General features: G+C 35.0%; 40 protein-coding genes, 2 long non-coding RNA genes and 2 pseudogenes across 81 annotated transcripts; 21 read left to right on the top strand and 23 right to left on the bottom strand.

The window, feature by feature from the left end:
• The first annotated feature begins 9,969 nt into the window (after positions 1-9,969).
• LOC140814479 (cytochrome P450 724B1-like) lies at positions 9,970-12,910 on the top strand. The gene is made up of 9 exons (XM_073173484.1): positions 9,970-10,307; positions 10,462-10,786; positions 10,895-11,047; positions 11,172-11,420; positions 11,623-11,709; positions 11,878-11,956; positions 12,204-12,310; positions 12,452-12,573; positions 12,697-12,910. The coding sequence occupies exons 1-9, from the start codon at positions 10,099-10,101 to the stop codon at positions 12,785-12,787; spliced, it is 1,422 nt and encodes a 473-aa protein (XP_073029585.1). The 5' UTR covers positions 9,970-10,098; the 3' UTR covers positions 12,788-12,910.
• Positions 12,911-13,258: 348 nt separating this feature from the next.
• LOC140814508 (subtilisin-like protease SBT5.3) lies at positions 13,259-25,429 on the bottom strand. The gene is made up of 12 exons (XM_073173522.1): positions 25,163-25,429; positions 24,975-25,039; positions 17,081-17,125; positions 16,882-16,979; positions 16,629-16,793; positions 15,569-15,677; positions 14,933-15,467; positions 14,747-14,844; positions 14,411-14,656; positions 14,195-14,309; positions 13,911-14,124; positions 13,259-13,827 (listed from the first exon to the last, which is right to left on the bottom strand). Exons 1-12 carry the CDS (start codon positions 25,247-25,249, stop codon positions 13,292-13,294), a joined length of 2,313 nt encoding a protein of 770 aa, XP_073029623.1. The 5' UTR covers positions 25,250-25,429; the 3' UTR covers positions 13,259-13,291.
• A 2,364-nt stretch (positions 25,430-27,793) lies between these two features.
• LOC140814290 (uncharacterized) lies at positions 27,794-29,893 on the bottom strand. 2 transcript variants are annotated; one of them, XR_012114088.1, is made up of 3 exons: positions 29,139-29,893; positions 28,254-28,393; positions 27,794-28,176 (listed from the first exon to the last, which is right to left on the bottom strand). XR_012114088.1 is itself a non-coding variant. In XM_073173228.1 (3 exons), exons 1-3 carry the CDS (start codon positions 29,811-29,813, stop codon positions 27,881-27,883), a joined length of 546 nt encoding a protein of 181 aa, XP_073029329.1. In that variant the 5' UTR covers positions 29,814-29,880; the 3' UTR covers positions 27,800-27,880. The 2 variants fall into 2 exon arrangements, 1 of the variants encoding a protein (XP_073029329.1); XM_073173228.1 differs by having other exon boundaries at positions 27,800-28,176; positions 28,254-28,319; positions 29,630-29,880.
• Positions 29,894-31,815: 1,922 nt separating this feature from the next.
• LOC140813690 (conserved oligomeric Golgi complex subunit 5) lies at positions 31,816-37,012 on the bottom strand. The gene is made up of 3 exons (XM_073172329.1): positions 35,789-37,012; positions 33,886-34,359; positions 31,816-33,012 (listed from the first exon to the last, which is right to left on the bottom strand). Exons 1-3 carry the CDS (start codon positions 36,890-36,892, stop codon positions 32,089-32,091), a joined length of 2,502 nt encoding a protein of 833 aa, XP_073028430.1. The 5' UTR covers positions 36,893-37,012; the 3' UTR covers positions 31,816-32,088.
• A 3,449-nt stretch (positions 37,013-40,461) lies between these two features.
• On the top strand, positions 40,462-43,195 carry LOC140814252 (WRKY transcription factor 28-like). 3 transcript variants are annotated; one of them, XR_012114083.1, is made up of 4 exons: positions 40,462-41,223; positions 41,924-42,067; positions 42,212-42,631; positions 42,742-43,195. XR_012114083.1 is itself a non-coding variant. In XM_073173172.1 (3 exons), exons 1-3 carry the CDS (start codon positions 40,757-40,759, stop codon positions 42,519-42,521), a joined length of 918 nt encoding a protein of 305 aa, XP_073029273.1. In that variant the 5' UTR covers positions 40,462-40,756; the 3' UTR covers positions 42,522-43,195. The 3 variants fall into 3 exon arrangements, 2 of the variants coding, with proteins under 2 accessions (XP_073029273.1, XP_073029272.1); XM_073173172.1 differs by having other exon boundaries at positions 41,927-42,067; positions 42,212-43,195; XM_073173171.1 differs by having other exon boundaries at positions 42,212-43,195.
• Positions 43,196-46,346: 3,151 nt separating this feature from the next.
• On the bottom strand, positions 46,347-48,776 carry LOC140814436 (pentatricopeptide repeat-containing protein At2g42920, chloroplastic-like). Its single transcript, XM_073173421.1, is given in 2 exon segments — positions 46,347-48,014; positions 48,017-48,776. Coding segments are annotated over 2 exon segments (1,608 nt in total). The 5' UTR covers positions 48,558-48,776; the 3' UTR covers positions 46,347-46,947.
• Positions 48,777-51,372: 2,596 nt separating this feature from the next.
• On the bottom strand, positions 51,373-53,341 carry LOC140813944 (glycerol-3-phosphate acyltransferase 1). Its single transcript, XM_073172770.1, has 2 exons — positions 52,527-53,341; positions 51,373-52,374 (listed from the first exon to the last, which is right to left on the bottom strand). The coding sequence occupies exons 1-2, from the start codon at positions 53,280-53,282 to the stop codon at positions 51,487-51,489; spliced, it is 1,644 nt and encodes a 547-aa protein (XP_073028871.1). The 5' UTR covers positions 53,283-53,341; the 3' UTR covers positions 51,373-51,486.
• A 2,717-nt stretch (positions 53,342-56,058) lies between these two features.
• Positions 56,059-63,261, bottom strand: LOC140813598 (protein MEI2-like 2). 8 transcript variants are annotated; one of them, XM_073172180.1, is made up of 16 exons: positions 63,094-63,261; positions 62,828-62,856; positions 61,902-61,942; positions 61,705-61,747; positions 61,431-61,568; positions 60,879-61,345; positions 60,119-60,277; positions 59,916-60,032; positions 59,660-59,811; positions 59,066-59,152; positions 58,392-58,487; positions 57,387-58,286; positions 57,217-57,301; positions 57,070-57,138; positions 56,769-56,948; positions 56,059-56,613 (listed from the first exon to the last, which is right to left on the bottom strand). In XM_073172180.1, the coding sequence occupies exons 3-16, from the start codon at positions 61,905-61,907 to the stop codon at positions 56,506-56,508; spliced, it is 2,607 nt and encodes an 868-aa protein (XP_073028281.1). In that variant the 5' UTR covers positions 61,908-61,942; positions 62,828-62,856; positions 63,094-63,261; the 3' UTR covers positions 56,059-56,505. The 8 variants fall into 8 exon arrangements, with proteins under 8 accessions (XP_073028281.1, XP_073028280.1, XP_073028284.1 ...); XM_073172179.1 differs by having other exon boundaries at positions 61,902-61,945; positions 62,828-63,261; XM_073172183.1 differs by lacking the exon at positions 61,902-61,942 and having other exon boundaries at positions 63,068-63,261.
• Positions 63,262-73,053: 9,792 nt separating this feature from the next.
• LOC140813625 (mitogen-activated protein kinase 20-like) lies at positions 73,054-79,730 on the top strand (annotated as a pseudogene).
• A 4,635-nt stretch (positions 79,731-84,365) lies between these two features.
• On the top strand, positions 84,366-85,882 carry LOC140814900 (peroxisomal and mitochondrial division factor 2-like). 2 transcript variants are annotated; one of them, XM_073173994.1, is made up of 2 exons: positions 84,366-84,525; positions 84,711-85,882. In XM_073173994.1, exon 2 carries the CDS (start codon positions 84,720-84,722, stop codon positions 85,605-85,607), a length of 888 nt encoding a protein of 295 aa, XP_073030095.1. In that variant the 5' UTR covers positions 84,366-84,525; positions 84,711-84,719; the 3' UTR covers positions 85,608-85,882. The 2 variants fall into 2 exon arrangements, with proteins under 2 accessions (XP_073030095.1, XP_073030096.1); XM_073173995.1 differs by having other exon boundaries at positions 84,376-84,519.
• Positions 85,883-87,818: 1,936 nt separating this feature from the next.
• On the top strand, positions 87,819-89,570 carry LOC140814619 (uncharacterized). The gene is made up of 2 exons (XR_012114132.1): positions 87,819-87,917; positions 89,321-89,570. It is a non-coding gene; the product is annotated as an uncharacterized lncRNA (long non-coding RNA).
• Positions 89,571-89,709: 139 nt separating this feature from the next.
• Positions 89,710-90,939, bottom strand: LOC140814617 (xyloglucan endotransglucosylase/hydrolase protein 24-like). Its single transcript, XM_073173653.1, has 3 exons — positions 90,607-90,939; positions 90,322-90,515; positions 89,710-90,238 (listed from the first exon to the last, which is right to left on the bottom strand). The coding sequence occupies exons 1-3, from the start codon at positions 90,922-90,924 to the stop codon at positions 89,863-89,865; spliced, it is 888 nt and encodes a 295-aa protein (XP_073029754.1). The 5' UTR covers positions 90,925-90,939; the 3' UTR covers positions 89,710-89,862.
• Positions 90,940-94,901: 3,962 nt separating this feature from the next.
• Positions 94,902-96,139, bottom strand: LOC140814379 (xyloglucan endotransglucosylase protein 1-like). Its single transcript, XM_073173335.1, has 3 exons — positions 95,844-96,139; positions 95,550-95,743; positions 94,902-95,440 (listed from the first exon to the last, which is right to left on the bottom strand). Exons 1-3 carry the CDS (start codon positions 96,093-96,095, stop codon positions 95,041-95,043), a joined length of 846 nt encoding a protein of 281 aa, XP_073029436.1. The 5' UTR covers positions 96,096-96,139; the 3' UTR covers positions 94,902-95,040.
• A 2,657-nt stretch (positions 96,140-98,796) lies between these two features.
• Positions 98,797-100,088, top strand: LOC140815208 (uncharacterized). The gene is made up of 3 exons (XR_012114297.1): positions 98,797-98,954; positions 99,221-99,294; positions 99,397-100,088. It is a non-coding gene; the product is annotated as an uncharacterized lncRNA (long non-coding RNA).
• Positions 100,089-102,140: 2,052 nt separating this feature from the next.
• Positions 102,141-103,697, top strand: LOC140815110 (uncharacterized). The gene is made up of 3 exons (XM_073174223.1): positions 102,141-102,359; positions 102,664-103,033; positions 103,146-103,697. The coding sequence occupies exons 1-3, from the start codon at positions 102,233-102,235 to the stop codon at positions 103,501-103,503; spliced, it is 855 nt and encodes a 284-aa protein (XP_073030324.1). The 5' UTR covers positions 102,141-102,232; the 3' UTR covers positions 103,504-103,697.
• Positions 103,698-104,193: 496 nt separating this feature from the next.
• LOC140814378 (uncharacterized) lies at positions 104,194-107,220 on the bottom strand. Of its 4 annotated transcripts, XR_012114097.1 has the most exons (3): positions 107,096-107,214; positions 105,706-106,979; positions 104,194-104,574 (listed from the first exon to the last, which is right to left on the bottom strand). XR_012114097.1 is itself a non-coding variant. In XM_073173333.1 (2 exons), the coding sequence occupies exons 1-2, from the start codon at positions 107,103-107,105 to the stop codon at positions 105,844-105,846; spliced, it is 1,059 nt and encodes a 352-aa protein (XP_073029434.1). In that variant the 5' UTR covers positions 107,106-107,220; the 3' UTR covers positions 105,494-105,843. The 4 variants fall into 4 exon arrangements, 3 of the variants coding, with proteins under 3 accessions (XP_073029434.1, XP_073029433.1, XP_073029435.1); XM_073173333.1 differs by lacking the exon at positions 104,194-104,574 and having other exon boundaries at positions 105,494-106,892; positions 107,096-107,220; XM_073173332.1 differs by lacking the exon at positions 104,194-104,574 and having other exon boundaries at positions 105,494-106,979.
• Positions 107,221-108,780: 1,560 nt separating this feature from the next.
• Positions 108,781-113,865, top strand: LOC140814206 (probable galacturonosyltransferase 15). 4 transcript variants are annotated; one of them, XM_073173117.1, is made up of 7 exons: positions 108,781-108,953; positions 109,149-109,520; positions 109,624-109,667; positions 110,877-111,062; positions 112,191-112,772; positions 112,867-113,169; positions 113,313-113,865. In XM_073173117.1, exons 2-7 carry the CDS (start codon positions 109,265-109,267, stop codon positions 113,595-113,597), a joined length of 1,656 nt encoding a protein of 551 aa, XP_073029218.1. In that variant the 5' UTR covers positions 108,781-108,953; positions 109,149-109,264; the 3' UTR covers positions 113,598-113,865. The 4 variants fall into 4 exon arrangements, with proteins under 4 accessions (XP_073029218.1, XP_073029219.1, XP_073029222.1 ...); XM_073173118.1 differs by having other exon boundaries at positions 108,784-108,998; XM_073173121.1 differs by lacking the exon at positions 108,781-108,953 and having other exon boundaries at positions 109,333-109,520; positions 110,882-111,062.
• LOC140814204 (zinc finger BED domain-containing protein RICESLEEPER 1-like) lies at positions 113,624-118,054 on the bottom strand. Of its 4 annotated transcripts, none has more exons than XM_073173114.1 (4): positions 117,779-118,054; positions 115,007-116,995; positions 114,856-114,924; positions 113,624-113,954 (listed from the first exon to the last, which is right to left on the bottom strand). In XM_073173114.1, the coding sequence occupies exons 2-3, from the start codon at positions 116,952-116,954 to the stop codon at positions 114,866-114,868; spliced, it is 2,007 nt and encodes a 668-aa protein (XP_073029215.1). In that variant the 5' UTR covers positions 116,955-116,995; positions 117,779-118,054; the 3' UTR covers positions 113,624-113,954; positions 114,856-114,865. The 4 variants fall into 4 exon arrangements, with proteins under 4 accessions (XP_073029215.1, XP_073029216.1, XP_073029214.1 ...); XM_073173115.1 differs by having other exon boundaries at positions 113,624-113,667; XM_073173113.1 differs by lacking the exon at positions 113,624-113,954 and having other exon boundaries at positions 114,433-114,924; positions 117,779-118,052.
• Positions 118,055-120,244: 2,190 nt separating this feature from the next.
• LOC140813738 (HVA22-like protein f) lies at positions 120,245-121,576 on the top strand. Of its 2 annotated transcripts, none has more exons than XM_073172406.1 (5): positions 120,245-120,498; positions 120,639-120,665; positions 120,751-120,873; positions 120,992-121,235; positions 121,308-121,576. In XM_073172406.1, the coding sequence occupies exons 1-5, from the start codon at positions 120,452-120,454 to the stop codon at positions 121,332-121,334; spliced, it is 468 nt and encodes a 155-aa protein (XP_073028507.1). In that variant the 5' UTR covers positions 120,245-120,451; the 3' UTR covers positions 121,335-121,576. The 2 variants fall into 2 exon arrangements, with proteins under 2 accessions (XP_073028507.1, XP_073028508.1); XM_073172407.1 differs by having other exon boundaries at positions 120,288-120,498; positions 120,609-120,665.
• A 1,012-nt stretch (positions 121,577-122,588) lies between these two features.
• Positions 122,589-128,142, bottom strand: LOC140813737 (uncharacterized). The gene is made up of 4 exons (XM_073172404.1): positions 128,060-128,142; positions 127,768-127,814; positions 127,097-127,664; positions 122,589-125,380 (listed from the first exon to the last, which is right to left on the bottom strand). Exons 2-4 carry the CDS (start codon positions 127,788-127,790, stop codon positions 123,335-123,337), a joined length of 2,637 nt encoding a protein of 878 aa, XP_073028505.1. The 5' UTR covers positions 127,791-127,814; positions 128,060-128,142; the 3' UTR covers positions 122,589-123,334.
• A 14,632-nt stretch (positions 128,143-142,774) lies between these two features.
• Positions 142,775-151,423, top strand: LOC140813935 (serine/threonine-protein phosphatase 5-like). Of its 2 annotated transcripts, XM_073172754.1 has the most exons (13): positions 142,775-143,103; positions 143,237-143,406; positions 143,513-143,584; positions 144,340-144,490; positions 145,758-145,970; positions 147,695-147,803; positions 147,971-148,088; positions 148,733-148,880; positions 148,969-149,217; positions 150,354-150,479; positions 150,577-150,677; positions 150,882-150,956; positions 151,077-151,423. In XM_073172754.1, exons 1-13 carry the CDS (start codon positions 143,019-143,021, stop codon positions 151,134-151,136), a joined length of 1,677 nt encoding a protein of 558 aa, XP_073028855.1. In that variant the 5' UTR covers positions 142,775-143,018; the 3' UTR covers positions 151,137-151,423. The 2 variants fall into 2 exon arrangements, with proteins under 2 accessions (XP_073028855.1, XP_073028856.1); XM_073172755.1 differs by lacking the exon at positions 145,758-145,970 and having other exon boundaries at positions 142,782-143,103.
• Positions 151,424-151,826: 403 nt separating this feature from the next.
• Positions 151,827-154,446, top strand: LOC140814609 (uncharacterized). Its single transcript, XM_073173644.1, has one exon. It carries the CDS (start codon positions 152,062-152,064, stop codon positions 153,469-153,471), a length of 1,410 nt encoding a protein of 469 aa, XP_073029745.1. The 5' UTR covers positions 151,827-152,061; the 3' UTR covers positions 153,472-154,446.
• A 1,846-nt stretch (positions 154,447-156,292) lies between these two features.
• Positions 156,293-162,855, top strand: LOC140814432 (ubiquinone biosynthesis O-methyltransferase, mitochondrial). 6 transcript variants are annotated; one of them, XM_073173410.1, is made up of 10 exons: positions 156,293-156,428; positions 159,691-159,956; positions 160,047-160,136; positions 160,443-160,521; positions 160,662-160,739; positions 160,966-161,014; positions 161,638-161,687; positions 161,937-162,086; positions 162,414-162,494; positions 162,603-162,855. In XM_073173410.1, the coding sequence occupies exons 2-10, from the start codon at positions 159,745-159,747 to the stop codon at positions 162,708-162,710; spliced, it is 897 nt and encodes a 298-aa protein (XP_073029511.1). In that variant the 5' UTR covers positions 156,293-156,428; positions 159,691-159,744; the 3' UTR covers positions 162,711-162,855. The 6 variants fall into 6 exon arrangements, with proteins under 6 accessions (XP_073029511.1, XP_073029513.1, XP_073029512.1 ...); XM_073173412.1 differs by having other exon boundaries at positions 156,316-156,428; positions 159,686-159,956; XM_073173411.1 differs by lacking the exon at positions 156,293-156,428 and adding an exon at positions 158,862-159,170 and having other exon boundaries at positions 159,686-159,956.
• A 510-nt stretch (positions 162,856-163,365) lies between these two features.
• On the bottom strand, positions 163,366-168,764 carry LOC140813577 (glutamyl-tRNA(Gln) amidotransferase subunit A, chloroplastic/mitochondrial). The gene is made up of 11 exons (XM_073172148.1): positions 168,194-168,764; positions 166,110-166,421; positions 165,610-165,789; positions 165,413-165,507; positions 165,164-165,239; positions 164,922-164,999; positions 164,593-164,686; positions 164,424-164,473; positions 163,938-164,051; positions 163,668-163,773; positions 163,366-163,619 (listed from the first exon to the last, which is right to left on the bottom strand). The coding sequence occupies exons 1-10, from the start codon at positions 168,716-168,718 to the stop codon at positions 163,681-163,683; spliced, it is 1,617 nt and encodes a 538-aa protein (XP_073028249.1). The 5' UTR covers positions 168,719-168,764; the 3' UTR covers positions 163,366-163,619; positions 163,668-163,680.
• A 58-nt stretch (positions 168,765-168,822) lies between these two features.
• Positions 168,823-171,028, top strand: LOC140813578 (large ribosomal subunit protein eL20y-like; annotated as a pseudogene).
• Positions 171,029-173,921: 2,893 nt separating this feature from the next.
• On the top strand, positions 173,922-176,670 carry LOC140813926 (heat stress transcription factor A-4b-like). Its single transcript, XM_073172737.1, has 2 exons — positions 173,922-174,646; positions 175,356-176,670. Exons 1-2 carry the CDS (start codon positions 174,431-174,433, stop codon positions 176,415-176,417), a joined length of 1,278 nt encoding a protein of 425 aa, XP_073028838.1. The 5' UTR covers positions 173,922-174,430; the 3' UTR covers positions 176,418-176,670.
• A 1,207-nt stretch (positions 176,671-177,877) lies between these two features.
• LOC140814442 (cytochrome P450 CYP72A219-like) lies at positions 177,878-180,346 on the top strand. Its single transcript, XM_073173428.1, has 5 exons — positions 177,878-178,302; positions 178,446-178,663; positions 178,754-178,998; positions 179,110-179,491; positions 179,584-180,346. Exons 1-5 carry the CDS (start codon positions 178,014-178,016, stop codon positions 180,007-180,009), a joined length of 1,560 nt encoding a protein of 519 aa, XP_073029529.1. The 5' UTR covers positions 177,878-178,013; the 3' UTR covers positions 180,010-180,346.
• A 1,444-nt stretch (positions 180,347-181,790) lies between these two features.
• Positions 181,791-185,387, top strand: LOC140814112 (pentatricopeptide repeat-containing protein At3g16610). The gene is made up of 3 exons (XM_073172990.1): positions 181,791-184,400; positions 184,897-185,063; positions 185,141-185,387. Exon 1 carries the CDS (start codon positions 181,915-181,917, stop codon positions 184,297-184,299), a length of 2,385 nt encoding a protein of 794 aa, XP_073029091.1. The 5' UTR covers positions 181,791-181,914; the 3' UTR covers positions 184,300-184,400; positions 184,897-185,063; positions 185,141-185,387.
• A 984-nt stretch (positions 185,388-186,371) lies between these two features.
• Positions 186,372-188,273, bottom strand: LOC140815072 (probable WRKY transcription factor 69). The gene is made up of 3 exons (XM_073174175.1): positions 187,909-188,273; positions 187,646-187,798; positions 186,372-187,036 (listed from the first exon to the last, which is right to left on the bottom strand). Exons 1-3 carry the CDS (start codon positions 188,013-188,015, stop codon positions 186,523-186,525), a joined length of 774 nt encoding a protein of 257 aa, XP_073030276.1. The 5' UTR covers positions 188,016-188,273; the 3' UTR covers positions 186,372-186,522.
• Positions 188,274-192,790: 4,517 nt separating this feature from the next.
• Positions 192,791-193,840, top strand: LOC140815011 (uncharacterized). Its single transcript, XM_073174106.1, has one exon. It carries the CDS (start codon positions 192,866-192,868, stop codon positions 193,691-193,693), a length of 828 nt encoding a protein of 275 aa, XP_073030207.1. The 5' UTR covers positions 192,791-192,865; the 3' UTR covers positions 193,694-193,840.
• Positions 193,841-194,426: 586 nt separating this feature from the next.
• Positions 194,427-197,552, bottom strand: LOC140813710 (chaperone protein dnaJ C76, chloroplastic-like). The gene is made up of 9 exons (XM_073172365.1): positions 197,133-197,552; positions 196,486-196,614; positions 196,276-196,405; positions 195,998-196,118; positions 195,797-195,878; positions 195,580-195,633; positions 195,347-195,385; positions 195,029-195,131; positions 194,427-194,772 (listed from the first exon to the last, which is right to left on the bottom strand). Exons 1-9 carry the CDS (start codon positions 197,352-197,354, stop codon positions 194,639-194,641), a joined length of 1,014 nt encoding a protein of 337 aa, XP_073028466.1. The 5' UTR covers positions 197,355-197,552; the 3' UTR covers positions 194,427-194,638.
• Positions 197,553-198,461: 909 nt separating this feature from the next.
• On the bottom strand, positions 198,462-200,618 carry LOC140813711 (large ribosomal subunit protein uL5). Its single transcript, XM_073172366.1, has 5 exons — positions 200,485-200,618; positions 200,284-200,391; positions 200,145-200,187; positions 199,308-199,503; positions 198,462-198,796 (listed from the first exon to the last, which is right to left on the bottom strand). The coding sequence occupies exons 1-5, from the start codon at positions 200,485-200,487 to the stop codon at positions 198,598-198,600; spliced, it is 549 nt and encodes a 182-aa protein (XP_073028467.1). The 5' UTR covers positions 200,488-200,618; the 3' UTR covers positions 198,462-198,597.
• Positions 200,619-201,239: 621 nt separating this feature from the next.
• On the bottom strand, positions 201,240-205,793 carry LOC140815258 (shaggy-related protein kinase zeta-like). 4 transcript variants are annotated; one of them, XM_073174384.1, is made up of 13 exons: positions 205,636-205,793; positions 204,868-204,957; positions 204,600-204,692; positions 204,355-204,414; positions 204,005-204,277; positions 203,854-203,928; positions 203,719-203,775; positions 202,874-203,014; positions 202,732-202,782; positions 202,546-202,641; positions 202,378-202,461; positions 202,104-202,205; positions 201,240-201,696 (listed from the first exon to the last, which is right to left on the bottom strand). In XM_073174384.1, the coding sequence occupies exons 1-13, from the start codon at positions 205,765-205,767 to the stop codon at positions 201,595-201,597; spliced, it is 1,356 nt and encodes a 451-aa protein (XP_073030485.1). In that variant the 5' UTR covers positions 205,768-205,793; the 3' UTR covers positions 201,240-201,594. The 4 variants fall into 4 exon arrangements, with proteins under 4 accessions (XP_073030485.1, XP_073030487.1, XP_073030489.1 ...); XM_073174386.1 differs by having other exon boundaries at positions 204,868-204,993; positions 205,636-205,787; XM_073174388.1 differs by lacking the exon at positions 204,868-204,957 and adding an exon at positions 205,362-205,491 and having other exon boundaries at positions 205,636-205,756.
• A 2,631-nt stretch (positions 205,794-208,424) lies between these two features.
• Positions 208,425-211,724, bottom strand: LOC140815257 (uncharacterized). 6 transcript variants are annotated; one of them, XM_073174383.1, is made up of 4 exons: positions 211,051-211,152; positions 209,728-210,898; positions 208,882-209,625; positions 208,425-208,748 (listed from the first exon to the last, which is right to left on the bottom strand). In XM_073174383.1, exons 2-4 carry the CDS (start codon positions 210,658-210,660, stop codon positions 208,719-208,721), a joined length of 1,707 nt encoding a protein of 568 aa, XP_073030484.1. In that variant the 5' UTR covers positions 210,661-210,898; positions 211,051-211,152; the 3' UTR covers positions 208,425-208,718. The 6 variants fall into 6 exon arrangements, with proteins under 6 accessions (XP_073030484.1, XP_073030481.1, XP_073030482.1 ...); XM_073174380.1 differs by lacking the exon at positions 208,425-208,748 and adding an exon at positions 211,283-211,569 and having other exon boundaries at positions 208,788-209,625; positions 211,051-211,124; XM_073174381.1 differs by lacking the exon at positions 208,425-208,748 and adding an exon at positions 211,386-211,569 and having other exon boundaries at positions 208,788-209,625; positions 211,051-211,124.
• Positions 211,725-214,638: 2,914 nt separating this feature from the next.
• Positions 214,639-215,692, bottom strand: LOC140814458 (F-box protein MAX2 homolog B-like). The gene has a single exon (XM_073173457.1). It carries the CDS (start codon positions 215,690-215,692, stop codon positions 214,814-214,816), a length of 879 nt encoding a protein of 292 aa, XP_073029558.1. The 3' UTR covers positions 214,639-214,813.
• A 47-nt stretch (positions 215,693-215,739) lies between these two features.
• LOC140814457 (F-box protein MAX2 homolog A-like) lies at positions 215,740-216,997 on the bottom strand. Its single transcript, XM_073173456.1, has 2 exons — positions 216,125-216,997; positions 215,740-215,870 (listed from the first exon to the last, which is right to left on the bottom strand). The coding sequence occupies exons 1-2, from the start codon at positions 216,995-216,997 to the stop codon at positions 215,859-215,861; spliced, it is 885 nt and encodes a 294-aa protein (XP_073029557.1). The 3' UTR covers positions 215,740-215,858.
• A 1,668-nt stretch (positions 216,998-218,665) lies between these two features.
• On the top strand, positions 218,666-221,929 carry LOC140815155 (trihelix transcription factor ENAP2-like). The gene is made up of 2 exons (XM_073174271.1): positions 218,666-219,836; positions 221,721-221,929. Exons 1-2 carry the CDS (start codon positions 218,801-218,803, stop codon positions 221,732-221,734), a joined length of 1,050 nt encoding a protein of 349 aa, XP_073030372.1. The 5' UTR covers positions 218,666-218,800; the 3' UTR covers positions 221,735-221,929.
• Positions 221,930-222,294: 365 nt separating this feature from the next.
• LOC140815238 (protein LIGHT-DEPENDENT SHORT HYPOCOTYLS 10-like) lies at positions 222,295-226,230 on the bottom strand. The gene is made up of 2 exons (XM_073174360.1): positions 225,421-226,230; positions 222,295-222,554 (listed from the first exon to the last, which is right to left on the bottom strand). The coding sequence occupies exon 1, from the start codon at positions 225,998-226,000 to the stop codon at positions 225,461-225,463; it is 540 nt and encodes a 179-aa protein (XP_073030461.1). The 5' UTR covers positions 226,001-226,230; the 3' UTR covers positions 222,295-222,554; positions 225,421-225,460.
• Positions 226,231-234,221: 7,991 nt separating this feature from the next.
• LOC140814979 (phosphoenolpyruvate carboxylase 2-like) lies at positions 234,222-239,483 on the top strand. Its single transcript, XM_073174072.1, has 11 exons — positions 234,222-234,428; positions 234,541-234,736; positions 234,995-235,386; positions 235,473-235,557; positions 235,838-236,060; positions 236,228-236,331; positions 236,413-236,500; positions 236,699-236,853; positions 237,288-238,286; positions 238,486-238,872; positions 238,999-239,483. Exons 2-11 carry the CDS (start codon positions 234,572-234,574, stop codon positions 239,299-239,301), a joined length of 2,901 nt encoding a protein of 966 aa, XP_073030173.1. The 5' UTR covers positions 234,222-234,428; positions 234,541-234,571; the 3' UTR covers positions 239,302-239,483.
• A 430-nt stretch (positions 239,484-239,913) lies between these two features.
• LOC140813627 (ketol-acid reductoisomerase, chloroplastic-like) lies at positions 239,914-243,660 on the bottom strand. 2 transcript variants are annotated; one of them, XM_073172221.1, is made up of 11 exons: positions 243,285-243,660; positions 242,732-242,824; positions 242,493-242,558; positions 242,258-242,398; positions 241,757-241,984; positions 241,534-241,651; positions 241,298-241,437; positions 240,979-241,146; positions 240,743-240,898; positions 240,192-240,598; positions 239,914-240,134 (listed from the first exon to the last, which is right to left on the bottom strand). In XM_073172221.1, exons 1-10 carry the CDS (start codon positions 243,576-243,578, stop codon positions 240,230-240,232), a joined length of 1,773 nt encoding a protein of 590 aa, XP_073028322.1. In that variant the 5' UTR covers positions 243,579-243,660; the 3' UTR covers positions 239,914-240,134; positions 240,192-240,229. The 2 variants fall into 2 exon arrangements, with proteins under 2 accessions (XP_073028322.1, XP_073028321.1); XM_073172220.1 differs by having other exon boundaries at positions 239,914-240,598.
• Positions 243,661-260,231: 16,571 nt separating this feature from the next.
• On the top strand, positions 260,232-264,801 carry LOC140814427 (uncharacterized). Of its 3 annotated transcripts, none has more exons than XM_073173399.1 (7): positions 260,232-260,420; positions 261,960-262,092; positions 262,971-263,616; positions 263,693-263,797; positions 263,899-264,003; positions 264,168-264,340; positions 264,414-264,801. In XM_073173399.1, exons 2-7 carry the CDS (start codon positions 262,006-262,008, stop codon positions 264,588-264,590), a joined length of 1,293 nt encoding a protein of 430 aa, XP_073029500.1. In that variant the 5' UTR covers positions 260,232-260,420; positions 261,960-262,005; the 3' UTR covers positions 264,591-264,801. The 3 variants fall into 3 exon arrangements, with proteins under 3 accessions (XP_073029500.1, XP_073029502.1, XP_073029501.1); XM_073173401.1 differs by having other exon boundaries at positions 260,258-260,420; positions 261,946-262,092; XM_073173400.1 differs by lacking the exon at positions 260,232-260,420 and adding an exon at positions 260,495-260,617.
• A 2,569-nt stretch (positions 264,802-267,370) lies between these two features.
• LOC140814363 (protein trichome birefringence-like 39) lies at positions 267,371-271,455 on the top strand. The gene is made up of 5 exons (XM_073173312.1): positions 267,371-267,677; positions 267,993-268,164; positions 270,375-270,550; positions 270,749-270,907; positions 270,984-271,455. Exons 1-5 carry the CDS (start codon positions 267,391-267,393, stop codon positions 271,270-271,272), a joined length of 1,083 nt encoding a protein of 360 aa, XP_073029413.1. The 5' UTR covers positions 267,371-267,390; the 3' UTR covers positions 271,273-271,455.
• Positions 271,456-271,710: 255 nt separating this feature from the next.
• Positions 271,711-272,355, bottom strand: LOC140814364 (signaling peptide TAXIMIN 1). The gene is made up of 2 exons (XM_073173313.1): positions 272,023-272,355; positions 271,711-271,902 (listed from the first exon to the last, which is right to left on the bottom strand). The coding sequence occupies exons 1-2, from the start codon at positions 272,127-272,129 to the stop codon at positions 271,779-271,781; spliced, it is 231 nt and encodes a 76-aa protein (XP_073029414.1). The 5' UTR covers positions 272,130-272,355; the 3' UTR covers positions 271,711-271,778.
• Positions 272,356-273,014: 659 nt separating this feature from the next.
• LOC140814860 (uncharacterized) lies at positions 273,015-275,768 on the bottom strand. 2 transcript variants are annotated; one of them, XM_073173960.1, is made up of 7 exons: positions 275,311-275,768; positions 274,734-274,975; positions 274,558-274,654; positions 274,093-274,276; positions 273,801-273,882; positions 273,611-273,682; positions 273,015-273,510 (listed from the first exon to the last, which is right to left on the bottom strand). In XM_073173960.1, exons 1-6 carry the CDS (start codon positions 275,704-275,706, stop codon positions 273,613-273,615), a joined length of 1,071 nt encoding a protein of 356 aa, XP_073030061.1. In that variant the 5' UTR covers positions 275,707-275,768; the 3' UTR covers positions 273,015-273,510; positions 273,611-273,612. The 2 variants fall into 2 exon arrangements, with proteins under 2 accessions (XP_073030061.1, XP_073030060.1); XM_073173959.1 differs by having other exon boundaries at positions 273,628-273,682.
• Between the last annotated feature and the right edge of the window lie 962 nt (positions 275,769-276,730).

The following is a 276,730-nucleotide window of genomic DNA, read 5'->3' as shown; positions in this document are numbered from 1 at the left end:
CTTGAGATCAACGTTCTCCATGGTATAAGGAAGCTTAGGTAAGTTTTTGGTGCGATTCTAACGAGGTTTTGAGTTAAGGGTTATTTTGGATTTGATGTTTGAGTTGTTTAATGGATTATTTGGCTTGTACTTGTGGATCTAGAGTTGATATTGGTGTTATTTATGGATTATTGTTGTAGGTGGTGTACCAAGAGCTTATTTGAGGTGTTCTATTGGTAGTAAGTGGAATTTCATCCTTTTTGCTCACATGATATTATATGTATTGTGTTTTAAAGGTTTCAAAGTGTTATTCCCTTCCATTGATCCATTGCTATGTATTCATTTCATTGATTATCTATTGGAGGCATTGTATGTCTCACCATTGTTATAAAGGGAATACAAGAAATATTATGAGATTGCGAAACGACGGCCTTAAATGCTATTGAGAATTCAAATGTTTTATTGGATTGATTTATCATAGCCATGGCATTGCATGCAATTAGATGATCATCGACCATAGGCTTTTATCCCCTCACAGTTATCGATTTATATCGATGGGATATTGGCAACCACAGTTACAGATACTATTGATATCAATCCAACCATAGAAAAGAGAATACCATCGTATTGCTATCTATTGCTATGCTATTGCTACAGTTATTGCTACAGTATTCATGTTTCAGAGTCGATGGTATTTATGATTTAAAAGCCATGTTTTACAGAGTATACTATGTATCATTGCTATGTAAGAGTTCCACTTGCTGAGATTTATTCTCATTTCAGTTATTTTCATGTGATGCAGATAAGAACGACGGACCGGGACGTTGACTGTGGATGGGGGTCATATGCATACGAAGATTGGAAGGATGATTATTTTGTATCATTTTGTAGCATGATCACACTAATGATATTTTGTATTTTGTTATGTCATTGGAATGATCATGTTGTTATTTTGTAAGCACTTTTATGAAATGTATTTTGAAACTCCTTCCATTTGAAAGAAAATATTAAATTCCCCTGTATTTTTAATTGTATCGGGTCAGGGTGTCACATTTAGTGGTATCAGAGCGGTGTTCTTCGGACCAATGCATATGACTTCGTCTACTTTCAACTGTCCGGGTATGTTTTCTTGCATCTATCCATTGTTATATTTATTGATTGGTGTCTTGTGAGCAATTGTAGAGTATGCCTCCTAAGCGTAAGGCGGCAGAGGGCGAGGATAGTTCTTCCTCGAGAGTTGTCGACGAGTTCGGCAAGTTGCTTAAGGAGCAGGCTAAGGTGCATAGCGATCAGATTCAGCAGTTGCTCCGATTGCAAGGAGCAGGTCAGGGTCGAGGCCAAGTGAGAGGTCAAGTTGCTCAGGCCGTTGGCACTGATGCCGTCTTTTCTGCTTTCAAGAGAATGGATCCACCGGAATTCGCAGGTAGCACCGATCCTCTAGTTGCTGTCGAGTGGGTCAAGGCGCTTGAAGCTATCTTCGATCATCTCCAGTACGAGGATAAAGACAGGATTAGCTGTGCAGTGTTCTTGCTGGTTAAAGCTGCACGTATCTGGTGGAATGCTACGAAAGTTGGAGTAGATGTTGCGACACTGAAGTGGTCAGAGTTCACAGATTTGTTCTATGACAAGTATTTCCCCGACGCACTTCGAGCGAAGAAGGTTACGGAGTTCTTGGAGCTTCGACAGGGGAGCTTGGATGTTGGCCAGTATATTCTGAAGTTCGAGGAGGGTTGTCTTTTTGCTCCGTATGTTGCATCCAATGACAAAGACAAAGGCGCTCATTTCATTCGAGGCCTTAGAGCTGAGATTCGTCGTGACATCAACATGTCCAAGGCTGTTACTTTCAAGGAGATTGTGTCCAAAGCTTTGTTGGCCGAGCAGGATGAGAAGGACATTGCCCGGGAGAGGCAAGAGAGACACCAGGCCATTGCTCAGAGAGGCCAGGGTTCTAATCAGAGGGGCAGGGATCGTTTCAAGGGCAAGGGCAAGATGGAGTCGAGTCCTAGACCTCCGCCAGTTCCAGTTCCATTTGATCCTGAGAAGCCGCAGTGTCCAAAGTGTGGTAAGCATCATCGAGGAGAGTGCAGATTGGGCACTCATACTTGTTTTCGTTGTGGCGCGGCAGGCCACGTTGCCAGGAATTGCCCGAGGGGAGATAGCCAAGGGAAGGTGCAGGGTCGTATTTTTTCCATGACGAAGGAAGGTATTAATCGTGAATCTTCATTGATCCTTAGTACTATTTTGATTTCAGGCAGAGTAGCTACTACTTTGATTGATACTGGTGCTACTCATTCTTTTATGTCTGAATTATTTTTGAGATCTTTGGGTATAGTTCCTTCTATTCTTCCCCTTCATCTTAATGTTGTTTTGCCTTCGGGGGACGTGTTGTGCCCGACATCGATTGTCTTTGCGTGCCCTGTTCGTATTGAGGAGCGAGTTGTCTTCGCTGATTTGATTGTTATCCCTATGGTTGCTTTCGACGTTATTCTTGGCATGGATTGGCTTTCGACTTACCGTGCAGTTATCGATTGTGTTGCTAAGAAGGTGACTTTTGCAGATGATGGCCAGGGAGGAGCGCTCGCCAGTGCAGGTACTTCGCTGGTCCTTCCTTTTATTTCTTGTCTTGAGGCTGAGAGATTGTTGTGTAGAGGTTGCGATGGATTTCTTGCTTCTATTGTGGATGTTGATAGATTGATTAAGTTGAATGTAGATGATATTGATGTGGTGAGGGAGTTTGCTGATGTGTTTGAGGATGATGTTCCGGGTTTGCCGCCGGATAGGGATGTTGAGTTTGTGATTGATTTAGCTCCAGGTACGGTTCCTATCTCTAAGGCTCCGTACAGGATGGCCCCTACCGAGATGAAGGAGTTGAAGACTCAGTTGCAGGATCTTTTAGACAAAGGCTTTATTCGTCCGAGTTCTTCGCCTTGGGGAGCTCCGGTTCTGTTTGTCAAGAAGAAGGATGGTTCCTTGCGGCTGTGTATCGACTACAGGGAGCTCAACAAAGTGACTGTCAAGAACAAGTATCCGTTGCCTCGGATAGATGATTTGTTTGATCAGCTCCATGGTGCCACTGTGTTCTCGAAGATTGATCTTCGGTCTGGCTACTATCAGTTGAAGGTTAGGGAGTCTGATATCCCTAAGACAGCTTTCCGGACCAGGTATGGTCACTATGAGTTTCTTGTCATGTCTTTTGGATTGACCAATGCCCCTTCAGTCTTCATGGACCTGATGAACCGTGTGTTCAAGCCTTATCTGGATAGCTTCGTCATTGTCTTCATTGACGATATCTTGATCTATTCCAAGACCAGAGAGCTTCATGCCGAGCATCTCAGAGTTGTTCTTCAGTTGTTGCGAGAGAAGAGGTTGTTTGCCAAGCTGAAGAAGTGTGAGTTTTGGCTGGATCAGATTTCTTTTCTAGGCCATGTTGTTTCGAGAGATGGCATTGCTGTTGATCCATTGAAGATAGAGGCGATTCAGAGTTGGCCTATTCCTACCACTGTTTCAGAGGTTCGCAGTTTCCTTGGTTTGGCAGGTTACTATCGTCGTTTCATTTCAGGTTTCTCTAAGATTGCCCTACCATTGTCCAATCTGACGAGGAAGACTGTGAAGTTCGAGTGGTCTATTGATTGCCAGAGTGCATTTCAGGAGTTGAAGGACAGATTGACGACAGCTCCTGTTCTTTCTTTGCCCAGTGGTTCAGAGGACTTTGTTGTCTATACCGATGCGTCGAAGAGAGGCCTTGGTGCAGTGTTGATGCAGCGAGGTAAGGTCATTGTCTATGCGTCTCGCCAGTTGAAGGATTATGAGAAGAATTATCCGACGCATGATTTGGAGCTCGCAGCTGTGGTTTTCGCCCTGAAGATTTGGAGACATTATCTGTATGGCGAAAAGTGTGAGATCTTTACAGACCACAAGAGTTTGAAGTATTTGTTCTCGCAGAAAGAGCTCAACATGAGGCAGAGGAGGTGGTTAGAGCTGGTCAAGGATTATGATGTGACCATCAGCTATCACCCAGGGAAGGCGAATGTGGTGGCTGATGCTTTGAGCCGCAAATCGAGTGCTTCTTTGAGTTCTTTGATTCAGAGACCATTGTTGATGGATTTGCAGAGAGAGGAGATTGATCTAGTGATTCCAGGTACCATTGCTCGCTTTTCAGCGTTGGTCATTCGATCTACTTTGACGGACAGGATCCGTAGAGGGCAGTCGACTGATGTTCAGTTGACAGAGTTGAGAGCTAGAGCTGAAGCTAGAGGGAATTCAGAGTTTAGTCTGAATGGTGATGGTTTGGTGACTTTCAGAGGTCGTATTTGTGTTCCTTCTGGCGACGATATTCGTAGAGACGTCTTGACAGAGGCTCATACCGCACCTTATTCGATTCATCCAGGCAGTACGAAGATGTATCAGGATCTTCGTCGACTTTACTGGTGGCCAGGTATGAAGAAAGATATTGCTTTGTTCATTTCTCAGTGCCTTACTTGTCAGCAGGTTAAGATTGAGCATCAGAGACCTGCTGGGACATTGCTATCTTTGCCGATTCCTCAGTGGAAGTGGGAGCACATCACCATGGATTTCGTGACTGGTTTACCCAGGACGCAGAAGGGTTTCAATTCCATTTGGGTTATTGTTGATAGATTGACCAAGTCGGCTCATTTTCTCCCAGTCAAGACGACGTATTCGATGTCTCAGTATGCCGAGGACTACATTGCCGAGATTGTTAGACTTCATGGTGTGCCCGTGTCGATTGTGTCTGATCGTGACCCTAGATTTACCTCCGAGTTTTGGAAGAGTCTTCACAGAGCTTTGGGTTCTCGATTAGCTTTCAGTACAGCTTATCATCCTCAGAGCGACGGTCAGTCAGAGAGAGTCATTCAGATTCTGGAGGATATGCTCAGAGCTTGTACTATTGACTATTCTGGTAGTTGGGATTCTAAGCTGCCACTTGTGGAGTTCACGTACAACAATAGCTACCAGGCGACGATTGGCATGGCACCGTATGAGGCACTTTATGGCAGGAAGTGCAGATCCCCTTTGTTTTGGGATGAGGTTGGAGAGAGGAAGATGTTGGGTCCCGAGTTGGTCCAGCAGACTGCCGATGTTGTTGCAGTTATCAGAGAGAGGATGAAGACTGCTCAGTCGAGGCAGAAGAGTTATGCAGATGTTCGTCGCAGACCTTTGAAGTTCGAGGTTGGCGATCATGTTTTTCTGAAGATAGCACCTCTCAAGGGTGTGATGAGATTTGGCAAGAAGGGCAAGTTGAGCCCTAGATTCATTGGTCCATTCGAGATATTGGACAGAGTTGGTGACCGAGCCTACAGATTAGCCCTACCGCCCGATCTTGACAGAGTCCATAATGTGTTTCACGTATCGATGCTCAGGAAGTATGTTGCAGATCCTTCCCATGTTCTTCGCCATGAGCCATTGGACTTGACGCCGAGTCTGACTTACCATGAGATTCCGATTCAGATTCTGGATCGCACAGTTAGAGTTCTGAGGAACAAAGAGATCGGCATCGTTAAAGTCCTTTGGAGGAACCATTTGATTGAGGAGGCTACGTGGGAACCAGAGACTGAGATGAGAGAGAGGTATCCTGAGTTGTTCGTGCCGTGACGTCAATTTCGAGAACGAAATTCCTCTAAGGAGGGGAGATTGTAATAGCCGAGCCCGGTGTACGGTACGGTTTAAGCTTTATTGTGTTAATTGGGTTTATGATTAGTCGTTTATAGTTGTGTTTTGGGCTATAGTATTATTGGTTATTATTTATTTGAGGTATTAGTTGGTGTTGATTGTTCGTTTCAGCGTTTCGGATCGATTTTAGTTGAGTTTGTACTGTTCATTGTCGTGAGTAGAGTGCACCCGCGCTCTTAGATGAGTGCCCCCGCGGTGTACTATTCATCATTTTGCATTTTGAGGGCCGTGGCATGACCGCACCCGCGGCAGTGCAAGGACCGCACCCGCGGTGTGCACCGCACCCGCGGTAATTGTAGCACCGCACCCGCGGTGATCGTGCATGAGAATTATTTTGGTATGCCGTGAGCATGGCGCACCCGCGGTGCTTGTGTTGGCGCACCCGCGGTGTAAGTATGGGCGAGTTATTTAGTACCTTTTTGATTGAGTTGACTTCATTCCATACCTTATCCTATCTACTTTTCGAGATTTTCTCTCAAATACCAAGGGTTTTCATCCATTTCTTTTGCTTCCTATCTTTGATTCTTGGCTTTGTTTGGATTTCCGACTTGAGATCAACGTTCTCCATGGTATAAGGAAGCTTAGGTAAGTTTTTGGTGCGATTCTAACGAGGTTTTGAGTTAAGGGTTATTTTGGATTTGATGTTTGAGTTGTTTAATGGATTATTTGGCTTGTACTTGTGGATCTAGAGTTGATATTGGTGTTATTTATGGATTATTGTTGTAGGTGGTGTACCAAGAGCTTATTTGAGGTGTTCTATTGGTAGTAAGTGGAATTTCATCCTTTTTGCTCACATGATATTATATGTATTGTGTTTTAAAGGTTTCAAAGTGTTATTCCCTTCCATTGATCCATTGCTATGTATTCATTTCATTGATTATCTATTGGAGGCATTGTATGTCTCACCATTGTTATAAAGGGAATACAAGAAATATTATGAGATTGCGAAACGACGGCCTTAAATGCTATTGAGAATTCAAATGTTTTATTGGATTGATTTATCATAGCCATGGCATTGCATGCAATTAGATGATCATCGACCATAGGCTTTTATCCCCTCACAGTTATCGATTTATATCGATGGGATATTGGCAACCACAGTTACAGATACTATTGATATCAATCCAACCATAGAAAAGAGAATACCATCGTATTGCTATCTATTGCTATGCTATTGCTACAGTTATTGCTACAGTATTCATGTTTCAGAGTCGATGGTATTTATGATTTAAAAGCCATGTTTTACAGAGTATACTATGTATCATTGCTATGTAAGAGTTCCACTTGCTGAGATTTATTCTCATTTCAGTTATTTTCATGTGATGCAGATAAGAACGACGGACCGGGACGTTGACTGTGGATGGGGGTCATATGCATACGAAGATTGGAAGGATGATTATTTTGTATCATTTTGTAGCATGATCACACTAATGATATTTTGTATTTTGTTATGTCATTGGAATGATCATGTTGTTATTTTGTAAGCACTTTTATGAAATGTATTTTGAAACTCCTTCCATTTGAAAGAAAATATTAAATTCCCCTGTATTTTTAATTGTATCGGGTCAGGGTGTCACAGTCGGGCTCGAGCGTAGTTCATTAATTGCTCGTTTATCTATTTAACAAGTATGGCTTGAGCTCGACTCATTTTTGAACTCGTAAAAAATACAATTGAACTTGATTTTGAACTTGATTCGAACATATTACAAATTAATATATCTATAAACTATTTTTAAATTAGACATAAAATTGTAAATTCATTAAAATATAATCAAAACGATAAACATAATAACTAAAAATACATAAACAAGTCGAGTTAGAGCTCAAGCTTACAAGCCATCTAAACAAGTCGAGATCGAGCTCATGAGCCTATTAACGAACATGTTTGTGAGCTCACGAGCTAAATATCCTTAGGCTTGAGCTTCATTTGATTAATTTCGAGCTCGAACTTAGCTCGATATGATTAACAAACGAACTCAAACGTACTTTTTATCGAACCGAACTTCTAATATAACTCATGAACAATTTGATTCATTTACATCCCTAATTCTGATCCCAAAAAAATCATTTCCAAACTTCTTTAGATTAAATAATAAGCTACTAATTTTTTTTTTAGGAAATGAATTTTATAAAATCGAATGTCACCCGTATAAATTTTTCGTGACATATTGTATGGCATCATATTTAATGTAAATGACGACAAAGAGGACAGTCCCTCGAAAATTGAACCTAATATATTGTGCTCTTTGACCACACACACACTCAAATCTCTGTTGCTTTCGGTGATCACTATTGTTTTGAGTAATTAATCTTTAAAAATTAAAAAAATAAATAATATTTATATTTACACCACACCAAATGTTTTGTTGATTAGATTATAAAATTAAAGTCTCCCTCACCATTCTTCGTCACTCTTTTTTATATCCCTTTTGAGACGAATGGCCCGCCGCGTGGATCAAATCTCACCTAATTAAATTTTATTATTCGTTACATATAAATATGTAATAATTCCATTTTTCATAAGTTTATGTTCCATGATAGTAAAAGGGTGTTTCTCAAAGAGCTGACACCCTTCGACACCATACTGCCGTCATACAAATCCCACAATATCCGTTTCATTAACTTTAGGCGCACGAATTATCATCATATATAAACAAAAAAAAAATTGGAAATAATTTTTATATAAAAAATAATCAATATTATTGTTCTTACTATACGTCAGTCTCACGAATCTTTATATGTGAGACGAGTCAACCCTATCAATACTCACAATAAAAAGTAACACTCTTAGCATAAAAAGTAATATTTTTTCATTTCCGTCCCACAAAATATGACCCATGATCAGACCGTCTCACAAAACAAGTTTGGGGCCTTGAACATACAACAAAATCCAGAAACATAATTATAATTATTATAGGATGGAGAGTTTATCGATTTATCAAAAATTATAAGTGATGATGATAAATGTATAATTCAAATATTTTAAGTCGTACAACAGCTCAAACGCTTTGATCGTTTTTCAAGCAAAGACAGTTATTACAAATATAATTTTGTTTCTTTGTTTTGTTTTTAATTTTTTTTAAAAAGGAAAGCTTGTTTGAATGGATTTTCACCCGTTTTGTATACGTCATTGAAAGAAATGTTCCATGCGACAAGCTTTATGAAGTGAATCATGAAATTAAACAACCTTTATACATAAGTTATAATTTTTGACTTATAAAGAGGAAAAGATGAATCACAGGTTAATGAAGCATCACAATTGGTTCAATTGCTTCACTTATCACCTAACATTATATTATATTATATTATATTAATTAAATATAAATAATGAAGCTTAATCGAGACTTTGCAAAAGTACTTTTAGTCAAAAATGCTGCCGGGACCCGCCATAATCAAGTTTACGACTACTCATTATGCTTCTCATGCCTACATGTTTTTATATATATTATATGATATATTTTTTATAATTAATTTGATTTATATTTAAATGAGAGTATTCGTAAATATTTACTCGATCGTGTGTTTAATTGGGACACCGTTTGGATAAAGATTAAACAAAAAACTAATTATAATTCTTTACCCGCAATGAGGGAACATGATGTCCAGTGATAATGTGCATTGGTTTGATCTCTAATTTCAAAGTCTTGAAATTAATGGGGTAATGATCATGTTTAGTTTTAGTGGATTCATGAATGTTGTTCCTTTTTCATATAAGTGGCTAAACTTGATCACTTTAATTTTCTGCATGTCGATGTACATTGAACATGTAACAATTAATAATTACCGTAGTCAACAAAATATAAAATGATCGGGAATTTCTTTCATCTAGATTTCCCATTTTATTTGTGTGTAATAATCCTGATCATGTTCTCGTTGGATATTAACCAGGTAAGGCTCAAAGTTCAAAGGACAACGTTAACATCTGAATGAATTTAACTGTAGCTGGTCTTTAATTTAAGTCTACTTTGTAGTAATAAATTTCGTAAATGTATATATTTTTTTTACCACTTATTAAATATATTTCTGACCGGACCTTAATACTTTGTAGATGTGCAGATCGTAGGCTAGGTTGATCTCATTTCCAATGCTACAGATAAGTATAAATTTCACCGTCTGTAATAATAATAATAATAATAATAACCTGTGAAAAGAAGCAGTTTTGCTTTCCCATTTCTTTAATATTCAAAAATATATTTAAAAATAATAATAAATATATTCTTTTCATATATATATATAAACACACACCCTTTTTTATATATATAGACACACACACACCACATCATCCCCACGTAGAGTCTGATCTTATATATAAGCATCATTGGTAGCAACCAACATTTGTCACCCTGAAAAGAGGAACTCTTTTAGGTCTTAATTCCTTTGGTTCGTAGGTATCCAACAAGATTAGTTGTGGGGAATCAAAATATTTTTGTCATGGCTGAAACCTTTTGCATTGCTTTTGTTGTTGCTTTGGTGGGATTTTTGTTGGGATCAATTCTGTACCATTTCTTGCCTTTGGTCTTGCACTTTGGTACACTACCCAAAGGGAATTTTGGATGGCCTTTTCTTGGTGAAACCCTCTCGTTCCTGAAACCTCACCCTTCTACTTCAACCGGGGCTTTTGTTCAAGACCATTTTTCCAGGTAATCAACAACATTGAAATTTGCATCTGCTGTTTCTACCATGTAATAATATTAGTGCCATTTCTTGTATAAAATCACGCATATATCTAGTGTTAATAATCAATGTGGCACTAAATAGTTCAGAAATATTGGATTGTTCTTGTGATTTTTTAAGGTATGGGAAAGTGTTCAAATCCCACTTGTTCTTGGCCCCAACTGTGGTTTCATGTGATGAGGAGCTGAATTACTACGTACTACAAAACGAAGACAGATTGTTTCAGTGCAGCTATCCAAAACCCATCCATGGAATCCTCGGCAAGAGCTCAATGCTTGTGGCTGTTGGTGATACACACAAGAGACTAAGAAGTATGGCCCTTTCTCTCGTCACCACCATGAAATCAAAACCAGAATTTTTGAATGATATCGAGATAACCGCCACTCAAATTCTTGATTCTTGGAAAGATAAGAAACCGATCATCTTCTGCGAGGAAGCTAGAAAGGTGTGCATAATTAAGCACATTAAATATCAAATTCAACAACGCTTATTAAAGTTAATATAAATCTTATTCTGAAGCTGACATATATTTGAATTTTTCGTTTTCCAACAGTATACATTCAATGTCATAGTGAAACAGGTGCTTGGTTTGACACCAGAAGAGTCACACACTAAAGAAATTCTTCAAGATTTCCTCACTTTCATGAAAGGGTTGATTTCTCTACCACTGAACATTCCAGGGACTCCATATTCAAAAGCTGTTCAGGTTCTCCACATCCCAGTGTTCCTTCAATTTGTCAACAATATTAGATTCGTAGGATTAATATTCTACTTTTCGCTGCAAAAAAAAGAAGGGCATGTGATGAACCCTTTTCGATGTATCTTTACAGGCTAGACATAGAATATCTTCGACTGTGAAAGCAATCATAGAGGAAAGAAGAAGAAGAAATGCAGAAAATTGTAGCAAAAAGATCAGTGATTTTCTCGAAGTACTTCTGTGCGCTGATACCTTATCTGAAGATGAAAAAGTTAGTTTTGTATTGGATTCTTTACTTGGTGGATATGAGACCACTTCGCTCTTATTGGCAATGGTTCTGTTTTTCCTTGGTCAAACCACCCCTGCTGTTGATCAATTGAAGGTGACATTTAATTTCTGATCTTTTCTTATTTGAAATATTATAATACTTTAATTATGCCTCTTTATAATAAAATAATACTTTTTTATAAAGTCAATTAAATTCATCTGACTTAGCTTGTATTAAAATTCTCTATTTTGTATGTATGTAATGTAAATGTTTGTCGAATGCTGCATGAATCCTTTGTTGTTGATGCATTTTAAAGGTGGAGCATGATAAAATAAGAAGCATGAAGAAATCGCATGAATTTCTCAACTGGGAAGATTACAGGAATATGGAATTCACACAATGCGTAAGATCGCCACACCTCGTTTTTTTCTCGCATTGAACATGAACTTTTTATTTCTTTTACTTTCTGATCCTCGAATTAATGTTTTAATTCTTACGTGCAAGTGCAAATAATTGTATGCATTCATAATTAACATGATATATATTTATTATGAGGTCCTGGATGGTACAGGTCATGAATGAAGCTCTGCGATGCGGAAACATAGTTAAATTTGTCCACAGAAAAGCCATCAAAGATGTCAAATTTAGAGGTATATATATATGTGTGTGTATTATACTTACAGACATGCAATGGGCTACGAATCATTTGATCGGCAATAAGATTTAACTATGTGTTCCATATATAGAAGATATTTTACTTTACAAAAATATTCAAAGACTTTTCATTCATTCATTCTTGTTTTTTTTCCTGAAAACTTTTTTCTATTTTTAGAACCTTTGAGAACCGACTAGAGGTGATACATTAAGAAACTCATGTTTTAGTTTGTGACCGCTCAGGTTATACGATTCCGTCCGGTTGGAAGGTATTGCCTGTTTTCACAGCAGTTCATTTAGACCCTGCTCTTCATACCAACGCCCTCCAATTTAACCCCTGGAGATGGCAGGTAAATAAATATTACACTCTCTTAAAATTCATGTCTTTTTCTAAACTTGATTGATTTTTTTTTTAAAAAAAACAATTGTTAAATTTGCGATTTTGGAGCATTAATTATTTAATGGTGACTATATATATCTTTGCTATGCAGTCCCAAGATCAAACATGCAAGAAGTTTACTCCATTTGGTGGTGGATCCAGGTGCTGCCCAGGTTTCGAACTAGCAAAACTTGAGGTTGCTTTTTTCATCCATCACCTTATTCAAACTTACAGGTATTTTTCAATTTGTACAAGTATGATTCTTTAATTTTTTTTCTTCTTATATATATATATATATATATATATATATATATATATATATATATTATATATTCATGGTTTTAATTTAATTTGCAGATGGAAGGTAGAAGAAGATGATGAACAGCCTATGGCATATCCATATGTAGAGTTTCAAAGAGGATTAAAACTAAGCGTCGAATGCTGTTAATGTTGCAACAAATTATATGCTACAATTGATTTACTAATTAAACAGTAGTATCAGTTTGTAAATTTATATTTTTTTCGTTGATAAGCACAAGCTAAAAACATTACTAGCTTCAGGAATTTTCAGTTGGGAACATAATTCTTTTTCTAACTTATTTTATTTTTGGATTTTGCTTTATTAAGTTTTCAAATTGTGGTTTTGATATTCTAATTTTTGTTTTCAGTTATTCTGATCGAACTATACTAACATATCATTGGAGACACTTGCCCAAAGAAAATAATATTTGCGTTTGCAATTTTCGAACAAATTTTGAGTTTAACAAAGTTCTGGCTCACATTTCATTAACTTAATTGATCTCTTCACTTGCGTAACATGGAGGAAATGGGCTATTGAACAAGAAACAGAAATTCAGTACTGAACAACTATTAAAGAACAATTGCCTCAACTTCAATTAAATTTCCCAAAAAAGAAAAATTCCAAGTAGAGATTTAAATGTGTTGATAAATCCTATAGTTTATTGACGACAATTGGACTCCTTACATAATGCTTACCATCAGACCATATCAGCTGTCCGAATACATAATTCCCAGATACACTGGATTCTTTAGCCTTCAAAACAACCTGGAAGTTTTTCTCCTCACCAAGTGTCTCAAATGTCAAAATATCCGGTTTAACTTGAACCGATATTCCAGGGGGGTTGCGGATACGAGCTTTGTAAGTTGCTGGTGAGCCCACGTTCTTGACTCTTCTAGTTACTGTTACCGAACCTTTGAGTTTAGGTACTGTGATTGAAGGGTAGTTCAAGTTGGTGATAGTGGTAGGATTCGAGCACGTATATGGTTTATCAGAAAACAACCGGAGTTGAGTTTTATTGTAGCCAAGGGCACACATGAAGTCCAAGTAGTCACTGAGTCCGAGATCATATACCAGTCCAGGGTCCATTGCTCTGTTAGGGTTAACATGGCCTCCTCCGTAGCTGAATGGCGTAGCCTTGAAATGGGATGCATTTGTCAGAGGCTTCATTGTGTTGTCAGCCGTTTTTGCTGCCGGGAATGGCCAAAGAAAGTTAATGAGATTAATTTTGATAAAAACCAATTTTGTTCGTGTATTTTGTTTCAGTTGTTACCGGTAGTCATGATGGCGGATTTTATTGCTGCAGGGCTCCAATTTGGATGGAGGGTTTTCAAGAGGCCGACAACCCCAGAAACATGAGGGCACGACATTGAAGTTCCTGACACTGAATTGAACTTGACGCGTCGTTTATCGAAATCTTGATTTGTTGGTCCCTGAGCTTCCGTGTAGGCGGCTATGACACTCACTCCTGGAGCGGTGATATCAGGCTGAAACAACACAAAATGTATCACACCTTTATCTCTGGAAGGGAAGTTGATAAGTTTGCTGTCAAAAAACCTTTAGAATTTCTGGTGTGATGGTGTTAGGGCCCTTGGACGAAAAGGCAGCCATGGATGGAGCTGGTTTTGTACCTAATTGAGTCTGGGGTCGGGTGATAGAAGCTACACCAGACCTGCGGTAAGAGTTACAAAATGTTCATTTTAATCACTAAAATTTTTATTTTTTTTTTAAAAAAGGCCATCTTGGATCTTGATTAAGCCGATTGGTGCTAACCACGTGGAATTAACGTAAGAAAAAACAGCAAGCCCATCTACATAATTAATATGTGAAGCGGGTAGGACATGAGGATCAGCAATAATTTCATAACCAGAAGCCTGATTGTTGGCTAAAACCATTCCCACTGCTCCAGCCAAGGCCGCTTGCTGTCCTTTGTCGACCCTCGCATTATCTCCTCGTAGACACACCAGGATTTTCCCCTTCACTTTTTTCGGGTCCAGAGTTCCAGATTTACAAAGAATCCTGGATCAATGTAAATGTTTTTACGATCAATTATCAATAAAAAAAAACACTCTCCAACAAGAGTAAAATAGACATTTTTCGTGCTCTTACGCCTGTTCAGCAGACACATTAGCAGCATTGGCGAATGCAGCAGAAATTATCGGGAAGAACTTATTTTTCGGCAGTGATTTAGTTGAAAGGCTCTCTCCCTGAAAAACAGAAATAATCTGATGTGATTTTACATTTAAATCAATCAAAAAATCTATCTTCAACTAGCATCTCAGAAGAATCACTCACTCTGAAGCTCATATTGTTTCCAAGGAAAACATAACTAGGAAACTGGCGGTCCATGGTGCTTGCACCTACTGTAATCTGCCACGGTGCGACATTTGAAACTGTACCGGCACCAGGCCCCGAGTTACCAGCCGAACAAATGACAGTAATGCCGTGTTTTACAGCATGAAACGACCCAATAGCAACACTGTCATTGTAAAATGGTGCAGGATCTCCTCCCAGAGATACAGATAGCACATCTACTCCATCATGGATGGCTGTATCAAAGGCAGCCAAGATATCTGCATCGAAGCATTCATTTCCTGCAACAGGTGGCCAGCATACCTTGTAAGCTGCCACTCTGGCTCTCGGTGATCCGCCCTTTGCTGTTCCATTTCCGTACCCAAAAACATTTGCTCCAGCCACAAAATTACCACCGGCGGTTGATAATGTGTGTGATCCGTGGCCTTCCATGTCTCGAGGTGTCTTGAATGTTGAGTTTAGGGGCCCTACAGCTGCAGCATATCCTTTGTTGAAGTATCTGGCGCCAATGAGCTTCCTTCACGCAGACAAATAATGATTTCAGGTATTCTTTTTCTCATTTCAATGTTATTTTTATTGGAGCGAAGTTGCAAGATTTAGCACAAATAACAATGATACCTGTTGCAGCGAAAGCTGGGATCCAAGCCACGTTGGCAAGTTCCTCTCCACTTTGATGGAACAGGTCCTAATCCATCATCACTAAAGCTCTTTGATTCTGGCCATGCACCTGGTTCGATCGAATAAATTTAATTTTGAAGTTTCGTATCAACATTTGTTATAGGAAAAGAAAAAGCATTTCGCAATCCTTTTGTTCACGTTACTTAGTGCAGCTTATTTTTCTAATTAACTGGAAACACCGAAACTAGCAGAACAAGCAGAGACATTCGTCGTTTGTGTTTGTAAAAATTGCAAGAATTTTTAGGCCTGACTGCTGATATAGTCTTAAACTTTGAACTATTTCCTCTCTCACACTTCTACAAAACGAATCGAAATGTTTCTTTCTTAATAATAGTGCTCATTAGCTGCGAAAAGTTCAATTTGAAACTTCAAAATAAAATATTCTGCATGGGCTCTGTGGTGATATGCATGATGTGTACTCACTCTATTGAACTCTGTACAGCTAAAGATACGGCGCGCATCATGCAATACCATGATGCAGTAGGAGGAAAAAGATTCCTTAGTACACTGGCTTTTCTGATAGCAATATTTTTAATCAAATTACGAGGTCAACATTGACTATTTTAATCAACAAGATTTGCTTTTGTCCCCCAGTCCAAGTAGCCGGTTAGAAAAATCAACGGCAAAGAGTTAAGTTGAGCATATGCAATAGGAGGAGGAGCTAGGCTGTTGCAAAATGGAATTATTTGTACTCGTCCCTTAGGGCCAGCCTCCATGTTAAATTAGTGATCTTAGGCACTAGGCCGAGCCACGTTTCTTTTCATTATTATTATCTAGGGAAACAACGATCCAGGTGCAAGGGAGGTTATATCCAGTTTCAGTTGTGGATGGCGAAAAATAACAAAATACTAGCACAGCCAAACAAAAACTACAGAATGGAAGATAGAGGAGAATTGTTTTGAATAATTATAATTCAGAATACTATTTCGTAAACATAATAATAATTAAGATTTTCACATATATCAAGAAAAAATAAACGAAGCAGAAGATAGAATCCAACCAGTATCAAGGTTTCCTATGATGGCATCTTCCCCAAGTCTAGACTTCTTCCATATCGAACCAGAGCTTATTTCACCATTTTCTTCAAGGCCCATAAAATCCCATGATCTGGTTGTGTGCAATTTCTTGCCTTGATTCAAGAACACCGATACAACGTCTGCATGCTCTGCAAAGAGAGCAATATATATGATATCCTAAATGCTCTTACTTGCCCTTATAAATTGAAGATAAGAGCATTAAAAAATCACAATCACTTGATACTTGGGTTGCCTCTTCCTCTCTGAGATATGCTGCGAATCCATTAATGTGTTTGGTGTAAGAGTAGATAATGGCACTTTTCGCCCTCTCACAACTGTGGTGAAACACAAGGAAGGAGATAAGATATTATATCAAGAAAATGAAGTTTATTAGATAGAATTTCCCTTAAATTTTCACAAGTTAACCTTAAATTACCTGCCCAAATATGATCCAAGAAACTCATAATGAGACTGTGTTACTGTGGGGACCCGGGCTCTAATTCTTTTTCTTGGGATTATATGGATTGTTATTAAAAACGTGGGTCAAATTTTTGCTTTTATATTTAAATCAAAATGTAACTAGACAAGCACAAGTTCTTTATTTAATTTACAACATACAAACATAAAATCTATGTCCTGTTCCGTATGTCCTCAACTAACCAGTAATAAAATACAGTACATAACAAAAGACAACTACTGGTCCGTCTGCTAGGCCCGAGATCTCCACGCTAACACGATCATCTCTGTCTCGACCCAAATCCTGCCCCACCTGTTGTTATGCACACATACAGACATAACAACAGCCGGAAAACCGGTGAGAACAAATCCCAGTATAAACATGTGAACATGCATATAAATACTATAAAACATGAAACATGCTGATATGAATGTCATTCATATAAAATCATGAAATGCGAGCCTAATCATGTCTAGATGCGACTCGACTAAAACTCTAGGGATCCCGGTGTGAATAAGACGATCTATCACCTACCCTCCCAATCGGGGTGACGGTACGTCTTATTCCTAGACTTCGGCCTGATCTGTATCCACGTCTACAATAGGGGCGGTGATCTTCCCCTAAGCTGGGATAGAACCGAACATCTAGTAGTCTGCCTGATCTCCAGACTGCCCTATCTTAATGCATGAATACAAAATCTGTAAACAAGCATAATCATCTAATGCAATGTAACATGATCTGTAAACAAAGCATAATAAGAATTGAATACAAGTTCTAATAAACATCTAATGCAATGTAACATGATCTGTAAACAAAGCATAACGAGATTTGCATATAAACAAATCTATAATAATACCTATATCAAGATATAAACAATAAAACTCGTATGTGATTTTGGTTGGGAAACTCAAATGTGATCTCATTTGAGTCGTGATTCCCCAAAACAAAGCATGTAGTATACCTTTCGTCGTAGAATTGCTGTTACAGTCGTGAAGATGAATCTACAATAGAAATGACTCTTAACACTTCTACTTCTACTGAGAGCTCGTAGGAATGACTCTAAACTGAGACCTCGCGTCTCTATTTATAGACAATGATCGGAAGATCCGATCCACTTCGGACGCTCCGATCTGACACACTTCGGACGCTCCGAACTCACTTCGGACGTTCGAATCCTGCATGTCTTCCACGTCTCTAGCCAACTGTCTCGGATGATCCGAACTACGATCGGTCGATCCGAACTCTGCATGCCATCCATGTGTCCAGCCACCTGGCTCGGACGCTCCGAACGCCGATCGGACGATCCGAACGCATCGGACGATCCGATCCTGGTTCGGTCCTTCCGGTCTCACCGAAATATAAATAATCCAACATTCTCGATATCGGTCAATCTAATCTCAATAGATATCATTTCTTATTTCTTATGGTTATGTACAATCTTCACAACATATCTATGAATTCGTACATGTCAATCATTGCTCTGGGCATTACATTTCTCCCCCTCTAAGACAGAAGTTCGTCCTCGAACTGAAGTAACCATACAAAGTATCTAAAACAGTTTGATAATCTAAAACTGAATACATACTCATATCATATAAATAACTCGGGGTGTTTCTGCCTCATGTTTTCTTCCGTTTCCCACGTCGCTTCCTCAATGCCATGTCGACTCCACTGAATTTTCACAAGTGGAATGGTCTTCGTTCTGAGCTGTTTGTCCTTTCGATCAAGAATCTGTATCGGTCGTTCTATATAGCTCAAGGTGTGATCAAGTTCAGCTTCGTTCGGTTGAATAACATGAGAAACATCTGGCATATATCTGCGTAACATTGATACATGAAATACGTCATGTATTCCGGATAAAGAAGGAGGAAGAGCAAGTCGATAAGCTCGATCGCCAATCTTTTCAAGAATCTCGTAAGGACCAATGTATCGAGGAGATAGTTTTCCGCGTTTGCCAAATCGAACAACGCCTCTGAATGGAGAAATCTTTAAAAACACTCTATCTCCCGCCTCAAATACTAACGGTCTACGTCTGATATTGGCGTACTTTGCTTGCCTATCCTGTGCTGTCTTCATTCTTTTCTGAATAACCTTTACCTTCTCAGTCATGTCACGAATCATATCTGGCCCAAGTTCTGGTACTTCTGAAACATCATCCCAATATAGCGGAGATCTGTACCTCTTGCCATACAAAGCTTCAAACGGTGCCATCTCAATGCTTGTTTGATAGCTATTATTGTACGAGAATTCGCAAAGAGGTAGGGAATCTTGTCAACTAATGCCAAAATCTAGCACGACGGCTCTCAACATATCCTCTAATGTCTGGATAGTCCGTTCTGACTGTCCGTCTGTCTGAGGATGGTAAGCAGTGCTAAGGTGTAAGGTCGTACCTAACGCCTGCTGTAAACTGTGCCAGAAGTGTGAAGTGAATCGTGGATCACGATCTGATACGATAGACTTCGGCACTCCATGCAATCTGACTACCTCACGAATATAAATCTCCGCCATCTGATCCTGTCTATACGTCATTCTATAAGGGATGAAACAAGCAGATTTGGTCAATCTGTCAATAATGACCCAAATCGCATCGCAACCTCTGGATGATCGAGGTAACTTCGTCACGAAATCCATGGAAATGTGGTCCCATTTCCATTCTGGAATGGATAAACTCTGAAGTAAACCCCCCGGCTTCTTCCTCTCGGCCTTCACCTGTTGGCAGTTCAAGCATTTAGACACAAATTCGGCAATGTCTGACTTCATTTGCTTCCACCAGAACTGTGTCTTCAAGTCATTGTACATCTTTCTGCCACCAGGATGGATGCTGAACCGACTACAATGTGCCTCTGTCAGAATCTGCTGCCTCAAATCTGCAACATCTGGCACAACTAGACGGTTATTCACGTACAACACATGATCTCGTACCTGATATTCTGATACATGCCCTGATCTGACCATTTGGATTGATCTTTGCACATTCTGATCAGTTCTTTGTGCTTCCTTAATCCTCATAATCAAATTGGGCTCAACTTGGATCGTAAAGAGTCGTAGTGGCTTACTATCTGTATCAAATTCTAATCCAGACATACAGCAATTTTCAACTAACTTGTTAACACCTATCGTCGATAAGGACAATGAACATACCTTACGACTCAAGGCATCTGCTGCTGCATTTGACTTACCTGGATAATATTTGATTTCACAGTCAAAGTCTTTCAGAAGATCTAGCCATCTACGTTGCCTCATATTCAATTCTGATTGAGAAAATAGGTACTTTAAGCTCTTGTGATCGGAAAAGATCTCAAATTTCTCGCCATAGAGATAATGACGCCAAATCTTTAATGCAAACACGATAGCCGCCAATTCAAGATCATGAATGGGATATCGAACTTCATGTGGCTTCAATTGTCTCGAGGCGTATGCGATCACATGACCTCGCTGCATAAGAACACATCCCAAACCTCTATGAGAAGCATCACAATATGCAACAAAATCACCTGTACCTGAAGGTATCGTCAATACTGGAGCACTGGTCAGCCTTTTCTTCAATTCAACAAAGCTAGACTCACACTCCTCTGACCAAACAAATGGTGCATTCTTTTGTGTTAATTGAGTTATTGGTTTTGCAATACTGGAGAAATCTTTGATAAATCTTCTGTAGTATCCGGCTAAGCCCATGAAACTGCGTATTTCTGGTACAGAAGTCGGTCTCGACCAACTAATCACAGCTTCCACTTTACTCGGATCAACAGAAATACCATCTCCAGAAATGATATGTCCTAAGAAGACAACTCTATTCACCCAAAACTCACACTTTGACAATTTAGCATACAGTCGCTCGTTTCTCAACGTCTGCAACACAATTCTGAGATGCTCTGCATGCTTATTTCTGTTCTTCGAATACACCAAAATGTCATCAATGAAGACAATCACAAATTCATCTAGATATCTCTGAAACACTTGGTTCATCAAGCCCATAAATACCGCAGGAGCATTTGTTAAACCAAAAGGCATGACAATAAATTCGTAATGTCCATACCTGGTTCGAAACGCTGTCTTTGGTATGTCTATATCTCGAACTCTGAGCTGATGATAACCAGAACGTAAATCAATCTTAGAATAGACCGAGGATCCCTGCAACTGATCAAATAGGTCATCAATCCTCGGCAAAGGATATTTATTCTTGATCGTTGCCTTGTTCAACTGCCGGTAATCGATACACAACCGCATCGACCCATCTTTCTTTCGCACGAACAGCACCGGAGCGCCCCAAGGAGATACACTAGGTCTGATATATCCCTTGGCTAGAAGATCTTCTAATTGTGCTTTCAATTCTTTGAGTTCGATGGGTGCCATCCTATATGGAGCTCTCGAAATAGGTACGGTACCTGGCGCAAGTTCAGTGCTGAAATCTACCTCACGAACCGGAGGTAATCCTGGGATCTCATCTGGAAAAATATCTGGAAATTCCCGTACTACTGGCAGATCTGCCAATGCCGGGCTCGACTTCTGCATATCTACAGCATAAACAAAGAAACCATCCGCTCCTTTCTGTAACAGTCTGTTCATAGTAAGAGCCGAAATCAAGGGAATCCGAGATCTGGAACCCTTCCCGTAGAATTTCCACTCGTCTGTCATCTCGGGTCTGAATCTGACAATCTTGTGGAAACAATCCACGGTGGCTCTGTACTTTGTTAGCATGTCAATACCGACTATACAATCAAAATCAGCTAAACCCAACACTATACAATCTAGGTCAATCTCATGCCCCTCAAACTGTAGAATGCAATGTCTAACCGTAGTTACAGATATTAATCCACTTCCCAACGGAGAATTAATAGACACAACGTCTAACAAAGACTCAACAGGCAATGAATGCAACAATGCAAATCGTTCTGAGATGAATGTATGCGATGCACCTGTATCTATCAAGATATAAGCAGGATAACCATAAAGGAGACAGTTACCTGCTATAACATCATCTGGTGCATCTTGTGCTTGCTCTTCTGTCAATGCAAACACTTGGGCTTGTTGCCTCGGAGGTTGAGTCACCGTCTGACTACCTCGGCCTCCGGGTGGAGTCGGTGCTGGTGGAGGCTGAAAAGAGTGAACCGATGATGCCTGCCGCTCAAACTGAGGTACTGAACCGGATGCTCTTCCACTCTGGCCTTGCTGTACACCTCTCTGTGGACAGACTTTGGCAAAATGCCCCGGTTGCCTACAAACGTTACATCGACCTGTAACTCCCTGGCACTGTTCAGTCGCATGCTTCCCTCCACAGGAACTGCAATAAACACCTGTATACCTGCTACTCTGATCAAAACCAGTCTGTCTTGATCCGCTGGAGCTCGACGAACTGCTCCCTGGTCTTTTAAACTGTTTCCCCTTCGCCTTCAGCTGTTCTTTGCGTCCACTACCACTACCACCACTTTCGAATCGAGGAGGAGGCACTTGGAATGGAGGTAGTGGCGGTCTCGGACTCGGTGCAACATACGGAGCACTCCGTTGTCTAAGCAATCCTGCTTCAGCTCCTTTGGCACGATTCAATGCATCCGAGAAGTTATCGGGTCTCCCAGTATTGACCAACGTAAAGATATCTGGATTCAGGCCATTTATAAATTGATCCGCCATGGCCTCGTCATTTCCTGAAACATGAGGTGCGAAACGAAGCAAAGAGGAAAATTTAGCAACGTACTCTTCAATGTTCAATGGCCCTTGCCTCAGGTTTGCGAATTCAGCGCCTTTATCTTTACGGTAGGATACAGGGAAGAATCGCTGATAAAACTCGGTCTTGAATACCTTCCAAGAAATTTCGGTACCCCGTTGCTCTAAAGCTCTCCTAATGTTCAACCACCAATTCTTTGCTATATCTTGCAATTGATGGCCAATTAGCTTGATCCTCTTCTCATCACTGTACTCCAACGAGTCGAATAGCATCTCAATATCTTCAAGCCAACTTTCGCACTCGATGGCATTCTCGGTACCTTTTAAAGTGGGAGGTCGAAAGGATTGGAATCGCTTCAGCAACGTCTCCATAGGGGTCGCTGTAACATCCATAGGATCTCCGGATGTGCTCCCCTGTTCTGGCGCTGCTGGTCGTAGAGGAACTGCTGCTCTTCTAGGCGGCATATCTAATAATCCAAAGAATTAGTATACAAGATATACAACTGTCTCAGCCATCCTCTAGTCAGTTACCTCTGATCTAGAATCGGTTCTGATTCAGTCAATCACATGCTGAAATTAATCAAATACCAAACAACATGTAATAAGAAAGCAATAATCATGCTAGCATATCATCAAGCAAGGAAGAAGACTCGATCTACCCCGCTCATTCTATCCTATTTCAGTCTAACGGAACTATCGGCCAGTCTAACGGAACTATCGGCTCTGATACCACCTGTTGTGGGGACCCGGGCTCTAATTCTTTTTCTTGGGATTATATGGATTGTTATTAAAAACGTGGGTCAAATTTTTGCTTTTATATTTAAATCAAAATGTAACTAGACAAGCACAAGTTCTTTATTTAATTTACAACATACAAACATAAAATCTATGTCCTGTTCCGTATGTCCTCAACTAACCAGTAATAAAATACAGTACATAACAAAAGACAACTACTGGTCCGTCTGCTAGGCCCGAGATCTCCACGCTAACACGATCATCTCTGTCTCGACCCAAATCCTGCCCCACCTGTTGTTATGCACACATACAGACATAACAACAGCCGGAAAACCGGTGAGAACAAATCCCAGTATAAACATGTGAACATGCATATAAATACTATAAAACATGAAACATGCTGATATGAATGTCATTCATATAAAATCATGAAATGCGAGCCTAATCATGTCTAGATGCGACTCGACTAAAACTCTAGGGATCCCGGTGTGAATAAGACGATCTATCACCTACCCTCCCAATCGGGGTGACGGTACGTCTTATTCCTAGACTTCGGCCTGATCTGTATCCACGTCTACAATAGGGGCGGTGATCTTCCCCTAAGCTGGGATAGAACCAAACATCTAGTAGTCTGCCTGATCTCCAGACTGCCCTATCTTAATGCATGAATACAAAATCTGTAAACAAGCATAATCATCTAATGCAATGTAACATGATCTGTAAACAAAGCATAATAAGAATTGAATACAAGTTCTAATAAACATCTAATGCAATGTAACATGATCTGTAAACAAAGCATAACGAGATTTGCATATAAACAAATCTATAATAATACCTATATCAAGATATAAACAATAAAACTCGTATGTGATTTTGGTTGGGAAACTCAAATGTGATCTCATTTGAGTCGTGATTCCCCAAAACAAAGCATGTAGTATACCTTTCGTCGTAGAATTGCTGTTACAGTCGTGAAGATGAATCTACAATAGAAATGACTCTTAACACTTCTACTTCTACTGAGAGCTCGTAGGAATGACTCTAAACTGAGACCTCGCGTCTCTATTTATAGACAATGATCGGAAGATCCGATCCACTTCGGACGCTCCGATCTGACACACTTCGGACGCTCCGAACTCACTTCGGACGTTCGAATCCTGCATGTCTTCCACGTCTCTAGCCAACTGTCTCGGATGATCCGAACTACGATCGGTCGATCCGAACTCTGCATGCCATCCATGTGTCCAGCCACCTGGCTCGGACGCTCCGAACGCCGATCGGACGATCCGAACGCATCGGACGATCCGATCCTGGTTCGGTCCTTCCGGTCTCACCGAAATATAAATAATCCAACATTCTCGATATCGGTCAATCTAATCTCAATAGATATCATTTCTTATTTCTTATGGTTATGTACAATCTTCACAACATATCTATGAATTCGTACATGTCAATCATTGCTCTGGGCATTACAGTTACTCTATCATAGTCGGTGGATGTGGCTTCTGCTCCATGGGAATGAGCTCCTAAGTACACCACATATGACTATATACACAAAATCAAGAAGAAAAAAAAAATCAAATTATGCTTGCACTTATGCTAGTGTATTGTTATTAGCAACTACAAATTATGAATGAAAGAATTGGAGCTAGAAATATAAATGCTTACCTTTTTGTTGGCAAATGTGGGTCTAAGCAATAGTGATAAAACAAGTGAGAGGAGATAAAGAGTGGAAAAAATATTGTGGCCTTTCATTGCTCTAACTTCCAAAAGTAAAGCTTCTTTTTTCAAGTTCTTTTTTTTTCGAAATCCAATCTTCCGCCCTCCCCTTCTTGCCAACTAAAGAAATTGTATAGATACTCCAGTGTTGGTGTGCATTAACTATTTAAAAGTTCTTTGTGGGTGAGATTGTCCCTTCAATGTGGAAAAGCTAGTGTGAATGTAATAAGCTGTAATTTTAGCTAGTGTAAACTAATTGCATTTTTACGGCACAAAAATCTTGGAGATTTTAAGATATAACTCATAAACCGAAATTAGGATTTTTTTTTAGCATAGTTTTGTCAATGAAATGAAAAGTGACAAATTGTAGCAGCTAAGTGGAGTGCGCTTGTAGTTTTCATCTAATAAACATGGCTAAATAATTTTAACATGGCAAGCTTATGTATTTTGGTGGGAAATGAGATGTTGTTACTCTTAGAGCACTACTCAATGATCCATTTAAAGATGAATATTTATCAATACGCGTGAAATTTATTAATTTTTCAGTGGATCTCACGTATTATCAGATATATATCATTAGATACGCCGATGCTCAAAAATAACTTGAAGTTTCTTTTATTTGTTGGGTTACGTCAGTTCCATGCCCAAAATTAAATTGTGTATCGTTTTAGATTAGGGTGGCGCTATATCATATGCTTTATTGGGGCTGGAGTGGTGGTACCCAGCCAGCCCACCCATTCATTGGCATGCTTCATGCGAAAGAAATGCACCGAGCTAAATTATGAAGTTTCATTTTCAATTGTATGAGGACCACTGGATATCCATACTTAACCCACCATTTGCAGCGAACCGATAAACTGAAAACTAAACTTGAATATTCATCGACAAACAGATCCAAAATTTCATGGTTATTGATCAAGTTTTTTCGATGATTGAATTTAGAAATATATATTCTTGCTCAATGTTAATTGACAAATAGCATGTAGCCATCGTGGAGAGAGTCCTCCATGCTTAGAGCTGCTTGTGGTTGTTGTGCGTGCGAGGGGGACCCCTATTGCACTCAAAGATTCAAACTTTTCGATTTTGAATTTAATTTGTTTTGGAGTACTCCAATCAATCTCCACGCATCATTTCAAGAATTGCACCCACAAATTCGAGTCAACTCCTTGAAATCCAGTTCCCACTTGGCTCTTTCCATACATTTGTTCTTTATTATTATTATTATTATTATTTTTATTCCCATCGTGCTTAAAATAATTGAGTCGAAAGTCGAAACCCAAGAAAGAGAATAGAAATCCAGAAGCCTAGAGCTATGGCTTGATTATTTTAACATATCAAACTGGTATTGAATCTAAATTATATATATGAAATAATAAATATGATCACATGGAAGATCAGCGGGTGCATAAAGACGGATAAGATCACGCAAGAATTTAATTAGGACGGGATGATCCCGAGATCGTGTTCAATCTCTAATTACATAACAGTCTTGCATATGCCTGTATACATATATAATATATACACACATATATCGGTTATATAGCCCTTTAATATTTATTACATAGTAGTCGTTCTACGATACAAGCCATTATTGAAACTCGCTCGAATTATTAAATGCTTTACGATCCAGTTGAACTGGCAAGAATTGCCGACTCATCAATTTCTTTCTGCTGGGTCGAAAGAACACAAGTACTAGAAAGTAAAGTTTGAGTAAGCCTGAATTGGTAGAGTAAGTATACGATCGAAGTTTGAATAATGTTAATGTGTTTGATTTTTCTACTAAAATTTTCTGCGACAAACGTACAGTTTATCTGGTTAACGGGATAACTTGATTTGCTGGGATGGAGTGGATGAGATTTTAGAAAGAAATAAAAGTAAAAAGGCCGGAGTGGATGAGCTTTTAGCAAGTATACGCACTTGCAACTGACATCATGCGCAATCTACTTAAAATGTACGTCCACCTTTGTAATTTTGACATATGTGGCTTAGTAAAAAGATGGGATTTGGAGAAACGGTCAAACCTGATAGCAACAGGAATCCATTTCTCAATATATATTCCTTTTTCTTTTAAAGTAACGTCTATTCTTTTGGTATCCTTCCACTTTCTATCTATTATATTATAGTAATAGATATAGGGATTGTATTAGAAATTTGACACTTTATTAATATAGTAAATTATAATTAAAAAAAAACTATGATATAAGTCTTTTGGCTCCATTGTGAGGAAACTTAATAATAATAGTAACAGATATATCTTTTTTAATTTAAACTTATGTTATTAGCCATCCCAATAAATATATAAATTCTATATAAAGTTCGGACTTATTTATGGTTCGAGCTCCCCTTGTCCTCAACGAGGAATAGATGAAAGGGCATACAATTGCGATATATGAGCAACGCAGTGGGCTAATTTCATTTTTGTTGGTCGTCCATATCACGTAACCAGCACTAGGCGAAAGAGACTAAATTGTATGTAAGTATCATTTCAATAGTACACACAGAGATAGGCACGATCGATAGATATTATATCAAAATTGTACGTTCACTTATTTGCATTATGATCGTATGTATTGTCAAATTTCAGTCTTAGTTATATATATTTCAATTTTTTCAATTATAATCGTTTTTAAGCAGTGAAGACATTATCACCGATTATTAGACAATTTTTCAAGGAAAAAGTTGCACAAAACCAGTTGCAATAGCTACACCTAATATGACAAGAGGTTGAAGGACAACAAAAGCACCTATGGTGGCGAAGAAGGCAGAGTCATTCCTCTGAGATACTTGGTCCATATACGACTGTCTTCTGATGTTTCTCTTTTGTGAAGTAGTTAAGAACTTTGGAGTCACTTTTTTAAGATTCTTACCTAACGGGATCGTAAAATCATCATCCCGCTCTCCAAACAAATTAGCAAGTTGTTCACGTATAGTTGGTTTTGCCGAGCTGACATCACTCTCGTATCCTGGTCTACGAACAGATAAAGATAGAATTGCAAGGCAATGCTATAGTATGTTCCCAATAAAGAAGGCAAATTAAAACCTTGTTCGACACTAGAAGTGAGTTGTTCCAAGAGATCCAGCTGCGTCCGAGCAGAAGCGGATGTCCCTTACATTTGAAATCATTAAATCAACAATTGACAACAAAGATAATGTATTCAGCAGCATAAAACCTGATCAGTTCTGTTGTATCTGAAAGGAATTTTATTCCTTGATATACTTTTCATGTTTATCTTTAATATTTTGCCTTTCTAGACATGTGAATAATATTGAATATTTGATATGATATTATAATATTTTTATGATATGATATCACAATATCTTTAAGATATTATCCTTATGTTTAAAGAGTTTGTTTCCTAATGAAATTGTTTTTTTTCTAGGTTAAATAGGACTACAAGAAGAAAAAAGGAGGTGACGACGAGTAGAGAGACGAAGGAGTTCGAGGAGTTTGGAGATCGAAGCTATCTCGTACTATTGTTTAAGTGTTGCCGAGAAGTGCTTACATCCGATGACGACAACACCTAATCATTCTGTTGATTAGTGTGTTGAATTTCTGAAGACTTTTTACTTCTCGGTTGATGCATCCCTTGTATATTGGTTATACGGTTTATTAGATGTTTAGGATGCAATTTGTTACTCGCCTTAATAAGGGAGTTGTTTTATTCTTTCACTAGTATTGGTTTTTGTAAACTTACAAGTTTTCTAGTGAATTATTTTGCCCTGAGGCACCGCACAAGTATTTTATACTTGTGCATAATTCATATCTCGGTTTTCACTTTATTATAATTCACGTTGTGTGTTAATTTGTCAAAACGTAACTTCCGCTGCATGTTGTCGTGAGTGTTGCAACACCTACGCACAACACCTATATTCTGTAACACACAACACTCACCCTCAACTCACACATACAATGTGGAAACAGAACTTTCAGTATCTACCACCAATATAATAAGCAACACCCTCTTGTCCTCATCACTTGATCGATAGGATAATATATTTATAGTGTTTATATTTTGTTTTTGACTCGGGTTCTACAGAAACTAAAATTATACTCCACCTGTTGTCCAAATCTTTCAGTTTATTATCCTCGTGTTATACATCACGGATATCGTGTGCATGAAAAGAATCCCATAATACTCTTTACTCCCTCTTGCACAAAAGAGATATATATCTATGTTATATTGTGTCTATCGTGTAACAAACCCCTCAGACCAACTGCCGTATGGTAAATCTAACATATGAAATTATTCAATTAAACATTCTACTCACTTTCTCTGTTCTTTCCTGAAAGAACTGGCAACCTAGAGAACTCACTTTCATTATCAGAACCAGACCATTTCAAATACTAAACCCAACATCGAATATCTTCCAATCAAACACGGATACATATGCAACAGAAAAACAAGAAAAATTCACCAGAGTAAGTAGAGGGCTCCTCCTCCGAAACTCTACGCTCGGTTCCTTCAGAAAGAGCAGCCGCCTTCAAAGACCCTGAAACCGCAGCGTCAATTGTCTTGAACCCATGTTTGAGCTTATGAATCTTGTAGGAAATGGCTGGTCGTGGATGTAGAGATGAAGCAGCGCCAGAAATCAGGGCCATTAGAATGTTTCTGGTTCGAAAATGGCCTACCAGTTTCCATTTTGAGTTTGCAAATTTCCTGGCTGGACACCTCATTTTAAATAGCGGTCCAGAAAATAAGGTTCGCTGCGAATATTTTTAATAATAAATATGGTTTAAAATATTTTAATTATATCATTTTTATCGACTATAATTTCGCGTAAAAATGATAAATATTTGATCCTACTGTTGATGTCATATGTTCGATTTCCTTAAGTATTTAAATTATTGGGAGAAATATTTTAAGTGTGTAATATTTGTATATGTTAAGATGACGATCTAACTGTGACGCTTGAATTGTTATACAATTTAAAATATTTGAATTACTTCATTATCATCAGTTATAACTTTTGGTAAAACGTCAACATTCGATCTTAAATAAACTATTAAATTTCTATCAAAAAACAACAACAACAACAATAATAATAAATTATTAAAAAGTAAAATTAATAATGGCCTTGTATTTTGCCAAGATAATGTATTATGTAATGTACAGTTTGGTACCTAAGATATGATAAGTAAAAGATATATAGTATAAAGATAAATCAAGTATAAATATAATGATAAGATAGTATGTTGAATATTTGGTATGATTTTAACAAGAGTAATTAAATTTATATATTGAATTGTAATGACAAAATTAACCCTTTCACAAAAACTTATATTTCATCGTTATCAAGATCTTATAATTTCATATCTCAATTTTTAAATTACGCTATAATATATATATATATATATATATATATATATATATATATATATATATATATATATATATATATATATATATTTGTGTGTATATATATGTATCTATATATTTGTATATATGTATGTATTTAATAAACATTTAACATTACCTTAAATGCATTTAAATTGGGGGTAATTAAGCCATTTGTAATGTATTTTATCATTACATTAAAATTATCACATTTTTTACAAAGAATGTTTTATCCTTTTCAAAATTTATTTATCAAGGGCCCATGATATTATAATGAGCTTTTTAAAAAAGTACCAAACATGAGATAAAACAGAATATTTATCAATCACACCCTTATCCCATGTACCAAACAATGCCTAATATAATTTAATAATTTTAAGGCTTAAACATTATGACATAGCAGAAGACCGAATGAGCTATTTTTCACTCCTTTTTGCTTAAAATATATCCACTGATTATACGTCTGTCGGATACACTTAAGTTTTTGCGTATAATATTTTTTAAAAGTTTTTCATAAAAGATTCAGATTCTATATCATATTTAAAGAACTTTTGAAATTATTTCGAATAATTATTTAATTTTTATAATTTTTTATATATTTATATTTATATTATTTTAAAATATTTTAAAAAAATTACACTATAGGTTATATGGTTATTTAATTTGTAGCTAATCATGTAGCACAACACTTCATAGAAAATAAAATCTCTTCTTTTATACATGTCCTCGAAATTGATTGTTTCATCCAGTTGATTTTATATAATTAAAATTTGTTAAAAAATAATAATTACATGACGGAAGCACCAAAGCAGTACCAACGCAATATTTGATAGATAGATGAACATTTGACCAGTGATTAGGAGTTGAATTGTTCTAACAGATACTATCTCGGACAAACTCGTAACAAAAGATTTTCCAAGTAAGATTTATTTTCTTAACATGGTTTGCAGATTATTGTACTAGTCTGAGACGTAAGCCTTTGTTAAACTTTTTGTTTTCGACAAATATAATATACATGAACAAGCAAGATCTCAATATAATGGTTTCATGCTCAAAAAAAAAATCTCAATATAATGCAAACTACTAACATGCACAATATGATCAGAAAATTAATCACAAGTTCACAAACCCATTCACTCTTATACACTCGATAATTACAATTACGTGTACCATCTACCATATCATATCAAGGTGGACAAATCTTAGTCATAAACACGGACCTCTCTTTGTATTTCGATATTTCGCCAGCAGAAAATACGGATCATATACAGGTAAATAGATTCAGAGTACAGATTAACAAAAATTCAACAATTTAAGGTATCATAGTCAACTTTCAAAAAACTAAAGAGAATGGTGTCACAGATAAAAGATTTGGAACTCGACTCATGATACAAAATCGTATAGCAGTATGGGAACTGGAAGACATTATTGAAATGGGAAATGTAGTGTGTACCGGTAGGTAGCTGTATTTGAAGCCAAAACTGCTGGCTGCAAGATTCATGACAACATGCTTGCTTGAAATTCAATATTTTGTCAAAATTATGATTCATTTCCGGCCAACGATGACCCAATTTTCAGCATAGTAGGATAGACAGGGCTGAACTCCTTGTCTCCTCGTGCCCTTACCTTTGCAGCATAATCATCTAAAGTTGCTTTTATCCCTTTCCATATCTGATCCTCCCCTTGTGAGTCCATCCACAATGAATACTGAATAGGTGTAAGCTTGTTCCTTTGTAGAGGTGACTGTAAATCTTCGGGGCCTCGTGAATATAGATGATGAAGTATGACACTCGGGGGAAGATCTTGAAGGAGTGGTGAAGAACCAAGCTGAGATGTTTCCAGGAAAATAACAGGGCGAAATGCTCGAAGGGCACGATATGGAGCACCAAGTTGTTCCACTGGAAACAAGTTTTGACCAACTGCTAATTCAATTTCAGCCATGTCTCTAGCCATTCTCAGCTTTCCTGATTCAGATAATGGCCTAACAAGAGAAGCGTGCCTGATAAAAAATATCAAAACTCTCGATGCCATGCTTCTTACGAGCCTTGTGCATATAGTTTCTGTGCCACGGGAAATAGCTCCCGATGAAGGCAAAAGTCTGGACAAAAATTCAGTCCTAAAGTGAAGAATACTTTTCTGTAATTCTTCCATGTACGGAGATGCATTGTTGTCCATAGCAGCATCTATGCCAAGAGTGGCAAAATTCTGTTCATGAATCTGCAAGATGCATGATTCAAGACGCTCAAGCATGGTCTGAAATAAGGAGGTCACTGAATCACCAGCAACTCCATACAATGTACCAAGAGCAACAGACAAAACATCAATAGCAACAGTTGGCAACCCTGAAACCATGGTCATCATGTGTGTGTGGATATCTTGCAGATGTTGGCACAGTATGAAGTTCTTGAGTTGTAGTGGAGTTGCAGGACCAGTGACTTGGCGTGCTTCAGGGCCTGTTGATATCTGCAATAACAAAAATGACGGTATGATTAAAAGCTGAATCAGAAGCACAAAGTGCGTCATCAGAACTGAAAAATGAACAATAAGGTATTTCGATGCACGGAACAACAAAAAATTTAGAAATACAAAATGCCCAGGAATAAAAACAAGTTTAAACAGTGAATCATAATATAAATTATCGTTTCAATTCAAACTGGACCAGACTGATGTAATAAGACCAAGAGTTTTTATTACTCTAGGATGTCAATATGCTACAAACTCCTTGAAATTTAACATAGTCGAATTTTAATCAACTTATTTGATCTCTTTTTATGACCATCAACCACACACAATCAATTCTTGTATATTGATCAAGAACCCAGCAAAGTATATAACCGCCTATGGAGATTTTTATAGCTTAAATACTGACATGACCAAGATTTTGAACACTTGACACAATTTAATCTGACCCAACCATAATGACAGCAACATTGTCAACGAATCAACATATAGCTGGCTTTTCGCAAAATAACAAGTTCTCATAACATAATAGAACCCTGTAAAGGAGGTGATGTTTTAGTTGAACATATTTTAAGTTATACAACCAAAACACTCCGTAATGATACGCTTGAGTCAACCATATAATACTTTACAAACAATTTTACATATAAGAATTTTCACGTATTTTGAGTTAATAGAAGAATACCATTCCAATGATTTAGGCCCAATGTAAAAAAGTGCCGCTTCGAGGAGAAACCGGCAACGAAAAATCCAAAATATGTAATGAACATGGAACTCTGATTAAACTTAGGAAAAATCGGAAATAAGTACAAAGTCAGATAGTAATCAGTGCAAGTCTCGTAAATCCTAAAGCGAGCAAAAAAGAATAACCTATACCTGGTTTTCAGTTCTTTGTGCAAGTAGAACCAACACTTTACTGATTTGATGCAAAACAAGAAGAGTCAAGCGAGCATCCATCTGCACAGCTTCAATTTCTTCTTGAATACATGATAAAATCCTCGATATATGTACTTTGGAGGGAATACTTCCACGGTTTGAGATTGGAAACACAGAATTCACAAGATCTGAGAGTCGGCTTAAACAAAGCGCTAAAAAAGCTGTCTCAAAAATCTTAATGGCAGCTACCATTTGTTCTTTTCCTTCTGAACTAAGAGCTGGTGGAACTCCTTTGACATCCGTGTCACGTGAAATTCTTTCAAGGAGGTTCTCTATCATTGTTAAAAGCTTAGGATACCCAACAGTGAATATTTCTTTGACAAAACTTGATGCAGTGAAAACAGACTTCATTTGATTAGTAAAAGACTTTACCAAAGCATCCCAAACACGATCTGTCAACATTGGATCACCTTCCTGACAAAGCCCAGGAAAATGTAAGTGGCTACCTACAACCATATCCAATGTCTATCATTTCATTTAGAAAGGAAAAAAAACAAAGACAGAGAGACAGAGATCAATTATTACAAAGTAGCTGCTGCAGACAACAGTCTACCAGCGGCTACTGGGACTATAAACGGAGGTTTTAGGCTTGAAGTTTGCTCGATCATCTCATTAAGAAAATGGGTTAAATCTAAGAAAGCTAACAAAACACTAAGGCATCACACAGCGGCATCAGGATGTTGCCCAGGGCACCCAGCTTAGAGGAAAAAAATGAACCAAGCTTCAGCTATCTAATTTTTGGGGCCCAGCCAAGTGATACATTCAGATCAACTATAATGAGGGTACTCCAACATTATTCAGAAAAAAGAAATTGATCAGTTGGTAAACCCAGGCAATACAATTGACTAACATCTATCCACCCAATTGTCAGAAAAACAAAGTATATTAATGAAAAGAAAGAATTCCTAAATTTAGCAGCAAAAAAAGTGGAGAGGAGCAAAAAGTTTTCCAACTAAGTTTAACAATTTTGGGAGAGTGAAAATAAATTCAAACCTATTCTCCAATTAAAAAATGTTAGTAATACTGACGTGCATCATAAGATTGAATGTGAACACGACATTTGGAACATACCTACCTATCGGAGAATATCACATATGTCCTAACTGTTATCACAAGTACAATTTCTAAGACGAGTATTTCTTCTCAGGCAAGTGTATAGTTCTTATGCAATTGCAACCATCAAAGGTTTTTTGGAAATAATCATCAAAGTATTATACGAATCAAAATTACGTAGAACACTTTGTGAGGTGGATAGTTTGTACCAGTGGCATGCTACTGAATCCAAGTCAGGTTAAACTTTTGAATGAATTCCAAGTCACAAAATTTTGAGCATTCATCTATTTTTAGTTAAAGCAAGTGATCAACTAAAGTAATACGGTATTAAGGTCATAATGCAATTTAGAACAGATAAATGTGTCGTAGATAAGAGAACTGACAATCCTTTAAAGAGTTTTTCTCCATAGCATAGTTCACAAGAAATACCAAAATTGACATATGAGGACAAAGAAAAATTTCATAAAGGTCTATGCTCTTTCACCAATTCTTGCCAAACCAATTTACAGTCGTTGATTGATTCTTGAAACAGCCACCAATGATGCTCTGTAGAGTCGTAGACCCAAAAAAACATTTGTGCAATCCGCCTAAGCACTACCCACATGGATCCAAAGACGGAGGATGTATCATTTCTAGGTTGTGACAACATTTTTCAAGCTCAAACATCAAGTAAACATGAAACACTGCTGAGTAAAAGACCTAAGGTATCACCAAAACTTCAACAGCAAACACATAAATAACCACACTACTTGTTAAGTAAGAATTGCCAAAGGAACTCTGAATCGCTAACCTGCATGACCTCATCCAATAACAGAACATGTGTGAACGGATCGCGTTTCTTGGACAATACCCTCTGTAGGTGCCAAACTGCGAGCACAATCGAATGTAACTGATCCATACAACCATTCATTCTCTGCCAAAGCGCTTCCTTTGCTTTTGCCCCACCCCCAATCTGCGGCGTCCCCTGTCTTTGTACCCCTCCGGGGCCCCCAGCACCATAACCCCCTCCTCCAGAAATAGCCTTCATATCAAGCGCGTTACTTATACTCTTCACCCCCGTTTGCTTGTACTTGCTCACCAACCCATCCACCGCCCCCCTCAACTCTCCCATGTTGTAGAACACCTGCAAACCCAATCCCACTTCCGGTTGATTTAAATTCTCGAGTCCCTTTTCCAATACCTTCAACCCCTCCTCTCGGATTTTTGATCCGACTTCAATAACCCATTGCAACTCCACGTCCACTATATCAATCCCCGATAAATGGGACTCATTGTAAAGGGTCAAAATCTCAAAATGCAGCTGAGCTGCCTTGGAAAGATCCCATTTCGATGCATCGGGCTGAGACTCGACAGCATTTCTTAGCTTCTGGATTTTCCTAAGAGTGCGAAGAGTGAACTGAAGAAGCAAGGAGGTAGAATGAAGATTGTTAAGCTGGTGGGTCTGGGTGGAAATAACGCGGTGGGGATCGGAGAGTTCGGAGCGAGCGCGGCGGAGGGAGGATTGAAGAGAAGAAAGAGATGATCTTAAGGTGGAAAGAGAGGATTCAGTAGCTTTAATGGAGGAAAGCTGGTTGAGCAGGTCGTGATGACGGGAGAGGACTTCGTGACGTAGCTGGCTATCAAGTAGGCGGAGGCCATCCTGGAGTTTTTCGATTCTTGAGGCGGCAGAGCCGGATGATAGGGCGGAGGAGGAGAATTGAGTGGGGTTGAAGTCCGGGGATAGGAAGGCGGAGAAGATTGGGTCGGAAGAAAACGTGTCTAGGGGGGATGTAGGTGGGGAGAGGGGCATAGGGGTGTGGGCCGTGGTAGAAGGGGTGGCTCCGGCGGCGGTCGGAGTATTTTTGAAGGTGGATAGGCGTTGGAGTGGGGATCTGGGGATGCCTGGAGACGCCATTGATGTGCTACGTCGTCGTTTCCCTCTGATGTTTCAGCTTCTTCGATCTGACGAGAAGTACAGGAGCAGCTATTGCTTACGGTACAATACATCAAGCATGATGGGCAGATGGGCTTGGCTACACCCAGATTGATTATATTTGGGTTAATTAAATTAAATTGGATCATATTCGGATCGATATAGAACCGAATTGTTTAGCAAAATATATTTAGGTTATAGTATTTTACAAAAAAAATAAAATTGGGTAAAAAAAATACTTACCTGTTATATTATATGATGTTACTAATATATTAAACTGTGTACATTTTGGAGCATATGGCGCTATCGAAATGAGAAACTATGGAGCGGGGTGTCTAGATCTCAGCAAATCACTATTTCACTTAAATATGATATATTATGGAACTGGACTTGAGCACAAAAGAATTCTACAAAAGGACAAGCCTCAAGTTCTCATCGAGACACGGATGATCGATGAACAAAACCTCCAGATCCATCAGTGAAGTGCAATGTCGATGCGGCATTGTATAACGAACATCAAGCTGTTGGCTTCGGTTCTTATGTGCGAGACTCGGCGCGGGGATTTATGGTGAGCAAAACAAGTGTCAATCACGGAATGTTTGAAGTTAAGGAGGCCAAAGCACTTGTCTTCCTTGACGCTATCACATGGACAACCTCTCTTAAACTCCATTATATTATATTTGAAATCGACTCAAAGATGGTGGTAAATACGATCACATCAAAGATTGTTGACCACAAAGAGTTTGGTTCAATTATCTCCAGTTGCCATAAATTTCTCGACGCACATCTTTCATTCAAAATTCGACATGTTAGAAGACTGGCAAATATGGTGGCTCATTCTCTTGCTCGAACGGTCACATCTTATGCAAATCCTTTTATTACGGTTCATCCTCTAGATATATTATGTAATTTCATTTCTCACGATTGTGAGAACAACACTTGATGAATGACATTCTCATTTCAAAAAAAAAAGTTTAAGAGGAAGTACATTAATTTGAAAACTAGATCTTATTTTTTACCAGTATAACAGACACACAGATATAAAAAGATAGCAGAATTAACAAAAAGGAATAAAATCCAATTCAAGAATTCCTATTTCAAAGCTGAACGTATTGCTATTGACAGCAATTAAAATAACATGAAATTAATTCAGTCTTCCAAAATTGAAGTAATGATTGTTAAAGAATCAAAGAAAACAATTTCTCAGAAGTAATCAGAAATGGCAGCCACAGCACAGATAGAAGACACACAGAGTGGAGACAAGAACAACGGCTTCCACTACGTAAACAATCTTGAAAACAACATCGTGCGCTATCCATTTCTGAAACTCCCAGGGCTTCCATTTCAGAGAAGAAAATCTCCGTTGCATGACCTGCACCCACTGCCGCTTGTTCATCCCCTTCGATGACCAAAACCTCATCATCTTAACTACTTGTAAAATTGTTATTATAAATCGCCTGTGTTTTGTGTATGCTTAATTTCTTCAGAAGTTTATGCGAGATTTAATGGGCAAAGCACCGTTCTTGACAGCATTGTTTGCATAACGGGCGAAAGGGTATATTTGCTGGCCGAGGCTAACAGTTCATATCAATGGACAACAGTTTTTACAATGACTGGACTACACATATGATCATTTTTATGTCCTGAAAAAATCATGCTCGATGCAATTCTAATCTTTTAAACTATCGATAGAATCGTTAATTTACATTGGCTCACACTTGCAAAGCTCGAATGTTGATATTTTAGTTGAAGAGAATCGAGTTCTTTTGTTCTTTATTTTACTAAATATTAGCACTTTAAAAATATAATTAGAAAAGGGAAAAATAATGATGCCGTTGAAAGAAAAGGTGTACAGCACAAAGAAATTTGGCCAAAAGATAGATTTAACGTCCTCTCAAATTATTTCCTCCCCCATGAGAATAAACAACTCTCTAATTATTTTGGTATAAGCTTGATTGATGGATCATTACTTTATATATAATTTAATAAATATTTAAAAATTAAATTGACTTTGCAACAATAAAATAAAATATCAAAAGGGCTGAAGTCTTGAGCATTAATTATTCCAACGAGCATTAATTATTCCAACGAAGATAGATTTTAAACATCTTTATTTTTTTAATTTGTAAGTATTTTGTTACGTACGACAACAATAAAAGGAACAAACAAACAAAAAAATATGGGAAAATAGTTAGTAACATAAGGGGTGTCAATTCGAGTGGGTTTGGTCGGGTTGAACAATAGTACTATTCAAAAATTACTTAATTCGAACCTAACCTGAACCCGAGCCAACCTGAAAACTCTCAACCCGAATCAACCCGTTGACCCGTATAACCCGATTTTGAATTTTTTAAATAAAATTCAAAAAAAATAATAATAATTTAATTTAAACACATAATAACAAAAGCTCTCTCATATATATAATTAAATTTAAAAGTCTAACAGTAGAAAAATAAAGTATATTTACTAAATCAAATAAACAATTATTTAAAAAATAAAAAATGTTCAAAATAAATATTAAATTATGAAAATTTATGATATAAATTACAATAAATATTTTTTCGGATATAAAATATATAAAAAAAATGTAGGCAATATTTATTAATTAATTATTTTTTAAAAAAATTAAATTTTTGGGTCAATCCGGGTCAACCCGGGTTTAGCTGAACCAAACCCAACTCGATCATTTTTTTTCGGGTCAGCTATCAGCTCCAATCCGATCTGACCCAAACCCGAAAACCTCAAACTCAAACCTTATTTTTTTTAGATTGAACCGTGTTGGGTTGGTAGATCGTGTCGAATTTTGGCACCCTTATAAACACGAGACATGTTAGCTAGATAAATTCGGGCTTGCTATTTATTATTCTCGTAGACTTTTTGTCGTCGTCGTCGTCTATCTTCCTACATTTGAATGGCACACGTTGTTTCTCATTCAAAAGCAAATATAATGAACTTAACACAAGCCATAATCATTTCATATGATAAGTTGATTTCAAATTCCAACAACAAATTTTAAAAATAATATTTACCAAGTCAATTTCAAAATTTAAAAAGGTAGGATATAATGTTAAAAAATATATAGATGACTCTCATATATACAATCCAATTATGTGATTAATCTGAAATTCGAAATGAGTTGTCCAGTTCGAAACTCCATTGAAACAAAAAATTATAAAAATAAAAATCATAACCAGTTCTCTCTTTTTTTTCCAATCCCGTAGTAGAGGAATATTATAATTTCTAAACTGAAGACACACGGGCGCGAATTCATCAAACTTTTCGGATATGCACGGAGGCAAAAATGTCAACATTAAAAAGTAAACTAAGTAGGCGTAATAAAGTTTGGAGTAATTAATGATATATTCGCCGATTTTGAGTCAATTTTAACATTTTGGTAAATCAAATTAACTTGAAGAAACTTTCAGCCTTCAAACAACACATTTCCTGATGTCCAAAATCATTACACAAAGCCAGCGAGAGTCTCTCTTTATTAATAATAAACATAGCATGTACGAAGCATACAACCTCAATTTCATCATCTCTTGATCTGTCTGCACGCACCAAGGAAAATATAAATTAAAGAAAAATATAATTGCTATAAATTTTTTACTTTGAAAAGAATGAGCGTCTTTAATTAATTCTAGTTGTTATTCGACCGCTACAAAAAGGAAAAGAGAGGAAAAAGCATGCCAAAAAGGTTAAACCAAGTTATCCCTAGCACACAATGGAAATCAAACAAAAGTTTTTTCTGCAACCCTTCCTAGAACAATAATTGATACATGTTCCCTCAAACCTTCTCTTCTCGATCTCCACTCACATCTGGATCAAGAAACCTCTGATCCATCCATGTCTGATGAAAATAACATGAATTCTCAGCAGAACTATCCTTTTCACAACTATCAAAACATAGGTTCCAGAGGGTTTTCGTTCCCTTTCGTTTCTGATCAAAGCTGTGATTTCAACCCTTTTATGCACAGCCAGCTGCTGAAGCATGAGCAAAACCCTAATCGATTTGATCCGTTCCAAATGAGTTTCACAGGCTGCTTGCATGATGCAACAGAGTATAACAACACTTTATCGAGTGCTTTCGACTTGTCTTGTTCATCATCTGATCATGCAGTTTATAATTCTGTAAATAATAATGATTCCTCAAATCAGAATGTTGTTTCTGCTGCCGAAAATCCTTTGTCGACAAATTCTTCGGTTTCGGTTGCTTCATCTGATTCTGGAGCAGAAGAAGGTTCTTCAAGGAGCAAGATGAAAGATCTGCACCCTAAAGTTTGTGAAGATGGGGATGTGAAGTACAAAAAAGAGTAGGTTTATTTCTTTTTTTTTCTCTTTTTTAATTTCAAGAGAACTTGAATTATGGCTTTTACAGTTAATAACATCAAGTTGGAAAGTAGGTTTGTTTATTTTCCTCTCCTTTTCGGAACTTGGATTTTGAAAGTGAAAAAGGTTGTCATTAATTGATGCATTATTATTAAGTACTTCCGTGTACATAATTAGATAAATTAACTTAATCATCCTAACTACTTGGATGAATTTAATTAGCTCAATTTCAAAGATCAAGAAACCAGAGAAGATATATTTATTTCCATCTTGAATACATGAATATATCCAATTGAAATTCTTTAAAAAAAATCAATTGAAATCCCTTTTTATTGCATTTTCCACTTGGGGAGAATTAACTAGTCATGTTCAATATTTCAAGGTAGTTTGAATAATGATACTCCGAAATATGGCTGTACGTAAATAAGGAAAATTAAACTTTAAATAACATATTTGCCCCAGTGGATTTGAAACAAATAAAGAAAAATGTCACCTCAAGTGTTTTCTCAGTCTGAGCCAACTATATCAAGGATACATGATGAAAAAGCTAGTAAACACAGACGTTATCGGCCAGCACCAAATTTTCTTGGTTTTTATTACTCATTATATAAAAATTTTTTGTGATCATAGTATATCTTCTCTGATGCAAAACCCTGTCAATAATTTGTTGTGATATTTTTTTAGCAGCAAAGCAAAAAAAAAGGAGGAGAAAAGGCCGAGAGAAGCACGCTTTGCCTTCATGACTAAGAGCGAGAGAGATATTCTTGAAGATGGATATAGATGGAGAAAATATGGACAAAAAGCAGTAAAAAATAGCTCCTTTCCAAGGTCTGCGTCTTAAAGAACCAAATCGAATTGCCAACATTTCAGTAAAGTATTTGCAGAATTTTTTGAAAAATAAAAAAATAAACACAGTTTTCTTGTATCATTTATGTTTAGTGATCAACTCTTAATCGGAGTTTTGCATTTCAGGAGTTACTACAGATGCACCAGCAAAAAGTGCGGCGTGAAGAAACGTGTAGAGAGATCACATGAGGATCCTTTGGTGGTGATCACAACCTATGAGGGCCAACACAACCACCACAGCCCCGACACTCTCCGTGGCAATGCTGTGGACGCTATGTTGCTGCCTTCTATATTATCTCCACCACTACCAACGGCACTTCCTGCAAGCTTCACTCATGGCTTCATTTCTCCCACCATCAACTACCAAAACCAACAACTTCCCAACCATATTTACACACATTTGATGTACCCACAACACCAGCAGCAGCAGGCCTGATCAAGTTCCTGACGTTCAACACGACGTATTTTCTGACAAGGGATTTCAGCATTAGTTCATAAATCTCATCCTTGAATGGTAATCAGTGTTTTAAATCCAACTATATTTTGGTGGGTATGTATCTTACAAAAAATACTCTTCTTGGATTACTTTAAGACTAGATTATCCCATGAAGCAGTAATTATCTCTGAATGCAAATTTCGTCTTATATATTCAACAGGGTTTGTACATATTCGTCAACATTTCAAGGATCAGGAAGCCCTTAATTATTTATTTAGGTGGCAATTATAAAGAACCAGAGGCAGTTACATCCCCTCATGTAAGAAGCTCTATGATTGATCAAAGGAGATGGAGTACTTTATTAGGTTTCAGATCTAGGTTAGTTATCATCTAAACAAGAAACAATATTTCCTGAACTGAAGCTTTAGAAATCCACTTCCAGAATTTGATCATGTTTGATCCAGGTACGTAGTAATTCTTACTTGTACTCCAAATTATTATCGTTATTATATGGTTTTAGGAATATTTCAACCTTATCTAAAAGGTTATTGTCGGATTCTGGAGAAATCTAAAAGCTATCATCTCCAACTCTGTCAAGAGATATTCGATATTATTTTTCTTAAATGCAGTGTGTACCCATTTTTAAGGATTCAGTATGTATGTAAGTTTCAACATTTTGCTGTTTATTGCCGCATGCATGTTTCTTTTAAGGCTAGATCAGACTTGGGACAAGAGAAGTATATATCTCTACATTTACCTTCATTAGTGAATAAAATTAAAGAAAATAAAAATATACATGGTAAAATAATTATTTTAATTATAAATGTCCAATTGCTTTGGACGAATACAAATATATAAATAATTACAAAACAGTTTTTTATCTGATTGGTTGATTGATTAAATCATATCCTCCGTCAAATTACTGGCAAAAAATTTGTAAGAACCCTATTTTTGGCACGGCTTCTCAATGCATTATTCAGTGTTCTTTTAATACATACATAAATCATGACATTGCCTTCTGCCTCATGCTTTCGGATTTTTTTGAAAGGATATGTATAATTTCAGAAAAAGAACACTGGCAATTATATATAATATTGTAAGGATCAGAGAGCATGACATTGTTGACCTTATAGTTTCTGCAAATTGCAAGAGAGCATATATACATACATGCGTGTATGTATTGGCATCTCTTTATCAAGGAGTCCTGTACCTGTTGTCAACATCGGGTAGGTTTCGTTTGGTTTAGTGGAAAACGACTTTTAAATATGGAGATGATATATATTCTTTTACCACAACAACTCATGTCTCCTCCATAAATTTTGTATGACGAAATTTCGAACTGACAGATGAAAAATTATTATCTTCCATTATAAATACGACTAGATCGACTTGTGGGACCATATGACAGAAGAGTGGTCTCATGTGAGACCGTTTCACGGATCATAATCGGTGAGACGGGTCAATCCTACTCATATTCACAATAAAAAGTAATACTCTCCGCATGAAAAATAATACTTTTGCATGGGTGACCCAAATAAGAGACCTCGCAAATACGATCCGTGAGACCGTCTCACACAAGTTTTTGTCATTACAGAATATCTATTCATGAATATATTGACTAAAATTTATATTTTTGAAAAAATGATATACACAGACCAATATTGATATTTTAGACCTAAGAGTTGTTTTTTTGGATTATGAAAAGATAATTAAGCCACTGGATAGTCTGATATTTATTTTTAAATATTAAATGCGCCAATAAATTAGACATGTTGGATTGTTGGTGCCTAATGCTTGAATGCCTGAATAAAGTGAGTCAAATTTTATAAAATATTCAAGAATTAATTAAAAGTGATTTCCGATTGTATTTTCAATTATTAATTTGATCATCATTTTATCCTCTCATAAAATGATTGAGAAAGCTAACTCTCTTCCAAATATTGGTCTTATCAAAGAAAATATTGTTGGTTATAAAATAAAGTCCATCAGATAAAATTCCAATATTTTTTTTTGGATGGCAATAATAACAAGCTCAATATGATGATTAAAATGTACTTATTACAAAATTTAAAATAATAATGGGAAAATCTAAACATCAAAGCTCGCATGTTTTTTAATTCTAATAAATAAATATATGTGAGCACAGGAATAGTGCATTGATTTATCCATTAAAAAATGATTGTAACTGAAATATAATAATGGGCCTTATCTTTTTGAAATTGGGCTAGAAAAAGGCTGTGGTTGGAGTTCATCTATAGTCCACATCAAATTGAAGATAAAGAGGCCCACTTGGATTGATTTGAGATAAAAGACAGCTCTACTGGCCCATCATACGAAGCTTGTTCATTGCACCTATTCCACTTGAAGATTATCACATTTCTCTTTTCTCAATTTATGGGACATTTAAATCCAAGATATGACATCTTTCTCGTCTTTTAATACAGACATTCCATCTTATTATTAAAATTGCTTTTCGATCCAATTTGTTAATAGTCCCAACTGCCGATTCTTCAGTACTCACAGTGACTGAAAGTCAAAACATTTATGTTTCTGTTAGAACTATTTGACTGTCCATTGTCCGAGAATCCCAACAGTTTCTTTTGCGATTTATTACATTTAACTGAATCCTTAATTCTCTTTGGCTAATAATCTTTTCTTGGGTGCATGGAATAATCATTTTGTTTCATGTCAACTACGTGTAATCTTATGTAAAGGGAGGGAAATAAACTCATAAAATTATATGGCTGAATCTTGGTGCTAAATCTATGTAACGATCTATCAGTGGTAATTTACAAAACCGGCTCCCATTAAAATACAACCAAATCATTCCATATATACACTCGACCACTATACAGTGCCTCTCTGTGTGTGTGTGTGTGTGTGTGTGGTGAGTAGTACAACGATCGACTGGCATATGTTGTATATAGTCTAGCCCAAGGGTGGCTCCGACCCTGTATATAGACATTATACATTCCAATAAAAACCTCATATAATCAGAAGAATTGGAAATGGAATCGGTTTTCAAAATGGTTGCAATTCTTCTATCTCTCTTGCCAGTCATCTCGCTACTGAATATGTTTCCGGTATACACGTTCGGAACTGCACTTTCATTGGTGCAGAAAATGGCCTGAGGATCAAAACATGGGCACCCTCTTTTATATAGTGTGGCTTCTGATATAACGTTTGAGAATGTTGTCATAAAAAACACAGGCAATCCTATCATCATCGATCAACAATATTGCCCGTCTGGAAGTTGTAAAGTGGAGGTAATTAACTCCAAATTATTTCGATCATGGGTATTTTTTCGTCGCCTTACAGATAATGGGATTGTTTATTTCAGCATCGTTTAAAAAAACAAAATTAATGCTTCCCTTTTGTCAAACCATCTTAATTACACATTCTGATGACTCTTTCTATTGTCTCTAGAATTTGCTGAGCTCAGCAGTGCAGATAAAAGATGTGACATTTAAGAACGTGAGGGGTACCTCGAGCACAAATTAAAAGTTGCCGTGAATATACAATGCAGTCCGAATCTGCCTTGCAAAATATTCAGCTAGTAGACATAGACTTGTCCTACATTGGCCAGGGAGGACAAGCGACGTCTTTGTGTTCTCACTTGACTGGTTCTTCTTCAGGGGAACAGAAACCCGATGGTTGTGTATAGGAGTTTGATCTAGCAGTTTGCTATCCCATTACATTTTGTGGTCTATTAGCAGTTAAAAGACCAGAATCCCAATGGTTATATCATAACGTTAACATTTTAATTTTATGAAGAAAACTTTTAACTGTGTGGTTTAACCTTTCCTTCGAAAGAAAAATTTATCGATCTTACAGACAAGTGACAGGAGCACAAAGTTTAAACCTGAGTCAACTATTTTCATATCTGGACATCAGACTCTGCTCCCTGCCAAACATTGAGGGGCAAGGTCTTGAAGCTCATATTTCTTTGCTTTATCCTCATCGGCAGTCATCGATGGTTTTTCCGGTCTCGAACAGAAATGTGCAGCTGCTAATATTGTTCTTCCAAACACAAATAAACTCGCAGAAAGTAGGCAAAATGCATGGGACCACCTATTGGCTCCTGGTATTCATTCCATCCACGTTCAATCCAAGAAGTCCTATGATTATGGTAAGGGCAGCACCACATCCTTGGAATATGCTAAAGTATGCCGTACTGTGAGGATCTGATCCTGGGCTATCAAGTTTTATTTAAAGGATTCCTGCTTGAATATGCCTTGATATGTTCAAGACAATAGAATGAAAATAAATCTAACTAAAACTTGGTATTTTTTCCCTCAGATGACCTCAACACCACGACTTTTAAAAATCTAAAGATGTCTTAATTAGCACAAAATATCTTACATTCTGATCCAAAAGTCTCTAGCATTTGATATTGACCAGAGTACATAATATATGACTATAAAGCTCATGCGTCTAAACCCTCTATCATAAATGTCTCGTTCTGAAAAGACCACAAATCCGGCACTTGAAAATGCCACTTCCCACCAGCTACAAATTCTTGCACTTCCCCATTCACTTCAATCAAACTACATCCTGGCTGCTTCTGCATCTTTTTATTCTTCATTGAAATTCTTTCCTGTATTGCTTTCCTGAAATGACCCGAGGCTGCATAAACATTCGACATAAGTACATGAGCACTGGGGTCATCAGGATTCGATAAAATCAAATTCTCTGCTGCCCATTCAGCTACATCAACGTTGCAGTAACTGTAACAAGATGATAGTAATGACCCCCATATAACAGCATCAGGGTTCATCGGCATGCTTTTTATCAGCTCGACAGCTTCTTCAATGAATCCTGCCCGTCCTAGCACGTCAACCATACAACCGTAATGTTTAATAGATGGCTCAATTTTATACGCTTCTTTCATCAATAAGAAGTATTCCCTGGCTAGATCAACTTGACCCGAATGATTGCATGCCGTTAGAACTCCAATAAAAGTGACAGCATTGGGTCTTAGGCTCCAAGACTTGAGCTCTAAGAACAACTCAATTGTTTCATTTTCAAAGCCATTGGTTGCTAAGCCTAACACCATGGAGTTCCAGCATGCTAATCCTTTTCTTGGCGCACTTGCAAACATTTCTCGTGCCATTTCAATGTTTCCGCACTTGCAGTACATATCTATTATTGCTGTTACTACAATAACATTCAGTTCAATATTGTTCTTCTTGATATAGTCATGGATCCATTTTCCTTGTTTAAAAGCTCCTAATCTCGCACAAGCATTCAACAAGCTTACTAGTGTAAATTCACTTGGTTTGATGTCCTTTTCCCCTTGCATTTGATAAAAAAGATTCAATGCATCCATCCACTTTCCATTTCTTACATAGCCACTTATCATAGTATTCCAAGAAACTTCATTTCTGAATAACATTTTATCGAACAATCTACAAGATTCCTCAACTTCCCCGCACTTTGCGAGTCCCATAATTATTGAGTTCCAAGCAACAACATCGAATCTTCATCCTCGTCAAATAATTTTCTCGCATCCCCCAAAAGCCCACAACTTGAATACATATGTATAACCGAGTTTCTTATAAATGAATCAGATCCCATTCCTAGTTTAATGATTCTTCCATGAAGCTGAGCACCATCTTTAGCCAGGCCGAGTTGAGAATAAGCTTTGAAAACGGAAGGGTAAGTCAGAGTCCCCGGTTGAACCGCAGAACTCACCAACATTTCAATGAAAAGAGAAATTGCAACATGAGGAGATGAACTCTGAGAAAACCCTCTAATAATAGTATTCCAAGTGAAAGGATTCAAATTTTCGATCTGCCTGAATATCAATAACGCATAGTCCATGTCACGCGCAGGGGAAGTGGCGCAGAAGGCCAAGACACGGCTAGCCGCTATGGTGTCTTTTAATAGACCAGTTTTGATGAGTTGGGCATGAATTATTTTCAAGTCCTGGATTGTGCTGCACTTTGTTTCCAGCATTGAGAGAAATGGCTGGTCTGAGATAAACTTTGAGATAGAGGTTGAAGGTGGATTGAAGGAGCAAAAACATGGTGGCATTCGAGTGAGTGCGTGTGTGTGTGTATCTTTTCTCGTTAAATCATGAGTATGATTGAATGATTATCAAGACTCAACAGGATTCTTACCTTCGCTCGCGCGGAGGAAAAATGGGAGGTTCCGGTGAAAGCAGAATCATCAGGGATAACGGATAAGGTGTTATGGAACCTGTGTGAAGATGATTTGATGTATTGCCTTTTTGTTTTTGGCTTCCATTTCTATGTAATTGTGGCTAGTCAAATCATGTCAATATTTTTTGTGACTGGTAAATTTTTTAGTTAATATAATAATTTGTAAACAACATATTAGTCAAGTAAATCATAATATACATATTTTGTATGATAAGTTTGTTTGAGAAAATATTAACATGGAGAATCGAACTCTTGATCATCGATCAAATGATTATGAATGACATCTTTAGAGATAACAAAATTGGTGTTACATCAAACTATATTTCAAGATCTAAGGTGAATTAATTGATTTGGCTTTTTCTTGTTATTGTCTTTCTAATAATACATCAAACTATATTTCTTGAAATAAATCAAGTAATGAAAGAAGAATCATCTTCCACGTTTGGATTCAATTTGAGAAAATTGCAATTCAGTTCTTGTATGTGCTTATTTGTAATTTTGATAATATATGATATCAATTTTAATATTTCCAATATCTTTTGAATTTTTACAATCTATTATAAATTAATAAATTTATTTAAAAAATTAAATATAACAAACTAATAAAATTGAAATTTAACAACTTAGAATACCAAAAGACAAATAAGAAAAATGGCAATTGTTTATGGAGAAATAATTAAATATAGGACGTACCAACAAGGATTTGTGCATGCATGGAATGGAATGGCCGGTGTCTAATCTTGATTCTTGATCCTTTATATACCTAAAATCATTAATGTGTGGTTTTGATATAAAAATTATAATTTGGTTGTGTTCACCAATTCAGTACCTTTGGTTTCCTTCCATCCATTAATTTATGTTGACCTTGACAAAGGGGTCTCATTTTTTTAAAATTTACGACCCGTTAAATTTTCTTACAAAACTATAAACATTCTGTCAAAAATAATGTTGAGTGCAATAATTGTCTGATGTACGATTTAAAATATTTGAATTACATTATTAGTTATAATTGTGATAAAGCTACAAGTATTCGATACTACAAATAGTTTTTTTCCCAAAAATTTGTTTGATTGATATGCTTGAAGAACAAATAATTATATTTTAAAAAAATATGTATATATCTTAAATTGATTGAAAAATTAGTGGAAATTGACTAATATGATGTATAAACTTAAATTAAATTAAAGCACATACGACACAAACAATTAAATTAAATATGTGTATTAGTGTATATGTTAAACATGGTAGTGTTTATCTTAATATATTTTCAAATAATACATGCTGCATCGACATCTCTAAACTTTTAACATTTTCAAAACTAACACAAACTCAATTTCAGGGGGAAAAAATATTAAAGAGAGATTTTCTTAAATATCACTAAAACCTTTAATGGGACATCTAATTTTTTAATTTTTTTTTGAAAACTAATTTTTAATTCTTTATCGATTAAAACAAAAAAAAAACATAAAAACTAAATCAGGGATTCCAATTATTAATTTTTTAAAATAACTCGAGCTCTACAAAACATAAGATTATATGATAAATAATTTTGAAAATTATTGATATACAAGATATATCGATTAACAAGCTCGCTATTATATTATAAAGTGAGTCTCATGTGAGACCATCTCACCGATCATAATCTGTGAGACTGGTTAATCTTACTGATATTCACAATAAAGAGTAATATTCTTAGCATAAAAAAATTAATTTTTCATGGATGACCCAAATAAGATATCCGTCTCACAAATACGATCGATGAGACCGTCTAACACAAATTTTAGCCTATATTATTATAATGTTTGTATTTATTTTGCAGTATCACATATTTGTATACTAGTTTTCTTTTCTTCAGTAAATGTGTAAATAAAAGTTATTAAATAACAATAATTCTTTTTATTTGATAATTTTACGAACACAAGACACGTATTTAATTTGTTTTATTTTGTTAATAAAGCTTTCTTCATAATTAGTTCTATATAATATAATATACGTGTCCTTAATAGAAGTTGACCACGTGTGCTGAGTTAAAGCTGACTTGAGACAAGATTATGATAACTTAAGACCTAGTTCACTAGTTTAGTTAGCTCAACTGCCCGTTGGCTAATGGAACCCAAATTTACAAGGTCAAATTGGCTAAGCTAGCCCCGTACCTAAACCTTAGTAAAAAGAATCGATAGCTGTGGACTTTTGGCCACATCTATCCATATATGAATTTACTGAAATAACATGAATGGATAGGGAAATAATATTTTTGATAACTTTCATTTTTTTATTTCATTATTAGTTTCTTTAAAGTTATAATCCACTATCTGCACAAAGACAGTAAATTGACTGAAAATGAACTAACCATCTTTTTGTGAATATTGTTAGAGATCGTCATGAAATGAAAGTTAACTTAATGAAAACCCAGAGTCTTTACTTGATACAGGATACGTGATGTATAAGACATTAATCCGAAGTATCTATTAATCTACTAATAAGCTGTTTCATGAAAAACAATAATCTTGACGTGTATTGTTAGTTTGATGTAAATGTAGCATTGCATTAAAAGCTTGAAAGATTTTAGACTGGTGGAGCTGACGAACTTGGATTTGTTACTTAAATTTTTTCTTCTGTAGCCACTACAAATTAGTACAACTTTCTAGAATTGATGTAATATGTATTTAACCATGAAACACGTAGGAACATACCCACAAACATGAGTAAAAAAACGGGTGGTGATTAATATAATATTTTACACCAAAATAAATGTACTGGTGTTCATTCACTAAGATAGATAATATATATATAAAAGAAAATCACAAGAAGGGCTTCTTGATTTTATCGACGACGACCCCGTCATTCCCTGCTAGCATCAAATACTTGTTCCTTCTCGTAAGTGTAGTGCATTCAAAACCCAAGACATTGCCCAACTCTTTCTGTATATAATTAGCCACTTCGCAGCAAGATTTCCCACCAGCACAAGTCAGCTCCTTAGGCATCTTTCCCAGAATTTCAATACTGTAGCTTGGTCTAGGATTCATCAAGAAAAATATTGGGTCCAAACACTTTAACCCTCTCGCAGTTGTCCCGTAAAACATGGTTACGTTTGTGTTCATCGCCACAGGCACTATATCATCGGTCAATTCAGCAAACAAAGAGCTAAATCTCAGAAGATATGGCTCTCTGCATGTAGTACCTTCTGGGCATACAATCAAGTCACCTTCACTTAACAATTTCTGCATAGTTTCACCGTCTAGTCTTCTGTCTCTCGTTAGCCTAACTGTTTTTATCGGTGCCAAGATTTCGGACATTTTGCTAAGGCTGTAAGTTACCGCAGTTAAGGATTTACCAAGTGAAATACTAAGAAAAACAGGATCAAGAAGGGTTCTGTGCGTGCAAACATAGAGTACTCCTTTGCCATTTGGTGAGATATTTGGGGCCGATCCTTTCAGTCTCAGGTTGATTCCACTTAAAGCGCCTACGAAAATGGCAAGTTTGAAAGGAAAACAGACTCCCACAAGAATTCTGAAGATTGAAAGTATTATCCCAAAAGGAAGCCACATGAACATGGAGAGAGTTGCAGAGGGTGTGGGCAAGAAAGCTAGCCTGCCGTCATGAAAAACCAGTGGTTTTGGATATTTGTTTCTTGGCATTTCTGAACTTGGATTACATTTGGCGTCTTCTTTATTGATCACGTATGCTTCCTGTCAAAATTTTGGCAAATTATTCAGTCCCACAGAACCAAAATAAAATAAATAAATCATGGGGCAAAAGTTATTTTTCTGATTGAAAAAAGATCAACATATTTTCTTGGAAATACTTTTTTTAAAAAAAATAAACAAGGCTACACGCATACCTTGCAGAAGGAGATTAATAAGTGATCGTCAAAGCTTGAAGTTCCAATACCAAGATCTGGCCTTCTGTCACCAAAGAATTCCTTAAGCGCCCGATGCTTTATAAGCAACCCAGCATCAGATACCAAACCAGTAAAAAATTGTCCTATGGTATGCAACTCGGTCCCTATAACAGAATCAACACTTAGATATTCCTTAAGGAACCCTTCGACCATGACTCTAGGCACACTCGTGAACACCATTTTAGCTCCTGTTGAATCCAAAACCTCATAGGCATGAAGATTGAGGTTTTCAAGATAAAACTTCGGCAAAACAGCTCTTGACACACTTTCCATGTCTTTAGACTTGAGCCCGCAGAAAGTAATGAATATCATCACCCTCATTTTGAGCTCATAGTCCAAAACACACAGAAAAGGACATGATAACAGAAGCAAAAGAGCTCTGAAAATGCTGCCACCTTCAAATGCAACAAGCATAAAGTAGGGAAAGAAAGATTGATTCCTTAGCAATCCTCCATGGATATCACAAACAAGGGTTTGCGCTTTTCTTCCATGCAAATTGCATTTGGTTACACTTGGATACAAAGGAAATTGGTGAGATGTTTTTGTAATGAATGGGTTTTTCAGAACAAAACCATTGTTCTTAACTTTCATTGCCGCTCGGTAACAAGAGTTCGCCAGAAACTGGTACGAGAACCAATCTGCCAATCTGAGGAGCACCATTGGGAACTCCATGGTTTTTAGAGGTGATGTCTTCATTTGAAGAAAAATATGGATTCTGAAAGGAGGAGAAAAGCAGTATGGAGGTGAAGAAACAAGAGACGTATCAGAGGTATATATAGTGGTACGTGTATTAAGAGGGAGGACGGGGGGAGGTTGACCATAAAAATTTTGTTCGCGTATTGCATTAATTCTCATGACTAAAATACCAATATTTATTATCATTTTAAAATTAATATTACGTTTTCTGAGAAATTGCACTACGTGTGTTACATGCATTTCTCGAAGAAAATTCTTCAAACAATATGGGTTGATGTTGTATGTTATGTATATGTGGACAAAAACTTTATAAATATAGTTGAATATATCAAGATTGTAATATTTGGTAGGTTATGTGTTGTTCACCGCCAAGTACAAAGCTATGATAGGCAAGCAAGTTTTCGTGTATACACTACTGTTTTAATGAAATGAATATTAAAAATAATTTTGAGTTTACAATGCGCGTTGGATTGTGGGCTTGGGACGTCCTGTTTCTATCACCATTCTTTAGATAAAGTTCAGAGAGCAATCAATGTCGTTTCAAGTACTGAAACTCTAAAATTTATTTCTGATCAATTTTTGACTTTTTTTACTTGTATTTTTTAAGGAGGATGAAAATTGACAGACAGGAGAAATCACTGTTGAAAGTAATTACAAATCCCAGCAACTGTGCATCGTTGACCTTTTTATTCGTGCTAAGAAACTCTTTTACACCAAATTGTCTGATTCATTAAACGATCGTTTTATTTTTCCTTTCAAAAAAAAAATATAATAAATTCTTTTTAAAAAAATGCGAAGTTTATTTCCGAAATATTTTTTTTTTAAATTCAATATTCTCAAAACATAGGACAACTTCCGATGTTGCAATTTGCATATATGACGACTTCCAATACGATGATATTTAATTTGCTCGTTATCTACAATTACTACTAGTTTAAGAGAACGAAGCAAATTAAGGTTTCTCATGTGTATCAACTTACATTTAATTAATTTAAACAAGCAACCTACAAATCAATTATTACAAGGAAGAGACAATTTCGATCGGAGCTGTTAATTATAATTCCAATGACATTTTAATTTCACCAAGAATTTTTAACAGTTAATTACTTTGCTATTTACCGATGATATGCATCTTTGAGTAATCCCAACGGTTTGAAATTTTCTTTGAAGCCAGCCAAGCTCATGCAATTCCCGTTAAACAGTCTGGTGAGGTTTTAATCATTTGATGTGGATTATCTTATATTTCATTATTCTTGCATGAATTTTGCATGCAACTCTGTAAGTTTGAATAGTCCAACCACACCTAATATGTGTCCTTTTGGTAGTACATATCTCGAACAATTCTTTTAAATCTTATATTTTACAATTTTTTTGTAATTTACATACATATATATATATATATATATATATATATATATATATACACATATATATATATATATGTATATATATGTATATATGAGTTTATCGCAAAATCGGGTTGCTCAAAATTTTGAGTTTCTATTATAACTCATGAAGACTCGAATGTTGTATATTGCTTTTTGTACTCGATACATCCATTAGACGTTTGGTGGCCATTTGTATTTTATTCTGTCACCATAATTTCATTCGCAACATATTTAGTGCTTGAAGTAGTCTTCACGGGATTGACGTGACATCATTTTGATATTGTTTGTATAATTTGAGGTCCGATTGATGTTTCGCACATTTCAATTGTTAAGAAAAATTGTTTACTTTTTTAAAATGTATACATTTGTGGTACGGCATTTTGAGCATGATATGTACTACTAATTAAACTGAAAATTATAATATTTTGGCATTGATGAAAGTGAAACTCCAAAAACACTTATATTTTTTTTCGAAATATTTTGACATCATTTTGATATTGTTTGTATAATTTGAGGTCGGATTGATGTACATCACTTGAATTAGTTGTTTTAGAGGTAAAAATTACACAAATATGAACTCAAGATAGAGTGACAAAAATCAGACAGCAGATATCGTGCTAGAGCCTGTAGGAATAATGGTCCAAGACTCCAAGCACAACTTGAAGAAAACATGATCTGTGGTTTTTTTCCTCGCGCTAGGAGGGTCAAAAATGACTGCCCGGTGCAGCACTAAAAAAATGGTTTGGATAGCGTACCACGCTCTACATCTTTGAGACAAGAATGATTGCGGTTTTAGACTTGTAACTTGACTCGTATACTTGTGATAAATATTGAGCAGCTTTGATAGATTTAATTGTTCTAAATTAGGGAAATTTCGATTTTAATCTTGTAAATTCATATGTTTTGTATTTTACTCATGTAATTTGTCATTGTTTTATTTTCATCCAATAACTTAAATTTTTATTGATTTCGTCCTTTTTTGTAGGTCATGTAGCTAGAACAAATTCATATTATACACATCAAAATAAATCTAAACAAAAAAAATAAAGAAAATAAAACGATTCAACACTCCATATTTTAAAATGAGAGGGAAAAAAACTTGTTTTTTTCTTTTACTTTTGCTTAGATAAATTTAACGTGTATAACATAGGTTTTATTCTTGTTATATGAGTTACATAAAAGAATATTGGTTCCACATAATCAATATTTGATATATTTAATGGTTTCGAGGAAATACATATCAAAACCAAAAAATAAATATAATTAATAGATAAAAAACAAATATTGATAAGTTACACGACTAAAATAAAAAAACAAAAAAACAAATCGAGTTATAAAACTAAATTGCAATTTGTTTTCTAAATTATCGTGTTAGAAAAGCTCCAAGATAAATCATATGCTATGACGTTGCAAACATAGTAAATTGATGTCATAAACTCTTAGTTCAGTAGTTAGTACAACACAGAAAAAGATGACAAGTCTCCAACTATACATTGCCCAGAAATCCATACGGATCTCCCACACACAAATCAGCTCTATAAACTAACCAGAACCGAGGGCACCAAAATAGAATAAACCCGGAAAACTGGACAAGCATCCGCCTCGCCTCGTTCCTCCCCTTTGTGGCTTTGTTAATTATCACTCGCTGCTATGACACATGTTGGCGTTCCGCTGCCGCTGCCTCGTCCAATACCCCAACCAAAGGGGGTGACGAAAATCCGTATCCATCACAAAACGTTGACATTTTTATGTACGCAAGAATTTTTGTACAAAAATTAATAGCATTCCACCAATGATTATTGAGGATTTGCAACTTCACCAACAGATTTAAGGTGCTACAGATTCTCAACTGGATCGTCCTTTGGGCTGTCGAGAGAATCTCCAGCATAAGATCCATCTGGTTGGCGTATAAAAACATTCAAGTTGCCCGACGAAAAAGATTCCTAAGCACCCATGAAAAAGAAAAATAAATTACACATTTCTTACAAAGTTTGTACTGCTAAACTATGGTGAGTGGTGGAGATTTTTAACGAAAGTTTTTTAGCTCGTGACTAAAAGTGGGAAGTTCTTGTGTGCCAAAAAACCAACATTAATGTACCAGGTAACCAGTCCCTTGGCCCTCCAACTGGAAAATAATTGGCCGACAGCGTTTGTCTTCATTCATTAAACTCGAATTCTGGAAGTGGGAGACAAGACCTGCCTTTCCTTGGATTCTTGCATACGCCAAGGAAGCAACTTTTTCACTATTGAACTTTTCCCATTTCTTCCCATTAAACACCTGATGTGCATGACCATGACCAATTGATTTGTCAATTGAAAGATCGAGATGTTATAGAAAAATATTCCTTGAAAGTATATCAGATTACTAGAAGACTATTGAAAATTATTGGAGCACAAACCTTGTAGAAAGTCACGATGTGTGAAGGAGACACCATATTGATGAAGGCATACCCCACATTGCACTTATTCTGGACCAAAAGAAAATAAACATTTTGTTACCATAGTGAAACAAAAATATATATACATACAAACAAACGCGAAGTTACCTTAAAATCGATCGGTAAATAGAGAAAATCATATGTACCCTTGTGGGTTTCATCGATGGCTGCAAGCAGCATCTTGGAAGTGTATCTTCAGAGATGGAAAGAAGAAAGATAAATAAAAATCAGCAATTGAAAATAAGAATCCCACACAAAGAAAATGGTACGAGTGTTACTTGTTTGGGATGTTTTTAATCATCAAAGTGGTCCTGCTATCTTCACCATTCATGATCTTTTCCAGATCAAGTTGATACTGCCTTTTATTTTCCATCTGGCCACCACTCTCAGCTCTTCTATTCCGAGCCCGGTCAAACAGTCCGTCATTAATGATCGTTCCCATGCCACCAAAAGAGCCATTCTCAAAATACAAAGGACCATTTCCCGACGGTGGAATCATTCGGGAGCTAGCAGAACCACTTTCCGTAAAGTTTCCTGCAAAAGAAATTCCTCTGCTCACAGCCCCAGGAGAACCAAGATGCACGGAGTGAATACCATGGTTGAGACCATAATTTTTTACTCCAAAAGCTGCTGCTTGGTTTATATAGGGTGGTTCAGGTGATTCTGGGAAAAATCCAAAATGCTTGTCTAGTTGAATACCAGATGGAGCAGATCCCACATGATGACCTGAACCAACAAAAGAGCCATGTGGACTTGTATATGGAAAACCAATTACTTGTTTGCTCGATGGGAATGGACGTCCTTTCAATGATGATGATGACCAGGGTGAAGAATTTAAGTTCTCTGAGGTGATAGTAGGACTTCCCCAGAGAAACTGAGGCCCAGAAAGAGTTCCATCAAGATCACAACTCGAACTTAACTTGGGATCATAAACAGAGTAAGAATGCTGACATGCAGCTCCTTGTGCTGTATTAGATTTGGTAATTACTTGGTTAGCCTTTCTGGGATCTTTACCTATAGGGGCAATCTTCGCAGAGTTCGAGTCGTGGGAGGGAAGAATAGAGGCCAACCCAGGCAAGTGATTGCTTCCTCCAGGGCTGAGACTTCCCAAATTAGACATAGTCGGACCATATGCATGGAATGAATTGTGCTCAACTTGGCTGCCAAAATTTTGCCAGCTACCTGCAAATAAAATGCCACCAGTTAAAGTTCCAAATTATACAGGAATGGTCCCAGAAACAAGAAACAAGAGATGGTTTTAGATACATAAATTGACCATCAACATGCCTGGAGGAGAATTGGCTACGGGCGAACCAACGTGATGCAGGAAACCTAGGGCTTCATCTTGATCTGGCTCTAGACTCAGCTGCTGAATTAAGCTGCATTGAGAAAGAACAATCATTGTCGTTATAACTATACTTGAAATTTGTTCCTACACCAATGATTTTCGATGGTAGATCTGACCATAGTTCAATTAAAACTGTGGACCGAAACTAAAAGCAGAACCTACAATCTGAACCCTTTTTCAGTTTTGGTTTGCAATCACAAACCAAAAAACGAACCTAAGGTTGATCTATTCCCGTTTCCAGGAATAAAAAAAACCAGAAGTGAGGCCAAAATTGTAGCCAACTTAACTTAAGTACTCTAATTTACTTGACTTGCAGATTGAGTTCAATACCTGTTTGGATTTTTTTCTTTTAGCCAAAATCCTAATTCAAAAGAATTTAAACTATTTGACTAATAGAAATCAAATTCAAAACGTACTTTTACTTTTAAAATTTAAAAATATCCAGAACATTTTGTAATACAAGTATTCAATATTTAATCTAATAAACTTGATAGTATGGTAACCTCAAAATCCGCAACACTATTTTTTTCTTAATCGAAAAAAGTTGAGGGCATAAATTTCGTTAAAATGGAACTAAATCGTCTCCAAATGATTAGGGAACTACTATACCTTCCATTGTAACCAGGACTGGTGGTTCCAGGACCATCGTTGGGCCTATTCGATGGTGCTGATAAAGATGTAATCCTAATGAGAAAACTGAAGCTCCACAGAATGACTAATAATACCATATAATTATTAAGAAAAACATGGGATTTCAAAGGTTGATGTTTCAATGGGGAAAGAAATGAGTTTGCTATCAGAAACCCAACTTTCTATACTGAACCGCATTATCTATAAATGCACACATACTTGTTGTTTCGCTGGAAAAAGGAATGAGTTCGTAAAGTATCGGAAACCCAGCTTTCTATATGCACCACATTATTTGTAAATATACACAATACTACAGGGTCTAAGTTAGGAACAGCAACTAAAGAAGACCATGCATGCAAGAAGTCAAAATTCCCAATTACTATGCAGCAATCCAGGTTTTATTAAGATTCTGCCATTCTTACTTTAAATATCGCCTTGTCAACATAATAGACAGATTACCAGGAATTTAAAATTCACTAGAAAATAAATAAAATATCACAGCCAAATGGCATTGATTAGGGGTGCACAATAAAAGGAGAAAATCAGCATCTAAGGATTGATAATGAAATGTACCTTCGACGAGCTCCACCAGGTCGGCTAGGTTCAAGCTTTATGCGCTTCCCAGCAATGTCAATTCTATTTAAAGCCTTAAGAGCTGCATCCGCGTCTCTAACATCATAAAACTCGATAAACTTATGGTGTCGTTTGTGTGGTGTTTCCCTTATCTGAGGCCAGAGCATCACGATAAAAACAGCAATTCAGCTATCAATGCAAAGAAACTCCTGGTGAAGAACAGATGACAACTTGGCATAGCAGTGAAACACACTACCTCCTTAATTTCCCCATAAGCTCCAAATATTTGGCGAAGATCATCATTGGACACAGATGCATCCAAATTGAATACAACCAGAGTTCCCTGGTTCACATCCTTTTCTGATGGGTTATCCTGCGTGAACCAAGAAACAATAGATAAGAAAGAATATTCAATTGGAAGACAATTAATTATGAAATCAATTATATCTTGGTTTGCACCTTTGGAATTGAAAAATGAATATCGAGTTTTCTTCGTCTCAAGGGCTTGTTCTGTAATGAACGCATTGCAGTTCGAGCAGCTCGGATGTCATAGTAAGATATCATCACAAATCCCCTGTGCTTGCATGCAGTATAGAGAGTTCTGATATCTCCAAAATGCTATTGGGAGGAGGAGGAGGAGAAAGAAAGAAAGGTGGCGTGAAAATTTAGTATTTTTACTCGTCCAGAAAATAAGTAATTCCAAATAATATTGATAACTTTTATCAAATGCACAATCCTTCGAGAGGTAAAATAGAGAATTTTCTCATAATTTACGAAATCTATACAATGAATCGTGTTTTTTGTTGCAAATTAGAACACTGTGACTTAACAGGCAATTTTTTGAGCCAAGATCAAGCTAGTTAAACTTCTATCAAATGTGCAATCCTTTGAGAGGCAAAATAGAGAATTTTCTCACAATTTAAGAAATCTACGAATCGTGTTTTTTTGTTGCAAATTAGAATCAAGTAAGCTAACAGGCAATTTTTTGAGCCAAGATCAAGCTAATCAAGTTTATGAGTCGAGCTTGAGCAGAAATTTATTAGTTAATTGGCTCATTTGCAGCTATAGTCAGTGCGAACAATTATTGCACCATGCTCATTCATACAATTCAACGAATTTTCGTTCTCTTTTAGCAAGCAAAACAATCAAAAGGTGAGAGACGACTAAACTATGTGAATAGTGAACCAAAGAAACAGGAATAAAATTTATTTAGCAATACCTCAAAAAGAGACTTAAGTTCAGAGTCCTCCACATTACTGTTAATATTCCGAACAAATAAAGTTCTTGAAGGGTGCTCTCCATATGGATGCTCACCACTTACAGCTCCTACACCATTCGCCAAACCATAATGAGCAGCACTAGTTCCGCTGGTGACATCAGATGTAGATAACCTTGTTACACCATTGACTAAACTATCATGGATTTCAGATTCTATTTCCAGACCCCCTCCACTTTCAAAGAAATCATCATCCAAATCCTCGAGTTGCGTCGGCAACCCACTAAGATCAAAATCATCCATGAGACCAGTAAAAAGTTCAACTTCATCACCTGGAAGACCGCTTCCTATTTCACTTGGTTCAACATCTTCGAGTGGATCCTTATCTTCATCTTCCATACGAACTTTACTAAGGCTAGGAAAGCCATCATCATTCGGTAGACCACTTTGTTCGGAGTCACTAAATTTAACTGATAAAGGAAGCATTCTAAGAGATTGTCTAAAGCAAAAGAAAATCTAAACATTATAATCAATCGTTAAATTGCTAATGCTCACATGTCTCATGTCGTATGACAGGTAATGAGGTAGAAAACAAGCTAACATCACTAGATGCATGATATACATCAGTCCCACTAGGAAGTCTCCATGGATTATTCTCCTTCGAAGAAGTTGGTGAGAATGGAAGTTTAGGACCTACATACACCAATATGCAATAATCAAGACATCAGGGTACATGAGAACGAATTCCTTGATATATTACGTTAACACCGGTTGCGTGACAAATGAATGATAACACTTTGATGAGGACAAAAGGGCTCTGTAAACTAACCAGAAACAGAATTTTTCAAATGTTTCTCCATTGAAATCACTTCCTGCAGAAACATTACAAGGGAACCAAATCATCATAATCGCTCTGAGCTGGCAAATCCATAACAAACTGAATGCTCAGTGTTTCAGGATTAGGATTCTCAAAAATGTCTAATTGATACAGTCATAAAACAAAATGTTGATCGGGGGAAGTGCTACCTGCATAAAGTGGTACCACGAGCAACAACCATGATCAATTACTGCTATCCAACCAAGAGCACAGTAACCAAAAATGAACAATAAATAAACATGGGTTTGTACATTACAAAATAGTAAAGATAAGAGCCTAGACAATTTTAGGAAAAGAAAACAGATAACCTCACTAATTTTACCGTTTGGAAGATAGCAATTATAGAAACAAACTCAAAAGCACAAAAACACATTATAAGTTGAAAGCAAGATTGTGACCTTCAATACCAAAGCAGGGCACAAATAGCAAAATTTGTATCAGAATGACAAATGAAGGTATGTTGGACCATAAACAACTCGATTAATGAAATAAAATACTCAGAGGGAGAAACAAAAGACCAATAAATAAGGAACAACTACAAAAGGAGGCATTTATAAAGAGTTTTTATGTTCTAAACTTAAAAATATAAAATAATTTTAAAAAAAAAGCTCAGCTGCGGAATCGAAGTGAGAGCGTCATTCATGTGAAAACTCAACGCGGTATTGGTGAAATACAGAGAGGATACATATAGATCAACCCCTTCACAGAAAATACAAACCGGTTTTGGTCAAACCACGCCCAGGCTTATAAAATCAACAAGAACATATTTTTCCAAATCACAGAAACGACCACTATCCGTGAACTTCAATTGGAATAAAGCATGTTTAAAAAAACACAAAAACCCAAGAAGATGTCACAATTTAGGTGCTGCACATCATATAAAAATCGCAAGTTTTACCTACAAAATATCCGAATTTGATGTTTTCAACAGAAACCATTACTTTTGAAAACCCAATTAAGCATAATACTAGAAAATAGAATAAAAACGAGACCAACCTCAATTTTAAACAGTCAACTTGAGCATAAAAATCCCAAAACAACATAGATATAGAAAGAAAGAAAGGGGAAAGAGTACCTCGTGAGCAAGATGAAGAAGACTGATAACTGCCAAAAAAGACGACGTAAGATAGAGAAAGAAAGAGACGGAAAGAGCATAATGAATTTTTTATTATTTATCCAAAAAAACAAAAATGAAGGGGTTGATTAAAAGGGAGGCCACTGGACTGCTGGAGAGTAAACCACAAATTTACAATCCCACAAAAATCGAACAAATCAAATCAAATCAAAAACAGTTTCGTGGAAGCAAACAAGTTACTCTCTCAGTCCTCCCGTGCATAGTACCAGTAAAATGTCTGCAAAAGAGACGGAGATAGGCTAAAAAAGAATCCCTCAGAGACGGAAAAAGTAACGATTTTCTAGGGAGGAAGAGAGAAGCCCACGAAGCAAAAAGGTCCAAAGGGAACAACAGAGGGGAACGATTGGAGGGAAAGGAGATGTATGACTGATTTTACCCACCAAGCGAACTGAATTGATTATTATTTACATTATCTTGCTTCCAAAAAATCAATCTTTTATTAACGATTAATCTCACGAATTTTTATATGTGAGACAGTTCAATTTTACCGATATTCATAATAAAAAATAATATTTTTAGCATAAAAATAGATGACCCAAATAGAAGATATCTCTCACAAAATACTACTCGTGAAACTGTCTCACACAATTTTTGTCTTATTAATTACAGTCACGAATTATAAAATATTAATTTTAGTTTCGTATGTGTTGAACTGTGATCAATTATAATGATATAATTATGTTTTAATAACTAATTTTAGTCTTTTGTTTCTTAAAATCATATAATTAAATTATTAATATAATTGTTAAGATTTAATAATTATATTATCAAATATACATGAATTAAACACTTCACACCAAATATCATTGCTTTTAAATTGATGCTTCTTTTATTAATTCCATTCGGTAAGGCGCTGTTTGGAACTCTGTCTAAGAACATAGCTCTCCCAAATATGAAAATTTTTGAAAATTAACATATGGTTTTGACTAAAATTTAATTGTGTTTACATATTTTTAAACAATATCACGACCCGATAATTATACAATTATTGTAAATCAAAAATATTATTTCTAATATAATATAAATATTATGACTAAAAAAATGACCAGGATTAGATGATTATATGATTTTGAAAAGGTCTATAATGTGCTTCTTACTCATACGGTGGGTTATGAAATAAAGAAGTTAAAAAGATAAAAATGGCGATCGTTAATGTGCCTCCCTCTAATGCATCCAAACAAAGCTTTAATTTTTTGATTATTTTTTGTTAATCATTGTATTTGGCTGCAATTAAATTTTGTTACGTCCGTTGACAGTACAAATTACATGTTCGGATGGCTTATTTAATACATTTTATATATTTTATATAATTGTATTATATATATTTATTCGGAATAGTAAAAAAATTTGGATGACTCGTAGGAATATTAAAATACCAAATTTGAAATGAGATTTCAAATTCTAGACTCAATTGTAAAAATTCATTTTCCAACTCAAAAAATATGTATATACAAAAAAAAATTGGGCTCGATTTTCCATAAATTAGAGGGCATGCCAAAAACTCTATATGTTGAGTTTCGATAGGTCAAGATTTCATCTTCCCTCTTTTTAACAACACAACTTTGAGTCTGTCATAGAAAATTTGTCCAATATGATTTATCTTGTTTACGGTTAACGAGATCTTACCTATGTGGGCACTACTCTCACTTCATTTCAACGGATAAGATTTTGTCACACATACAATTTCAAAAAAAATGAATCTTACATATACATGAGCAAATATTGGTCACTCATCCTATCATAGGAACAGTAGGATGAAAATAAACCCTTGTTAACGTGATTTCATGAATTACTGCTTTGACTTTTCAGATTTATTAAGACATACTAAAAATTGCGACAGCGAGTTCTTAATATTTAAAAAAAAACACACACACACACACACTTCACGGCAAGTGAGGCGCAACAATTGTACTACCGACCCAAACAATAGAATAGGACTGTAGTTTTAATAATAGATTATATATATGACACTTGCAAATATAATATTTCACTAACATGCAGATTTTCTACTCTATCATAAAATTAAGGTTTTTTTTTCTTCATGACAGAGAAAAAAATAGAGTAATTAATCAATGAACCAAGTATGATGAATATGTATTATAATTCAATCAGCAATTGGTGTGATTTTGATTGTTGCATTCTTAAGAACGGATTCTCCACAAGTAGTATAATTCGGTGAGTTCGAATCAGGGCCGGTCTTAGACTTTGAAGGGCCTGGTGCCAAAAAAAAAAAAAAAAGTCATTTGTATTTATATAAAACTAATACTAAAATCAATAATATAAAGATAATTTCATTATTTGATTACATAAACTAATATATATAATAAAAAAACATTATATTCCACATTGTTAATAATCAGTATCGTTACTCTATTTTGGTGGTTCTTTTTAGATGTAAGGATCAACATGAAAATTTGAAGTGTCCGATTGATAAACACACTACCCACTATTAAATTTTAAAATATTTGATTTTAAAAAATTTGAAGATAAAATCCAAAGTCCAAATATTCAACCCAATATATTCATAACCCCAATTTAATTGGGCTCTATTCAGTCCATTCCAGCTGGGGGCCCTGTGCGGTGGCCCCTTGTTGACCACCCCAGGGCCGCCCCTGGTTCGAATATCGTATCTACATGGAAGTTAAGGTAATTACAAGTTCATAATAATTTCTTTTTATTTTTATCAAATTGTTTGAATCTTTAATTGATAATTTTAATTGTTCAAATTTTAATTTAAGTAGTTGAGATTAGAGGATCAACTCTTGGTATTTTAATATAGTTAACATTATTGAAATCATGTTGATAAAATGGTTCTAATATATTAAATAACCATATTTATATTTTGTTTATATTATTATCTTATAAGTATATAATATATATCAAAACTTATAAATGTTGTCAATTACTTATTATTCTATATATATTTGTAAGCACTAAATCAAGGTTCTCACTTTAAATAGTTTGTAAAATCAAACAAACATTTAAATGGTACCAAAAATTAATATTATGATATATTCATATATAATAAATCAAGACATCCACTTTAAATGGTTAGTAATACCAAATTAACATTTAAATGGTTGCACGAATTTAGTATAACATATAGCAATAATAAATCAAAACTCCCGCTTATAAGTAGGTTATATAATGTTTAAAATAAATAAATAAAACATAAACAATAAATAATGATTAAATAATATAAAACATAGATTATTACATTTTATTAACCTTATTATCATACCAAAAATTTCACATTTTCATTTCAACTTTGGGAAGTTAGCTAATCATTGAAACTTTGAATATGAAATTAACATACTAATTATATTTAAATGAAGAAATAAATGAAAAACAAAAAGAGAAATATTATGAACTAAAAGATGTGTTCATAGAATGATGGATATCTCAATACATTACAATGTACCTATATTTGTAGCCAAATTTTGGAAGACAACCACAAATAAAATATTATTTTGAACACATAAATATTCATTAGTGTTCCAAGAAATTATGTCATCATACACATCACTTTTGAAAATCTTCACATCTGATTTTGCTTTTCAACATAAAACAAAACATGTAGATAATTGAATTATTTGAATTGTGATATTATTTTTTTTTACCATTTGATCAAGTAATTTGAGAGATATAGTCAAAATGCTATAGCATAGTAAAACTGTTACTCATTTGGTAACTTTATTTATTGCTTTATTTGATCTCAATTGTGATAATATTTTATCTCGTGCTTGCCACCAATATTGTAAATATTAAAAATCAACTTTCTAAAGGTCTAAAAATCATCTTAATCTCACTTGCAAAGCGAACGTTATTCTTGTTTTTATCGAACATGTAAAAATAGTAAAAAACTTATAATTACACAACAACTTATATTTTATACAATTTATTATGAAACATATAAACATTCAATAAAACAAAAACTATAAATTTGTATTATGAAACATTTAATTAATGCATAATTAATCAGTAATCGCCATCTTTTCAACCAAATTAAACAATGCATAACTCATATGAAATAATCTCACATATCAAATAATTTTTTTTATTGTTTGTGAAAGTAACAAATTAATTTAATAGCTTCTAACATTATATACACCCTCAAGTTTGTATTCTTATGTTTACCCCTTAAAATTATAAGATAAATATAAAATTGATGTGTGGGTGGATGGCAAAGGGGCACGATGGATGCAGGTTTGTTATCCTCGCTCTCGAATTATATTCTCATCCCCATCTCTGTCACATCCCTCAAACTTGTCATATTTCGGATTTTCCAATGAGACCTTGAATCCTTTGAAAAATATATCGTCTCTAGGTGTGATTGTAATTTTGAAAGTTATTAGATTTATTTGTATTTTTGACAAAACTTAAGTAAATAAATGTAACATTTAAATATAATTGAATTTTTTTGTAATTATGACGAATCTCATGGGAGGTTGGATGTGATTTTCTTTACATTTTTAATAAGAAACATGAGTTTTGTCTATGTATATTATTTATTGAAGTTAAACCTCATCTACTAACCAACTTTGACATGATAGTAAAGTTTTTTTTAATAATTTTCAAAATATCGACTAAATATTCAATATATATATATATATATATATATATATATATATATATATATATATGTATATATATCGTATTTTCCTTTACATTTTATTTTTTCTTTACTCCAATTTCAATTTCCAAAAAAATAACAACTTTCATTTAAATAAAATAAAATAAAATACTTCATTCTATAATTTTTCTACGGATTAAACACATTGTGTATGTCACGATCTACTGGTATAAATCATTAATCAAACTCTATCATTAAATACATATGATAAGTGACTATGAATGTAAAAAAAATCAAAACCATCATTGTTTGAGAGAGAATGTAGAATGCATTTGGGCCATATGTGTCAAAATTATGTGTTTTCTAAACTTAATTTTAATTCTTTTCATATTGTATTTTAATTTCCTTTTGTTTGTGTGTATATTTGCTCAAGAGAATAAAAGTATGACATTTATCGTTGTCAACTTTTAGAAGAAAAGAGCTTGCATTAATTGGAGGTGGACGAGATTGGTTTATTCATTGGCATATTTTACTTTAAAAATGTGAATGTAATTTTTTTACAAAGAGTAAGTAAGTGGTGGGGCTAAATAATGGACATACGAGGCAAAGTCGTAGACTGGATATTTTTTTAAAATATGGTTCCCAAAAATCTATCTAGTAAGTCTCTTGTGCGACGGTCTCGCATATCTTTATTCGTGAGATAATTCGATTATGTCCATATTTACGATAAACTTACATTTGTTTTGTTTTTAAACAATAGTTTAAGATTAATATTTTTAAAAATACATGCGCAATAGTGGCTTTTAAAAAAAATTCTTCCATAAAAAGAAGACTAGCCTATATCACGAAACCGTTTACATATGGGCCATGAGATTATTCAGCCTTAGGAGGCCTGAAGAAGTATATCATATAATTGGGCCTATTGATAATTCCCCGATCAACGAACATTAGACAATCCGGCCCATTTAAAGGTGTGAAAAATCCTACAAGAAAGTTGTAGGCTATAGGTTTTCATTATTGAGGGATTTGTACTTTATTTCAGTTTTTGAAGCATTTGTGCTCTATTTCACATAAAAGCTTTTGTTGTTCATTTTTTCAATTATACCACTCCAAAAATTCTAGAATGAATTAATTAAATTATATATATATATATATAAATATGAATACTTTTATATATATATATATTTTTTTTACATTTCAACTTGCATCGACATCTAGTATGTGTATGTATTTACGCTCCATCGTTACCATGTCTTTTATTTAATTTTTGTGCTTTAACTTTCGGAAACATTGAAACTCAAGTCGTGCAATGCTAGGTTTTGAAAAAGACTTTTCGTGTCATTCTCATTTAGGTCTAAATGAGTTAATTGGAAACTCTAACGATGATGTAATAAAAAAAATTATAATATTGATGTTTGTTTTCGCGATACAAGATTATCTTATCCACTTGATACTCCAAACTTTAATATCATTTACTCAAACAAACTATGTTTGAATGAATTATTAAAATTAAATGTATCAAACATTTTATTAACAAAATGCAATAAATCATAGACAAAACATTTAATTCAGTTTTTTTTTTAAAAAGCAACAATAAATTGTCTTTGATCGTTTATTGTCTTCAAGATTTTTTTTTCAATTTTTTCAAAAAGAAAAATATGAATTAAATGTTTTATGAGTGATTATTGTATTTTATTTATAAATAATGTTTAGTGTGTTTAATTTTTAATAATTTGTTCAAATGAGGATGTTTTTTTTAACAAAACTGTAGTACGATTTGGAACATCAAATGAAGCAGATGATTTCGTCCATGTTTTATCCTTGTATTAATTTTTTGTAACTGTAATTCAGCATTTTAAGTTTGTAGCTGGTCACACGTTAATTAATTAAATAAATAAATCGAAAATTAGGAATCAATCACCGGTGATTGTTCAACGACGAGGTTGGTTCCCTTGCTGCTATAGCAATTAGCACGACCTAATCAATATATAATTTTTTCCTACACATATTATAATGCTTTTATTCTAATATATAAAATGTTTAAATACCGTCCAAGTGAGTCTCATGTGAAACAGTCTCACGAATCCTAATCTGTTAGACGGGTCAACCCTATCTATTTTCACAATAAAAAGTAATATTCTTAGCATAAAAAATAATACTTTTTCATGGATGACTCAAATAAGAGATCCGTCTCACAAATACGACCCGTAAGACCATCTCACACAAGTTTTTGTCATACTGCCCTATACAACAATATCGATTGAGAGGATTTAAAATTTGCAGTGATAAGCACATCAAATATAATATAATCACTGAAATGTTTACAATAAAATATAAATTTCTCAGACTTTGACAACATGCGCTATATTAGAAAAAAATTTACCTTTTACATTACATAACATATATTGTTAGTTTACATTGATTTTTTAATTTTTTTGGAGATTGTGTCATAAATTTTCCCATTGTAAATTTGTAACAAACACATTAACAATACCAAAAAACATCGTCTTTCTAAAAATCCAAGAAATGAACAACTGTGTAACACCTGGATAATGCCTTTTAAAATACTTATTATTAATTTGTTTCACAATGTAAAGTTGAGAGTGATATTTGACCTTTTGGTTATTATTATTTTTTTTCTGGAGTTTTCTTTACATATGAGACTAATTTACTCCAGGCAAGCACATTTCCTGATGTCCATTCTAAATATACTACATATATCTTGTATTCTATTTATTTCTCTCAATATATATATTTAATAAAGTTTTTGACACGCGATACATGCATATCTATTTTTTTTTTTTGTAAATTCAATGTATAGATAATGATAACTAAACATTTTATAAAGATATGATAATTACGTGTCAAGACAAAATTTGTTTCAGACGGTCTCGTATGTCTTATTTTGTGAGACATATATCTTATTTGAGTCGTCTATGAAAAAATATTATCTTTTATGCTAAGAATAGTACTTTTTTATTGTGAATATTAATGGTAGGGTTGACATTTCTCACAGATAAAGATTCGTGAGACCCTCTCACGAGAAACCTACTCATAGATTATATACAAATTTAAGATTAACAGATATATCAAGTCGATTGAATTAAGTTTTTGAGTTGTATATATGGACTTTGACAATCCTCTCTCTTTGATATAATTTTTGAAGTGAAGTTGAGGCCGAGTAAATGGTCTTAACATGGATTCCAGTTGTTCATTCATAAACATATTATATGTATTTTAGATATTTTACATCGGTTGTATTATATTGTTAAGATTTATATGTATGTATTTGAGTAATCATATCCTCTTTAGCTAGTTGGAGGTCCATTATCTTAACAAGGATAAAACAGGAGAAGTTGGGAAAAAATCAGAAGAAGTTGAAAAGATGTATGAACAAAAATTATTAATCAACGTAAAAAAAAACAAATGTTATGCAAAAGTAAACATAATCCAGAGATAATTCAAAGTGATGACAGACCACATTAATTAATATATATATATATATATATATATATATATATATATATATATATATATATATATATATATATATATATACACACGTGACGCTGTTACATTTATCGAATCTGTCGAATGACATAAAACTACACAAAGTTTTCAATTTATGTACCATAGATCTGAGTCTATATATATATATATATAAAAGTGTAACAGCGTCACATGCTAAGATAAAAAAATCAAAGTAAATAAAAAACGACAACAAAGATGAAACGAAACGTTAAACTAAATTGGATAAAAATCTAAACAAAATAGATTAAATCAAGTCATTATAACTAAATCGAGAGAGAGCATATCACTAAATCATATCAAAATAATAAAGATTAAATGAAAGAAATGGTTAATTCCTATCAACAATTCCCAATAATCGCACGAGTTCTTATTATACTTGCACGTAGCGTGTGCCACTTTCTTCGTTGATAAACGAAAGAGACAACTTATCCACCTTTTGTGATAGGTAAACTTTGTTTTCCATAGTTTTATTGAATATAATATTAAATTCTGACAACGAATACTCTCCCACATAAGGGCCATTTCCTTATTTTAATAATAACAAATGTTGTCCTCTTATAAAACCAAACGAAGTCGGCAACTTTGTCGTGTCACTATTTTGATTTAGCCTCCCCCAATCGTAAAATAGCTTAATCAAATAAATAAATTACATCTGGCCTACCGCCTACTTGTTTGGCACATCATTTTCCTCGTGTTTTAACAGGTTAAATTCAAAAACTTTACTTTTAATAATATTCTTTATTGTACATTATCATGCCAATCTAGAATTTTGTCAAAATATGAAAGTAATTATTTGGTGGGAAACAGGCTTCGCACCAACTGCAACACACAATTAAAACAACATCTTTGAAAAAAAGAGCTTACAACCCCCTACTATGTATAACCCATCGATTTAAAAATAAACAGGGAATTAAATTTGAAACGTGCAATTTATAATGAATTTAACATTGTTAGAGCTCTATTTTTAGGTAAAAATTTGTTTGAGACGGTCTCACGTGTCGTATTTTGTGAACATATATTTTATTTGGGTAATCTATGAAAATATATTACTTTTTATGCTAAGAATATTACTTTTTGTTGTGAATATCGGTAGGGTTGACTCGTCTCATGAATAAAGATTCGTGAGACCGTCTAACAAGAGACTTAATCCTAAAAATATGTTGGAGCTGTATCAAAATTATTATTTATTACACATAGCTAAACATATATAGAAATAAATAAAGTTATTAAAGCAAGTAATCAAATTTGATTTATTATTTGAGTTGAATGAAAAACCCTGCAAAAGCACGAGTCACGACCCTTCTTTTTTCGCCGTCCAAAATTAGTGGTCAAAATAAATATAAACCATGAAAATAAGACCTCCCTCCCTCCCTCTCACGATGAACCATTGGTCCATTTTATAAAAAAAATGAGTCTGTGAGATCGTAACTAGATATTTCTTAAGATTATTATTTACATTTGGTTGGTCTTGGAATTAACCAACTTAGGTGAAAGACAAAAAGTACTTGGACTTGCATCCTTTGAAATTTTTTATTCAAAAGTCTAGACGGATATGCACAAGTTAACTGGACCATACACTTCTACATTTTCATTTTTTTAAATTGCAACAATCATAATTTTAAATCAATTTTATTATTATTAATTATGTTTACGGACAAGAAGAAGGAAAACACGATCGATACAAATACACTTATTAATTCATATGTATTATAGAAACGAATATTCGTCGCTTATAAAAAGTTATAATTGATATTAATAATGCAATTCAAATAATTTAATGTATACATCAATTCAAACATAAAATTTTGATTGTCTCTATTCAGTAAAACAGTTATTACAATCTAATAAATATGAGCACCGATGAGTTGTCACTCATCTATTGGATGTGATGAAATATAGAAAAATTGTGCATCCAATGGGTGAGTGACACCTCATAGGTGCTCACAAAGGTGTGCACGGTAGGTGTGCAGGATATCAAAACTATATATATATATATATATATATATATATATATATATATATATATATATATATATATATATATTCGCCATTGCCTGAGATACGTAGCGTAGACCTTTTGGCAAAGCATCGTTTTATGTGCGTGCGCACGCGCGCGCGCACTCGCAAAAACACAAACTGATCCGCTGTATTTACAAGGCAAAACCCCGTCGCCCCCACCTCCCTCACTGTACTATGTGTCGGTGACAGATCTCGACAACACCCCACACCCCCACCAGCTGGAACGGTACCTTTAGATCCACACATTCCCACACTCTCGTTTACTTGCATTTAATATTTGCAGAAGGGGGTGATTTTTCGTCGAGGAACTTGGTGGGGTTTTTGATGTTCTGTGATTATTGCTGAGGAAGGAGGAAAATAGATGCGGTGCATGAAGGATCGGTTTCTTTTCGATTTCAATAGTAATTCGAATTGGATGGAGAATGTGGTCGAATTTGTTTTCGTGAAAATTGAAGATATTCTGGATTTTTTTTGGGGTTAAGGGTTGCTGCGGAAATTATTTGAGGGCCTTGAATTTCCTCGACAATGCAGGCGGATCACCGGAAGAAAGTGAGCTATTTGCTCGAGATTTTTTAATCGATTCTTAGATAAATCGAGTGAAAGAAATACTATTGATTTTTAATTTCCGTGTTCTATATATGTATTTTCTGAAAACGAGGTGCTCTAGTGTTCGTGATTTGACTGTGCTTGTTTATCTGATTTCCTTTTGATGATATGATCATTTTTACCTATTACTACGCAGTTATGAATTGAGCTGCTCTTGGCGTGATTTTAGAAAGTCAAATAGGTGTGTGGGACAGTGTGTTGCATTTTGTAGGCTAATTGTACTATTGGTCAATTGAGAGATTGTGGGGATTTGGTTAATGATTGGTGAAATACATGAGTAAGATTTCGTTTAATTGAGATTTTCTTCGTATTTCACGCGGATGTCCTGCATATGAAAGTTCAAAGAAATGAATGCTTTTGACCGTCTCACAATTTTTCGCTTCCTTTCATTTTCTTGTTCATTGTGTGAAGTACTTTTTTGCTTCATTTTATTGGTTTCTAATTCTGTTGCAAAATCGGGAAATCATCTTTCATCTGCCTTTTCTTCGTTGAATTAATCTTTGGATCCGTAGTTATTGTATTCGCTCTCTTTTGATTCATTCCCCTGGTTCCAATGTTTAGTTTAGGTTAATGAGATGATGCAGATTAAATGTTTGCACTTGTATAATGTCATTAATTCCGAATTTCAATTAACTGTGAGTTTTGGGTTAAATTGAATTTGACTTTTAGATATCCTGTCTAGCAGTTCCTGTTTAAAGATTTGTTTACTGTGGATTATTGGGGGCGTTTGTTTTGCCCTCATGGTGACTTTGATCTTCAAAAATGAGGAAAATGTTTTTGCGCTAAGGTAATTTATACAATGAATATCAATACATTTAATGTTTTTGATATAAATGAGACTAAAATATGCATTTGGCTTCCTTAGGCTGCCCTTGGATTGATGAATTTGATTTGGAGGAAAAGATTTAATTTGATAAAGTATTTGATTAACAGAGTTTCAAATGACACCTTTACCGAGTGTGGTAACTGTTGAAATTGTTTAACTTGATATATTGTGGATTTGAAATCCTTGAATTTTGCCAATCCAAACCAATCCAAGGCACAACCTTTAGAGTACTCTTCTCTTTTTTAATCAAAATTGGTGGTTATGTCTGTTGGAATTTCATCAAGCCAGTTTGAATTTTTTCCATCTTTCGGGGACTTGGGGGATGTGAGTGGATTTTATTCTTCAAATAAAAAAGTGCTCCATTAATCACGTTTTTTGCATCCTCTTTATGCAACTTTTTAAATAATTTTCTTGTCAGTTGACAATTCTCAGGCATGTGCTTCGGCGGCACTTTGTTCTCCTACTCTAGGAAAATAGTATGTAATTGACATGTTTAATGCATACATGTCAAATTGTCTTATCTTACATCTGTTTCAGCATTCAACATGTACTGAAATTATATGCTATATTTAGAGGACTAAGTTTCTTCGTGCTCGGTGAACAGAATTCAACAGAAATGGACTTCTTTTCAGAATATGGTGATGCAAGCAGGTATAAAATTCAGGAAGTCGTTGGAAAAGGAAGTTATGGTGTTGTTTGCTCAGCGACTGACACCCATACTGGTGAAAAGGTGGCGATAAAGAAAATACATGACATTTTTGAGCACATTTCTGATGCTGCTCGAATTCTCCGAGAAATCAAGCTTCTCAGGCTTCTGCGACACCCAGACATTGTTGAAATCAAACATATCATGCTTCCACCTTCTAGAAGAGAATTCAAAGATATCTATGTTGTTTTTGAGCTGATGGAATCTGATCTACACCAAGTCATTAAGGCCAACGATGATTTGACTAGAGAACATTATCAGTTTTTCCTGTACCAATTGCTTCGTGCCCTTAAATACATTCACACAGGTGACCCCCGTTGCTACGTTCTTCGGCTATGTTGTGTTTTGTTTCTTTTGCTCAGCTGTTGAAGATAAAAAAAACAAAAAAAAAACTAATAACAATAATAACATTGGCCTCGCTGTCACATCTGACCGCTGGATTTTTGTGTAATCATGAATTTCTGTGATGATTAGAGTCATTGTAATATGCATTCAGCAAATGCCATAAATTTGACAATTGTCAACTGAGATGGTTTATGTTGTGTTAAGAATGTTCTCAGCCTCATTAAAGGATTGGCGATTTAAGCTAGTTAGTTGTTCGTTATGAGTTTGGGAAAATATCTGATGATTAAAGTCTTTGGATGCAGCTAATGTTTATCATCGGGATTTAAAGCCAAAGAATATTCTTGCAAATGCAAACTGTAAACTCAAAATATGTGATTTTGGATTGGCTAGAGTTGCTTTCAATGACACGCCTACAATGATATTTTGGACGGTATGCCAATATAAAAAATATGTACCTTAATAATTCTGTACTCACTACAACTGTTTGCCTGGTTCTTAGAGTTCTAAGTTATGTCATAAATACAGGATTACGTAGCTACAAGATGGTATAGGGCTCCAGAATTGTGTGGTTCATTTTTCTCGAAGGTATAGTTCTGCATATTCCTAGTTTTTTCATTGTGATTGAAGTATATGGAAGTTGTCGTCATTGACTGTTAAGTTGTAAAAAAGCTGTGCTTTACCCCATAATCCCATTCCATTGAAGTATATGGAAGTTGTCGTCATTGACTGTTAAGTTGTAAAAAAGCTGTGCTTTACCCCATAATCCCATTCCAGATCAATAAGCTAGTTTTTCTTTTACTCCTAATGTTTAATTCAAATTACAAATAATTTTCCATGCCTATGCAAATCATTTCTATAGCATATAGGAAACATGTTGATTTCCTTGAAAGGGCATTAGATTGAATTTACGTGGATATACTGAGGTCGAAGCATGTTTATTTCATGTGAGTTGCATGGCTACTGTTTCCCTTGTATTCCATGACTCATCCTATATCCCATATTTGTTGTCAGCTGTGATGATTGCCTTGTGTTTTAGTAGTCATAATAGTCCCCTATTTAAACATTCATCGGAAATTATAGGTATTTTCCGTGTTGATGTTTTATAGCATCAAACTACGCACTTACTCAGTAACAAGGCTTGATATATCTTGTTTTTTGGTTGCTTCTCAGTATACAGCAGCAATTGATATATGGAGTATTGGCTGCATTTTTGCTGAAGTTTTGACTGGGAAGCCACTTTTCCCTGGAAAAAATGTTGTTCACCAGCTGGATTTGATAACTGATCTTCTAGGCACACCTACAAGGGATACCATTTCTCGAGTAAGTATAAGTTAAACCCTTCTGAATGAATCTTGATTACTGGTATTTGAAATTGTATGGGCAATCTTACCTACTTGTGATATTTGGATTCTTGTATTTTTTTTAAGGTGCGAAATGAAAAGGCAAGAAGATATCTCACAAGCATGAGAAAGAAGCAACCTGTTCCATTTGCTCAGAAATTTCCAAATGCTGATCCTTCTGCCCTTCGACTTTTGGAGAAGCTGCTCGCTTTTGATCCTAAGGACCGTCCGACCTGCTGAAGAGGTTTCAAATGGCCCTGTTTCTTCTAAAACTAGTTTTCCGTATGGAGTCTTTTAAATTTAGGGCCCTGTTTGGGAACTTTAAAATCATAAGTATTCATACATATTTTACATCACCGTGGTTAATCATAAGTCTACATACATCTTTTGAACACCAGATCTACCCTGCTTCTTATCTGAAATTATTTAGAAAATCTAATATTTTAGAGTCAGCAGTAATTTTGGAAATAAATCACATGTAAGACTACAAAATTTCATAAATTACTATAATTTTCCAAAACTCATTCAAATCAAACCGAAATAATTATTTTTGAAGCTGATTGCAACATGATAAAGTCTCTCGTTCTTTCCAAGTCTGGATTTAGATGATATGCTGATCTTTTATAAGATATATTCAACACAGTCTATTCTAAATTGGCTGTCTTTCCCTTATGTGCATTACACACGTCAAGATTTGATCTTTGACTTTATGTTCTCTTTTGAAACTGGCTATATTTGTGGTCATTTGTTATTTTAGTTTCTCTGCATTTTCAGGCATTATGTGATCCTTACTTTCGGGGATTGTCCAAAGTCGAGAGAGAACCATCCTGTCAACCAATTTCAAAGATGGAATTTGAATTTGAGAGGCGAAGGGTCACAAAGGAGCATGTTCGTGAGTTAATATTTCGGGAGATACTAGAGTACCATCCTCAGTTGCTGAAGGACTGCATCAATGGTATTGAGAGAACTAATTTCCTCTATCCAAGGTGGTAACTCTTTCTTTAATATGTCCGTCCTCTTCATCATCAATGTTGCTGACTGAAAAATATGCCTCTTGGCAGTGCTGTTGATCAATTTAAAAAACAATTTGCTGCTTTAGAAGAAAATGGTGGTAAAAGTGAACCATGTGATTCCTCACGACAGAAAGCACGTTTCTCTTCCTAGGTATATGTAGAACTTAACCTGTTTTATTGTAGTGGATTTGTCTTTTAAAATCACTTTATGCTTTGATGTTCTGCTTGTTAGCTACCTTTACAAGGCTAGTAAAATTAACATTTCGCCGACTTCTATTAAAAATTGTTGTAAACAGGGTAGCATGTGATATTGATGTTGATTGGTGTTGATTCTTGAAAATACATGAACTGATATCTATAATATTTATAGAGCGAAACTCCCTGATAATTAATGTTTTTTGGTGAAACTTTTTTCTTAATTCCAAAATTGTGTTTCATGTATTTAGCTTTAAACTTTTTTGTTCTTGAACTTGACCCTTTTTTTAAAAAAGTCATCAATCATTTTTGTCGGTCTTTTCCTCATAATCTCATCATTTATATTTTTTTGTATTATAATTTATATTTTATGTGTCGAATTGTTATTTATTTGTATTATTATTTAGTATACCAGAGCATACTTAAAATTTTCATATTTCATTAAAAAAAATAGTCTTACTAAATCTCATGTCATATTTCATTTTGTAAAATATGATAACTAAATCCAAATTTCGAAACAAAATATGTACAATATTTTCGTGTATTACATTACACACCATTACATTATACACAGCGTGTGTGCCTAGTCGCAGGTGCAGATTTTGTAAGAGCGATGTATCCTGTTGAAACCATCTCATTTCTTTCTTCCTATTTTAGTTGACCCCCAATTGTGTCCTTTTCGTATTGCAATACCTTTCTGTTATCATGTCTGATCTTTCGCGTGCCAGACCTGTTGTGCTGTCATTCATAAAACAATATTTGATTATGCAGGTCGACCATTGTACCCAGTACAGTGCTTCCTAAGGAGCTGGCAACTATTGCAAATGCCAAAGATCCGCAGAATGCTGAAGAATCTTATGGGTTTCGTAACAGTTTATCAAGAAACTTACAACCACCACAGAGGATCGTAGTAGGTAATTTTACGTCTTAAAATGTCAGTCCTTCCCCATTGTTTTGTTCCATTATGTGAATTAATCTGTTCACCGCTCAATCTTTCTGTGCTGAGCAAAACCAGGGAATGTCCGTGGTCCAGTTGTTCTGTATGAGAATGGAAATGTTGTCAAAGATGCATACGATCCTAGAAATCTTGTAGGAAATGCAGCCCTTTCAGCCCAATCATCTCCCTCGACTTACTATTACCAAAGAAGTTCGCCTGGAAAACCAGTAAGGCTTGTGGCTGAGACACATAGAGACTTGTCTTCACTTTCTAAACAGATACAAAACTGTGGCATGGCTGCTAAATTAGCTCCTGATATAGCTATAAACATAGATTCCACCAATCCATATCATACTTCACAAGCTGGAGTGTCCAAGGTTGACAACAGTCATCCCGACAGCGTCAGTATCGACACAAATCTACTGCAAGCAAAAGCTCACTACGGTGGACTCGGCATCGCTGCAGCTACAAATGTAACTGCCCATAGAAAAACTGGCGGCGTTCAATACGGCATGGCAAGTATGTATTAGAGGAAGGTTTGAAGCTGAGTGAATGGTGAAAACTTGAATGGATGGTGGATTTGGACCTATACTCCTTTGTTGGGAGGCTTGAATACATTGTAATCATTGGTGGTGTACAGAAGGGGAAACATAGTTTCTTGTGAGAGCCGATACGTCTCTTTTAGTTGTGGCTGGGGTCTTGTGAAAATTTTACTCTGAATAATAAAGATGGCAACAAGTTTGCCGTTGCAAGTTGTGTTGCTCATTTATTGGAGAAGGTAGAATAATTAGTTTTAGGTGATCAAATAATATTTTTTTTATAAAGAAGGCACGTTATATTTTTAAGGTGCAGCCAATATAATTATCTCGTTGGGAGTAATTTAGTTCAATATATCATGAGGTTATTATATTATATTATCTTAGGAAAAATTAAATTCAAAGAGCCGCTAATGGAACACAGTTTATGCATTCTAACAAAGCAAAAGTTCGTAATTAGGCCCCCCAATTATGTCGTCATAGTGTTAGCTAATTAAGTTGGTGAAAACGATGTATATTTTATGCAAGAGAAGATGTCATCGACATCAAATCAAACTAGTCTCTTAACTTTCTTCTGCCATCTCAATCTACGTGCATGTGAAGGCATTCAATTAGAGAATTATAAATCAATCACATATACTTCCTATAATCAAAATTAGATTTTGTCTTCTATCAATGGCAACTGATCCAAGAAATTCCGAATCACGAATGCACAGAAAATTAAGAAGCAGGCAAAAGAATGGCAGCAAATGTCGTGTGTGGCGGTAACAAAATTGGGATAGACTATGCTAGGTGGTGTAATGTGAATCCTAAATGCCCTCATGCAGTGTCACATAATTACTAAATTCACCCTAAAATTTCCTCTACAGCCGGACTCCTGTCTCCTTCTTGGAAACACAATTACTTGTCTTTGATATACATATATTATACAAATTAAATGCATACATATGGACCTCTCTTTGAATTAATTATTATCTATAATTTTATGTGAAACCCGAATATTTTATAAGTAGATTGTTTTATTATCACCTGTGGCTTATGGGAATAGGCTGAGGTGTGGGGCTCTAAAAGTCTATAAGGGGAGCACATGGGGGAGGGAAGGTGTAGGGTTCGAGAATTTCATGTGATAACATGTGCTTTTAACCTTTTCAAGCTGCCACCCTATGTATTATCCCCTTCGTCCCCGGCCATGACTTTTTTCTCCTTATAATTTATAACATTTCTTGATTTTCAATGTGAATGATTAGTTATAAGCCACAATAATAATTATTTTAGCCAAATTCTGATACATGCATGTCAATTTATGCGCAAAAATATTATTATCCACCATAAACGGACGTATTTAGAAACCATGGTAGGACCAGCTTCGTTGTCATTGACATTTCTTCTGCAAATAATTTAAGGCCATCCCCCTCCATTTCCTCGTATCGCCATCCTTAATCTCTCTCCCTCTTTCTTTAATGAAGAATTTCAACACAACTATTTGCTCCTCAGAACCCGAAACCATATCGGAAAAAGTACCGAGGATGGCACCGCCCGAAGAATCCTCTTCCACCTCCGTAGCCGTCGGTGTGCTGTCGCCAGAGAGGCCCGTGAGGAGAAGAAGGAGAAGAACCCGTATGAGGAAGATGATTTCGAGGGCCGAAGAAGAATCCACGGAAAAAGATGAGTTGTTTGAGAAGAAGATTGTGGCGTTGAAGAAAATAGTGCCCGGAGGTGAAACCCTAGCTGTGGAGAATCTGTTTGAAGAGACTGCTGATTATATACTTTCATTGCAGTACAAAGTGGAAGCTTTGAGGTTTCTTGTCGCCATTGTCGAAAGCTCCGAAAATAATAAACGGAAGCTTGGTGGTTGATACACACACCACTGTTTTACATGCTTTTTCTTCAAGTTATAACATTATTTGTTTTTTTTTATTTTATATTTTTGTTTGTAACATCGTGTAGATCTTGATTTATGGTAAAAAAAAAAAAAAAACCGTTTGTTTTTATTCCATTTCCTTCAGCTAAATTAAGGCTGGCTATGGTACATTCGTTGGTGTTCATGAAAAAATTCGGGAGATTAAAGGTAAATGATGGGAAGTATCAAAATAAAAGAGAACAGCCGATGGAAAAAAAGTCAATCTGATACCCCTTGAAATTGGTAGTCCAGAGTGGATCCAAGTCCACGAATCACGATCCTTAACACTATCAAGAGTCCCAACTCACTGTTAAGAGTCCAAGCGCACGATTCCTAACATTAGCAGGACTCACAACCCATGATCTAACACTATCGAGGTCCAAGCTCACAAAGGGGCGGGGAAATCCGAGCCCATCAGAACTATCGACACAACTAAAAGATATGAAGATACTCTCATGGATAGATGAATGCCTTGATAAATCTGAGATTCGAGTAAATCTAGTCAGGATAAGACGAGAGCCCTAGCCGTCGTCAAGATAGAGTCATAGTGTTTAGAGTCTCTTATCTCATATAGGACTCTATCTCAGCATGAATCCTAGCCAGCAAGGTAACTAATTAACCTCTTTCTATAAATATAAGGTATGTGATACGGTTTAACATATTCACACTCTCTTGCTCACTTAATACGAGCATATTTCACACTTAAGTTTGATCTCCGGATTGACTCAAGCATTAGAGAGATCATGCTGAAAAACTCTCCAGCATCTCCTAACCTTATTTTCGTATGTGCAGAACTCAGGAGCCCGACCTGACTCGTTCATATATGTGTGTGTGTCTAGGTGTGTGTGTGTGAGCATTAATGGACTCATACATCCAAACATTAAAAAATGTAATAAAGTGAAAAAACGACACATACACACACGCATACAAGCCGTCACAGACAAGAATATTGTAATTAGTTATGTTAACTAATTACAATAGATATCAGACAATTAATAGATATTAGAGGGTTAATTGATCAACACAACAAATTATCACTAAATCATGCATGTTCGGTGAACGGCAAATGCCTCTGAACATTTATTGGCTTTTTTGTTATTTCCTCCATCACTTCCTTTGTATCGAAATTAACAAGGGGATTTCTCTTGTTGGTTTATAAATCTTGTAATTCTGGATCTTTAACATATATAATAATATTACAAGTTTTACACTAAAAAAACATAGTTGCTGCATGCATATGAGTAATCTAATATTTTATTATATATATTTGTGTCATAATAGAAATAAAACAGTGTTTAATGTAATTTTTAGAATCTTGAAAATATCTATATTTTTTTAGCCTTTTAATTTTTTTATTAATTTTTTGCATGAATAACTCAATTTATGTAAAAAATAATAATTAAAAATTTATTAAAAACCAGAAAATTGTAAAAATTTCAATTCTTCTAAAACAAGAATACTTATATAAAACGATCTTCTAGACATACATGCAACGCGTGATCGCTATAGCTAGAGATGAAAAAAAACAACGTTAACATGGTTGTGCACTTTATTTAAATAAGTGTGATATTCACTGAAAAATTTAAGGTTCGATTCCAGCAAATGACACTAGTCCAAACGCATGCTTCAAATTTGCTCTGAGCCTGAAATCACGAAGAAGACCGTTAGAAAGTGGACGGGAGAGTGTCCCGGCGTAGCCTCTCCGACGTTCAAGTAAGAGACTGATGATATAAGTGGAGAGCAGCTAATTAAGAGTGCTGCTGAAAAATAATATAGAGAATATGAATGAGTTGGACATTCAAACATGGTATTTATAGGAGAATATCTGGGCCTGTCATGAGTCTTAAACCTTGGTTAAGGATGAACCGGGCCCACGATCCGATGTGGGCTCGATTATGATTGGCTCAGTCATGAGGTATCAAAGTGTTTTCGCTGTTATATATTCATATTAATGTTATTTTTTTTTATTTTTTATTTTTTACAAAAACTAACGAATGAAATTAATATAATAAATTATTATCAGAGAAGGACCCTTTCCGACTTGTCCCGGTGTTCTAGAAACAGAGTGATTACATAAACACCTACAACCAGAAAAACTACAATTTAAAACAACAGATTTTATTATAAAATTATATAATTTTAGTTCATAATGTATGGTTACATTTGGATGGATGAATTTGAAATCCATATATTTCGATTATAGTTTTATAGTCAACAATGAAATAATAGATGACTTTTACATCAATATCTTATTTATTTATATATTAGTTAAAAAAAGTATAATGAATTTCAAGTGCCTCTATTATTGGGTGAATTTGAAATCCATCTTAATTAATATGAAACATTATTTAAACAAGCAATAAGTGAATTTGAATGTCATGGTCTTATTTCCCTAACACTACAAAAATACATTAGATTATATATGAAATAGATAGATTTGAAATGCATAAATCCAAATATAACCTATAAGTATGGCCGAAGGAAACATTTTATTCGTTGTTATATATGTACAATCCACTGAATTTAGGGGTCAACAATTGTTTAAGAACAATGGAGGAAAAAGGATTCGGAAATACAACAAAATTTCATTTTTTATGATACGAGAACTTGCAATTGCTACTATTTGATGTACACTTATCAACCATTAGACTAACGTAGTAGTCGGGAAATTGCACTAGTTAGATAAGATTTGTACAATAAATTCATCCGAAAAAATATTAATTATAATAATCGAACATATAATCATTGATCAAACGAACCTATAAGATAAACAAACAAAATCTCATTTTTGTGCCGACGAAACTGGAAGTGGTTCCAAATTTTGATGGGATATAAGCATTATTTTGAAGTTCGGCATTAATTGGGCTTCAGTCCACTAAAGTTTAAATGATGGGCCTTTATATTAATTGGATTTTATGATTTAATTTTGCAGGCCTAAGCCCACCGTACTTTCTAGCACGCGCTACGAACATTTATGAAAGAACCGTGGCTACTTCGCTTCAGCAAAATATCCCAACCCCTAATCTGGCGATTTTGCACAAAGGCGATTTGACGCAAGTATTGCTGTTGGTTATGCTACCCTTTGCTTCGGTGCTGGGGATCTTGGTTGAGGTTCGCTATTAGCTTAAATTGAAGTGGGAATGCTGTTTTTGTTTATTTAGTTTTTCGTTTTAGGGGACAATCATCGAGCTCTGTAATCTCGTCGAATGTTTTAGTTTTTTATTTATTTATTACAGTTGGAATTTTTTCTTATATCTTGACTCAATTTCGATACTTTTTTTTTTTGCCTGTTTTAGGGATAAGAAATGGCAGATGAGACGATCGATGGGGAAATTTACGATGACCCGGAATTGGAAATTACCGGGGATGATGCGTCGGAAACTTCAGGGCTCAATCAGAAGGTGGATGTCCTTAAGCAAGAAAACAATGAAATTGCACGGGAGAACATGGAATATAAGCAGAGGATCGAAGAGTTGAAGGACTCTGTCAATGTGTTAAGAGATGAGAATGTGGAACTCAAAAACAAGTTTGCTGAAGCAGAGTCGGAAAATAAGGCTTTAGGAGCAGTGGTAGCTAGAGCTGCAGAGCTGGAAGCTGAGGTGGCAAGACTGCAGCATGATTTGGTTTCTACCATGAGCGATTTGCAGGAGTCCAGTATCGAGTTATCCGATTTGAAGAGGGATTTGACAGGGATGAAAGACAGGGAAAAGGAAAAAGATGTTAAGTTGGAGGCCTTGCAGAAAGAGAGGAACTTGTTGGTGTTGAAAGTTGAGAATTTGGAGGGAGTGGAAAGCAGTATTAGGGATGAGTTGGAGGGAAAAGAAAAGTGTATCTCGGGTTTGAAGAAGAAAGTCAACGACTTGGAGTCGACTGTGGGAAGAATCGAGACTTTGGAGACGTTGAAGAATGATTTGGAGAAGACAGCTGAGAAAATGAAGGTGGAGATAGGTGATCTAGAGAGTAGAGTGGGTGAAAGAGAAGAGGTGATTAACGAGTTTATAATGAAGGAAAGTGCAGTTCTGGATGATGTTTCTAGTGTTATTAGTGGAAACTCTGCAGTCAGGGTTGGAAGGAATGGATTTATTGGTAATTTGAAGCAAAAGGAGTGGGTGGTGGTGGCAGGCTCAACCTTTGCTGCCGTAGCTGTGATAGGGGTCATCTGTTACATTAAACATACTGCCAGGAAACAATGATTCACACGTATAATTAACATTTCAAAGTCGTAGAGGTGAGAAGGCTTTCTTTTGTAGCTGAGTGGAGAAGATTCAATTTTGCTTAGTCGTTCCTCATGGTTTTGCTAACTTCGATTTCTTTCTTTAATAAGAAATTTGGTTTACTTAGTTGACAGTTTTATTTGTTCTATAGCTAGTTCTCGAGAAACATGTTGTCTTGCTTTAAAAATTTATGTGTATTGAATATGTTGTGGAATAAAATTCACTACATACATTACTACGTTTGATTTAGGTAATGCAGTTTTGAGGCTCCTTTTCTTTAAGGTACTTGTTAGAACCGGATTCAACCACTCGAGTTTCCAAGTTTTCTGTGGTTCTTTTGGAATGATGCAGTGCCATTCATATGCTAATTTCTTCTTGCCTAAAAAAATTGATGCTTGTGTAGTTATGCTAACTCTGTTCTAATCAAATGGTGATGAGATTTTCCTGCATTATTGTGCTTCAATCCTAGTAATAATGTTCAGTGATTCAAGAATTTGAGGCAGCATGTAATATATGAGTTTTAGTTTCCGTACATCTAATCTCATGGGAAAAAAAAGGGGGTGACAAATGGTTATCAAACATTACAAGTTACTGTAGTTTGAAGCAATAACAGAATTAACACAAATATGTTTTATCCAAAAAAAAAAAACAATAGCATTATTGTCGGTGGTCAAAGACTAAGATGGAAATTTAGACCTAACTCAATCTCAAAATCTAGCTCATTGTCCAATTTCATATATGCAACTCTCATAGATTTTATCTAACCAATTGAGACAACTAAAACACCCTCTCACGTTCATGAATGAACATCTGGAGCGTGAAATTTACAAATGACTCAATTATGGCAGAACGGGTGTCCAAATATGAACAATCCAACACATAACAGTAGAACTTTAGCTCTGATACCATGTTAAAATTAGAACTTGAACCTAACTCAACCCTAAAAACTCTTTCAAGATGGACAGATTGTCCAAATCTATATATGAAACTCTTATAGATCTTATCTTATCGATGTGAGATAACTAACATAATAATATACACCTTTTAAGTCAACTTTTATACATTATATTTTGTTATTTTTTTTGACGCGTCGATATCTTAAAATAAAATTTGAAGTTTAACTTATATATTCATGTTAGAGAAATAAAATGCCGAACAATAACTTATATATTTATGTTTTTTTATGTTTTTATTATATTTATGTTGGAGAAATAAAATGCCAAACGATTTACGAAACATTATTTGTTCGATAGTTTTAACGAATATCGATTAAAAATAACAATTCATGAACACGAAAACGAATATAATTTTCTAATGTAACCTAAAAACCACATTAATATTTAATACCATCTTCGAGCAATGAATATGTTTTTTTTTTTTAAATATTTATTCAGATTGGCATTGGAGTGTAAAAAAGTTCAAAGAAAAAGACAATGGATACTGGGTTTTTAATTTAAAAAGTAGAAAAAAAAATAAAGGCACTGTCGGTGTCGGTAAATGAGATAATTAGAAGTCAATTAAATTCTAAATCGAAACTATTTTTTCATAAAAATACAAACTTGAATTAATAAAAATAAAGTTTTTATCTCAAACTGAACTCAGACATAAAATTGACCTTAAACTCTGTCCTAAATGTGTAAAACTCGAATCAAATATGAAAATATTGATCCAAATGTGAAAACACTATCCAAATGTGAACATTTTGAGCCAAATATGAAACACTAGATCTTAATATGAAAAATTTGATCCAAATATGAAAATGTCGATCCCATTATGAAAAATTTGAATCATGCTAGACTCAAATATGAAAACTACGACTGAAATAAGAAAAACTCGACACAAACAATCCAGACTCATTTCAAATGTGAAAAACTCGACTCATATATAATATGTATATAATTATTTACATAAATATTCAATCAAACATAATATAATACAGTGGTAAGTTATTGTGTTGTACAAAAACACATTGTTCATATTTAGAAGTCAAAATATGATTTTATTTTAACAAACTTGCATAAAGATCACGATATCTTTTAAATCACTTTTTTATATCAAATTTAAAAAGTGAGGCTCATTTCAAATAAAATAAAAATAAAAATAAACTAGTAGATAATTATATTTTAAAGACCCGACCCTGTCTTTGCAATAAAAATAATAAACTAGTAGAAAATTATATTTTAAAGACCCGACCCTGTGTTTGCTTGTATCCTTTTAGTTTCTTTTTCCCCTTCTGTCAAACCAGCCACCCACGCAAGCCTTCAGCTCTCCGCCATGGCTTTATACGGGGTATACTTTTTTGCACACGGGTTTTACTTTTTATTTTAATTTCTGCAAAAATTACAGATTTTTTTTTTATATTTGTTCTTGTCATTGATGGGTTTTATTTTTAGGGATATCTTTTTAGTTTATTGGGAAAATAGATTTTGCATTTGCTTTGATGTAAAACCTGAGTATCATTTTTCCTGACATCCCTCTTTTTTTTTTCTGTTCCTTCCATGACAAATCAAGTTTTTGCTATTTTTAGTTTATGTTTCCGGTGATTAGAAACTTTAATTTAGTGACATTTGATCCTTTTGAGAAAATCGATTTTTTTTTCATATGTCTATATACTGACATTTTCTATCGTTTTTTTCTTAGGAAGGAAAGATTTGTACCAAAAAACTATGAAGTAAAAACGCTTTTAACATACATCTCTTTTGTCAAATCATTGTTTTTTGTATATATATATATATATATATATGTATATTTATCTTTTATGGAGAATACATTTGATTAAGCATTATCTCCCGCTTTAAAATTTATTTTCAGTATAATGTTGATTTTCGTTTATATATAACACGTGCCTGTAATTTTTGGCAGTTCTCTGGTAGAGTTGTATTTTGCAATGTTGGAAGAATTAAGACGGTTTTTCATATATTGTATTTTTCAAGTTAGTCAAAGGCAAAATCCTATTTTAGGCAATGCATTTAACTGAGGATGTTCTTCTATTCATGTATTCACGGATTACAAAGTTTAACACTCCATGTAAATTTCTTATCAACAAAAAGAATCACTGAATTTATATACATGGTATCAGCGTTATGGCACAAATATATTTTGAACTTATCATTGTTGAAATATCGAAATACTTGGAAATCTTGAATTCCAGTCTTCTCTAACATTATTCAAACATAGTCTTTTTTGTTTTATGCATCTTTAACATTTCTATCTATCTTCATGTGTATTTTATTGCATTAGACCTGAGGAATCTTTGTTTTGGTGGTGTTGATGATAATTGAGATGGAATTGTTGCCTGATCAATTCAGTTTCGTAAGGTAGGAGAAAGATTGAGGAATTAACAGGCCATCGAATTTGTTAGATTTTTTCATTCAAATCGTCACCGTTTTCTTATATTTTCGCATAATTTGCTTTTTGTCAATGAGTTAATTGCAAAAGCATGTCATACTTTCCTGAGTTCGAGCTTTTAGCACAAATCGGGTTTTGAACCCAAGTTATGCATTTAGAAGTTGGCTAGGATAATCGAAATCACTTGTCTCTCTCTTTTCTTTCGCTTCTTCTTCTTTTTTTTTAAATATTTTTTTATGAGTTCTTTTGTGCTAGTTTTGATAACTTGCTGAGCCCGTTAACTGTGTAACTTCTTGCACGGAATTTAACTTTTGTTTTCATTGTTTGTAATTCTCATTTTCCAGGTCTTGAAATGGCTGGGATTCTTTTGTTCACTGATTCGTAGTGTCTCAACCGTGTCATAGAAGTTAGTAGGCTCATTATTAAGGATGTGGGTTGATAAATATATTATCATTCTCGTGGGGAATGAAGCCATTGGTCCGCGTTGCTTAATGACACTACTGTAGCACATTGAAATTCCTTTAGAAGGTGGGATTGATAAAAAAAAAGGAGCTTTTTTAGCTTTTCATTATCGTTCAATTATTTTCCTTGTTCCATTTTGGTTTTTAGTTTTCGTATATGTGAGTAATGTTAGTGGTTCATCCTGTTTCTTGATTTCCTTCCAAGTATTCCGTTTGTTGAAGAATAATGGAAAAATATCAGGGGATCTTGGCTGATAATGAGTGGCAAAATGAACCGGAAAAGTATAATATTTATCAATATACCTTTTTGAAAAAAAAAAATCATCCTCAGAAGAAAAGGCAACATTGAATGAAATAACGAAAGAATAACGAATTCCTGTGAACAGTAGATTAAATTACAGATGAGAAAAAGAAAGATTATAGCTTTAGAATCTTGTGCTCTTGCATTCAGCGGGGATTCCCTGAGGGAACCTCTTGGTATCAGTGCAGTAATTGTAAATCATATACTTTTGTTGAACCCATCTCAATCTGTTTCTTCCATTGGCATCTAATGCCTGAGTCTGCCAAGCCTGACTATTATTCAAAGAATCCCCAGGCTTCGAAGAAACAATGTTGAAATTTTTGTAAGTCGCCACAAATGGAGCTTTAGTCCAATCTGTCTTGACTCGGCCACCTTGTGTAGCCCAGTCATCTGCATTCCATAAGCTGCAATATACTCTCATAGCTTGGCTTTTCGGGTATGGAGTACCGATTGCTTCGTTATTGTTGAATACTCTGAGAGGAATATTGTCCACCAAGAATCTGTAGTAACAAAAATTGTTACATAAGAAATTCTGAAGCTTTGTTACACAAATATAAATTCTAACTAGTTTCATTGTACATACATTATGCGTTGGGAATTCCAGACGATGGAGTATGTGTGGAATGCCACCGTTGGATCGAACCAGAGGCGGAACTGCTGTTCTTTGTCTCCTTTCCCTTGTGCATAAACATTTGTGTGAACCGTGTATGGCTCTCCAGAAGAATTTCCCAAGAACTCGAAATCAATTTCGTCATGCCCCGCACCCTGAGATGATAACTATGCAGTGATAGAAACATGAATGAGTTAGATAAGTTGAACAAAATCTGATGTTGAGCGAGAAGGGAATGACTACTAATTCAGGACTTACAAAGAATGTGGTGACAGTTCCGGCAGAATTTCCAGGAACAAGCTTGAGTTGTAAATCAAACCGTCCCAACAAATACTCATTCCTGGTCTGGAACCCGGAGCCCGAATACTGGTCCAGGGACAATGTCAAGACACGCCCACCTTCAAGAATCTTGCCACGACCTTCTCCCCATGAGATCTCAGCATCCCGGTAGAAATCAGCCGAAGCAGTTAAGAAAGAAGCCACGAAGATGGAAAGTAGAAGCATGGTTAAATTTGAGATCGTCAGATAAGAATGTTGGAAAAGGTTGAGGTGTTTGTGAGATGAATGAAGTTGCATATTTATGTAGAGACGTTTGAGTGGGTGTGGCAAAGGGTCGGGGCCAGCTGTGTATGGAGTATCCGTTTTCCAAGAGCTGGATTGGCCTGGAACGCGTTAAAAATCTGGTATTTATTACCAAATAATAATTGCCCATAAATCCCCAACGTAACTCCACGAAGCTGCTTGATTGGGCTGTGGGGGGCCTTTCTTTGAACCATCCCACATAATCACTAACTTGAGGAAGAATTTGACATCAAATGACATAATTACTATTTTGAATTGTAAAAAAAAATATAGAAATTTTTATTATATACACTATTTTATGCATAATACGTACATAGTTCTTTCCTACAAGGGTAATGGTTGGTTTGTTTTGAGTTTGGTCTTTTCAATTCTATTCTGATAGCCAAATTGTACCTAATTTCTTACTACCCTATCACCGTTTTATTCCACGCCTTTTTCTGCATTTAGTGGGCAAGTTGGTTCACGTTGAGACATAACGGATACGAGGCAAAAACTTATGTGAGACGGTCTCACGAGTCGTATTTGTGTGACAGATATCTTATTTGGGTCATTCATGAAAAAATATTAATTTTTATGCTAAGAGTATTACTTTTTATTGTGAATGTGGATATGATTGACCCGTCTCAAAGATTATGATCCGTGAGACGGTCTCACATGATACTCACTCCAGAGACGAACCATTGCCAATCGTGAACATATGACCCCTATTTTATCTAAACTGCAAGAACTATCCTAGCCTATCTCACCCACTAATTTAAAAAAAAAAAAAAACTGACGAAAATAAACAAAATTAATAATAAAACCATAATCATACAAGCACTTATTGATGCGTCGCAATTTATTCATGGGCTTATTAAAAAATTAGGCAATTATATAGTTTTTTCAAAATTTTAAAATGAAAGTTATTATTTTAAATTGAAATAGTAGGAGAGAATATAAAATGAAATAGTTTATTTCTAAAAAATGAAAGTTATTATTTTTTAAATTGAAATAGTAGGAGAAAAAAATAATATGTAAAGAAATATGTGATATATATATATATATATATATATATATATATATATATATATATATATATATATATATATATATATATATATATATAGTTGAATTGTGTTTTGAGAATTATAAAGATAATGTTCGCAATTACTTTTAAAAAAAGTAATCCAGATTTGTAAAAGAAAATTCTATAATAATTTTTTTTAACATTTACAAATACTACGAAAAAAAATCTTAACCAATATACAAAAGTTAGGTAGTAAAAATGATTTAAATTTAATAAAGTGGATTTTCTCATATATATAGCAACGGAATCGATTCTCAAACCAAACTTAGGTAATTAATATTGCAAGAGCATAAAAATCGTTTAAAAAAATTCTGAGCGGGTATCTTTCTCCTTTTTGTTATTTGAAGCGAGAATCCGTAATTTTTATCATTAGATATGCTCTGACTAACATAACAAACTACAAATCACATTAAAGGCATCCGCATCCGTCGAAATTAATCCATGTTAATAACTCTCTATCTCATAAAAAATGATGGGGTTCACGAGCCACATATTCATTACATTAACACTTCCCCATTATTAACACACATCCACATTCATTTAATTTCAACTTTCATTATTTATGGGTCCCACTGTCCACTTACTCATTTTTTTTTATTTTTAATATTCCAATATCTTTCTAATATTTTTAAAATTTTACAACAAATATTACTAAAAATAAATAGTATTATTATTTAAAAATAACTTAATTCCAATATTCATTAAAATATTATTAAAAAATGAAAAAAAAAGTTGAACTCTTTTATTTAAAATATTATTCAACACAATCTCTTTAAAAAAAACACAAAATACAAAGAAAACGAATTACGATAATTGAAAAGAGAATTACATCAATCGAAAATTACATATTCAATTTCTCTCTAATTTGGTCACCCAGATATTCATGAACTATAAGATGCTCCGGCGTCATTTGTGAAGTGTCTTTCGAAAGGACTTCGTATTCCTTAAGCAAATATTTGAAACAAACGGCCAATTTGGAAATTGAGGTGGATATTGTGTAGTAGAAACAAATCGAGGTCGGTTTTGTGAGTTCTGACTATTGTCACCCATTTGGCTTAAAAATATGAAAAGATAAATGTTGTGGGATGAATTTGTAGAAATTGATTAGTATATATAGTGAGTAATTTCGAATATAGCCGTTGGTGCATAATTTTGCCGTTTGAAAATAGCCGTTGGTGATAATTAGCGACTGTTTTTGAAAAACCGTCGCACATAGCGACGAGTGTTAAAAAACCGTCGCACATAGCGTCCTTTTTTTTTAAAAAAACCGACGCTTTTCACTTTGCGACGGTTTTTCAAAATTGCCATGGTTTACGAAAAACCGTCGCAAATTTCGAAATAACGCCGTTCATTCTGATTAATTTCTTGGCTGCCATGTCAGCCAAGATTATTAATTCTTGCGCCCACATTGGTGGGCGAAAATTAATGGGTGTTATTAACACCCATTAACCAACCAATTTGGGTGCCCTAACAAGTGAGTGAATCTCATGTGAGACTGTCTCACGGATATTAATCTGTAAGACGTGTCAACTTTACGAATATTCACAATAAAAAGTAATACTTTTTCATGGATGACCCAAATAAAAGATCCGTCTCACAAATACGACCCGTGAGACCGTCTCACACAAGTTTTTGTTTTAACTAGTAAATCACATTGCACATTGGTAAGTTTATCTATCCTTCCCTCAATTTTTTTTTTTTAAAATCAAATATTTGGATTGTGATTTCATAATTCGGACCAAAATATTGTTAAGAGTATATGAAGCGTACTCTGAGCAAGTAATATTAATAAAGTAATTATTCATTTTCTCGAGAAGGTGATCAAATTAATGAAATACTTAATGTTTAGAAGTTTAATTTCTCCTGTCAACATGATCTTCACAAATGAACCAACGTGGTCAGTAAATTTATACAATATTCATAAAATATTAGTTGTTGCTGGTTTTTACATAATAAAAAATAAGTAATTATTTATTGAAAAAATTCTATGTGTAGATATTGAAGAAGAATGACAAAAATTGGTGTGAGATGGTCTCGCGAGTCGTATTTTGTGAGACGGATTTCTTATTTAAGTCATCCATGAAAAAGTATTATTTTTATTGTGAATATGAGTAGTGTTGACCCGTCTCACAGATAAATATTCGTGAAAACACTTAACAAGAGACCAACTTTTGAAAAATAAAGTTAAGAACTGACCGTCGATCCAACGTCGATTATTGAGAGAATTCTATGTTTTTTAGATTCAAAATATTATACGTACGTACCACTGTCAAAGCCAGCACTCACGAGACGATAAAAATAAATTTAAAACAAGTTGATGATAAACTTGTTACCATCAAGGTAAACCGACCGTTAATGAGCCTACAGTCTACATTTTATTTATTCAGAATTAAACTGACACAATTAATAAATTATCTCATTTTGCGGATTTTGAAACATGTAAATAACTTGACTCAACATGATTTTTTTTAAAAAAAATCAAATTAGTGAGTATATATATATCTCGATTTTGAAAATATAAGGGAAACTATATTCTTTTTATTAATAAACTGAAAAAAATATATTTTTGGTCACATAACTCGTATATTTTAAAATTTCGAGCTTGTTTATCAGCACATTGATATGATATTGAAAATTAATTATGTATCACTGAAAATCGTCGACGAATTAACTAAATAAAATTGTGATTTAACTAATAAAAGAACACGTATAAAAAACGTGCAAACTACGATCCAAAAATGTCCATTTCCCCTGATAAATTTCAATAGTTGAATGATATCATGACCTCATACAATGCAAATATGTTTTCACACAATTCGAAATGTGGTACATTTACACCAAAACAACAGGAATTCAAGAAAGTAATTTTTTTGGTAAAAAAAAAACCATATATTTTAAACACCAAAATTTATTCAGTACTCCAATTTTTCACATTAATTGAAGGCAAAAAATAAATAAATATACATTAATCAATTAAAAATAAACACAAGGCAAATAGAACTTGATCAATCAGCAATGGCGGCGGCTGTGCTGTGCTTCCATCCCTAAAACCTTGGGAGTCTGCATTCCTTCGGAAAACCATTTGGAAACCTCTTGGCGTCGGTGCAGTAGTTGTAGATCATATATTTATCCTGCACCCAACGTATCCTGTTTCTGCTGTTAGCATCCAAACCCTGCGTCTGCCATGCCTGATTGCCTACGGTACTGGAATTTGCGCAGGAATTTCCGGACGCGGTGACAACACAGGCATTGGCGTTGTAATTCCTGTAGTATGCAGTAAAAGGAGCCAGAGACCAATCGGTTTTCACCCTCCCGCCTTGTGTTGCCCAGTCATCGGCGTTCCACAGACTCGCGTACACTTTCATGGGCTGGGTGTTGGGGAATGGAACGCCTTTTGCTTCGTTGTTGTTGAAAACCCTAATCGGGATGTTGTCCACCAAGATACTAACCACAAAATGAAACCGTGTAAGATATATTATACATGTAATCTTTCTGTATAAAACATTAACTGAAATGTACAATGTGTTTGTGTGTGTGTATAATGCTTACGTACATGATGCGTTGCGAGTTCCAAAGAATGGTGTAAGTATGGAATGCCGCCGTTGGATTGAACCAAAGCCGGATCTGTTGCTCCCGGCCTCCTACGCCTTTCGCGAATACATTTGTATGCAAAGTATAAGGCTGTCCACTGGCATTGCCCAAGAACTCCAGGTCAATTTCATCATGTGCATCTCCTTGAGACGACATCTGCACAAAGTTTATTGAATTGATCCTTTCATGTTACGACGTACCAAAAGTACTCGAACTTAAAATATATTCGCATTTTTTTAAAAAAGACTAAACTTACATAAAACGTAGTGACAGTGCCAGCTGAGTTGTTGGGCACTAGCTTCATTTGCACATCAAATCTTCCGAATAAGAACTGGTCATTGGATTCGAAACCGGAGCCAGTCGAATTATCAAGGGACAGGGATACAAGTTGCCCCCCGTTGAGTACCTTACCGTTTCCATTTCCCCAAGTAATGGTGACATCTTTGCTGAAATTACCTGCGGCTGCCGCGCCAAATAGGAAGGCCACGGCCACTAAAAGCCTGAGCATTTTTTTTTATATATTCTTGATGGAAAGATAGCGTATAGGAAGATTGGAGACTTAGGATTTTGAATGCCTTTATGTTTCTGTTTGTTGATCAAGGAAAGGATATATATAAATGTTAGGCCTGCCATAGTTGACATGCTTTCCTAAGGGTTCATCACAGGCAGAAGGGATCAGAAACAACTGCATACAGCTAGTTTTTTTTTTTTCGGTGGGGAAGTTTAATAAATTAATATGTTTAGCATATTCCGCTCGACAATTAATGAAACTCCATTTGTCATAATATGACGTCCAATTATTGTTTTATCTTATGAGTTATGAGATCAAGAAGATTCTTCTGTCTTCTTTCTTTTTTGGCTAAGAATAAACGAGAGTTTGAGAAGATTAATTTGTGTAATTTACTGATAAATTTATAATTTAACCGAGGAAATTTATAACTTAATTAGGGCAACTTTTGGCAAGAAAATTAATATTTGGAAACAATATTTAGTCAAGGAAAGATCTTCTACAGTAAGTTGACATATTCCGAAACGCGTATGTTCTCTTTTAAATTCCTCTCTCTCGAAATTTTAAGCGCTGCCTGTGCACCTTTCTCTCTCTCTCTCTATATCTATATATATATATATGTGTGTATATATATATATATGCAACGATGAAGTGTTGTTTATCTATTGAATGTTCGGTGTTACTTATCTATTGGATGTTCAATTTTTTTTTATGTTTCATCATATCTAATGGTTGAATGTTATCTCATCATTACTTATATAAGTGTGCACATGAAACATAACTCTATATATATATATTGATTTACTTAGACATGTTCAATGCTGTAATAACTGCAGTGGATTAGAATTTGTTTTAATCTAGTGATAATTAAAATGTTAATTATCATTACATCCATTAAATTTCCAACAATAATAATTACCATTAAATTAGGAGTTGTACTTAGAGTTTACCAAATATATTTAGTAAATCATTCTAGTTGGCATGCCAAGTCGAGCCAATTAAGCCTTAATCGAACATATTTATAGAGGAAAATCGGTGTGCTGTCCTTAATCGAACATATTTATATACATTATTAATTCAAACACGAGACAAATTAGTGAATATATACAGAGATTAAGACATGAAATGTGACATTTTCATAAAAATAAATAGATAATAAAAAACTCGATTATTTTGAATATCTTGTGTTGCGGGTAAGTTAGCGAATTTATTTCGAGGAAGGCACGATCGAACATTGCAAGTTTTCAACTCTTTAAACTTTCATTTTCAGTTCCGTTTCATGACTTCCGTCTGGCTTCTCTGCTGACAGCTGGCTAATAGTTTTCAAATTAATGTAATAAGATAATACGATTTTTTTAAAATACTATAGAACTTGGACCCATTATATTCCGGATTTTGGTGCACACTCGATAAATTTCCGTGCTAACGCAATAATCTACCAACTATGTTAGTAAAATTAACCGCATTGAGTAAGCTTTGTGCGACTTAATCTCTTGAAAAAGTGTTTGTAAAGAAATCAAACACAAATCAAAAGTTAAATGTTTGTACAATCTAACAACTCGAACACTATTAATAACGAAAATATATGTGCTTATATGTGGACTGCATAGTTGAATTATAACGTTAATATGTAATTAATGGCTGTAATATTCTATTATGTTTATTCTCATTTTTCGAGGAATCCCTACAACGAAATATATGGAGGGATGGCTATATGGAACATATATATATAGCACATTCGGGCTGGTCTTCGGACCCTGTCTGTGAAGTATTCAAAATACTATGTAGCCGTTTGGGTTGGTGCGAATCATAGCAGGCTATATGTAATTTTTCACATTTTTTAATAAAATATTTCTGTATTTAATTTTTATTTAATTATGTTGACTACCATTAATTTTTTTACAATACTAAAATTTTATCATTAAACTTTTTAAATATATTCCGTTGTGGATTCCAACGTGGAATTAAATATGCATTCCATTTGGATTGGTTCATGGCAGGCAAGCTATTATTATCCTCTCCCGAAGCACCTCTCTTCTTTTTGATAACATAAAGAGAAGAAGAATAGAGTTTCTTATTAAACTGTAGAATTATAATACATTGTAATGATTCGAATTAGAAATGATAAGGAATTACGATATTTGATATGTTTTGTTTAGGCCTAAACCATGAAAATGAGATGATTTTCAGTTCTATGTTTGTATTTTGTTCGTATATTCAACATGTTTATTATTGAAATTATGATATTCGTATAATTATAACCTTGATATTTGTCATGCACGATCGACCCTCATTTGCTGAATATTTCCCCAAATACTTACCCCTTACATTCCCACCCCAGATAAGAACGAAGAAAAATCGAAGATAAATAACAAGAATATTTTTTGGGATGATGATGAAACCAATCCAATTCAAGACCAATCTTGTTATTCTGTCTAGTTATATTATCGTGTTTTACGCTTTCGCATTTCATTTTAATCGCATTGTAAAGACGATTATTGATTTAAGTAATAGACTGGCTTTTGGCTATTTAATGTACTACGTGACTTGTTGTTATAAGATTTTAAATTGTTAAACAACGCCGATGACACGTCTCGATTTCGGGACTTGACTTTAAGCTTGTGGGAGCCACTTGTATCATCCATGGAACTGTGTAAATTGTTGTTCGGAGATAAATTGCGGTGTTCAGCAACTCTGCGGGTACTTTTAGAAACCTTCTAAAACTTCTCGTTGCAAGTATTCTCTTTTGAATGAATGAAATGTTCAGAGCATAAAATTTTAGGATTGCTCGAGTATGATCCTGATGATAGTAAGCTAGAGCCCTCGAGGATGCTATCGGAATCATAGTACTAAGGCACGGTATGTGTTTTCCTTTTCCTTTAATTTGAAGCCTGAAATGCTGTTCTAAACTGTTGGGCGTGACTATTATTTTATTTTTAGTTACGTATTTTTTTGTATATAAATGGATAAAAATCAGGTAATAGAGAGGAAAACCTCCAAACGACTGATATTTTGAAAAAAAAAATGCATCTACTTGGCTATTCTTGGATTTAATTCGGAAATCAAATGGTTCCCATGGATGACAACGTTATTTGGATATCAAACTTATATTTACATTAACACAGGGGGGAAGCAGCCAGGTGGAAATGCTGACGAACTTGAGAAGAACTTTGGTTGTGAATCATCCAAACTTATCACGGTGAGATCCTTGATTTGTGTCCAATTGATTTATTTTGTCTTTTGCTATTCTTTCTTTCTTGGGATATCACATCGTAAAGTGTATTAATTGACCAAAGGAGAGGCGGGTGACCGGCCCTTCACTGATATTGTCTTTGGAAACAGACATGGTCTCTTTACGATACTGACTGAACCATTGAGTCATACAGAGGAACCTTTGATTGTGAGGCAAGTTGGTCGAGTGAACTTTTTTTTATCTCCCAAGAATCTTAATTTCTGGATATCTAATGATTTCAGGCATAAAAGGTTTTACCCCATCCCAGTATTTTTCAAAGTGAATTTTAATCATCCGCGTTTTTTGGCACCAAAGATGAAGAATTGAGGTTTCTGACCACATCCCATGCAGAAAATGATGTTTTTCTTGCTTTTCCATGATGAAATTAATTCCCATTAGCTGCACTGATGATGCTGGCCACGGGCTTAACTAACTTGTACTCGATCGTTGACAGAAAAAACTTGTTGGCTTCTGCTCCATTAACCACAACTGTAGGGTATCCCGTTACCCATAAGCCTTGTTTTGAATGTTTTCCCATATTTTCGGACCCTGCCGGGTTCAACAAAATCTTTGTATAGTTGGTTCTTTGCTCCGATAAGATGAAATCGCTCACCTTAGGCGCCCCTCACCCCCGACCCGACAGGAATGTGAGAGGAGGTAAATCATGGTGACTCAACCAACCAGCAGCAGCTAGACCTTATGATACGTCGCGCACAAGGAGCTCCCCTCATTGGAGAGAATTTAACTCTCACATTGCCGCTTGCGAGACTCGATCTCTGGTCATTGCTCCAAGATTTACTGCTGCTGACCAACTGAGCTAAGTCCATGCGGGTTTGTATAGTTGGTTAATCTTCATTTGTGCTTTGTAGAAATCTAAGGTTTCACCAATCCAGTGCAATCCCATTTGGCCCGGAGGAAGTTTCTTCTTGCTTTTGTACTTGGTCCAATTTGTACTTATCAAGGAGAGTGCTAAAGTTGATGGGAAAATTGACTAAAAACAATGGAGAACTCAGGAGAAGTAATAAACCTTGCATGGGAATATTTTGAAATCAGAAATAATATCTATATTATTATTTATAAAGCTTTGTATAATATTTGGAACGACTGAGGCATTTTAAAAGGCCGTAGAACTAGTTGACCAGCTCTATAGAAAAGACAGCTCAAATACCTGAGCGAATAAAATGATCACGAATTCACGATCAGACATTTTAGCTACTTATATATATTATTGGATACTAAAAACCATAACTAAATCAAATATTTGAGAAATTCCTTACTTTACGAAAAACTGATAGTAAACTAGTTTTTCAAAACTAAAAAACATTATTTATATATAACATATAATATTAATATTACATAATGTGTTTCTAGATCTGTCACTGTATATATATATTAAAAGACAAAAACTTGTGTGAGACGGTCTGACAGATCGTATTTTGTGAGACAAAACTCTTATTTGGAGCATTCATAAAAAATATTACTTTTTATACTAAGAGTATTATTTTTTATTGTGAATATCGATAGGATTGACCCGTCTCAAAAAAAAAATTTGTGAGAGTGTCTTATAATTAAGAGATCTAATCTAATAAAAAATAATCCGTGATTTGTACGTGAAATAGTACAAAATTAAATATCCAAATTTATATATATCCGTAGGCCGGTTTGCTACATTACACAGAAAAAAGCAGTAGTCATTACTCAGAATTCAAAGGATTGAAAAAATATATTCATTTACGATGAGAAATTGAATGTGGACTCTATAATTTTTCAACTTCTTCACCTACTTCTCTGCGACACTCATTACTCCGATTAAATTCAGACATTACACCTTATTTATTTTCATCACCGTGTCGTAAAATTCATTGCCTCTCGTTTGACACCCACACTCGGTAATCAGATCAACATGTTCATGATTATCATCCATGCATAGTAAGTATGGATATATCCCATTTGATACCAACCGATTTGAGAATTATAATTCGAAGTTGTTAGAATACGAAATGTATTTATTACAAAACAAATGGCTCTCCCATAAGTTAATCGATTTCCCTGATGCATGAGGTGAAGATAATCATAGGAAAAATACACAGAAAATAGAGGATCGGATTCGGATCAGACTTTACCTGAGTGGGTTACGAGCTTCTTGAGTTTCCTGGGTCTGAACTATTCCTGTGTATGAAAAATAGAATGTATGTTGTGTGGAATGACTATAGCTGGGATAACTGTAAAATTTCCTCCCTTTATTTGCTTTCACCTTTTTTTTAATTTGATTTTGATAATACATTTTACTTATCAAGGTAGGTAGTTCAATATTGTCCAAGGACCACATAAAGTAGGATGTCTGCTAATCCATAAAAATGTGGTGCTGCATGGACAAAAACTAGCCAAATATTTAGGGAAACACTTGACAGCATTTTACAAGGTGTTAGATTGTTATCCAGAAATATTAAACGAGTTCTTTTCGGTCCTAGCAACGGAGGGAGGTGTTAGGAGATAAAAGAGCAGGTGCCCCCACCCCAAAATGGAAAAAAAAAAGATCAAATATATGTGTGATTTTTATAAGATCGTGATTTTCTCCCCCAGTTGCATTTCTTGAGTGCACCCCTGCCATGGCTAAAACTATGCGCGCAAAGGTTTTTGAGTCGCAAGGCCAAACACACACACGCAGGATGGGATAAATTCTTTTTAGACAAATAAAAAGAGCACTTGTGAGATTTAAATGCGCCTGCAATCCATACAACCAACCACATACTTGTTTACCTGCTTATATTTACTTCAGTCTCTGATCGCTCTTTATATACACTGCTGTCTCTTGGATTCTTTCTCATCTCTGAGCACACTGCACATTTCTTCCTCTATTTTCCTTCAAGCCGTTCTTAATTTAGTTTCTTGGAAGGCTGCAAAAATGGAGAGGTTGAAAAGTAAGCCTGCAATGTTGCTTCTGTGGGCTGTATTGCTTTCCCAAAACTTGCTCATTCCTGTCATGTCTGCAGCAAGCTTTGAGGATCAGAAAAACTACTATCCTCCGTCAGGTCATTCTTAGACATAAGCTCATTCATGCACACACAAAATTACAAAATTTATATGTTTCTTGACTCATGTTTTGACAAACTTGTTTTTTATACTACTCAAATCTCACCATGAACTTTCAGTTATCAAGAAAATACATTAAAAGGGAGTAAGTCTTAAGTAAGATCTTTCTCATTCTTTATAGTATTTGAAAGCAAAACCACGTGGTTTTACGATGACCCTTTCTGATTCACATGAAGCAAAGCAGAAATTAAATAAATGAGTGTTTCAACATTGGTCAAATCATCTTTGTTTTTTGCGTTACAGTTTCGTACACCCCTCCATCACAAGGTTCAGGAGGTGGCCATGCAACTCCAACACCTTCTCATGGAGGTGGCAGCGGCAGCTCCGGAGGTTCTCCACCAGCCAACTGCGGTACCCCACCAAGCGGCAGACATCACCGAACTAGTCCATCTACTCCAGGTGGAGGTGGAGGTGGCGGATACTACCACTCCCCTCCAACCTCAACCCCGTCCCCAACGACACCAACCACTCCGACACCAGGAAGTGGAACTTCGCCAACCACCCCAATCGTCAACCCTCCTATTGTCATCCCGGGGAGTCCAAGCACTCCCGGCGTCACAACTCCGTCACCTCCATTTTCCTTTGGTCCAACCTCTCCGCCTTTTACTTGCATGTAAGTATCACTTTTCACGAATAAATAAACACGCACTAAATTCTACTTACAGATTCAAAATATCACCCGGTCAGAAGAAAGGCATTGAACTTACTTTCCCTATAAATTGCAGTTTCTGGAGGAATCACCCGACATTGGTGTGGGGATTAATTGGCTGGCTTGGAACAGTTGGCGGACCAGTTAATGGCGGAACAATTGGTGGCACATTCGGCTTGCCTACTGTTCCTGGATTTAGTCCTAACACAAATGTGCTACAGGCTCTTTCAAACACACATACTGACGGCTATGGAGAACTTTACAGGGAAGGCACTGCAGCTTTCCTCAACTCCATGGCGCACGCGAGATTCCCTTACACAACCACACAAGTCAGGGATAGTTTTATTGCGGCGCTTAGCTCAAACAAAGCAGCATCAGCTCAGGGTCAGCTCTTCAAGCTGGCTAATGAGGGTAGAAACCAGCCAAGAATATGAAAAGCAATTGTATTCTGTATGTTATGAATCACTATTTCTGTCATGTTCAGTTTGGTTCGTGCTGCATTTCCATTGTTTGAGTGAAGTCCTTTGGAATGAAATTGTTTACTTAACTGTAATGCCATATAATCAAGATGGATACCAACCTTACGCTTTCTTATTTGAGTAAATCTTAGTTGTTTGTTTGTATTTCATATTTCATATGTTTCAGCCGTTTTACTTTTCTTTGACATTGGAAAAAACAGATTTGCAGACAGTGAATACAAAAACTCAGAAAGTTCCAGTCTTCAAACCGTGTCTCAGCCATATCATCACTTGCAAGAAAATGCACTCTTACCGTATAAAAGTTGCGTATATACAACATGGTAATTTTTAATGAATTCAGAGTAAACTAGACATGGCAACGTGGTGCATGTCGCAAGATCCACAAAGAAAGTTGAAAAATATACTACCATCTATTCGTCACAGACGTGGGCGATATTGATTAATTGACAGAGAGAGTAAATGACCTTACCTTCCAGCTGCATGTCAACAATATATAGATTTACATGCATCATAAGCCACTCATGATGCATGCCCTTCGTATAAGAATTCGTTATACCTTTCATAACGAATGTACATATGAGATGATATTTAAGTTTTCACCAAACACCTTCTTCACGTCCAATACTAGTTCAAATGTCAAATATATTTTGATTATATCACACAGCTGTCCAAAATTTATCATTGGCATTGACGAAAAGAATAAATGCAGATACAACTACAAAATAAAGTTTAACATCCTGGATAAATACACAGGGTGACACTCCAAATCTAAGCGGTTGAGCTGAAAATAAATGTCACATGGTTTATGTCATGCAGCAAATGCTAGCTTCATAATGCAAAATTCTTGAAGTAAAATAAGGTGGTGTTGTCACAAATAATATCAGGAGCTTCACTTGTCGAGAACCATAAATTATGGAACTTAACTATCACATCTGGGACTACAATGACTTGCTTTAGCCTGCAGCTCTCCACCATCCAAATAAATCTCTCTGTGATAGGATTTCTTCAAATCAGATAAAGCCAGACCTGCATATATCTTTATGAGAACACTTGAAACGATGTGAGTGTTACCTTGATGAGTGAAGCACATATCAAGTTGCTGATCTCAATTGGAACGGATTTTTTTTTAAGATTCAACGCTTCCTTACTGACATTTCTCAAGTTGGATTTACCAAGTTCAGAAAAGAATGGAATTTGACATGCATTTTCCAGCACATCTCTACGCTACTTAAATTAATCAAGGAGCATGCAATCACTACAGATGATAAGCAAAAACTAGCTTTATTCTCTGTCCACGGCATAATCATGTGCTGACATTAAAGGCCAAACTTCCAGACACAGAAATGACATGCCAATCAGGCGACTAGATTAATACCACTCTGGATTGATATGTTTGAGGTGTCATCAACTATGCAAAATTTCATGCGTGCATGTCATATATATACACCAATGTTTTGAGCTTTATTTAGTAAATATTTAAAAGCATCAGTTAAATAGAAACACCAATGGGGATACGCATACTTATGCATCAAACTTCAAGGACCATCAATCATTTCTTATATGAATTATGCCATTTCACCGGTAAAGTGACTGCTTGCTGCCGAATTAAGAAAAATCATGACACAAATCATCCATCCAAAATATGAAGTCATTCCTTGACACAGACGCAAAATACACACACTAGTTACACCTATCATTATCATTCTCCTACCCCAAACAGTAAGCAAGGTAGTTCTAACAATACAACTCAAATGTCGGGATAGTTCGAAAAATGACCTTGGAGTGGACAAAGGGTAACTTTTGAAAATGTTAGATTTCAAATACATGGTCAAACAAAGGTCATTTAATAAATAATTCCCACAGATGTCGGCAGATAAGGTGTGTGGTAATTAGAGATTGATTCAAAGACTGTAAAATCGAAACAAATAAATGTATTTGCCAACAATTTAATGTAAACATCTCCTTGTACTTTGTAAGAAGATGGATCACGTAACTTCACCAATTATTTTATACAAACAATTAGAGCAACAAGACTCTGTCTCAAGGCAGCAACTCTACTAAACATCCGAAGATGTATAGAGTCTCTACCATTCGTATCAGACATTAACCGACTAGTTCAAACTAAAACTCGTGAAACATTGTGCTAGCACAACTCACCAATTTGGATAGACGAGATAAATCTAAAAAGATATTCTTTGTTGCTCCAAGCTTGAATAAATTTCAGGTCGTTATGACAGAAACATCATGTACAATTCTTGCCCAGGTAGAAGGAATGAAGAATGTGACAGGTGCTCATCAACTCTTATGAGATTCAAACCAGTCAAATATTTGCTGAGACTGTATGCTGGTCATTTCATGATATGCAAATGCAAGATTCATTTCCTCTTGAATGTGATCGACCAAAGATTTATCTGGAAGAAGGATATTTCTCTCCTCAAGAGCAGTTTTCCATGGTATTACACGCCCGTCATCCCTGATGTAACCATTCTCATCGACAAAGCCTCGGTCCTGAAAAACTTTGAACAATGTTGCTGACAGAGATTGGTCAAGACCAGGAATTCTATTGGCAAATAATTCAGGGGTCAAAGGGAATTCCATGCACTTGATTTCAGTAACATCAATTCCCATTCTACTCATAGCCACCATATACTTCTCAATTCTCCGTTTCCTCTTTTCATCTTTGGGCATGTGCACAAAAAGTGTAGCAGGGTAGTCCTTTGTGATATCCAGATGATTAAACTCGCCTTCGGCAATCATTAAAGAAATACCTTTGAATCGTACCACCATGGCAAGCACAGAGACAAAATATCCACCTGAGGATGCACCTAATGCAAATAAAGGAAACTTTTCTAGCATTCGCTCAGCAAGCCACCATTGAATAATATCTTTAGCAATCCACCTTTCCTCCCCAGGTGACCAACAGCGTCCTTTGCTTGATATGGCAAGCACAGCAAATTTTCTAGCCAAGGCATGAAGCACAATGAGCCTCTCTTCAGGCAAACCAACACAAGTTGGGCAACTAGGAGACTTATCCCAAAAGTTTGCTGCTCTACCATTACAGCCATGAGCCAAGAAAAGAACTGCCTCAGGCGAGTCGGGTAACTGCCAGATTAAATTGGTCCCATTCCTAAACTCCACCGTGGGATCTAATCGAACCAAAGAGTCGAAGCTATTCCATTTTTGGCTTTGAAGCTCAGACATCCAACTGGATCTATAACCTATTTTCCCAAATATTACAGTCAATGCCACCATTATGAGAACCAGAAACAAAACAAAAACTGAAAGTTGAGTATTTCTTGCACTTCTTGAATGGTTCAGCCATCTGTTTCCGCGTCTATACATAGCTGAAAACCACATATTATAACATGAACATTACATACCAGAAAAATACTCCGTTTTACATAAAATGTTAAATGGTTTGCGATTTCTTCCTGTGAATGACATTTGAATCATTACATAAAATTATTATTATTTCGAGGCTGAATTGCTACGAACTGGAAAACAAATAAATCAAATTCAGGAGCATTAAGTTGATAATCACACTCACCTGGAAGCATTAATCTATCAGCGGTTATTAAGCCGAAAAGCGAAGTGGATCCAGATTTACAAGTCTTGCCAGTTTTTGCCCTGATCCGCTTGATAGTAATAATATTTGTTTATTAGAAGGATTGTCAGGGGCCGCTGAAACCAAGCAATACCGGACTTGTTTAAAATCGGGTACTTTGGATGGGCTATTCCATTGGGCTTTTCTACAATTTCCCATGGGCTATAAATAGTTCACCTCAGGCCCAAAGTTGATGTTGCAATTTATTTATCTTTGTTTACCATAAAATTGGACAGACGACGTGGGACTCGAATACAAATTATTTAGTGTGTTGGATTGTACAAATTATTTCAATAAAAGCATTTATTTATTTATAAAATTGCATTTTTTCCTTTTCAAAATTATTTAAAACTGAATTTACAAAAATATTTATTTTCAATTGATGAGTGTCCAAAGTCACCAAATTGTATTTAAAATTTTTGTAGCATTAATAAACCTTTAATTTGTGGACGCATTGAAATTTACTCCGAAAGTCGAAAACGCATTTAAACATACATAAGAATCAGAATCTCAACCCCCAACAGTGAACTAAAAAACGCATTTTCATCATTGCACGAGTTTTTCTGTTTACATGTACATGAGAGAACAATGAGGATATCCATAAAATGCAAAAACGTACTTTCTTTAAAAAACAAAAAATGAAAATTTTCAACATTGAACAGTCGGTATTCGGTTCAACGTACTTGTTTTAGTGAGTTGTTAGTTTTTCACACAAATTAAGAATCTTATTATTAGAAAAAAAAAATTACAAACAAATTTCTTATTTTATGATTTTATCAAATTAAATTTATTAAAAAAAACTGAACAATATATTTGGAATAAAAGAACATATGTGGTATTATTGAATCGTGGAAAATTTATTGATTGCATATGTCAATTAATTGTACGTTACCATGAAATTAAAAGAAACATAAAAAGATTGAAATTATAGACTATTGAAGGAATACGATAATACAAGATAAAATAAAAAAGAACTAAAGATATGCTCCAATACATAGAAAATAATAATAATTGTTTTTAAGTCATATATTTTTGCAATTAGTTTTTTATATCTATAATATATTATTAAAAGTTGACAAAACTTGTGTGAGACGATCTCACATGTCGTATTTTGTGATACAGATATCATATTTGGGTCATTCCTAAAAATAATAATTTTTATTGTGAATATCGATTATTTGGGTCATCTATAAAAAAAAAAATTTATGCTAATAAAAGTATTAGTTTTTACGTTAAGAATATTATTTTTCATTGTAAATATCTGTAGAGTTAACTCGTGTCGTAAATAAATATTCGTGAGACCGTCTCACAAGAGACATACTCTATTAAGTTTGAGACATTAAAATAACTATTTTTTTTTTGTCATGATATATATATATATATATATATATATATATATATATAATTAATTAATATAATAATTAAGTGTTGAAATTTTGATATAAGAGAATCTTTTTTTTCCCTAAATATTTAAGTCGTAGGTTTAATTTTTATTTAGATTTTTTTATTTATATATCAAAATAACAATACAATATCTCGTGTTTTTATAATAATATTTTGATTTTTTTTAATATAAACACAACGTGTGCGTACATGTATAAGTATATATAACCTAGTGTAATGCCTAATTCTGACGTAGGTTAGTAGTGAGTGACCTCATCTTTTCTTGGACAAAAATTCAACACACAGTAACATACAGATGGACACTCGAATAAATTCATGGATATGATCTTTCTCGCACACGCAAATTCTGATGCCATTGGCATAAAGTTCGATCCTCAGCTTTATTGAATTCCAAAAGGTAATTTGATTGTTGCGGTGCCTTTTCTCACCAATTCAAGCGCAAGTAACTAGTCCAGTTCCTATATGAACTCTCTTTTTTGTTTATTTCTGTTCTGGTGTTTGAATGATAGGAATAAGTATGCTTTTGGATTAATTTGCTCCTTTTTATCGTAAACCACTACCGATGTTAATGCTGCGATGAATTTTCTCGCAGGTGCGAAGATTTTGGAGTTCTGGTTGAAAAGAAAATCAATGAAATGGATCTGAAGCTGAGATTTAAAGTCTGATGGGCGTTTTTAAATAGGAGCAGCAGGAATCGTGGCTCGTAATATGAAGCTTTACATATCCACGATTAGGACTAAGAGAGTTGCGGCATACAGTGCCGCCGCAGATGGCGCCGGCGTTGGAGGTACTCGGAGTGAGATGAAAGGGAAGAATCCGCCATCGACTGCGTTCGGCCGCCGATTATACCATCGGGCGGCGATTTTACCGGTGTTGCTGTTGTTTGGGCTGGTGTTGCCTTTACTCTTCGTTAGAACTGCTTTTCTAGTACTTGAATCCGCCGCTCTTTGCTCTTCCTCCATCGGTAATTTTAGGCCTTCTCATTTCGTTTCCCTTTCAATCCTTCGATATAATCTTCAATTTTTTTTTTTGGAATAAATATAATCTTCAAATTTTACTTTTATTAGGATGTATGACGCTAAGGATTTTTGGCGGGAGCGATGCTGCTCTGGTAAGTTAAAGTGCTTCTTCTTGGCTAAGGGAGTGTTTGCACATTCACTAAAAAAAACATTGATTGATTTTAGCTTAAAAAAGCAGTTGTATTTTTAAAATTCTTGTTTTGGTTAGCTTCCGCGAATTTAATTTAAATCTTAAAGATGGTATTCTGATTTTTTTTATTACAATCTAATCTATTCTATAAAATTAATCATTTCTACAAAAGCCTAATCTTTTGCAAAAGACTTGCAAATCACTGTGCATGTAAGTTTTGCCTAGTTAATTGATATTATGCGAAATTTGGACGTTCTAGCAAACACAAGTACTTACTTTTACTGTGGTAGATATACAATGAGCAAAAGATTGTGGACAAATTACTGAAATTGTACGAGGATCAATTTTGCGTCTGTAAATTGGACTAAAAGGCGAGTGGGTACAAACAATTTCGCGAGTGTCGGTATGCAGCCTTCACCCGGTGCTTAGTAAAAAGTTGGCAAGTTGCACTGCCGACCGATTTGTTAGTCGAACTTGATCTTATTTATTCCCTCTCATCCTTCATTTGATAATGATGTTAATAAATCGTGCATGTGTCGTCTTTGACGTGACATGAGATTAGGATTTTTATTTTTTTTTAGGTCAAAATGAAAGTGGGAATTTATTTACTTTTTCTTTTTCATTCATCATGACAGTTGAAAATTTAGATTCCTGCTCTTCTTTTAGATTTGCATAATACCCAGACGTTACATCAGGTTGACATTTGAGTCCGGGAAGTTTTCTTTTCAATTTGATCATTACATTTAGAATTTACCCCGAACTTTAACTTTTTCATCTGGAGTAATTTGAATATCTGAAAATGATCCATCCAATGAAATCAATGGATTATCATATGTTTCGACATCACATGCATAATGAATTTTTTTCGAAAATGAAGATTATCTTTTAGATTTTAAAATAAAAGAAGAAAGATCCAGGATTAAGTTACTTTGACTTTTCGCGAACGGACAATTATGATAGAAAAACAAATGTGGGAAGAACTCCTCAACCCCACGGAGGACATTCTGATGTGATTAAATGCTGGGTTTCCCAAATCTTGTCGTCGAAACATGAAGCCTGGGTTTTGGATACGATGAATTTAAACTTTAAAAAAAATTAAAAAGATTACACCAGTATTGTAATCATGTTTTTCTTATGATTTTCTTTCATTTGTGTGGCACTCCTTAAAAAGCTCAGAGAAGAGCTGACACGGGCTCTAATGGAGGCAACCACTAGTAAAGGTGAATATGGCGGTGGAGTTGGATTTGGAACAGAGGAGAGTTCAAATCGAGTACCAATTACATTCAAGGATCTTGTGGAGGATATGGCGTCCAAGAAACAAGACGTTAAAGCCTTCGCTTTCAAGACCAGAGCCGTGGTGAGTTAGCCAACATTAACTGCCATTTATTGCAGCCCATCGCCCTATTGGCTATTGCTATTACCTATTCTCGTGTTCTTTTTCACTTGATTATTACTGACGTTAATGTCCACCCTCGTTATTTGGTTGCAGTCCCTGTCGTGTCATTGTTAGGCATAAATGGCTCCCACTTATTTTTAACCTGAAACTATAAGGTATCACCCAAGCCACTTGCTTCAAAGTGGAAAATTGCCTTAATCGGGGGGCCCTTCTATTTAGCCATTTTCTCATCTCAACCGTGTTCTTCTTAGGTCACCAGATTCTTTTTGATAATTATGAATTATCTAAAATAAAAAATTAATCTCAAAACGCCACCTTTGACCGCGTCTGAGAAATTCGTTGTTTCACCTTAAAAAAGAAAAAGAAATTCGTTGTTTAATTTTTAGCAGTGTGTGAAAGTCGGTGTTATGCGGCTAGGTAAAGTACTAGGTTTGGTAGTTCCGTTCAAATCGCCTCATTCATGCCTACTTTTTCCTTCCGGGTTTATAGGTCCTTCAAAGTGAAAAATGCTTCAAGTGCACCATAATCCTCACTGTGGTCGCCATAAAGACATTAATAATGCTTGGATAGATTACTAAAGGAAACCAAACATAAACGAAACCGACAAGCTATTTACTTTCGAGGATGCACTACAGAAACAAAGAGAAGTTTATCGATCCCATACATGAAGATGCAATATTAACAATCATAGGAAAAAAAAAGGATGGATTTAGAATCCCGAGGACCGCTCTTTCAAGAGAACTGTGTATATGGCGATTTTAGGTATTATCTGTGCTTTTCTGCCACAAGGTTAAGCCATACATACAATGAAAAACCAACAATAGTACTGCTCAAATAATTTAAGCCATGCACGGTCACAAGGACTCAACATATTATTAGCTGAAGCCTGAACTAGCTAGCATCACTTTAGTTACCGATGAAGTTTCAAATGTAGATCATAAATTTATTTTATCAACGTATGTTTTTGACGTGATCTTATATGCTAATAAAAAGAAACATCTCTCTCGAGGATATTTGTTGACATATATGTAATCATTGCTTTAACCATAATCAAAAGGCCTTCACTGAGCTTTTGTATTTTATGCGCAGATTGAGAAGATGGAACACACGGTTAAAACTGCTAAATGGCAGGAATCTGTTTACTGGCATTTAGCTGCTCATGGAGTACCCGACAGCATGCACTGTCTTTCTCTTAAGTTGACCGAAGAGTATTCCATAAATGCAGTGGCTCGTTCTCGTTTACCTTTGCCTCGATATGTTTACCGCCTCACCGATAATTCATTTCAACATATTGTTCTTCTAACCGACAATGTCCTGGCTGCATCTGTTGTAATCTCCTCTACCATTAAAACTTCGATCAATCCCAAAAACTTGGTATTTCATGTGATCACTGATAAGAAAACATACACTTCAATGCATGCATGGTTTGCATTGAACACGATAGATTCTGCAGTCGTTGAAGTCAAGGGCTTGCATCAATACGAGTGGTCTCGTGATGTAAATGTCGGGATTAAGGAGGTGTTCGAAATTCATCGCCAGATCATGAAGTACAATTTGAGAAATCTAAAGAAAGGAGGCTTTGATAACAAGGAAGATTATGATCACAAACTAGGTGTCCTAATCCCCAGCAGCTTTTCACTTTTGAATTACCTCCGTATTTATCTCCCTGAGGTAAATACCTGAATTTATATCATGGACTGATTATGAAAATTCATCATCCTTGCGAATTAAATTTCATCTGGTGTTCAATTTCATTATCTCCCAGCTGTTCCCAGATCTTGACAAGGTAGTGTTATTGGATGATGATATTGTTGCACAACATGACTTATCATCTGTATGGGACTTGGACCTCAATGACAAGGTTGTAGGTGCAGTTGTAGATTCATGGTGCGGACATGACTGTTGTCCAGGAAGAAAATACAAGGATTACTTCAATTTTACAGATCCAATCATAATATCCGACTTGGATCCTGATAATTGTGGATGGCAATACGGGATGACTATCTTTGACCTAAAAAAATGGAGGAAGACTAACATCACTGCAGTATATCACCAATGGCTCAAACATGTGAGTATCTTCCTCCCACATTCGGAGTGGTCAATGAATCAATAGAAAGATTTTGAAGTATATATATATGAACATATAAATTGCTTTTTCCTAATCAAAAAGGTTGCCATGACCATTTCATTATTCTTTCACATGTTTTGTAGAACCTAAATTCTGGTTTTGTACTATGGCATACCGGAGCACTTCCTCCCGCCTTGATTGCTTTCAAAAACCATGTGCATCGCATTGATTCTTCATGGCAACTGGCTGGTTTGGGTCATCGTTTCCACCAAGTTGATAAACAGATGTCAGAAGCTGCGGCGGTCATACACTTTAGCGGGCCAGCAAAGCCATGGCTCAATATTGCGTCCCCTGAGGTAAGAGTCCTTTGGACTAGGCATCTAAATTTCTCGATCGAATGTATAAGAAGATGTGGCATAGCGGGCTAAAGGGATAAATCTATATCCCGTAGCTTAAATTTTGAGTTACTTGTTACCGTTTTAGGCCATGGAGTATCCTCTGTGACAGAGAGAAGTAGGTTTAGCCTTCAGTCTCGTCACAGGCCATGCTCCCTAGCTTGTTGATAAGTAACAATAGAAGAAGGTAAACGAAAATCATTTACATGCAAAATCCATATATCAAACACAAAGTTATTGTAGTAATGGCACGTACATTTGTATTTTTCCATTAAATAAAAAATAGATTTTCATGATCCTTTAGATATTGTTTCATTTCGCTTATATCGCTCACAAGTGATGCACTGTCTGATGTTTAGTCTTTGATTTGGTGTCGTACTTAACAGCTACCTGACAGCGAAAAAATGACTACGTTTGGCTTGAGAATGTGTTAAATGAAGTATGTTTTTAAAGAAATTATGTCAGCGAAGATGATATTTTTACTTTTAACATGAAATCATCCAATTGTTGTTTATGAGATGTTTTAAAATATAAAATATAATACAAGTATGTTTAGAAAAAAAGAAAACATGAAAAATATATGATGGTACACGAAAATGTGAAAACAGATAAATGTTCAGTAAAACAAAACCGAACATGGCCTATTATTCACAGGCATGTTAAACTTGTCGGCACATCAATAAACCGAATAACAATGGGTGAAAACTGATATCCATACCAGAAACTTCAGAATATACTTGTGGTCAGTTGTATATTTGGAAAAATTGAAAATTATTTTATTTATACAAAAATAAAACTAATTAACATATAAGCGTGTCTTGCTCAGTCATAGATCATCACCACGCACATATACCTAGCTCCAAAAAAATTTCAAATTTGGATATGCTAGATTCCTTAAATTAAACCTAGCTCCTTCCTACATTCGCTCCTCATTCTTAACACCAAATGGATGAAATCATCGCAAGCAAAGGGTCTACTTGTAACAGCTAGATAAGACATTTGAATAATTTAAAGTCTTGTACTGTTTTCAACGATCATTCCCTGGTTAATAATCAATGAACGGCTAGCACAAGGATTCGAAACCCACCCTCCATTCTAACGCTATTCCTCTACAAGATGTGTGACTTTAGATAATAAATGATGAATCCCGATGCATCTACCAATGATACTCAATATGTTGCTACTTCACTGAGTTCTACACGGAAGTTATATCTACCAAATAAGCTTCTAATATTTGTGAGAAAAATGCTGACGAAATTTGTAGATGGCAGCCAAAAACAGAAAAATTTACCAGAAATATGTTAGTTTGCATCGTAGCGCAACGCAAAGGTAGGGGTCGGGAGAGATTTCGACTCTGTCACTGCAGAATGGAGAAAAGTTATCTGTTAGCTGCAACTACACAAAACTCAGAAAAAGAAATATGGCAAAAAAAACACAGCTACCTTCAAATCCATGCTGCATCCAATCCTTGGAACACACCAAAGCTTGCAAACTATCTGGCTTGAGTGAATTCCAGCAGTGATCAAGGGCCCTATCTCGAAAATCAAATAGAGACTCATGGGATACTTTCGATATTGGAATCCCTAAAATGTTGCGCGCCATCATTGACAGCACAGGATATCTTGGTTCGTGAACCTTCCACCAATTCAATATACTGAAATCAACACTTCGTGGGAAGAGGGGTTCCTCCAAATACTTGTCTAGGTCAGATTTTATGTTTTGGTTAACAGAATTTTCGTGCAGGAATCGGTCAAAGCCAGTAAGCCTATCCTTAACAGCACTACCACTCGTTTCCGAATTTGAACATTGACCATGAGCCGCTAATGGGTTGTAGATAGCAAGACCATTGTACAAAGCTTTGATACAATTTGAAACAATATCTATGCAATCTAGAGCAGTATCACCATAAATTTGCGGATAGTAATACTCCACTAATTTCATTTTGAATCTGGGATCTAATATGGCTGCAATGGCCATAATCAAGCTGCATTTTTTCCAATATTCATCAAATTTTGTTTTCAATTTCAATGCTAAACTGCTAACGAAATCATCTGACTTCTGGCACCACTCAATCAGCTGTAGATGAATGTCACAAATCTCAGCAAAGTATGAATTAGCAGTGGAATGCTTGCCTCCCGCAAAGACATTGGAAACTTCATGAAAGAACTTCAAGATACTAGTGATAGCTCGCAGTCTGTCCCAATCTAAACAAGATGGGAATATTAAAAAGCTAGGGTCATGTTCTTGCAATTGAGAGAGTGCTTCTTTGTACTCTAAAGCAGTTTCAAGCATTGAATATGTTGAGTTCCATCGAAATGGGTCATCAAGTGATAAGAGTTGCTGGCAATTAGCCCCAACTAATTGAACTATCTCTTCAAACTTTTCTCTAGTGGCTTGTGAATTTTGAACAAACCGTATAGCTTCACGAACTTTGTCACTGATCTCTCGTGATGTTCCAAGGACATCTTGGACTAACAACTTGACGGTATTTGCTGCGCAGCGTACATCAAATAATTGGCCCTCACATGCCAGTAACTTGCGCTGGCTGAGTTGGTCTCTGATTCTATACACAATCCTGTCATAGGTGGAACAGTTATCAACCGTCAATGAGAACAACTTTCTATCAATATCCCAGTTCCTAAGATTTGCCATGATTACTTCCGAAAGCAAGTCTTCAGCTTGAAAGGGATCAATGGCTAAAAAGATCAAAACCCTCTTCTTTAGTTCCCAAGAATCATCAATAAAATGTGCAATCAAACTCAGATACGCTGTATCTCCATTAGAAGTCCATCTCTCAGCACTAAGGCTGACTTTCCCAGGCAGTTTATCAAGCTCCTCGTATATTCTCTGTTTCTCTTTTCTATAGATCTCCATACAGTCAGCCTGAACTTTATCAACAGTCACAAGATCAAACAAGGGCTGAAGATTTCGAACAAATGTCTTGAAGCCTATATCCTCAACCATGCTCAATGGATAACCATGCATAATGATCATACGTGCAAGATCTGTCTGACTCTTCCTCTGATCAACATTGAAACTCCCCATGCTCATATTTCCACTTTTTAGCCCTTGTTCACAAGCATTACTTGCAACAGTGACCATCTCATTCTTTATTTGAACTGAGCTGTACTTGGTAAGGGCAAGGTTGCTTTGCTTTCTCTTGCCCCTTGTCAAGAATTGAGTAATGTCGTGGTTTGATCTTTTAAGGCACCTAGTTAAATGATTTCTCAAATGAGATGTTCCACTGGTACTTGACCCGCTAAGTATTCTTTTACAGTGCCGACAGACGGCCATGTATGTTTCACCTCTTTTAACTCTATCAAAATCATTCCAGACAACAGATTTCAATCTACTAGAGTTAACAACGACAGCTTCATCAGAGCCATCCATTCGCTTTAAATGATATTCCTCCTTCCTAGGCTCTGAAAAACCTGAAAAAGTAAATTAAAGAAACCATGACAAACTTAAAACAACCAAGAGCATACTTGTTCGGATCATTTCCTTTCAAAAAGGGTAAAAGAAACAGGAAAAGAATGTAAAATAACAATACTCTGAAAGAGGAATATTAATGTTGTATGGTACCTCCAATTCTAGATTACAAATTAGAAAGTGACCAAAAACTCATTCTTGACCGGAAACTGTCATTTGTGCGTCAACAAGTCTCCTATGGCTAAACCAAAAACATAAAAAAGGAGTAAACGCCATAAAAAGATCACCGCAACAATCAGACCAGTTCAATTTACACAAATTAAAATCCAGCAACATTAAGAAAAATTGCTCCCATTTCGAGCTAAAAAAAATAAAAAAAATCTAACATTCGAACAAAATTTCAATATTATATAATGCATTAATTCCAATCCATCTTCAAACTTTCGGAGGTAAAATTTAATGATAGGAGAATTGATTTAAAAACCGATAAACGAGAGAAGAAAAAGGCCAGCCCGTATCCTGTTTGCTAAAATACCCGAACATTGATATGATAAGAAACCGACCCGATGAGTTAATGAACTTTTCGGGTTAATCCGGAAACTGCTCACAAAACCCTAACACCGGATTGATCCATACCCGTTCAACGTCATTCAATTTTTAATCGTATTATCATCATCATTGAACCGAAGATATAACCACTATCACCATTCGGAGTTCAGATAATATCCACATCACCCAAATCACACCTGGCTTCGTCGCAGATGCTAAGAAAGGGATAAACTTACAGCGAACCGGAGTCAAATCAATAGTCGGAGCAAGAACTAGGGTTTCTGCAGCGGAATGTCTTCAATTCATAGATGCGGCGGACTACAAAATCTTGTTTGGGCTAAGTCTGTTGTAAATTTGCTTGGGAGATTGAAATGGAAAAGTTAAGAAGAGCAGATTTGATTTGGGGAAATTATTTCTCAGCCAAGCGCCAACCCGATTACGTAATCAACGGCTCTTCTTTTGGGCTTGATCGTTTCGTATGCTAAAATTTGAGGCCCAGTTCGAGCCCACTTTACGGTTAATCGTTTTTGTTCCAGGAATATTAGTTAAATTAATTAAGGAGACTAAAAAAATAATTAGTCAACTAGGCATTGCTAAAAACTCATTTTTTTATAAAAATAAATAAATAAATAGTATTATAATTAGAGTGAGGATTAATAAAAATAAATTGCCCCCGCCTACCTATATTTGAAAAAAGAAAAATAAAACTAGCTGATGACAATTAGCATCCACCCACACAAGACTTTAGGTTGAGTTAGGTTAGGTTTGGTTAGGTTAAAAGTGTGCATGACTAAATGAGAATGACAAGTAAATTTCTTGTGAGACTATTTACGAGACTTATACATTAAGGGTGTGTTTGGTTGATTGGATTAAATAAGGATAGATTAATAGTCCAATATTTATCGTTAAAATTTTAAGTTGTTTTAATAATCATTTTGATCCGGTTTAAGATTCAATTTTATGGATAACTATTTGATTAATAAAATTGGATATTAAACCGAGTCAAAATGCTTATTAAAACATCTTAAAATTTTAACGATATATATTTGACTATTAATCTATCCTTATTTAATCCACTCAACCAAACACACCCTAAAAGTATTTGTTCTGAAGTTTTTCGTGTGATATGTTTATCACTTTGTATAGATACTAAAGTTTTTCGTATGATCGGTTGATCACTTTGTGCAGCTTTTAGAATTTTCTCCGAGCATACATAGAGTTCAGAGTTGAAGATTTTCATGTGAAGAGTTTGTATGATTGATTTACATAATTACCGTGTTGCTGATTGGTGTTGACAACACTCGAAGAACAACACTGCGTGTAGTGTTGGGTGAAGAGTGGTTTCGTTTGGTTTTAAGCAATACGATTTTTGGTTTATGCATATAGTATTTGGTTTGAGTTGCATTTTAATTCTTTGGAGTGTCAATGAATTTAGTTTTGTTAATTTTACATATTTTCTAGTAAATTTTTGTCATGAGATACGAATACTTGTGCATAATTTAAATATGTTGTTTATTTATAAAATTTTACGTGTGTGTTAAATAATTAATTTTCGCGTGTTAAATAATTAATTTCCGCTGCATGTTGTGTGTTGATGTTAACAACACCAGAACACAACACTAACTTCTGATACACTTATCATAATTTATTTCATGTTCTTTATGATCAACAACACCCTTTCATTGTTGATTACTTATTATAGTCTACTTAATAACTACAAGCTCTCAAATCTAAAGACGAGTACTCAAGTTTGAACTCTATTATAATAATTTCAACAAAAAAAAAACATCAACCAAAGACTTAGGAAATTGGTCACTTCTTCTTTCACTGTAAATCATATAATAACATGAAATGTAAGGAATTAAGATGACACATTAAATTTTGGAAAAGTATTAGTAAATTTTATTGTATAAAACGTAAATTAATAGAAAACAGGAGGGGTATTATTATTATTATTTTTTTAGCCTTTTAATCCTCCCTCCGTCCCTCGGTATCCAAGTTCTACGGAAACCATTACTTGTTGACAGAATTTTGAAATCGACACACATATTGTGATTATTGAAATCGAAGAGGCGTGGTACGTAGACTTTGGTCGAGAATAATTTGATGAGAAAGAAAACGAACATAAAATATACTATTTATGTCTCAAATATAAAATTCACATTTATTTTTTATTTGTACCATGCAAATATATAGTATAGTATCTATATTTATATTATTTACATGTTTTTTTTTACCAAAATACCAATATTCATTAAATATGTTAGTTATTTTAAACAAGCTTTTATATCATAGAACTCGTTAAATAAGAGTAAAATGACTATAAAACTAGCTTTTCCAATAATCTTTTAATTTTGCGTGAAATTCCAAAAAAATTTAAATATATACTAGTGAGATGTAAGTAAAGACTAGAGAAATTTAAAAAAAAAATACTAGAGAAGTTAATTTGTGCTCTCAAAAAATTAATCTTTTTGTGATTTAATATCAAATTAAATGGGGGGTCCGGTACCCCCATTAATTAATAGCTTATCAAGTTTTCAGGCTCAAAGCAAAAAGTGCATGCTACGCATTAATATTTGTTAATATATTTCATTCAAAATTTACATGAAAAATCTTTATTTTTATGAAAAAGTTCCACCAGCTATTCTAGTCGTCTATAGTGCGTGGTGGGGTGGGTTTGGACGTGTGTGGGGTTCTTTATCCTTTTCTTGATATCACCTTTCTACCACATAATTTTGTCAGACATATGCTTTACTTCATAGCATTAAATTCCAAACCCAATACCTAGGATCTACAAATGCAAAGGTTTAGAATAATATAAAATATCGCAAGTCAAGAACTGATCCTATATTTCACGGAAGGAAAAAAGTTCATTGTTTTGGAGTAGAGAAGAAAAGAAGAATTTGAACATGGGTTTTCTCGGGACAATCGCAAGGAATTTGGATACACTTGCTGGGTATTGTTTTCAATAATCAATTCTTGAATAGAAATAGTTTTTTTGTTCAAGAAAATTTTCTCCCACTCCTAGTTTACAAATTTAAACGTATTATCATTAATACTTAACAGCAACTTTACTTTGTTTTGATTGTGAAGCAGACCTGGAGTGATGCTGCTTTATCCCCTGTAAGATCTGACAATATGTTTAATTCTTGATGTTTATTTGTTTCAACGATTGATGAAATAACATGCGGTTTCAATGGATCAACAGATATGCATCCGTGAGAGCAATTGAGAGCCCTTCAACACTAGATGATCAGCAGTGGTTGACATACTGGGTCCTGTACTCTTTCATGACGTTGTTCGAGCTTTCTTGCTGGAAGATACTTGAATGGTAATTCATGTTTATTATTTCTGTCATATAATCATACAACTTACTGGTATTTATAGGTCGATAGAAAGTAGTTAACATACAAATGTCAACTTAAAATGCATGTTGAATGTGAACACAGGATTCCGATATGGCCATATACGAAGCTGTTATTTTGTTTGTGGCTGGTGCTGCCAGTTTTCAATGGTGCAGCTTATATATATGAGAATTTTGTGAGGAAGTATGTGAATATCGGGAATGTCATCTCAAATTATCCCGAGGGACAGAGGAAGGTTCTACTGATGATGAGTCCTGATGCAAGAAAGTCTGTTGAGAGTTACATCGAGAAATACGGGCCAGAAGCCTTTGAGAGAGTAATCAAAGCGGTAAGAAAGTAATCAAATGATAGCCCCAACCCCAAGCAAAAACACCAGATGATTCAATTATTTTTGTTTCAGGCTGAGAAAGAAGCAAGGAAACACTGATGCATGGAACATATCAAGTGATCATATAAAGCCAGAGAATGCGGTGAAGGATACAGGAGAGTAGATCATCAATAAGTACAATACTTGTAAATTTTTCGGATTGGAATTTAATTTAGCATACAGGATCTTAAATAAAACCAGTACTTATATCTAACTTTGATGGAACTAAGTAATAGGCCAGAGGACCAAATGTGTGATTTTTACCAGTTGTTTTGAGTGAATTGTTCTCCTTTTGAGCATAATGGTTATCTTTCTGTCATGATGGTTCATAATTTAGATTTCTACAGAAAGGCTGAAAAGTCAGAAGAGGCTGTTTGGCTTTGATATAATTAAAATGTTTACCGATCATCTTTGCACAATGGATACAAATAAATTGTGTTCTTGATTGAGTTCACAGATACCAGAAAGAGTACTACGTGCGGATACAAGTATTCACCACATCAGTTTTCCATTTCCAGAAATAATTTCTCATCCCCACAACAAGAACAGATGTTAGCATTTATTTATTGTTCTCCTTCCTCTTGTCAAATTTTCCTTCCTCGCCACATCTCTCCACATAAGTATTAATTTTAACTAAACTTTTCATCGTTTATACAAAGCACTCTATAATTATATTTAAAATATGTTATTTTAAAATTTTAAAATTATTTATCCAACCATTTTTTGCAAGATTTGACACGTAACAATTTCATTGTCTGAAACTAAAACCATACTTCCCTTAAAAGTCTCCTCCCAGGGCAAAACCAAACATCATGATTACCTTTTTTTCCTCTGGTATTGAAGATTCAGTTTCTGATGTGTAGATTTTAACGACAATGTTAAGTTTCTACCTGAATAAAATTATCTATAGAGTGCAGTAATCAATCTGACAGAAAGTTACGGGCCAAGACTTTTATATATATATATCCAGGAACCCACTATATTCCGAGACATATCTTCTTTCTTTACCTCACAATCCGCATCAGTGACTATACTTGCGAGATAATCAACATGTACCATAAGTTATTCTGAGGACAGGATAAATAAGCAACAAAGCATGGGCTATATAACACCATCAGATTAGAACAAGATGGAGTGGCATGATCTCAACTATGAGTTTTGAGGTTCATATACCTGCTTGTCTATTTGACAAACCGGAATGTCTTTCAAATTGCAAGGAGGAGTGATGTATTAAAATGGAGTGTATATGACAGCCGCATGATCCCGATGTTGAGGTTTGAGGTCATATCTGCTTGTATATTCAACAAACTGCAATGTCTTTCAAATATACTTGCACATGAAGCGAATTGCAAGGTACATAGTTCCACAAATTTCAGCTTTGACGGAGATCACAAGCCACGTGTACATACAAATTCTTATTTCTAACTGATGCAAAAGGAAGCATACCCCGTGCATTGCAGGAAAAAAATGCATTGAAAGAAGTAAATATGATTGGATTCAAGGTTGACTAATATGATCGGAACAGTACTAACAACTGTAGATTTTCACGCTACAAAAAACTGAAATCTGCTGTTGTTGCCGCAAGGGGACCTGCTGCTGCTTTGATCCAAATGTTGGCAAATCTTCAGTATATGTTTGTTTCAGCTGTCAGCCTGGCATTACATGAACTTGAAAATTGCAGTGTCACTGAAGAATAATTCTTGTTCATTCTTAGCAATTCCGTATTCACCACCTCTCCTATGTTTTTCAAAAAAAACAATTGTCTGAGCGGTTTTATCAATATCTTGAATGTCGTCTTCGAATCTAATACTCACAGGCTTCGACGGGACGTTGAGAATGTTACTGAAATCCTAAACTAGGGATACTCTAGGGAGTAAAGGAGAAAATTTTGACAGATCTAAAGTTGCTTTAATGGCTTTCTTGCTGTGATGAAGTCCTCAAGTGTCAATTCTGACCAGATCCTTTATCCAATTTTCTTTTGGTTGCAATATATTTTTTGCCCAGCAGATGTGTCTACCCATGGGATGGCAATAAGCTTTAGGTTAAGAGACGCTGAAAAATCAATCCAATAGATTAGTTCCAAGCATTGCAAGTGAATGGTGACCGCCAAAAGTACAATTTGAGTGACAGTATCTGAAAAATCTTCCCTCCTCAAAAACATCAACAAACAATGGGCTCGGATTCAAAGAACTTCGAGTCTGAGAAGATAGGACCTCACCTTCAATATCCGGGTGCATGAAAGGAAATCTGATGGCTGATTTAGGAGTGTGAAGCCGATTCTGCTTGTTTTTCAGTTCATTGGACCTACATATAAAAAGGGGGTGTGAGTCCTGAAGAGCAAGTATTGGTGTGGGTAGCTCAAGGCTGAATATCTGAGATTTGCATTGTCTCGTCAAGGCCTCAGGGAATTCAGGCTTACTTCTGTTTACTGTGAATGAAGCATCTGGAGAGACAGTAGCATATAAAGTCTGGACAGGAAGATTATTCTTGTGCATTGTAGTTTGATCATGAAACTGAGGGAGAGAATGCATACTTTCTGAAGTGAATTTCATTTCTGATGGACAGGTCAAAGTGTCTCTGATTTCTCCTAATCTTCCACCAACTATAAATTCTTTGCCCATCAAACGCACTGTTGAAATAATCTTCTCATTTCCTTGGAACTTCTGGAAACCTAAGTCACAATTTCCTTTCCCATTAGTTTGGCATTTAGAAATATCTAAATTTGACGAAATACCGAGAGGTTTTGCTTTTAGATCGTCCTGAAAAGGACACAAGTTCAACTGATCCACTGATGTCCTACAACCCCAGTTTCTGCAATCTGAATTATTACCCAAGCATTTTGACATGACATTGCTACATGTAGATAAACTAAGGGAAGGATCTGCAGTAATTCTTGGTTTCATCTGAGAAAAGTCCCAGTCAACACTTGAATTCAATTTGATCAACTCTCCTTGTAAAGTCAGAGGCAATCCCAAGAAACTTTCCGTTAGGCCATATATGCTCCTTTTTTCACAAAGATATCCTCCTTGGTTCCCATAAGTCGAGCCGGATAAAGAATGCATATATTCCTTTGGAGAAAGACTAGGAAATGTTTGATACGGAGAAGGATGAGGAAATAAATTTGCCATCTTGCTTTGAGATGAAACTTGAGGTATATTGTCGATTCCTCCCCTATTATACAGATAAGGAACTGAAGGCTTTTTACATGCATCCAAATAATCCTTCAAACACAACGGATGGAATATTGCACCAGAACTCCGTAAATCTTCAGCCAGGCTCCCACAGTTAGAGTTCGATGGATCACACATCATCTTGATGTTTTGAGTGTGACAAAAACACTCTAGAGGCATGCAAAAGAATCCAGGAGGATAGGCATTCACTGGAATTTGGGGTGCTTCTTTGAGGCCACTTTCAAACAAATATCCTTTTAAGTCGTGCAACATGTTTTGATCTGATGTTACAGACCCGCTAAAAAATTCATTCATTTTGTGCTGCTTTAAGTAGTGCGTTGTATCGATAGAACTCCAATGGGAAGTTGATGGCTCCTTGCATGAATGTCCAATGTCAATCTCCTTCTGTGTTCCATTGGATAGTTCGTCATTTCCGCTGGTTTCCCCAAGAGTTGAATCTTTTTCTATCCTCTGAACACCATCTTCGCCAAAAGAAGCAGCAACAGCATCCATATCTGAACTATTTAACATTGGTACCTTCAAACATTCTACAGAAAGCAATGATTTTCTCGCCAGTTTAATCATGTCATCCTTTTCGGAGAAAGTAACGTGTTTGTTTTCTGTTTGTTTTCCACGACGATTCAGTTGAATAGGCTCCTGAAAGATATTTTTTGCTGAATCCTGAACCGAAATTACTTTTGAGTGATTCTTTAAAATACCTCGCACGGGAAGTATTTGGTGTTGGTTCTCTGACATCAACTCATAAACATTATGAGCCATGGTCTTCTTATCTGCATCTAAATCACGTGGTCTTGATTTTCTCTTCTGGATCAAAACATGATCATGTATACCATATACTGACTCCTTATTGTATAATGGTATTAAATTTCTGTTAGCATTATCTTGAGTTTGTGACTTGAGCTTTAAACGTTTTTCCTGCCAAGGTTCAGGAAAGATTGAGAACAGAAGGAGAATAACAGACACAAAATGCCATAAACCTACAAGTTCTCGTACAAAATAAAGGTTGTAAGATCTTAAAGAAAATAATTGCAAGTCTTCCCAAAAAAGGGAAAAAAAAACAGTTAATAGCTATTTAGTACTTAAGCTGCTTTGGCTCTGGTACATTTTATTCTTAACAAATAATTCTAACACGAAAGGACGGAAGGTAAGTATACAATGAAGTGAAGATGAGTGAAGAAGGAAGCCAAAATATGGATTAAGCTTCATCAGGAAAAAAAATCCAAAAACTAGCGATATGCGATGCGACTGGTCAACTGAAAATAAATACACTTTAACAACCAAAATTATTAGTTGAAAAACGTTATTAGTGATATTGTTTCTCTCTTTGCAATTACAAAACCTTTAATATATTTAAGGGCCATATAACAGGTGAATAGTAAGTGATCTAGTTTCCATAGCCGTCTTTTAAGGCATATATTTCAATAAGGTTGCTTTTGTATTTTGGATTGAAGGATTTGAAAAATGATAATTCTCAAATCCATATAACAAATACATTCTAGTTGTTTGAATGACTCTTAAATCTACGAATTTCAAATCCTTTTATCTACAATTTTATGCTACTTTTCCATCGTACAAAAGCATTTAAAAAATCCTCCACAAAGTAATTTGAAATCCACAGCTTTAAATCCATTACTTGAACCTTCAACCCAAACATAATTTTGAAAAAAAATTAATCTCGGAAATATCAGATGCCTGAGTGCCATTATTTGAGAGAGCAACAGCATGCATGAGTATCAATCTCTCTCTCTGAAATTATTTGCTTTCACTTACAAACCTATTCCACCTAGTTAATCCCATTTTCACCTTCAAAAACCCTACTTCTCCATGCTAGCAGTCCTCCCAGGTTAGAGTAAATATAATGTAACAAACAAGACTGGCATTGAGTATTCCATCTATTCATTTCCGCAACAAAGAGACCACACTGTTTAGTGGCTGACTGAACCCATGTTGAAAGTTGTTCATGTCTACACATTGTAAGTTTAGATCGAGGATAAACATGTGGCAATGTACTGAAATACGAACCGTCTCAACTTGTAATCATGAAAACTGTCAAATGAATAAAATGGACCGGTGAGATACACCTAAAATATCAAGACATTGATTGTTCAAGAGAAACATATGACATATTGTAGACAAACAACATAATCGATTTAGAACACTTTCAACCTCATAAAAAATATCTACAATACCCGTATTCCACATGCTGGGGCACCATCCCTCTTCCCTAGGTTGCTCAAATCTCCCTAACACGAGATATCTAATAGCGACAAGTACAACAACAAAACTACGGGTTTCATCTTTAAAGGTATGCTACCAGCCTACCAGTCTTTTTTCGCCGATATTGATTCTGTTTTATAATACAAGTAATGAGGTACCGTATTCTGATTAAATCGTACCAAAAATGAGCATTCATGATTCAACAACTAGATTTGAATTCTCTCAAAAAAAAATTGATTAGAATCCAAAAAATTGTAAATATCCCCAATATTTTATGCTAAAGTTAATCATCATTCCTCAAGATTTCCTCCTCCTCAAGATTTCCTCGATATTTCATGATGGTAATAAACATTAAATTAAACCTGAAATAGGAGTATGTCGTAAAAAACATATAGGAAAACCAAAACCATTAACCTTGTTTGGAACTAAGATACCCATTTCGCTATCTCCTCTCCTCGTCTTGTTCTTGAAGCTGTCCCTTGCTTTCTTCGTATTATTCCGCCTACGCAACATAGTTTCCTTATTTTTCTTCTGTTCCTTGCTCTTTTCATTCCTTTTTCCTTTGAGGCCCCACTCGGAATTGACGGAAAACCCATGTAATTCTTGATCGTGATTATCTTTCTCCTCACCACGATTAATCACCCTCTCCACGGAGAGCGGCGCCGCAGCAAAAATTTCCACAATTGACCTCTTCTTGGGAGCCTTTACTACTTCAAAACCTTCAATGTCCATATCAGATTCCTCCACATCCTCTACGCCTCTCAAAGAGGTTTCTCCTTTTCCTTCAACAGTTTTCTTCATTTTTGAGTTTACGGCATCAATAGCCATTCCTGAACGTGAATATTCGAGCTCATCGAGCCACCAGGAGAATTTCTTAACCGTGATCGGAGGAAGGAATGAATCTACAGTTTGTTCAGTGGCAAAGTCATCAAAGGGCCAGCTTTTTACCATGTTAACACTTCTCATCCTCGATGCATGTTCTCTGCAAACAAAAAATTACCCACCACAAAATAAAACGCTTATCGGAAAAACCCACGTCGTATCTCAAACAAAACTCTCAAAGATGACATTTTTTTGCTACTCACCGGATAGAAAAACCCTTCTGCATATCGGCGTCCAAAGCTTCCTTCACCTAGAGTGAGAAAGGAGTAAAAAACCAGGCAAGAACGGAAATGTAACCACACGGAAGCTACAGCTTGTAACGAAAGCAAGACAAGACTTAAAAAACAAGAAATAAAAATGCACTGCCGGACTAACAAGATTACAAACTTCACGATACACCCGTGAATTTTACAAGGAAAAATTGCAGAAAAAGAGAAGTGAATCGCAAAAGAGAAGTGAGCTAATATTCGTTATGAGAGAGAGAGTGGTACTAACTTGGAGACGGAATGGGATGTAGTAAGATGGGGAATTCTTTATGCGTTTTCCCGCTTGAAAAGGAGCAGCGAGGGTGAAGGCGTGGTGTGTGTAGTGGTGATGTCAATCCATTTTTCAGCTCCTTATTTATGACTGAAAGCGACGTATGAGAACCCCACACCGTAACCTGCGTACAAAAACTTGTGTCAAAATTATTTATTTTCTTTTCCATTTAGTTTTATATTTTTTACTCTCACATATATTTCGAAATAATTACATTTCAAAAAAAAAAATTTACTATTCTGATAAAATATATCACTATTAAATATATAATAAGCATTTTTTTTTTAAAAGTTAAATAAAATATAATTATGTTGTATAATTTTTTTCTATCAAAATTTATCTTCGATCCAATTTATAGAATTTTTTTTTATATCAAAACTATTATTTTTACTTAAAAATTGACCGGATTGACTCATCTAACTAAATAGATATAGACCTAGTATTTATAATTATTATATATTGGGTAGGTCTATTGTGAGACGATCTCACAAATTTTTATCTGTAAAACGGGTTAATCCTACCGATATTCACCATAAAAAGTAATACTCTTAGTATAAAAAAATATTATTTTTTCACGTAAATTTTTGCCTTAAATATTAGATCTCTTGAAATTTGTTTTGTGTGCTATCAACTATTGATAACCTATTTATAATTTTTCAACTAATGAATCATCCTAATATCATGAATCTTTATTTATCTGGTGTATTTTATTCATATCAAAATCTCTATGTATATTTTCACCAATTTTTGATTAAAATACTACACAGTACGATAATTAATTAATTATCAACTCAAGTACTCCAGAACATATGAATGTTCCTTGATAATTTTGACTTCATTGTCAAAGACTACTAAGTATTATCTAATTAGTAAATTTTAAAATCAGTAATTAATTAATTGTGGTTTTATTATAATCTCGATCGACAATCAGATAACGTCGATATGACGAGAATACAAATCTCATTCATATAATAAAAAGACAATCAGATAATGTCGATATGACGAGAATAAAAATATCATTCATATAATAAAAAAACAAAAATTTCGAAGAACATAATATCTCTATTTTGTAAACTTTTTATCTAAATCTGACAGTTTCACTCTCATAACTCCATTAGAAGTTAAACTAACTTTCAATAATGAAATCTACTCATAAACTCAATTATAAACAATATGTTTTATCTCCATCAAACCAAAGTCAGTAAATTAAAATTGGTCTAAAGTATAATCCTTCTCAAAAGGTGGAAAAACCAATGCAACTCCAAAGCCTAAGACACAATCTGAAGGTGGGTGTTCACACTGTGGGAACCCTAAACACACTCAAGAAACCTGCTTTAAATTGCATCGGGTTCGAGTGGTGGCACCATCTCAAGGCACAAAATAAAAATGCACGAGGTGCCAATAGCAAATCTAGACAACCTGCTTTAGTGAATGTAGAACCATTACTATCTTTTACGCCGGTGGTGGAACCATCAGATGAGCCGAACTCTCAAAATAGTAAAGGTAATCGTACGTGGTTTTGCATTTTTCGGATCAGGACTAGATAATTTCAGTGGCTGGATAATCGACTCAAGTGCTACATATCACATGAATTTTGACGCGCGCCAATGACTTTGTCAAGACTACCCAACCAAGAAGAACTGGTGTTTCTAATGCCAATGGGGTCACATACCTACAGGAACCGGAATTGTTTCTCTGTCTCCCTCTCTATCTTTGTCCAATACTTTACTTGTCCTATAATTTTCTATTAAACTACTGTTTGTCACCCAAGTTATAGAAGAAATAAATTGTCGTGCATTAATCCTGATTTTTGTATCTTTCAAGATATTCTCACGCGAGAGATCATTGGGCGTGGTACTAATAAGGGGTTGTACTACATTAATGAATTTAACCCAGGAAGAGTTTATAACATGCACCGCCCAACCAGGAAAGACAGATTTGGCTTTGGCATCGTCATTTATGACATCCATCTTACAGCTATATGAAGAACTTGTTTCCATGTTTGTTCTCTACTTTACATGAGTCAAAATTTAAACGTAAAACTTGAATTTAGTAATAAAAAAAAAAAAAAAACTGTGTTTCTCTCTTAATTATAAATTTGAATAAAAGGGATTTCCATTTGCTCTCTATTCTGATGTTTTGGACCCTCCCCAATTATTACTTTGACTGGAATCCGTTGTTTGTGATTTTTATTGATGATTGTACCCAAAAGACATGGGTATACTTGCTAAAACACAATGATAGAGGTGTTTGATGTGTTTAAATCCTTCCATATAATGATCAAGACTCAATTTCAAGCAAAACCTAAAATTCTTCGTTTCGATAACGGTGGAGAGTATATTAATCAAGAATTTCAAGTTTATTTTAGAATCATGGTCTTCTTTATGAAACCTCATGAACTCAAACACGACAACAGGATGAGATAACGGAATGAAAAAAAAGATATATTTTAGAAAATGATCGTGCCTTATTCAATTCAACACATATCATAATTTATTCTTGAAACATTGACAATTAGGAAAGGTAACCGATTTAATTGTCTATGTGGATGACATTCTTATTTGGATTCGAAAATTGTTGGCTGAGATAGGTTAAACACCCAATTCTGCGATGAATCTATATTGTGACAACAAGGCATTTCCAACAAGATAGTTTACATCTATCTTGACAAGTTGGGCATTTGTGATATATATATATGCACCAACTTGAAGGGAAGTGCTGTCATGAATTGTCAAATAAGAATGGAAAGAAGGATAAATTTGTAAATTATGTAGCTGTCATATATTGTAATTTTTTTTGTCCAAGGGTCAATCGGATCCTTGGCCTAAATTAGCTCTGTAATATTATATAGATAGATATATGGATGTACAATATTTGTATAAATTTTTATTTTTATTTTTTAAATTTTTTTATAAAATCTTGTAAAAAATAAATTTGTAAAAACATTTTATAAATACTTGTTGAAGCTAAATTTTCAATTAATTTATTTCTTTTCAATTAATTTACGAGTCATGCATGATTCATGAAAAGATATTGAAGACTTAATTTGCATGATTATGTATTTTAAATCGCAAATATGATTGATATTTAAACACATATGCCATATATCAGGCAAATTTCTTATACTGATATATTTGCCAATTAATTACTTTGATTAATTTGATATGAATATGATTATGAACGGAAATAATTTTACCAAAATAAATTGGAAAAACTGTATTTCTGGCCATACGATTTTGGTTATATATGTTGTCAAATTTCAGTTTCAGTATACTATATTTAGTTATTTTTTGTAATTTCATCTTTTTCAAATGTGGCATTGACTTGTTTAGTATCGCGTCAGTATTTTCGATGAAAAATGAATAAACTACAAAAAAAAATCGAAAGATATACTTGTAAGATCGAACTTGATAACTTAGGAGACCATAATCTCAAATAGACATACTTCCTGAAGCATTAACTTGTTTAATGTCACGACAACATTTTAAAAGTAAAATGAATAATATTACAAAAAAATTGAAAAAGACAATATTAAGATTGAACTTTGATATCATAGATAATCAAAATTTCAAATAGACACTTAACAGACCAAAAAAAACCCAATTTCCCAAAAAATCAATTAATGTTTCATGTGATTTATATCTTACTAGAATTAATTAATTTAAATAAATAATTCGGTCTATAATATATTCAATCTCAACACAAACCAATAAACATGCATGGCTCTATAGTCTCTTCTTATATATTTGTATACGTGATTTATATGTAAAAAATGCAAAAAATGAAGAATATTATCCATCTAAGTTGGATTTGTATATATCCGTATCTCGAGCCTTTAAAACGAACATGGGTATAATTATAACCAATAATCGCGAGAACATGGCCATTGAATTCGAATTAGTGGTGGATAGTACTTTATAATGTCATATCTTTTGGTATGATGACAAAATCAAATGGAGGATCTGTGAGAGCCCATTTCCCTCAAAGCCCAAATGAACCCCAAGCCCGGCCCAATTTGATTAAGTTAAAAAAAAAAAAAAAAGAAAAATGAAATGATAATCATCTTCTTCTCTCTCCATCGGCAGAAAGCTGCGTTCCCTTTCTCTTTTCATTTTCAAAATTTTGTTCGTCGATTGTGGCCGCTCCGTTTGTCTAAAAATTAAACTAAATACATATTCGGAATCCTCTCGACGATAGCTATCCATTGATACCAAAATTTCGCAGAAAACTCGCGACTCTCGGAAACCCGTCGGAAACCCGCCGCCTGTTTTTCGCCGGAAAAGTTGAAAGAAATCTCGGGTTATCCTAGGTGAAGCTTGAATCTGAAGTTTTGAGTAATATTCGAAATTTCAGAGGTATAATTATGATTTTAGGGTTTCGAATTTTGGGGATTTTAATTCAATTGAGTTCCAATAAATTAATATATATTGGATTATTGATTGTAGGTGCTATATCGGAGCCGATTGGAGGTATTAAGCTAATTTTCGAAATTTAATTAGATAATATTTCGAATTTAGCCTATTAATTTGGGAATTTGTGATTTTTGAAATGTTAAATCGTTATTGGGATGCGTTTATAGCATTAGAAATAGAAAATGAAAATTTTGGAAATTCCTAGAAAATATCGAAAATTTCAGATTCGGTACGATTGAATTTTCGAAATTTCAAGTTGTCCGGTATTGAGATATTTAAGTTAAATAAATCGCTATATTTGACTTTGCTATGAGTTTTAGGAATTTTAAAGCCTAAATTATGGATTTTTGGAATTTTAGGCTAAATTAGTGAATATTGGAATAATAAATTGAAGTTGATATGAAATGTATTATTTGCCACAGGATTGGATTATTCGAGAAATCCTTAAGAAATTCCGTGGTAAATTAAGGGTTCAGTTGAGGTACGCATGAACTGTTTTATTATGACGTCTATAGTGATGTGAAATGACGTTAAGTATTATGTATGAGTTGTGGCGTGCTTTATGTGCTTTTGTGAATAACGTGATTGCATTCACGCATTTATTTGAGTTGATCTCATTAGTGCATAGCATTTCGAGCCTTGACTCCGTTGATTGCTATTGTTACTGATCTATCGAGTTGTAGCGTCATCGATGGAGTGGGTGGGTAGGATTAGCACTCCTGATGACTTGCATGAGGACTGAGCGGGTCGCACCCGTACCCTCGATGCTACGTGCATGGATGAGCGGCGGCATGTTATTACGTTGCTGCAGTCCTGGCACGGGTGGCCACTGTTACTGTTGCTGATGCGTTTCATTTGGACTCCGCTTTGGTATCCATTATTTTGTTGTTGCCTTTCACGCATTGCATTACATTGCATTGCATCACATTGTACTTGATTTTATTTCATGTCAGTTATATTTGTCGTAATATTACTGGTTCGTCGTACTGGGGCCCGACCCCTCGTTTCTTTTTATGCTGTGGTTGTTTTTGATGCCATAGCAGGTTATTCAGGAGGATTTGACGCGTCTGGTGGAGCGTCAGGTAGTGGTGCCCAGTCGTCGAGTCGTGGTTGAGAGTTCCCAGATATATATATATACTATATTCTGGAGTCATACATTTACCGGGGAGATGCCCCGTGTAGCTGTACTGTTATTTTTACGATGTTTTGAATTGATAGTTGTGTGATCGAGCCTTGCCGGCTCTGCATGTGTTTAGTCCTGGCCAGTGCGGCTATAGGTTTGTGAATTGATGTTATGACTTTATTTCGAGTATATAAATGTTGTTGTGATATTTTGATATTTTTGGGATGTCCTATTTACGAATAGGTCATGCCGAAATTTCTGTAGGCCCAAAATGAGAAAATTTTAATCGCTTTCGCTGTTTACATTAATAAATCCTGATTGTTTGGTCATTAAATATTAATCAGGAGCACGGGCCTCCACAGTTGGTATCAGAGCGTAACTGGGATATGCTCGAATTAGAGTCTAGGGCACTTGAGTCTAGACACAAATAACATGATTGTGCATGTGTTTGACTATTTGCTCTTATTTGAATTATTTGGTATGATTTGATTGAATTTACCTGCATTAGAATGACTAGCTGATTAGGCATGGTATGTAGTTTAAAAAAAAATTGCCTATAAATTTCTTTTACCTGTTATCTGCCTGTGGATTTAATCCTCGTGTCTGGTAGAATGGCACCTGGAGGAAGAGGTAGAAAAGGAAAAGAAATAGCACAAGAATCTGAGGCGCAAAATGTTCGAGGACTTGCAGATATCATTAGAGGTAGACGTGGTCGACCTCGAGGACAAGTCGCTCAAAATGTTGAAGAAGAAGTTAACCAAGAACCTCCTCGACTTGAAAGACCTGGAGCTAGACAGGTAGCGATTGAGCAAGAAGTGGAACAGCTGACACAGAAAGTTGGAGGAATGCAGTTAATAATTTCTCAGTTTCAAGAATTACGTCCTCCAAAATTCTTTGGCAACGAGAGCGGAGAAAAAGCAGCAAGCTGGCTGAAAAGTATAAATCATCTATTTAATTTGTTGGAGTATTCCCAAGATATTAAATTGAAGCTTGCCATCTACCAACTTAAAGATCGAGCACAACTCTGGTGGGAAGCCACAGAAGAAGCAATGAAGGACTCTGGTGAAAGTATTACTTGGGATGCTTTTCGTGCTCACTTTACCCAGGAATATGCACCGCTATCATATTATGCTGCTAAAGAAGAAGAGTTCAATCAGTTGGTACAGGGCAACAAATCAGTGGTGGAATATGCTTCACAGTTTTCTGCTCTTTTGCCCTATGTTCCACATGTTGCCAGGAATGATCAGGCTAAACTATCACGTTTTCTGCATGGGTTGCAGCGGACTGTTCATACGTTGGTGATGACTGGATCGCCTAATACGTATATTCAAGCAGTGGAAAAGGCGAAGAAAATTGAAGCAAGTTTGCTTAGAGGAGATCCCCAGCCAGGTCCATCATCTGTTTCTCAGGGATCTGGGAGTAGTATGTCAATGCCAGTGGATTTACCTCCATATCAGCCTGTACAGTCATACCAACAACCCAAACAGCAGAGGTACAAGGCAAAAGGAAAGCAATTCAAGAAAAAGTCTCAATCCAGCTCCTCCAGTTCAGGCAGTGCACGAGGGGGAGGTTCTGTTGGGTCGTCTAGCACTGTGCATTGTGACCGATGTGGTGGTCGACATTTTAGTTCCCAATGTGTAGGAGTTCAGGGGTCTTGTTACGTTTGTGGTCAAGTTGGACATTTCGCCAGAGTATGTCCTAATGCACAAAGACAGCAATTTCAGCCACAACAGTCTGGACAAGTTCCCCGAGTACCAGCTTTCCAGCCACATGCTCCTGCACAGTCATTTCAGCAATCTGGTTATCCACCGCCTAGAGGTCCTCCTCAGCAACAATTTACAGTGCCACAACAGGCTAGAGTCCATGCATTGACTCAAGACCAGGCTCAGGATGCACCAGGAGGAGTGATTGCAGGTATTTGTTATGTTTTTGACTATCCTGCACGCATATTGATAGACACAGGAGCATCTCATTCATTTTTATCTGCCGCATTTGTTGATGAGCATGAGATTGCTACTATTCCTTTGTTGGATACTGTGTCAGTTGCTACTCCTGCCGGTGTATACTTGATGTCCCATGAGATAGTTTTGAACTGTGTGATTAGATTTGAGGATAATATTATGATAACTAATCTAATCAAATTAGCTATGTCTGATTTCGACTGTATCCTCGGTATGGATATATTGACGAATTATCGAGCTACTGTGGATTGTTTCCATGGAGTTGTCAGATTTAGACCGTATTATGGCAGCAAATGGAATTTTTATGGTTATGATTCACAGTCTCGAATTCCATTAGTATCTGCAATGGAAATGTTCAGGTTGTTGTCAATCGGCAATGAAGGATTTTTTATCTATGCTCTTGATGCAACACGGGAAGAACGATTGAAAGTTTCAGACATTCCCGTTGTCAAGGATTTTCCAGATGTATTTCCTGATGAGATTCCAGGTTTTCCACCTCAAAGGGAAATAGATCTTAGCATTGAATTGATGCCGGGGACAAATCCTATTTCTAGAGCACCATATCGTTTAGCTCCAACAGAATTGAAAGAACTCAAGGAACAGCTACAAGATTTACTGGAGAAAGGCTATATCAGGCCCAGTATGTCACCTTGGGGAGCTCCAGTATTGTTTGTAAAGAAGAAAGACGGAACGATGAGAATGTGCGTCGATTATCGGCAGTTGAACCGGGCTACTGTGAAGAATAAGTATCCTCTTCCGCGTATTGACGACTTGTTTGATCAGTTGCAGGGTACTTCTGTGTATTCCAAGATTGATCTTCGTTCCGGATACCATCAGCTCAGAGTCCGAGAGGAAGATGTTCCTAAAACAGCATTTCGGACACGTTATGGACACTATGAATTCCTAGTCGTGCCGTTTGGTTTGACTAATGCTCCAGCGGTTTTTATGGATTTAATGAATCGTGTATTTCGGGAATTCATAGATAAATTTGTTATCGTTTTCATTGATGACATCTTGATTTATTCTAAGTCAAAAACAGAGCACAAAGAACATTTGAAATTAGTTCTCCAAACACTCAGAGAAGCGCAATTGTACGCCAAATTTTCTAAGTGTGAGTTCTGGTTGGACAGAGTTTTATTTTTAGGCCATGTTATATCTGCACAAGGAGTATCTGTTGATCCTAATAAAGTTGAAGCTGTTATCAATTGGCCTAAACCAACCAATGTGTCTGAGATTCGAAGCTTTTTGGGATTAGCTGGGTACTATAGGCGTTTCATTGAAGGATTTTCTAGAATAGCTAGACCTATGACCCAGTTGACACAGAAAGATCGACGTTTTGTATGGACTGCAGAATGTGAGTCTAGTTTTCGGACTTTAAAAGAAAAGTTGACCACATCTCCAGTGCTAGCTTTGCCTTCAGGCTCAGGTGGATTTGTTGTCTGTACAGATGCTTCTTTAAATGGACTGGGTTGTGTTTTGATGCAAAATGGGCGAGTGATTGCGTATGCTTCTCGTCAATTGAAGTCACATGAGACTCGATATCCAGTTCATGATTTGGAGTTAGCTGCCATTGTGTTTGCATTGAAGATATGGCGTCATTATCTGTACGGAGAACAGTTTGTGATTTATTCTGATCACAAGAGTCTGAAGTATCTTTTTACACAGTCTGACTTGAACATGAGACAGCGTCGATGGTTGGAATTACTTAAAGACTTCGATTGTGAGATTCAGTACCAGCCAGGGCGAATGAATCAAGTTGCAGATGCTCTGAGCAGAAAGGTTCAGCCTAAAATGTTGACATCTTTGACTATTTCAAAGATTCATGAGCATTTGGGAACTTCAGGATGGACTTATCAGTCTAAGGGCGACTACTTTATAGTTTCATCTATACAAGTTGAACCACAAATTGTTTCTAAAATCAAAGCAGCACAGAGAACTGATCCGCATGTTCATAGATTGAAAGAATTGACTCAGACAGGTCAATCAGAAAAGTTCAGTGTTGCTTCAGATGGATGTCTGCGCTATCAAGGTAGACTTGTGGTTCCGAATTTGATAGATTTGAAAGAATCTATACTTCGTGAAGCTCATTGTAGTCGACACAGTGTTCATCCTGGAATGAGAAAGATGTATCATATCTTGAAATCTCATTACTGGTGGGAAGGTATGAAGAAAGAGATTTCTGATTTTGTGGCTAGATGTTTGACGTGCCAACAGGTTAAAGCTGAGAGAATGAGACCTGGTGGTATGTTACATAGTCTTGAAGTACCACAGTGGAATTGGGAGCACATTGCTATGGATTTTGTGACACACCTACCTCGTTCTAATCGTGGTTGTGATGCGATTTGGGTGATTGTTGATAGATTGTCTAAATCAGCCCACTTTATTCCTTATGATCGTACTTGTACTTATAAGAAAATGGCGAAAATGTACATCGATCATGTGGTGAGATTGCATGGTGTGCCCGTAACCATAGTATCAGATCGTGATCCCAGGTTTGCTTCGAAGTTTTGGGGTAGTTTGCAATCAGCATTGGGTTCAAAGCTGGCGATGAGTACTGCATATCACCCACAGACAGATGGTCAGTCTGAAAGGACCATTCAGACACTCGAGGATATGTTGCGAGCAGTCGTGATGGATTTCAGGGGTGGTTGGCAGGAATCATTGTCACTTGTTGAGTTCTCTTACAATAACAGCTTCCAAGCAACCATCGGAATGGCACCATTTGAAGCTTTGTACGGTAGAAAGTGTAGATCTCCGATATGCTGGGAAGATGTAGGAGAAAGACAAATGTCAATGCCAGAATTTATTCAAGAAATGAAAGAGAAGGTTGAAATGATCAGGAAAAGAATGAAAGCAGCTCAGGATCGTCAAGCCAGTTATGCTAATAAAAGGCGTAGGCCTTTAGAAATTCAGGTTGGCGATCAGGTTTTCTTGAAAGTATCACCGTTTCGTGGTACTATGAGATTTGGGCGCAAAGGGAAACTAGCTCCGCGTTATATTGGTCCATATGCGATTGTTGAGAGGATTGGCACGTTGGCTTATCGTTTAGACTTGCCGCAGAGTTTGTCTGCGATACATGATGTGTTTCATGTATCTATGTTACGAAAGTACGAGCCGGATCCTTCTCATGTCTTGAGGACTGATGATGTGGAGTTGGATAGTTCCCTTAGCTATGTTGAACATCCAGTGCAAATCCTTGATCGCAAAGAGAAGCAACTGAGGAATAAGACGATTCCACTGGTTATGGTGCAGTGGAGTAGACATGGGAGAGAAGAAGCTACATGGGAATTAGAGGCTAAGATGCGTCAGGAATGGCCTCATTTGTTTGAAAATGTAATAAATTATTCCATGTATTCTGATTTCCCTATGTACTATCAGTGGTAAATGTTTGTAAACCACTTTTGTATAACTATTGTGTATGCTAGATTTCGAGGACGAAATCTTTTATTAGTAGGGGAGAATGTGAGAGCCCATTTCCCTCAAAGCCCAAATGAACCCCAAGCCCGGCCCAATTTGATTAAGTTAAAAAAAAAAAAAAAGAAAAATGAAATGATAATCATCTTCTTCTCTCTCCATCGGCAGAAAGCTGCGTTCCCTTTCTCTTTTCATTTTCAAAATTTTGTTCGTCGATTGTGGCCGCTCCGTTTGTCTAAAAATTAAACTAAATACATATTCGGAATCCTCTCGACGATAGCTATCCATTGATACCAAAATTTCGCAGAAAACTCGCGACTCTCGGAAACCCGTCGGAAACCCGCCGCCTGTTTTTCGCCGGAAAAGTTGAAAGAAATCTCGGGTTATCCTAGGTGAAGCTTGAATCTGAAGTTTTGAGTAATATTCGAAATTTCAGAGGTATAATTATGATTTTAGGGTTTCGAATTTTGGGGATTTTAATTCAATTGAGTTCCAATAAATTAATATATATTGGATTATTGATTGTAGGTGCTATATCGGAGCCGATTGGAGGTATTAAGCTAATTTTCGAAATTTAATTAGATAATATTTCGAATTTAGCCTATTAATTTGGGAATTTGTGATTTTTGAAATGTTAAATCGTTATTGGGATGCGTTTATAGCATTAGAAATAGAAAATGAAAATTTTGGAAATTCCTAGAAAATATCGAAAATTTCAGATTCGGTACGATTGAATTTTCGAAATTTCAAGTTGTCCGGTATTGAGATATTTAAGTTAAATAAATCGCTATATTTGACTTTGCTATGAGTTTTAGGAATTTTAAAGCCTAAATTATGGATTTTTGGAATTTTAGGCTAAATTAGTGAATATTGGAATAATAAATTGAAGTTGATATGAAATGTATTATTTGCCACAGGATTGGATTATTCGAGAAATCCTTAAGAAATTCCGTGGTAAATTAAGGGTTCAGTTGAGGTACGCATGAACTGTTTTATTATGACGTCTATAGTGATGTGAAATGACGTTAAGTATTATGTATGAGTTGTGGCGTGCTTTATGTGCTTTTGTGAATAACGTGATTGCATTCACGCATTTATTTGAGTTGATCTCATTAGTGCATAGCATTTCGAGCCTTGACTCCGTTGATTGCTATTGTTACTGATCTATCGAGTTGTAGCGTCATCGATGGAGTGGGTGGGTAGGATTAGCACTCCTGATGACTTGCATGAGGACTGAGCGGGTCGCACCCGTACCCTCGATGCTACGTGCATGGATGAGCGGCGGCATGTTATTACGTTGCTGCAGTCCTGGCACGGGTGGCCACTGTTACTGTTGCTGATGCGTTTCATTTGGACTCCGCTTTGGTATCCATTATTTTGTTGTTGCCTTTCACGCATTGCATTACATTGCATTGCATCACATTGTACTTGATTTTATTTCATGTCAGTTATATTTGTCGTAATATTACTGGTTCGTCGTACTGGGGCCCGACCCCTCGTTTCTTTTTATGCTGTGGTTGTTTTTGATGCCATAGCAGGTTATTCAGGAGGATTTGACGCGTCTGGTGGAGCGTCAGGTAGTGGTGCCCAGTCGTCGAGTCGTGGTTGAGAGTTCCCAGATATATATATATACTATATTCTGGAGTCATACATTTACCGGGGAGATGCCCCGTGTAGCTGTACTGTTATTTTTACGATGTTTTGAATTGATAGTTGTGTGATCGAGCCTTGCCGGCTCTGCATGTGTTTAGTCCTGGCCAGTGCGGCTATAGGTTTGTGAATTGATGTTATGACTTTATTTCGAGTATATAAATGTTGTTGTGATATTTTGATATTTTTGGGATGTCCTATTTACGAATAGGTCATGCCGAAATTTCTGTAGGCCCAAAATGAGAAAATTTTAATCGCTTTCGCTGTTTACATTAATAAATCCTGATTGTTTGGTCATTAAATATTAATCAGGAGCACGGGCCTCCACAGGATCAACTATACCAGCTAAAATTAATATAATTATTCGAGTATGTTAATATATGTCAATTAAATTCATATTTAAAATGAAAAATACTACTTTTAACTTAAAATGTAATACATTTTTATAAATCTGGTCGAGTTTAAAAACCGTCACACAAAATTAATATGTGAGAAGAGCTCAAATGAATGTTCAATTTGAATAAGTGTAGATGATAGTTAAATTAGATAAGAAATTCGAAATCCACATCCCATCATCGTAATTACCAAATTTAAATTTGTTTAGTGGTAAAATAAAAACTTTTGACAAAGGTGATAATTCCATTTAACAGAAGGTCCTCCTCTACTCCCCATGGCCGTGTTGCATATTACATAGGAAAACAAATGGGAACACAAATCGAGAGAGTTGTCCCCATCCTTTTTCCAGCTTTTGAAATCAAATACTCTTCTTCCCACAACCTCTAACTCATCATTCTGTGATTTCATTTAATTGTGCAGTAGCTACATTGTACCCATATATATATTCATATATATATATATATATATATATATATATATATATATATATATATATATATATATATATATAAATGAGAAACTGTCTAATGTATCTTTATTTGAGAGACGGATTAACTTTGTTCATATTTACAATAAAAAGTAATATTTTTTGTATAAAAATAATATATTTTTTTTTATGTGTGATCCGAATAGAATATACATATCACAAAATTGATATGTGAGACCGTTTAATATATTGAGTTTTTGTGTATATACATTTAGTGACTCACATTGTCTTCATCGATACATTACGCTACAAATTGGGAGAATTACGACTCAAAATTGTTTCACTCTCGCCAAGACACCCAAATCTCCAGACTCAAGGTGGCTTCTTCATCACCACTATGAGCGAATTGTACAATATAAGCCCATTCTTCATCACCACTAGGAGTGAATTGTACAATACAAGCCCAGTTACACTACAAAACAATTTCTAAATTGAATTACGCCTCTTGGCTTTGGTTTTAAATCGAAATCGAAAACTGCGACTCAAGTTTGTGAAAACTGAAACTTGTGACTACCGGTTAATCAATTTATGGGAATTTTTTTTTTGTCAAAATAGACATAAACATAAATATATATGTAAGTAGGTCTCTTGTGAGATGATTTCACATATCTATTTCTCTAGACTCGATCTATGTTTAAAGTTAAAATTAATATTTTAACCATAAAAAAATAACAAGTTTTTCATGACCAAAAAATGAGACAAACTTGAAACATGAGATGAATAAAAAACAATGTCTCACCCCGCCTTCATATCAAACAACTAAACAATAACTAAATACATAACAAAGGAATATAGCCCAATGATTTCTATTTTAACCCGGGATCTCATTGATCACTAATCTACCCAAATGATCAATTAAGCTAGCCAGAGGCGGAGCTGGTATGAAGTTTTAGTATTAGTTTTGCATAAAAATGAAAACTACATAATATAGGAATTTATTTATTTACCATTACGTTTTGAAAACATTTGCATAAATTGTTTAGAAGGACGAATTTGATTAGGGATGAAATTTGTTGCTTCAATTTGTGTTTTTATTATGCTATGATTTGTTATCATTATTATAAATTATAATTTCTTACTTGGTCAAAATTTGTTTTCGAACGATTTTTCATTTTTCTTATATCGACATGTTACGTTTAGGACGAGTTCTTGATTTCGAAACTCGATAATAACGAACCATCCGGACTCGAACAAAATATTTGAGGATAGGAAGTTATCATTATTAAAGTACAAATGAAAGACCCGTTGGTGCAGATTCCGAGTCGGCTGGATATATATTGGACACGTTCACTTGGGGGACTAATTTGGCACTAACTAGGGTTTGCATTATTATTGTCGCGGGGTTATCAAGCCTAAAGCCCTCTTTCTTCGTTTCTTCTTCCCTCTCTATCACAGAGAGACAACAATTCTTGCCACAAAAACGATTGATTAAAAAGTAAAGAAAAAGGAGGATAATTGCACTGTACCTCGTACCATGCCCCCTAGCATGGCGACAGAAGATTCCAACAACGATTCGCGAGCAGAAGAACTCAAAGCCCTAGCCAACGAAGCGTTCAAAGGTAATCTGTCAATCTGACCAATCATCTACCCATATTCTAGGATCTTATCTAAGAATACTTGTGACTTGATGTGAGTTTTATTATTACAGTTGATATTCGGTGACAGCTGTTTTTATTTGTTTTTATTTTCCAGCGCGCAAGTATTCTCAGGCTATTGATTTATATACTCAAGCAATAGAAGTTAATACCGATAATGCGGTATACTGGGCTAATCGTGCGTTTGCGCACACCAAATTGGAAGAATATGGAAGTGCCATACTGGACGCTACGAAAGCTATTGAAATTGACTCCAGATATTCCAAGGCGAGTTTTCGGTTTCTTTTGGTTTTCTTCTTTGAAATCGATACGTGTATTTTTTTTTTTTGAGAATATATTTGTAAAAGTTGTCGATTATTCTTTTTTAATACAGGGGTATTACAGACGGGGTGCAGCATATTTGGCGATGGGAAAGTTTAAAGAAGCTCTCAAGGATTTTCAACAAGTGCGACTGTTTATTGTGTTTGTCATTTTGTCCGCACTTCCTGAAGTTATATTGTTTAGGTTTAGCGAGAAGATATCATTTCGCCAGGTTTTCTTGCGAATGATTATAAACGTGTGCTTTTGTTGAGGTGTTCTGTTTTTTTTTTAGAAAAAAACTTTTTTATATTACCTTGGATGGAATTAGAGGGAAGTGTGATTTAGAAGATCAGAGTTGCATACTTGCGCTTGAATTAGCTAAACAATTGGGCACCATTGATGGAAACTATTCAAAAGTATTATACGTGATTGAACCTGCATATCGAGGACAAGTTATTCATGTTATAAGTTATAACAAAGGAAAGTGAGAAAGGAAAGTGTTTGGTTTTTTGCTGCATAAGGATAGAGGAAGGTACCATGATGGATAAGCTAAATATAACGCATAATTTGTGTCAATACAAATTCAATTTGACAGGTGTAGCATCTTAGAATATGCTGATGAGGCTCTATACTTTAGTGGTCGATCAAATATAATGTATGCTGTTTGCTTTATGCGAGCAGCAGAGACATTGCTGTGTAATACATGATATGCCCTACTTTAGGAGAGAAACCCGCTGGGTATGAGTTGGTAATCTGCAAAGAGGATGCCGCTTAGGTTCTGATACTGCTTCTCATACATACTCGATTTTTTTTTAAGTTTTCATTCCTTCAACTTTTGCACATAATGAGATGTTAATTGCTATGATTTGCTTGTTGAAACTTTACGTCATACTAATATAGGTGAAAAAGATTTGTCCAAATGACCCTGATGCTACCAAGAAATTGAAGGAATGTGAGAAAGCAGTTATGAAGCTAAAATTTGAAGATGCAATTTCTGTCCCTGAATCTGAAAGACATTCTGTAGCTGATTCTATTGATTATAATGCTATAGGTATGCAATAATGTCATCACTGCCACCTAAAATTCTTCGTCGCCTCTTTCGTTGTTTGTATGATTATTTGTTTCCACTCTTATCTGGTCTACTAGACTACTACCAACATCTGTACCCGAACATTGTTCATTGTTGTTACACTCCTCTTAGGACAGTTGACTAGCCGGGGGTTTGAGTCTAAAGTTTTAGGTGGTGGCAATTGGCAAGGTGTTCGGATGTGATTTCTTATATGCGCATTATGAGAATGGTTAATCCGAGTTTTCTTAGAAACTGTTGCAATGTATTATGATTTATGAAAGTAGAGAATATTTTAAACTTGCAAATTCAGAGATGAGAAAGCTTGTTTCCGAAGCCCATCAAAACACAGGCTTAATGTTAGACTTGTAATTCCTAGTCTTTTACCCTCTCTATTTGAGGGATATTGGCAATGGAAACATTTCACTTACAGCTTCGAAATCTCAGATCTATCAATTAAGCAATATTTATTTTGAGATCTACCTTTTGAGAAGTTTTTCTGCTGCTTAGAAGCTAATTATTCACGAATTTCTTTTTACTTGATGGCAATGTGTAAATCAAGTGGTATTTGGTGTTTCTAGGTAAAAAAAAATTTTTTTATAAAAAAATTAGCAATAAACCCCACCCTTTTCACCCATTTAATAATAAACCTTATATAAATATGACCAAAATATTCTCCAGTTCTCATGACATCCTTGGATATGTATGATTCACATTTTATTATTTTGTGGGAGTTGAACCTTTAATTATTAAGCTTATTATATTTTTCTTTTTTTTACTTTTTTAAGAATTATCATTTTTCAGAAATATTTTTTCAAAAAATAAGTTTTAATTATGGACTAAAGTGGGAATTATTAAAATTTAATCTAAAAGTTTTAGTCTAAAATGAAATAAAGTTTTTAATGATTCAAATATAAATTCATATTTTGATAAAGTGTAATGGGCTATTGACCGTTATCATGAATTTATGCTGACAAAGGCACACAAATTGTTTTCCTCGATTTATGATCATTTTGATAAAATAGAAGGGTAATCACTAAACTTTAAAAATATTTTGTTGTATAAAGAAAATAACAAATGGATCAAACCGTAATAGAAGTATTTTTTAAAAAAAGAAAATTGTAATTTTGTGATTAAGTGTCAAATATAATTAATTCAGGGAAACCTTATACTTAGTCATGTTAATGAGTATGTAATTGTGGATGTCCGTAACTTTTACGCTCACTAGTATATTACTATTTTATCATTATAGGGGATAGGCCAGGATCATCTTTTGTTTACCTGAAAGCTACTTCTGTAGCAGCGGCAGTCGCTGTAGTAGCAGTAATGGCGGTATATATGGGGGCTAAAGCAGCCATAGCAGTGGCAGCGAGAGCTGTGGTGATGATATTGGTGGTCTGGGTAACATTTTGGCATGGTCGCGGCAACAAAGGTGTCTTTACCAAGGGTCAAACATTTGACTTAGGTAGAACTTTTAAGATAAAATCAATTAATGAGATATAAAGAAACTTACGATCTTCTTAATTGGAAAACCTAACCTTTTAATTGTGGATAAATATAAGTTCTAGGTCAGTCTGCATTCGAAAATTAATTTAACACAGCTAGATATTATAATCTCTTTGACATTGCTGTCATTGCATTTCTTGACACAAGGAACTTTTAGTTGTTGGAGATTAGGGATCAGTTGTTCTCAATGGTGTCTGGTCTAACTTTACTGATTGATTAAGAGAAGAGATTGCGGTCAAATAGTTGGAATAATCGTATGTTCTCAAGTAAGGTTTCAAATTTTCACCAGTTTATCAGCTGCAAAGTTCTAATCAGAAGGGAATGTTTGAAAAATAATTTCTTGTAATTTTTAGATATAGAATGTATTATCTGATGACTGATGCTGCTTCTTTTTCTCTCGTTTTCTTGCAAAGTTTAAATTTTTTTGTTAGTGGACTGGACTACTTTGTGGTTCCTCTCCAGTCTCGGGTCTGCCTGGCTAAGTTTCTTAGTCGTATAGTGAATTGGGTGGATTGGGTGGTTCATTGAACCAAACATAATCTAAAGTAGTATCTTAGTGGAACCAAACACGAGTCTTACAAACTTTATTTCAGACCCCTTGTTCTGAAAAAAATGCGGCAACTTGTTAGTGCCAGATATTTTGGTTTAGAAGCATAAATTATGAGAAAAGACTTGGTGATGGTGATGCCTGGGTTATATTGGACATTTGAACAATGTAGGGTGACGGCTTGCAAACTGATCTGATGACCCTGGTCGTTGTAATCTTTGGAATTGCTGATGGTTTTGAATCTTAATGAAGTAGTTCGAAGTTGAATCTGGAACTATTCTGAAATCAAACTAGGTTAGATGCTGGAAATCAAAGAAAATAGCTGGAAAATAGAATTTGTTCCTGGATTGGACAATTGGACCAAGAACCTTGTGGACCATCCACATGATTTGTCTTCCACATGATTTGTTTATATCTTACTCTCTCAAGAAAATATCAATAAAGATGTATTCAATCATAACTGGATGTTGTTTTCTCATTTCTGTACTGACTTTTGAGAACAACAAAAGTAACAGTCATGTTACGTTCGATGAAAGCACACGTTCACAGCATGCACAACCAATTTGACTAGCTCTGCCATCTCATCCTTCAAGAAACCCAATTTAATTATCCAGGTCACGGCTCTAGAAATGAAAAGGCGTTATTGAAACCTACCTCATTCTGAATGGCCATTTAGATTCATGATAATGGAACCACTCTACCACACATGAGAGTTTTTTAGGCAGAAATTGGATAATTTGAATTAATTAATAACTCTTTGTCATTTAATTACCAATCTGTCTATTTTTTAACTAATCCCCCCACCCCACCCCCCCCCTTTCACATTAATATTGTTTGATAAGTAATCTTATATTAATTTTTCCTGGTACTATTTTGGAAATTTTTTATATTACCTTTTTCCCTTTCCCTAAATCCCTTCAAGTGACTTGAATCCATAAATTTATGATCTGGTTTTAAGATGCTTACCAACAGGCTTAACATTCCCATTTAATTCTTGATGTTATTTGTATAGAATTATTCGCAAAGAACGCCAACTTGCTAGAATGTCTTATGAATATTTTCTGCTTCATGCTCTATATTCCTTGAAAAATTTATAAACCTGAAAAATTAACAATGATTGTGTTTTCTGTTCTTAGACGTGGAACCTCAATATACTGGTGCTAGAATAGAAGGAGATGTTGTGACTTTGGACTTTGTGAAGAAAATGATGGATGATTTCAAGAACCAGAAGTGCTTACACAAAAGGTATACCATTATTATACTTACTACTTTGACTGTCATATGTTGTGACAAATTTTAAAAAAAACTCTATATTTTGGAAGGTCAAGTCGTCTATTTCTACCTTTGTAAAACGATATTTTATAGAAGAAGCTAGTTTTTGGACATGAATTTTAGTTTCCATTATATTACAGATATGCCTTCCAGATTGTGCTACAATTAAGAGAAAAGCTTCTGGCATTGCCATCTCTTGTTGATATCAATGTTCCTGATGGGAAACATTTCACTGTATGTGGTGATGTACATGGCCAGGTAATTCCTCTTCAGTCTTTAATTTTCTTGGAACAGTCTTGTTATTGTCAGCTTTTACCTTATTTCGTGAGCCTCAGTTAACATGATAATTTTCTAAAATGCATTTACGAGAATTGTTTCATTGGTATGTGTAAACATTATTTCCTGAGGACCTGTACTCTTTTACTTGGCGGTAACAACCTTTCTTGGTATATTCTGGTCAAAACTATTTGTATGCAAAAGTATGTTAAGAAGCTTGCAGCACATTGCTGGGTATAGTGGGCTTATTGAGATACGTAATTACTAATTAACTTTCCAATTCTCTTTAATGTTTGGAGGGTGTAATTCAAAAAGCGTGTTTTGCATGTGAAGATCTGTTATATATAGTGTGCAGTATGCTTTTAACTCGTGCTCTAGCCTCCAATGATGGGCTTAACTCTGAAAATGTTTTGAAATCAGTTTAAGATATTCTCGTGTTTGTTATCAATTATGTTTTTGTTGGTTGCTGTGGGGTTTGGATTTCTGCTGACTGGCATCTCTTTTGGTTTATGATGTGCTACAACCACACAAAAGTTTTGTTTGATATTTTTCTTTTCTAAAAGTTGTGTGTGTATATATATATATATGTTTGTTATTGATTGATGACTCATATTTGGTGATTGCAGTTTTACGATTTGATGAATATATTTGAGCTCAATGGGCTTCCATCAGAGGATAATCCGTATCTGTTCAACGGAGACTTTGTAGATAGGGGTTCATTTTCTGTTGAAGTGATACTCACACTATTTGCCTTCAAATGCATGTCGCCATCAGGTATCTATTTTCTTAAAATTGATCTATTCTCAAAGAATTACTGCTTGTAGGATTGGATCTAATAGTATTTTTTCCGCAATGGTTTCAGCTATGTACCTTTCTCGAGGGAACCATGAAAGCAAGAGCATGAACAAAATATATGGTTTTGAGGGCGAGGTCAAGTCAAAATTGAGTGATAAGTTTGTGGAACTATTTGCTGAAGTGTTTTGTTGTTTACCTCTGGCTCATGTCATAAATAAGAAAGTTTTTGTGGTCCACGGAGGACTTTTCAGCGTTGATGGTGTTAAGCTCTCTGAAATTGGAGCAATCGATCGATTTTGTGAGCCTCCTGAAGAAGGTAAGCAAAAAATGTGGCGGTATAATTATTTGATGCTTTCATTTGACACTTCTAATCGACGCTCTTGAAAAAATTGACCGCTTTGACTGAAGCTTACTTATATGAACTCTAGTATTAATTTTACCTATTAATGGGTTTGGAGGTGTTCGTTATATGCTTATGTCTCTTGAAATATCTTTTGACAGTGGCTTATTGTTCTGAGTTAGTATTCCCAAAATTCTGGATGACTGTTCCCCATCCCTCTCTCTTTTCTTTAGAAAGACTTCAAGTAGGATCCTAGGATATTAGACACATATTTTGAGGGGACCGAAATCAGGATTGGGAGTGAATAAAGGAAATTTACTCAAGTGAGTGAGGAAATTGTGCTGATTGAAGAGTTTTGTTCATTTGTGAGGGTATGTATGAACATTCTTTACTCAGTTAGAGGTATTGCAACTACCTTTTGCTTTATGAAATCTCTATTTAGAGAGATCTCATGGATGGTTTTTTGAACCTTCATTTTAAGGGAACCAAAAATATAGTTTCTGAATTTTGAAGTTTGGGTTTATCTGCTAACCCAATTAAAGGCTCTAGAAAGGTGGTTTCACCCACGGCCACTTCCGGCCCTTGTATGAAAGTTGATATTTTTTTGACACAATTTCTAGTATAATAATTTGTATTACAACCTAAGTTTCTTTTCCTTTACATTGTGCTGTGGTAGTTGAAGCCTGATTGTACCTGCCCTTCCTTTCTTGTCAAGTAGATCCTAGGTTATGAAGTTGCAGTAACACTGCATTTAATTCCCCAGTTGTATATGCATAGGGAAGGGCATCTATAGTAAGGTTTTAGTGTTGATGACATCTGAAGGAACTATTTCATTGTCACTGCTTTGCCATCTAAATTTTAGATAAGAATTGAATGCCTTTTATGATTTTGTAAATGATATATGGGTTTGCTTCTATCATCATAGTTCTTATGCTTTTCCGCTTAGTTGAAGGTATAACTTGTTACTCTTCCTAAAGATGATTGCTTCTGCAGTTAGGTTGATATATCATAAGCTGAGTTTCTTAAACAATTAGTAATCACTGTAGCATGTTGATGATGCGTTATCTGCTGTGTTATGGCAAACATCATGCATTTTTTTCTACGTTATTCAGGGTTGATGTGTGAATTGTTATGGAGTGATCCACAACCTCAACTCGGGAGGGGACCCAGCAAGCGTGGAGTTGGACTTTCATTTGGGCCCGATGTTACAAAAAGATTTTTGCAGGACAATAACCTAGGTTGTTTTCCATGGATTTTATTCAAGTTCACGGCATTATCTATGCACTTTATATGTCGACAGACTAAACATCTTCACCTCAACCTAATGCTTTACAGATTTAGTAGTGCGGTCGCATGAAGTTAAGGATGAAGGTTATGAGATCGAGCATGATGGTAAACTTATCACCGTGTTCTCAGCTCCAAATTACTGTGATCAGGTAATCTTGTCTCAATTCATCTTACACCTTATGATTGTCTTAAGCATTTTTATGCAACTATGCCATTCCGCAAACATGTTACGCGGACGCCAAACTTGTTTGTATAATTCTATCTTGCTTTTGCATATTTGGATAGTCTGTTTTCCGAATTCTGACTTTATCTGATAGCCAAATTCTGGTTAATGTTTTATCTGCTTGTTTCAGATGGGAAACAAGGGCGCCTTCATTCGTTTTGAAGCTCCTGATCTGAAACCAAATATAGTCTCCTTTTCAGCTGTGGTTAGTAGCTTCCCTCCTGCACAATGTCCCCAACCACATACCACAAAATTAGAAAATGAAATTTTATTTCACTAGTCTCGGCGAAAATAACCTCCATTGAAATCTTTTGATCGATTGCAGCCACACCCAGACGTCAAGCCAATGGCATATGCAAACAATTTCCTGCGAATGTTCTCATAAACCATGATCCCTAACTTGCACTGCTTTTTATATCCTATTCTGCTCGCTTGTTGCCAAACAAGTGCAAAATTGCAGCAGAAGGCTGAAAGAATTCGTTCACGTCAAGGAAAACATGTGTATTTTCCCATACAGGCGGCCCTTTTCTGACTTGCCCCATTGTGGATTTGAAAGTCATAAGCTAAGCAGGCTACGCACAGCGGTCGCCATAACTTGTATTCATGTTCTTTTTTATTCATGCTCATTGTGATTTTAATTTGCTGTGGATATCAATAATCAATTTTGTCTTACGTATAAAGCAGCAAGTAATTAAGCTTCGGTTATTTTATTTTATTTTTTAAAATTCATAAATATCTAAGATATTCACATTCGAGCAAGAAAGATGGAAAATCTTTACGTTCGAGCAAGTTGATTCAAATTCAACAGTTTTCTAATGTACGATTATGAAAAGATAGGGACATTCAATTCGAGCATGACACATCTTTAACCCCAAAGACATGAACTGTAAACTGGCCCACGAAAAATCAACGTTGGAGCACTGTTTACTTGTACTCCTTTTTGAAGCACGCCTCAGTTTTTGACGCAATTCTTATGTATTTCGCACTGAATCTTGGAAAATTCATAATTCCCAGTTTTCTACTCACCCATTTGTCAATAATTTATCCTTGATCACAAAACCGAGACTAAAATATGGGAAGATTTGAATTGCCATCTCCCAGCATGATTTCCCTCTCATGATAATAAAATTAGATTCTTGACACCCAAAATCATACCCCACCCCCATCACGTCAATCAAACCTGTGCACGATTTTCATTCACTTCTCTCCCTTTTTCTAGCGTTTGAATCCTATGAACGCTTTCCATATGATGAAGCCACTACTTCTACTCGAATAACAATTTTTACACAATTCAACTCAGAATAACGAAGATGTTCTGTTCATTTTCACGTTCATGTTCCCTTCAGACTCTTCTGCTAACACTACCTTTTCTTTTATTATCTCCTGTCTTCTCCACTATTCAAGTGGACAGAAACAGCCAGTCAAACAAGAATCCCCCTCATAATATGGATCCACTTGAACTTGAAACCTTGTTCAAGGTTATGGAAACTCTGTCGTCTGATGAAAATTGGAAAGTTTCATACCCGGAGCCTTGTCAACCGGGTTCATCCTGGCCCGGAATCGAGTGCAAAATTACAGGAGATGACAATCTTTTCCATGTAATTAGACTTGATTTTGGCACCCCACCAAATCCAACATGCAAGAAAACAGCCAGATTTCCTTCAGAAATCTTTCATCTCCCATATCTTGAATCCGTTTTCATTTTCCAGTGTCTCACTCACATCCCAACAATTATTTCGGTCTCAGTAAACGAATCGTTCATCAACTCTCCAATTCAACAGCTGAGTTTGAGATCAAATTCTAGACTTGTTGGCTCAATCCCACCTCAACTTTCCTCTTTGAAATCACTCCAAATCCTCACATTGCCACAAAACAGGCTCACAGGGCCAATTCCAGTCGAAATTTTCAGTTTGACTTCACTTTTACACTTGGATTTAAGCTACAACTTCATCACTGGAGCAATCCCTTTTGAAATAGGCAATTTTAGAAACATTGTGGGCCTTGATTTAAGCTATAACAAGTTCATGGGACCAATCCCCTCTAAAATAGGACAGCTCAATGAACTTCAAAAGCTTGATTTAAGCTACAATTCTTTAACTGGGAGCATTCCAGAAAGTTTTCAACAGCTGCATTCTTTGGTTTTCTTGGATTTGAGCAACAACAAATTGAGCGGGGGACTCCCAGACGGATTGAAAGGGTTGCAGAGTTTGCAGTATTTATTAATGGAAGATAATCCAATGTTTATATCTCTGCCATTGGAATTCAGTCACCTTAAGAAACTTCAAGAACTTAGACTTGGAAACTGTGGGTACTCGGGAACAATACCAGAGAGGTATTCAGAACTAACAAATCTAAGCACACTTTCATTGCAGAACAACCTGTTATCAGGTGAAATTCCAGCGGGTTTCGGCAATCTTTCACATATATATCACTTGAATTTGAGCAGAAATTTTCTGAACGGAGTTGTGCCTTTTAACTCAAGTTTCTTGAAAAGGCTTGGAAAAAATTTGGACCTCAGTGGCAATTCGGGGCTGTGTTTGAGTCCATCTGCAGCAGCCGATGATGTTCATATTGGAGTTGATGTTTGTGGGAATAATAAATCTGGATCATCAATCCATCCACCGAAGAAATCTGAAGCTCCAAGGGATCATATCACATCATTTTGGTTCAATGTTGCTTTGATTTTACTTGCATTGAATGAACTAATGTTTTCTGCTTAATGGTTTGCTACAGTTTCTGGCTGATCAAATGTTGCTATTTTCATTAGTCTTAAGTTTTCTGATGATACTGACTTCAGCATTTGATATTGGTATGTCATAGACTCATAAATACTCGGGCAGAAACCAAATCAAGAAAAATATTCTGATCACATTTTACACTCGAGCTCTAACATATAGAAACCACTTTTCAAGTTACAAAGACAACCCAATTTAAATGGTCTTTTAACCGATTCGATTCTCTGGAAATCTTTTCATCTATCGTTTGTTCTTAATAAGTGCATTAATGAGAGCTCCCCGTGTCTTGATTTGTTGTGCAGTCAATGTGAAATTATGTGGCATTTGATTCTGTTCATGGGCAATTCGAAAGATATCACTCCTAGTAGTAGTTGTAAATTGAGTTGCCTTGGTTCTAAAATATTTAATGATAGAAAGAAATGAAACCACCCTTAACTTACTCTTACAAGGGAATAGTTGCAAAATAAGATCAACTGGAAAAGGCTTTGCTATAACATGAGAATTTTCAGGCCACTATCTGACCTGCAATATAAAAAATCAGTCAAACAAAAATGACAAATTCTTGGTTTATCAATGGAAAATATATAATAAACGGGGATTTTTAGTCATAAATGTCAAGAAATGGTGGATATGACATAACAAGACCACTGAAAAACAAGGACAAAGTTCAGGCAGGAAATGGATCCCACATTTCAATTTTATTACTTCTACCTTTTTTCACCTGTTTTTTGTGGTACAAACGTTGTACCTTCTCTCGCAGGTTTGCCCCTCAGTTTTCCTTTGATTAATCCAAGCTATTAATACAAGAATTTGGCTCAGTTCTGATTAGTGGTCTGTCTTTTTCAAACATGCGGAGGTTCCTTTTACTGTCATATGCAAGCCTTTTGCAAAATGACCACCAATTGTAAAACTATTGGTTTACAGCCCGTTTGTGTAGAGGAATTTATGTTACTCCTCCTTACTTGAGTAATTAACTTAAAATTGTTTGAAAAATTCACGGGCAGCGTTATAGTTAAAGAGTTTGCATATATTCCACAATAAATAAAGATGATACACATATAATAAATGATACCCCTATAAGGGCCCGGGTCATGGATGACCCGGGAAGTTTCATTGGATAGCCCGTATAGAAACCAAGAGGACGATTATTACCTGCCCGACTGGGCACTTCATGTATAGCCGGGTATTTACTTACCTCCCGGGCAGCTAGGGACCGGGCTTTCCTGCTAAAGCCAAGGGCTCAATACCCGAGTAACTTACTTAGAGGATCTCATAGATTATAGGGAAGAAAGCGACTGGGCGGGAAGTCAACGTCTTTAGCCTGAACGTATCCCCGAAAATATTGAGAAGAAAGGGACTGGACATGCAGTCAACGTCCCTTATCCTTGGAGTACCCACCAAGCTATCGGGAAGAAAGGGACCCGACAGGCCGTCAACGTCCGAGGGTACGAGTAGTAGGTGAGCACGCGCATCAAGGTAACCCTAGCTTCCCCTCCTATAAATAACAGGTATAATTGTCATTTACAGAGGTCGAGAATCTCTTCATTCGCAAGCATTCATACATTTTTACTCAAGTTTTCTTCCTTGACAACCCTGCTGACTTAAGCATCGGAGTGGTCACGCCGGACACCCCTCCGGCGCCCATTCACGAGTTCCTCTTATTGTTTGCAGGTCACAGTGGAAGCCATTTACCTTGTTCAACTTCCTAAACAACACTATAAATTTTTGATTTGATCCGGTGGAGCACCCGACCCTGCTCTTCCATTTCATCCGGATCGTATCAATAAATATACACGGTAATATTGTGAAAGTGTTTATTGTGGTTATGTGAACTTGGGTTTTGATTTATACATGTCTTGTTTTGATGTAGTTAGTTTTTGGATTGTAGTTAGGTCAAAACAAATAATCTTAACAAGGTATCTGAATTCAATCTCACCGTTATGTGTTGGACTACTCTACACTACAAAAAACGGTTAGATTAACGACGAGTTTAGAATAAACCGTCGCTATAATAGCAGCGGTTTTTCATATAGCGACGGATTTTCATAAAATTGTCGCCTAGTAAAGGTAGCGACGGTTTATCAAAAACCGTTGCTAATTTTACGACTGTTCGAACAAATTCTACTGTGTGTATTGTGGATTCGGATACTATAATCGTCGTGACGAAACACTATTACAAAATCAGTCATCCCATTCTAATGATTTTTCATCATCTCCATCTAATCAATATACCTATGGACAATCACGTCGATATCCAAATATTCAAAATCAATTTAATCTACGAGATATTGACGAAAAATATAACAATGATTTCGCTCACCCGCGTCACTTTTCATGGTATTAGCTTTGAAATGTTATAATTTTTAGTGTGTATTTCTTATTGTGCTATTATTGTAAAAAAGTTTTGTATTGATATATTAAACGTTTGTACCAGCTGTCCTAAATGTAGCCTAAAATAATAAATTATTGTGGACATAAAAACGGTTGGATTAGCGACGGTTATAGCATAAACCGTCGCTTAAAATTAAGGGAAATTTCTCGTTAACCGTCGCTACTCGCGACTGTTTATCTTACCGTCGCTAATAGCGACGGTAATTTTAAACCGTCGCCGTTGAGATCGGCGACAGGCCACCAAATACAGTCGCTATTTGCGACGGTATAATCAAAACTGTCGCTGGTGGCGACGGTTCTTGCTAACACCGTCGCTACTGGAGACAGTATGTGCCAAAACCGTCGCTACGATTCTATGTATACCGAGTAGTCGAACATTTTCTTTACGCGATTTTCGCCATTCTTCTCTGGTAGTAGCGAAACTCTATCATTTTTTTCACAGTTTCCGTTTTTTTATTTTGTACTAACATTTTTTTGTATTAATTTCGTAGATTTGCTCGTCGGTGTGATCTTCCAATGTTACGTGGATCTGCATAACTTCGCGCACTCAGGTTTTTAAAGCGTTTTTTTTATAGAAAATTTAATATTTAATTTTTGTACAGTAGTTTATTTATGAATATTAGCATAGTATTTTATTTATGAATTTTAGGGGGTGTATTCAACGTGGGAAATTTATTGACTTTTACTGACTTTTGTAGATTTTAAAAATATAGAGGTATTCAATCAAGACTTTTGCATACTCTATAGAAGTCTTGTGGTATTCAAAATAGACTTTCATGGAGTTTTAAAAAGTCAAGTGATATTCAAAATTTACTTTTATAAACTCTATAAAAGTCTACAGGTATTCAAATTTTCCATGGACTTTTAATAACTCCATGGAATTCATTGACATACAAACATTAAAACCTAAGGTATAACTACAAATTGTAAAAAATTGTATTTGGTTCATCCCAAAGATTTGAATGGATTTTTAAAACTTCTAACTCTCTCTATGTCGCTTCACATCATATATCTTCATATCTTCTCTCATAACAAATTGAATATGTTATATATGTCAATTAATTATTGGTTCAAAGAAATTAATAAAAAATCACATGTTATAGTTAAGTACAAAATTTATAAAATTCTATAAAAAAAAATCTACAAAAGTCTATAAAAATCTTGCAAAAAGTCTACATAAATCCACATAAATCTGTTTATAAATCTGTGAGATTCCATAAAAGTCAATAAAAATTTATCAAATCCATAAAAGTCTATCATTTAAAAAAATCAATTAAAAGTCATCAAAACTCTGAATTGAATACACCCCACTTAGCGTAATAGATTATTATTTTTGTAAATCATGCTTGAGTTGTTTTTTACTAGATAGATTAAAAACCCTCGCTTCATTAAGCTACGGTTTTTTGAAAGACCGTCGGTTCATAAAGCGACGGTTTTATAAATAAACGTCGCTAAATATAGCGATGGTTTAATATAGCGACGGTTTGTATATAACCGTCGCTTAAAGTAACGATGGTTTGTATGTAACCGTCGCTAAATATCGATGGTCTGTTTATCTAAACCGTCGCTAAATCAATAAAACTGTCGCTAGTTGTAACAGTTATTGAGAAACCGTCGCTATACGAAGGCGACGCGACCTCCGGTTACGGACCGCCAAACCGTCGCTAGAATCGTCGCCTCACCGTTTTAGCGACGGTAGTCCCCTTTGCAAACCGTCGCTAGTCCCCTTTTTTTTTGTAGTGCTATGAGCCGTTCATCCGATAACGTCTTGTAAACTTCAAGTTTCAGTTGTTCATTCTTAGGCGTGAACGAGTATGCTAGATGTCACATAACGACTATATTAAGTCATTGAGAGTTGTATGTATAAAATTAGACAATCTTCTCATTTGAACTAGCTTTTGTGGTGGAGTTCGGCGCACACACTCATATATTCTCTTACCTTTGGGGTAATATTAATTATGTTAAATAGACATTTTGGTCATATAAATTATGTTGTCTTCCTCTAAGTTGTCAAAATTAGGTTTTAATCACGTAACTTTGTGTGTTTGTTGGTTTTTAATCATATTTTGTTGGAGTGCTAAACATCATCATTTTTTTTCAATATCACTGTCAACACTCCAACAAAATAAAACTAAAAATCAACAAAAATCATAATAATAGGATATTATCTGGTATTATTGAGTTTCATTACTTTACATGTATTATAAGAATAAACCAATGGCCTACAAATAAGATTCCCATACTTAAGCTAGGTACCAAGACGTAATGGTCAAAAGATACATATAAAAATATCAATGAAAACAGTAGTTAAAACGTGATGCACACACAAAATATTGTTTTATAAATTGAAAATTTTATTTAGTGAATGTCTTTTTTGGTTAACATTTTGAATTGCAAAAAAAGAAAAAAAAGATAGGGTAAAAACAAATACATTTGCTTTTATTATGAATTTATGAACAGAGTCTGTAATTTGGGATATATCTGTTCATTCATGCAAAGAATTTATGTAAGAGTAAAGCACATGCTGAAAAGAATAAAGTTCACTGGAACAAAAGTCTTTGTATTTTACTTCAGAAGTTTTTAACCAATCAGAGTAAGAGTAATGTTCACTCAATCACTTGTCACCCCAATCCCCTCAATCACAACCTTTGGATTATATCTATTTTCATGTGGTAAATTTAATCAAAACCCCAAAGATTATCTTACCCATTTTGACTTTTGTTGCAACTCTCAATATTAAATTTTTTAAATAAAAAAATACGAAATCTGCCGTTATTATGTTCCTCATTCTTGAAAAATAATCACATCTACATTAATTTAAAAAAGATAAAGTAAAATATGTAAATGAGGTAGAAAATCGTCATTCAAACAAAATTATATTATTTTTAAGTCCGAAATAACGGATCGAATTGACTTAATTCAGAAATTTGATTTTTATTTTTAAAAAAAATCGGTTAAATCGGTTTCGTTTCTTGATTATTGTTTTGAAAATTCGGTTAGACAGAATTAATAGATTTACTTTTTAAATGCAATTTCAATTTTATATTGTTTAGTTTAGGGCCATAGCAGTTTTGTCCATTGGGCTTTGTTTTGATTGGCCCAAGTTTATTTTGAAAAAATAAGAAAAGCCTCACTCTAAATCACTTGAATCTCTAGCACTTCAAATATATCTTACCCTAAGCTAAATCAACAGTTTGTATGCTGGTCATCTTCATCCAAAATCCACTGTGAGAAAATCAGAAATGGCACAAAATGGCATCTCTTTCATTATTAGCACACTGGATATCAAGTTGGTACTGTTCATGTTCTTCCTTCTCTGCTCGTTTTGATTCTATATTTCTATAGCCAAACAACCATTTCTGTATTTTTGCTGTAAGTATTGTGTAATCATTGTAGAAATGCCATTGTTTGTTGTGGATTTCCTGGGTGGCCTATCAATTTCACTTAATCATTTGCTTATTGGATAAATGAATAATTATTAACATATTAAACTAATTTTGTTATTTTAATTGTATACTAGCCTTTGCTGGAACTAAGGCCGTATTTTGGCATCTAATGTCATGTATTTGCAGATATTTTTAGCGTCATTCGCATTGCAAATGAAGAATTTATTAAGCTACATTCATTGTATTTATCAGCAAATTTCGTTGGGTTTGGGTGACAGCACATGAATCTCTCTATTACTTTTAATTTTTTATATTTTTTCACCTGAACATTCGGTTAGTGTTGTTCCGACCGAAATAACCGATTTTAATTTGGTTCGTTTTTTTCGGTTTTTGATGAAGCCCATTGTTTTGTTTTACATTAGAACAGGCACAGTAACGTCGCCAGGTTAAGCAGTGGCGCTTCTGTAATCGGCTTAGTGCAATGGCTTCAAAGATTCTGTTAAAACGACTCCAAACCCTAACAAGGTCCTCTCCAAGGTTCCACAATAAGTTTTGTCGATCCCAATATCGGTGCTTGAATCTTGAAAGGCATTATTCAGATTCTGTCAACAGTCCACCAGCTCCCGGTTTTCAGTTAAAGAGCTCGTTGAATCAAGATGAGCTCAAGAAGTTCTCCGCCATTGCTGAGACATGGTATTATTTTCAAAATTTTCGGAGATTTCCTTTTTTTCCAGTTATTGTTGAAGTTTATTTGTTTTATAATTTTTGTTGAATGAATTGAAGGTGGGATTCGGAAGGGCCATTTAAGCCATTACATGTGATGAATCCTACCAGACTTGCTTTTATCAGGTCTACATTATGCCGACATTTTGGGTAATTTAATTCTGCTCGAGTTTGACTTATTATGTTTCTTAGGCGGCATTTGGAAATGCTTAAAATAACCTCTAAATTTGTAAGTTCATGATCAATTTTTTTTTAGTATTTGCAAAAACTACCTTAATAATGCTAATCCTTAATTTCACTCCTAGGCAAGAAGTTATTGATCTTTGTTAATCCTACCAGCGTTGCTTTTATCAGGTCTACTTGTTGTAGGAACCTAAGAAATGATGTTCCACCTTGATATTCTTTTCACTCTTGTTTTTTTTTTTATAAAAACTAGTTGGTGTCAACTTGTTTCAGAAAGGATCCACACTGCCCAAGACCATTTGAGGGGTTGAAATTCGTGGATGTTGGTTGTGGAGGGGGTATTTTATCTGAGGTATGCATCTTTAATTTTTGGCTCTCAGAAAGGGCAAGTAATATCTATCCCTTGAGATTGCCTAATGCCTTTCAGATACACTTGGGGTACTAGAGTTTCCTTTTTGCAGTAATCTAATGACTTATCCTTTTAAAGTTCAGCCTTTGGCTCGCATGGGTGCTGATGTAACAGGAATTGATGCTATAGAAAAGAACATTAAGATTGCACGCATTCATGCGGTATGTTACTTGCAAAGTCATATAAAAAAAGAGGGGGATCAGTTGTAGGCATGATCAACTAATACAAGGAGCGATTATGTTTCTTTGTATGTGCATTGGGAAAAGTTATTATGGACCTGTCCTTCTCAATGGTTTCAATTTTTTCAAAAGGATTTGGAGCGTCACACATTTATATGTTCTTCGAAATTTTTTTGCTATTCATTTATAAGAGTTTGCATCTTTGCAGGACCGGGATTCAGTTACTTCATCAATTAATTATCAATGCACAACTGCTGGTACACATCATATTTGTTTGTGCGAAGGTTATATTGTTGATCATCTGTCATTTTTACTTTTCAATTTTAATAATCTTTGAATTCTTCGTGCATCTTGCATTTTTTTACTTTGGCGGTAACTCATTTCTACGAGCTATTCTGCAAATCTTTCTATTTTCTTCCTATTTCCCTATCTATGCTCACCCAAAAATAACGAACACAAAATTTCTGTTGGTTCTTCCATGTGTTCCTTGTTATTTTTCCTGCAACACTATGAGCAATTATATATTTCTTTTCTTTCTATTTTTCTTTTTCTTAATGTTTGATGGAGCAAGCAGATAAATGGAAGCGATTAAAGCGTGTGTAATCTGTATTTCTTTTTGCTCTGGCGTGATTTATTGCTTTCACATATTGAATTTCACATAAGTATAACTGTTTCATTTTTACATTACTGTTTACTTGTATTGTTATACATCACTCCATGTTAATACGTTAGATTTTGTGTTTTCATCATTTCCATCCGTTTGTGCTTCATGAATGATTTTTATATCTTTATTTTTTTTCTATCATTCATTCAGGAAACCTTTTCTTTTGAATTTGTAAACCATTTGTCAAAAGCTGATGCCATCATTATTGTCATACAGAAAAATTGGTGGAAGAGAGGAGAGAATTTGATGCTGTAATTGCTTTGGAGGTGTGTTAGCTTATTCATGCAAATGCAGTTAACAATGGTGCAACTTGTGGAAAATAAGGGCAACCATTAATATGGCTTCCAATGCAATTTACTAATATTGTTCAAGTCTGCTTTAAATGAGTGGACACTTTGATTGGACTCAGTTATTTTTTGGTTTAATCATGTTTTGGTGTAATCATGTTTCGTTTTCCTTAATATTGTGTTCAGAAGAAAGTGGACTAATCTGATTGTCTTGCATATCCTACCTAGGTAATTGAGCATGTGGCAGATCCTGCTGAGTTTTGCAAATCCTTGTCAGCATTGACAGCTGTTGGCGGAGCTAATCTAATCTCAACAATTAATCGTTCAATGAGAGCTTATGCAACTGCCATTGTCATTGCAGAATACGTCTTACATTGGGTATGTATGCTATACAACCGCTCATTGTTTTCGAAGTGTTTATATGCTGGTAAACCGTGGACTAGATAGAGGCATCAGTAAAGGTGCCTTACTTGAGTCAGATTTGTTCTGTGTCCAGTGTGTGTCGGTAACAAAATTTCTGACAATGCCTACAGATGTGCGTCATCTGCTTCTGAAATTTGAAAAATACATTTATTTTCTTGAAAACCTTCTCCTTTACCAGCAAAATCTATGGGGGTAAAGTATAAAAAAAATATGCCTCAAAAGTAGTCCCTCTTTTTTCATCGATGTTTGGTATTAAAGTGTTTAAATTTTGTTAACATATAGCTTCCGAGAGGTACACATGAATGGTCGAGTTTTCTGACGCCAGAGGAACTGGTCCTAATCCTTGAGCGTGCTTCCGTTCATGTAAGTATAAGATAAAAGTTGCTAGCTTTCTCATTCTTGTTTTCCACGGAGTTGACTGTCTCGTTTCTCCTTCATTTGATTTTCGATTGTAATTCCCATCTTTATCAGGTTCAAGAGATGGCCGGGTTTGTCTACAATCCTCTTTCAGGGCTATGGTCTCTCTCTGATGATATCAGTGTAAATTTCATTGCATTTGGAACAAAACACAGCGCATAGAGTAGCCGAAATACACTGTTTTTATATAGGTTTCTTTAATTTTCCGGTTCACCCTTTTGACCATTTTCATTTTTGTCACATCACGATAATAATTAATGCGCGCTCGTTCACACACGCACTTGCAATAAATCCATACCAACAACAATCTGTAGGTTGTTTCCATATTGTTTTTAAAATTACTTTTCTTATATAAAAATATAAACATTCCTTTTTGCGCAATTATCAATCATTTAATCATTTTCAATTTATAATGATAAGTAAAAAATAAAATATTATTTCTTTCTTTTGTAGTGGATATTTGTTTTTGTCACGTGTTTATCTCTTTTTAGAATTTCTTTTGTCTCTAATAAGCAGAAGCTAAAGACGAAAACAAAATGTGACGCACCTTTGCACCCAAACGAAGCTGATATATGTGCTGTACATTTCAAATAAAATACAATTTTGTTTTTATACGTAAATCATTATACAGAACTGTTAGGATTTAATTTACACGAGACTTTTAAATGAGAGGTTAGGTGCAAAGTGTCCTTCGTTTCCCGTTCGGTATTTTTTAGTTTTCATTTTTGCAATATTATCCGAGAACTTGTGTTCAAATCCCACTTGTATGCATAATAGTTAAGATTAGAGTTTATCTTAGTATAAAAAAACAGTACAATAAGAAAGTGAGATTTCATTTAATGTAAAGTTGTAATGGTCAAGTTTTTCAGAGAAATAAGCAAAATCGATTATCCAGGCATCTAACGAAAATTGTCCCCATGTCTTCAATTTTCGGGTACAGACAGATCACGGTCAATAATAACGACCTCCACTCCTAGTATATTAGCCATTCATAGCACAGTTAACTTTTCAAGAACATTTGATAATGATATAAAGGAATAATAATTTTAGGTAACATGGAGAAATGAAAATGTATAGAAAAATTTGAACCAAAAATTCTCATCCTCCAGAACAGACACCATATGGTGGGTGATTAAGAACTCCATTCATCAGCTATAATTGGTGGGATAAAAGAACAACCCTGAAGAGTCTGCTCAAAGATATGTCCTACTCTCAACAACTTTTCCTGCACCATCAACATTCAGAGAAATGCATCAGAACAAACTTTATTTTCTTACAGGAAAAGGCATATCATTAATTTCAACTACGCAGCATATTAAATAGCATTGAGATGTATAGTTGCAGAATGAACACGTTAAATTTTTTGCTAAGACAAGAATATTTATGCACCTCATCAAATGCAGCTCCAATCATTTGAATTCCTACGGGCAGGCCCGCAGATCCCCCTTCAACAAATCCACATGGCACAACCAATGCAGGCAGGCCAGCCAAGTTAACATTGACCTGTGTGAACACATAAAAATATAAAATAATCAGCAAACCAGAACCGTGCTTGTGCAGCAAATAATCTGATTCAATATCTATGCAAAGATGTCTTGTAACCTTTTTGCATCTCTCCCTCTCTACACACACACACACACACACACACACGCATTCCAGACCACTTCACAAATGGGAAAGGGAAAAGGTTTTTCTACTCTAGCAACTAAAAATGACTTGGGTGTAAAGAACAATAACCCCTTAACCCCTCATTAAGATATAAGAACCACGAAGACTCACGGTGCAGATGCACAAGATAAGGGAACAACAAAAAGAACTATAAATCTCCAAATAAGTACACAACTGCAAAATCTAGAAGTGTTTCTACAAACTCACAGTCATTATGTCTCCTGCGTACATAGCCAGTGGGTCATTTTTCTTCTCACCTGGACAAATTACATAACTCTTTTTGAATGATTTCAAACTAGAACATTAAGAGAAAAAATCATGGGTCCATAAACCAAAGATGAAATAAAGCGCAACGTGAACTATGCCGGTGTCATACCAATCTTATAAGCAACAGATGGAGCAGCAGGAGATATCAAGATATCATTTTTGTCCAAAGCTTCCTTGAAGCCATTCCGAATAAGAGTCCTAACCTGAAACAGCAGCAAAGAAAATAATTAAGTGCAGAAAGAATAACAATGTGATAAACACTCGTGACACAGTGATTACACCAAATTACTTCCAGGGCGGCAGTTGATCAGCTTATCAAACATTGAGTTTCAAATATTCTAGAGCCGCAGCAGAATGATAAAACATATGGTATTAATTTTCTTTATCTAAGTCGTCTCATCCATGAACAATATAAAAACAGGGAATTGGTAGTCAAACCTGCTGGGCACGCTTGTAATATGCATCATAATAACCAGCTGAAAGTGCGTACGCACCCATTAGAATTCGCATTTTAACCTGCAACAAGAAGATAACTGTTGCAAAGTGAATATCTGGAGAGGTCTTCTCTCAGACAAGATAATGAAACAACAACAGACGAATACTACCCACGATAATACATGTCATAAACCCATATCAAAACAAGGAGCTATTTTCCCCCAATAGATTTTCAAGAGTCATACCTCAGAACCAAAACCTTTAGCTCGAGAACCCCCATAAAGAGAATTAAGCTCTTCTCCAAAAACTTGATTGCCATATCTAAACAGAATAATAATTAGATACAAATTACAAGGTTTCTGCTGTTATTTTATACAGTAAGTATTGGGTAGTTTATAACAGAGATGATTATATACTGCTGTCTTCCAAATCCGCCAATCAACATCACACCAGTTCTCTATTTGAATTGTCATAAAGGAATGTTGTAATATAACCTGACACCATCATAACGAGACAAATTTGATGATGATTCAGACGAAGCAAGAATATAGTAAGCTGGCAATCCAATGGAAAATGACGGTAACGAGACCTGCATCAGGCAAACAAAATATGGAAAGGAAAAAATTATGATTCTATCAGAGTGGCATAAATGAACGAAGATTAGGGAAATATATGACAGAGAAAAGGAAACCTCAGTGACAATGCAACCTAGTTCTTCCAAATGCAAAACAGCATAACGAACTGAAGATACTACTTCCGAATCAACCCCATCTCCAAGCGTTTCACTTATCACACCAACTTTCATCCCCCTCAAGGGTTTAGACTCCAAGTAATCGATGGCAAGGAATTGTGATGCGTAGTCAGGAACTTCCTAAAACGTATTCGCCCATCAAGATTAAGAGACAGCTGAAGAATCTTGAAAGCATGACTTGATCTTAGGAAGGTAGAAGCTAGACTAAAAGCTTGATTAGCACTCTCCTAGCCATAAAAAAGGTATGCCACTTAAAATCTGATGCATGAGATTTTATACACATACATGTATAAAAAAGAAAATGAGGTTTGCCTTCACCTCAATTTATGCCCAACAACCCAACCATACCTTAATTCCTACAATGGTTATAAGATATTTTTGGTAGTAGATGATTGGGTGCTACTGAATCACGAATGCAGGTTAAGTATTTAAACATTTACTCTCTTGCTACTGGTCGCATCAAAATTATCATGGCCCGAGATAGTGTGAAGGAGAATTCCTGCATCAGCAACAGATGAACCAAGGCATCCAATAACATCCAAGGATGACGCATAAGCCACAAGTCCATATCTTGAAACGCGCCCATATGTTGGCTTCAATCCAACAACCCCACAGAATGATGCTGGTTGCCGAACACTTCCACCAGTATCACTTCCCAGTGAAACCATGCACTGTCTGGCAGAAACAGCTGCAGCTGAACCCCCTGAAGACCCTCCTGGTACCCGTGACAAATCCCAAGGATTAGCCGTCACCTAACGAATATGAAAATGTGTCACCTGAGTAAACCATATCCAATTACCGGCTATAATTTAAGCTAATTCTTCACTTTGTAATAGTTGTAACAAATCAAAAGAGCTCTGAGCCATCTAAATATCTTATCATGATGTCAATATCCATAAAGATCTTATTCAACACTAAAGGACTGAAAGTGCTGCAATTATTTGTGATTGACCGTACTATTTGTTCTGTGATGTTGGCTCCATAAACTGGAATATTTAAAGTCAAATTATGGACCACTTCTTTTTCAAGAACACCATCCATGGTTGATATAGGAATTTATGGTCACTAGACTCTACTTTGGCACCTTTTACAAGAGAATATATAATCAATTATTTAAATCCATCTCCCCACCAAGAATAAGGTAATACTTCAAACTTTAACATGGCGATTCTCTACACATGGTAATGCAAGTAAAAAATGGAATCAGGTTTAATCATAGACTCTAGGGGTAACTAGCGTATATACACAAGCCAAGACTCAACTCTTCAATGAATCACAACTTGCCATGCAGCCGGCACCTTGGTCCGCTTTAAAGACTCAAGGTATCGATGAACCTACCTAAGATATAGGAATTGTTGAGTACATCTTATATTAAGTTAGTTTTTCCTTTTAAACTGATAAATATTTGCTTGTTATAATTCAATACCTTGTAAAGTACATTCTGGGGATGTCACACAGATTTGTACAAAGTATTTTGATTTTAGAACATTATGTCTAGATACAACAATATTTTATTAAGGGGCCTGCCTTTTCTTACACCTTGCTTTTAAGCTATAGTCACTTGACAGACTTGCAACTCTGGTAAGGAAGGATTTGGTATTCCAACATTACATCTGACCATAGTCCCAAAGTCAAAGGTTTAGCATATAGCCATAGACACGACTCGATTCTGGTTATGTTACGGTTTAAACCGAATTATTCGTTAAATTTAACGGTCGTGAAAGAAAAGAAAATTACTTTTCATAAGGTCATCAAACTACTTAAATATAATCATGCAATAATTGTATTACAACATAAAACAACCATTTGAAAAAGAAATAAAATTTGTATTTGAAAATTTGAAAATAAAAAAAGTATTACAAATTATGTAAATTAAGTTGTCGATCTATGCTCATGACTTTAAAACTTAAGATGAATTTTGAAGTTTAGACTAATTAGCTTTTAATTCCAAATGGCGTCGGGTTAGGTTCCAGTTTCTAATTGTAAATCATCGGTTTTGATTCCGTTTTGGAACAACAAATAAAAGGTTTTGGTTGCAGTTTCAGAGATAATGTTCCGATTTTGGTTTACTACCCAAAGGGAAACATAATAGAGTTTACATCGTTTATGTTTAGATATTCACATCACACTTTTTCAATCAGTATCCCCACTAATGAGACAAATCATGATGATGCACAACTGATTATTCACGGAGAAAGTATATTCTGAGGTACATAATACCGCAACACAATATATATGCTACAAGGTGCAAAAATTGCAACTTTCTCCGCGAATAAAAAAAAAAACAAAACCAATATCCAGACATTTTACGGAAGTCCATAGATTGAAAGTGTTAGTGAACAGAGACAATTTTAAATCCGTCAAACACCTCCAGAAAATTCACAAGCTTCAGTTCACTTAGCCACATTGCACATTTTAACAATTCAGATGACCACTTTAACGAGCAGAGGAACCCACGCATAGCAAACCAAGTAAAGTTCATGCAAAAATCAAACTATATCATCGCTACAAAAAAGATACTAACTTGATAAGCAGAGCCTTCAGTTGTACTCCCCATACCAAACTCATCTAAGTTCGTCTTCCCAACAATAATAGCCCCCGCCTCCCTAAGCTTCTTCACTGCCGTGGCATCAAAAGGTGGCCGATAATTCTCCAAGATCCTAGACCCTGCGGTCGAGGGCATGTCTGAGGTGCAAATATTATCCTTAACCCCGACCAATACCCCAGCTAGGGGCCCCACTTCATCATTGTTCCTAATCTTATCATCCAGCTCCTGAGCCTGCTTCAACACGGCTTCTTCTGGAGAGACGTATAAGAAGCTGTTAACTTGAGGCTCAATGCGGCGGAGACGGTGGAGAAAGGACTTGGCGAGGTCGATGGCAGATGTTTGGCGGGAGAGGAGTGATTTACGGGTCGTGAGAATATCAGATGGCGGAGAAGGAATGGCGGTGGCTGTGGGGAGCAGAGGTGAGGCGTGTAGGTATTTGAAGGTGGTGGCGGCGGTTGCTGGGGATCGGAAGAGACGTGGCGGTTGGGCTGAGGATAGCATTTTCCGGTGGTGAATCGGAATATGAAAGTAAGCTGCTCGCTTCTCTTGATCGGCATTTTGAGCTCATTACGATGGGCCCGTGATAATATTTGATATAGGCTAGCCCAATATGACCCGTTGGCCCAATAGATTGAAGAGCCCATTTAGTAGGGTTTCATTTCGTTCCTAATGCGTACCATATATAAATTCAAACCCCAACAAATTTTACAAGTGAGACGCAGATCTAAATCCACTGAAATGGTGACATTCAAGGTACTTTTGTTTGTAGTTTCTCTATCTGCTGTGTCTTTGAATTCATATATTCGTGTAATTATACTTGTACATGCTATTTTTACGGTGCATTGCGTTAGGTGTTTGATTCGGGTACGAAGCCTGATGTAATTGACTGGGTTACTTGCGCAGTTCCACCAGTATCAGGTCGTGGGGAGAGCTCTTCCGACGGAGACAGATGCGCACCCTAAGATCTACCGCATGAAGCTTTGGGCTACTAATGAGGTCCGAGCCAAGTCCAAATTCTGGTATTATTGAACTCTCCGTCCTCTTCTTTATCCCCAGTCTCCCAATTGGACGCTGTTGGATGTTAAAAGGATACATTTACTTTGAACGCTGTTACTTTGACAAGTCTATAGGCTTGATTGGGGTAATTTTAGTTTACGCCTGGTTTTCTTCAAAATTCTGAGCACCCCTTGAAGCCAAGTTAAATGCTAGCTGAAACCATGAATAATTGCGATCAAAAGAAAAGAAATATCTGTGTGGGTAGAGAGGGAATATATGGCAGGAGTCTTTTGTTTTTTTTATTAACATTTATTTAGCTCTATAGCCCAATGTTGTATCTACTCTATCTATGATTCGAGTGTTTCAAAGATCAGCAGAAATACATTTTTCTTAATTTTATTTTGGTAATTAGTGTTCTTATTTAAAAGAATATAATTTTGATAGGATTACAACTTGATTTGTTTAGGCTCGAAACCCTTTATCTTATCTTATATGATAAATGCTAGATATATTCAGTTACTATTATTTTCCCGGCTCTGGCCTTGAAGTAGAAGCAAATTCTGTTTCTCAGTGGCACGACTTCATACATACTGAGAAACAAATTTTTTTTTTTCGTTTTTGATTTGGAATGCCTAAGTAATATCTCTCACGATGGCCTTACAAAAACTGAGTTTGGTATATTTTAGTGGTGTTCATAACTAACCCTCAAGGTAAGTAAGATGAGAAAATAACATAGGTTGTGTTGTAATTTCTATATATTTTTACTTGAATACTATTTGTTTTACAACTTGTTGAAATTTTTTTATATAAAAATAACTTAATTTTCAATAGTTAAATGTGTTACATGTGTGCTCTTGCCACTTATAAGTTAAAGATTTGCATTGATCACATTAAATGGGTTTTGATAGTGTTTTATTCGTGAAGGTACTTCTTGAGGAAGCTTAAGAAGGTGAAAAAGAGCAACGGTCAGGTTCTTGCTATCAATGAGGTAAATGATCCAGTTGTTTCATCTTTTGTTCTGATCATTTCAGTTTATTTGATTTGAAATTGAAACAGATATATCGTTTAAAGATAATGGTTCCCATTTAGATTACCTCGTTGTCTGATGAAACTTTCCTCCATTAAGCATTAGGATTTAAACAAAAATATTTTTTATGCTTGGCACTGTTGGATCATTTTCATCTACACTCTACTAATCTCCTGTTCATTTTGATACCGATAATATGTTCCCATGTGATATCTTGAGAAAACATGATGATCCTTGCCCGACCTTCACATTGAGACCATCTCTGTGTTTCCCCTGTGGGTTTGTAGATTTTTGAGAAGAACCCAACTACTATTAAGAACTATGGAATCTGGCTGCGATACCAAAGTCGAACTGGATATCACAACATGTACAAGGAATACCGCGATACTACCTTGAACGGTGCTGTTGAACAGATGTATACAGAAATGGCTTCTCGCCACAGAGTTTGACACCATTGCATCCAAATTATTAAGACTGCAACCATTCCCGCTAAGCTGTGCAAGAGGGAGAGCACAAAGCAATTCCATGACTCGAAGATCAAGTTTCCCTTGGTGTTTAGAAAGGTGAGGCCGCCAACTAGAAAGCTCAAGACCACATACAAAGCATCCAGGCCAAACTTGTTTATGTAAGCTGATTGAGTTGGTGATTGCCAAATTTATACCCCGCTCGTTTTGTAGTCGGTAAATTGAATCCAGATTTTGGTTTTATTTTTCTAATCATTAGACAAATATTCAGTAGTGGTGTTTATCTGAAACGAACTACTATAAATTATTCGCGATTACCAACTACTATAGATATATGTTAAGCCGCAACGAAAAATGTCTGAAGTAATAGCTAATTATAATTATTTAATCTCAAGATTGTAAGAGTTGTTAAATTATTACAATATATTAATTTTGATGTATTTGAATTTTAAATACGTACAAATATTTGAATTTTCGAAAATACACTCGAGAAAGTTTCATGCTCAAAAGTCAAAAAATCCTAAAAACATTGTTCAAAGAATCTCAAAAGTACCACACAAATGTCTCATCTTATTATAAACTATTCATTCCAACAAACCATTAATAGGTTAAATAAATTTTATTTCTTAATTAACTTTGTTTTATCTAATATTAATAGTTATACGAGTAACCATTCAGGCATATTATTAAAACCTCAACGAACAAAAATCACCGAATTTACTTTTAACTAAGTACCTGGTCAACTAGTATTTAATAAAATTTCAACCAGAACTAAATAGCAAAATCCAAAAACGTGGCGGCTGGAGCCAAATATCATGTATACCTGCGCGCGCTCTCTCTCTAATATCACACAGAGTAAAACAATCACGAATCTTTATCAGTGAGATTGGTCAAACCTACTGATATTCACAATAAAAAGTAATATTCTTAGCATAAAAAGTAATATTTTTTCATGGATGATCCAAATAAGAGGCATGTCTCACAAAATACGACCCGTGAGACCGTCGCATACAAGTTTTTGTCTATCACACAAAGACAAATGAGTAGGTCTCATGTCAGACTGTCTCACGAATCTCAATATGTGAGACGGATCAACCTTACTCATATTCACAATAAAAAGTAATACTCTTAGCATAAAAAGTAATACTTTTTCATGGATTATCCAAATAAAGATCCGTCTCACAAAATACGATCCGTGAGACCGTCTCATACAAATTTTTGTCAAGAAAAATATATTAAATTCCAAAAACATCATAAAACAGAAAAAATCGTCGTCTGCAAGATGTATGGACCATGTTTAATTATATATACTAACGGGCCGATATACACGCGATACATGCATAACATAATTATTAATATTTTTTGAGAGCAAACATACACATTATGTCAAATACTTGGTGAACAACACAATTGTATTCAATTAGACTACCTTTTTGGAAATTGGAAAATCAAAGAAAGATCTTACCGAGATGAGATATAATAAATTGAGCAATCATGATTTTGTGATTTTTAGAAAATCAGATGATAAAGTTTAAGGAAACAGATGTGTATATGTTGGAAATTCATCTAAAAATCTCACCTTAATATACTAAAAAATATTAAGGGTTAATATATGTTGGAAGATATCTTTGCTGATACGAGATATTTTATTTAGAATTACAAAATCAAGGACTCAATTATCATATTATATAATATATAAAATGACGTAAAAATAAATAAATCATGCAAGCACTATCGACGCATGAACATATAAAAAATATGAACTCAAGCAACAACTTTGAAATTATAAAATTTATTATTATAAGGTTAATTTTGTCATTGCAATCTAATATATAAATTTAATCATTCTTATTAAAATCATATCAAACATTGAAATAATATCCTACATCTTATTTATCTTTAAATTATCTTTATATTATATATCACATGTTTATCCTACCATGTATACCAAACTCTATGTCTTTAGCATTTAGACATCCAAACATGATTGATGTGACGTACAATTTTATCAAACTCAATAGTTGAACGTTATTTCAACGATATTAATACAAGTTTTATAATGAACATTATGTAGATCAATTATTATGAAATTGATTAAAATATATAAAAGATATTGGTCGATGAATTTCAAATTCAATAAGAAAATATTTCCCAAAATTGATGGTTTCTCTGCCATGAACTATCAAAATGGAGCCCCATTTCACAGAATTTGAATGGATCTGACTGTGTCTTGTTCACCGGAATACTTTGCTCTCTTCTCGTCAACGGTCAAAGTTGAATTCAACATTCTAAATATATTATTTATGAATATATTTAATTAAAAAAATAAAAGGCATCTTTGAAAAGTCAAAAGGTCTCACACACAGATGAATATCTATCTACACGTGTGTATGTATATATATATATATATATATATATATATATATATATATATATATTATAAAGTTTGTATGTACTATATTATTAAATTTGTTTATCTTAAATTAATTATTTTTTGGTATCATGATATATTTTAATAATTATAAGTGTTAAAATTTTAATGCAAGTCATATATACTTAAGTGGATAAAGTCTTTGTTTTTAAATAATCAAGTTGTAGATTCAATTTTTAATTTGATATTTTTTTCCTTTTATTTCTATTTATTTTTTTAATTCATATATAAAATTACGGTATAATCTCTCACAATTTCTTATAATTATATTTTGATCTTATTTAAATATAAACCAAATGAATTATAAAAAAATATTAAAAATCTATTTTAATAAATTTGTGTATTATCTTATCACTATCATGTCTACTTTCCAAAAATTTTAAAACTAATAAAATATTTTGTAATCTTTATCCAAATTTTAGAATTTTCAAATGATAATATTTTCTAATATAAAAAATATTAAATTTAAAATAAAAAATCAACACAAAAATAACACACATATATGGACACAAGGAGTGCGGGAAAAAGAGTCTGTAGTACACCAGAAATTAACGACACTGTGCAATAGCCAAATGGCAAAAACTTGTGTGAGACGATTTCACGGGTCTTATTTGTGAGACGGATCTCTTATTTGGGTCACACATACAAAAGTATCACTTTTTATGCTAAGAGTATTACTTTTTATTGTGAATATGGGTAGGGTTGACCCGTCTCACGGATTAAGATCCGTGAAACGATCTCACATGAGACTCACTCTAGCCAAATAGCCAATAGCTGTGCTCAAATAATCCCCAAAACCTGAATTGTTGAAAGTCAAGTCTACTCTTCTTTGTGGGTCACTCATTTTGGAGGCAGCCCTCAGTCAAAGGTCAAATTTTGACGATTCTGCCAATTGGGTTTTTCTCCATATATAATTCTTTCATGTGGGTCTTGTTTCTTTTTCTCCAAGACAATCTTTATTTTAAGAGTTACCAGTTTTCTGCAGTTATAATAATTAAAGTCCTTTGTTTTGATTTTTTAATTGAAAATATTTATTGGGAGGTTTTGTATTTATTTACAATCGATTCGAATTGGGTGATTATGTGCGCGGATTTTTTTCTTCTGATTCGAAGTAGTATTTTTGGTGAGTTGAATTTGTTTATTACACGAAGAAAATATTGAATCTTTACCGAAATTTTAAGGGGTTTGATGGATTTCTGAGGAAAACTTGGGCTATTTGTTTTTAACTGAGGGGGAGATATATCGAAGAATTTTGGTTTTTCAAGTCAGTTATTTAATTAATTTGCTCATTTGCGATGGATGGATCGAATGGTGGTTCTAATTCACCGGCTCCATTTCTGGTGAAAACATATGAAATGGTGGATGATCCATTGACTAATTCTATAGTTTCTTGGAATCACACCGGTCATAGTTTTGTTGTTTGGAATCCGCCGGAGTTTGCTAGAGATCTGCTACCTAAATATTTCAAGCACAATAACTTCTCCAGCTTCATCAGGCAGCTGAACACATATGTAAGCCCTCTGTTCTCTGAAATTTCTTGATCGTCGTCTCAATTTCAATTTCAATTTCACGGAGCTAAGCCTTTTTTCCCCCTTACCAAGTGTCTGTATTTGTGTAAATTCATTTATGTGCTTCTGCGATGGGTTGCAAACAATGAGCACGCTGTGCTGCGTATGGTAACTTTCTATCGCCTATAGCTTTTGATGCAAGAGTTGGCAGTCGATCATACAATTGGGATTCGAGCTAGTATTGATCGCCAATTTAATGCCCAAAGCCCCCATGGCTTAAGTAAACTTGTGCGATTATTGGAAAAGATCAGCTGCAAACTTGGGTCCTAAAATATTTGGATGTTAATGTGAACGTGCTCCTTAGGTGGTATTATGATTCGAAAGAAATGAGGTTGCATTGTATTCATTGGCCATAGCTTTTAATCAGTCTTACTAAATTATGAATGTTTTTAGTGTGGATATATCTCGACTTCGTTAAATAGTTCTTTTTAAAGTTTATAGCTTTGGAATGAAGCAAAAGAGGAAGGCGAGTCGTGCCATTGCTGCCATTTCTCAATATTTTTTTGTCACCTTTCTAAAAAACTTCGCAAAATACGTTCTACATCCTCCCAGTTAAATTTCTGTATTTGGAGCTTATTTTCTGGTTTTATTTTTAGTTGTTAAGATAGTAACTGTAAGATGCTTTTACTCATCATTTCCCTGCAATCTGTAGGGTTTCAGGAAAATTGATCCTGATCAGTGGGAGTTTGCAAATGAGGAGTTTATTCGAGGGCAGAGGCATCTTTTAAAGAACATACATAGGCGAAAGCCCATCCACAGTCATTCAGGTCATGGAAACATGGTTCCATTGAGTGACTCAGAGCGAGAACAATTTGAAAAGGAGATTGAGAAACTGCAACAGGAAAAGTTTTTACTTCAGTCGGAATTGGACCGGTGCGAAAATGAAAATCTAGAATACAAGTATCAACTCAGGTCATTAGGGCAGACGTTGCAAACTATCAATCAACGGCAGCAGCAGTTGATGACCATCTTGGCTCAAATTTTGCAGAAACCAGGATATGCCTCGAGTCTTATGGACGAGGTGGAGCCCCATAACAAGAAAAGAAGGTTGTTGGCTTTGAATTATTTGCATGATGAAGCCAATCTGGCGGAGGACCAAAGCACAACATTGCTAGAGAATTCATCTCTTGCATCATTGAACTATGAAGTGGTTGAAAAGTTGGATTCTTCCTTAACTTTTTTGGAAAAATTTCTGCAAGAAATCGGCCAAACTCCATCTCAAAATTCGCACGAGTTTAATGTGCCCTCTTTGCCTTCACCAATAGTTATCACAGAAATTCCAGCATCATCTGGCGATTCAGATTTGAGTATTCCACCTTCCTCTCTCGAGTGCCAAATGGTGGTGTCACCTTCACAAGATCGCCATTTCTCCCCAGAACTGACTACATCTTCGAGATATGTTGGTATCCCGGCTATATCATCCATTCGTATCGATCCAGATTCCAGCTACAAACCATCTGGAATTGATGTGAACATGAGCCCAACTAAAACCCTAGATACAGAATTGTCGAAAGATCGGGACCAAGGCAGCACCATTCCTTCCCTTCCGGTTGGGGGTAATGACATCTTCTGGCAGCAGTTTCTTACGGAGATGCCTGGTCCATCTGATTCACAGGAGGTACAATCAGAAAGACGAGACCTGTATAACAGAACAGTCTTGGTTGGTTTACAGATGAATTCGAGCCTTGGTGGAATGATTAGCTTGCAAAACTGATCTGGATCCAAAGTGCCCATTATGGCCACCAAATTTTGTTTCCTGGCCGGAGGAAAAAAAGGGTCCATGGGCAATGCTAATTTGATTCAACTCTAGAATCTTGTGATCGTATATATGTAGGTAGTTAGATCCATATCTGTATTTTTTCAGTCTTTATTTTGCTTGTTTTTGTTGTCCCTCTATGACACAGCGAGGTATGGCCTTTTGTGAAATATATAATAAGAGTCTCATCTCTAACATATATATCAATCAACCACCTTGCTCCAATTTTATGTTTTACATGAATATATTGTGCTTGGGATGTGCCAAATGATTGTGTCTGGGTGGCAGCTTCATTTGAGTTTGTTATAGAAACGTCTTCATTCGGAAATCTCGCCCGAGAATAATTCTGGCATACTTGTTTTAAGTGGCACGGAGTTGCACTTTTATGGTTCCTTCTTTGGCTTGAAACTTTGTTGCTGGTGATCATAGCGTAGGAGGGCTCCAGCTTAAAAATATGTAAAGGATTTTATCAAATTATCCCAATCATATTTGCAGAACAATGGCAAATGATTGAGTGAAGCCAATTATGAAGAATTTTAGTTTCTAGGTTCCAAACTGCGGATCCCTAACACTAAACAAAAACCCTTTTGCCAAGATGATAGATTTTTATTCGAGAATGGACTGGACTAATTCAAAAGATAATAATAAAAAAACAGTAATAATAAAAAACAAAATGGAAGGCTCCATCGTGTGGAAAACTTGAGATACCCTTGATTGGATAAGATTTTTGTGAAGACTTTGAAACTTCGACTTTGTGGAGCCACGAGGCTAACTAAAAAGTTCTTTCTCTTGGTTTTGGTCAACAACCAATTTTCGCAGAAACTCCTTTATAATTTTTTAAATATTATCCAATGTGATTTTTTTTTTTTTGTTTAATTAATAAATTTAGAATCATCCGAGTATCTTGTTTAAGGATGTAAATGAATCAAATCGTTTGTAACATATTCGAAGTTAGATTCGATAAAAGCTCTTTAATAAATGTCGTTAAGATAAACGAATCAAACTCAAGTTTTACAATATTCGGCTCGTTAGTTCGTGAACATGTTCGATGGTAAGTTCATTAATCATCTATTAAATGAAAAAATAATAGTTTTGATATTTGATTTATTGATTTTGCATATTAGTTATAAAATATATAGAAAAATCTACTAAATTTATTATTATAATAAATTTACAAATTTTAAGAAAAATGTTATATATTTTTCTAAATATATAATTTAATGAATATTTAAAAGTATAATTCATATTTATTAAATTTATTTAAATTAAATAAAAATTTGAATAAGTTCGTGAGTCATGATTATATTCGTCAAATAAAAGAGTGAGACTCAAATATTGAAGAATTCGAATGACTCAACTTGATTACATTGCTAATCGCTAATCCAGTTTATGAAATTTATTTAGATTTTAGTTTCGAAATATTCTAGAGCCGCGTCACATCAAAAGTCAACCAGACTTCCACGAGTGCTTAACAAGTTCCCATACTCATCTCCATTCTCCTCTGCTCGTATATTGAAAACTTGGTGAACAAAATCATGTTCTTTTAACTAACAGATGGAAAATTATTTGATGGATATGATGTACACGGTATTGGCACTTTCTGGTGCTATTTTAATATCAGTATATGGCTGGAAAATGTTGAATTGGGTGTGGTTGAGGCCCAAGAGAAAGGAGAAACAGCTGAGGCAACAGGGGTTTAATGGCAATTCTTACAGATTTTTGTTTGGGGACTTCAAAGAAATGCTCACCATGATGAAAGAAGCAAAGTCCAAACCCATCACTTTCTCTAATGATATAGTCCCCAGAGTGTTGCCTTTCATCCACGAATCTCTCAAAAACTACGGTGTGTTGTTATTCTAAAATATATCTTCCTTCTATTTTCGTTGTGTAAATGAGCAGATTAAATTATGTTATGATAAGAAACTCGACATGATTGATTGTCTGCTTTTGTATGTTCGCATGATCCTTTGTATCAACTTGAAATAGGAGGTAGAGATTGCTTTGTGTGGTTTGGTCCAACACCTACAGCCCTTATCTCAGACCCGGAACTGGTAAAAGAGGTTTTGTCTAAAAATTATGTCTTTCAGAAGCCTTCTTCTCCACTTGGTAAACTTCTAGCACAAGGAGTAGCTGCCTATGAAACTGAGAAATGGGCCAAGCATAGAAAATTGATCAATCCTGCCTTTCACCTCGAAAAATTAAAGGTTAAATTTCGAGATTTGATCTACTAATCATTTTATTTGTGATCTAACTTCATGTTGTAGTATAACTTTATACTCTTTTTCTTGGAGTAGAATATGCTTCCTTCATTTTACTCGAGTAGTTGTGATATGCTGAGCAAATGGGATGAGATTTTGTCGAGCAAAGGATCTTGTGAAGTGGATGTGTGGCCTTATCTTCAAACCTTGACAAGTGATGCGATTTCGCGCACTGCATTCGGCAGTAACTATGAAGAAGGGAGAAAGATATTTGAACTTCAAAAAGAACAATTTGGGCATTTCTTTGACGCTGCTCAGCTCCTTTACATTCCTGGATGGAGGTATATAAGATTATATTACTCGATTTCTTGATCGTTGTGCGCGTGTACTGTAGCATCGAGTATCTAGATACTAGGTTATTGTTTCATCATTTGTTCGAATGATGTGTGCAGATATTTGCCAACAAAGACAAACAGAAGGATGAAGGAAATTGTGAGGGAAGTTAAGTCGTCGATATTAGGAATTATTGAAAAGAGAATGAAAGTGATAGAATCTGAGGAGGTTAATTCAGATGATCTGTTAGGTATATTGTTGGAATCTAATTTTCAGGAGATTCAACAGCATGGGAACGATTCTGGGATGACTTTGCAGGAGGTGATCGAAGAGTGTAGGCTTTTTTACATCGCTGGGCAGGAGACAACCTCGTCGTTGCTTGTGTGGACGATGATTTTACTGAGTAAACACTTGGATTGGCAAAATCAAGCTAGAGAAGAGGTTCTACAAGTTCTTGGAAGTTCAACTCCAGATTTCCAAGATTTAAACCACCTGAAAATCGTAAGTACTTGTTCACAGATGACACTTGAAGTTACAGTTCGATCCTTACTAAATCACATACAAGTAACATTTTTTCACGTCTTTTCGTCCAGATCACGATGATCTTTCATGAAGTACTGAGGTTGTATCCACCAGCAGTCATGATGAGTCGATTCATACATAAACAAACTACATTGGGGAAGCTAACTTTACCAGCCGGAACTCAGATTTTCTTGCCCACGATTTTGCTGCAACATGACAGCGCTATATGGGGGGATGATGCGAAGGAGTTCAATCCAGAGAGGTTTAGTGAAGGAGTGTTGAAGGCAATGAATGGGAAACACGCATATTTTCCATTCGGCGGGGGGCCACGGATATGCATTGGGCAGAACTTTGCCATGTTGGAGGCAAAAATGGCAATAGCCATGATTTTGAAACATTATAGTTTTGAGCTTTCTCCATCTTATGCACATGCACCTGATATGGTGGTGACCCTTCAACCACAGTATGGAGCTCACCTAATTCTACACAAGCTGTGAGCCAAAATCTAAGTGTCTGCTGTGCACAGAAGGTGACCATATACTTCATTTTTCGCATTGAATTAGTTTTCTTCAATGTTATTTGCAGCTTATAATTCCATAATAATACGTTTATCTAGCTTTAGGGTGAATGGAAAAGGACAGAGTTTTTTCGATGTGATTTTATTACTTCAACCCCAAAAATTATTTATTGTTCGTAATAATTGCATGAGCATGAATGAAAAAATTATTTAAATTTATAGTTAAATTTGAGATATTGAATTTGTAGAAGATAATGCGTCGTTTATTCGTTTATTTGGGGCATTTAATTTTTTAAATTGTTTATTTTCTTGCTTTATATATCCTCGCTTTAATTTAAATAATGTTATACTACGTTTAGATATATTTTATCACAAATTAATATATTGAAGATAAGTAAAGCATGAACACGAGGGAAAAAATTTAGCGTAATATTATGATCAATAATTAAATATATTCTTTCATACTTTCCATTTTTTATTAATTAAATGAAATATAATATTTTTATAATTAAATAGGTATCGTTAGCATTTTTTAAAAAAAATCATCATGACACCAAAATTAGTTAGAGTAAGTCTCTTGTGAAACGGTCTCACGAATCTTTACCTATGAGACGCGTCAACTTTACCGATATTCACAATAAAAAAATAATACTCTTAGCATAAAAAGTAATATTTTTTCATTGATGATCTAAATAAGAGATATGTCCACAAAATACGACATGTGAGACCGTCTTACACAAATTTTTGTCAATTAGTTATTATAAATGTCTTAGTTATTATAAATGTCTCAAACTTAACAAAATAATATAAATATATACAGTTTTGATATGATGTTCATCCACTTTCTGTCATCATCTAATATATAAAGTGTCACGTCTCAGTTGAGCATTGATGTGTGCAGAATAGAAAATAATATTTTTCACATTAAACAAAAAAAATTCTCCCGTGCATACAAAATAGACCAATATTTTCTAGATAACTAGGAGCACGTTATAAAAATTCGACGGGGTCATCGGTGGAAGATGTTTATTTTCTTCATGAAATACATTTCAAACCGATCCATCCATACACGGCTAATTCAACTATTCTAGATTAATTTTCCAATAGCACACACACATAAAATACAAGAGAACACCAAATTAAAAAATACAAAATATTAATTAGATTTTATGCAAAGGCTCCACAAAATAGTGACAATAACAGAATGAAAATGGAAGGTTGCATCTAATCTTCCATCCAAAGCATGCGATAATATCAATTGCAAGTCAAAATATGTTTGGGTGTTTTTTGTCCATGGAGAGTGTGTTTATATTTGTCCTAATTAATGTCTCCCATTAGTACAAATCTGCGCATGTGTTTCGAACAAATATCCTTGGCCGCAAAATGAACCCGACTCCTTCATTGAAAATAACAAAACAAAATTAAGAAACCGAAACATCTTGCTCAAAATAAAATGACGGCAGTCGGACAGATGGTTGGTTTCGAAAAATAACGATTACAAATTTCATCATCATTAATAAAAAAAAATGATGGAACGGAGAGTTGGCGAGGAGGTGTTTAAAGCAGAGCAAGAGAACTAACTACCCTTGAAGCAAAAGACAAACTCCTTTGTTTTCTTAATTTGATTAATTTAAAGACTTAATGTATATTATCACGTAAAATCAATAATTTCTATATATCTATAGGAGTGGAATCAAATTTTGATGTGGTCCTTCTGTGACTTTAGTATGTGCGAACGAACTGGTGGTTTAGGCTTGATGGATAGTTCGTGGGGGAGATAATTATGAGAATATAACGGTTGGGGTTCATAAGTAGATAATTTGCAATATGGTCGGTCCGTAAGTGGTGGAGACGAACCTCGAGTCTGCCAATTACTATTTGCATTATGCCAAGCACGAGCTTGGTCTCCAACATCAATTGTTGGTTGCAACTTCTTGAGGCTTGCATTGGATCAAAATCACTCAAACAAGGTAAAATAATTCACCAGCGTATCCTCAAACTGAACGGTGAAGATTTTGGTTCTCAATCACCATATCGTGACAAGCTCGTGCGTTTCTACCTTTCATGCAGCAGGCCTCAACTTGCACATCGAGTCTTCAATTCGATTCCAAATCCTTCGAGAAAAAACAAGACTATATTATGGAATCAGATTATTAGAGCTTATGCATGGGATGGACCTTTTGAAAAGGCCGTTGATTTGTATAATGAAATGGTGGATTCTGGGGTCACACCTACAAATTACACCTATCCTTTTGTGCTGAAGGCATGTTCTACTTTGCAGGATATAGACATGGGTGTAAAGATTCATGGGCATGCGAAAAGATATAATCTTGAAAATGATGTTTATGTGGGTACCGCATTGGTCGACTTTTACGTGAAGTGTGGCTGCCTGGTGAAGGCGAGGGAGGTGTTTGATGGAATGCCTCAGAGGGATGTAGTGGCCTGGAATGCTATGGCCGCGGGCTTTTCATTACACGGGCTATGTTTGGATGCGATTGGGCTGGTTTCGGAGATGCAGAACAAGGGTGTAGAACCAAACTCTTCTACTATTGTGGCCATTCTGCCCTCTATTGCAGAGACATGTAGGTTGAGAGAAGGAAAAGCTGCTCATGGTTTTTGCATGAGAAGGGATTTTCATGTTGATGTAGTGGTAGGCACTGGGCTTCTGGATGTGTATGGGAAGTGTGGGCAGTTGGTACATGCAAAACATCTATTCAAAACAATGGCGTCAAAAAATGAGATCACTTGGAGTGCTATGATTGGAGCTTTTGTTACATGTGACTATGTGGAAGAAGGTTTAGAATTGTTTAAAAAGATGAGAATGGAAGCTAGCGAAACTTCCTCGCCTGTTATGCTTGCAACTGTTATTCGTGGTTGTGCTAAACTGAATGATTCGAACGCTGGTGAACAAGTACACTGTTACTCGGTTAAGTCAGGTCATGTCTCGTATGTAATAGTGTCTAATACGCTGCTTTCATTGTATGCAAAGTGTGGGTCGATGAACTACACTATACAGTTCTTTGAAGAAATGCAGACGAAAGATTCTGTCTCTTATAGTGCCATAATCTCTGGCTGTGTTCAAAACGGCAATGCGCAGGAAGCTTTGCAAATGTTCCATAAGATGCAATTATCAGGGTTTGAGCCTGAATTGACAACTATGATGGGCTTTTTACCTGCCTGCTCTCATTTATCTGCTCTGCAACATGGGACCTGTGGTCATGGTTACTCAGTGGTGCGTGGATTTGCGTCAGATGTGTCGCTGTCTAATGCTTTAATAGACATGTATAATAAGTGTGGTAAGATAGAAGAGGCTAGGCTTGTCTTTGACAAGATGCATGGGAGGGATGTGGTCTCATGGAATGCGATGCTTGTTGGTTATGGAATTCATGGATGTGGGAAGGAAGCAATTTTGCTGTTTCAAGATATGCAGAATGAAGGTGAAAAACCAGATGATGTAACTTTTGTTGCTCTCCTGTCTGCATGCAGCCATTCTGGGCTTGTTTCTGAAGGGAAGCATTTGTTTCGTGTGATGAGTCAAGAATTCGATATAATACCAGGGATGGATCATTACTTCTGCATGGTTGATCTGTTGGGCCGTGCTGGTCTTTTGGATGAGGCTCACAATTTTGTCAGTACTATGCCATTTGAGCCTGATGCTCACCTATGGAACGCTTTACTAGCAGCATGTAGGATTCATAAAAACATTGAACTTGGGGAAGAAGTCAATAAGAGAATTCAAAGTTTGGGACCTTCTAGTACTGGAAATTTTGTTCTTCTATTCAATTTGTATACCACCGCACTTAGATGGGACGATGCTGCTGTTGTTAGAATTAAGCAGAAGGATTTGGGCTTTAGGAAGAGACCGGGATGCAGTTGGACAGAAGTGAATGGAACTATCCACGCCTTTGTTGGCGGGGATAGGTCTCATCCACAGTCTGCTATGATAAATAAGAAACTGGATGAACTTGATGCAGAGATGAAATTAATGGGCTATAGATCAGAGTCCGATTTTGTTTACCAAGACGTAGAAGAGGAGGAGAAGGAAAGTATTCTTCTCTATCATAGTGAGAAGCTTGCTGTAGCATTTGCCATTATTAGCCTTAAATCTAACAAACCTATAATTGTAACTAAGAACTTGAGGGTTTGTGGCGATTGTCACACGGCTCTAAAATACATGACAATCATTGCTAAGAGAGAAATAACTGTTAGAGATACTAGCCGATTCCATCACTTCGGGAAAGGAATATGCAGCTGTGGTGAGTTCTGGTAAAGTCAAGAATGAAAAATCTTTTCGGATATCTGGCCCCTTTGCTGGTACATTTTCAGCGAGTCCTCCCCTAGGGTATAGGAGATGATGTAGCATTGTGCCTGGTAAGTTTTAAACAATTAAAAATGACTTCTTTATTTGGATTTGTGTGAATTTTCAAGGGTTCAAGGATCTCGTTTCCGTTCATTTTCTAAGAAAGATTGATTTGTTTGCCTGATTCCATTTAACTGATTTTTGTCTCTTATATTATCAATTTATCAAGTTTTTATCGCAAGTGGCTACATGTTAATGGTTTTTGCTTTTCCATTCGTTTTTTAGAATTTATATTGAAGCATTTCTGGAATCTTGAGATCCCTTCAAGTAGATTTACATACATGACTTTGCTGTTAGAAAGTTCCCTTGGTTTTTCTCTTTGGAGTTGTTGTCAGATCTTTCTTGAATTGCTATGCATACTTTTATTTCTAAGTTACTTCTGATTAGTTAACTTTACAGTGGATAAGTTGATGCAGAGCATCCTGCAGTGAAAACTTGTGAAATCAAGGGTTGAAACTTGAAAAGCTTTCATGTTTTAATTACAATTGTTTTTCTTGTTCTGTATAGGTCAGCCAACTCTCATCAAGAAAGCATCAAGAATCATAAGAGTATATGGTGTACTATATAGTATCAATATGTTTCTACAAGGATCTAGACACAGAATGATTGCATATTATGTATCAAACGACCTTCATGTTTTCATCATGCTCGGAACACGGAAGCAATGAATTGAGGTATGTGTTAACAGGAATACTTCAATTTCTCTGTGGGACGCTTGATTTTAACACTTTTATCATTTTATCTGCTATAGCTGCTTTTGACATGCACCAGTGCAGTACCTTCTCATCGAAGCTTATGATCCGCATCCCAGATTCCGAAACACCTCTCCTGGAACCAGTGGCACGTATTACGACCCATATGATCAAACCCCAGCAGAGGAAGAATCGAGACTGAGTCAAGAAGATCAAAACAAAGCCATCAATAATCTAAGGAAACAACTCTACAACCCACACATGAGCAATATAATCAGGAGACTAGGCAACAAATCTACCAGCAGTGACACCAAAAACATCCTGCAAGACAATATAGGTAAAAGGTGTGCAGTTTGCTTGGAAGATTTCGAGACTAGACAATTTGTCACGTCGACTCCTTGCGACCATATGTTTCACGAGGACTGCATCGTGCCGTGGGTGAAGAGCCAGGGGAAATGCCCTATCTGTAGGTTCGTGCTTTATTGAAATGCTTAAATTTCACTCTCATACAAAACATTCGATGTTGGTAATTATTGTCTGATAAGAATTGATCACATCAAATCTTTATATTATTTTAACAACTATTTCTAGTAATTAATATTTGTGTGGCTGTAAGTACTTGATTCAAAAATTTATCAACAGTTGGAAAAGTCGTCCAAAGAGGAATGAAGAGCCGAACACTCGACATATTCGAAAAAAATAAGCTGATTGGATCAATTCAATATCAGAAACAGATATATCTTTGTGGAATCTTCTGAAATCGAATCATGAACAGTGGAGTAAAATTTAATTTCGAAATACTATATATAAAAATTCTTGTATAGTTTACTTTCCACGCATTATATTTCCCTCTTTGTGTTTTTTGTTTGCATAATCTTGTAAATATGGGAGATTTAGAAAAACCCACCTTGTAAAATATTTACCTAATGACAAGATAAATAAATTTGCGCATATATTGAATGAAGGATTAAATTAGAAGTTTTGAGTTCATCGACTAATTTTACTTCGAACACTCTTAAAAATAGATTTATCTATTAAAATCAAAATAATTCACGGGGAAACAAGTAGAAATATAAACGAAAGTTTATTACTTTATTATCAAATAATAAAAGAGCATTTTAGAGGGAAAAGAAAAATGAAAAAAAGAGAGGCAATTTTGGTGTTATTTATTTACTCCATTGTTACCCTATTTACTGTCATCATAGTTATTCTCCTGGGAATAGTTTTATACATGCTCGAAGGTTTTTAGGAGAGATTCACAGCTGCCAGAGTCGAAGACGCAGCGGTAAATTTACTAAAATTTAGTTTGGTATAAAATCAGGGAACTAGTCGTCGTTTCTTGAGATCTTTACAGTAAATGGGGGAAAAAAAGAAACAAATGATGGGAAACATGCAGCTCTCAATATTCTCCAGTACTATCTAGTTATATACTCATCCCACGTTATAAGAAGTTATCCTGTGCCACCGCAACATGGCCTGCTGTATCTACACGCCCGAAAACCAAGGAATATTCCGGTAGGTCTCCAAGATCACCAAAAAGAAGCTCATCCTCTTCTCTGATGGGCATGAACGCCTCCATTTCAGGGTGGCCAGCACAGACAGGCCCCACCAGTGTGTTACCGTCCATCATGGTGGACCCCATTTCACAAAGCCACCCGAGCTCACCCGCAAGCTCGGAGTAGTAGCCGTCGTCAGACAGCTCGATATCTATGTGGGTGGAGGAATTAGCAGCAGTACTTTCTTGATCTGGAGGGAAGTTGGGCGGAGTAGTGGTGGTGGCGGTGTAGGAAGAGGGTGAAGTGGCACCAGAAGCGGGGTGTTGGTTTTTAGAGGCGGGGAGAGTGTGGTTGTGGTCCGAAGAGTAGGTGATGAGTATAGTGGTGGAGTCATGGCGGCTCCGCTCTACTTGTTTTCTGGCTGGGCAGCCTTTCGAGCTGCTACATCTATAGTATCCCCTGCCATGCAATAATAGATTTTCATATATTGTCTTATCTATTTGATAAGATTCTTAGTTAATCATTAAAAAAATATTTCTTATGTTGTGTCTGTCAAATTTTATGCCAGCAGCTTATTCACACAATGGCCTCAAAATATATAATAACATATATATGAAATTCAAAGGAATATTTATAAAAAGAACCACAAAATTTCACAAAAACCCTTTCGTTATAAACAAGTATAGGTTAAAATTCACCTATACAACTAAATTTCCTTTATCCATAAATGTGAAGCACATGCACCAATTAGTCTAGTCGAACATGCATGAGCAAAACACGGCCATTTAAATTTATAAGACAAATAAATTTAAATTTCATATATTATTACCTGTTAAAATATAAATTTAATTTATTTGAATTTCAAAATATTTATTACATGACATGAATTTTAAACAAAGTTAATTATGTGTTCAACCACTATATTTATTGAATGAGATATTAGAACACAGCAGCCTCTAATAATAATAATCAAAAGCAACCACCTACTTCCCGCCGGCAACTACAACATCTCTTGAATTCGATAAAAATTAAAAATCCAGAAAAATGGGTAATTAATTGATTAATTACCTGGGGTAAGGTGAGCCTTTGATAGGCTTTTGCCCGTATTTTCTCCACGACCAAGAATCCGGCGGCGGATACACCTCTCCTCTACTCCGGTATCCATCGCCGCAGCCGCCGGAAATCGGCACTGTCACCACCCTCTTTCGTGCACCCCTTCCACTGCGCATTCAAAATTCGGAGCAAAAAATTAACCCCAAAAATGCTCTTTAGTATACCTGCGAACTACTCGAATTATAAGAAAACTGCGGGACTATTTTATGCTATCAAACCTTCTTCTTGGAGGAGGGATGAAAGCATCTTCATCACCAGATAGTGTGTTTTCTGGAGTTTTAGTACTAAAATCCTCTTCAGACTCATGATCGTAGCATTCTTCCATTAATTCCCAGTAAGATCAAAAAAAAAATTATCCTATCTAGAAAGAGAGACAACCTTTTAGCTCGTGAAAAGACACCTACCCATGAAGACCACTGCTTCTGGATGCATGTGTTTATAATATATCTTTCCTGAGATAGGGTGGGGTCGTGGGAGGGCTGCCGTGGAGTTGGTGGCGGAGGAGCTGGAGGAGGTGGTGGTGGTGGTGATCAGTGTTGTGTTTCATATATTATTATGGTGTGGTCACATTGACAGATTGGCGATGAGAGTAATTTATTATGGACGTGAAACCCAATTCATTTTTTTAAAATAAAAAAAAAATGAATAATTCTCATTGGAGTTTGGTATTATTTTTTAGATATTTTTTAGGGCCCATCACTCACGCAATTATTAGAGTTTATTATATACGTTTTATACTTTTATCTGAGGTGTATAATATAAATAAATCATATAAAATTAAAATTTAAAAATAACAAAATATTATTTTAGGTATGCAACTATTATGCTCATGCAACACGTCTCCTTTGACGGCTACTTGGTGTATATCATGGGATTTAGATTGTAGAAAAAGGTTCTCGGTCTCTTTCGTGATGTGCGAGTTGATGAAATAGATAAATAATTTACATGTATTTGGTTCATTCTACCGACACATTTTCGAGCGAGCCTAAACCTATTGCACGTAGTTTTCTTAGTGTGGTTTGCCTAGATAGTATGATTTGTATGTCATTGTATTAACTCGAAGATTTATCCAATAAACATATAAAAAGAACGATTGCGGGTTCCCATTTGATCATCATTAAAAAAAAAGAGAAAATAAAGAAAGAAAGAAAGATATAGGCTTCCTACTATGGTGTGGTTTTTTATTAAATGAATAATGAGAAAATAAAAAAGGGTTATATAAAGTTCACATAAATTTATTTATTGACATATGGTGAAAAAAAATTCGATATAGAAAAAAATTATGATGTCAAGTGTTAACCGCATGACGCCATCTAGTAGTAAATTTAAAAATATAAAATTGAATATAAAATAATCAGACGTAACCCACTATTATTACAAATATAAATACAGGCACCTCAATTAATTGCTATGGCCAGCATTATTAAAAAAACCACAATTTCCGAGTGATTCGTTGTGAAACCTTATCCAATTGGAGGAGACCGGATTTCCGGTCTTTTTGTGTTAATATAGTATGTGCCTGTTTACGTGGACTTAATAACAATAAATTATATTACATGGCTCTGTTCGATTTGAGTTGATGAAATAGATGAACGTTTTCAATATTTATGCGTTTGATTCATACTACTAACACTTTTGTAGGTGATCGATCATATGACACAGACACATGGTTTGACTAATGTAATTTATCTGATTAGTGTAGTTTACATGTTACTTTGTCAGTCCAAAGATATACTCAATGCACATAGTAATATAGCTCTTGCGAGTTCATTATCGTAAATTCTACTAAAATCATGATATTAGAATATTATTTTTAAATAATATACACATTTGATTATTACTTTTCATATAATATACAAATTTGTTTTCTTCTAGCATCAAAGAATGTTATGATATGACTGATTGAATAATGCACTAATAAAAAAACACAACTCATGTGTTGTGAGACGAATATCTAACTCGATTCAATTCATAAAAAAATATTAATTTTTATGCTAAACATATTAATTTTTACTTTAGGTATGCATCGGGTTGATCCGTCTAATGTAAATAGATCAATGAGATCGTTTCACAAGATACTTACAGAGAAAAATATATATTGGTAGACTTGAGATAATGTCATTTGGTGCGAATGTAATATACTTAAAGGAAATATTATTTTATTTATTTGATTGATATAATTTTTTATCTTAAATAATTTCTCTAATATTATCTTTCCTTGTTGATTTGATTGTGTAAAATATTTAATGAGATTTTGTCTTTCTAGATAATGAGATAAGTATGATAGTATTATCATGATATGAGATAATGTTTAAAAAAATAGTTTATTTACTAATCAAATTTGAACCTTTCTTGTATTATAGATTTGATTGTGAGGATTTCGTAAAATAAAAGGAAGGAGGATAGTCAGACGAGTCAATCGATGAATCATATACTCACGCTCGTGTTTTGTGGAATATCAGAAGAAAACATTCCTTCAAGAGACGTGAAGTTTTAAAGAGTGCAGATATCGCGTGTGGCCTTGAGTGTTGGAAACATCTATATACAACATCCCTAATGAAGTTGGCTGGAGATCGTTTTGTTGCTTTAGTTTTTTGGCTCACGTGTTTGTTGCTTTCTTGAATAAGTTTTATTCTGGTTATATATCTGTTTTAGAAAGCATTTATTTCTCAAACGTGTTGATGAAATTGATTTTTGTGAAAATCACTATTGATATATTTTTGTAAACGTTTTGGTTTTAAAATGATTGATTTTTTCCCTGAGGCGCCGCGCAAGTATTTATACTTGTGCAAATTTAATCTTGTCTATCAATTTATTTAGATTGAATTTGTGCTACAATCTTTAATATTCCGCTGTGTGTTGTCTCAAATATGGTAACATTTAACACAACATTTAACTCTATAAAATACATATTTACATCTTATACTAATATTGTTATATACACTTGCATTTATCGAACAACGATTATTATAATACTTATATTTCAATTTATCATCTAATCTCACGAATCAAAAACATACACATATTACTATGATAAAACACGTTTGTACAAGAATAACAATGCTCACACATAATGTATAAAATGTATATACATATACGCCAACATTAACTAATGAAATTTGCGATTAGTAGTCATAATTAATTAATTATACATACTCGTTGTTTTCTTAATCAACAATATTTGCAAGAGACCGCGTCTCGCTCCCGATGATGCTCTTAAAGTTGACATATATCAATTTTATATTAAAGGCATAGCATATATATGATTAATTTCAAGTGGATGACTTTCAAAAATATAAATAAAAAATCAAGTGGGTAACAATATTGTAAATTTATATTAATTAAATTAATTATTTTATTTTATAGAGTGAAACTATGATTCAATAAATATACAATGAGTACATATTTTGTGAGACGGTCTTACGAATCTTTATCTGTGAAACATGTCAACCTTACCGATATTTACAATAAAAAGTAATACATTTTCATGGATGATCCAAATAAGATATCTATCTCACGAAATACGAATCGTGAGACCGTCTCACACAAATTTTTGTCATATACAATTATACAACTTGGAAACCATTTGTGTTTTATTTAACTCAGTCAAGTAAATATGGATTAGTACACTAACAAATTCGAGAGAGAAAATAATATATTTTGGATTTTTTAAATTCGAATTCGAAACAAATTTATTTAAAAATAAAAACTAACTCAGCACATTAATAATAATTTAAATCAATTCTAGTGAAGCTAAATTCCATTTCTCGAGTTCCTGGATGTTGCCCGCTTCCCAGTTATATTGGATTTATGATATAGTGGCCCAACACATTTGGCCCAGGCCCAGATAATTTGACCGTGTTACTGGAGAAGAATTTAAGATTTAAAAATACTAAAGTTCAGGTTACATAAAATTCAAAACCAAACTATATTATATCGGTTTCATAAAATTTCAAACCAAATCGTGAATTTTTTTTATAGCCAAACCCAAGGATTAATTTTGATTTGATCTGGTTTGGACGATTCAATTGTTTTTATCGAAAACTTAAAATAAACCAATTTTTAAATAATAATAATCCAGATCGCGATTGACGTAAAATAGATATCAAAATGAAAATGTAAAAGACAATAAATACATGTTCACAATTAATTTTATTCACAAACATAGGAATCCCATACTTTTCCTAGAACAACTATATCGAATGGTGAGATTAAACCGGATTTTCAGGTTTTGAATGGAGGAAATTAATATTTCAGCTGCTACGATTTCAAATAAATAATTTTGGGTTTTGGTTGAGAATAGGACAAATGTGGGCCAACTTTTGGTGAGAATTCATGGCGCAATAATGAAACGCGTGGATGTGACGGAAAATGTGGGTTAAATGATTCGTCAACTTTAAGCATAAAATTGGGCCACACTTTCCAATCTTCAATTATTGGGCATAACATCTCCATTTTTGGCTTTTACTTTAAAAAAATAATACTGATATGGAAATAATAATAATAATAATAATAACAATAATAATAATAATAATAATAAAATAAAACAAATGTCAATGAATTGAGTTCGAATCAAGTGTGGACTTGGACAAATTCACTCATGGATCCATAGCTTGCCGACAAATTATGTACAAAAACTAGGAAGGTTCGACACTATCTGTGGGGATAGTGCTTCCACATGATCTAGGCCATTGATTTTAAAGAAATCGGTGGAACTCATGTATATATGTATAAATTAGGGTCTTTGATCTTTTCATAGGGACAGTGTCCCACAAAATAGAATGAAATCTTTCCAAAAATAGAGAGTGGTTATGTAATAATATCAAAACATCATCTTCACATCGGAAAATTATTATGATAAAATAAAGATCAAAATCGCAAAGAGTAAAGCGATATTGATACATTTTGGGAGAAAGGAAATTCGGTCGAGAATTTATATTATATTAAAAAATATAATATATAACGTAGCATAAAAAAGATGTGTCAACAAAAATAATTATTGATGATCCCATTTAATCTTTCAAGATTATTATAAAAATTAATATTATTGAAAATGAAATCGAGTGTCAAAAATGTAAAAGCCTCTGCTGATTGCATATATTATTGATTATTAGGCGGCCACAGATCTACCAATATAGTTCAAATTCTTCTCTCTCACACTCGGAACACGCTTCCATGTTCGGACAAAGAATGTCCGACGAAGAGACGATACTGCTGAATCTCTTTGATTTTTACTGGTATCACCATGGAGTTTTTTCGAAGAAGAAGCTCGCTTGCTCTACGATTGAAACAAGTCCAGTTCTTCAAGTTCAAGTAGGAGGAGGAGGAGGAGAAGAAGAAGAAGAAAAGTTTGTTGAGAAACCAAAGCTTAAGCCCATCAAGACCCTGATGAGAAAATCTTTGAGTGACCAGTTTTTGAGTTCGAAAGATTTATCAGATTCGTCGGGTTCCCCCTCTCCGGATTCAGTTCTTGTTCCTCAGCTGCAGACTATACTTTCAGGCAATGAAATTGAAGAATTCCTGGAATCAACCCAGGAAACTGAAGAATACTCAAACGTCTATAATTATCGAACGGGATTCGAGACTAACAGGAAAGGATCTCGTGTCTACCTCACTCACACAGAACCGTCCGGTGATGAAGGGAAGAAGAGGAGGAGGAGGTTGGGGAGAAAAGGGAGTTGTAAAAGCTTGTCAGAGCTGGAATTCGAGGAATTGAAGGGATTTATGGATCTGGGATTTGTCTTTTCTGACGAAGATAAGGATTCCAGACTTGTTTCGATAATCCCAGGGCTTCAAAGACTTGGAATCAACAGAGCGGAGGAATCTGGTAAGGGTCTTGGTAACGTATCAGTTCCGAGACCTTATCTTTCGGAAGCATGGGAATTTCTGGAAGATGAAAAGAGCCCATTGATGGACTGGAGGATTCCAGCTTTTGGTAATGAAATGGAGTTGAAAGATCATCTCAGATATTGGGCTCACACTGTTGCTTCCACTGTCAGATGACGAGTACTGTAATCGAAACAAATTTTGTATGTATCATGTTTGATTTCTCGACTCTTCTTTCCGCATTAACTTGCGGTTTAAATGATGAAAATGTAGTAATTGATAAAGAAGGGTAATAAAATCATACCAATAATTATCCATCATTTAGTTATGACTTGTGTAGCATTCGATAATATGGGTAGTTAGCACCTCTTTCGTTCAATAATCATCAGTTCAATATTTTTTATTAACATTTTGCATAAGATTTATCCGATTTGATTTTTTTAACTAATCTGATTTACAAATTATTGTGTTAATCTTGAATATTCACTTATGAAAAAAAAGAGCAAGAAAGAAAGACAACGAGTAGATAGTGTGGACTCTGGCCTTTTGAATAACGAAGTAGTGGAAAATGGCCAAATGTATAAGAATTTTAATGGGTACCGCCGAAAGTTTTGTTTATGTTATATGAATAATTTTTATCCACTCAGCACATGCTTACGAAAATAAGGGAATAATGAGTCGGTGGAAAATGGGCAAAGTTGAAAGAATTTTAATGGTTTCCGGCAACAAAAAGACACTTCTAACAACGTTCGAATTCCACTCAAATGGAGACTTTTTTTGTTGGATAAATATGTAGAATTAGATGGGTGAAGGATACACACACTCATGGGGGGAAACATTTTCTTGAATGCTGCAAATATTGCAAGTGTTTTAGATCTGACACTGATATATAATTTTTTTATAGTACCAGTAGCTTGCAAGCCATGGATATTTTCATTTCTTGTTTCAACATCATCGGATCTGTATACAATTCTGATTATCTTTCAGTAGAGTTTACAAGATTTCATAAATTTTGGGACACAATAAACATTATGAATTCGAATCGAGCAGCATGCATGACATTCATATTTTTATAAAAGAAAAATATACACATAAAAGATCACTGTCAATTTAATCTGTTCACTACTCCACGTTGGAAACAGCTTCAGGAAGTTTGCGGGTGGGAGCTTTATCCACACCCTTTCTTGAATATTCCCTCCATCGGCGAGCTGCTGCAGCTGCTCGCGATGCCCTCTCTTTCATTTCCACTTCTGAAGCTAAACCACCACAAAAACCTTATTTTGTTGAACAATCGATTCAAGACCATATACATACACTCAACTATAATTTTTGTTGGAAGGTAAAGAAAGGAACGAAATATGTTTCCGAGAAAATATGTACTTTTAAAAAGACCTTGGCGTTTGGCTACCGGTTGCTTAAGAAATGGTAGAGATTTTAATGTTTCGTCGGAAATGCATGGCATGTTTAATCGACGCAAGAGATACAATAGCCATTATATCTTTTTACACATACCTTGATTCTTATACTTCATCTCGCGGTTTCCCCAAAGGTTGTCCCAAAATGATTGAGTTTTATCAGAATCTTTCTGCTTCATCATCTTTGTTTTAGCTTGTCCCTAGCAGAAAAAAATTGCATGGCTGATTGTTTGCTCAAAAAAACCACTCTCAATACATGTGATTCATTTGTTTTTAAATTCATGAATACCGAGAAAATAAACATTTCCTATCCAAGAATAGGATGCGGAACAATTTTTTTCCTTCATAAATAGTATCATATCCCTCGTTCACATTTTAGAATAAAACATTCTGAACTTTGCTGTAGTATTCTCACCAGGATTTTGATTTGTCTCTTTTCCCATCTAGAGCTTGCCTGCACCATTAATCACAGACTAATTAGGTTTAATATATTGAGCAAGATACCATTTTCACAGCAAAAAATTTCAATGGTTATCTCGATAAGGTAATTTCAACTATTAAGCAACCGGACTGCATTCAAATGACTTGTTTGACATTATCACTCATCTCAAAGCAAATTTTACAGGTTAGATGGACAAATGGTCTTACCATGCGAAATACGTCAACAGAAGCAGAGCCCATTCCAGAGAGCATCAAGGCAACCTGATACACGATTTCCAATTTATAAAATTGGCAATTTATGTAAATCGATGTTCATCGCATTTGTCGAAACCAGATACCATCCGAGAAAGAAGATAATTATATCAACAAAAGTTTCAGGTCCAAGCTCAAACTTCTTGGGAGGTGTTAATTGCTTGATTCTTACATTTACTCTTTCAACTCTTCTCATTTCATCTTCAAGCAATGATAGCTGAGCAGCCGAAGTCCAATGTATACAATCAACTGGGCTGAAATGAAGATAGAAGTACCAGTTATCTTAAAACCTCCTCTCTTTCTAGATAGACTCTATTAAAGCAGGAAAACAACTGAAACAAATGGGAAGGGTTATGATAGACCTTGAACCTACCAGCTTTCAACTGCCTGTTGAACAGAGTCCCCTTTCCCGCACTGGTTGTGAACTCTGGCCCTTCCAAAATCTTCCTCTATGCCAAATACACTCGAGCAGACATTGGCACAATTCTTGCAACCTGAGAAATGGTTTTAAACAAAGGTATGAAAAGTTGGTTTATTCCCCTCCCTCCAATTTTGTTTTCCTATTTGACTTTAAAATCAATTATAGAAACCTAACCGATCTAAATGAAATAAATTATTGATGATAGCTAAAGTTGCAGGCTCTAAACATACCTATGCAGCTGAACTCATCAACAAAGACATGATCCTTTGTGCTCAAATCATCGAAAAAAGGATTAATTGCTGTCAAAGTATATCCATGAATTTCATCATAAACCATTCGCTGCACAGGATCGCTCAAAACCTGAACAGGCACTTCTAAGCGTTAATGAGGTCCAAGAACTAGCTCAAAATTTTGAAAGAGTCCGCAGGAAAAGAATTAACCTCATAAACATCATTTATAAACATACAGAAATTTGTGGTATCCGGATCATCACCACTCAAGTCTGGATGGCAAGATTTCATGCAATTATAATATGCCTTCTTTATCTGCTCTGGGGTCGCATCTGGAAGCTGGTAAAATATGCCGCCAAAGAAATAAATTATCAAGCATGATATCCAACACAAGAAAATATTGAGCAGACACAATTTTAAATAATGGACACCAAGTACGCTCGAGTAAATACAAAAAATTAGTGAACCAAAAACTTAAATTAAATTCCGGATTAATATTGATACGGATGAAGTCACCATTCTTCAATTAGGATAATTAAAAGAACAGAGTTATTTCCAGGATAGTAATCTTTTAAAAATGTAGTGTCGAAAGTAATTCATCGTTCACCGGTTCAAAAAACTCCAAATCTGATTTTCTTAAAATTCAAAATGACGGTTAGTTCAAGACAGCTACTTTTCCTCCAAATCACAGTAGTTATTTCTTGATTTTGCCTCCCATAATTGAGGAAAAATTCTGCAGATAAAAGACTAATTCCTGGCACGCTTGGGGCTTATGCATTCGTGACTAAAGATATAGCAACAGAACAACACCAAAGCTTCAAATACACTAAATGAATTAAATCAATTTATTCTATTACCAGCCCGAGTACAGCATAATAATCATCTGCAATATCTTCAAAAGACGCAGATTCCTGATACGTAACCCTCGTCCTGCCATGACTTCCTCTCCTCCCTCCATGTCTGTTCCACTTCACGCTCTGCTTACCCAACAAAGGGTATCTGTTTGTCGAACAAAAGATCTGAACTGGGTTTTGGAATTTGAGTATATCTGTGCACACTGGTGATAGTAATTGAGCCATCGACACAGCATGCACGTAAGAACTCAAAAAGTCTGAATTTTCTTTCCAGAGACAGGGAATGAAAACAATCTGACGTACTTTCTTGGGTTATCAAAGAAAAAATGTTTTCCTTAAAATTTATGCGGAGACAAATAATCAGCATAAGAAATATAAAATTGGGGAAATGATGAGATGGCAAGATGAAGGCCATTTGTTTCCGCAAGATTCTGGAATGAATATGAATCTTGACAAAATTTAGGCAAGTGGAGTATTTCTGCCTAGACACGCTTTTTGTATTTCTGCCTAGACCGCTTTTTGGAGTCCGATTCACGCTTCAGTCTGTTGAAATTTCGCGTCACCCGATAATCATATAAGCTTTGTTCGATAGCTTAGCTTCACGCAGGGGGATGGGTTGTGACTTGTGGTATTCCGTGAAACTAGTTGACCAAATACGATTTGGTTTGAAGTTTTCGCAAAAAATGCGAAAAAATATAACGAAAATGACATTACTTTAAATATTAGTTATTAAATATGCGATATTACATTGACTACTTAAAATGTATAATATAAAATTTCAATACATATTAATACTCCACTAAATATAACATAATATCAGATTTCTTGGGTAGAGAAATAAATTTACAGACAAGTATATTTGAAAGAAAATTCGTTTTTCGGAAATGTAACATCTGTTTTCTTTCTTTTAACCAGAGAGGATAGATTACAAATACACCCCATTAATTATGCTCATGTTACCACTAGATCACATGGACTTGACCAAGATAGAATCAAATCATTAACAAAATTCAAAATTGTTTCGTAAAAATCACGACCATAATCATAATCCAAACCTCACACAAATTGTGAACCAATTCCACCTAACACTGAAAGACTAAACCAGAGGTTTTTTTGGAACTACTGTCAAACCTACGCACCTTTTTGGCTTTGAGCTTAATGATTTATAGATGGAAGATGGGGGTCACCAAGTAAAACCAACACCAACAAAAATGTTGAAATCATAGAGGACTTTTTGTCCATTGACGCAATGCCATTACACCAAATTATGATGTCGGGTTCCTTAACAGAGCAAAATTAGGGATGCCAACCAGAAATTCAACCAAATTGATCTGATCGAAAGAGTACATAAGATATATGGTGAAATAGTTGAAGAAATAAAAAGATTTCTAACAGCAAAAAAGAAGCATATGAAGATGAAATATCGCACAACTAATACGCATTTGGCAACCCAACATACATTCTCAAATTAGGTTGCTATGTTGGACGCTTTGTTGAGGATAACACCTTCATATTTCACTTGAAACCACTTCATTGCATCCTCCTTCGTGACCCTGTGTTGGATCCCAACACGAGACTTGCACCTACGACGTCGCCCCACTCGATAACCAGGACGCTCCAATACAACATAGAAGTCCATACCATAAATACCAGTTGAAGGGTCATACCTGGAGAAAGATGAGTAAATACACAATTATTAGGGTAACAATGGTTGAAAGGGTCAATAAATTCTTTAATGGACCATTAAATGAGTCGTCCTGGTGAAAATTGTTTAAAGCAAATTTTCAAAGCAAATTGTTTGACAATTCTGTGATATACAAAGAATAAACTAATTCAAAACATTGTCGTGCCTCAATTTATTACAGATGATGGTAAATCTTCTTCACAGTTCAGGCATACAATTTCTGAAAAGTAAACAATAGCATGCAGTTTAGGAAGTTGCCGTTCTTTAGTTTTCCCATTAATAAAAAAGCCATTCATCTTTCCAGGGAGAGGTAGAGAGCATTTCATAAAACAGTCTATTCCATAATATATAGGACCATGTTCCTATATCAAAACATATACCACAATAAATAATTTTTGATAAAATGCTCTAAAACATCATTTACATCTATATTGTGTAAATTAAAGATGCAGCATCGAGAATTTAAAAATATAAGACAAGGCAGATGCAATTACTTAATTCCAAGATCAATGTGCTCCTGAATACCAAAGCCAAAACAACCAGTGTCACTAAAGTTCCTCCTCAACAGTTCATACTCCTTGACTTTCAGTCCGCTCTCAAGCAGCTGCATTGCCTTGTCACCCCTGACTGTGACATAGCATGCAATTTTTTCGTTACGCCTGATCCCAAATGACCGCACAGTGTATCTTGCTGTCAAACAAAAAAAATTAACTATATTAGTAAAACATGATTAAAAAAAATACAGAATTCAGACGATTGATTTGCTCTTAAATATAGCATAAAATTTCTTGCATTCAGAGCATTCGATGCTTTACTGTCAACATTATATTTGTTTCTTGATCAACTTCGAGACATATGGCAAGAGAAGGGGGTTGATCTGGAACATTTTCCAATCTTTCAAGTTTTACTCATGAACCTACAATCCGTATCACAGTGACAAACTTGGCAACAACCACATGTACCCACAAACAAGCAAACCTAAACAATCTTTCAGAAGCTGAAATACTATCTAAAATGTCTTAGTTTCCATTTGGATGTGAGGGATCCGAGTTTTCAAAGATGCATTTCAAATGACTCATCCGAAAGGTTTTGAAATCCAGTGATACAAATGCATAAAATGGTGGGAGGAATATAACATCCCCCAAATTCAAAATATCAAAACAGCGACAATTGATTTCAAGCGTGGATTCAAAATTATTTATTTCACATGCTTCAACTCTAAAGCACCCTAAAACAATTCTATTAACACCTGAACAATCTATCTCGTTCTAAAAATCCAAGCTCCATAACAGGAACCGAAAATGCTGAAAAATTAGTTGAAAGTTAATTACCCTTGGAGAAAACAGGGGTTTGGCCACTGAGCTGCTCCAACACCTATGGACAAAACGCTTGGTAATGAAATCCTCATAAAACGACCGCACAGACTAATAATTGGATGAATATACAGAATCATTGGGGGATGAGACCTACCTTAGCTGCTCTAGTGAGACGATCTCCACTCTCACCTACCGATATGTTGAGGACCAGCTTTTGAACCTTGATCTCTCTCATCGGATTCGATAGTTTCTTCTCCGAAGCCTGTTTTCAAAAATTATCGCAAACACACAAAAACAAGTCAGTGAGGATGTATATATTAGTATGAACAGATGCAAAACTGGCAGAAGGGGTTACCATGGCGGTGGAACGGCGCGGTTGGAAGCGGCAGGAGTTGCTAGGGTTCTGAGGAATATGTGGAGATAAAAAGAAACCAACCCTAATATCATTGCCGTGGAGAGGAGTGTTTCGGAAAATCACTTTCTTTTGGCGTTTTTAGCAAAATTAAATTAAACTTCTTACTAATAATAATAATTAAATAAAAACTATCATTTTACCAAGTAATATAATTTATAAAGTATTATTTATTATTTATTTACAAAATATATTAGGATTTCTTTATTTAATTAGTTATCGGAGTATATTTAGTTATACATGCACGTAAAGTAATGTATATATTTTTAGAAGATATTTTGAAAGTTTAGAATAAAAGTCAAGTGAACTAATACATTAAATTGTAAAGAAAAAAGACATATTAATTTTTTAAATAAAAAATGTGGTAAAACTATATGATAAATTAATATTATAGAAAAAAAAGTAAAATTTTAGTTTCGAGGATAAAGTGATAAATTACATATTAACGATTTCAATCATTAATGATGTAAATAAAAATTATATCATACTTTTTATTTAATGATTTGATTGCGAATAATAAAATAATTAGTATATAAATAAATTATAATTATAACTAAATATTTGATTGGGAAGGAATAAAAATGGATTATTATCACAATAAAATGTTCAATTTTCCTAACCACGGCAAACATTGATCAGCATAGACCAAACATAAAGGATAAAATCCAACTAAAGCAGAATACGGAATATGACAGAGCTTGCATGTGGAAGAAGAAACATAACATACCCAAATTTGGAAACAAATGGAAATACATAGGAATTCTTGCACAATGTAGTTGAAGGAAAAAACTGCTCAAATTGAGACACTTAACACCACGATGATATTTGCTCCTACAATTAGAAATCCTGAGTTCCACCAAAACAAATGTACAAACGCGGAAGAAACTTGTCTAACTACAAGGAATACTAGACCAATACAATCGACGTTGCTCTTAAATCAAGTAGCCACTATATATGATACACCATCATAAAGGGATGTCAAGACCCACTTGCTTGGGTTGAAATGCCTCTCGAATATTAAACAGAAAGCTATTATTGCTTTTGTGCCAACGATCACGTTGCAGCAGGATGGGGGAAAGGAAGACTCAGACTGGCTTGACGCCAAATATGCTCAGGTATCAACTTGCTGAGTAACTCAGGAGATGCTCCAGATAACTAACAGTGAAGGAATTACAAGTTGCATAAGCTTTTGTAGATGTAATGATAATAAGATATCTGCGGGTAAGACAAGCTTTTGAAATGGAAACACATGATGTTCCAATAAAAACCAAACGTTAATTTTTGCTTTTACCAAGTCAATTTTGCTTCAGCACCATTGTAGAACAATTTATCAATAAGATTTTAACGACATAAATTTGTTACCAAAAAAAAAAATTTAAAAAACGTCAAGGAGGAAAATAATTCTGCTGACTTCATTTCAATAGTCGCATATCGTGAATTTGAAGCAAATGCTAGTAAAACATAACTGCGCGCGAGAACAAAATCACTGACATCCAAACAGTAACTCTCTACTTTTGGTGTACAAAATGAAGGAAAGAAAAAAGAGAAGTTAGAAATCGTACTTCCTGTTTAAAGTTAAAAAGAGTGGGGAAAGGGCGACCATTTGGCAGACGAGCATTGAGTTCCCGAAGCTCATTAAAGAAAGGGTGGGCACATGCTTCTATCTGCAATCAAATAAACATTAATTCCATTTAATCAATGACAAATATAGTAGAAAAAGTAGTTAAAAAATCTAAAACTAAAATAAAAGTATAGATTATTTTGTTGCTCAGCATTGCTATTTAAGTATCATATAAGACGATAAAATTCAAATAGACCGATTTAAATAAAACATACAGCTGTGCATCGAAGGCTTGGTGAGTATTGAAGTAGTCTAGAAGTAAGATCAATGGCCTCAGGAGGCATCCGCTTATGGAAAACCTGAAAAGTTATTACTCTTGATAAAAACACTGGAATTTTCATGATAGACCACTGAGAGACGATATTCAGCAAGTACAGCCATACTTTGTGCCATGGATGGGCTTTAATCTGGGGAAACCGGAAGTCAGTGTAATTTGGATTCATACACCGTATTTCTTCTCGAGTTGGAGTACCAAGAACCTGTGCAACAAAGTCATACATAAGGTAAGGCTGCCATAGACTCAAATTTCTACACCATAAATCTGTAAGACATATACTGTTGATGCATACCTTGATAATCTCTACGAGCTGATCAACAGCATTTTCTCCAGGAAAAAGAGGCTGGAGTACAAGAAAAATGATAATGCACAAGGAGAATATGTGCAAGTGTAGACTGGTAATCATGGTAAGCCAGACTTGGAAAAACACAAACCTGGCCCAGAAGCAGCTCAGCAAGAACACATCCAGCTGACCAAATATCAATTGATGTTGAATATTCTGTTGCACCAAATATGAGTTCTGGAGCTCGATAGTAACGAGAGCAAATGTAAGCTATGTTAGCTTCACCCTTCACCTAATAATTGTGTATTTTATAAGGTGAGGAAAAAGCATGATTGATGAGGTACAAACCATCTAAGTTCACGGAAAATATTAGTTTAATAAGCAATATGAGATTTTGAAACCGTAAACACAGGAAAAGTATAATCTCCAGAGACATTACAGAAACATTTCCTTTCATCGGACAACAGAAAGCTTCGTGTAACCACCTTCTAAGGAGACCCAAATGGAAAGAAACTACTACATATCACCCCATTGCTTCAGGGTAAAAGGAGCTAAAAAGAAAGGGCAGTACCCCCAAGAAAATTCGTATGCAGCTACCGCACTAAATCGAGAAACTATAAATGGGACTATGTGGTTTACCAAAACATCCTTTCTTTCGCAAAGCATGTGCTTAACCTAAGCTCGTTTTCCCATGTAACGAGTGAACAAAACGGAATTTGGTGAGATCCATCCCTCTACTTATATGATCCAATTTCCAAGGTTCCCATATAGTTAAGTTAATTGATAATTACAATTGCTAAAATTTATTTCCCCATGAAATTGCTAAACAACCTTGCCACGATTAAATAACCATCAACCACATTGTTTATTGGACAGATTTTCTGAATACAAATGTTTGACATAACTGACACATGATGAACATACATAAATGCGGACCAAATGAGAGCAAACAATCTGCACATCAATACACAGAACCAGACAGAGCAATGAACTTACAAGAGCTTTAGCACTTCCAAAGTCACAAATCTTGACCTGGTGGGTAAGGGGATCAACCTGCAGCAGATAGTATTTTATCAGGAAAAAAATATTCAGAATGACATTGGTAAGAGAGAGGAGAATTACATCACTAACCAAAATATTTTGAGGTTTTATATCGCGATGGGAAACCCCTGCAACACTATGCATATAGGCAAGCCCCCTAAATAACTGAGAAGTATTGGCAGATTTATGCCTGTCAGAGATGAGAAGTCATTGAGAAAATGATTAATGACATCAATCAGACCTGATAGGTGTAGAGTTTCACATAGATGAGCGGCATCCTTTGATTTGAATTGCTATAATGCTTTAAAACCTTGTACATAGTCTCGGGGACGTAATCCATTACCAAATTCAGGAAAAGTTCATCCCTGGTTGTTGTGGAAAAGAAGCAGTGCTTCAGTGAAATCACATTTGGATGATCCATCAACCGCATTAACTGCAGCTCACGATTTTTATATCGCTTATCTTGCAAAACCTTCTTTATGGCCACTGTCTCACCGGTTTCCAAGCACTTCGCCTACAGAAAATTATCACAAACTTTTAGATCTAAAAATATTCTCCTCAAGAAATTGAGAACGAATAAGAAATGCAAACCTGAAAAACAATACCGAATGATCCAGTACCCACAACACGCTCTGCCATGTAACTAATTGTCTGCAGAAAAGCACCACAAACAAACCATTATAATCATTTATAAACATCACAAAGACCCCTTCATCAAAGGATTAAAAAAGGAAATAAAAATCTTGAAATTAAATAGAACAATCTCAATATCTCTGTATTCTCATAAAACATAAAATAGCAGCAACAGAAACTCCATAAAGAAGTCCGATACCAACCCTTTTGGGCTCTCCATTTTTGCCTCCTATCGTAGTTGAAATTATGTGACCAGTCAGCGGATCATTTCCATCAACTAAAGAGGAAGACATATCCTGCAGCACAGACCCAGGGAAAATCATTAGAAAAAAAAATTCGAGCTAAGACAATCAAACTAGCACAATTCGGAGTAGCACCATAACACAGCTAATAGTTAACTGAAAATTCTTAAATTCCCATCTACTTGCAGAATTAGCAAATGTAAAAGGGACAAGGATCTAAAGAGATGACACGTTTAGAACTGAAAAGGCAATATTTGCAACAGGAGACGGCTCTTAAGAAAGCATCCATATATGCCAGAAAACTTGAGAAGGGAGGGATCTACTATATTTTCAAGGAGAATCTACCATAAGCCAACTGCGCAAGCAAACCCTCATTCAATTCAAGTAAACTTCACCTAAAGTTCAAGAAAAGCAGCCAGATTTCACCCGCAGAAAGTAATGAACTAAATCTAAGTAAAATGAAATAAATATAAAATAATATTACATTTATTATCATGAGAGCATGAAGAATGAAAAAAGTATATGCATTATCCGGCAGATAAAATTGAAGAACCGAGAAAAAAAAACAAGAAAAAAACAAACCCAAGTCTACCCATCGATAAAGGACGAAGAAGGCTACGTAAAACTAAATTGCACAGATTTTCATCAAAAGATTCAAAACGGTTGCATCCAACGGAAAAAACCTGATACTTGCACACACGCACAAAAAAACTTATAAATTACCCAACACTCTTTCCTGGCAAAAATCCAGCAGAAACTCTCAAACTTAGAATCCAAAACACCCACGAAAAATATCTAACTCTCAGATCTCCAGCATAATCCCCAATATGCTACCGGGAACCACCCTATATCCCTGTACAAATAAAGATCCACAGATTGGTGAAGCTTCTGAGCTAGATCGAGGTAGCCCAAGCAGAATTTGGCTAAAGACACATTGTTAATGCAGAGAGAAGTCCTAGCGAGAAGGAAAAGAAGGCGTTATGGAGTGATGGAGCACCTTGTCAGTTTCCATGGCGTGCTTGACGCCAGTGGCAAGCGGTGGTTGAGCTTGGTCAAGATGATGATATTTATGATGATGCTGCTCGGGTGGCGGAATATGGTGATGATGCTCTTCCGGCAACGAATCCATGTGACTTTCACCTCTCTCTCTTGTTATTTATAGCTTTATATTTTATAATTAATAATATCATTTTTAAATTGTATATATCTATATATATTTGATATTTTTATATCTTCGTACATATAATATTATTGAGATAATATTCATCTGTTAAATATATAATTTTAATATTTTTTATGATATATAAATTATATACTCACATAAATATATAATATGTAACGTATCAAAATTATATATGTAATATAACTTTAACAAAAGTAAGAGTATACTAATAGAATATTTAATAAATTAATAATATGATTAACTAAAAATATATGTGAAATAAGATATCATAAAATAAATAAGGTATAGAAGATTAAGTTTAAATTTTGAAAATAGTCAATCTAAATTGGTTGGATGTTTGAGAATGAATTTAATTTAAAAAAATGTATATCTAATTTAGAGTAAATTTGAATTCAATTCATAAGAAATTTTTTATTTATTTTATTTTATAAATAAAATAAAATAATGAAAGAAGGGAAAAAAAGAAGAAATACTCGTATATAGGGAGTAGTATAAAGAAAAAGGGATACGAAGACCAAAAAAAGGGGGTTTGGAAACAAGATGACATGTTTACCCACGCGAGCAAGAGTAGCGTAGAGACACGCGCGATTGTGGGACCCACAACTGTTTTGGACACTTATTTTTATATTTATATTATATTATATTAATTATTATTGTTGTTGTTTTTAGTATTATCATGATGTCTACTTTGACACGATATCATGAATCTTTATCTGTGAGATATGTCAATCTTATCGATATTTACAAATGAAAAGTAATATTCTTAGCATAAAAAGTAATACTTTTTCATGAATGACACAAATAAGAGATCTAGTCTCTCAAAATACGATTCGTGAGACGTCTCACACAAATTTTTTCATTTTATTTCGATGGACTTACAACTCATGGCAAACACTTTTGTATGTGCCTCAGCAATTCCTCGTTTTGTCACAAATAATGCACACAATTTTTTAATAATAACAATAATTGTTATCATGACATGACCAAAAAGCGAACAATCATTGCAAACTTATCCATATTTATTTACTCTTATTTTTATTATTATTATTATGTAGAGATCTTTCTGTCGATAAATATGCAGCTCTAGTGGCTGGAATATTTATCATTATTTAAGATTACACCAGATTCCAAAATAAAATGAAGAGATAAGATTGCTAAGTAATTTATTACATTTTCACTTAATTTTAAACCCGAATTCAAAAAAAAAAAATATCTAAGACAATTCAATATTCAAATGCACAAACTCACACTTACTGAACAAGTTTGTGAGACAGATATTCAATACGATAATAAATCGAATAGACACAACTCGCAGTATACCAACGGTTCAAAAGCCAAGAAAACCCACAGGTCAACATTAGGAGGCCCATTAATAAATTCTTGCATATGGGGAGGTCCTCAATTTCCATCAGACCAGTCATCTCCGAGTAACAACTATCCATTATAATTATATTCATCAACTAAGAATAATTGCGCCCGTCTATCTACGCTACGCCAACAAATTTTTTTCCTCACATATTGTATATATCTTAAAATGAGCATCTTTAAAACGTCAACTAGGATACAATAAGGAATAATCTAATATTTAAATGAAAATGCCCAAAAAAAATCAAAGCCAATAGAATATCAAACAAGTGTGAACAAGTAGCACGATTTTCAGATCCATCTGCAATACTTGTACAAAAAAAATAGCCTCAGGCAAACTTACAAATCTAACACACCGACTCTCAGTTTTTGACATAAAAAATAATATAGAGTCGACGTGTTTGCCGTGAAGAAAATGACAATATTTAAAAAAACTGACAAATAATCACAACATTTATGAGGACATTTGTGCTCGGCCAGGGTGCTTCTATATATTTAGGTTATTCAAAAGGCATGGCAATGTCCTTTGAGAGTACATATGCACTAATAGGTTCACATATAAGGTTTTCTCTTCACCAAGAATATTCTAAGATTTCTTATCGTCTATGCGTAATGTGAACCGTATGATTTTTAAATACACACGAGTAAGTGAAGAGTTTATGCAATCAAAATTCTAAACTTCAAAAGAATCTCTAAAACAGTCGTGTACTGCCAAGTGGTCGCCACAAGCAAATGTTTTAAAGAGTTGATTTTGTAAGAGCTAGAACAATATTCCACAGAAGACAAAGTTAAGTCGCCAAATGGTAAAGAAATTGAGCTGCGTTTAAAGTTACCCCAAGACTAATGTTCTCAGTATCAAAAGGCTTCCCAGAGGTGAATCAGGATATGTGCTGAGTGTGACACCAGAAGAATATGTGAACAAATCATCACAAAGAAACTATAGGAAAGGCAATGATTGAAACTACGTCAAAATTGCTATCACCACATTATAATAAGGCAATATTAGTAACCTGCAAAAGAAATGTCGGTATACCGAAAAAAATGTCGATAATAATATTTTCGGTATACCGACAAAATTTTCAGTGTCGGTACGGTATGGATATGAACTTTTTTCATACCGAAAATTCGGTATATCGAATGTACGGTATACCGAATTTCCGGTATCGATATGGAAAAATTCCATACCGATATTTTCGGTACGGTATACGGTACCGTAGTTCATACCGTAACCACCCTATGCAACACATCTCAGAGTTGAAACCAAGTGTCGATTGCAGAGGCACCCACAGTCCACAGAGGTTTATTACAGTGTGAATGGACTAAAATAGCAACCATTGATTCGAACAATGTTTCTTCTATACAGGGTTATTACAAGCGTGACAAAAAGTGAGGCATCAACCATCTTGCAAGCCAAAGAGAGTGAGTTGTGGAGAGTAGAACTATTTAAGAATCGTATGCATATCGACATTGGATCCGCCAAAGTTGCCGGAAAACGGCTGTACAAGAGCCATAGCTTCAAGTATGGCTCATCATTAACCTTCTGGTATGGGCGTCAAGAGTTCCTGATAAAGCAAGCAACAATGTGAGCCAATCACTGGTTTCATACACATGAAATACACTAATAGAAACATTTGATAATTAGTTGAAGCAACAAAAGAACATCGACTTAGAATGACATGAAATGTGTTGTCGCACCTTTGTAGATTTGACAAAAGTTTCCCAGGTGATGTTGCCTCTAGGTGCATTAGGATCATGATTTTTGGTATTTGTTGCCACACCAAAAGATGAATGAAGATATGATTTCTTCATGGAAATTGAAGGCAATGTACGCCCGAGCCAAGAATCTGATGGAGATTTAGGTAAAGATGGGGGAACAGGAAAGCGAGAGTGATTTGGATGAGTTTCGTTTTCCAGAGCTAATGCTTTTGGTGGCTGACTTTCAGAAGGATCTTTGTCCAGAACTTTTAGATTTTTCGTCATAGTTGAACATAGGTTAGCATCTTCATTTTGTCCGTACGCCTCTGGTACATCCATCGCTACTTTATTAGCAATAATTTTTAGGACTTCTCCTAAAACAGGAACTCCTTCAGCATCTTCTTCAGTCGGTGGAGAACAGGAAGCCGTGCTTTCAGTTTCCAGCATCTTCATGGTATCTACACAGAGAGATTTTTCCACAGCAGATTCTCCTGATTCCTCTGAACTGCCCTGATCAGCCAATAGTTCCTGAAAGGTTTTGGCATCAATCCTTGTATGGTTTGTTTCTTCAGGAACCCCAGTAACTTCTTGTTCTTCAATAAACGAAAAACGTGCATGACGACTTGTTGATGCATTATGGTTCTCTACTTGAAAATGTTCATTTTCCAAATTTGTCTCATTCACCTCAAGTTCAGATGTTTGGATTGTGTCCATTGATTTAAGCTCAGAATAATCAGGCTTGGACTGCTCAACAAAAATAATAGTAAATGGGTCAAATTTGCATCAAAATCTTGGCATAAGCCATAGCACGCATGAAGGTCGAAGATATGAAACTAAAGTTAATACCTCGTTCTCAGTCTCGCCATAAGATCCCGCTGAAGAAGCTCGATTTTGAGTTGTGTTAGCAGCATGTATTGGAATTCGGGTTCTCATGCTCATTGCAGGTACTGCATTTAAAACGCCCAGTGAACTTCTTGAGCAAAACCGGGGTAGCAGACCACAAACTCCTGGAAATTTTTTATGCTGATTATAGTCGTCATCGCTGTCCTCTTCTTGTTCTTGTTCTGTTTCATGGCAATATGAATACCGCTTTGCAAAACTAGGCCCATAGCGAAGCAAAAGCTTACCACTGCCAACTATTTTCTTAGATTGTTGGAGTTGTTCTCTGGTGATAGATTCCTTTTGGGATGCACACTGTGGTGTCTCAGAAGCCATTGCCTTTGCAGCGGGGAGAAACCTATCCATCATGAACTCCAGAGATCTTGGGTCGGTATAAAAACTGTCAGATCTTTCGGTATCTAAATCATCGAATCCACTTAAACCACTCACACTACAGTTGATGAAAAAGGATTCGGTTCTTGAAAGTGTATCAGGCGCATCAACATAATCTTCATCACTATCCCCTGACTCAGAATGCATCCCCTTCTCGGTAATTTCGTCATATCTCTCAAAATTCTGGAAATTTTCATCGCCATGCAGCCCACTCTGGGAATCACCTGCAACGGTTACTATTAGACTTGAATTTTCCTCTGGAATAATTTGACGTGAATGCTGCTGGATAGCTTGTGGACATCTTCCCGGAGGAAGCTTAGGAGCAATTGGAGGTCTAGGGTGGTTTCGAGTTTCTTGCTTGGACACTTCCTTTGGTTGTCCAGGGGTCTGTTCCCATTGAAAAGGCACGGCTCCAGGATTTCTAATTGGGCCGGATTTCAGTTCTGATCGGTAAGAAGGAAGATGAGGTCTAACAGGCACAGAACTTACCTGTTTTACCTTTGTCATCCTTTTGAGAGGTCACTGCTGGCGAATTTCGTCTCACTGATAGAAATGGTCGGTTGAAATTCAGTTTATTGTCCTCCATCCGCTAAACCAGCGACACCAACTTGCTCTATCTGTGTCAATATCACCGCCAGTTTGTGATTGGCTCCTTTATTCAAGACCAGGGAGCGATTGATTGGCTCGAAAAACACCTCCTTATAGAATTTCCACCATCTCTAGCCCGCTCAACGTTCTGCTACGGCTGTGGAAGAACACAGGAGAAGAGTCAGAGCTATCATAGCATATGGCTCTATATAATTTCCTCTGTAAAGTTTATATACATGTCCTTATATACATATGCATTCCAAACTCATCTACAGAATTCAACACACATGGTTAGAATCCCCATTTCACCTGAAAAAATTCTTGATAGTTGAGCATGCTTAGAGAAATAACCCACATTTCATCCTCAAGATGGTGACATAATTCTACAAACGAGGCATAGATATTGACTGACTTAGACGAAATGAACTTTGATGTAGCCGAAAACAAGAAAAAACCATATGCCCTGATTTTTATACATATCTGATTAACGCTGTAAGAATTTTAAGCAGACAAGCTAAGAAAAGCTGAAAGTTAAGCTCACTTGACAGGAGATAAAGAATTCACAATGAGTATCAGAGGCACTCCAAGAACACAGAAATCATAACTTATAGAAAATCTTCATATAAAATGGAGCTAAACTTAACCTTATCAGTACATTTTAGCACTTGCAACTCCTCCCAGTTTTTCCCACTTCGAGGCTGATATATTTCTGGGTTCAAATTTATTGCGGCAACAACCATGAACCAACACCCCAAAAAATAATTCAAGGAAATATATGTCAACAATTAACGATCATATATCATCAACAACAAAAACCCATTAAGATTTCTGCAGAAAAGTTTGGGAGAGAGATAGTACCATTGGAAAAAATTGAGAATCCTGAATAGCAATTTTTGGTTAACTCTGTTCAATTTATTGAGAAGAACATCATATGACAGATGCTGATGGGATCACATTTATTGCCGATGAAAGCTGTAAAACAGCGATAAAAGAAAAGATCTGATTACCATCCTTATAATATGATTTTTACTGGAATTGTTTATTAAGCTGGACAGAGAGGCTCACCATGTGCAAAGCAAGAACACATGGTAGTGGGTTATACATACAATCTTAGCGTACGAAATTTAAATTCTTGTTTTGGTTATGAAATTTATTGCATTACTTAGTTTAGTATAATGTTATTTTGACTTTACCTCTGGCCATCCATCCATCCATCCATATTGGGATCATGTGATCACATTTTAATTAATCAACAATATAATATGATTGTTAAGGGGATGACCAAAAAAGTCATCTTTACACATGCAGCATCATTGAACTTTCAGGAAACTTCAGAATTCTTGGAAACTGAAAATTAATTTATGGACCATTGTGGATTCATCATTAGTTGCGGATTTGGGATTTTATTATATTTTGGTAATTAACCGTGCATTTATTACTCAATAAGATAGATAGAGACACCCAACTTATTTTTTTAAAAAAATATTTTTTAGAACTCCATGTTTTTTTTAACAAAGAAACGTATGTTTCTTGAAAACAGATGAAAACGGCTCTCTTTCTTTTTTTAAACAATTGTGACATCATCTTTCGGTTGTATATTGGATAGATTTTCGAACTAATACAATATCTTATAAATTATGTTAATTAAATAAATTATATTCAGAAAACCATGTACGACAGGTTTATACGATAAAATGTAGTCGAGACTATCTTGTTATTTTTTATGACCATTGGTTAAGGATTTTAAGTGAGCGTTACTTGAGCTACAAGCAGAGACGGAGCTTTGGTGGGTATGGTCGTGCCTAGGGTCGCAAACGAACCTAACATGTTCGCGAGTTTTTCGAACCGGCTCGATAAATATTCGATTCGTATTCAAACTTATCGAATTTAAGCCGAACTCGAACACGTTCGAACTTTTTTTCGAGCCGAACTCGAACACAAATTATTTTGTTCGATAGCTCGCGAATAGTTCGCGAGCCTTAATATTTTATTAATATAATATAATTATATATATATATATATATATATATATATATATATATATATATATTTCGAATATTTCGAGCATTTCGAGCTTTCAAACCTTAATATCCGAGCAATAATTCGAATAGTTCACGAATATATTCGAATATTTCGAGCCGAACTCGAACTCGAACTTCATTTCGAGCCGAGCTCGAGCCCAAATATTTGAAATTATCGAACTTCGAATCGAGCTCGAACTCGAATATACCTATTTCGAGCCGAATTCGAGCCTGACTTTTTTACTATTATTCGGCTCGATTCGGTTCGTTTGCACTCCTAATCGTGCCCCTCGAGTTTTTATTTTTATTTTTATTGAGTAAGGTGCTAGATGTAATATTTTACTTCACTTTTCTCCCTTTAAAATTTGCCATTGCTCCTCTAAAATTTTTAATAAATTTTTTTTCTTCCTCTCAACTCCATTTTTTTGGCTCTGTTCTTGGCTACAAGTATGCGTCGTCCTCTTGCTACAAATTCAAATTGAATATGTCTCTTGTAAAACGATTTCATAGATTTTTACTCATGAGACGTGTCAACTATATCTATATTTACAGTAAAATGTAATAGTTGAACATAAAAAGTCATATTTTTTAATATGTGACCTAAACGTAGTATTTATCTCAGAAAATTGACTTATATGATCGTCTCACATAAATTTTTGTGTTTGATATTAATATTGTAGTAAGGTATCTACTTGTTGTACAACTCAGTACAAATTACAAATTCATATATTGTCCAAGCAAAAGAAAAAAAAAAATTACGACTTTATCTTAGAGGACCACTATGAGTTGTTTTTGCAATGTTGTACCCCAAAACTCGAGCAACCCACTTAAGTTTTAAACTTTATGCTCTTTTCTGTCTTAAAGGCTATGTCCTATTAAAATTTGTTGGACGATCTTTCATCTTTACGAAGGTGGGTTCATTTTCATTTCCAATTGAGTTATTTAAGTAGTTTTATAATTTTTTTAATATACATTTGAAAAAGATGAGATCTCTTGTGAGACGGTTTCACGAATCTTTATCTGTGAGACGGGTCAACCCTACCGATATTCACAATAAAAAGTAATATTCTTAGCTTAAAAAGTAATACATTTTCATTGATGACCCAAATAAGAGATCCGTCTCACAAAATACGACCCGTGAGACCGTCTCACACAAGTTTTTGTCTTTGAAAAATTCATAATATTTTTTTGAGTAGGTCTCTTGTGAGACGGTCTCACGAATCTTTATCTGTGATATGGGTCAACCTTACCAATATTCACAATAAAAAGTAATACTCTTAGCATAAAAAGTAATATTTTTTCATGGATGACCCGAATAAGAGATCTGTCTCACAAAATTCGACCCGTGAGACCATCTCACACAAATTTTTGCATCATCTTGAGTAGGTTTAGATCGGAAGGAGTCTCCAAATTTGAAATATTAATCATATTTACTTTCATATATTATATTCAAGAATCTCACTTATGATCACCGTGGGCACAAATATGAATTCTAATATTATTTAATAGCAATTACTAAAAGGAAAACTTGTTATCTAATAATAATAATAATAATAATCTCTGTGTCCCAATTATATAAAAACACATATTAATAAATTCATTACAAAAGGCAATTATATAAACAAATGTCCTATTTTACTCTTATTTACGAGTGTTTAGATGTATAAATAAAAATATTTTTAAAAGTAGCTAATTATTTAATGACCATAAAAATAAATTAAATTTCTCACCACTTAAAAAAGTGTTCAAAACAAAAAAATTCCGGATTTTGAAGTTGGATGTAGTCAGGTCCACGAAAGAAAGTTAAAAGGACTCTCTATTGAAATGGGCCTGTGACCCGTTTATTTATTTTTCCAAACTTAACGGCTAATCTAAATAATTTTGTCAAGGATTTCAATTATATTTCATGATCCGATGGTAAAGCACAACCGGAAAAGTCCAGCTTATTCATGTCTATAAACCCAAGCTCAAGCACAGACCGCTCGGAGAGTTTATTGTCAAAACTGTAAAAGAGAAAGAACATCATCAACGTCGCATGGGTTGAGTTTGCATCAATCAGAAATCCGGCGCCTATTAAGTGCAGCCTCGAAACGGCAACACGAGTCTGGCCTCATCTCCGTGCTCATATCATTCTCTGGTGCAGGATAGTAGTCCCCTCTCAATTGGACATCTCTTAGATCCGGTATCCTTGGCAAAAACATCATGAAGTGCTCGTGAGCCGTCCCGTGTATGAAAAGTTTCCTGAGCCCGACACATTCTTGCAGCAATCCGGCTGCCGGAAGAGATAAGCTCCTTTGGTTAACATCCCTGTCCTGGGGAGGCCAGTAATCCAGCTCAGTTAGACCCAAATCGCCTATACAGAACAAATAAAACCGTTCCCATAGGCTCAAATCCATCTGCCCAGAAGGTGCGGTGTGGGCATAGCCGATGGTGTCGCCGCAGTCTAAATGCATCCTTTTCAGGCTGGGATAGTTCATTAGAATGCTCAACCCAAATTCACGTTCAGATGGCCTTGATAACTCCCTGCAATCTCCTTCAACCTTGATTCGAATCTCCTCCAACTTTGGACAGTTTTCAAGTCCTGCAGACGATAGAGGAGTCAAAAGCTGGCCTACTTCGATCCACAGAGATAGATATTGAAGTCTGTCCCATGTTTTCTCCACGAACCCATTCCCATGTGTGAAGCCATTATCGTTAAGATCAAATCCTACATGACCAGAATTGGGATTGGACGAGTATTTGCATTTCTTGGGGGCATTACCCATGCCCAAGTATTCACAACTGGAACTCATATATAAAGGCATTGCTTGAAAATGTCCACCAGGGGAATCTGATGCTTTCACTTGCTCAAAAACATTGAGATTCAAACCACCATTGACGCCATCAAGATCCTCGGCACAATCCCAGATGCAATCGATGTGAAGCCTCATGATTCGATCCTGAATTGGCTCCAACGCTTTCAAAGACGATGCTGCACCAAGATTCTTGCAACAGGAGATTCTGACATTGACTAAGGTCTGACGAAGTCAAGAAACAAAAGTCCTCATCCCCCGTGTGGTTATTTTCTTGCAACCTTGGACCTCAAACTTTGCCAACCTACAACACCCTCTGGCAATTGCAATCAATCCCATGTCAGTCAAATCACCCACATTCCTAATGGACAGTGACTCAAGCTTTTGGCAGAGGGCTACGCCATCGAGCTTGGACTCAATTGGCATCGAAATACCATGAAATAGCCCCAATTTAAGAGACCTCAAGTTTGGGCATTTCGAGTCGAGAACCTCCAGAGCTGGACCACTGTCTCGGACATTATTACAAACATCTAAAGCTAGTTCTACTAACAATGGAAGCCTTGAAAATACCTCTATCAAAGTGGCCGCATCAATCTTCGCGTCCTCTCGGGCGAATCCATCGTGCTCAGGGTCACCTCTCGCAGTCGATAAAGCTGAAGTATCAGCCAAGTGAAGAATTGACAATTTTGGGCAATTCACTGATACAGAAACCAAACCTTCGTTACCAACAAATCCGATATACCTTGGATCGAACGTACACGCAGCGCGAAATTCCCTCAAATTTGGACAAGAGACGGTGATAATCTTAATCTCATCGGATTTGAAACCTTCAGAAAACGATGGGTTCAGAAGATTGAGGCAGGTGAGATTCGAGGCAAGTAACGGATATGATTCAAGAGCCGGAGGCACGTCATCCGTCCAGCAATAAAACGCTGAAAGATCAAGAGAAATCAATTGTCCACAGTGCTGGAACAAGATCTTGAGCTCATCACCGGCAGCGGATATTTGAGGTCTCTGGTGCCATCTGACCAGCTTCACGTGTTTGAGATTGGGCCACTGGTGAGCGATGAGTTGAATAGTTGAGGGGTTTCGAGCGTAGAGCTTGATGGAAGACAGAGAAGGAAAGGCCCGGTGGAGGAGGCGGGCGATGAGCTTAGGGTCAGAGGCGGCGGCGAGGGAGTGACCCCATGGGGAGAGAAGAGAGATGTCGAGGTGGGATATGGATGTGAAGCAGTTGGGAACCATGAAGAGGTCGCGGAGGTTGCCGCGGAGGGTGAGGGAAGCACGTGTGGCGCGCTCTAAAAGGCACCACTTGTGACAGACGATTGAGGCAGAGTTGCGGCAACGAACATCAGACACGGCGGCGATTATGTTAGACAGAATGACGTCTGGGAGGTCATCTATTGTCGTGATTAAAGCCGCCGCCATGCGTGCTGAATCCATATCTGCGTGTATATCTTAGATGGATTGATGGGTGAGTACGAGAGTTTATACGGGAAATTTGGGTTCAGTCCTCAGCCGCCATTTTTTTTTGTGTTCAGTCCCTAGGTACTTTTTTAGTACCACATTTCCAAATGAAGTGTACCACATTTCCACATGAAGTGTACCATATTTTGTATGATATAGTACCACAATTTTGTAGATAGGGAGTAAAACCAAAAAATTTTTTGATTGGGGATTTTTCAATAACTTCCCCCTTTATACACAGTTGCTTTTGATATTTTTAATTAATTTCATTAATTTATTAGACACAGTGTTACTGTTTTATTTACCATCCCATTGATTATTATTATTATTTATTTATTTATTTATTTTTTTAAAAGCAAAATCCATTCATCAGACTATGTTCAATAAATCAAGAGTCACAATATCATTGAACCTAGAAGGTAAAATGAAATGACTCCACTCAAAGTGAGAATTCGAAAGAAGAGCTTCACGGGCAAAAGATGTGCAGCTCCATTCGCCCATCTTTTCATATGGTGCAAAGATACAAACACTAGTGATTTGAGTAATGCTTGCACTTCCAAAGTAATCGTTCATCAGGTCCACAATCCTCTTAAGGCTTCGTTGCTGCTTGAACCACTCGAAGAAAATCCGAAAAGATGCAAATTTTGATAAACCCCTGTTGTAAACAAAAATCCGTACCATAACGGCTAGCAGCCAATTCTGAACCTTCCGCTGAAACCGGATATCGGCGGCTTCCATACCAGTTCTGAATTACTCACTCTCATTGGTGTCTCTGTATCACATAGTCAGTCCACTGGCTTTGCGAAATGCATCTAACAAAAAGAGAGACCAATCTATATTTAAGTCTGATGGCTTCCGAGAACTTAAATGTATTGCCTTGCAAATTTAACACCAAACAGCCCATGTCATTACAGTAAACAATTCAAAGTAATCCTCACTCAAAACCATCAATATGATTAAGCCACAATCCATAGAAGTTGCCAACCGAAGCTTACGTAAATGAATCCAAAACACCGTTTCTTTCCACAAATTCATAAAAAGGGCAAAACAAAAGGCAATGATGGCACATGGTGTAACCTCAAATTTGCTGCTGTAGGAATAATATTTCTGGTCGCTCGTCACATAAATATACGAACTTTGGGAGGAATTAACTTCCACCAACTCAGCAGAGGATGTGAAGATTGAAATGGAGGGGGAGTCAGACTATTGATCTCCAAGAGATAACCAAGTTCGACAGACTACATACCACTCGGGCTTCTCTTCCAGAACCTGATATCTGCGCATCCATTAATGTTCAAGGAAACATCAAGAATTGCTTCATCTTCGTGCAGAGTTGTGCATATCACTATTGTTAGATTAAGTAAACCTTTCATATGAGATCTATGTAATCCAATTTAATCAGGGCCTTCTAATTTTGTGAACAGTTTTTGATTTTTTTTAATAATCCCAAAGCTTAGGTCATAGATTTATTATAAAATGATGATTATTTATTTTTATTTAATTATTTAAGTGATAATTTATATAGACGCTAATATGATATTATTAAATCCTATTATTTTAAGTAAATATTATTTTTAAATTTTTTTTATATTACTATCACGTTTATTACATTATTAAATAAAATAAATAAATAAAAGAGAGAATTTTGAAAGCCCCCACCTGTCCACCGTGGAGTTTATATGTTCGATCACACACCTCACCGGTGCTTGCCTCGGACTACTTCTATGTTCGCGAGCTCTCCTTATACCTCTCGGAATACCGCCGCCGCACGCCACCGACATGTCGCCTTCACCCACCACTCCTTCCCCTCCTTACTCCGCCACAGCCTCCCCCATCTCCGACGACGATAAACATCTCCGTTCTTCCCCTCCCTCACCAACGAAACCCGAACTTCCACCTCCGGCGATACGAACCCCGGGATTTCCGACCCGTGAGGACTGTTGGTCAGAGGATGCAACTCAGACGCTCATTGATGCCTGGGGGGCACGCTACGTGGAGCTTAACCGCAAAAACCTCCACCGTAAGGACTGTCAGGAGGTTGCCGATGCTGTCAATGCCATCCACGCCACTTCCCTTAAGATTCTCCGCACCGGCGTCCAGTGTAAGAACCGCATCGACACCGTCAAAAAGAAGTACAAGATCGAGAAGTCTAAGGTCGTTCAATCAAACGGCCGCTACTCTTCCACGTGGCCGCACTTCCGCAGCGTTGACGCCATCATTGGTGACACTTTCTACAAGGCTAACAACTGTAACTCCAATGGTGACAGCAGGAGCCTTCGCCGAAGAGCTTCTCTTTCGCCGGAGGCCTTGTCATCTCCCCCGCCTCCACCTAAGGCACTCAACCATTACCGGATGAATCCACCGGCCATGATTCACCACCAGGAAAAAGATCAAGCTTTCAGTCATCTACTGAGAATACCATTATCTGTACCTGTTGAGCCCAGGTCTAAGCGGAGCATGACGAATTTTTCTGTCATGGCAGCGGCGGCGACGGTGACGAAGGCTAAAGAGGATGAAGAAGAAGATTCTGGAGCTTGGGGTCGGGGGCTATCGGCAGTGGGAATGAAAAGGAAAGGGCCAATGGAAGAGAAAGGAACCGTGGTGATGGAGGGGTATAGCAGGTTAGCAGAGGCCATAGCAAGTTTAGGGAAGATATACCAGAAAGTGGAGGTGGCGAAACAGAGGCAGATGGTGGAGTTGGAGAAACAAAGGATGCAGTTTGCGAAGGATTTGGAGATCCAGAGAATGAAGGTATTCGTGGAATCACAGGTCCAGTTCGAGAGGCTTAATCGAGTAAAACACAATTCGCAAAGCAGTAAGTGTCGAAAACCCAATTGACTTATGTTTTAAGCTTTTGTTTACTTCGCAACATTATGGATAATGCTGCATTGCTCGGGCTTCTGCCTAGGTTCAATGTTGATCGAAAAAAAAAGAAGAAGAAAAAATTGGTATCTTTTTTTCCGTTTTGTGTTTGCCACCTAATCACATCGGTCTCACCAGTATAGTACAAATGTATAACGTTAGAGGTGGAAAGTGTTGGTATTTTGTGTTCACCATTTGTATATGGATTTATAGAGTTTGGTTTGGTACCCGTTGAGATGTAACTCTATAGAACTCACAAATTGGTGTTATACCAGGGAATCATTTCTTCTTACAAGATCGGATTGTTTTAATGCACCTTGCTTATTTGATTTAATATGTTTTGCAAGTTTGGTCGTTCTATCTTTTTTTAATTCATGCACACTCTATGAAGATTATGTTTGTTTTTGTGCTTCAGTTGATCGCTGCAATCTACAATCATGAATTTTTTATGCCTTTTCTTGTGATATGCTATAAGGATACAAGTTTGTATAGGTTTGCATTAAACGGTGTCTACTTGCAAGATACTATCAATTTTACCATTGCAGTTCCTCTTTTTTCTTGAGATAATGGGGTGAGTTTGTTTTTGAATGTTCTAAGAATCCGGACATTGCTCATTGTGTATTTTTTGAACAAATATCAGATTTGCGGCTGGTGATGACTTCTTAATATTCCTTTTTGAAAGTCTTTTAGGTGACTCTGTTGTCTTGTTGATCGTGTTGCTTCATTTAACGGAACTAGATATGGGGTTTTTCACTCTTTTTCTTAAACTACTCGAAAATGATACCTGATAATATCATCTCATGTTTCTTCACAAACTGATTAGTTGGGGCATCGGCTTAACATGTTCTTCGCATGTTCAGTTCTCACACGATTCCTTAAACCAAAGCATCCCTTTAGTCAGTTTTGCATTCCTGCTGACGTGTCAGGCAATACAGTTGGCAGATAGCATTTCATAGTTCTAATATAATCAAATTCTAATACTTCCTGTTCCTAATCGGATAGTGAGAAGAGAGTTTATGTTTGTTTGTAAAACTAAACATTGTCGCGCATGTTGTATTTGTTGGCCTATGTGTCACACTTCCATTGCGACTTTTTGTTTCTTTGGAGGATTTATTCGATTACAATGGGTCCCAACATCATCAGAATTTTGGCATTTGTAGGTCATAGATTCACTTCATAGTTTGGTCATGACAGTTCCACTGATTTTAGCATCATGTCACTCTCTATTGCCTGTATTGATCAAGTTACATTGAAACAAGTACGTTTTGATTCAATGCGTGGAATTAATTGTGAACTCTAAAGATGGTTTTTACTGAGTAAACGGATCGGTGGGTTCTGAAATTGCTGCTGCATTAGACCAAACTGGCGAACATTCATAAGTTATACAATTCCCAAGTAACACCCCGAAAAACAGATTTATACATCATTTTTATTTCTTTGTATTTTATTTGTTCATTATCCACCCCATCCAATGCGTGCTGACCCTAAAAAAAGTTCCGATAATACTCACTATGTCTATATTGCACAGACTGAACCTCTACTTAAATAATTTCTAGTAGCACTAATGTTTGTGGCTTTCGCATGCCGGAATCCCGCATGAGTTTCATAGTGGTAATATCATCCATCGGAAGCTATTCTATCCTGGAATCTGAATTGTCATTTGTTTCAAGTTTCATCTTCCAAGTAGTGAACAAACACAACTTGGTGTATTTTTTTTGGTATGTGTCACTGATTGGGAGACACCGAATACTTGCAACTCCATGCCTTGTACTTGCAACATAAATTTGATATATTCTTGAACATTTTTAACGTAAGCATTTCATCTCCTCTTTAACAGATGGTTACTCATAGAGATTCAACAGCATCAACTGGCTAATTTTCAGCAGATGATTCGGTTGATTTCGCTTAAGCTCTGCATATACATACAGATCTGGCTAATTTAGATATCATTGTTATTATGATAGCTATTTTGATAGAGACTTCAGTTATCAGGTTAGTTCCATGAAGAGTATACTGTGAAGTGCTTCTTTTTTCTTCTCTTGGGGACCTCAAATGCCTCTTTTGATGCTTAAATCACTGAAAAATGTGCACTTTTATACATTCTAACATACAGGTCATGCACGTTGTGTTATCTTATTATAAAATTCTCCAACAAATAAAAATTAAATTCCATTCATTGATTTATACTTGCAGGTGTTCCAATTGATTGCCCTTACGCCCATATATTTTCATGGTCTTCCACCTGAAACGGAAATATTATCTATCCGACAACAATTAAATTTATAACCGGTTATGGATTTGTAAAAATTTGTAAAATCAAACGTTTGCTGTTTAATAAACCCAAACAGATGGTCTGTTGCGTGTATGCAACATTTGTGAAGGAATCATAGAGTCGAGTTGGAACAAAAAAAAATTACCATACTGATGTATGAAATTAACCGAATTAACAACATGCATGAAAGTATTTGATAATACATGACCTTATAATATTTCAAAACAACTGAACAATCATATGCGATATTGTAATAAAATATGAGTTATTATCATATTATATATATATATACATATAATAGAGTAAATCGATATTGAATTTGTATTGAAAGAAGACCAGACTTGAATAGAAAATTTTGCACGCCTCGAACCAGTTTTTCCATCACATGATGTTACGTTCCTGCTAAAAAAATTACATCATTCACCTGAACTGGGAAAATGTAAAAGAATTAAACAATTAAATGATCAAAAGAGAATAAAACCTTGTTTTTCCAGAAATTAAATGTAACATTTGATTTGATTATTTTTTTTTTCATTAAAGGACAACTGATCTTTCAACCCTTTTTTCTAGCCTTGTCTTGACATGAATAAAATCTAGGTTGAGTTCAAGCTACCTACGAGTGCTACCCCAACCTTAAATCTAATGATCCATCGACATTAATATTACTAATATGTTGATATATAGACCATTTGACACACAATTAGGGGTAGGGTAGGGTAGGGTAGCATCTCGTACGTTAAGGTAAAATCTAATACAGAAGTTCATTAATATAAGATCATCTATTTAAATGAACTCAAAAAAAAAACATAAGCCAACGATAATGTATTTGTCGACATGCAATGAAAGCAGTATCACAAATTCATTTTTTTCCCTGAGATAAAGATGAACATATTAATCAAATACTAATCAGCCAAATGTAAAATAATCATGTCTTGCCTATGAAAGCTTCATTAATTTCTAAAACCCTAACCCAGATTGATTTCAGAAATCTGAAGTCTTCTTCCTCATGAATAACATGTACAATTCCTTGTACTTATTCCTCTCATAAAGCATATCAAATCTTCATACGATATATCCATCGCTATATATGTCATTTAAGATGTCTTAAACTGTAGATTTGTCTGTAATTTAAATTGAATTAAGACATAAAATTCCTGGACATCTATATTAATCTTCATCAATTTACTATCCAGATCAGTGTGATTAATCCATTGATATTTGACAGAAAGCAGTAAAAATGCAGGCAATGCAGTTCAGGAGCTTGAATGACAATTACAGCTAAATACCATCAATATTTAACATTAATGGAATCCTTTGTCTGAACATACATACTGCCCATCATAAACCCTAGGAACCCTGACAAAACACACCACATATATTTAAAAATAAAGCACGATAGAATCATGGTCATTGGTTTTCAATCCTATACATATGTTAACACACACACACAAAAAAAATATCAGAATCTCGCTTTGTTTAGAAATGAATTATCGATAATCAGTTTGTTATTTGAAGATTACATATCTTGACTATATGCTAATATCAGTAATGTTACTTTACATAGTAATAAGGTTTAATTAATCCCGAGTCATTGGTCTTGGAATTTTTCTAATGAGAAAATCATCTCCAAATCACCCTAGCTAGCTCCCAACCCCTAGCTAGAAGTTCATTGGTTACGATTGATAAGTCATGTCTCGATTTTGTTCGACGTCGAGTGAATCTCACAGACGATCTATATATTTTATACGACACAAAGATATTCCGCACAAAGTTATTGGATCTTTAGTTCATGATGAGTATGCATTTCAGTACATTGTAGGGCTACTTTTGGACATGCATCCAATATTTTGCGGGAAATGAATTCTAATTTGAGGTATATACTTTACTAAGCCTCAGCCTCAGCCTCTTTAAAATAAAATAAAACATTTACGATGCATTCTATTATCTTACTAGTATGGTTTTTTGATAAATTATTGAGTGGTCATTAGCCCAAGATATTAACATGATATTTATTCTTGCGCTGGGGAAAAAATAAAGCGTTGGGACAAAAAAACGAATAATTTATGCCCCACAAAATCTGTACAGACAGAAGGAAAAATCTAGTAAAGAGGCAAAGGACAATCAAGTTTAAATGAAAATTATGAAATGCACTCGCCATTATCTTATTATAATATATGAAAGAAATAGAATTAGTGGGCGAGTTTATGATAATGGAGTTTTTAATTAATAGAATATCTCGTATATAATTAAATAAGTAATTCTTGATTTCTCGTACACCTGACTGATATCACATTAATGATGAGATTTTCATATTAAATAATGGACATGAAATCCTTCAAAACGTAGATGCCTATACATATATATATGCATGGGGTGAATGATGGAGCTGACTACACTAATTGTATAACTCTAATATTGAATTACCATATATAATATAAACACACACATATATATACATGTATGCCTGCAGCACTATATTCTTTAATATCTGTCAAATCAAGATAAAAACACGAAAATGAGACCCACCTGATCAGCTCTAACGTAGATCGTGACTATATCTGTGGGGAGCAAAAAATCTGCCACAATCCTAAAAGATGCTATAAAAAGGAAATTGGAAGGCTGGCATGCAATTGAGAGTACTAAGATGCAGACTAACCACAAATTGGTTAGATTTTTGTGAACAAAAAACTTGAGAAGGAACCGATGGATTCTATCTGGTGTCGGTGAAAAAGGGTCCATCAATTTGTATGTTGAAATAATTCCAAGAAGTAAAAAATGACACCATTCTCGAGGTGGTATTACAGACGTGAAAACACATGCTTAAAAACACTGCATTGGTTTCAAGAAGAGAGAGGAAATTTTGGATGGTAAGGGTTATAATTTATTTTTCTGTTAATTGTCTTGCATTGGTTCTATATCTAGGGTTTATGAATATACCTATACCTACTCGATCCCATTACTGGTAACGTGGTCTTGTGATATCTGAGTAATTTGACCTTTTCTTCTTGCTATTCCTTCGAGAATATTCATGATTCTTCTTGTGAATAATCCTCGAATAATTTACTTCTTTAGATCCGGATTAGATTGCATTGATCGAATATATTTACTCAGACATGTTTTGTGTATACAGACACATATATATGAAATCATCCAAATGAAAAATGGCATGTAAACTACGTTAAATTAGAGCAAGTTATAATAAATATTGAACATAACCATTTTCAAGAAAAAGGGGAAGAATATTTTGAGAAGAAAGTTTACCCACTTTTAATTGGATCCATTGTCACTGGTTTGGAAACTAGGAATCAAGAAAATGGCATAGATGCAGAATTGGATTCATCATCAGGCCTTCCACTACTACTTCCAGTCTTCTTCTTCTTCTTCTTGTAAGGGATCCCTCTTGCCTTAGCTTGGCATTCCTTGACTTCCCTCAGATAAATCCTGATTGCACCACTAGCAAATGGGTTATTTTCCGACGATCCGCCGTTCTCCTCATAGGCGGCACGCAGCCTTCCGATGAGTGCATCAAGGCTGCCCCAAGCCTGCCTCAGCGGGCAGGCGCAAGGCGCCGGCGGCTCTGGCTGCCCAAAAAAGATGCAGCCTTGCAAGTGAACCTTAGTCTTCCCGAACTGATCCAGGTACCTCAAGAAATCCAGCACATGGTTGCTGTTGCACTGAGACAGCGCCACCGGTGGCCTCTGATTTTTCAAGAACTGCCCGAAAGTGTTCCAGTCCCTCCTCTTCTGAGATTCGTACCGGCTGGGAGTAATCCCAGCAGCCGATGCCTCCCCGCCAGTGGGGGATCTTGATGATGACCCTTCGGACAAATCTTTTCCTCTCTCCATACCATCAATTTTTTTGTCGATCTTTTTGCTGTATCCCTTCTGATTGCTGCTAAATAAGGGAAAGTTTCTGAAGGTTAAAGGAATAGTTATTTGGAGCAATCGGGAGATGAAGAAATCACATCAAAAGACAGTGGTATTTGGGTTGAGCTGACATGCAATGGGCCACATGCAGTTGCTTTCTGCTTCTTTTTCTGAGTATTTTCTGGCCATTTTGTTCGTAACTTTTAACATTATTTTTTCTTATATCCTATTATAGAGAGGAGAACTTGAATCCGAGCAAATAAAAGAGAAAAACATTGAAGCTAAAGTCCGGTCTCATTTTTAACATTATGTGCTACAATGATCCTCCGAATATGAAAGATATCTGTACATTCAAAGTACAAAATATAAAATGATATAAATTATATAAAAATGACATCATCAAAAGATTATTTTTTGTAAATTTTTTGGTCCATTTCATATAATTAATTTCAGAGTTAAATTTATTTTATCTCTTTTTTATTTATTTGAATTGTTTTATTATTTTCATTAATTAATTATAATTTTATTATTTATATTAGACACCAAATGAAAATAATGAATAAGGTCATAATTAAAAAATACATAACACAATTCATTACACACGTTTATAATCGATTTCATTTATCTTGATAAACATGTGCTTTGTTAGACATAGAAAATAGATAATACTAAATGACGCATCCCCAACAAATTAAAAAAAAATTCACACAACAATAAAATAAATACATTTTTATTTCATTACAATCATGACAATACACTAATACTTTGAAAGGTCGGAACTGGATGGTGAAGTCCTCTCTGATAAACTGTCGAAACGATGTAGAAATCTCGCCTGATTTATTCCCATACACTACTCTTTTCTGATGCAATTGATAAAAAAAATAATAAATACATTATTTCAAGCTTATCTAATTAATTAAATATACATTATGTAGTTATTTAATTATATCTTCGTGTGTGTTTGAAATGAAAAAATGATTATTTGGTAACATTTAGAGAATATTGGTTGGAGAATGTTTTTGAAAATACAGATTATTGATCTCTATTTTGAAGAATAGATGATAAAAAAAATAGAAGCTATGAGTTGGAGATACCGTATTGAATTGAATGTGTGTTTCAAATTTTGGTCAATAAGTTTAAATGATTTTTTGTAATTTTGTGAACATTATCACTTCATTAATGCGTACCACTAAATACCCCATTGAAAATATTGTTCTTGCTACTGGACAAAATATAATCCAATCGTGAGTGGATCCCTTGGGCAGTGACAGCCTATGCCCTAATTACGGATTCTAAATTTTGGTTCAAGTAAGTATGATTTTTTTTCTTTTTTGCTTTCAAAAACTCTACTACACAATTCTCCAATAGAGAGTTACTTACTATATATAAGGATATTTTAAATTCTTTTATTTGCCGAAATAGATAATTTGATTCTGTAAATCTCAAATTTCTATACAAAAATCTTGTTGTAAATATGAATAAGATCGATCTGTTTCAAAATAAAAATACATAAGATTGTATGATAATATAATAATTTTAGAATATATGTATAAATTTATGGCTGTCGTTTTCAAATGGAGTTGGAATATTTGACACGTATGTATCGGAGGAGTTATGGATACAAATTCCAATTGGGAGCAGTCCTGTCAAGGTTTCCGGAAACAGGATTTAATTGCATCAAAAGGCATGCATGTATTGGAATATAGAACAGTGCATTTTGCCCAACCAAACATAGAGTATCATGTGAGATCGTTTTACGGATCTTAATCTGTGAGACGGGTCAAAACTACGGATATTCACAATAAAAAGTAATATTCTTAGCATAAAAAGTAATATTTTTTCATGGATAACTCAAATAAGAAATCTCTCACAAATACGACCCGTAAAACCGTCTCACACAAATTTTTGCCCCAAACCAAATTACAATACATACACGCAGCCCCGGAAACACCTTTTGTATGTACTAGCGGTCATGGCGCGTTTAGTCTACAGACAAAATGAAGAAGAAATATGATTTTTGAAAAAAAAAAAAAAAATTAAAATTATCGATTTTTTGAAAAAAAAAATTGAAATGTAGAATGTGAAGTTAGATGGTTAAACGATATTTTCGGAATTATAACATATAAAAAATTTGTTACTCTAGGGGTGTGTTTGGTTGAGTTGATTAAATAAGGATAGATTAATAGTCAAATATTTATCGTTAAAATTTTAAGTTGTTTTAATAATCATTTTGACTCGGTTTAAGATCAAATTTTATGGATAACTATTTGATTAATAAAATTGGATCTCAAACCGGGTCAAAATGATTATTAAAACATCTTAAAATTTTACCGATAAATATTTGACTATTAATCTATCCTTATTTAATCCACCCAACCAAACACACCATAGGAGTTACGTTCTAGATTGATAGCAATTCGAATTAGTCGAAAGAACTAGCGGATATCGCTAGAGAGAATGCCAATATTGCTGAATAGCTGCATGCTCGGAATCTCAATCGATGCTTATTAGCTTGAATCCAATGTGATTTTAGTGTTACTTATTAAAGTTGTGACAGCATAAGATTGTTTTATTAGCTAGCGAAGAAGAACTATTAAATAATTGTATTATGATATAATAATCCATATCAAGATCAATTAATATAACTAAACATTAAGGTTTTGCGGAATTAGTAGGGCTCTTGTGAAACAGTTTCATGATTTTTATCCGTGATACATGTCAACCATGCTCATATTTACAATAATAAGTAATCTTTTTAGCATAAAAAATAATATTTTTCTCTGAGTCACCCAAATAAAATATCTGTCTCACAAAATTGACTTGTGAGATTATCTTACAAAAGTCTTTTTGTTGCCGAATTAGCCAAAAAAAATAATATTAACTAGTTATTTATGATATGGTGCTGGTTTTCCGGCCTGTATAATCAATTCATTAATAAGACAAAACAAAATGCAGATAAGTGGTTTCCAGGTGTGATTTTTTTTCCTCTTATTGCCAAGTTTAAGCCAAATTTTATTATATTATTGATTATTAATGACTTTGATTAACATTTATTTCTTATTCGCATTAGTTATCATAAAAAAATGACGGAAGTGACTGCTGACCAGCCTGAAGGTCCTACTCCAGATTTTCCGTTTCGTTTATTACTTTTTTATAAAAAAAAAACTTTTTATTTTACAATTTTAGGAAAAACATTAATCGTATCTTAGATCCATTGATTAATGGAAGTAATAGAATTAAAGGTAGACCATTGAAAAAATCGATTTATATCTTGAGATCGGGTCGAGTACGATTCAAGCTTTTATTATTAAACTCGAGCTTGGCTCGTCTGAAAAATACTAAGTTCGCGAATAGCTCGAGCTCAGTTCTTTATTAGCTCGTTTATAATGTTTAATGATCATGGCTTATTAAGCGGACTTGTTTTCAAGCTCTTCATTTCTAATTAATTATACAAGCTCGTTTTAAATCTCGTCTAATATTTTTAGCTAAAAAATCAACTAATATAAAAGAATTTAAGGGATATTGTTATCATTTTGTAGGATTTCAATAGCTTACATTTCAATAAACTAGCAATGCGAGATAAAAATTCATGACCCAACAAACTAGTCCAAAACACTAGTCGAGATTACGAACATGCTCGCAAGCTTACGAATCGAGTATTTTTAAGCTCGAACTCGGCTCGATAAAATTAACGAACAATTTCGAACGAGTTTTTTACCTAATAGAGTTCCAAATAGCTCACGAATGACTTGATTTGTTTACATCTCTAGACGTAATCATTTTTTCATATAGTAATCACTTTTTTCATACCTACAGTGAAAAAGTGATTCAAGGTTATTTTCGGGTCAATTAATTTGGATTTGAGTATGGATTTAAAAGAAACATTCAAGATAATTTCACAGTTGAAATATATTTGAAATTCACTGCAATAACTTAAAAAATTACTAGTTTGAGATTTGAAATACATTAATGTTTGATGGATTTACCAAAACAAACAAATGAATTTATTACTCCATCGATCTCACTTATTTAGGTTTGTGTGTGTTTTCATATAAATCAATAAAGTTATTGAAAAAATAAATTTTATAAAGAAATTCCTCATCCGACCCCTTATTTAATAAATATTTTAGTAACAAATTAGTAATTAAAAACAAATGAAATAGGGGAATATTAGCAAAAGAGTAGAGAAAACAATAATAAACGTGAAAATCAGACTGTATATATTTATTAAATAAGGGGTCATCAAGTCGGGTGGTAATCAAGGCATTCAAACATATTAAACAAAATAAACTATTAACTTTAATTGATATATTTTTTATTAAAAGAGGTATTTATAAGTTACTACTTTTTTATAAATAAAATAAAAAATAAAAAATCAGTATCGACGCCAAATCAAATTACTGAAAAATGGCATCAACAAAAGATTAGTGGGCCTAAATAAGCAACGACAACTCTAAGCAGTGCAAAGGCCCAACTTACGAGAAGCATTGTATATATAATATATTACCTTTTCTTATCCAAAAAAATTGGATTTTGAGCTGTTTTTGTATGTCATTCTTCCCAAAAATAAAATTTTACTTTATTGATATTTCACCCTTTTTATCCTAGCTACTTCATTTATTCCACGATGTGTGTAATAGATCAAGATTTTACATATATATTTTGTTAAAAAATGTGTGATTGTGCATATTATTGGTTTTGTTCTTTTTATTGAATAAATCTCTTTATATGTTTTCAAATTTTATATTTATTAGAAAAATTATAATTTTAGTCATGTAAGTTGACATGTTTTAGTCATTTAACATGTTAAAGTTTGTTTTTCATCAGTGACTTGAAATTTTTGTTATTGTTTTGGTCATTTTTTTGCTTGAAACCAGTAAAATAACTAATATTACTTATTTGATATTGATATTCTCCTATGTGAATCACGTGACAAGAATAAATCATATATTACACATATTAAAATCTACTTAAAACAAAAACAAAGAGAAACAACAAACTTTTTCCCGCTAATTTTGAAGTATTGAATGTCGTTTTGCTTAAATGAATTTTAATGTATAATATAATTTTTATTCTCATCACATATGTCACGTAAAATAACATCAGTATCATATAAATTTTTTCTGATGGATTTAGTTGTTTTCGGACAAAAAAGAGATACCGAAACAAAAATAAATCAACTTACCGAATAGAAATCGAGATTAAAACAAAAAAACATGTTAACTTATCTTATTAAAATAGTAATTATTTCTATTTTATTTAATTAAAACAGAAATAAAAACCATATGATTGTGCAAACCTTTTTTACTTTCAACACGTCGACCTGAAAATTAAAAGAAGAAAGGATATAAAGGGTGAGATTCAACTAAAAAAGGAGACTTGGGATAAAAAATGATTAGCGCAGCGTACACAAAGGCACAACAGTCCCCATTTTCGGGCATTTTGTTTGTATAAAAAAAAATACATTTTTTGTCAAATATATTTAATTTTTTTGCGAATTTGATTCTGATGCTATTAAATTTTAATATTACTCATATATCTTTCAATTTTTAATAATTTTAATCATTTTTTATTATAAGAGTTGATTTAACGCTACACATGTATCGTCACATGAAATTATGCCCGAAGAGTGGACACACAACCTAACTTTAACTTTTATAATTACATATAGAGTTGTGTGTATATTGAAATTATTATTCACTCAAAACTGAAATTAAGATTTAAAGTGTGATTTGACTCTATTTAATTTATCGTCGCTTTAATTGGCAATTGAATTTTTAATTAATATTTGTTGTGGTAAAATTAATATGGTAGCTGATCACATTATGTTAATTATTTGTATCATGAATTGTAAGCGGGTCATCCCTATCGATATTCACAATAAAAAGTAATATTCTTGGCATAAAAAGTAATACTTTTTTCATGGATGACCCAAATAAGATATCCGTTTCATAAAATACGATCTGTAATACCGTCTCACACAAGTGTTTGCCACAAAGATAATTATGCTAATTTCCAACTTAAAAAGAAAAAGAAAAAGAAAAAAAGAACCCGCAATCACTGTATTTTGTATATACATTGGATAAATCTTTAAAATATCTGTAGATTACAATTGGACGGGTAAGGCCCAAATACTCGTAACAACCCCAAAAAGGTTAATCCGGGCCGTGGATTGAAAAGTATATCGTGCTACTTCACTTATTGGGTTTGACTTCTAATGGAGTTCCTACGTTTTTAAAAGCCCATATAAGCCTCATCTTCCTCTGGGCCCAAGATTATCTAAATATATTTCCGCCATTTTTTAATATTAAAATTAAAATTGACCTTAAGCTTGATTTTCCTGCAAATACCAGACGTATTCTGATTTATTTAGTTTAATTAATATTAATTAATTCACCATATAATAATTATATTTCTTTTCTACATTTTTTGGTGTTTTTACTTGCCCATTTACTTCAATATTTTATACATTCAGCCAAAACATTGTTTTTTTAATTGAAAAGTGAAGAATAATTTTTTAGAAGTTATATGCATTAAAATTATATTAATTAGGTGAAAACTATATACTTAGAATCCGTTTGGTTAAAGAAGCTAATGTGTTAAAAGTATTTTTTTTATTAAAAAAATAACTATTTTCTTAAATAATATAGTTCTATGGTTTGAGATAGTCTCTTGTGATTAAGCATAAATCTGTGCCTGTGAAACGGTCGATTCAGTCCATATTTATAGTGAAACTTCATTTATTTATGATGTCCACTAAAAATTCAAAAGCAGATTTGCGAGAAAAAATCGCCACACTTATCATTGAATTTTTTAAAAACCCGATGAACTCATTTATTTTAGGTGGTGGATGAATCTTTTTGGAGTGCTTCCATTTATCCAATAATTTTTTTTATTCTATTAAAACACTCATGAAATAAAGATATAATTATTTTTAATGTAAAATTATTTTTAAAATAATTTTCTTAATATATGCAAAAACACATACAAGCATGGATCTAGTATTAATTAAAGATAAAAACTCAAATCTTCAAAGTGCCATTAGCTCGCTATTATTTCGATCGCAATAAAGTATATGTATCTACAAATAATTTAAAGATGTAATTTGAAACAATATGTAAAACAAACATTAAATAATTAACACCGTATGGATACCATAAAAAAAATATAAATATGATAACTCCAAATTTATATAATCGTTTAATTTAAGTTAATACGTTATAAGTCTGAATCATTGTTGGTCATTACTAGATTTTTGGATGGTATATGTCATGACAAAAACTTGTGTGAGATGATCTCACATGTCGTATTTTGTGAGACAGATATCTTATTTAGGTCATTCATACAAAAATATTATTTTTTATGTTAAGAGTATTACTTTTTATTGTGAATATCGGTAAGATTGACATGTCTCATAGATAAAGATTCATGAGACCGTCTCATAAAAAACCTACTCATTTGTCATTCACTAAAAAGTGAGTCTCATGTGAGACCGTCTCACGGATCATAATCTGTGAGACGGGTCAACCCTACCCATATTCACAATAAAAAGTAATACTCTTAGCATAAAAAGTAATACTTTTTCATGGGTGACCCAAATAAAAGACCCGTCTCACAAATATGACCTATGAGACCGTCTCACACAAGTTTTTGTCTTCACTAAAAACCAAAATATCCGTGTAATTATATATTTTATAATAGTTACGTCATAAACATCCGATTCTATTGATATTAGAACGAAAAAATTTATATTTTTGTTAGATAAATTAGATATAAACAATGATTGTGTTTCGTGAAAAGGAATATATCTTGCTAAAAGTTGACACGTATGCATTTGACTTATAGAATAATCCATAGGATGGCACGTATTTGACTCTCCACACGGTGACTGAGATGAATCGATTTAGTTTATATGATTGAAAAATTACGATACAAAATCGAATCATGAAATGATTTGACAAAAATTCTGTGTATTGAATATCATTAATTGAGATATGAGTGAATATCATGTGAGACCGTTTTTTTAGAAATTCCAAGAATCTCTTTTTTTTGCATTTACAAGGCAAATAAAAAGTAGTTATAGATTTTTCTTAACCCTTAATCTTCGGAACTCGAGATAAGATTACCTAAATATTTAAAAAAATTCTCTTTTTTTCAACCGTGGCATATTCCTAGTACAACACAATCGCAGAACACACAAATATAGAAGAATCAGAATATGAGTCCTGTTAGGATAACGAAACCAGATCAAATGTTTACTAGATGCACACACGCCTATAAAACCAGATAGAATACAACACAACCCACGTCTAACCATCTTTTGTCTCTCGCTTTGCCACTTGTTTCTTGAATCTTTGTTTATTTTTCGCTTCTAGGATTGTCTTTTTGTTACCGTGATTTGGTAGAGGTGAAGCCTCGGAAATCCAGTGCGCCTTTTGTTTATCTTTTTCGAAAAACTGAGAGAAAAAGAAAAGAAAAGGCAATCTTTTTTATTTCTTCTTTTTTCCCTGTTTTTGAAGGGTATATACAGTGGATTCGGGAGATAAAAACATGAGCAAGAAGCTAGAAAAAATGGCATCAATTGATGCACAGTTAAGGCTCTTGGCACCTGCGAAGGTTTCAGAGGATGATAAGCTGGTGGAGTATGATGCTCTGCTTTTGGATCATTTTCTTGATATTCTTCAAGGCTTGCATGGAGAGGAGATCAGAGAGAAGGTACGAAATTTTATTTTTTTATTCTTTTTGTTTTTCATGATTTTTAACGTGGAGTTTGTGCAATCTTGTGTTTAGACTCATTGACTGTAAAATCTTTTATTAGACAAGACAGATTTATAATTCGCATTTAAAACTTTTATGTTTTATAACCCGACATTCTCTTTTTACTTTACGATGGGAACGGAAGCAAGTTCTTGTGGGGAATTGCAATTAAATCTGTAGTAAAACTTACAATTCCAATGTTAAAATATGGACCAGGTTCAAGAATGTTACGAGATTTCTGCAGACTATATGGCGAAAGGTGATCCAATGAAACTTGAAGAACTAGGGAGAGTTCTAACTGGTCTGGATGCTGGGGACTCTATTGTACTGGCAAAATCTTTTGCTAACATGTTGAATTTAGCCAATCTTGCCGAGGAGGTTCAGATTGCATACAGACGCCGGATCAAGTTAAAAAAGAAGGACTTGTCTGATGAGGCCTCGGCACCCACTGAATCGGACCTCGAAGAGACTATAAAACGGCTTGTTGGACAACTGAATAAGTCGCCTGAAGAAGTTTTCTATGCGTTGAAGAACCAAACTATAGATTTTGTGTTGACGGCGCATCCTACTCAGTCCGTCCGTAGATCTTTGCTTCAAAAACACGCGAGGTTTGTATTTATTCGGCTTTTTTAGTCTAACCAAGACTTGTGAGATTGAATAGGAATTATCTTTAATTTACTTGTATATTTTCCAGGATTCGTAATTGTTTAACTCAGCTAAATGCCAAGGATATTACTCCCGACGATAAGCAGGAGCTTGGTGAGGCCTTACAAAGAGAGGTGTGCTTTCTGGATCATTCATTCTCTTTTGGTTTGTTGATATCGTTGAATCACACACCATAGACATTAAATTTTCTATTTTTTATCATTTCTGTTTCATTATCACAACTGGTAAAAAGAATTTCATATTTTCGTGGTGGATTCTTATCATTGAGCTAATATAAAAGGCCATGTATAAGATCAATTAAAGTAGGGACTTGCTGTGAAATATATGAGATTGCCTTTTTGTTTAACGGTTTTTTTGTATGCAATTTTCTTAGCATATATTTGGTCCATGCAGATTCAAGCTGCATTTCGAACAGATGAAATTAGGAGAAATCCTCCGGCCCCCCAAGATGAGACAAGAGCAGGATTAAGTTACTTTCATGAAACGATTTGGAAGGGAGTGCCAAAATTCTTACGGCGTGTGGATACTGCTTTGAAAAATATTGGAATAAATGAGCGTGTTCCCTACAATGCTCCTCTTATCCAGTTCTCTTCCTGGATGGGTGGGGATCGTGATGGTACTTCCTTCTTTAATTGCATTTTAATAGTCATCGGTTTACTCTTTTGCATATTTTTTTGGTTGCTACATAATTTAGCAGAACAAGATTTTGTCATTTTTCAACATTGCTATATCCATTTATTTTTTTACGCGCTTGTGGCTGAGATGTGTTGTGTCTGATGGTAGGAAATCCAAGGGTGACTCCTGAAGTTACAAGAGATGTATGTTTGCTGGCTAGAATGATGGCTGCAAATTTGTACTTCTCTCAGATAGAGGATCTCATGTTCGAGGTGAGAAAGTGATTTTTTCTGGCATTCTGGATTTTCTTGCAATATAGCCTTGTTTAGTAATATGTATATATTCTCTGGCAGCTTTCAATGTGGCGCTGCAACGAAGAACTCGGTGCACGTGCAGATGAACTGCAAAAGTCATCAAAGAGAGATGCAAAACATTACATTGGTATGTACAAATACATTTGATTTTGTTTTAAGTATCCATACTTCCCATGAATCAGTTTCAGCTTTATCTGCTGTAGTACTCATTGTTTGTTGTGTTGTCATACAATCAGGGTGATCATTTGTCTTTATATGTTCCATAAATGTCGAATGTTTTATGTTGTTTTACTCATTTTGTTTCACTTCCCCAATTCATTGACAGAGTTTTGGAAAAAAATTCCACCTAGTGAGCCTTATCGTGTTATCCTTGGTGATGTGAGGGACAAGCTCTATCATACGCGTGAACATGCTCGTCAATTACTATCAGATGGGACCTCTGATATTCCTGTGGAAGCAACCTTCACCAATGTTGAAGAGGTCTGCCAATCCCAAACACTTTTCTCTCTTGTTGTCACTTTCATCTTCTTGAGTTGTGCTAAGTTTTGAGTATTTCACTAAAAAAGTTGCCATTTCCAATTTTCCAGCATAAAAAAATATGTTACTTTCCTGGTCTTGCTACATATGCAAAACTGATGATTATTTATGAAATGGTTGAGTATCATTCCGTGATGTCCATTTCTAAGCTCGTCCGATTTGATCACATGCCAGTTTCGCATGAGTTTTGTTGGTAAAACTTACAAGAGTAGAGATCCTTTGATTCAGAGTAGTCCTTGGAATTCCATTAAATTCCCTGGAGTGAAACATGAATACAATTTTTTTTGAACATGGAACTTCATTCTTGTACTTTGTTATTTTTCCTTTTGGTATTTGATCTTATTACATGAATGAATAACAAAAGCTTTTATCCCTAGTTTCTGGAGCCTCTGGAGCTTTGCTATAGATCTCTTTGTGATAGTGGTGATCGACCGATTGCTGATGGGAGTCTTCTTGATTTTCTGAGACAAGTGTTCACATTTGGGCTTTCACTGGTAAGACTTGATATCAGGCAAGAGTCAGATAGGCACACCGATGTTTTAGATGCAATTACCAGGCACCTACAAATTGGATCCTACAAGGAATGGTCGGAGGAGAAAAGACAAGAATGGCTATTATCTGAACTTAGTAGCAAGCGGCCATTGTTCGGGCATGATCTACACAAAACTGAGGAAATCGCTGATGTTTTGGAAACATTTAAAGTCATTGCCGAGCTCCCCTCTGATAATTTTGGTGCGTATATAATTTCGATGGCGACTGCCCCATCTGATGTGCTAGCTGTGGAGCTTTTGCAACATGCATGCAATGTCAAAGACCCATTAAGGGTTGTTCCGTTGTTTGAAAAGCTTGCCGATCTTGAAGTTGCTCCTGCTGCGATGGCTCGGCTTTTCTCGATAGATTGGTACCGTAATAGGATCAAGGGGAAACAAGAAGTCATGATTGGATACTCGGACTCAGGAAAGGATGCAGGACGCCTTTCTGCAGCATGGCAACTGTACAAGGCCCAAGAAGAACTTGTAAGCGTAGCTAAACAATATGGAGTGAAGCTCACGATGTTCCATGGAAGAGGTGGGACAGTTGGAAGAGGAGGAGGTCCGACACATCTTGCCATTTTGTCGCAGCCACCAGAAACTATTAATGGGTCGCTCCGCGTCACTGTTCAAGGGGAAGTAATTGAGCGATCATTTGCAGAGGAGCATTTATGTTTCCGGACTCTGCAACGTTTTACTGCAGCTACACTTGAGCATGGAATGCATGCCCCTATTGCGCCAAAGCCAGAATGGCGGTCACTCATGGAGGAGATGGCTGTCGTTGCCACAAAAGAGTATCGGTCTGTGGTTTTCCAAGAACCTCGATTTGTTGAATACTTTCGCCTTGTGAGTATCTCGTTGCTTTGTCATATATTGTGTTTATCTTCTGTGTCGCCTCTAAAAAACTCACGCATTATTATCATATAAACATAATCAAGGTGAAACAAATGTGAGAACATGCCATGTAATGTGCCCCTTTTTCTTGTTCTCTCGGATTCTCGTTTTCCTAATTACATTTTCTTATTTCCATTTCTCAATATTACAGGCAACGCCTGAATTGGAGTATGGCAGGATGAACATTGGGAGTCGTCCAGCAAAAAGAAAGCCGAGTGGGGGAATAGAGTCGCTTCGAGCAATCCCATGGATATTTGCATGGACACAGACAAGATTTCATCTCCCAGTATGGCTTGGGTTCGGGTCTGCGTTGAAACACGTAATTGACAAGGACACGAGAAATCTTCGAGTGCTCAAGGATATGTACAGAGAATGGCCTTTTTTTAGAGTGACTATTGACTTGGTCGAAATGGTCCTGGCCAAGGGAGACCCAAGAATCGCCGCTCTGTATGACAAACTCTTGGTTTCAGAAGATCTGTGGCCATTCGGGGAGCAGTTGCGCGCCAACTATGAAGCTACTAAACTCTTAATTCTTCAAGTAAGCCCCTCCAATTCAATGAACATGAAACATAGTTTTAAAACCTTCTTGTTTTAAGCATTATCTAGTAGTATAGGTAATTTAAGATGCATTTCTAATATACCAACTCGTTCATGTTCTCCTCAGGTTGCTGGGCATACCGAACTTCTTCAAGGAGACCCTTACTTGAGGCAACGACTGAGGCTTCGGGATCCATACATCACTGTCCTCAATGCCTGCCAGGTTTACACTTTGAAGCGAGTTCGTGATCCAAGTTACAACGTAGAAGTTGGTCGGCACCTGTCGAAAGATATCACGGAGGCTGAGACAAGCAAGCCAGCTTCAGAATTAGTTAAGCTTAACCCGGAGAGCGAATATGCTCCGGGTTTGGAAGACACTCTCATCTTGACGATGAAAGGTATCGCAGCAGGATTGCAGAACACCGGTTAAAAGCACCGTTAACGACACGATGCTAGGCTAGTTTATCATAGCAAACTATGTAACTGATTCTAAGAGTTGATGGAAGTTGAGACTTAAATAAGCTTGAAATTCTGACTTTTCAGTATAGATCAACATAATAACATAAAACTGTGAAGTTAACGATCTGTCGACGAATTTAAGTTTTTTTTTTTTAAATGGTTTCTAACACTTGCTGTAAAATAATTGATGTTGTTAGAATTTGTCTTTCTTTTATATATTAAATATTATGGCGAATTCGAAGATAAAAAGTTATTTCTGTCACACCAAAAGGTTTAGAAATAATAAGCTTATTCTTTTCCTCGAATAAATATTTATATTGACGCCAATTTTACAATGTAATTATATGTTTAAACCTTTTCTTTCATATATAATCATTATTTTAAGAAAACACTCTTAAGAATCTTAAAAATCAAAAAATTCATGTGAAAAAATGAGAAAAAGTACGCGAAAATGAGCATTTTATAAAACTATTTAAATAATGATATTAAATAGTAAAATATCACATGATGTGCCACTGGCCACACGCGCAATATGACCCAATTTAAGACGTAATTGTGAACATACGCAAACCCACTCGCAGAATAAACTTCTAAACGTTGATAGCTCACTTATTTCATACATAATTACCATACCTAAGATCAACCAAACTTATTAATGTCAACAACACATAACCTCAACAAAACATCAGAACACGGTTCGCGGAAAACGTGAAATCATAGCATACTGCTAGTACACAGCTTAACGACTTAAAAGTTAGCAGCTTCAAGACAACTAGCCGCCCGGAACACTGCATTTCTTAAGACCTAACTGCACCACAAACAAGGAGAAGTAGCTGCCCGGAACATTACATTTCTTAAGACCTAGCTGCACCACAAACAAGGAGAACACTTTGAAACCTTCAGTTGCTCGACTGACGAAGCTCTGGACGAACAAAATCAGCATCTGGGGGTACTGAAATGTCCACTGTAGGTCGCAACTGGGCACATACTTCAATGGCTCCATGCACCGGATCTGATAGGAAGTTGCTAATGAGATCCTGATTGATGGCTGCCCCGTTGTCAACTGCAACCATTGCCTGCTGAGTAAGAATGTAATCAAATCTGGGTGCCCACTTCCTTGATCCCAGTCGTGCTGTGGTTGAGCAGTTGTCAACCATGAATGAAACCCCTCGAGCATGCATGAATGGGTTCAATGAATCTACAGCCTCGATCACACTCTCGTTTATGATCTCTGAGTAGGAGTGCCCCTTCTTCCTAAGAATCTCGATCTGGAATTACCACAAAGCAAAGTCAATCAAGAAATATGTCGTTCTTGCAAAAACAAATTGAAAGTAGCAGCCAATTTTCACTGGACCAACAAGTTAAATATGAGTGAGTTCCAAACCAAAAAAAAAAGGAAAAAAAACACACACCTGTGCCATCATCAATGCAACAAAGACACCTGCAGTGAAAGGATAGAGGGGTCCCAAGTCTCCTGGTGGACGAACAGAGCGTACGCGCTCACCGACTTTCCACATGCGTGTCTGGTCAATCTTGCCCATTGGGAAAGAGGGTAAACCATCCTTCTCCTGCAAGATATATGAAAACTTTAGGAAAAGAATGAATATGATACTTGCACTTTGTCATAGCAGATGCTAGAGCAACATACATAAAATCGCCGCCCAGCCAAGACAACACTCCTTATCTCACTGCCACTGGCTACGTCTTCGTAGCACTCATACAAGATGTCCATGCAGGGATAATATGAGGCACTGTACGCACACTCAAAGTCTCTTTTGCCATCTTCACTCAACGAATTGTAGACAGCTAGCATGCCCTGTAACAAGATACACATCTAATTCAAATGGCAGAAAAATGAACAAAGATATCCAAGAAAATAGAACAGTACATGGAAGCTATAATCCTAAAAGTAAAACAAAACTGGAAAAAATTGGAAGTGTGTAGTAACTATATGTCATTACACCAACCTTTGTTGATATGGTCCTAGAAACAGTTCCAGTAATGCACTCCACTGTATTCTTGTAAGCAAGATCCTCGCTCATCCCATTCTCAGTGTAACGTCTGAACAAGGTTTCCACGACACCATGCACAGCACCAAGTAAAATGCCTATCGATCAAACGATCAAATCAGGAATCATCGAGTCTCACAGGAATTAATCAAGACAATCATCCATTGGCACAGTTAAAGGTTAAATCCTCTGACCTCGCTCCCCAAAAATGTCACTCTTGTATTCCTGCTCCAGAGTCGTTGCGAAAGTAAAAGGCGAACCAAGTGCAATAGACCATCCAAGGGCAACATCTGTAGCTCTTCCATCCACATCCTTCGGAAGCAAAGGTAATCAATATCGACAAAACAAGAAACGTGAAAACCAAAACATGCAAGAAACCCACCAGTCCACCCGCAGAAAACAGAGAGATGTACCCACCTGGTGGACAGCAAAACTTGAATTTATACCAGCACCATTAATTTCCTTCCCCTGCACATACAACCTCCTGACAGAGGGTCCCATTCCCTTGGGGCACACAGCTATCACACTAATGTTTTTAGGAAAATCAAGACCCATTGACTGCAAATGACCCAAAAGGAATCCATGGGAAAGTCCAAGTATGCTTTTTGGTTTCATGTGGGAGAACACTTTCTCATAATTATCAGCCTGCCATGTGAATGAATAAGAATGCATTATCTCAGATCAAAGGATAAGTAGCAGAAAACATCCGATTAATTTTCCAGTGTTGAAACAAAGTAATCTCCAAGTTATCATAACTATGCCAGTTGGATAATAATTTCACTTTTCATCTATTTTGTATGCGTGAGAATTTTGCACCACATAAATCATTCATGTGCCTAAAGTTGTTTTGATGAATATGAAAAGAACTAGCGAGCACAAAACCAAACCCTGATGTAAGAAAGAAAGGCCATTCAATACCTGGGCAGCATCTGATATCAATAGTAGCACCAAATCACTTCCAGACACAGTCTCCCATATGTCTCCTAAGGTTCCATTTTCTTCAGTGAACCCAGCAGCACGGGCCTCTTCAAATGAACGAGAACCCTTCCTTAATCCAATCTACAAACAAAGCCAGTTATATCTTGTACAAGATAAAAGGTCCGGTCTTTGTTTATTGGCGGCAATTATGAAAAGATAACAGAAGAAAGACTACCTTGACCACTATATCAGACTTCACATCAGTAAGGGAATCTCTTAGATTCTGAGCTTGAGCTGGTCCCTAGAGAAATTGAAAGAACTACCATCGTAAAAATAAAGAAGAAACCAAGCAAACTATATAATTGAGTTGGCAGAAGATGGTTTGAACCAAAATACTTACAAGATATCAAACTAACAAATGTTACAGATATACAATCAATAAATCCTTATTACAACAGTAGCAAAGGAATGTACCTGTGAACCCCAACCAATCACTCCAATCTGTTTTACACCCTTGAATGCATCCGGCAGCAACTTGAACAAATTTCTCCCTCCTCTGACAATGTACTACATATTGAGATGGAGAATGTTAAACTAGCTACACCTTTGAGCAAACACATAATCAAGTTATGCTGTATATAACTCTAAAATCTTGAACCTTGCTACATCATAATACAAAGTCAAATATTCTAAAAAAATGAGAAAAAAAACTTTGAAGGCACACCGAATATTCTAGAAAAAGAGAAAAAAAACTTTGCAGGCACACCATGAGAATAAAGATATAGAACAAAGGAGAATAAAACTAACCCCATAGTAGCTGACTAAGTAAATGTAAATAAGTATAAATTATACCAAAAATACAATTTAATTCATCTAAAAGAATAGTAAAATCTTATCACACCTCGAAAACCTTTCACCACGCCTCACAATCTTTTGAAAGCAGAAAGAGCAAACACGACAACAAATTACATCAAAGAAAAATCTAAAACACATTGTTAAGGTACTTCATATTTGTTGAGACACAAACCTCATCGTGACCAGCGAGGTTGATTTTCTCCTTTGTGAAAACGGATGAGTCGAAATCAAGAGAAGCTGGGGATTTGATGGCGGGAACCGAGACCATGCGAGCCGACATAGCCGATCCGACGTCTGAAGCCTCACCTACGGAAGAGACGGCGGCGGCGGCTCGGAGTGGCTTGAGGGACGGGGATGACGATGAAAGGAAGCTCAAGGATGTAGACGATAGCTTGGATGGCGCATTCGGACATCTGGAGGAGGACGCGGTGGTGGTGGAGAAGCAGGTAGACGCCGCCGCCGCCATGAGTAACCGGGTTATGTGGCTTTGGAGTTTACTGTGAGAGAGAAGAAAAAACGGCCACTGAAATGTGATGAGTTGCAGGTTGCTGAATATTTAACCTATCTGAGGAATCGATTTCCGTTTTCCCCTTCTGAATATTAATAATTTATTTTTATGACTCTAATTAATTACTTAATTAATAATCTCATGTTATATGGTTTTTTATTCATCCATAATCCATTAATTTTTACGAAAAATATATTTTGAAAAGTTATGTTTTTCGCACAATTTATTTATAATTATAATATTTATTTTAAAAATTCATATATTATCTTTACAAATCACATATCACATATTTAATTAATTATATTATTTTTATCCAAATCATAATTTAAAATTGTAACAAAACTTTATTACTGAATTAGATCCATTAATGATTATGATCATGATTCAAATAATAATAATTATTTTACACACATGTGTAAGTCGTTCGCTAGTAAATAATTAAATTTTTAGTTTTTAACTTGTCAAAGTCTTAAAAAAAACTTAATATTTATGCAAAACAACTTATATATTTATACACTGAATAAAAAGTATTTAAAATAGTATATCAAAAATTTATGTATGAGTAGGTCTCTTGTGAGACGGTTTTACGAATCTTTATCTGTGAGACGGATCAACCTTACCAATAGTTACAATAAAAAGTAATATTCTTCGCATAAAAATTAATATTTTTTCATGTATGATCTAAATAAGATATTCGACCCACGAAATTGATATGTGAGACCGTCTCACAAGAGTTTTTGTGTTTATGTATATAATGTTAAGATTAATTACTTGAATCTTTTAATCATATTAAATTATTTATATTCCATAATAATAAACGAATTGATGATTTAAGACAAAATAATAGAAATGAAATTTAAAAAATAAAATAATACAGCTATGGGTGATTTGGATATTTTAGGGAGGTTGGTGAAGTTTTAATGGTTTTGGATTGGGGAGGCTATTTTTTATTAACACAAAAAAAGGAAACACAAACTTATCTCCAAACACTTGTTTCTTGAAAATTTCTTGAAAAGTAATAAGAATTTCAGCAAAATTTATCTTTTATTTCAGTTTGATTATTTCACGTTACATCTTTTTTTTTTTAAAAATAATATTACTAATGTCCTGGTGCATGATACGTGTTTACACGGTTGAAATGATTATCATTTATTTTTACATATTTTTTTGTTAGAATTGATATCTAAAAATTTAATGATAACATTTTAAAAAAATTATATTATTTAATATATTTTTGAAAAAAGATAAGATATTGTTTGCACAATATTTCGATTTGTGTACGGGCCAGACGCAAAGATGCACCAATTTGTGTAAAAATGATAAAAATCTAATTTCTAAAAATCAAGTGAAAGGAAATCCTAAATTCAATCGTAAGTTATAATCTACTAAAACAAATATAACGTCAAAACGAAGAAAACTGACATTATCTATATTTTCAATAAATGGTAGAGATTTACAAAACATAAAAATTTAACATATAAAGTTGTTGAAACCTGAAACGATAAGACCTATAATGTTAGAAAATTTACTAGAATGTTTGAAAATTAGTGTTTGAAAATCGAAATTTAGTAGAGAGTATTTGCATATTTTTTGTATAGATTTGTGTGTTTTTATGCCCCTTTTCATTCTAGCAACTGTACGATCATTCTCCACTTCCCCATGATCTCATCTTATACGTTCCACGATCTTTTCCTATTTCCACGATCTTTTGACTTATCTTAATTAATTTGAATAGATGAAAATTTGTGTGCCACATTTGATGAGCTTGTATAATTAAATTGAACTTCATGATTAAATATTTTAGCTCAAACAAATATGTAATACCAAAGAAATCGAAACTACTTTTTATGTTTTATAATGTAGTATAGAGAATTATAAATATAAATTTCAAAATGTCCATACTACCTTTTTCCACTCTAATTAATTGTTTTACATAATTTTTTTTTTATAAAAACAACCTACTTCCTTCTCATTTTTTATAGACCACACGACTCTTTAGTATTATATTATATATATATATATATATATATATATATATATATATATATATATATATATATATATATATATATATATATATATATATATATATATATATATTATTTGAGTGGTAAGATTTTTAGAATCTACGTAACATACCTCCTTTTGTTTATCTTTTTTTTAGGCGTGAAAATTAATTTTATGTAAACAAATCTAAAAAAATTATTAAAAATCATAAAATTTTAAATTTTGTTTTAAAAATTTCAATTTTAATGCCAATTTTTTTTAATGATAGTACTTATATAAACAAAATCGCGAAGTATACAAAAGGCGTATACCCAGAGCTAATATTATATATATATGCTTGGAGCCGAATGAAATAGATGCAGCTCGCACTAGCTTTTTTAATGCACATTAGGCGAATTAGGTTAAGTTGTTAAGGGTAAATTGCATTAATTTCCGCTTGAGTTTGGGCCATTTGCTATGAGAAAAAACCTTTTATGCACTCTTTGATCCATAAAAAATGTTCATATACTCTTTAGACCAACATGTCTTTTATGAGGTAAAAAATAGGTATAAATAAATTAATAATTACAAATATATGATTTTTCAATATCAATTATTTCATATAGGGTATAAAAATAGATATTCTATGCATAAAAATCTTTGACTATATGTGTTTTACATTCATCTTGAAACGTCTCGTGTTCTTGTGTTTAAAATGCACTAATATCATAAAAACTGCATTTAGGGCACTGCCATGACCTTACTAATTTTAGGTGTAAAAAGACCGTTTTACCCCTGGACGTGACATTTTATGTTTCTGACATTTTTTCTTGATTTCTTGATTATAACATGTCCCAAATATTTATTTAAGCTTACATGAATTTTCTCATATTTTTATTTAGCTTAAAACGCGGACTTTTTAATTTAATCTTGAAACGTGACGTACTAATGCGTTTAAATCCCGAATTAAACCAAACCTTAGCATAAAATTCCCAAATTAGAAATTTGGACTTATAATAATTAATTAAGCTTAAACCTAATTTTTCATGATTTTATAAAGCTTAAAACTAGGCATTTCTCTTAATTCGTTCGTTAGCGTTTCGTGCGGCGATTAAATCCCGAATAAATACCAAAACTCATTATTTTGACCCCAAATTTTAAACAAAGCATTTTTAAGATTTATTCTCCCTTTCCAAGTCATGAACCGCACCCGTGAACCCATGGAATCAAATTTAGCTTTTTAATTTTCGTTTTGACACCTTATCGAACGCACCGAGCCATCTCCTAATTTACCCGAGCTACGCCCGAGCCGCCTTGAACCAAAACCTAGCCAACATACCTAGGGACCTTACTGTGCAAGCCCAGCTAAAAATCATGACCCTAACCCGTTCAAAGAGCCTACTGAACTTGACCCAATTTCTGTTTGCTTTGTGCGTGTAGCACCTTGGGATCTTAGGACTCCTACCTAGGCTAGGACCACTTCCAGCCTCGAACCACCTGACCCCCCATGACCCTGACCTTCCTTGGACCAAGCCCAAACCCAGCCCGGACCAGCCCAGCCCCTGGAACCCACGCAGCGAGCCACCCCAAGAGCACAGCAGCCTCGCCCAAGCTTACTGCCATTATCTATCCTCTCGTTCCTTGGACCAGCAGCCAACCCATCTGTCCCAGCCCCTGGCCCGACCCATGCCCATCATCCTGGGACCCTAAGGACCTAGCCTGGCTCGCCCAAGCCAGCCGCGAGCCACCCCTTTCCTTCCCTGCAACACAGCAGCAACCTACGCCACCCTTAATTCTCTGCATCTCACGGGTGGCATGGGGAAGAGTCCTTGTGCTCTTGGGCTCTTCCCTAACCAACTAACTCGAGTCCTAGCGTGGCTAGGACTCTCCCCTGACTCCTACCATGACCCTGGCTACCCACACCAGCCTCTATACATGAAACCCGAACCCTTAAAACACCCATGACAGATTTAGTAAAGCCATTTACTTGTTCCCTGATGTGTGGTGTTCGTGTGGGTCTGGAAATTCTTTTAACATGTATAGACATCAATTTTATCAATTCTTAACATCATGGCAGCCCTTTTTAAACACATGAAACATGTAAGACATGAATCGACACATGAAAACGTTAGTTCGTAGCACGTATACGTAAAAACCGAATTTTCTGGAATAAGACTTCATGTTCTTCGCACATACATAAATTAAATCAATACTATGATGTAATGGACGAGAAAAGGAAGATATTGGCGTGCCTTTGCGTCGTAAACGCACGATATACCGACGGCGACGAAGAACGGGAAGAACCGAAGCTTGTAACTCTCAAAACTTTGAAGGGAAAAAGGCTATCTCCCCTACGGCAGCAACTACTGAAGCGCCGAGGGAGAGTTTTGTTTTTTTCTGAAAATCCTTTGTGCGGCGTGTATCAGTGAGTGGCGTGAGTTTGATGTGCGCTAGGCTTAGGTTAAATTGTTATTTATATGTTAACTAATTTGTTAAATAGGCTTAAGGCCTAATAAACTTTTAATTAAGCCCACTTAGTGCAAGCTAGGCTCTTAATCAATTTATAAAATGGTTTTCATAAAAATCGATAATTAATTAAATAGCCGGACGGCTTAAAAGATCGCATTTTAGTTGAAAATCCAACACCAATAAAAAAATTAGTCCCGGCGTATAAAATCACCGCAAAATTCCTAGTTTTCAAAAATACGAGAAGCCATCTCCCCTAAATTAAATAATTAAAATTAATTATTTAATTAAAACATTTTTTTAGCCCTCGGTCTCCGTTCCTCGATCGTCACTTGAATATCTTTTTAAAAATACAGTTTAATGCAACCATGCAGAAAATATATTTTAAACATGTCAAAATGCACCACATAAATAACTCATGCAATTAAAATATTTATTTAAAAATACCAAAGAATTTAATAATTCAAATGCATGTGGTTCGCGTGGACCTTTAAATTTTCGGGACGTTACAATCTCCCCCCCTTAAATTGAATTTCGTCCTCGAAATTCGCTTATCCTCGATAATCAAAAGTTTAGACTTAGTTCTAGTATCCCAAAAAAAATCAACGCTTCCACTGCGCTACTCTGATAAAACTTATGTTCTAGAATGTCCTTACGTCTACTAGCTCCCAATTAATTTTACCTTCTAAATCCTTATTTCTAAATCGTAACTTAAAAAGACCCATAATTACTTAATGCTATACTATTATAACCTCGAATTTTCATTTTTTCTTAAAATTCTCATTAATAAAAGATGGATAACTAAACTTATCGTACATTACTTTCTTATTTTTTTACCAAAATACTCATCAACTTATCAAATTTAAATCTTAAAATCCCAAACGCATCCGCTAATGCTTGATTAAAATTTCTTATAATACTAAAACCAGGATAACCCAAGGTTTTGAATATTTTTAAAAGTCTAAATCAACTCAATTCTTATCAGTTAACCCATTCAAGTATTGCTTATTGCTAAGCTAGTCCCCAAATTCCGTAAAATTTGCAAAATCAATTCTTAATTTCCTCAAAAATCATCCTAATTGGTCCTTAATTTTCGAAAATCCTATGATTAACCCATAAATTTAGGCGTTCTTAATTTCTTTCTACCGGTTTCCCATAACATAATTTCAATAAATTTAAACTTATTTACTCAAAAATCAATGACTATAACAAATTTTACATGCCATCAAAACTTAAAATTCCAATTTATACATTTTCTTATTTTCAAGTCATTGCAAATCCTCAAATCATTATTTCTCATGAGTAATTCCCAAAAATTTATTCGACTAGTAACCATGATTCATAAATATTTTCTTAAAAAAAATCTACGTGTCCCCAAAGCATTCATAATATTCACGATTAACTTATGACCCAAAAGTAGAATGTCAATACTAAAATCCAAAAATCAACGTAGTCCAATTCCACCACAAATCCCACATGCGTTGAAATAGAATAATTTCTTATTCCGCAACGTAACACGTATAAAAATCATGAAGCATATAATCTTTTAGCATAACAAAGTCATGCAACTATGCAGGAAGAAAATCGTTTACCATGCAACCTTAAACACCAACGTCATTCACTTCAAAACGTGTATGCACATGTAGCTCAAACATATAGATCATGTAAACGTGTAGGTAACATCATAAAATCATAATAAGCATTTAAACTTACAACTTTGAGGCTTGACGACTGATCTTCCCGGCACTGATGGTGGCACAACCCTTTACAGAACCATTGGCTCTGATACCAACTGAAACGTCTCGTGTTCTTGTGTTTAAAATGCACTAATATCATAAAAACTGCATTTAGGGCACTGCCATGACCTTACTAATTTTAGGTGTAAAAAGACCGTTTTACCCCTGGACGTGACATTTTATGTTTCTGACATTTTTTCTTGATTTCTTGATTATAACATGTCCCAAATATTTATTTAAGCTTACATGAATTTTCTCATATTTTTATTTAGCTTAAAACGCGGACTTTTTAATTTAATCTTGAAACGTGACGTACTAATGCGTTTAAATCCCGAATTAAACCAAACCTTAGCATAAAATTCCCAAATTAGAAATTTGGACTTATAATAATTAATTAAGCTTAAACCTAATTTTTCATGATTTTATAAAGCTTAAAACTAGGCATTTCTCTTAATTCGTTCGTTAGCGTTTCGTGCGGCGATTAAATCCCGAATAAATACCAAAACTCATTATTTTGACCCCAAATTTTAAACAAAGCATTTTTAAGATTTATTCTCCCTTTCCAAGTCATGAACCGCACCCGTGAACCCATGGAATCAAATTTAGCTTTTTAATTTTCGTTTTGACACCTTATCGAACGCACCGAGCCATCTCCTAATTTACCCGAGCTACGCCCGAGCCGCCTTGAACCAAAACCTAGCCAACATACCTAGGGACCTTACTGTGCAAGCCCAGCTAAAAATCATGACCCTAACCCGTTCAAAGAGCCTACTGAACTTGACCCAATTTCTGTTTGCTTTGTGCGTGTAGCACCTTGGGATCTTAGGACTCCTACCTAGGCTAGGACCACTTCCAGCCTCGAACCACCTGACCCCCCATGACCCTGACCTTCCTTGGACCAAGCCCAAACCCAGCCCGGACCAGCCCAGCCCCTGGAACCCACGCAGCGAGCCACCCCAAGAGCACAGCAGCCTCGCCCAAGCTTACTGCCATTATCTATCCTCTCGTTCCTTGGACCAGCAGCCAACCCATCTGTCCCAGCCCCTGGCCCGACCCATGCCCATCATCCTGGGACCCTAAGGACCTAGCCTGGCTCGCCCAAGCCAGCCGCGAGCCACCCCTTTCCTTCCCTGCAACACAGCAGCAACCTACGCCACCCTTAATTCTCTGCATCTCACGGGTGGCATGGGGAAGAGTCCTTGTGCTCTTGGGCTCTTCCCTAACCAACTAACTCGAGTCCTAGCGTGGCTAGGACTCTCCCCTGACTCCTACCATGACCCTGGCTACCCACACCAGCCTCTATACATGAAACCCGAACCCTTAAAACACCCATGACAGATTTAGTAAAGCCATTTACTTGTTCCCTGATGTGTGGTGTTCGTGTGGGTCTGGAAATTCTTTTAACATGTATAGACATCAATTTTATCAATTCTTAACATCATGGCAGCCCTTTTTAAACACATGAAACATGTAAGACATGAATCGACACATGAAAACGTTAGTTCGTAGCACGTATACGTAAAAACCGAATTTTCTGGAATAAGACTTCATGTTCTTCGCACATACATAAATTAAATCAATACTATGATGTAATGGACGAGAAAAGGAAGATATTGGCGTGCCTTTGCGTCGTAAACGCACGATATACCGACGGCGACGAAGAACGGGAAGAACCGAAGCTTGTAACTCTCAAAACTTTGAAGGGAAAAAGGCTATCTCCCCTACGGCAGCAACTACTGAAGCGCCGAGGGAGAGTTTTGTTTTTTTCTGAAAATCCTTTGTGCGGCGTGTATCAGTGAGTGGCGTGAGTTTGATGTGCGCTAGGCTTAGGTTAAATTGTTATTTATATGTTAACTAATTTGTTAAATAGGCTTAAGGCCTAATAAACTTTTAATTAAGCCCACTTAGTGCAAGCTAGGCTCTTAATCAATTTATAAAATGGTTTTCATAAAAATCGATAATTAATTAAATAGCCGGACGGCTTAAAAGATCGCATTTTAGTTGAAAATCCAACACCGATAAAAAAATTAGTCCCGGCGTATAAAATCACCGCAAAATTCCTAGTTTTCAAAAATACGAGAAGCCATCTCCCCTAAATTAAATAATTAAAATTAATTATTTAATTAAAACATTTTTTTAGCCCTCGGTCTCCGTTCCTCGATCGTCACTTGAATATCTTTTTAAAAATACAGTTTAATGCAACCATGCAGAAAATATATTTTAAACATGTCAAAATGCACCACATAAATAACTCATGCAATTAAAATATTTATTTAAAAATACCAAAGAATTTAATAATTCAAATGCATGTGGTTCGCGTGGACCTTTAAATTTTCGGGACGTTACACATCTATCTAAAACTAAAAATGTAAAATTATGATTTTTTACCCAATTTGATTCAGTTGATACAATAAGGCATAATTTGGTACATATGATAGGATAAACATGTGATATATAATATAAGGATAAGTTAATGATAAATAAGACGTATGATATTATATTTAATATTTGGTATGATTTTAATAAAAGTGATTAGATTTATATATTAGATTGTAATGACAAAATTAACCTTATCATAATAAATTTTATAATTTCAAAGTTGTTGCTTGAGTTCATATTTTTATCTGTTCATGTGTCGATAGTACTTGCATGATTTATTTATTTTTACCTAATTTTATTATTATATAATATGATAATTGAGCCCTTGATTTTTTGAGTCAAGTCAAATATCAATTTTTAAGGTTAATCGAGTGATAATAATAATTTTATTGAGATTTATAAAATGAATTTAAGATATGCAGGGTAACAAATTCGATATATATATATATATATATATATATATATATATATATATATATATATATATATATATATATAAATATAATATGAATTTAAGATATGCAATTACAAGATCTTGATAACAATGAAATATAAGTTTTTGTGATAGGGTTAATTTTGTTATTACAATTCAATATATAAATTTAATCACTCTTGTTAAAATCATACCAAACATTCAACATACTATCTTATCATTATATTTATCTTTTATTTATCCTTATACTATATATCCCTTACTTATCATATCATATGTACCAAACTGTACCATAATTACGTCGAGGTTGTTGTTTGCACTCCCATAAATCCATAATTACGTCGAGGTTGTTGTTTTATTGAACTTATTTAACTGATAGGATTGTGATTCGACTTTGATCGTTATGAACTAGTTCCAACGTCAAGTTCTAGACAAGTGGATCTAATTTTACCAGTCGAAACATTAACAATGAAAATGGCTCAACACTATTTTATATTAAAAACTAAAACAGATTCTGGATATGGTATCATGTAATATACGAAATACATACACATAATATATGCATATTGAAACTAGGAAAACTTGTGAATGATTAAATTGAGAAAAAAAAATTACTGAAATTCAAATGATAAGAGAATACGTGATGAAAAATAAATGTTGAACATGTAGTTGAGTGGTTAAAGGTTTTTTTAGGGTTGTAGCAAAAGTTAACCAACATACCAAATATTAATTAATCTAATATGTTAATTTTAATTATTACATCGGTAAGAACGACATAGTCAAGACACGATCGAGACATTCGGTGATACCATTTTGATAGGACCTGTCTCAAGCCTCTAGTGAGTTATTAACACGGTTCGAAAAGGTGAAATGCTCGAAAAAGAGCTTGCATCTAATTAAACTAGTTGGTAAGACAATACCCTCCGTTAAAATAGTAATAAATGGTTGACAAATTTGGTTGGAAAAAAGGTTTTTAAGACGATCTCACGAATTTTTATTTTTTAGACGAGTCAACCCTATCGATATTCACAATAAAAAGTAATACTCTTAGCATAAAAAGTAATACTTTTTTATTGATGACCTAAATAAAAGATATGTTTCACAAAATACGACTTATAAGACCGTCTCACACAAGTTTTTGCCTCTAAACATATCAAAATGTTTAATTTTATATTTGTTTATTTGTTTGAGATATTATCCATCATGAAATGTTAGATTTATTATATATTTTGACGCATTATTTGTTAGTAAGAAAAAATTTAGAACAAATTTATTTTATTGTTGAATATTATATGAATTAATTTTAAACATGTAAAATATAAATATTCAGTTATTAGAATTTAATCCTATATATTGTAATATAGAAGACATGACATTTCAAAAAAAAAAAAAAAACAATACACACACGATTGAAGACTCGATGGAGGGGACAACCTAAATGAACTCGGTTTTGATAATTATTACAGCTCGTGAAATAGTAGGTCTCTTGTGAGACGGTGTCATATGTATTTATTCGTGAGACGGGTTAACTACGTCCTCATATTTATAATAAAAAGTAAGACTTTTGGAAAAAAAGTAATATTTTTTCATGAGTGAACCAAATAAAATACACGTCTCACAAAATTGACACGTAAAATTGTCTCACACAAGTTTTTGTGCTCGTGAAAATGTGGTTCATTTTATTTAATCTTTTGTTAAGTAAAATAAAATTGATCATCTGGATTCTGGAGTGCATAATTGGGCTTGGGGCAACAAAACAAAGATATGGTTTTACAAGTTGGTTTTCTAATCCAGCAGCTGAAAAGTGTCACGTGCCATTCCATCTCTATAACGGGCTTTCCCTAAAATGCTCATTTGCTAACTACAGAATGAAACGCGATTTATTAAAGTTGCTGATGCAAAATGCTACTACGTATTTATGGAAAATTTAAATATTTAAAATCCCAGAATTACTTTACATTTATGCTAAAAAAATATTATATTTGCTGGAACTTAGAATATAAGACAACATATACAATAAGGCTAGGTTTGGTATGTGAGGACAAAATGAGATTATGAAATGGTTTAGGTTTCGTTTTATAGAATATAAAATATTTATTAATCAATCAATAATCACATTCTTCGAACCTAAAATAACCTAATAATTTACTCGTTCATCGTATTGACCAAATGACAAATTTATATAATAATAAGTTTTAAATATCGATACTTCAAGTATATTTATAAGATTTGTAAGTATACTCACACATAGTAGAAATAGTCAAATGAGTTGAAAGATATGAATTTTGTTCATGTTATCCAACGTGGTTAGTGTTTTTATCCACTCAGCACATAACACGCGTGTTTGAGTAACTAAATCATGACTACTCATTCAACTATACTGTATGAATGAGTTATAATTATTCATCACTCAGAACACGTATTATGTGCTGATTGGACAACGACACTATTTATTAAACCTAATTTGTGAACATGGAACTCGACATCTCACATTTCAATATATTTTAAAACATGTAAATTGTCAACTTCTTGGTTGACTCTTGTGTACCATATAGTATATGGTTAGGTAAATTATAGGTTTTCTTGTCCTCAATATAATAGTTAATCTCCATTTGAAAATATATGAATTAACCAACTTACGGGGTGGGGTTTCTTACCAGCTATTTATGAATATCATAGCATATATTGGTCAAGAAAAAATAGTTTTTTAGTCCAATAATTTGTTCAATTTTTTGTTTTGGTTTACTAAGTTTTTTAAATTTTGTTTTTGTAAACAAATTTTTTATTTTCGATTATTTTAAACAAATTGCTGACATGACACCGAAAAATACTGATATGATATAGAAAAATTATTACATTATCAGATGTCACATTAGTAATCATATCAAAATAATCGAAAATTTAAAATCAATGCACTAAAATCAAGTTTTAATAAAATCAAAATACAAAATTAAACCAATTAACAAACTGAAAATTTATTTTAATTTAAATGATAAGTTGGAATCCTATGTGAGATGAGGTCACATTCATTACTAATTAATGAATAAATTGGGTAAATTATTTTGGAAATACGTCCGATCGAAGGAGGTGAACAGTGGAGTCAGCAGATTAATAATTTGTTAAATGAGTATAGTTGACCATTGATTTGTCTCTCTCTCTATATCAATTCATTTTAATTCATCGAGGGATTCCAAATTAAACGAATTCGACAATTTGAACATAAAAGTAGAATAATTAAAATACAACCTAAACAAATTAAACCATATGTGCTTAATTTTTGTGATGAATTTTTAAACTGTTGACAAAATGAAAAATATTTAAAAGAAAACGGCTCCCATATTTTTTAAAAAATAAAAATTAATATACAAAAATTAAGAAATGATACAAAAAAGTGAAAAAAAAAATCTTAATTTTTTTTTTAAAAAATCTTAATTTTTTTTTAAAAAATTATTGTGTGTAAGTTTTAAAATTATGTGAAATTTTTTTTAAAAAAATTATATGTAATTTTTAATTATGTTAAAATTTATTTATGTATATTAAGTTTTTTTATTATTATGTTTTTTTTAAATATCAAATTATTAAATTGAATAAAAAAATTATATTTCGATAAAAAAATTATATTTCGATATCATATCTTTAAAATTACCTTGGAACATACAATGGAGTTTTCAACAATATCAGCATGATATGACGTTACTAACTTCCATCTCACCAAGTTCATCGCACCATTCAACATGTTCTTATATAAGTATATGATTAACGACAAAAGCTTGTGTGAAACGATCTCACAAGTCATATTTTGTAAGACGAATATTTGGGTCATCAATGAAAAATTATTACTTTTTATGCTAAGAGTATTACTTTTTATTGTGAATATCGGTAGGATTGGCCCGTCTCACAAATAAAAATTCATAAGACCGTTTGTGCCTACTCATGATTAAAAAGATAATCTAGTGTCAGTTTAATTGTTATGAATTGCAAATATATGAGTGAATAAGGTTTTTTTTTTTAAAAAATAAGTTATTATTGACCAATAAACTTGGCATTTTAATTTTATAGTTATTATTTACAAATATTAATTTAAGCGTCATAAATTAAGAAATTTAATTGATATATTTGTTATGATGTTGATTTTAAATCGTGGTGTAATATTTAATTAAAGTAAAATACGTAAGTTAATTATTTAAATGAATTGAATTAATTATACGAATATTCAAACACAGATTTAACATGCAAATATATTGTCAGGGTATGAAGAAATATTAATGGTCTAAAATAATTTTTATAAATAAGATTTTTAATAAGTTTTGAATTGCACGACTTTAAGATTAATTTTATATTTCATGCAAATTTTATAGAAAATCACTGGTTTGTATATTGCTTTGGTGAAGTTGAATTTGGCGTTGGTAAAGAAATTGCTGACGGCCTGGCCTGTATTTTCAATCACCGTGCAGGCAAAAGGGGAGCCTTGAAATTTGAGGAGCGGCGTAATTTCGAAGAGATATCCTTTAAATAGTTGTTTGCGCAACCTTTTCTAGCAAAAACATGGCCTACAAGGACTTCAAAGGGATAGAGTTAATGCAGCGTTCAAAAGGTAGCAGTCAGGGCCCAAGTAAGGGATTCTAGTTGACATTCGAGTGGATAATTTGCATCCATCATCTGTATTATTTTGCTTTTATAACCAAATCTTGGATTTGGTTTCCAAAAGATTTCGCCAGTATCTGATTTTATGAACAAAAGATCCAGCACAATTACCACGACTGATAGTTGCGCTTCACTCGCCGACACAGTTCTCATATCTATCATTGGTTTATCCCATCAGGCAATTGAATTTGTAGAAGAAGACAAGCTCAGCAATCCCATTTCAAGAATTCTGACATCTTTTCATCTGCCCCAAGATTCTTTTTACCTTTGCCTTGCAACGGCTGTGGTTTCTGATTAATAAAAAAGATGGATTTTTGCGACAACTTTGATGGGTTTTCTGACAACTGTTTTGGGTTTCAAGAGGTTTCAAAGTCATCGTTGGCTTTGCATGGTAAGAGAGGAGAGCTTGTGAAAGCTCTGGTTAAGCCTGGACGAAAGGTGAACGGTGCAGAGAACGCATTGTTAGCTTTGAGGAACCATAGTGGGAAAGAATAAATGGTCATTTGACCACTCTTAGGGGTTTAGTTCCTGGCACAGCTAAGGTAAAGCAATATTATTTTCTTCCATTGTTTTGTTGCTTCAGAGCATATCATTCGTGCTATTCGTACGCAAGTATTTTTATCTGCCAAATGTGTTGTATTATTGCTATAAAGAAGTTTTCTTGAATTTCTTTGTAAAGTTTTCATTTCTATAGTTCTCTCATTCGAAATTATCAGCAGACCTCTTTGTAAGGAATTCATGGCTTCAATGAGCTGGAGTTTTTGTGGTTGATATCAGTATTATCTCACAAAATTATTGCCTAAGAACATTTTAAAAACTACCCGTATATAAAGAGTGTTTTGCACTTGTTGATATCAAGATACGCTGATAGGATTGACAGAGCAGGTATCTGCTTGTTATCATATTGAGTTAGAATGTTGGATATATTCATGAACTATTAATATCAAACATCAAAAAGGAGGAACATGGTATGTTCTTTTGTTTTTCTGAGGCGAAGAAACGGAGGGAGGGATTAAAAGGCATGGTGATCTAAATCATTCACCATTTTCAACTTTCAAAAACAGCCTTCTTAATCTTTGAAATGATTATTTCATTTATGTCAGCCCAATTGAATATTATTGTTGAATTGGTTGATCATTTGCACTTTCTTCGGCAGATGGACAAAGCAGCACTGCTTGCTGAAGTAATCAATCAAGTAAAGAAATTAAGAGACCATGTAACTGAAGTTACCAGACGTAACGCTCGTGCCAACAGACATTGATGAATTGAAAGTAGAACAAGAAAGCAAAAACGATGAAAATTCCTTTTCTATCCGAGCATCCCTGTGTTGTGATTTCAAAACTGAGCTTCTCTCCAATATAAGAGAAGCCATTGAAGCTCTCCCTTTAAAAACAATAAGAGCAGAGATTGCTACCTTGGGAAGTAGAATGGTGAATGTCTTTGTGATTGCTGGATGCAACCCGGATGAGGAAGGATCCAAATTTCTTGTTGATTCGGTTCGTGAGACTTTGAGGTCTGTGCTTGATAAATTTTATGCGTCAGAAGAATTCTCATCAAGAAATACTATGTATGGTAAAAGGAGGAGAGTTTCCTTATTCAGTTCTTCGAACTCATATTCTTACGGAGATATATGGTGATATGATGGTTTTAATACAGGTTCTTCTGTCCGTTTCCTCACCTTCCCCTGTTCTCCCCCATACTCATTGATCATAAAGCATTCAAATGGATACTTGAACAGGAAGGTATTTCATGAATTTCCAATACGTTAGAATTGCATCCTTTGATAGAAAGTATCCCGAGAACAGGAAAAACGACCCCATAATACCCGAGACCAGAGATATTCCCATGATGGAATTTGGCACCAGTGTACTGAAGCACGCTACAAAAGAGTTCGACATCAAGACAACCATCCATACTACTAGAAAGAAGAAGAAAAAAAAAGGCGAGGGTACTGTCATATTTGATATATACGATGATTTGAATGAACGGAACAGGAAGATCAATGTTTTTTGGGAGTTCGAGATATCTTCCCTCGTTTGTACGTCATCGAAGCCAGTGAAGTTCATGTATACTCAGCTTGAACTGTAGGCCCATTTTTACAGAAGGAAATGTCATTCTTGCAAGGTTTGCGAGGGACACCTGAAAAGTGTCACCATTGTCGAGTAGAATTGCATTATTGTTGTGTGATAATCGACGGTTTCAAAACTAGTTGTAATAGTTTAGTGTTTTTCATGTGTACTAAACAAAACAAACTGAAATTATTGATGCTGCACACGCAAAATAATTATATATATTTTACTGATTTTTCAAATAGCTAAACGAAATAACATAAGAGGAAATTTTGAAAAATGCATGCCAAATGTGTTAAGATAATGATAGGAAAATTCTATTTTAGTCTTATTTAGATTTTTTTTTATCGGAATATTGGCGTGACATCGGATTTGATGAGATGACATTTGAAATTGGTAATGTATGTTGAACGTTGTTGTTGTGTCTAATGTCACGTCGACAATCGGAACAAAATGATTAAAAGTGATAATAAAAATCAACTTACATTACTAATTAAAACTATAAATTGAAAACTTATCTTACTAATAAACGGAAAATGTTAACTCGCAATTCACAATATTATTAAGGGTACTTATTTCAGAAAATTAAAATACAACAAAATGACCAAAAGTTGGAGTACTATTTATTATGTCAAATATATTAATTTTTATTATAAATATAGATAGAATCGATCTGTCTCACGAATAAAGATATGTGAAATCGTATTATAAAAGACTTGTTATTTATTAATAATGCCTAATAAAATGTATTTATTCATACTTTTTAGTTTTTATTTTTTTTTATTGCTAAAGACATTGTTTACGGTCCATTTACGTAAAATAAGAAAGAGTTACGGGAAATATAAGACGAAGTAACGAGTCAAAGCGAATTCTTGTACACGTGTCAAGATCGCATGCCCGAATCTAACAGGATGCACTCCACCTCTACGTTTCTCTCTTCCTTCTACTCAACCCTTCTCAATCTTTCTCTATATCCATTGTATTTTTATTTTTTATTTTTCAATTTTGTTCTTGATTGTTTATTCATGTTCTTTAGTATAATTCATCCTGCTTTCTTCCTTTGGGGTCATTTCTCATTCATCAGTTCGTAAGTTCTGCTGCTTTACCTTTTACTGATTATATATTATAAATTTTCTTGTTGACTTGTATGCTTTTGATCGTCCTTTTAATTATATAAAAGCAGCTCTTCGCGTGTTTTTTTTTTTTTAGTTTTTCGTCTTCCTTATTAATATTTTGTGTTGGGTTTTTTTTTTCGGTGGAGTAAAAATCTGGTTTTCATAAAAGGTATGAAAATTGGGGTGCAGGCTTGGAGTTTGGTCTTGTTTTGAGATTGATGGTTTACTCATGGGTTCGGATTACTTCTGCTTGAAATTTGGTTTGATTACGGTTTAGGCTAGGTTAAAAACCTTAATTTGGAAATAGAGGAACTGTTTAATGGCCTTGTGTGTGAAGTTTTATTCTATGTCAGTCGAAGTTGATTTGTGAAAGAACATATTACGATGACAGGAAAAGGGTTCTTAAAAAGTTCCCTTTTTGAATCGGAATTTTCGTCTGCAAGTGATTGTGTTTCACTGGTATGTAGGGATTTCTGATTTTATACTCGAGCTATGTGCTGAGGATCCTTCTCCCGAAGTGTTCTTGTTATGTTTCTCATGTTAGTAGTTTGCATTTTCAAAAAAGAAAATCCTTCTTTAGGGATGTCTTCTTGTTTGTTATGGGTCCGGAACATTTTCTTCCAGAGTTCTCATGTTTATTGGCAATTGTGATATCGACTTGCCGGGAATTTAGTATTTCTTCTTTCTTAATCTGCTCATAGGTGATTCCTTTTTTTTTGGTTGCTTTCTTCTTGATTCCTTGGGCCCATGCAATAATGCATTTATGTTTGATCGATTTTTTGCTGAAAATATTTCTTGATCGGGTGCTTGCGGAGTTACTATCACGTCATTCTTTTTGTTTACACACGAATGGCTTCTTGCCACAATTTATACTCTTTTGTCCGATTAATTAAATGTTTAAGACCGTTTGGCTCGAACCAATTACATTTGATTTTGCGATCCGATCACGACAAAACTTTCACACTCTTTATTGATGTCGAAGCTCTGTATTTGTTGAACTTACTATAATTTCAAGTATGCCCAATCTCTGTTCAATAATAGTATTTAGAAAGTAGTTTTCAAGTCTTACAGTTGAATTAAAGAAAACCCATGATTAACGAACAAAGTTGAACAGAACTGGCACCTAGTCCAAGAGTTAATCTACTTATGGGATATATCTTGTTTTGCATTGAGGAAAGAGACGATTAACTAACAGAACAGAGAACAATTAGCACCTCATCTAAAAGAGTCTTAACTTATTGGATATATCTCGTTTGAGTTTTGACTTCTGAAGAGAACATTTCGCTGTTTTATTCTTTTTATGCTTTGCTGTCCTACGAATTACAAATTGTCCATCCTTCTTTCTTTTCCTCCTAATATCTGTATCACATGTTGAAAATTTGTTAAGATAGTGATATGTATCTGCATTGGTGTTATGGCTTCATATTTTTACTGGATTGAAACTCCAAACTAGCTGTTGTATGGAAAAATCAACAAACCATATTAGCTGATATTTAGTCGAATTCTTGCAGGTGAGTGCTGTATAACCTGGACTTTGACTTTGGAAACTGTTTTGCTATGGATTTCAAAGGTGTAGCCTGGGCTGGTGATGTATACCAAAAATTTGAGGCTATGTGTTTGGAGGTAGAAGAGGTTATGTACCAGGTAACTCACTACTCCTGTTTTATCTTTTATCCTGTAAATTGAGTTGCATGTTCTAGATGCTTGTCAGTGCTTCTGTTTAGTTCCTAGATATTGTTTCTTTTTGTTTGTTTGTTTTTAAATGTCATACATACTTGGTATCGAAAGACGAGTTTATGCTATGGGTTTGGGTTTCAAATATGTATATTCCTTTAATACAAATAAACCTTGATACTTCTTGCCTTTTAGTCGGTTGCAGTAAAGCATAAGGTGTGGCCTTTTGAGTCGATCCAAGTCGGGAAAAGTTCATTCCGTGTTTGTGTGTATTCATTACGTCTTTTGCTGTGAAGTTTTGCCTTCATGATCTTACGCATCAAGTTGATATTGTCTAGACTCTAGAGGCATTGTCCTTCCCCTAAATATAAATTGACTGGAAAGAGCATTTTTCTGTGGATGCATTGTTGGTTCTTTAATGTACTTTTATCCTTGATCTGAAAGATCTTTTGATTATCCAACTGTATTAATTTTTGTACAAAATCATCATGGATTGTAAAAATTATTTCATTAAATTTATGATGTTATACTTTTCCTTGCACCCCTTTTGATATATTTACTTATATCAGAAAAGTAGTTTTCAATACATAAGCAGAACTACATCCCATCCTGCATAATGGTCTGCACGTGGCTCTTTTTTTTTTTACTTAAGTATTTGATCAATATGCAAAGACACACCAAACCTATTTCATTTTGTTTGTTTTGGGTAATAAAGCTGCATCTTTTTGATGCACAGCTGCAATTGTGTCTAGGTTTTAGTTACTTTTGTTCTTCTGCTTCAAATTCTCAATAAATAATGCTATTACGATATTTGATTAGACCAGATCTTTCTTTTTCTTTTTTTACAGGATACTGTCAAATACGTGGAAAATCAGGCACAGAAAGTCGGTGCGAGTGTAAAGAAATTCTACTCTGAAGTAATGCTAGATTTACTGCCATCATCTTGTGTAGATCCCGTGAAAGTTGCTACTGGAGACTTATCACTGAACCCTTATGCTCACACTGATCTTAGTAAGAAGCCAAAATCGTTCTTATTAGACAGCCCAAGAGAGCCGAAGAAGATAAAAACTGAAGATGAAGCAATTTCTGATACAGTTTTACCTCCTCTCAGTTCTGGAGTTTTGGTTCAAAATACTTCCTCTGATATGTGTTCTTCAAAAAGTAAGAAATTGGGAGTATACCGACGTCCCATTGGAATCAAAAGGATTTCACAGCTTGATCGGCTTTCAAAAGTAGCTAGTCCAGCAGCTTCTTCATTGGGGCTTGGTAGCAGCGAGAGTGCATCATGTGGTGGTAGTGGAAGTCATATGAAGGCCTCCAGTGACATGAATTTAAAATCATCCTCAGACTCTGTTGAAAGCCGTGATCCTGAACGAGTAAAAGAAAGTTCGCCTGTTTCTGAAGCTAAAATCAAGTCCTCTGTTACGGACAAACTTATTTCAGCTGGATCTGCAAGGCAGAAGAAAGACGAGTCTGAGTGCACCTCATCTCTTGGTACTTTGTCCTCATTTTTACATATGATTTCTATATTAAATCCTTCTTTTATATAAGGTGTTTTGTTCCTTGGCAGGTACACCCGTGAACGGCACTTTAATTTCTCAGATGGGCTTGAGTAATACAACTAATGCCTGCAACACTGAATCAGCGGGTGAAAAGGTTGCAACATCTGATGAAGGTATATGACACTTACATATGTCAGAGAGTGGCTATCATCTATTATTCTGGTATTAGGGGGAAAAACGCATGTTAAGTCACCTTTTCATTTTCTTGTTTCAGACACATCCAAAAAGAATGACTCGTTTTTTGAGTCATCTTCAGATATACGGAGTAGTACCTGCAATGTTGGGTTTCCTGTCGAGGAAGTTGTGCTGTCTAACAAAGGTACGTGACACTAATCATTCAGAGATGGGTATTATTATCTCTGTCTTTGAAGTTCTCTACTGGTAGATAAAGCATTTAGAATCAACTGGCTAATTTATAACACAGTGCAAATTATTTCATAGAAGGCAAATTCTTTTACCGAGTACTTTTTACCACATGTTTAGATAACTTTGACATGGAGGTGATCCAGAATGAAGAAGTTGCTGAACCAAGCATTGAAACCTTCGAGGCTTTTGAAGTGTCAAACTTGGAAGAAACATGTGTCTTCGTTGAAGGTGGCAATCTCGGCAATCTCGATTTAGTTTCACTAGGAAACAGAAAACATAAGTCGTACAAGGTTTCTTGCTCTCTGCCTTCACTATTTCTTTCTTTTCAATGAATGCATGTTTGACAATCTTGATCTCTTACAGAAAAAGATCCGTGATGTTCTTTCATCCAAACTGAGGCCGACTAGGAAAGAACTGCACAAGGATTTTGGTGGAAAGAACAATCCAGAGGAGAGCATTCCTGCTCTTTCTACGGAATCCGGCCTGAAACAAAAAATAACGGATCACGATTCTTTGGAGTCTGAGTGGGAGCTTTTGTAGAAACATATAGTATCTGTAAGTTAATTAAGCTTTCTGTCTACTATTACTGAAGATGCATATTATGTCAATAACGGCCCGCGTTGTAAGTAAAATGTATTGCAATCGAACATAAACATATTATCATGAGACGAGTAAGCTTCTCTCCCTAGTGTTCGAAATTTACCAACAAACATAATATGTAAAGGCTGTTTATATTTGATGATTCGCGTGTCTGTTTCCTTCCTGAGTCTCTGACAGTTCGTCCCAATATTCTGTAAAAATATTTTGCAGGGATGGACGTAGTTGCTCCGCCCCCATTCATCTTTAACTAACCTTAATGTTTGCATCTAGTTTAGATTTTGTGACTGAATTTGCAATCTCTGCGACTGAATTGAATGTGCATGAGTCGACAAGAATACATACATAATCTGAGCACCGCTTGGGAGAATCACCCCTTGTTAAAATGCTCTCCTAAATTTATTCTTTTTGCTTAATGTGTAGGTACAGATGGGATATTCACAAAAATTCCAATGATACGGTCTAACGGATCAATTTTATGACATGATTATCCTATCCTACTCGACTCATGAGTAAATATTATTAGTAATGTTAAAAATATTATTTTTTCCTCAATATATAAATCAGATCGATCAGTCTCACAATATACATATTATAGAATATTTGTTAGAAAAAAGGAAACAAAATGCTAATAGCTGGTGGTTTTCTTGAATTTTAGGCTCTTTTGTATTAAAAAAAATTCAAATGAAAAACTAGTATTGTCAAAAAAAAAAGTTTTGAATGATTTTCAATTGCTTTCAGAATTTAAAGAAACATTAATTGAGTGCAATCTCATAATTTAGCTCCAATTTTATTTTTAGTATAACAAGAAAGCTACACGTAACTTACACTCCGCCGAATTTTTGTATTATTCTTCCCTCTCGCATCAATTTTTGTGCATTTTTTCTTCTAATACTATATACTATAAATTATAGATGGAAACAAATCATCAATTTTTTTATAGAAAAATGAGATAGAAATTTAATATATACTTAATAATTCGTGTCATTTCCCGAAGAAAAGTCAAAACTAAATAATGGAGAAGAATTATTCATATGCAATATGAGGTCTTAAATCAAAAGCCTTGGAAGCTTTGGTAATATTTAATTTAAATAGGAAAAAAAAATATGTATATACCTCGTGGAAATTTCGGCTTTAATGTTTTTTTGATGGTGGCTTTAATGTTATTCTTTGGCAATAGGATGCATGACCTAAATAATTAGGCGTGAATTAGGTTATGAGAACCTGGTCGATCAAATCTATATTCGTAATAAAAATAATATTTTTAAAATAACAATAATATTTTAATTGACTACAAAATTTATTCATTACACAATCTGATAGAAGTATATTTCTAACTTTTTTTTTTATCCCAAATATATTTTAAAAGGCATAAAAAATAACTAAAACAAACCGTACGAGAAAAATAGGCACATGTTGAAAAATAATATTTAAAATATGTGTATTGAATATTTGAATGTTGAATATTTGAATATTGAAAATAAGAGTTGTAAATATTGAAAATTAGTGTATGATGATGTAGGTAATGATGTATTTTATTTTTGGATTATATGTAAAGAAATTCTATAAATAAGCTCACAATTTTTGAAGAAATACACAATTGAGTAGAGAGAAAAATATTATAAAATATATAGTTTGGTAAATTTTGAGAGTTTGAGATTTTTACTTTTTACTATAAATTTTTATTTTTTCACAACAGCACCTATTTTGTTTTCACGTATATTTTTTTTCTCTGCTTTTTTTTTTTTGATAAAAAAATTAAAAAATACTCAAAAGGGGGTAAAATACGCCGTGTCTGCTGAGAGGTAAGTGAGGAAGTGGAGTGGATATTTTAGAAATTCTTCTTCTTCTTCTTTTTTTTTTTTGGAGAAATCTTGAATTTTTATTGTTTTTCTTCGAACATGGAAAAACCTCGTGTTTCCAATAGCATCAATGCATTAATGTTTGTCAAAAACTTGTATGAGACGGTTTCAGAGGTCTTATTTGTGAGACAGATCTCTTATTTGGGTCATCCATGAAAAAGTATTACTTTTTATGCTAAGAATATTACTTTTTATTGTGAATATGAGTAGGATTGACCCGTCTCACATATTATGATCCGTGATACGATCTCATATTAGACTCACTCTAAATGTTTACATAAGTTTCCAAAGTTGTAGTCCCTACACTGATCAAACCTCATCGATATTGGAAATGCCAAACAGTGTCACTATTTAATATTTAGATGAAATTCATTTATTATTTATTATCTAATCAAAATGACAATATTTTCATGGAAAACTTGTGTGAGACGTTCTCAGTTTTGGAACGGATCTATTATTGGGTAATCCTGAAATTATTGTTTTTTCTAAGAGTACTACTTTTTTGTGATATGGGTAGGATTATATGTGAGACGTCTCATGACTACTCTATTTTCATATGTTGAATATTATTTATCATGATAGAAGACGTATTTATTTAAAAGTTATGTACTTGATATATCAGTTCTCGCTTGCCATCGTTGATGAACAAATACCTTTAACCTCAACACTAGAATAGTCGATTCAAGTAGTCGCAAAAAAATGATAAAAAAATATCCAAAAGATTTAAACGCCAATAAATATAAAAGACTCATCAAAAAATTATTGATTTAATTTGTTAAATAAATAAATTAAAAATATATTAAAAAATTCAAATTAAAAAGTATAAGGGACGTGTATATATATTCAAAGTTGACGCACAACTTCAAATTTATGAATTCGACATGGTTTTGTTTCTATTACGAGCCCTGTTTGTAGCAGCTTTCTTGTTTTCACATGAGACGAAGGCGGAGGAATACCTCAACACCACCACCTCCGCCGGGGTCGGCAGAAAGCTGGCCGGAGGATGCAACATTTTCCAGGGAAAATGGGTTTACGATGCCACCTATCCTCTCTATGACTTGTCGACTTGTCCATTTATAGACGACGAATTCAACTGCCTCAAGTACAAGAGACCTGATCGCGAGTACCTGAAATATAGATGGCAGCCTTTCTCCTGCAACTTACCGGGGTACGTAACTAGCTATAATACCAGCACTCTCTCCGTTCCCCGCCCCATAATCAGAGAATTGAAGTGATTCAATATTTGGTCAAAGGAAGAAACTTGAACGGGTAACTGGGCAAAAGTTAACCAGAAAAGCAGGCTGTTGCAACATTACAGAACATTACGAATTTCATGAATAATTTTAATCGCAGTCTGTTTTATATTTTCTTGAACAGTATATAAAAAAGAGTATTTATTGTGTAACTTTTGCTTTGTTTCCTTATTTTATTAATTTTCCATATTCTTGAATTGTGCTAACTAAATGAGCTGAATGAATTCCAGTTTTGATGGGGTGAATTTCTTGGAGAAATGGAGGGGGAAGAAGATCATGTTTGTTGGGGATTCACTGAGCTTCAATATGTGGCAGTCATTGAGTTGCATGATTCATTCATCGGTACCTAGTGCTAAGACATCACTCTTCAAAAGAGAAGGCCTAGCTCATCTCACTTTCCTGGTAAATTTTGATTCTGATGCTAACTTTTTAATATTTACATGCGAGTCTATATTACACCAAGAATAGATTTACTGGTTTTTGTTTTGTATAAGATGATCGGTCGACCCATCACTGAACATCACAAACCAAGATGTAGAAGAATGGTTAAGAATCAATGGAAAATATATAAAATCGTGTTTCCAAAAATGAGAGATCCTTTTCTATCCTCTTTTGATTATTCTTTGTTACTTTAGAGAACATTTATATATCTTCATTTTGGAGATTCTGTTATCCACTTAAAGTCAATATACCTGTAAATCAAATTTATCCAAAAATAAAAAAATAATGAATTGGCTTTTGCACAGCGCATGCATGTGTTTTCCTTTTCCCTTATGGATAGGTAAAGTTACCAGTTTGTATTATGAATATGCTGTTGCTTTTGAATCCTTCAATCATATGGTATCATAACATGTAAGAAACATAAGGATTATTTCATCCTATCCCTGCAGGCAGTGCCTGCAGGGGTACATCCAAGGGCCAGAATTTTTTCTGGCCCAATTTTATTTTTTTTTAATTTTTTTTTTTCCCCATGAGGTGGAATCTCAACCACTCATATGGGGTGTGGGCACTGCCCACACACCCATAATCGAACTAACCGAAACGTAATTATAATCTAACACAAAAAAATACCCATCATCAGATGAAGAATCATAATTAATTCTGAAATCGAGTCTGAATTTATTGATAGAAATGTTATATATACAATGAGAGTTACACACACGATTAGACATTGCTTTTGAGATTACAAAACTATCACAAATATATTTTTGAAATTAAAACACATTTAAGATAATTTTGTAATTTCAAAAAAATATATATTCATATATGTAACTTTAGTTGTATATATAACATTATTACTTTTGTCCGGAGGTAGTACAGAAGGAAAAATAATTGGATTACTGCCAAATTAATGTCGGGTGTGTTGCCTTTATTTTGTGATATAATAATCATTTCAGTAACTACAATATGAAATTTCTAGCTTTTTTTTTTCTCCACGACATTAATTTTACATTAAAAAAGTCATTAAAAAATGTGTGGTAATTTAGTTTTATGTGACAAGGTAAGACCTTCATTTATAATTTTAAACTTTCTTACACCGAGAAATTTTTGTCACCTATACTCCTGGTGTGGCATGATTCCTCAGATGAGACAAATTGCACACTTTTGTAATTCAAGCAATATAATTATCCATATATTGCATACTCATTTGAACATATATGTGAGCATCGCTGAAGTGTCACTCATATATTCATCATATCAAAATTTTACATTCAATAAGTAAATGTCACATCAACGATGCTTAGATATGAATGTGCAACATATCAAAATCATATATTTTTTCCTCTTAATTTATCATATCATTAAATGTTTATATATAACATAGATAGTTGAGTGAGTTTGATTTTAGACGCCAATTTTGACTTTAGATTGATAATTGATTCAAAATCATTAATTATGAAATCGACCTTCGTCTTAAGGTAACGTAATGTAGATATCTTGCTAAATATATAATACTTTAGGGTTCAATCAATTATTTTATTTTTTGAATGAGAACACAGTCAAGAATTGGGGTGGTGGCTACATCAAGTCCAATAATTGTTGATACATTTTTTTTGTCATCAAACACATGGGTTTAATTCTCATGTATATATAAATATAGATATAGATATAGATATAGATATATCTCGCGACCTGTGTTAGGATGTAGGGACGGGAAAACCGACCCATGTAGCTAGGGACGGTACGTGGAAGGGGGTTTGTCCAAATTAGAATAAATTTGACTATGGGATGTTGATTGAGCTCTGGTGGTATACAAGCAAAGTCGTCTAATGATTCATACCCCACTCTGTTTAGTGTTTCCTCTTGCTTAATTTTGGGTGTTCGATGGAGAAATTAAACTAAAGTGCCACTTTTCTCGATCAGAATTTATACAAGTGTTATTTGCTTGCAGCTAAAAACTTGTGTGAGACGGTCTCACGGATTGTATTTGTGAGACATATATCTTATTTGGGTCATTCATAAAAAAATATTACTTTTTATGCTAAGAGTATTACTTGTGAATATCGGTAGGATTGGCTCGTCTCTCAGATAGAGATGCGTGAGACTAAGCATCTAAAAAAATATTAATTAATTACATCTTATGTAGTGACTAGATTTAAATTTTTATGCAGGATTATGGGGTAAATTTGCTACTTCATCGAACTCAATACCTAGCAGACTTGGAGAGCCAACAGGCGGGTCGAGTTCTGAAGCTTGATTCAATTAAAAATGGCGATGCATGGAGAGGTATGGACGTGTTGATTTTCAACTCCTGGCATTGGTGGACTCACACCGGAAGTTCTAAGCCGTAAGATCTCCATGCAAAATTTAACAAAAATTGAAATCTGAAACTGAAATTTGTTAATATAATGATCAAATAAATAAACAAACATTTGTTCCGTGTGAAGTAGCAATGATTGTTTGAATGTTTTCCTGATTACTGATGAATTTGTTGTATAAAGGCATAATTTCTTAGATATATACAGTTTGGTCTTGAATATTGCAGATGGGATTATATGGAAGATGGAGGGAAATTGTTCAAAGATATGAACCGTTTGATTGCGTATTATAAAGGGATGACAACTTGGGCAAGATGGGTCAACAAAAACATCGATCCTTCCAAAACTAAAGTCTTCTTCCAAGGAATTTCCCCCATGCATTATGTGTAAGCATTCCTCTCTTCATATGATTGAGTGAAGCTTCATCGCGTATATAATGCAATGTAAATCGAAAATTCTCAGGGGAAAGGATTGGAACGAGCCATCGAAGACGTGTGTAGGGGAAACACAACCATTTTTCGGAGTCAAATATCCAGCAGGAACCCCGATGGCTGCAGTAGTATTGAACAAAGTGCTGAGCCGAATCAAGAAACCTGTATATTTACTCGATATCACGCTATTGTCGCAGTATCGAAAAGATGCACACCCCGTTTACTACGGGCTGCATAATGGCTTGGATTGCAGCCACTGGTGCCTCCCTGGATTGCCGGATACTTGGAATCTGCTGCTCTACACTGCCCTCTTCACTTGAATATATATGATCGAATTACTTAGTAAGTGAAAATTAATTTAATCATAGGGATTTCATTCTTCATGTGTTTGTGTTGTAATAATCTATGAATTGATTTGGCATTGCCCGAGTCACATGGAATGAATAGGTGGCTTTCTAACAAGATCTACGAAATCGAGTCATCCATACCGTTGTAAGGTTTTAGCAGCGATGTTTCTAGTCATTCGATCTGTATAGAAATCACAGGCATACTCCACACAACCTTAAAATAACGAAAACAACCTTGTTCAACAAACGAACTACCACAAGACAATCCTATATTATAAAAACTTATTCTAATGTAATCTAACTAATTAAAAAAAGTTGGATTGTTTTCTCTCTCTCTCTCTCTCTCTCTCTCTCTCAATGGCTAGTTGAAGTAATTCAAGAAGGAAACAAACAGATGGTCGGCTAAAAAAATCCACAAAATAAACAAGAAATCAATAATAAGAACTATCCCAACACAAGGAAAAAACGAAAAAAAAATATCAGCAAGGGATTTTAGAAGTAAACCACTCCATCACATGAATGGGAGCTTTGATGAGCTCCAGCGCCAACTCCACCAGCACCGTCACGCACAAGCAACACGGGCATATACAGCTCAACGTCAACCTATTTCCACGATCAACACAACAATTCCCGCATCAATAAATATATTTGGAATTACAAAGCAAAAACAGAGCTTGACACAGTGATCATCAAAAAATTTAGAAAGAAGCCAAGGGACTTCACCCGACAATCCAAACGAGTATACCGACGAGGGAGACGAGTAGGGAAAGAAACGCAAAGGGAAGACCCAATAGGAATCCCAAAGGCCTGCAATCCCCATGGCAACACATACTACGATCTTCTGAAGACAGAACAACTGAACTTCAAATTCCTTCCTGGCTTCTCGTTACTATTTCTTGAAATTCCCCGGTGAAACTGAGGGGGCTTATATAATTGGGATTTGTTCTCGTTTTTGGTCATTAGTCTTACGAGTAGGAGCGACAATTAAAAGCCACGTTCAATGGCTTATAAATTAAGCAAGCAACACTGAAAATTTCTTCATACTCATCTCTAGATAACATTCATCTCCATACGTAATCTATTATTAATAAAAATAAATTCTGACAAACGCTATATAAAAATACCATCTCATTAACAATTTATTTATATATAATCTAATTTCCCAAGTTTACATATTATGTTTAAATCCAATTATATTTTTATAATTTTACCTCGTACTAAAAAACTTATTATAATAAAAAAAAAAAATTCAGCAGATGATGTCCGAGTTCCGATCAACATAAGCTGTATATTAAAACAGTTCATTGTAAGCAAAAATTGTGTGAGATAGTATCACAGATCGTATTTTATGAGACAGATCTCTTATTTAGGTCATCAATGAAACAATATTACTTTTTTATTCTAAGAGTATTACTGTTTATTGAGAATATTGACAAAATTGACCTGTTTCCCAGATAAAAATTCGAAAAATCATCTCATAAGAGACTTACTCTTGAAACTTTTATGATGATCCATTTTATTTGACTAAATACTATTTCGTGTCAGCTTGGCTCTGAATATAAATTGAATACTGGCAGTTTAAAATATATACACGTAAATTGTAGTCTCGCAAAAAAAATCTTTCAGAACACAGACTAAAAATCTCGAATGGTTCTCTTTTAGAAGAGACATATAATTTGATTTTGTTGCTCTGAATTACCGTCAATGTCGCAAAGGATTGAATGATGATGATTCTAATACAACTTGATTTAGATTATTTGAAACCAATATCATTACACACTCTAATTATAATCACCAGAATTAAGCAATCTCACCCACATGTCTACACTAAAAGCCCAGATACAGTTGGTTTCGACATTAACGAAACCGTGGGGGACCAAAGGTGTTTCTGATAACGGGGAGATGAGCCACTAGCATTGTTATCACTTAAACTTGAGGGGCCAAGAGCATACCATTCCATTTTGTAACGCCCGACAGATTATATATAATGATTATTCATCTGATCGTTCCAGGAGAAAGTGAGATCTCGACTCCTGTAACCAACTACGTACATTTTTCCAATGCTGGTGTTGTAAAACAATATGCCATCAAGAATGACATCCATTCTTGCAATTTCAGAGTTCAATCCATCACAATCATTGTTTATATCTCTCTGTCCAAACTTGAATTTCTTTGTTCCATAGAAATTATGCAAGAAAGCCTGTTGTATACCTGCAATAACGTTTCATTACGGAATCACATGCCAGCCAAATTTTGAAAAAGACCCTCGAATGCTCGTTACTTCCGGTAAACAAACATAATTTGACATAACTATTAAGAATGGCATACTTCAGAAAGTTTGCTGTTTTCTTCCACTTTGGTTGTGGTGGATGACGGATCATACCTAGAAAACACAGTAACATTGTTAGTCTGACGCATTTTTTAATTCAACGGAACTTGAAGAGCCCAGAGATATTTTCCCACCTCATAGATATAGTTCATCCAATTGTATTAATCCTTACCATTCCTGTGGAATACCGGCTTCCTCACGAGCTGAATAGTTGAAAGGCCCTTTTAGCTCCACGTTATATTCATCCAGAATGTCTGTTAGATGATCAAGAGAAAGTTAGAGAGAATGCCCTCAACATCTCTTATTTTCCAACAAAAAAGTGGTGAATGCAATTGACTGTCTTTTGATTACGGATGAATCTTGAAAGACCTATATAAAACCTACGATAACTATTACGACTCACCGGGCGAGGTGTACCACAGAAAGTCAAGAAAAAAAAGTATTTAGAGAGAACAGACACGAACCTTTGAAAGTAGAGCAAGGGGTGCGGCACATTCTTTGGCAGACTGAAACGAACCAATAAACACCAACTGCTACATGTGCAACTTCTTCATCAGCTATCTTTGCAACAATGTCTGAGGTCCTGTGATCTCCGAAGCCTATCAGCTTTTTGACAAGTCGAGGCCCAGCATCCAGTCCTCTAGCCTCCTACAATGGAGACAAAAACAGTCGTTTCTAAGTAAAACAAAGATATGGAATATTTGCTTCACTGTTTTCAAAAGTATCGACTACAAACAACATAAAAAGTCAGCTGTAAAAGTTAGTTCTTCTAAGCATTTGAAGCTTGACTGACTTAGAGGAACTAGCAAACTACTCCATGAAATTAAAACAGGCAAAAGATTTATCACGTGATCAAGCAAATCGATGTTTATTTTTTCAGTGTTATTGTTTACAGTTATAATGATTCTGTTGAGGAACTAAGAGAGCACCTGAACCAATGGAATCACTGCAAGCCGTGCAGTAACATCGCCCGATGATTTCTCACACTCCCTCCATAGAAAGCTATGAGCAGGCATGTCACCATAGCTACTCAGAAAAGGAACATATAATCAACGTTTAGCGAAATAGCCAGAGTCCTTATTTCCCGAGTTTGATAAATCACTACCTGAATCCAAGTTCTTCCAGTCTCTGTGAACACCATGTGAAATGTCGGCTCTCGTCATCAGCCACATGAGCAAAATCAGCAAAGAACCCTTCTCCAAGAAGCTCCGTGAATGGAGAAAATCGAACAACAGTATCCCATGCCAAATCAATAGCATTTAGCTCCACATGAGCAAGATTGTGAAGCATATACGCATTAAGAGGCAAACCCGAGCTCTTGGCGGGAGGAATTTCTTTAGGGGAAACCTGAACCAAAGACGTTGAGTGTGCCAAAACCAAACACTCCAATCAGTCAGTCACAGTTCAATATTACCAATCATTTGCATAAGCACTGACCAAATCAACATTTAGAATTAAAAACACGAAACAAAATAAGTAAAGCAAAAGGATGATTGTTACGAATTATAACTGTGTAAAATAGGATTTGAAACCGTCCTGTTTAAATAATTTATGTACATCAGGGCAAGCTTATATGTGGCTAAAGGGTTTAACAACAAAATAGCCAGGGAAAAAAAGGCAAATTTTTTAAAACATGAAGTATTTATTACAACAAAAAATAACAAATGGAACAAAACAACTACCAGCAGTGGTTTTGTAGGGCGAGCAGGCGCGAGGGGTGCATCAGAAACTCCCACGGGAAGACCCTTTTCTCTCCATTTCGCATAAGCCAAATGAGAAAGCTTAGCTTTTATAAGGGGGTCAGCAGTGGAAAGAACCACCCCACCCATTTCCGCTAACGAAGCGCATGAATTGAGAGAGGGAAAAGAATGAATGATGGTTTCTGTTTCATGGGGTTCTTGAATCGGACCATTGGGCCCCCAATACCGGTGATCGTTGAGTGGGCTGCGCCGCCAGTGGTGGAGGCCAGACCACTGAGGGTGGCCGTGTAGTGGTGGGTATTCGATAGAAGTGGAAGAGGAGAAGGCGCGGAAGAATTTGAGTGGTGAATTGAGTTTTGGAGCCACCATGGACAGCATTGCTCTCGGCCGAAGCGAGCTCCGGCGGATCTTCGCTAATTGTTGGGGCTATTTTATTTGTATTATATCCGATTTTTTATTCAAAAAAATATTATATTCGTTTTACTTGGAAATAAAAATAATTTGTTTTCTCTTTAATGTTATTTATTTTATTATTTTCGAAATAATCATGATTTAATTTAATTTATTTCACTCTTCAAACACATTTAACTAATTGATTAGATTTAATGTAGCTCGCATAGTTTATAAAAATTAATGGATACGAGATATTATTTAATAATGACGTAATGTCTATTATTTTATTATTATTAAAAATAAAATTAAGTATTAATTATGAATTTTAATTTACATATTTTCATAAATATCTTATAACCATCCCAAACAAGTTTTTGCCCCAAACAAAAGCATATATTATCTAACTATTTTTTTATGGATCGGTCTATAGAATTCATTCATATATTAGATTTATAACTGATGATCGATGCATATCGAATAACCGGTTTTTTTGAAATTCATCACTTCAATTTCAAATATATATTAATTTATAATCGACCAATTCAATTTACTAACAATCAACTCCAAGATTTCTTTAAAGCAACGAACGGAGACATGTCATTATTTATGATCTTCCAGGCACGCATCGATGGTCATTACATTAGAAGCGACGGCGGGGCGGAGCTGGTTCAGAGTCGTGATGCTGAGGATCGGGTCCGGCGGGTGCTTCTCTCAAGAACCTTTCAACTCCATTCTTACGTGAGAGATTTGCTTTAACATTCGAGAAATCGAATCCAAGTTTACGAAGAAGTTGTTGGTTGTCCATGGGTTCCTTGTGCAATAGGACTCGAGTGGACAAATTCACGGGAAGTGCGCAAAACAACACGAAGAATGTGGCAAACACGTTGGTTTTGGTCCAAATAGCCATTTTCCGAGACAAAAGGAAGTGTCGACTTCGGTTTAATTTATATGAAAACCATGTTTATTGGGGAATACTGAACTTCATGAATGAAGATTATAGGAATTGAAA

This window comes from Primulina eburnea, chromosome 15 (genome assembly GCF_022965805.1).
Source record: "Primulina eburnea isolate SZY01 chromosome 15, ASM2296580v1, whole genome shotgun sequence".
NCBI classification, from domain to species: Eukaryota; Viridiplantae; Streptophyta; class Magnoliopsida; order Lamiales; family Gesneriaceae; genus Primulina; species Primulina eburnea.
This window is presented reverse-complemented; position numbering and strand designations above follow the sequence as displayed.

What these genes read in the sequence shown, in the direction of transcription:
- LOC140814617 (XM_073173653.1), bottom strand. Translation starts at nt 90,924, where the DNA reads ATGCAACTTCATTCATCTCACAAACACCTCAACCTTTTCCAACATTCT. An exon ending in GAACTGTCACCACATTCTTT is followed by an intron (nt 90,516 to 90,606) that starts GTAAGTCCTGAA and finishes ATCACTGCATAG; the next exon opens with TTATCATCTCAGGGTGCGGG. An exon ending in TGGAATTCCCAACGCATAAT is followed by an intron (nt 90,239 to 90,321) that starts GTATGTACAATG and finishes TTGTTACTACAG; the next exon opens with ATTCTTGGTGGACAATATTC.
- LOC140813627 (XM_073172220.1), bottom strand. Translation starts at nt 243,578, where the DNA reads ATGGCGGCGGCGGCGTCTACCTGCTTCTCCACCACCACCGCGTCCTCC. An exon ending in TGATTGGTTGGGGTTCACAG is followed by an intron (nt 242,559 to 242,731) that starts GTACATTCCTTT and finishes CAATTTCTCTAG; the next exon opens with GGACCAGCTCAAGCTCAGAA. An exon ending in CTAGGACCATATCAACAAAG is followed by an intron (nt 241,147 to 241,297) that starts GTTGGTGTAATG and finishes ATCTTGTTACAG; the next exon opens with GGCATGCTAGCTGTCTACAA.
- LOC140814379 (XM_073173335.1), bottom strand. Translation starts at nt 96,095, where the DNA reads ATGCTCAGGCTTTTAGTGGCCGTGGCCTTCCTATTTGGCGCGGCAGCC. An exon ending in GCACTGTCACTACGTTTTAT is followed by an intron (nt 95,744 to 95,843) that starts GTAAGTTTAGTC and finishes AACTTTGTGCAG; the next exon opens with ATGTCGTCTCAAGGAGATGC. An exon ending in TGGAACTCGCAACGCATCAT is followed by an intron (nt 95,441 to 95,549) that starts GTACGTAAGCAT and finishes TTTTGTGGTTAG; the next exon opens with TATCTTGGTGGACAACATCC.
- LOC140814206 (XM_073173117.1), top strand. Translation starts at nt 109,265, where the DNA reads ATGAAGCTTTACATATCCACGATTAGGACTAAGAGAGTTGCGGCATAC. An exon ending in CTTTCAAGACCAGAGCCGTG is followed by an intron (nt 111,063 to 112,190) that starts GTGAGTTAGCCA and finishes TTTTATGCGCAG; the next exon opens with ATTGAGAAGATGGAACACAC. An exon ending in TCCGTATTTATCTCCCTGAG is followed by an intron (nt 112,773 to 112,866) that starts GTAAATACCTGA and finishes ATTATCTCCCAG; the next exon opens with CTGTTCCCAGATCTTGACAA.
- LOC140814364 (XM_073173313.1), bottom strand. Translation starts at nt 272,129, where the DNA reads ATGTGTTGCCATGGGGATTGCAGGCCTTTGGGATTCCTATTGGGTCTT. An exon ending in ATACTCGTTTGGATTGTCGG is followed by an intron (nt 271,903 to 272,022) that starts GTGAAGTCCCTT and finishes TCGTGGAAATAG; the next exon opens with GTTGACGTTGAGCTGTATAT.
- LOC140813598 (XM_073172178.1), bottom strand. Translation starts at nt 61,759, where the DNA reads ATGTTTCTGCAGGAAGTGATTTCAATGGAGAAACATTTGAAAAATTCT. An exon ending in ACATCGTGACTTTCTACAAG is followed by an intron (nt 56,949 to 57,069) that starts GTTTGTGCTCCA and finishes CATGCACATCAG; the next exon opens with GTGTTTAATGGGAAGAAATG. An exon ending in GCCAAGGGACTGGTTACCTG is followed by an intron (nt 56,614 to 56,768) that starts GTACATTAATGT and finishes ATGGGTGCTTAG; the next exon opens with GAATCTTTTTCGTCGGGCAA.
- LOC140815257 (XM_073174382.1), bottom strand. Translation starts at nt 210,660, where the DNA reads ATGACAAAGGTAAAACAGGTAAGTTCTGTGCCTGTTAGACCTCATCTT. An exon ending in ATGGCGAGACTGAGAACGAG is followed by an intron (nt 209,626 to 209,727) that starts GTATTAACTTTA and finishes TTTGTTGAGCAG; the next exon opens with TCCAAGCCTGATTATTCTGA.
- LOC140814609 (XM_073173644.1), top strand. Translation starts at nt 152,062, where the DNA reads ATGTTCTGTTCATTTTCACGTTCATGTTCCCTTCAGACTCTTCTGCTA.
- LOC140814290 (XM_073173228.1), bottom strand. Translation starts at nt 29,813, where the DNA reads ATGGCCCTGATTTCTGGCGCTGCTTCATCTCTACATCCACGACCAGCC. An exon ending in GGAGCCCTCTACTTACTCTG is followed by an intron (nt 28,320 to 29,629) that starts GTGAATTTTTCT and finishes TTCAAATGTAAG; the next exon opens with GGACATCCGCTTCTGCTCGG. An exon ending in CACTTCTAGTGTCGAACAAG is followed by an intron (nt 28,177 to 28,253) that starts GTTTTAATTTGC and finishes TTCGTAGACCAG; the next exon opens with GATACGAGAGTGATGTCAGC.
- LOC140814479 (XM_073173484.1), top strand. Translation starts at nt 10,099, where the DNA reads ATGGCTGAAACCTTTTGCATTGCTTTTGTTGTTGCTTTGGTGGGATTT. An exon ending in ATATGGAATTCACACAATGC is followed by an intron (nt 11,710 to 11,877) that starts GTAAGATCGCCA and finishes TGGATGGTACAG; the next exon opens with GTCATGAATGAAGCTCTGCG. An exon ending in CAAAGATGTCAAATTTAGAG is followed by an intron (nt 11,957 to 12,203) that starts GTATATATATAT and finishes GTGACCGCTCAG; the next exon opens with GTTATACGATTCCGTCCGGT.
- LOC140814204 (XM_073173114.1), bottom strand. Translation starts at nt 116,954, where the DNA reads ATGGATGGCTCTGATGAAGCTGTCGTTGTTAACTCTAGTAGATTGAAA. An exon ending in GATGCAGCATGGATTTGAAG is followed by an intron (nt 114,925 to 115,006) that starts GTAGCTGTGTTT and finishes TCCATTCTGCAG; the next exon opens with TGACAGAGTCGAAATCTCTC.
- LOC140815110 (XM_073174223.1), top strand. Translation starts at nt 102,233, where the DNA reads ATGGAGAGGTTGAAAAGTAAGCCTGCAATGTTGCTTCTGTGGGCTGTA. An exon ending in AAACTACTATCCTCCGTCAG is followed by an intron (nt 102,360 to 102,663) that starts GTCATTCTTAGA and finishes TTTGCGTTACAG; the next exon opens with TTTCGTACACCCCTCCATCA. An exon ending in TCTCCGCCTTTTACTTGCAT is followed by an intron (nt 103,034 to 103,145) that starts GTAAGTATCACT and finishes TATAAATTGCAG; the next exon opens with TTTCTGGAGGAATCACCCGA.
- LOC140813944 (XM_073172770.1), bottom strand. Translation starts at nt 53,282, where the DNA reads ATGAAGACATCACCTCTAAAAACCATGGAGTTCCCAATGGTGCTCCTC. An exon ending in TATTAATCTCCTTCTGCAAG is followed by an intron (nt 52,375 to 52,526) that starts GTATGCGTGTAG and finishes AAATTTTGACAG; the next exon opens with GAAGCATACGTGATCAATAA.
- LOC140813737 (XM_073172404.1), bottom strand. Translation starts at nt 127,790, where the DNA reads ATGCAGAAGGGTTTTTCTATCCG. An exon ending in CAGAAGGGTTTTTCTATCCG is followed by an intron (nt 127,665 to 127,767) that starts GTGAGTAGCAAA and finishes TTTTGTTTGCAG; the next exon opens with AGAACATGCATCGAGGATGA. An exon ending in GTATCTTAGTTCCAAACAAG is followed by an intron (nt 125,381 to 127,096) that starts GTTAATGGTTTT and finishes GAACCTTGGCAG; the next exon opens with GAAAAACGTTTAAAGCTCAA.
- LOC140814900 (XM_073173994.1), top strand. Translation starts at nt 84,720, where the DNA reads ATGGCAGATGAGACGATCGATGGGGAAATTTACGATGACCCGGAATTG.
- LOC140814252 (XM_073173171.1), top strand. Translation starts at nt 40,757, where the DNA reads ATGTCTGATGAAAATAACATGAATTCTCAGCAGAACTATCCTTTTCAC. An exon ending in GATGTGAAGTACAAAAAAGA is followed by an intron (nt 41,224 to 41,923) that starts GTAGGTTTATTT and finishes ATATTTTTTTAG; the next exon opens with CAGCAAAGCAAAAAAAAAGG. An exon ending in AAAAATAGCTCCTTTCCAAG is followed by an intron (nt 42,068 to 42,211) that starts GTCTGCGTCTTA and finishes TTTGCATTTCAG; the next exon opens with GAGTTACTACAGATGCACCA.
- LOC140814860 (XM_073173959.1), bottom strand. Translation starts at nt 275,706, where the DNA reads ATGCTGTCCATGGTGGCTCCAAAACTCAATTCACCACTCAAATTCTTC. An exon ending in CCCTTGCTCTACTTTCAAAG is followed by an intron (nt 273,883 to 274,092) that starts GTTCGTGTCTGT and finishes ATCATCTAACAG; the next exon opens with ACATTCTGGATGAATATAAC. An exon ending in AAAACAGCAAACTTTCTGAA is followed by an intron (nt 273,511 to 273,627) that starts GTATGCCATTCT and finishes ACGTTATTGCAG; the next exon opens with GTATACAACAGGCTTTCTTG.
- LOC140814442 (XM_073173428.1), top strand. Translation starts at nt 178,014, where the DNA reads ATGGAAAATTATTTGATGGATATGATGTACACGGTATTGGCACTTTCT. An exon ending in CGAATCTCTCAAAAACTACG is followed by an intron (nt 178,303 to 178,445) that starts GTGTGTTGTTAT and finishes AACTTGAAATAG; the next exon opens with GAGGTAGAGATTGCTTTGTG. An exon ending in ATTTAAACCACCTGAAAATC is followed by an intron (nt 179,492 to 179,583) that starts GTAAGTACTTGT and finishes CTTTTCGTCCAG; the next exon opens with ATCACGATGATCTTTCATGA.
- LOC140814427 (XM_073173399.1), top strand. Translation starts at nt 262,006, where the DNA reads ATGGATTTCAAAGGTGTAGCCTGGGCTGGTGATGTATACCAAAAATTT. An exon ending in TAGAAGAGGTTATGTACCAG is followed by an intron (nt 262,093 to 262,970) that starts GTAACTCACTAC and finishes CTTTTTTTACAG; the next exon opens with GATACTGTCAAATACGTGGA. An exon ending in TGAGTGCACCTCATCTCTTG is followed by an intron (nt 263,617 to 263,692) that starts GTACTTTGTCCT and finishes GTTCCTTGGCAG; the next exon opens with GTACACCCGTGAACGGCACT.
- LOC140814363 (XM_073173312.1), top strand. Translation starts at nt 267,391, where the DNA reads ATGGTTTTGTTTCTATTACGAGCCCTGTTTGTAGCAGCTTTCTTGTTT. An exon ending in TAGCTCATCTCACTTTCCTG is followed by an intron (nt 268,165 to 270,374) that starts GTAAATTTTGAT and finishes ATTTTTATGCAG; the next exon opens with GATTATGGGGTAAATTTGCT. An exon ending in CACACCGGAAGTTCTAAGCC is followed by an intron (nt 270,551 to 270,748) that starts GTAAGATCTCCA and finishes TGAATATTGCAG; the next exon opens with ATGGGATTATATGGAAGATG.
- LOC140813711 (XM_073172366.1), bottom strand. An exon ending in GTCTCACTAGAGCAGCTAAG is followed by an intron (nt 200,188 to 200,283) that starts GTAGGTCTCATC and finishes TTTTGTCCATAG; the next exon opens with GTGTTGGAGCAGCTCAGTGG. An exon ending in AACCCCTGTTTTCTCCAAGG is followed by an intron (nt 199,504 to 200,144) that starts GTAATTAACTTT and finishes TTTGTTTGACAG; the next exon opens with CAAGATACACTGTGCGGTCA.
- LOC140815238 (XM_073174360.1), bottom strand. Translation starts at nt 226,000, where the DNA reads ATGGAGAGAGGAAAAGATTTGTCCGAAGGGTCATCATCAAGATCCCCC.
- LOC140814112 (XM_073172990.1), top strand. Translation starts at nt 181,915, where the DNA reads ATGCCAAGCACGAGCTTGGTCTCCAACATCAATTGTTGGTTGCAACTT.
- LOC140813710 (XM_073172365.1), bottom strand. Translation starts at nt 197,354, where the DNA reads ATGGCTCAATTACTATCACCAGTGTGCACAGATATACTCAAATTCCAA. An exon ending in ATTATGCTGTACTCGGGCTG is followed by an intron (nt 196,615 to 197,132) that starts GTAATAGAATAA and finishes ATATTTTACCAG; the next exon opens with CTTCCAGATGCGACCCCAGA. An exon ending in TGATGAGTTCAGCTGCATAG is followed by an intron (nt 196,119 to 196,275) that starts GTATGTTTAGAG and finishes ACCATTTCTCAG; the next exon opens with GTTGCAAGAATTGTGCCAAT.
- LOC140815011 (XM_073174106.1), top strand. Translation starts at nt 192,866, where the DNA reads ATGTTCGGACAAAGAATGTCCGACGAAGAGACGATACTGCTGAATCTC.
- LOC140814979 (XM_073174072.1), top strand. Translation starts at nt 234,572, where the DNA reads ATGAGCAAGAAGCTAGAAAAAATGGCATCAATTGATGCACAGTTAAGG. An exon ending in TAGAGGATCTCATGTTCGAG is followed by an intron (nt 236,332 to 236,412) that starts GTGAGAAAGTGA and finishes ATTCTCTGGCAG; the next exon opens with CTTTCAATGTGGCGCTGCAA. An exon ending in CCTTCACCAATGTTGAAGAG is followed by an intron (nt 236,854 to 237,287) that starts GTCTGCCAATCC and finishes TTTTATCCCTAG; the next exon opens with TTTCTGGAGCCTCTGGAGCT.
- LOC140814457 (XM_073173456.1), bottom strand. Translation starts at nt 216,997, where the DNA reads ATGGATTCAGCACGCATGGCGGCGGCTTTAATCACGACAATAGATGAC.
- LOC140814508 (XM_073173522.1), bottom strand. Translation starts at nt 25,249, where the DNA reads ATGAAAGGCCACAATATTTTTTCCACTCTTTATCTCCTCTCACTTGTT. An exon ending in AATGTGTCTGCTGAACAGGC is followed by an intron (nt 14,657 to 14,746) that starts GTAAGAGCACGA and finishes ACATTGATCCAG; the next exon opens with GATTCTTTGTAAATCTGGAA. An exon ending in TCTTACGTTAATTCCACGTG is followed by an intron (nt 14,310 to 14,410) that starts GTTAGCACCAAT and finishes CTCTTACCGCAG; the next exon opens with GTCTGGTGTAGCTTCTATCA.
- LOC140815072 (XM_073174175.1), bottom strand. Translation starts at nt 188,015, where the DNA reads ATGGAAGAATGCTACGATCATGAGTCTGAAGAGGATTTTAGTACTAAA. An exon ending in ATCCCTCCTCCAAGAAGAAG is followed by an intron (nt 187,799 to 187,908) that starts GTTTGATAGCAT and finishes TTGAATGCGCAG; the next exon opens with TGGAAGGGGTGCACGAAAGA. An exon ending in AAAGGCTCACCTTACCCCAG is followed by an intron (nt 187,037 to 187,645) that starts GTAATTAATCAA and finishes ATTGCATGGCAG; the next exon opens with GGGATACTATAGATGTAGCA.
- LOC140815155 (XM_073174271.1), top strand. Translation starts at nt 218,801, where the DNA reads ATGTCGCCTTCACCCACCACTCCTTCCCCTCCTTACTCCGCCACAGCC.
- LOC140813935 (XM_073172754.1), top strand. Translation starts at nt 143,019, where the DNA reads ATGCCCCCTAGCATGGCGACAGAAGATTCCAACAACGATTCGCGAGCA. An exon ending in CAAATGCATGTCGCCATCAG is followed by an intron (nt 148,881 to 148,968) that starts GTATCTATTTTC and finishes CAATGGTTTCAG; the next exon opens with CTATGTACCTTTCTCGAGGG. An exon ending in TTTGCAGGACAATAACCTAG is followed by an intron (nt 150,480 to 150,576) that starts GTTGTTTTCCAT and finishes AATGCTTTACAG; the next exon opens with ATTTAGTAGTGCGGTCGCAT.
- LOC140813577 (XM_073172148.1), bottom strand. Translation starts at nt 168,718, where the DNA reads ATGCTATCCTCAGCCCAACCGCCACGTCTCTTCCGATCCCCAGCAACC. An exon ending in CTGAAGGCTCTGCTTATCAA is followed by an intron (nt 166,422 to 168,193) that starts GTTAGTATCTTT and finishes CATATTCGTTAG; the next exon opens with GTGACGGCTAATCCTTGGGA. An exon ending in TCTCGTTATGATGGTGTCAG is followed by an intron (nt 165,240 to 165,412) that starts GTTATATTACAA and finishes TATTCTGTTTAG; the next exon opens with ATATGGCAATCAAGTTTTTG.
- LOC140814458 (XM_073173457.1), bottom strand. Translation starts at nt 215,692, where the DNA reads ATGAGGCTTCACATCGATTGCATCTGGGATTGTGCCGAGGATCTTGAT.
- LOC140813690 (XM_073172329.1), bottom strand. Translation starts at nt 36,892, where the DNA reads ATGGCGTCTCCAGGCATCCCCAGATCCCCACTCCAACGCCTATCCACC. An exon ending in TATTGGATGAGGTCATGCAG is followed by an intron (nt 34,360 to 35,788) that starts GTTAGCGATTCA and finishes GGGCTTTGTCAG; the next exon opens with GAAGGTGATCCAATGTTGAC. An exon ending in CACAAAGAACTGAAAACCAG is followed by an intron (nt 33,013 to 33,885) that starts GTATAGGTTATT and finishes TTGTTATTGCAG; the next exon opens with ATATCAACAGGCCCTGAAGC.
- LOC140813926 (XM_073172737.1), top strand. Translation starts at nt 174,431, where the DNA reads ATGGATGGATCGAATGGTGGTTCTAATTCACCGGCTCCATTTCTGGTG. An exon ending in TCAGGCAGCTGAACACATAT is followed by an intron (nt 174,647 to 175,355) that starts GTAAGCCCTCTG and finishes TGCAATCTGTAG; the next exon opens with GGTTTCAGGAAAATTGATCC.
- LOC140815258 (XM_073174384.1), bottom strand. Translation starts at nt 205,767, where the DNA reads ATGGATTCGTTGCCGGAAGAGCATCATCACCATATTCCGCCACCCGAG. An exon ending in TAAAACCTCAAAATATTTTG is followed by an intron (nt 203,776 to 203,853) that starts GTTAGTGATGTA and finishes TATCTGCTGCAG; the next exon opens with GTTGATCCCCTTACCCACCA. An exon ending in TTTTTAACTTTAAACAGGAA is followed by an intron (nt 201,697 to 202,103) that starts GTACGATTTCTA and finishes CTTCACTGTTAG; the next exon opens with TTATCTGGAGCATCTCCTGA.
- LOC140814378 (XM_073173332.1), bottom strand. Translation starts at nt 106,905, where the DNA reads ATGTGGTTTTCAGCTATGTATAGACGCGGAAACAGATGGCTGAACCAT.
- LOC140814432 (XM_073173410.1), top strand. Translation starts at nt 159,745, where the DNA reads ATGGCTTCAAAGATTCTGTTAAAACGACTCCAAACCCTAACAAGGTCC. An exon ending in TCCGCCATTGCTGAGACATG is followed by an intron (nt 159,957 to 160,046) that starts GTATTATTTTCA and finishes AATGAATTGAAG; the next exon opens with GTGGGATTCGGAAGGGCCAT. An exon ending in CAGAATACGTCTTACATTGG is followed by an intron (nt 162,087 to 162,413) that starts GTATGTATGCTA and finishes GTTAACATATAG; the next exon opens with CTTCCGAGAGGTACACATGA.
- LOC140813738 (XM_073172406.1), top strand. Translation starts at nt 120,452, where the DNA reads ATGGGTTTTCTCGGGACAATCGCAAGGAATTTGGATACACTTGCTGG. An exon ending in TGCTGGAAGATACTTGAATG is followed by an intron (nt 120,874 to 120,991) that starts GTAATTCATGTT and finishes ATGTGAACACAG; the next exon opens with GATTCCGATATGGCCATATA. An exon ending in TTGAGAGAGTAATCAAAGCG is followed by an intron (nt 121,236 to 121,307) that starts GTAAGAAAGTAA and finishes TTTTTGTTTCAG; the next exon opens with GCTGAGAAAGAAGCAAGGAA.